This window comes from Dendrobates tinctorius, unplaced genomic scaffold (assembly GCF_039654945.1).
Source record: "Dendrobates tinctorius isolate UK_male_01 unplaced genomic scaffold, ASM3965494v1 ptg000016l, whole genome shotgun sequence".
Classification (NCBI taxonomy): Eukaryota; Metazoa; Chordata; class Amphibia; order Anura; family Dendrobatidae; genus Dendrobates; species Dendrobates tinctorius.
In genome coordinates this window covers 27,534,021-27,764,256 of record NW_027361684.1, presented here as the reverse complement: position 1 = coordinate 27,764,256, position 230,236 = coordinate 27,534,021, and the positions used below count along the sequence as shown (strand labels likewise).

The 230,236-nt window shown below is 43.7% G+C and overlaps 1 protein-coding gene across 1 annotated transcript; it reads right to left on the bottom strand.

The window, feature by feature from the left end:
- Nucleotides 1-61,998: 61,998 nt before the first annotated feature.
- Nucleotides 61,999-214,223, bottom strand: CCDC92B (coiled-coil domain containing 92B). Its single transcript, XM_073565589.1, has 4 exons — nt 213,931-214,223; nt 189,208-189,352; nt 98,975-99,022; nt 61,999-63,265 (listed from the first exon to the last, which is right to left on the bottom strand). Exons 2-4 carry the CDS (start codon nt 189,335-189,337, stop codon nt 62,523-62,525), a joined length of 921 nt encoding a protein of 306 aa, XP_073421690.1. The 5' UTR covers nt 189,338-189,352; nt 213,931-214,223; the 3' UTR covers nt 61,999-62,522.
- Between the last annotated feature and the right edge of the window lie 16,013 nt (nt 214,224-230,236).

Here is a 230,236-nt window from a genome sequence, read left to right as displayed (position 1 = left end):
GACTGTGCCGTTGCTGTGCGGGACTGCGCAGGGCTTTGCAGATACTATGCGGGACTGTGCTGGGCTGTGTGAGACTGTGATGGGCCATGCGGGGACTGTGCTGGCCTGTGCGGGGACTTGCGGGACTGTGCTGGCCTGTGCGAAGACTGTGCCGTTGCTGTGCGGGACTGTGCAGGGCTTTGCAGGTACTATGCGGGACTGTGCTGGGCTGTGTGAGACTGTGGTGGGCCGTGCGGGGACTGTGCACGGGACTGTGCGGGATGTTGCGAATATTGCGAGGCGAGTAGTGAAATACTCGCGAGGATTCGAGTACCGCGAGTACCGCATTTCTCGCCGAGTACCGAATCCTCATGAGTATGCTCGCTCATCCCTATTAGGGTACGCTGACGCTTACATATAAAATATCCGTCCCATTCTCATCCGGGGGAGGGCCACATTTTTTCCTCACTCGTCACCCATTTGCTGTCAGTGTGAGATCCGCTTTTTACTGAGCAGCTATTTATCATTTACAACTCTCTATGTTACAGAATTGTAATGTATTCTTATAAATCAGATGCCATACTGATGATCTGTATAGCATGCAATTTTTTTCTCACACTGTCCAATTTTAGCGTGAATACGGCTGAGAAAAAAAACACAGATCTGCGCTGCCTCATAGAATAAGATTGGTCCAATAGCAATCCGATTTTTTTATCAGATTGCACTCGTCTGATTTATACGCCAGTGTGAACAAGGCCTAAGGCTGAGCTGTAACATTACAGCAACTGAATCCATGCCTCTATCTGGTGCTCAAGGACCACTAGAGATGGCACTAATCGATGTGCAAGACCCCAGGTCAATGATCTATTTCTGGCGGATGATGGCAAATAGGAGGCCTGAGAACTGCCTTTACCTCTCAGAGTCTGTGGCTCTTATTTTGATTGACTGGCTTGGTTGAAGTGGAAGAGATTCTTCCTACATAATGACAGGGCCATCAATCCTCTCAAGGGTCGACCTATCGTCTTGGGGGTTGATGCCGTTTCTCAGAATTCAAGTATCTACCTGGACAGATTGTACAGATCTTTTGTGATGACCCTTCTAGCGTATTTAAGGGATACAACAGATATCTTGAATAAACTGGAGGAAATTTCTATTGACCCATCTTGGCCTCCATAGACGTTGAGGCACATTACAGTAGCATTCGGCATACTGTATGTCTTGCAGCTGTGAAGTACTTGTAAAGTAGAGGTATACATCTAGGGTCTCACAATACATTTCTTCTTGAGCTGATTGAATTTGTCTTGAAGCGCAATTTTTCCTCTTCAACGGTAAGTATTACCACCAGCCTAGGGGCACGGCAATGGGGAACCCTTGTGCTCCAACCGATGCCAATTTGCTCCTGGATTAGTGGGAAGACATTGAAATCTTCATGCATCAGGATGTTGTCTAGTGCCCCAAGATTAACTTTTGGGTTCGCTATATTGGCGACATGTTATGAATGGGTCACCGAGGAGGATGGCAGGAACAGGCTAAGCCACCAGAAAACCAGAGAGGTTGGTAACTAAGCGGATTGCAGACCCCTGATCCTATCCACACAACTAGCAGTAGCCATGGAGCATACCTACAATGCCCTAGACGCCTCGGCACAGCCGGAGAGCTAACTAAGCCTAAAGCAAGAAAGGTGAAGTGTAAATTGTCCCGAAGCAGACCCCAAAGGAATAGATAGCCCCCAAACATATATTGTCGGTGAGACAAGATGAAACACAAACGCAGGCAGAAAAATAGACTGAGCAAATGATGGGGCCCAAACTGACTAGACAGGATAGGAAAGAAAAGACACTGTCTGCAATCACGCAAAAAACCCTGAAAAATCCAACACATCTGATGTACACAAAAACACTGAAGTCACACGACTTCGCCCCCACTATATCAGCACTCCGGTATTAACAGGAAGCAAAGCAAATGAGACCAATATAACAGGGGACTGAACAAACTGACACGAGCAGTAACATATGGAGTGGTGGGCCAGCACTGCCCCCAGCAGGCGCAAGCTGAACCCATACAACAAGCAGAGAAAGACAAAACCAGATCAGATGCAAATGATTAGCAAATGAATCACTTAGCTGAACAATACAGGAACAGGGCAGGAGACATCAGACCTCTGAATGCACAGGAAAGCAATCACCAGCAGGGATTGCAGGAAGTCTGCAGACTTAAATATTCCAATCCGTAACCCCAGATCTCCAATCGTCATCATCATCATCATCAGGTGGCAAATCTCTGTCAATCAGGTCAGCTCCTCTACCTCCAGTAACCACCGGAGGGAGCAGGGGGAGCTTCGGCTCAGAAGCCAGGGAATTCACAACAGTAGACAAACTACCTGTTGTAAAAACACGGGCACCAACTCAGAAGAAGATGGCAACTTTGGGAGTGGTACAAGATGAACCATCTTAGAAAATCTATCACAGATCACCCAAATAACAGTCATTCTCTAAGAGACAGGGAGATCAGAGATAAAGTCCATTGAGATATGGGCCCACCTAGCCTGTCTAGGATTCAAGCGCTTGGCTGATTCAAGATAAATCAAATTCTTGTGCTCAGTGAGGACCACAACTTGATGTCTAGCTCCCTCCAACTAATGTCTCCACTCTTCAAATGCCCATTTCATGGTCAACAATTCCCGATTCCCCACGTCATAGTTACTTTCAGATGGGGAGAATTTTCGAGAAAAGAAGGCCCAGGGATTCATCTTAGAAGTTACCGGATCTTTCTGGAACAAAACGGCTCCTGCACCAATCTCAGAAGCATCTACCTCCACCTGAAAAGGGAGTGAGACATCAGGTTGCCGTAGAACCAGAGCAGAAGTGAAACTCCGCTTAAGCTCCTGAAATATCGAGACTGTCTCTGGAGACCAATTCACCACATCAGCACCCTTTTTGGTCAGATCAGTCAGTGGTTTGACAATACCAGAAAAATTACTTATAAATTTACGGTAGAAATTAGAAAAACCCAAAAACTTCTGGAGAGCCTTCAAAGAAGTAGGCTGAACCCAATCATAAATGGCCTGTACCTTGGCCGGGTCCATTTCAATAGCAGACGGGGACAAAATGAATCCCAAAAATGAAATCCTCTGTACACCAAAGAGGCACTTCGATCCCTTAACATACAGGGAATTTTCCCTCAAAATCCGGAACACAGTCCGGACATGTTCCACATGAGAATCCCAATCACTGGAAAAGATCAAAATATCATCCAGATAAATGATCAAAAACATATCCACAAAGTCCCGGAAAATATCGTTCATAAAAGATTGGAAGACAGAAGGGGCATTAGTGAGCCCAAAAGGCATCACCAGGTACTGAAAATGTCCCTCCAGAGTATTAAACGCCATCTTCCATTCAACCCCGTGCTTGATGCGAATAAGATTATAAGCCCCACTGAGGTCAAGTTTGGTAAACCAGCAAGCACTTTTAACTCTGGAAAATAAATCAGAAATCAGGGGTAACGGGTACTGATATTTAACAGTGATTTTGTTAAGGGAACGATAGTCAATACAAAGCCTTAATGAACCATCTTTCTTGGTCACAAAAAACCCCAGCACCTAAGACCTGTTTCACACATCAGTTTTTTTGGTCAGTCAAAATCCGCTAAAATGGCGGATAACGGATCCGTTCCTGTACTGACCACAACGTTTGGCACTGGACCGTTATTTTAACGGATCCGTCAAAGGAAGAATTTTAAAGGAACCGCTGCCTGGGGAAGGAGAGAGAGATAGAGAATTTTTCAGCCGCCAGAACAGAGTTTAGGGTTAAATTTGCGGCTGAGTGAAGTCTTTCAGGCATGCGCAGTGAGAAATGTGGATCCGGCCGCCCGAAAAAACGTTGCATGGTCCGTTCGGGCATGTCGGCAGACGTCAAAATTTTGGCGGATCCGCAAAAAAACGGATCCAACGGATGGCCATCCGTCAAGATCCCCGGTAATGCAACTCAATGGGAAAAAAACGGTTCTGCCAAGACGGCGGATTTTGACTGATGGACACAAACGGATGTGTGAAACAGGCCTAAGGGTTAAGAGGATGGTCTAATATGACCCTTCTCCAACGACTTCTTGATATAAGATCGCATAGCATCATGTTCAGGTACCGATAAGTTGAAAAGCAGAACTTTGGGAAATTTACACCCGGGCATTAACTCAATTGCACAGTCATAACTCCTATGAGGAGGCAAAGATGCAGACTTAATCTCACTAAATACATCAGAAAAATCAGCCAAATAATCAGGAATATCATGAGACTGAGGAGAGGTGGAGAAAACAGGATTGTCACTAAGAACACACTGACAACCCCAACTTATCACAGACACAGATTTCCAATCCAAAACAGGATTATGAGTTTGCAACCAGGGAAAACCCAGAACAATAGTATCATGCAAATTGTGCAACATCAAAAATTTACAATTTTCTTGGTGGTCCGGGGCGACCCGCATTATCACCTGGGTCCAAAACTGGGGTTTATTCTCCGCCAAAGGAGTAGCATCAATACCCCTCAAAGGGATAGGAGTCTGCAGGGGTATCATGGGAAAACCACAGCGTTTAGCAAAGTCTAAATCCATCAAATTCAAAGCTGCTCCTGAATCTACAAAAGCCTTAGCGGAAAATGTAGACAAGGAGCAGATCAGAGTAATTGCCAAAAGGAACTTAGGCTGTACACTGCCCATGGCAAATGTGTGAGCAAAATGTTTTTCTCGTTTAGGGCAGACAGAAATAGTATGAGAGGCATCTCCACAGAAAAAACACAGCTTATTACGCCTTCTAAACTCCTGACGTTGCGCTCTAGACAAAACCCTATCACATTGCATGGGTTCAGACGTTCGTTCAAAAGGCGGCAACGCCTCTCGTGTAGTTTTACGTTCACGTAAACACTGATCAACTTGAATGGCCAATGACATAGAATCATCAAGACCAGAGGGAACAGGAAATCCCACCATAACATCTTTTACGGTTTCTGCCAAACCCTTCCGAAAGAGAGCTGCTAGGGCATCGTCTTTCCACTTAGTAAGGACCGCCCACTTTCGGAATTTTTGACAATATAACTTTGCAGAATCCTGACCATGGTTCAATGCCAATAAGGTTTTCTCAGCTTGATCAACAGCATTAGGTTCATCAAACAACAACCCCAAGGCTTGAAAAAATGGGTCCACGTTAGTCAGAATAGGATTTCCAGGTGTCAGAGAAAAAGCCCAATCCTGGGGATCACCGCGCAGCAGGGAGATGACAATTTTAACCTGCTGCACAGAGCTCCCCAACGAGTTAGGCCTCAAGGCAAGAAATAATTTACAATTATTCTTAAAATTCAAAAATTTAGACCGATCCCCAGAAAACACATCAGGAGTAGGGATTTTTGGTTCAACAGCAGATGATTGAGTGAGATAGGCAGAAATTCCCCGCACTTCAGCAGCGAGCTGCTCAACACGATCAGACAATTGCTTAATCTCCATTAAAGAAAAAAAAAATCCAGCTACGGCCCCAGAGAAAAAGAGGAAAAAATATATAAAAAAATTCTGACACTTTTTTTTTAATTTTTTTTTTTTTTTTACAATTCTTTCCTTCTTTTGAGTACCCTAGAGTCTGCGGTTTGGATGGAGATTCTGTTATGATTGGGTCACCGAGGAGGAGAGCAAGCCCAAGCTAAGCCACAGAAAACCAGAGAGGTTGGTAACTAAGTGGATTGCAGACCCCTGATCCTATCCACACAACTAGCAGTAGCCGTGGAGCGTACCTACAATGATCCTAGACACCTCAGCACAGCCGGAGAGCTAACTAAGCCTAAAGCAAGAAAGGGGAAATCTAAACTACCCCAGAGCAGACCCCAAAGGAATAGATAGCCCCCAAACATATATTGTCGGTGAGACAAGATGAAACACAAATGTAGGAAGGAAAATAGACTGAGCAAACGATGGGGCCCACACTGACTAGACAGGACAGGAAAGGAAAGACACTGTCTGCAATCACACAAAAAACCCTGCAAAAAGGTTCAACACGTCTGATACAAAAATACTGAAGTCGCACAACTTCGCCCACTATATCAGCACTCTGGTATATTCTGAAAGCAGAGCAAAAAGAGGCCAATCTAATAAGGGACAAAAACAAACTGGCACAAGCAGTAACGTATGGATGGTTATTCAGCACAGCCCCAGCCGGAGCTGGCTGACCCACACAAAACTGAAATAGACAAAACCAGATCAAATGTGAACAGAATAGCAAAAGAACACTTAGCTGAGCATGCAGGGACTGAGCTGGAAACTAAGACCTCAAGAGGCAGGAAAAAATCACCAGCAGGGATAGAGGGAGTCGGCTGTCTTAAATCCAATCTGAAACCCCAGATCTCCAATCGTCGTCCTCATTATCAGGTGGCAAGCCTCTGTTAATCAGATCAGCTCCATTACCTCCAGTAACCACCAGAGGGAGCCCATAAAGAGAACTCGCAACCCCTCCGTCAACCTGACCAGCTCCACCACCTTCAGCAGTAACCAGAGGTAGGCCAGAAAGCGAATTCACAACAGTAAGCCCCCGAGGAAGCCAACGCAAAACGCGCATTGGGGCTGCGTATTCTGGGTTATTTTGGAGAGGCACTATGGGTAAGAGTGGCGTTTTTGTTACTTTGTAATTTCTATCATTCATGGCTGCTGTTGGTGGCTTATTTCGGCTACTAGGATTTTATGTGGTCACATTGTGTGGTCACAATTAATGTGGTGTGATAAACTTTGGCTGTATATGCACTTTATTAACCCCTTTCTGACATCAGACGTACTATCCTGTACATGGGACCCGGGCCCCTATGCCCATGGACAGGATAGTACGTCTAGCGCGATCAGCGGCGCCCACGTGGTGAGCGCCGCTGATCGCGGCCGGGTGTCAGCTGATTATCACAGCTGACACCCGGCACTATGTGTCAGGACCACCCCCGACACGTTAACCCCTTGCACACCGTGATCAAACACGATCGCGGTGTACCGGGCGGAACGGTGTAAACGCACCCCCCAAAAGAAATTCATGAAACACTGGTTTTTGTTCATTCTGCGTCCCAAAAATCGGAATAAAAAGCGATCAAAAAATGTCACGTGCCCGAACATGATACCAATAAAAACGTCAACTCATCCCGCAAAAAATAAGATCTCACATGACTCAGTGAGTCAATATACGGAGAAATTATAGCTCCCAATATGTGGTGATGCAAAAACTATTTTTACAATAAAAAGTGTCTTTTAGCGTGTGACAGCTGCCAAACATAAAAACCGCCATAAATAGTAAATCAAACCCCCCGTTATCACCCCCTTAGTTAGGGAAAAATAATAAAATTAAAAATAATGTATTTATTTCCATTTTCCCATTAGGGTTAGGGCTAGGGCTAGGGTTAGGGCTAGGGTTAGGGGTGTGTTGGGGTTAGGGTTGGAGTTAGAATTGGGGGGTTTCCACTGTTTGGGCACATCAGGTGCTCTCCAAATGCAACATGGCGTCTGACCTCAATTCCAGCCAATTCTGCGTTGAAAAAGTCAAATGGTGCTCCTTCCCTGCCAAGCTCTGTCATGCACCCAAACAGTGTTTTACCCCCACATATAGGGTATCAGCCTACTCAGGACAAATTGCAAAACAACTTTTGGGGCCCTATTTCTCCTGTTGCCCTTAGGAAAATAAGAAATTGGGGGCAAAAATATCATTTTTGTGGGAAAAAATATGATTTTTTTATTTTCACGCCCGGGCGTTATAAATTTCTGTGAAGCCCTTGGGGGTTCAAAGTGCTCACCACACATCTAGATAAGTTCCTAAGAGGGTCTAGTTTCCAAAATGGGGTCATTTGTGGGGGGTTTCCACTGTTTAGGTACATCAGGGGCTCTCCAAAGGCAACATGACACCTGCAGAGCATTCCATCAAAGTCTGCATTCCAAAATGTCACTACTTCCCTTCCAAGCCCCCACGTGGGCCCATACAGTAGTTTTCTCCCACATATGGGGTATCAGGGTACTCAGGACAAATTGGACAACAACTTTTGGGGTCCATTTTCTCCTGGTACCCTTAGGAAAATAAAAAATTTGGGGCAAAAATATCATTTTTGAGGGAAAAAAATATGATTTTTTATTTTCACGCCCGGGCGTTATAAACTTCTGTGAAGCCCTTGGGGGTTCAAAGTGCTCACCACACATCTAGATAAGTTCCTTAGGGGGTCTAGTTTCCAAAATGGTGTCATTTGTGGGGGGTTTCCACTGTTTAGGTACATCAGGGGCTCTCCAAAGGCAACATGACACCCGCAGACCATTCCATCAAAGTCTGCATTCCAAAACGTCACTACTTCCCTTCCGAGTCCCGACATGCAGCGTCGGACTGGCCCACCGGGGAACCGGTGGATTCTCCGGTGGGCCCTGGCATCTGGTGGGCCCTGGCACCTGCTGGCATACAGGGCCAGCAGTTGCCTAGGGCCCCCGCTGCTCCAGGGGCCCCCAGCCAGTGGTGTGTCGCACACCATGCAGCTGCTATGGGAGCCCCTGCCAGCGGAGTAGCAGCGGGTGTCAGGAGGCAGGAGCCCCTGTCCCCGCTGCTAAAGAGAAATGAATATTCACTGCGAAGCAGTGAATATCATTTCAGGTCTCCACCCCCCCAGAGGCCCCGCCCCCAGCCCAGTAAGCTGCTCTGCAGACTACAGCTGTAAATCAGGGCCGGCGCCGCCCTCAGTCCTCTCTGCTCCTGGCTCACAGCCAGTGGGCGATGACGTCACTACATCGCGCACCCGCTGTGTGTCTGGCAGAGGGGGCAGCCCCTGACACTGAAGCCGGCTGCCGGAATCAGCGTGGGAGCGAGGAGGAGAGGTGAGTATTGTGTTTTGTTTTGTTTTTTTTATATCTCTCGCTCTCTCTATCTGTCTCTCTCTCTCTATCTATCTATCTCTATTTCTCTATATATCTCTCTCTCTATCTCTCTTATATCTATCTTTCTATCTCTATCTATTATCTATATCTATCTATCTGTATATCTATCTCTATCTATCTATTTCTATATCTATCTCTATCTATTATCTATATCTATCTATTTCTATATCTATCTCTATCGCTCTATCTTTATATCTATCTTTCTATCTCTACATCTATCTCTATATCTATCTATCTATCTATCTCTATATCTATATATATATCTCTATATCTATCTATTATGTCTATCTATCTATCTCTATATCTATCTATCTCTATATCTATTATCTCTATATTTATTATCTATCTAGCTACCATCTATATCTATCTATCTTTATCTATATATATCTCTATCTAATATCTATATCTATCTATCTCTATACCTATCTATCTACCGTATTTATCTATCCGTTATCTATCTCTATATCTTTTCTCTGTATCTATCTATCTCTATATCTATATGTCTCGCTATCTATCGCTCTATCTCTATATCTATATCTATCTCTATATCTATATCTATATATCTATCTCTATCTATCTCTATATCTCTATTTCTCTCTATATCTATCTCTATATCTCTATAGCTATCTATCTATATATCTATATCTATCTCTCTGTATATCTATCTATCGCTCTATCTCTATATCTATCTTTCTATCTCTATATCTATCTATCTTTATCTATTTATCTCTATATCTTTTCTCTGTATCTATCTCTCTCCATATCTATATCTATCTATCTCTATATATATCTATTATCTCTATATCTATATCTATTTCTCTCTATATCTCTCTCTATATCTATCTATTTATCTCTATCTCTATATCTATCTCTCTGTATATCTATCTATCTTTCTATCTCTATATCTATCTCTATATCTATCTATCTTTCTCTATCTATCTATCTATTTATCTCTATCTATTATCTATATCTATCTCTATCTATCGCTCTATCTCTATATCTATCTTTCTATCTCTACATATATCTCTATATCTATCTTTCTATCTATATCTATCTATATCTATATCTATCTATTATTACTATCTATCTAGCTATCTCTATTATCTATATCTATCTATCTCTATATCTTTCTATCTTACTCTATCTCTATATTTATTATCTATCTTTATCTATCTCTATCTATTATCTATATCTATATCTATCTCTCTATCTATTTATCGATCTCTGTATCTATCTCTCTCTCTATCTACCGCTCTCTATCTCTATCTATCTTTATATCTATATCTATCTATCTCTATATCTATTATCTCTATATCTATCTACCTATCTATCTCTATATCTATCTCTCTATATATATCTGTTTCTCTCTATATCTATCTCTATATCTCTCTCTCTCTATAGCTATCTATATATTATCTCTATATCTATCTATCTATCTATCTATCTATATATTATCTCTATATCTATCTATCTATCTATCTATCTCTATATCTATCTATCTATCTATCTCTATATCTGTTATCTCTATATCCATATCTATCTCTATATCCATATCTATCTCTATATCCATATCTATCTCTATATCTATCTATCTCTATATAGCTATCTTTCTATCTAACACTATATCTCTATATCTATCTCTATATCTCATTATCTATCAATCTCTATCTCTCTCTCTTTATCTATCTATCTATTGATCTATCCATCTATCTCTATATCTCTATATCTATCTATTATATCTATCTATTATCTCTATTATCTATATCTATCTATCCATCTATCTATATAGCTATCTCTATCTATCTCTATATCTCTCTATATCTATCTTTCTAACTCTATATCTATCTATCTCTATACATATCTCTATATCTAGCTATTATCTCTATATCTATCTCTATATCTATCTTTCTATATCTATCTGTCTCTATATCTATCTCTATATCTATCTATCTATCTATCTATCTCTATATCTATTATCTCTATATCTATCTCTATATATCTCTATATCTATTTTTATTTATAGCCATCTATCTATATATATTTATCTCTATATCTATATATGTCTATATTATTATTATTATTATTATTATTATTATTATTATTATTATTATTATATCTGTATATCTCTATTATCTATCTCTATCTATTATCTATCTCTATCTATATATCTATCTATCTCTATATCTTTCTATCTATAGCTATCTATCTCTATATCTATCTATCTATCTATCTATCTATCTATCTATCTATCCATTATCTATTTTCTATCTATCTCTATATCTATCTACCTATCGATCTATCTATCTATCTATCTATCTTTCTTTCTATATCTATCTTTATATCTATCTCTATCTATCTCTATCTATCTCTATGAATCTTTCTATCTATATCTATCCATTATCTACTTTCTATCCATTATCTACTATCTATCTCTATATCTATCTATTTCTACATCTATCTTTCTATCTATATCTATCTAACTCTATATCTATATATCTATATAGCATTATACCCTATGAGGGGGTGCATTATTCCCTATGAGGGGGCAGCATTAGACCCTATGAGGAGGCAGCATTATACCCTATGAGGAGGGCAGCATTATTCCCTATGAGGGGGTGCATTATACCCTATGAGGGGGTGCATTATTCCCTATGAGGGGGGCAGTATTATACCCTATGAGGGGGGCAGTATTATACCCTATGAGGGGGCAGCATTATACCCTATGAGGGGGTGCATTATTCCCTATGAGGGGGGCAGTATTATACCCTATGAGGGGGTGCATTATTCCCTATGAGGGGGGCAGTGTTATACCCTATGAGGGGGGGCAGTATTATACCCTATGAGGGGGGCAGTATTATACCCTATGAGGGGGCAGCATTATACCCTATGAGGGGGTGCATTATTCCCTATGAGGGGGGCAGTATTTTACCCTATAAGGGGGGCAGTATTATACCCTATGAGGGGGTGCATTATACCCTATGAGGGGGTGCATTATACCCTATGAGGGGGGCAGTATTATATTCTATGAGATGGCTGCATTATATTCTATGAGATGGCTGCATTATACTATGTGAGGGGGCTGCTTTATATTCTATGAGGGGGCTACCCCAACTCCTGCTACATAATTAAGACATGTACAACCTTATATTATACCCGGATATTAGCGTGTTTTACCGCATAATTGGTGGTCTGGTATTTAACTCTATGCAGCTACATAGTGGGCCCCAAGAATGATTTTCTCTGGTGGGCCCAAGGTGTTCCAGTCCGACGCTGCCGACATGTGCCCATACAGTAGTTTTCGCCCACATATGGGGTATCAGTGTACTCAGGACAAATACTTTTGGGGTCCATTTTCTCCTGGTACCCTTGGGAAAATAAAGAAAAGGGGACTAAATGATCATGTCTGTGGAAAAAATAAGATTTTTTTATTTTCACGCCCGGGCGTTATAAACTTCTGTGAAGCACTGGGGGAGTTCAAAGTGCTCACCACACATCTAGATAAGTTCCTTAGGGGGTCTAGCTTCCAAAATGGGGTCACTTGTTGGGGGATTCCACTGTTTAGGTACATCAGGGGCTTTCCAAACGTGACATGGTGTCCAATCTCAATTCCAGCCAAAAAAGTCAAATGGCGCTGCTTCCCTTTCGAGCTCTGCCATGCGCCCAAATAGTGGTTTACCCCCACATATGGGGTATCAGCGTACTCAGGACAAATTGCACAATAACTTTTAGGGTCCTGTTACCCTTGGGAAAGTAAGAATTGAGGGTGAAAAGATCATTTTTGTGGAAAAAAATATGATTTTATGATTGTATGGCTGTACGTTATAAACTTCTGTGAAGCCCTTGGGGGTTCAAAGTTCTCACCAAACATCTAGATAAGTTCCTTAGGGGGTCTAGCTTCCAAAATGGTGTCATTTGTGAGGGGTTTCCACTGTTTTGGTACATCAGGGGCTTTCCAAATGCGACACGGTGTCCGATCTCAATTCCAGCCAAAAAAGTCAAATGGCGCTGCTTCCCTTCCAAGCTCTGCCATGCGCCCAAATAGTCGTTTACACCCACATATGGGGTATCAGCGTACTCAGGACAAATTGCACAATAACTTTTAGGGTCCTGTTACCCTTCGGAAAATAAAAATTGGGGGTGAAAAGATCATTTTTGTGGAAAAAATATGATTTTTTAATTGTACCGCTGTACGTTATAAACTTCTGTGAAGCCCTTGGGGGTTCAAAGTTCTCACCAAACATCTAGATAAGTTCCTTTGGGGGTCTAGTTTCCAAAATGGGGTCACTTGTGGGGGGTTTCCACTGTTTAGGCACATCAGGGGCTCTCCAAACGTGACATGGCGTCCGATCAGAATTCCAGCCAATTTTGCATTGAAAAAGTCAAACGGCGCTCCTTCCCTTCTGAGCTCTGCCATGCACCGAAACAGTGGTTCCCCCCACATATCAGGTATCAGCGTACTCAAGACAAATTGCACAATAACTTTTGCAGTCCAATTTCTCCTTTTACCCTTGGTAAAATAAAAAAATTGAACCTGAAATATTTTTTTTGTGAAAAAAAGTTAAATGTTCATTTTTTTTTAAATATTAAAAAAATTCCTGTGAAGCACCTGAAGGGTTAATAAACTTCTTGAATGTGGTTTTGAGCACGTTGAGGGGTGCAATTTTTAGAATGGTGTCACTTTTGCTTATTTTCTATTATATAGAACCCTCAAAGTGGCTTCAAATGTGATGTGGTCCGTAAAAATAAAATGGTGTTGTAAAAATGCGAAATCACTGGTCAACTTTTAACCCTTATAACTTCCTAAGAAAAAAAAATTATGGTTCCAAAATTGTGCTGATGTAAAATAAACATGTGGGAAATGTTACTTATTAAGTTTTTGTGTGCCGTATCTCTGTGATTTAAGGGCATGAAAATTCAGTTGGAAAATTGCGAAATTTTCAAAATTTTCACCAAATTTCCATTTTTTTCACAAATAAACGCAAGTTATATGAATTAAATTTTACCACTAACATGAAGTACAATATGTCACGAGAAAACAATGTCAGAATCCCCGGGATCCATGGAAGCGTTTCAGAGTTATTACCTCATAAAGGGACAGTGGTCAGAATTGTCAGAATTGGCCCGGTCATGAACATGCAAACCACCCAATAGGCAGCACAGGTCGCCAATAGGCAGCACAGGTCGCCAATAGGCAGCACAGGTCCCCAATAGGCAGGTACAGGTCCCCAATAGGCAGGTACAGGTCCCCAATAGGCAGCACAGATCCCTAATAGCCAGGAACATGTCCCCAATACGTAGCACAGGTCCCCAAAAGGTAGCACAGGTCCCCAGTAGGCAGCACAGGTCCCAAATAGGCAGGAACATGTCTCCAATACGTAGCACAGGTCCCCATTATGCAGCACAGGTCCCTATAGGACCCGGAGTTAAAAAGAAAAAAAAAACAGTGCTCACCTATGTCCCCAGCTGCTCTGAAGAGGCGCCCGCTCATCTCCATCTTCTTCCAGCACAGGCACAGGCGGTGTGACGTCATCCTCTGCGCAGGGGGCGTGATGATAATCACGTCGCCTGTGTGGTCTCTGCTGCATACTGAGGGCTGCGCAACACCTTTCCTCGGCGCCTCGTCCCGCCCGCGATTACAGGGCCCGTCGGCCCTGTAAACAGTGCAGTTTAATGTCGGCCTGGCCAGGGGCCGGATGAAAGTCCTTCGCGGGCCGCATGTGGCCCGCGGGCCGTAGTTTGAGGACCCATGCTCTAAGGCTTAGTGCCCGCAATGTTAAAGGATATGTAAGTGTCTGAGGAACATGATGTGCTACTATAGAGACACAGTCACATAGTCAGCCAATGAGTGTTTCTTAACATTTTATACATTGTCTTTTGTGTATTGCTGAAATAAAATGAACAAAGCCCTCAGAGAACCATGCATCAATGTTACCACAAGAAGTAGTATTGTCTGTCAATGCAGCCAATATGTGTCTGTCTGCTCACATGGCCTTCTGAGGCTTCATTTACTTTTTTCTGGAGATATAAGGCCCTTAAGTGTCTTTGAAATAACATATCTACTGTGACAGGGTCTCTGGCACTGTATGTGGGGGGAGATATGTGTCACGAAGATTGCTTTCTTCCGTGATCTAGAAACCTATAAGTTTCTATCCAGCATGCTATGCGCTAAAAAAGTTAATCAGCCATGATAAGGAACCAGGGTTTTTAGATGAGTAGGTCAGAGATGGGCGGGATGCCTATTCACCATATCTCCAAATCAAGGGTGTGGCTGGGAAGTAAAATATTCAGCCACTGTTTTTTTTTTCTCTGTGTTGTGGTTTGGAGAGGAAAGTCTCCAGACATGGCTCCAAGAGGAGCTGAAGACATATGTGTTAGGCGTCGGGTTCCTGCAGCTGCACAGCAGGAATCCAGAGCCATGCAGCCAGCGGTCTCTCATTCCCCTCCGACCTCTCAGGGACCGGCACAACAATCTCGGCGATCCAGACGCCCTGCTCAGACCAGTTCTCTGGGTCTGGTTGTTGCTGCTACCTGTGGACCAACAATAGTAGCGCAGCCTGTTCTGCAGCAAGCCACTCCAGAGGCTAAGTCCTCTCGCCGCGCAACTGGGCATGCTCACGAGACGATCTCCCAGTGGAGATCAGGAGTCACGTGCTCAGGTCCTTCTCCTGAACTGATTGGTCCATCTCAGAGATCTGGAAGGTCCCGGAAGCGCACGGCTATAAAAGGCCCGCATGGCTGCTCGGCCATGCGCTAGTATAGACTCTACTTGCTACCTGTGTGAATGATGACGGATGCATGTGCCTGTGAATGACTCAGGTAGCTTCCACTGAAGTACCCACGGATCTCTCTGCGCTTCCCAAACCATACCATCAGTACGCGGACGTCTTCTCTAAAAAATCTGCGGAGACGCTTCCGCCGCACCGTCCTTACGATTGTCCGATAGATCTATTGCCAGGCACGGAACCTCCTAGAGGCTAAGTGTATCCGCTATCACTCCCCGAGACGGAGGCTATGTCTCAATATATCCGGGAGAACCTGGCAAGAGGTTTTATCAGAAAGTCTGTGTCACCGGCTGGCGCAGAGTTCTTCTTTGTGCAGAAGAAGAGCGGAGAGTTACGTCCCTGCATTGATTACAGAGGTCTCAATGCCATAAAGGTTAAAAATAAGTACCCTCTTCCATTGATCTCTGAGTTATTTGACAGGTTGCGAGGGGCCCGGATCTTTACAAAATTAGATCTACGGGGGGCGTACAACCTGATCCGCATTCACGAAGGAGACGAGTGGAAGACAGCATTTAACACCAGGGATGGCCATTATGAAAATCTGGTCATGCCCTTCGGCCTCTGTACAATAATGCGCCTGCTGTCTTCCAGGATTTTGCTAACGACGTCTTCCGCGATATGCTTACTACCTCGGTGGTGGTCTATCTGGATGACATCCTCATCTTTTCGCCAGATTCGACCTCCCACCGGAGAGACGTCTGCAGGGTCTTCGACCATCTGCGGGCGAACTCTCTTTTCGCCAAGCTGGAGAAGTACCAGTTTGAGCAGGAGTCCTTGCCGTTCCTGGGCTACATCATCTCGGCCCAGGGGTTGGCTATGGATACGGCCAAACTGCAAGCGGTAATGGACTGGCAGGAACCACATTCACTCAAAGCGGTGCAGCGCTTTTTGGGATTCGTCAACTATTATCGCCAGTTCATCCCACTTCTCCACTCTGTTAGCTCCTCTGGTTGCTCTCAAAAAGAAAGGAGCTAATCCTAAGGCTTGGTCTGAACAAGTCTCCAAGGCCTTCTCGTCTCTAAAATCCCGTTTTGCTGGCGCTCCCATCTTACACCGTCCCGATGTGGATAAACCTTTTATCCTAGAGGTAGATGCTTCTTCCGTCGGAGTCCTTTTCCAGAAGGATGCTCAAGGTCGGAAGCATCCCTGCTTCTTCTTCTCTAAGACCTTCTCACCGGCGGAGAAGAACTACTCCATCGGGGACAGGGAGCTGCTGGCAATGAAGTTGGCCTTTTCCGAGTGGAGACATCTCCTGGAGGGAGCCCGGTTTCCCTTCCAGGTGTACATGGACCATAAAAATCTGGTCTATTTACAAACGGCCCAGCGCTTGAACTCTCGTCAAGCTAGGTGTTCACTCTTCTTCTCCCACTTCCGCTTCACCTTGCACTATCTCTCTGGAGAGAGGAACGTCCATGCGGATGCTCTCTCGCGCTCGGCGGAGGAAGAGGAGGCTGAGCCTCGGCTAATTCTTCCTACTGAGAGTTTTAGGACTGTGGCTCCAGTTGCTCTCGAGTCAGTGCCGCCGGCAAGAACTTTGTCCATCCTCAGCTACGGCCGGAGGCTCTCGCGTGGGCACACGCGTCCAGGGTGGGTGGTGACTTCGGCAATAAGTGGACCACAGAACTCCTGTCAAGGTCTTATTGGTGGCCGCACATGGCTCGAGACACGAAGGAATACATACAGGCATGCGTCTTGTGTGCGCGGAACAGGTCCTCTAGACAGAGGCTGGCTGGGTTATTGTATCCTCTGTCGGTGGCAGACAGACCTTGGGAGATGGTTGGCATGGATTTTGTGGTTGTCCTGCCCAAGTCTGGTGGCAGTACGGTCAACTGGGTAGTCACTGACCATTTTTCTAAAGTGGTGCATCTGGTGCCACTCGCACGGTTGCCTTCCGCTCGTGGTCTTGCCACACTGTTCATAAAACATGTATTCCGTTTGCATGGCATGCCAGACAAAATTGTCAGTGACCAAGGTCCCCAATTCACATCCCGGTTTTGGAGGGAGCTCTGCAGCCTACTCAGCATTGAGCTAAACCTGTCCTCCGCTTATCACCCCGAGACGAACGGGTTGGTTGAGAGAGCCAACCAAACCTTGGTCACGTACCTGCAGCATTTTGCCTCTGCCAGGCAGGATGACTGGGCATCCTTGCTACCATGGGCTGAATTTGCCCTGAATAATGCAGTGGCTGATTCCACTGGTCAGACACCGTTCCTTCTTAATTACGACCAGCATCCACGCATCCCTGTCCTGATGCCAGTGTCCACTGATTCCAGGGTGGCAGACTGGGCAGTGGAGGCTCGCGACATTTGGGATCGCACCCAGGATGCTATTCGAGCCTCTAAAGAAAGAATGAGGGCGTCCGCCGACACACATCGGTGTCCCTCTCCAACCTTTTCCCCCGTCGACTTGGTGTGGCTCTCTGCTCGAAATATCAAGCTGCGGGCTGAGTCTACCAAGTTCGCGCCGCGATACATCGGACCTTTTAAGGTTCTCAAGCGAATCAGCTCGGAGGTCTACCGCTTGGCTCTTCCACCACATTTGGCCATCTCGGACGTCTTCCACGTGTCCCTTCTCAAACCTGTTCACATGGCCCGGTTCTCCGAGTCATCTGCCGGCTCATCAGACTTGTCTTCGGATGAGTTTGAGGTAAATGCCATTGTGGGACGCAGGATTGTGCGTGGCAAAAATTTTTATTTGGTGGACTGGAAGGGTCATGGTCCAGAGGCCCGGACCTGGGAGTCAGTGGATAACATCCACGCTCCGCATCGCGGCCTTTGAGCGTAGCGAGGCTCAGAGGGGGGGCCCTAGGAGGGGGGGTAATGTTAGGCGCCGGATTCCTGCAGCTGCACAGCAGGAATCCAGAGCCATGCAGCCAGCGCTCTCCCATTCCCCTCCGACCTCTCAGGGACCTGCACAGCAATCTCGGCGATCCAGATGCCCTGCTCAGACAAATTCTCTGGGTCTGGTTGTTGCTGCCACCTCTGGACCAACAATAGTATCACAGCCTGCTCTGCAGCAAGCCACTCCAGAGGCTATGTCCTCTCGCCGCGCTACTGGGCATGCTCATGAGACGATCTCCCAGTGGAGATCAGGAGTCACGTGCTCAGGTCCTTCTCCTGAACTGATTGGTCCAATTCAGAGATCTGGAAGGTCCCGCAAGCGCACGGCTATAAAAGGCCCGCATGGCCTCTCGGCCATACACTAGTATAGATTCTACTTGCTACCTGTGTGAATGATGACGGATGCATGTGCCTGTGAATGACTCATTAAGACTCCCCTCCCTCTGATATTACGTGTGTGGATAGGGACTTAGTATTATAGTCAGTGCCAGTCAGTGGCATGATACAAGCCACAGTGCATATCTTCACCTAACTAGCGTCCGACAGTGCGCCTCCTCTGGGCACTGTCGTATAGCGGCTGAGTCAGTCGCCGCGCTGCAATCAGCAGCATCTGTGGGCGTCCGCGGTAGCGACGCTGCACACACGGTAGGTCTAGACGGACCCTGACCCTCTGCTTTGGGTTCAGCTCCGTGACCATATACCGTGCGTGCAGTTCTCTGAGACCTGTGAGTCCAACAGGCTCAGTACTTACATTTATGCTCCAAGCGTCTCTGTGGAGATAACAGAGTACGCTCTGTGCACACCGGGTGATGTTCAACCCGTGTGCGATATACCGTCACATTGTGCGTCTGCCATTATCTAGCAGCGGTGTAACACCTACTACACGGTGGACCCCGGGCGGCGAACGCACTTATTATTTATTTATTAGTGCGTTCCGCCGTCCCTAACAATATGCTAGTCTGAGTGGGCAAGTCCCTCAGATATAAGGAGTTTGCTGCGATTTATCTTTTGTTTTGCCGTTATGCCAGAAAGGCCACATTTACTTTACTGAGCCCTGCTATGGTTTATGCTGTTCCATAATAAACCATCAGGTGAGTTACCGAAGGCCGGGATCACACATTCGAGAAACTCGGACGAATCTTGCATCTTAAAGGGAGTCTGTCATCCCATTTTTGGCCTATAAGCTGCGGCCACAGCCACCAGGGGCTTATCTACAGCATTCTGTAATGCTGTAGATAAGCCCCCGATGTAACCTGAAAGATAAGAAAAAAGAGTTAGATTATACTCACCCGGGGATTCCGTCCGGTCCGATGGGTGTCACCGTCAGGTCCGGCGCCTCCCATCTTCTAGAGATGACGTCCTCCTTCTTACTTCTGCTGCGACTCCTGCGCAGGTGTACTTTCTCTGCCCTGTTGAGGGCAGAGTAAAGTATTGCAGTGCGCAGGCGCCGGACCTCTCTGACCTTTCCCGGTGCCTGCGCACTGCAGTACTTTACTCTGCCCTCAACAGTGCAGAGAAAGTATGCCTGCGCAGGAACCGCAGCAGAAGAAAGAAAGAGGACATCATCTCTAGAAGATTGGAGGCGCCTGATCGGACCGCAACACCCACCGCACCCGCCCCTGCCCCCCCGGTGAGTATAATATAACTCTTTTTTCTTATCTTTCAGGTTATATCGGGGGTTAGCTACAGCATTGCAGAATGCTGTAGATAAGCCCCTAATGGCTGTGGCCGCAGCTTATAGGCCGAAAATAGGGTGACAGATTCCCTTTAATACCCGACACTGCGCCAGCACTCGGAAGTGGAGTATGCGGCTGCATAGAAATACATGCAGCTGAAAGATCCGCTCCTGAGTGCCGGCGGCAGTGCCGGGTATTAAGATACAAGACTCGTGTGAGTTTCTCGCATATGTGACCCTGGCCTAAGAAGTGTTCCTGTGTCTACTACTGCAAGCAGCTGAGTGAGTCAACCACTCACACTACAGTACAACAGGTTCTTCTCACAAAATTAGAATATCATCAAAAAGTGAATTTATTTCAGTTCTTCAATATAAAAAGTGAAACTCGTACATTATATAGAGTCATTACAAACAGAGTGATCTATTTCAAGTGTTTATTTCTGTTAATGTTGATGATTATGGCTTACAGTCAATGAAAACCCAAAAGTCATTATCTCAGTAAATTAGAATAATTAACAAAAAACACCTGCAAAGGCTTCCTAAGTGTTTAAAAAGGTCCCTTAGTCTGTTTCAGTAGGCTCCACAATCATGGGGAAGACTGCTGACTTGACAGATGTCCAGAAGTCATCCATTTACACACTCCACAAGGAGGGTAAGCCACAAAAGGTCAATGCTAAAGAAGCTGGCTGTTCACAGAGTGCTGTATCCAAGCATATTAACGGAAAGTTGAGTGGAAGGAAAAAGTGTGGTATAAAAAGGTGTACAAGCAACCGGGATAGCCGCAGCCTTGAAAGGATTGTTAACCCCTTAAGGACCAAGCCACTTTGTAGGTTAACCCCTTCACCCCTAAGGGTGGTTTGCATGTTCATGACCGGGCCAATTTTTACAATTCTGACCACTGTCCCTTTATGAGGTAATAACTCTGAAACGCTTCCATGGATCCCGGTGATTCTGACATTGTTTTCTCGTGACATATTGTACTTCATGTTAGTGGTAATATTTCATTCAAATAACTTGCGTTTATATGTGAAAAAAACGGAAATTTGGCGAAAATTTAGAAAATTTCGCAATTTTCCAACTTTGAATTTTTATGCCCTTAAATCACAGAGATACGACACACAAAAAACTTAATAAGTAACATTTCCCACATGTTTACTTTACAACAGCACAATTTTGGAACCAAAATTTTTTTTTGTTAGGAAGTTATAAGGGTTTAAAATTGACCAGCGATTTCTCATTTTTGCAACACCATTTTATTTTTACGGACCACATCACATTTGAAGCCACTTTCAGGGATCTATACGATAGAAAATACCCAAAAGTGACACCATTCTAAAAACTGCACCCCTTAAGGTGGTCAAAACCACATTCAAGAAGTTTATTAACCCTTTAGGTGCGTCACAGGAATTTTTTGAATATTTAAAAAAAATGAACATCTAACTTTTTTTCACAAAAAAAATATTTCAGGTTCAATTTTTTTTATTTTACCAAGGGTAACAAGAGAAATTGGACTGCAAAAGTTATTGTGCAATTTGTCCTGAGTACGCTGATACCCGATATGTGGGGGGAAACCACTGCTTCGGCTCATGGCAGAGCTCAGAAGGGAAGGAGCGCCGTTTGATTTTTTCAATGCAAAATTGGCTGGAATTCAGATCGGACGCCATGTCACGTTTGGAGAGCCCCTGATGTACCTAAACAGTGGAAACCCCCCACAAGTGACCCCATTTTGGAAACTAGACCCCCAAAGGAACTTATCTAGATATGTGGTGAGAACTTTGAACCCACAAGGGCTTCACAGAAGTTTATAACGCACAGCGGTACAATTAAAAAATCATATTTTTTCCACAAAAATGATCTTTTCACCCTCAATTCTTATTTTTCCAAGGGTAACAAGACCCTAAAAGTTATTGTGCAATTTGTCCTGAGTACGCTGATACCCCACATGTGGGGGTAAACCACTATTTGGGCGCATGGCAGAGCTCGGAATGGAAGCAGCGCCATTTGACGTTTTGGGCTGGAATTGAGATCTGACACCATGTCGCGTTTGGAAAGCCCCTGATGTACCAAAACAGTGGAAACCCCCCACAAATGACACCATTTTGGAAACTAGACCCCCCAAGGAACTTATCTAGATGTGTGGTGAGCACTTTGACCCCTTCAGTGCTTCACAGAAGTTTATAACGCCCGGGGCGTGAAAATAAAAAATTCGTATTTTTTCCACAAACATGATCTTTTAGTCACCAATTTTTTTATTTTCCCAAGGGTAACAGAAGAAATTGGACCCCAAAAGTTGTTATCCAATTTGTTCTGAGTACGCTGATACCCTATATGTGGGAAAAAACTACTGCATGGGCACATGTCGGGGCTCGGAAGGGAAGTAGTGACGTTTTGGAATGCAGACTTTGATGGAATGGTCTGCGGGTGTCATGTTGCCTTTAGAGAGCCCCTAATGTACCTAAACAGTGGAAACCCCCACAAATGACCCCATTTTGGAAACTAGACCCCCTAAGGAACTTATCTAGATGTGTGGTGAGCACTTTGAACCCCTAAGGGCTTCACAGAAGTTTATAATGCCCGGGCATGAAAATAAAAAAATCGTATTTTTTCCACAAACATGATCGATTAGTCCCCAATTTTTTTTTTTCCCAAGGGTAACAGGAGAAATTGAACCCCAAAAGTTGTTGTCCAATTTGTCCTGAGTACTCTGACACCCCATATGTGGGAGAAAACTGCTCTATGAGCACACGTCGGGGCTCGGAAGGGAAGTAGTGACGTTTTGGAATGCAGACTTTGATGGAATGGTCTGCGAGTGTCATGTGCGTTTGGAGAGCCCCTGATGTACCTAAACTATTGAAACTCCCCACAAGTGACCCTATTTTGGACACTAGACCCCCCACGGAACTTATCTAGATGTGTGGTGAGCACTTTGAACCCCCAAGTGCTTCAGAGAAGTTTATAACGCCCGGGCGTGAAAATAAAAAAATCATTTTTTTTCCACAAAAATGATATTTTTGCCCCCAATTTTTTATTTTCCTAACAGTAACAGGAGAAATTGGACCCCAAAAGTTGTTTTGCAATTTGTCCTGAGTAGGCTGATAGCCTACATGTGGGGGTAAAACACTATTTGAGCGCATGGCAGAGCTTGGAAGGGAAGGAGCACCATTTGACTGTCACGTCGGCGGCGGTAGCCGCCGCCGCCTATACTTACCGGCGCTCGCCTCCCCGCTCTGTGCCCGCCTCCTCCTTCTCCTCTGTCCTGCGCGTGCCTGCTTCCTGCGGGTGCCTTAGGCCGCGGGCGCGCGCTCTCCAGGTCTCTTAACCCTGGAGCGCCCGCCCAGAAGCCTAGGCGCCCAATCAGCCGGCAGCACAGGGTACATCAGGCATCTCCAACATGGTGGAGATGACTGATTATCGTGTGCCTTCCTACGGTATCCTGGCCAAGTGTTTAGGGGTTTCCCCTTCACACTCTCTGTCTCAGTCCTATACTCCGTGTCTCCATCCTATACTCCGTGTCTCCGTCCTGTACTCCAGTGCCCCGTCCTGTACTCCGTGTCTCCGTCCTGTACTCTAGTGCCCAGTCCTGTACTCTGTGTCTCCGTCCTGTACTCCAGTGCCCCGTCCTGTATTCCGTATCTCCTTCCTGTACTCCAGTGCCCAGTCCTGTACTCCGTGTCTCTGTCCTGTACTCCAGTGCCCCGTCCTATAATCCGTGTCTCCGTCCTGTACTCCAGTGCCCAGTCCGGTACTCCGTGTCTCCGTCCCGTATTCCCCTCTCGGTGCCTGGTCCTATACTCCGTGTTTCCACCCTGCTCCCACTCCGTACTTCCTACTCCCTTCTGCATTCCGTGCCTCAGTCCGGCACCCCTCACTCAGTCTTGTGAGCCGCCCCTCTTGGGTCTAGCAGTCGCGGCATCTGTCTTCCGAGGGCCTGCTCCTAACGGCCCCTGTATAGGGGTCGGCACCACCTGGCACGCTCGCCCCTGGGAGCTCCAGTGCCGCGATCCAGAGGGTCCACTCTCGGACGTAATCTACCCGTGGTCAGTATACGTCACAGTATAATCAGGCCATGGACCCTGCTAGCGCCTCGGTGGCCACCCAGAAAGAATTGCTCTTCTTGCGGGAAAATCAAACTAGGATAATGTCCTTTATGAAGTCCATGGACACCCGCCTTTCCGCCTTGCAAACTACCGATCCGGGGAACGCCCCGTTACTAGCGGGACTCCAGCAGGAGCTCGTGCAGCAGCGGGACGCCCAGTCCCATATTCTGAGCTACATGGCGTCCGTGGACGACCGACTCCAATCCCTACAGTCCTCTGCGGCCGCCTCAGCCCTACCTCGGGACCACCAATCCCATCCGCCACCACCCCTAGGGAAACCTCCCAGGTTTAGTGGCGACCCCAAGTTGTGTCGGGGGTTTTTAAACCAGTGCCGCTTGCACTTTGAGCTCCTGCCGTAGCAATATCCCTCTGATCGGGCCAAGGTAGCTTTCAGTGTGTCCCATCTTGAGGGGGAGGCCTTAGCGTGGGTGAATCCCCTGTGGGAGAGAGATGACCCGGTGGTATCAAGTATCCATAACTTCTTGGATACTTTCCGCAGGGTATTTGATGAGCCTGGCCGTGTGGCCTCCACCACTGAGGCTCTTTTCAATCTTCGCCAGGGCTTCCTCACCGTGGGACAGTATGCTATCCGCTTCCTGACACTGTCCTCGGAACTGGGGTGGAATAATGAGGCTTTGGTTGGGGCGTTTTAGAGGGGCCTCTCCGGTAAAATAAAGGACGAGCTTGCCGGCCGAGACACTCCTACCACTCTGGAAGATCTCATATCTCTAGCTACCCGTATAGACTTACGGTTTCAGGAACGCACCCGGGAGTCAGTTAGGGAAAAAAGATCTTTTAGACTATACCAAGCGCCCATCCCCCGCTCCCCGGCGTCTTCTAGTAATTCCACTCCTGAGCCCATGCAAGTGGACCAAGTAAAGTTGTCTGAGCAAGAATGCAGGGAGAGAAGGACGCAGGGCCTATGCCTTTATTGTGGTGGGGCTAATCATTTTGTGCGTACTTGCCCAGTACGGCCGGGAAATGCCTCCGCCTAGGCCAGGTAAGAGAGGCCTTCCTAGGTGATACCGATTCCTCTCTGCCCCTTACTATTTCAGCTCTAATTGTTTTAGGTCGGGAGCGCCGTTCGGTGGAGGCGTATGTGGACTCGGGTGCGGCTGGTAACTTCATCCGGCTTAAAGAAGTGGACCAGTTTCGAATTCCGGTTGTTACATTAGAGAATCCACGCTCTATCGCCTCCATGGATGGCAAACCGCTACCTGAACCCATCACCATGGTCACTGTCGAGGTGGAGACACGAGTTGGAGCTCTTCACCGAGAGAAAATCGCCTTCTATGTTTTGCCCAGTTTGTCCCACGCCGTGCTCCTCGGCTTAGCCTGGCTTCGTCTACATGAGCCCGTTCTAGATTGGCGTTCCGGGGAGATCCTCCGCTGGGGACACTTTTGCCATGAACGCTGCCTGTTGCCTGTATCTCGCCCAAGTCCGCAGCAAGCTCCTATCGATCTTCCCGGGCTTCCTTTGGCTTACCACTTGTACGCCGACGTCTTCAGTAAGAAGGAGGCTGAGACTCTACCGCCGCATCGTGCCTACGACTGCCCAATTGAGCTTCTTCCAGAAGCGACTCCTCCCAGGGGAAGAATTTATCCTTTGTCTCCGGCAGAAACCGCGGCCATGTCCGAATATGTCCAGGAAAATTTGGCTCGGGGTTTTATTCGGAAGTCATCTCCTGCTGGGGCAGGATTCTTTTTTGTTCGGAAGAAAGACGGGTCCCTTCGGCCATGTATTGACTACCGAGGTCTGAAAAGCATCACGGTCAAAAATCGGTATCCCCTTCCGTTGATCCCTGAACTCTTTGACCGTTTGAGAGGGGCCCGGATCTTTACCAAATTGGATCTGCGGGGAGCCTATAATTTGATCCGGATCCGCGCCGGTGATGAGTGGAAGACGGCCTTCAATACTCGGGACGGGCATTACGAATATTTGGTTATGCCTTTTGGTCTCTGTAATGCTCCGTCTGTTTTTCAGGAGTTCGTTAACGAGATCTTTTGAGACCTACTCTACTCATGTGTCGTCGTATACCTAGATGACATTCTCATTTTTTCCCCTGACTTATCCACTCACAGAAGGAGTGTTCGGCTGGTTCTGCAACGTCTATGAGAGAACAGACTCTACGCTAAACTAGAAAAATGTCTGTTCGAGCAAACCTCACTGCCCTTCCTAGGGTATATCATCACAGACTCCGGAGTAAAGATGGATCCCGAAAAGTTATCTGCTGTGCTCAAATGGCCACGTCCGGTTGGAGTAAAAGCCATCCAACGGTTCCTGGGCTTCGCAAATTACTACCGACAGTTCGTGCCCTTCTTCTCTTCAGTGACTAAGCCCATCTCTGCGTTGACCCGGAAAGGGACCAAACCAAATGCCTGGACTCCAGAGGCTGAAGAAGCCTTCCTCACCTTAAAACAGTCCTTTGCTTCCGCCCCGATTTTACATCGGCCGCTAGTCAATAGGCCCTTCATCCTAGAGGTGGATGCCTCTTCTACTGGTGCGGGAGCGGTCCTTTCTCAGCGGACAACTTCGGGTCAAGTGGTACCTTGTGGGTACTTTTCTAAATCATTCTCTCCCGCAGAATGCAATTATGCAATTGGAGACCGGGAATTACTGGCCATTAAGATGGCTCTGGAGGAGTGGTGGTATCTTTTAGAAGGGGCAGTTCATCCCTTCGTAATCTTCACGAACCACAAGAATTTGGCGTATCTTCAGTCCGCGCAAAGGCTCAACTCCAGGCAAGCCAGGTGGTCGCTATATTTCTCCCGGTTTGACTTCAAACTTCATTTTCGGCCTGGGGACAGAAACATCAAGGCTGACGCTCTGCCCAGGTCCCTACAGTCACCTGAGGTAGAGGAGGGTTCGTATCACATCATTGAGCCTGCCAAAGTTATCACCGTGGCGCCCGTGATGCTCTCTCCCATTTCGCCAGGCAAAACCTTTGTCCCGCAGAATAAGAGGTTGGAGGTCCTGGATTGGGGGCATTCCTCCAACGTTGCGGGTCACGCTGGGGTCAAGAAAACCCTCAGCCTCCTTTCGCGCTACTACTTGTGGCCATCCCTTCGCCAAGATGTGACCGATTATATAGCCTCCTGCACGACTTGTGCTCTGAACAAGGTACCTAGAAGTCTGCCGTCTGGTCTGCTCCACCCTCTGCCTCTTCCTGAAGCCCCTTGGTGACAGATTGGTATGGATTTTATCACCGATCTACCATGCTCTTTTGGGTGCACTACCATCTTAATAGTGGTCGACCGCTTCTCCAAGATGGCCCATTTCATCCCGCTGCCCGGGTTGCCTACGGCCTCTGAGCTAGCCAAGGTCTTCATACATCAGATCTTTAGGCTTCACGGACTTCCTCAACGAATTGTCTCCGATCGAGGGGTCCAATTTACCTCCCGTTTCTGGAGGGCACTCAGCAAGCTCATGGGTATGTCTCTGGACTTCTCCGCTTATCACCCTCAGTCCAATGGGCAAGTGGAACGGATCAATCAGGTATTAACAGCCTACCTGCGTCATTTCTCTAACACCCATCAAGACAACTGGGTGTCTCTTCTGCCGTGGGCAGAGTTCGCCCACAACAATCATCCTAATGAGTCCACCACTAAAACACCGTTCTTTGTGGTTTCCGGACAGAACCCTGGTGTTCCACTACCTCTCTCTACGCCCTCTGGTGTTCCCGCAGCAGATACCCTCGCTACCGAATTTTCTCAAGTCTGGAAGGAAACCAGAGAGGCACTTGAAAGATCTAGTATCCGGATTAAGAGACATGCAGACAAGAGGCGCAGAGATCTTCCACCATACCAAGCTGGCGACAAAGTTTGGCTGTCAACTAAGTATATCCGTTTGAAGATACCTTCTTACAAACTGGGTCCTCAGTACACCGGTCTGTTCGAGGTTTTGGGACGCATTAACAACGTGGCTTATAAATTGAAGTTGCCGGCTTCGCTTCGGGTCTCTAACGCCTTCCATTTCTCGCTCCTTAAGCCTGTTGTCCTGAATCGGTATCACTCAGTTCCACCTCCTTCTCCTCAGCCAGTAGGGGCCGATGACGTCTTTGAGGTGAAAGAAATTCTTGCCTTGAAAAAAGTTCGGGGGCGTATCCTCTACCTCATTGATTGGAAGGGTTTTGGTCCCGAGGAGAGGTCCTGGGGACCCAGGGAGAATATTAATGCTCCTCTTCTATTAAGGAGATTTTTGTCTAACCTCAGGAGAGGGAGACGTAAAGGGGGGTACTGTCACGTCGGAGGTAGCCGCTGCCGCCCCAGCAGCGGTGGGGCCTGCCGCCGCCTAAACTTACCGGCGCTCGCCTCCCCGCTCTGTGCCCGCCTCCTCCTCCTCTGTCCGGCACGTGCCTGCTTCCTGCGGGCGCCTTAGGCCGCGGGCGCGCGCTCTCCAGGTCTAACCCTGGAACGCCCGCCCAGAAGCCTAGGCGCCCAATCAGCTGGCAGCACAGGGTATATCAGGCGTCTCCAACATGGTGGAGACGCCTGATTATCGTGTGCCTTCCTACGGTATCCTGGCCAAGTGTTTAGGGGTTTCCCCTTCACACTCTCTGTCTCAGTCCTATACTCCGTGTCTCCATCCTATACTCCGTGTCTCCGTCCTGTACTCCAGTGCCCCGTCCTGTACTCCGTGTCTCCGTCCTGTACTCCAGTGCCCAGTCCTGTACTCTGTGTCTCCGTCCTGTACTCCAGTGCCCCGTCCTGTATTCCGTATCTCCTTCCTGTACTCCAGTGCCCAGTCCTGTACTCCGTGTCTCTGTCCTGTACTCCAGTGCCCTGTCCTGTACTCCGTGTCTCTGTCCTGTACTCCAGTGCCCCGTCCTATAATCCGTGTCTCCGTCCTGTACTCCAGTGCCCAGTCCGGTACTCCGTGTCTCCGTCCCGTATTCCCCTCTCGGTGCCTGGTCCTATACTCCGTGTTTTCGCCCTGCTCCCACTCCGTACTTCCTACTCCCTTCTGCATTCCGTGCCTCAGTCCAGCACCCCTCACTCAGTCTTGTGAGCCGCCCCTCTTGGGTCTAGCAGTCACGGCATCTGTCTTCCGAGGGCCTGCCCCTAACGGCCCCTGTATAGGGGTCGGCACCACCTGGCACGCTCGCCCCTGGGAGCTCCAGTGCCGCGATCCAGAGGGTCCACTCTCGAACGTAACCTACCCGTGGTCAGTATACGTCACATTGACTTTTTCAACTCAGAATTGGCTGGAATTGAGATCAGACGCCATGTTGCGTTTGGAGAGCACCTGATGTGCCCAAAACAGTGGTAACCCCCCAATTCTAACTCCAACCCTAACCCCAACACACCCCTAACCCTAGCCCTAACCCTAGCCCTAACCCTAATGGGAAAATGGAAATAAATACATTTTTTTAATTTTATTATTTTTCCTTACTAAGGGGGTGATAACAGGGGGTTTGATTTACTATTTATGGCGGTTTTTTATATTTGGCAGCTGTCATACGCTAAAAGACGCTTTTTATTGTAAAAATAGTTTTTGCATCACCACATATTGAGAGCTATAATTTTTCCGTATTTTGACCCACCGAGTCATGTGAGGTCTTATTTTTTCCGGGACGAGTTGACATTTTTATTGGTACTATTTTCGGGCATGTGACATTTTTTGATCGCCTTTTATTCCGATTTTTGGGACGCAGAATGAACAAAAACCAGCATTTCATAAATTTCTTTTGGGGGGTGCGTTTACACCATTCCGTGTGCGGTAAAATTGATAAAGTGGTTTTATTCTTCGGGTCAGTACAGTTACAGCGATACCTCATTTAGGTCGTTTTTCTATGTTTTGTCGGTTTTATGCAATGAAAACTATTTTATATAAAAAATAATTATTTTTGCATCGCTTTATTCTGCGAGCTATAACTTTTTTATTTTTCGCTGATGGTGCTATGTGGTGGCTCGTTTTTTGCGGGACAAGATGATGTTTTCAGCGGTACCACGGATATTTATATGCGTCTTTTTGATCGCGTGTTATTGCACTTTTTGTTTGGCGGTATGATAAAAAATCATTATTTTTTGCATCGTTTTTTATTTTTATTTTTTAAGCGGTTCGCTAAAGGGGTTAACTAATGAGACAGTTTTATAGGGCAGGTCGTTACGGACGCGGCGATACCTAATATGTGTACTTTTATTGTTTTTTTTTTATTTCCAAAAAATGGATTTATTGGGGGATTTCTTTTTTTTTTTCTAATTTATTTGGTGATTTTTTTAAAAATTATTTTAACACTTTTTTTTTTTTTTAACTTTATTACATAGTCCCAGGTGGGACATCACTGTCCTGTGACAGATCGCTGATCTGTCACATCACAGATCACTGTGACAGATCAGCGATCTGTCACAGGCACTGCTGCAGACTTCCCCATGCCTGCGCTTTGCAGGCACTGAGGAAGCTGGCTCCCTGCAGGCCCCCGTCGCCATCTTGGATTCGGGGGCCTGCAGGGAAGGAGCCCCCCGCAGCAGCGCTGCACATTGAGCTGCCGTGGGGGGCTCAGGGAAGCACGGAGGGAGCCCCCTCCCTGCCGATGCTTCCTTTTAACCCCCGGTACACCGCGATCATGTTTGATCGCGGTGTGCAAGGGGTTAACGTGTCGAGGGCGGTCCTTGACCGCCCCTGACACATTGTTCCGGGTGTCAGCTGTGATAATTAGCTGACACCCGGCCGCGATCAGCGGCGCTCACCACGTGGGCGCTGCTTATCGCTGAGACGTACTATCCCGTCCATGGGCATAGGGGCCCAGGTCCCATGGACGGGATAGTACGTCTGATGTCAGGAAGGGGCTAATGACCCTGCCTTAATTTTGAAATCTGACCTCTGTTACTTTATGTGGTTATAACTCTGGAACGCTTCAACGGATCCCACTGATTCTGAGATTGTATATATTGTACTTTATGATAGTAGTAAAATTTCTTCAAAATTTCTTGTGTTTATTTGCGAAATTTTTTTTTAAAATTTCACAATTTTCAAACTTTTAATTTTTATGTCCCTAAATCAGAGTGCTATGTCACACAAAATACCGTATATACTCGTGCATAAGCCAACCCGAGTATTAGCTGACCCCCCTAATTTTGCCACAAAAAACTGGGAAAACTTATTGACTCGCGTATAAGCCTAGGGTGGAAAATGCAGCATCTACTGGTAAATTTAAAAAATAAAAATAGATACCAATAAAAGTAAATGTAATTGAGGCATCAGTAGGCTAAATGTTTTTGAATATCCATATTGAATCAGGAGCCCCATATAATGCTCCATACAGTTCATGATGTGCCCCATAAGATGCTCCATAAAAATACACCCCATATAATGCTGCACAAAGGTTAATAATGGCCCCATAAGATGCTCCATAGAATTATATGCCCCATATGCCACCCCCATAAGATGCTCCATAAAATGCTCCATAGATTATGCCCCATAAGATGCTCCATAGATTATGCCCCATAAAATGCTCCATAGATTATGCCCCCATAAGATGCTCCACATATTATGCCCCCATAAGATGCTCCATAGACTATGCCCCATAAGATGCTCCATAGACTATGCCCCCATAAGATGCTCCATAGACTATGCCCCCATAAGGTGCTCCATAGATTATGCCCCCATAAGATGCTCCATAGAATAGGCCCCCATAAGATGCTGCATAGATTATGCCCCCATTTGCTGCCCCATAAAATGCTCCATAGATTATGCTCCCATAAGATGCTCCATAGAGTAGGCCCCATATGCTGCTGCCGCTGCTGCAAAAAAATGACATACTCACCTCTCGTCACTGGGGGCCAGGTGCCGGGTCCTGAGCCGGCAGAGACACCGGTGCGCTATGGGGGACAGTGTTGTTGCTGCTGGCTAAGGACCCAGCTCCTGCGATATTCACCTGTCTCTGGTCCATCGCTGCTGTCTGGCGCGTCCTGTGTCAGTGACTGTTCAGGCAGCAGAGGGCACGGTGTGCACTAACCACGTTACCGCTCCCTCTGCTGCCTAAACGTCACTGGCAGAGGATGCAGAAGACAGCAGCAAGCAGCGATGGACCGGGGACAGGTGAATATTGGATATACTTACCCCCTCCTGGCACAGTCTCTGCAGCCCCACTTCTCCCACAGTCTCCCTTCAGCGGTCACATGGTACCGCTCATTAAACTCATGAATATGCACATATTCATGAGTTTAATGAGCGGTACCACGTGACCGCTGAAGGAAGGAAGGGAGACCGCGGGAGAAGCAGGGGGGCTGCAGAGACGTGCCAGGGGGATCACTATGATCTCTGACACCCCCGCTCCCCCTCCCCCGCCAACCCCCAGGTATATGACTCGTGTATAAACCGAGATGGGGACTTTCAGCCCCAAAAAATGGGCTGAAAATCTTGGCTTATACACGAGTATATACGGTAATTAATAAATAACATTTGCCACATGTCCACTTTACATCAGCACAATTTTGGAGGCATAATTTTTTTTTGTTAGGAAGTTATAAGGGTTAAACTTTGACCTGCGAATTCTCATTTTTCCAACGAAATTTACAAAATCATTTTTTTTAGGGACCACCTCACATTTCAAGTCACTTTGGGGGCCTATATGAGAGAAAATACCCAAAAGTGAAACCATTCTAAAATCTGCAGTTCAAAACTACATGCAAAAGTTTATTAATCCTTTAGGTACTTCACAAGAATTAAAGCAATGTGGAAGGAAAAAATGAACATTTAACTTTTTTTCACAAAAATTTTACTTCGGACACAATTTTTTTCGTCAAGGTTGTCAGGAAATGAACCACAATATCTGTTTCTCCTGAGTACACCGATACCCCATGTGTGGAGGAAGACCACTCTTTAGGCGCACGACAGGGCTTGGAAGGGAAGGAGAACCATTTGAGGTTTTGAATGCAAAATTGGTGGAATCAAGAGCGGATGTCATGTCGCGTTTAAAGAGCCCCTGATTACCTAAACAATGGAAATCCCCCATAAGTGACCCTATTTTGTAAACTAGACCCCCCAAGGAATTTATCTAGATGTGTGGTGAGCACTTTGAACCCCCAAGTGCTTCACAGTAGTTAATAACAATGAACCGTGAAAATAAAAAAAATCATTTTTTCCACAAAAATTATCTTTTCGTCCCCAATTTTTTATTTTCCAAAGGGTGACAGGAGAAATTGGACCCCAAAAGTTGTTGTGCAATTTGTCCTTAGTATTCTGATACTCCACATGTGGGGGTAAACCACTGTTTGGGTGCATGGCAGGGTTTGGAAGGGAAAGAGTGCCGTTTGACTTTTTCAACTCAAAATTGGCTGGAATTGAGATTGGACGCCATGTCGCATTTGGAGAGTCCCTGATGTACCTAAAAAGTGACCCCATTTTGGAAACTAGACCCCTCAAGGAATGTTTTGTGATGCATGGTAAGCACCTTGAACCCCTATGTGCTTCACAGAAGTTTATAACGTAGAGCCGTGAAAATAAAAAATCATATTTTTTCCACAAAAATGATTTTTTCGCCCCCAATTTTTTATTTTCCAAAGGGGTAAAATTGAAAAATAGGACCCCAAAAGTTGTACAATTTGTCCTGAGTATGCTGATACCCCGTATGTGGGGATAAACCACTGTTTGAGTGCAAGGCAGAGCTCTGAAGGGAAGGAGCGCCTTTTGACTTTTTCAACGCAGAGCTGAGCTGCTGCACTGACCGGTTGGGAGGAGCTATTATTTCAGCATCTCCTACGTGGTCATGCTGTGTGTGCACCTCTTCCCATGCCTCTTAGCTGTCTGTGACAACTGTCGGTACGTAACTGTCACTGCGTGTTTACACGCAGTGACAGTTTAATTGCATGACGGGCATAGGCGGTCATGGTGCGGGAACTGACATCCTGCCATGACGGACTATGCCTGTTAATAGACGTTAAGGGGTTAAGAAAAGGCCATTCAAAAATTTGATGGAGATTCACAAGGAGTGGACTGCTGCTGGCGACATTTTTTCAAGAGCCACCAGACACGACATGGACATGGGCTACAAGTGGACCTGGGCTACAAGTGTTGCATTCCTTGTGTCAAGCCACTAATGACCAATAGACAATGCCAGAAGCATCTTACCTGGGTCAAGGAGAAAAAGAGCTGGACTGTTCCTCAGTGGTCAAAGGTGCTGTTTTCAGATTAAAGTAAATTTTGCATTTCATTTGGAAATCAAGGTCCCAGAGTCTGGAGGAAGAGTGGAGAGACACACAATCCAATCTGCTTGAGATCTAGAGTGAAGTTTCCACAATCAGTGATGGTTTGGGGAGCCATGTCATCTGCTTATGTAGGTTCACTATGTTTTATCAAGACCAAAGACAGCGCAGCTGTCTACCAGGATTATTTTTATGCAATCTACATAGAGAATACACAACGTTTCAGCCACTAGTTATGATCTTCGTTAGACATCAGACTGCTTAAGGAGCAGTAGTTTATTGTTGTGTATGGTGTTTATCTGCTCTCTAGAATTGCACTGACTGGTGCGCTATACTGGGTTGCTATATATTAGCAATAATAGCACTCACTAATGGGTACTTCTGGTCCTCTGAGCACTTGGCTGCTGTTCTTTAGCCTCTCCACATGACAAGACTCCATGGTGAAGAAGGTGCACTTCTATTTCATAGAATCAACATGGTATTCTGGAGTCATTACATTTTTGCAGCAAGAAACATGGCTTCTAATTTCCAGAAAAGAGCTGTCATTCTAGAGCTGCCAGATGGGATACCTCACTATTACCATCATCTGTAGAGTTATATGCAAGAGGGCAGAGGCTGGAGATTTCTTTTTGCACTAACACTGCTCACTTGTGAAGAGGCCTTCTTACATTTCTGAGGCCAATTTCCACTGGCCCTTAATTCCTCTGGCCCATGGGGAAGATCAGGGTTGGTTGCTACCAATGGGAAAAGAGTATCTCTTCTTCAAGCAATCTGCTTAGTAAAATGTTGGAGTAGTGGGCTTTTGGCTTTCTCCAGCATCACTGTTTTCAACTGTATCTGTAGTTATAAGATACAGATGCTTGGATATAGTGCAGGGTGTTATCAGGTATCTGCTCAATATGATTCCAAACCACTGAGATCTTTTTGGTGTTCAATTTAAAATGTATTGATAGACTATGGCTAGTTATCCCATTATGAATGTTATACCTATGTTTGTTCATTGTATTGTGACAGGTGGGCCACTTCGTCTGCTACAACAGGTTCATTGACGACTTGTTTTTCATATTGAGTTTTTTGACTTGATCATCTCAAAGGGAGAACAGGGTAAGGTCACTACTAATGCACATTTTAAAAATGTGGATGTTAACAGATATTTAGGGTTTTCAAGTGGACATTATCAAAAATGAATCCTCAATGTTCCTTATGGACAGTACAGACGAATAAGAAAAAATTGCACACATGTTGTTGATTTAGAAAAAGAAGCTAAAGTTTCACAAAGAAGATTCAAATAGAAAAAATAACCTAGCAGATGTTGGAGGATGCATATAAATGCATGAAAAAGGTATCCAAACTAATTGTTTCTATGGAGTAAGTAAAAGCAATGTAAATAAAAAAAATTAAACTTAAGAATATTGAATGGAATAGCAAAATCAAATACAGTTTGATAACCACTTTTAACAAATCCCACAAAAACATCAGGGCTAGTCTAACAAAACATTGGCTGAAAAAGCTATTGGTCTTGGATTGAATACAATTTTTGATGAGTTTATTAAAATGTAAATTCTCTAAAAAGAACTTTGTTAAAATGATCCAGTCTCAGTGTGCTGAGTTTCATAATGACAGATTTTTTTTCCTTGTTACAATATAGGGGACCTGGCCTTAGAAGAGTTTTTGCATTCACTGAATAAGACCTCACTTCTTATCTTTCTGGTTAAACTGGATGAACAAGTGCCTATGTTCACCAAACTATGCTGTTCTTCATGATGTGCTAATTATTTGTTGTACAGAAGGCTGAAATCAATAGCATACTAAACTGTCTACAGTAAAGGGGGTTTTACACTAAGCGATATCGCTAGCAATATCGCTAAAACGTCACTGGTTTTGTGACGTTATAGCGATATTGCTAGCGATATCGCTATGTGTGATACTTACCTCCGACCGGCTCCCCCGCTGTCCATCACTGATCGCGCGAGAATGTCCGGCTCCATTTCTCGTCGGGCGCTTCCTGCTGAGACTTCCTGCTGTGTGAGACGAGCGACGCGTGGACGCGGGCGGGAGGACGTTAGGATCGCTGTGTGTGAAAGGTGAGTATCGTGTGCTGCGTTGCTGCTGCATCGCTGTGAGATCTTTCTGTATGAAAGCTCACTAGCGATCATTTAGCGATGCACCAGCGATCCTGGCTGGGTCGGATCGCTGGTCGGATCGCTGGTGCATCGCTAAATGTAAAAGGGCCTTAAGTAAATACAACCAATAGCTATAGGAAGAAGTCCAAGAGTTATTCAGGCACATTACCAGTCCAACACACTCAGCATCATCAAGTCCTCATTAAAATTTTGCAGCTTTTATTTATTAATACACTAGAGCAGCCATTAAGCAGGAAACATTGCCAAGATGTTCATTTACCATTGTGAGCAACTACAATATAGCATCGAGAAGAAGAGAAAATATGATGAAGTTAGATAGAGTTTTGGCAGAGAACACACATGAATTTTTCTATAAGTAAGTATGAAATTATTTCTTATGGATACATTTATACTTCACGATCTACATTGTAAGTTGTAGGTGACCATGCACTGTTTTCAATAATTAAGGCCACATACACATTAGGGTGAACCCCGTCCAAACCCCCAGATTTTAGTGGAACTGGTTGACCTTCTGATGTATCTGGGGTCCTCAGTGTTGCCGTATTGTTCTGTATTATATAAATCCCTCATAAAGGTCTACATAAAGTACTGTATATGGAAACACTGTAGATCTATAATGTAAGTGCTAATAGGAGAATGCAGTGAAATCTCCATGAGTTAACCCCTTCACCCCAGGGGCGATTTTCCATTTTTTGTCTTCATTTTTCCTCCCTTTCTTCCAAGAGCCATAACTTTTTTATTTGTCCGTCAAAATAGCCGTATGAGGGCTTATTTTTTTGCATAAAGAGTTGTACCTTTGAATGTCATCACTGATTTTACCACATAATTTACTGGAAACCAAAAAAATACTTCTAAGTGTGGTGAATTTGCAAAAAAAGTGCAATGTCACAATTGTTTTTATTTATCATGTTCACTATATGGTAAAACTGACCTGATAATATGATTCCCAGGTCAGTGCAGAAACACAGATTCCAAATATGTATAGGTTGTTTTATATTTAAGTGGCTAAAAAAAAATCCAAAATTTGTATTGCAAAAGGTTTTACATTTGTCACCTTTTTCAAAACCTGTAGCATTTTCATTTTTTGAGATCCAGGGCTCTGTGATAGCTTATGTTTTGCACCCTGAGCTGTCATGTTTATTTATACCATTTTGGAGTAGATGGCTCTTTGTTGTATTTTATTGCAATAATGTGGCAACCCAAAAATTGTAATTCTGGCATTTCAATTGTTTTCTCATTATGCAGTCTACTGATCTGATTAATTTACGCTGTACTTTGATAGACCGGACATTTCTGAATGCATCGATACCAAATATGTGTTTTTTTTATTTTTTTTTATTATTTTATTTTTAATGGGGCAAATTGGGGGTGATTTGAACTTTTGTGTTTTTTAAACTTTTTAAATATTTTTTAAAACTTTTTTTTTTAACTTATCACTTTATTTAATAGTCCCCTTAGAAGACCTGAAGCAGGGATCATCCGACTGCCTGTGCTATACAAAGCAGTGCTTCAGCACATACAGCAAAAGTCTGGATCTCCTATGAATGCCAGCCAGGAGACAGCGTTCACAGAAACATCGTGATGACAGGCACCGATTGGTGGGGTTTCTTCAGACCCATCGACCTGCCCGATCACTTGACAGGGGCACCGATTGGTGGGGTTTGGGACGCGCTTCTGGCCGGCGTGTGTCAAATACTGCTGTCAATGATTGACAGCGGAATTTAGCTGGCTAACAGCCACGGGTGGACCTTGGCTCCATCGGGGGCTGTTTGAGGCACTTGATGACTTATTAATCAGCCATCAAAGGTGGGTATAGATGTGGGCTCAGTGCCGGAGTCCGCATCAAAGGAATGAACATGGCCAATGAACTAAATATACATCAACAGTCGTGAACAGGATAACTATCCAAAATTGCTAAATCTGTCACAGAAAATTTGTTCTAATTATAGGGTTGGTTTTCACATTGTTATTTCAATAATACCTCCAGTGACATTTAATATAGCTGATAAGATTACTGAGGGGCTTTTTCATATTTACAAGCTTCTAATCTGTAAAAATAGAATTTAAGGGGAATAAATATACAATTCTTGCCTGTAAGTAACGGCTTCCTGCCCTACAATATCTTTTACATCATCATCTTTTACATCATAATTGTGCCAGATGGTGGCATTAGGCTATCCCTCTTAACCTCCCTCCAAGATCGTGTAAAGAAATCATGGGACACATTGGCTAAAGTCCTAATTGGCTCCTGCCCCTCCCCTATGGTATATGTACTGTATATATATATATATATATATATATATATATATATATAAATACAGCGGGTGAAATAAGTATTGAACATGTTACTAATTTTAGAAGTAAATACTGTACATTCATGACCCTTCAAATTGTTCCAGAAAATGAAGTATTTATTAATTACTAGCTGAAGAGCCCGGCGCTGCCCGGGCATAGTAACTAACTACGGTTAGTTATAAGAAATTATATTGATTATATCTATCTATATACTGTATATATATATAAAGCTGAGTGTAAAGCCCCGCCCACTCCGCATAGCCACATTCACTATAATATCCCACATCATCCCGTCAGCCAGAGCCACCGGACTACTACCCCTAATATCCCACTTCATCCTGTCAGTCAGAGCTTCTGGACTACTACCACTAATATCCCACATCATCCCGTCAGCCAGAGCCACCGGACTACTCCCGTCAGCCAGAGCCACCAGACTATTACCACTAATATCCCACATCATGCCGTCAGAGCCACCGGACTACTACCCCTAATATCCCACATCATCCCGTCAGCAAGAGCCACCGGACTACTACCCCTAATATCCCACACCATCACATCAGAGCCACCGGACTACTACCCCTAATATCCCACATCATCCCATCAGAGCCACCAGACTACTACCCCTAATATCCCACATCATCCCTTCACAGCCGCCGGACTACTACCCCTAATATCACACATCATCCCGTCCCAGCCACCAGACTACTAACCCTAATATCCCACATCATCCTGTCAGAGCCACCGGACTACTACCCCTAATATCCCATATCATCCTGTTACAGCCGACGGACTACTACCCCTAATATCCCACATCATCCCGTCAGCCAGAGCCACTGGACTACTACCCCTAATATCCCAAACCATTCCGTCAGAGCCACCAGACTACTACCCCTAATATCCCACATCATCCCGTCAGCCAGAGACATCGGAATACTACCCCTAATATTCCACATCATCCTGTCAGCTAGAGCCACCGGACTACTACCACTAATATCCCACATCATCCCATCAGTCAGAGCCACTGGACTACTACCCTTAATATCCCACATCCCGTCAGCCAGAGCCACCGGCCTACTACCACTAATATCCCACATCATTCCGTCAGAGCCACCGGACTATTACCCCTAATATCTCACATCATCCCGTCAGCCAGAGCCACCGGACTACTCCCGTCAGCCAGAGCCACCAGACTATTACCACTAATATCCCACATCATCCCGTCAGCCAGAGCCATCGGACTACTACCCCTAATATCCCACATCCTAACTTCCATATCGGGGATCCCTTTAAGAAAGGCCTGGGGTCAAAACCAAATCACTGGATGGATTTGCCCTGACTTCCATAGCAATGATCCCTTTAAGATGGAGGATGTGTGATGGGTATATAGGCAGGGAGGGGGGATTCATTTCTGTCATGTGCTCTGCTCCTTTCTGGGGGGCAGACAATGGCTGGGAGCTTATGTTCCCAGGGATGCTACATTTCTCCCACCATGGCAGTGTCTGCTGAGGTGTTGTCATGGAGTGAGAAAACTATTGCTCATAGCAACCAATCACAGCTCAGCTTCTTTGCTTAGTGATTGGTTGCAAGGAAAACTGTTGCTCATAGCAACCAATCACAGCTCAGCTTTTAAACAGCTCTGATGAAATGAAAGATGCTTCATGATTGGTTGGTGATACACACACACACACATACATACATTCACTTTTATATACAGTATATAGATTGCAATTGCACGTGTTTTGTTACATACATGTTTATTTCCTTCATGTGTATTGGGACAGCAAAAACAAACAAAATGAGCTGGACAAAAATGTTGACACCTTTCCAAAATTGTGGGTAAACAACTTTGTTTCAAGCAAGTGATGCTCGTTCAAACTCTCCCATGGCAAGTAGCATATGTGGGCAATATGAAAATCACAAGTTCTTGCCACACACAGGTAATAACTGGTATAACAGAGTGAATAACGTCTGTGATTCTCTGTTTACATGGTGTTACGTCATCATCTGCGAAAGCGCACATGCTGCCACATCATCCTACAGAAACTGGGAGGGTTTTCCTTTTATTTGGTGCAGATTTCGCATTTCTGTTGTATTTTGTTGCTTTCCTGTGACTGGTCAAAAGTGCACCATGACTTTACGGAGGTACAATTTAATCAGGCTGCACATTGGTAAACTGAGAAAACCAAAAACAAAACACAAAACACAAAACAAATATCCTGGAATAAAAAAGTAAAAAAATATATTGCAAAAATTGCATGAATGCACAAAGAAACAAATGAGAAACTGGGTCTGAGCAGAAAAAGTAAATTAATGTGCATGCAAAATGTAATTGCATATGAACACATGACCTCCTGTGCATATAAGGGTGTGACCGCCCTGTTTCTGAGTTGGAAAATCCATCCTGTCTGGCCTACACTATTACTGGTGGTTCAGTCCCTCTGTCCTTGTTCACATTTACGTCACTTGACAAGTGGAAAGGTTTTAAATACAAGAGTTAGGACTGTCCCACAAGGGTTGCCGTGACGTGGCGGGATGGCTTCTACATTATTTTGATCAAAATTATGTTTACTAAATACCCTTATTATTACTATTATTACTACCTTCATGCAATTTTTGCAATATATTTTTTTACTTTTTTATTCCAGGATATTTGTTTTGTGTTTTGTTTTTGGTTTTCTCGGTGTAAAGGTCATGTGTTCATATGCAATTACATTTTGCATGCACATTAATTTACTTTTTCTGCTCAGACCCAGTTTCTCATTTGTTTCATTGTGCATTCTGTGCATATAAGGGTGTGACCACCCTGTTTCTGAGTTGGAAAATCCATCCTGTCTGGCCTACACTATTACTGGTGGTTCAGTCCCTCTGTCCTTGTTCACATTTACGTCACTTGACAAGTGGAAAGGTTTTAAATACAAGAGTTAGGACTGTCCCACAAGGGTTGCCGTGACGTGGCGGGATGGCTTCTACATTATTTTGATCAAAATTATGTTTACTAAATACCCTTATTATTACTATTATTACTACCTTCATGCAATTTTTGCAATATATTTTTTTACTTTTTTATTCCAGGATATTTGTTTTGTGTTTTGTTTTTGGTTTTCTCGGTGTAAAGGTCATGTGTTCATATGCAATTACATTTTGCATGCACATTAATTTACTTTTTCTGCTCAGACCCAGTTTCTCACATTGGTAAACTGGGTGATATATTTAGCCCAGTGATCTTTTTATTGTGTAGCTACATAGAAGACATAGGGCTGTTGATTTATACGAATGGTCACATACATGACTTCCTTTTTACATAGTCTGTGATTTTCTCTGTATTCTTATCATACCCCCTTCCCCCTTTCCCATGGTGGTGAGTTTGCATGTTGTATCAGTAGAAATGCACTAAGAGCACTTTTTCTTGAAATATGAGAGGTTCAAATTACCACAAGGATCTTAATGTGAATACATGGTAAAACGAGTATCTCAAGAAGTTGTATGAAAATATGGTAGCTGACAGCACCTGATCATTTGGTTGTGAATACAATGGTACTCAAATATTAATCCTTTATTTTTTGAGTATGTCTCTTAGCATGCTGAAGACGGTAATTTTGATATTATGGGTACCTTACCCCCCACCACATTTGGTTTGGGGTACTTGTATATACATAGGGTTTGTATGATTTTTTTGACAAAATTTTAATACATTCCTATTAAAGGTTAAGCTTTATTAATCCCATTTTTATTTATATACCTCTGTGTATAATAAAAAGTCTTTTTTTTGCCTTTCAGGGCGAATTGGAGCATTATAGAATGCTGTCACATGGGGCTGAAAGGTGTAGGCCATAAGTTATATGGAAAAAACCTGGTGACAGGTTCCCTTTAATGGAGAGCATCACAGCTTCTCTTCTCTGGAGTACTGATTGGGGAGAAAAGACCCCCATTCTTTAGATATATGGGAGTCCCATAAGTGGAACCAACACTTTTAAGACATTTATGGCAACTAATTTTGATATTCCATAAGCGTCTCAAACGATAATACACTTTAAGTTTTATTATGACCCTTGGAAGTGGTTGAATATGACAATGTCGCCCTGATACCAGGAAAGGTTGTGTAATCCTGCTCATAAACCTCCGTTAAGATAAGATTCTATGTCTTTGTGATCAGTCATTATTATTTCTTGCTAGTATTGGTCAGGAGCATTTTTATATTTATATCTGTATCACTTTATTGTTAACTTGCTTGGTCTGTGTATATTTTCCTCTTTTTATAATAGTGCACATATTTTACTACATACTGTGTTCCTTCTTATTTAATTCAGTTATATTTTTTATTTTCCTCATGTAGTTGTTTCTAGAGAAGGCTGATCCATCTAATATGAACTAGCATTCATTAGTAGCAATTATTCTTCCCAGTGACGAGATCGGTCATTATTCTGTATGACATTTGTAGCGCTAACTTCACAATTCCCCAGAACTGACGTTTCACCTGGTTGAAATTGCAGATGTAATCTCACATATACAGTCGATTGTATTCAGGTTGTCACCTGTCATGTGCTGACGTTCTCAGACAGTTCTGCCTTAGAGGGTGATCTGGTGTGTTAATGGGCTGCAGACAAATGTGAAAATGTCAGCTATGCACATTCTGTAGACACATTCAATTGTTTATATAGCAGATGCGCAGAAATATGTTTTAAAGTATTAGTTTATACATGGATACAGGTATTAATGAACCTAAATATGCACCCAAAATCAGATGTAAAATCTCCCTTGTGCTTCATTGAAGAAAGTGACATACGGATATACAAAACGGTGTGATGGTCACCTCGTCATCTCTTTTTGATCCCAAAGAACATACCATACATTTTCATAATGTTACATTAAATAATGGTAAGAGGGGAAACTCAAGGTGCCATTAATAGTAAAATCCTTTTGAATTTTTTTATGTATGTATGTGTTTTTACTCCTAGGTGAAGACATCAGAAAATGATGGCTGAGCCCTCTAATCTTGTTAAAAGTGGCTGTTTATTTATTGCGTATGATACAGCTATCCTGTCCCTGATGTCTGGCCCATCATTTATTGTGTATGGGGCCAGGGCCGGGACAAGGTATTTTAGTGTCCTAGATAGATGAAGCTGACGGCGCGCCCCCACATCCCGATGAACCCTCAGCACCCAATTAAAGGAATGAGTCAGAGATTAAGGTAAAAGGACCCTTAAAGTATCCCCCCTTTTCACCAAAAAATACCAGCAAACTAAAAAAAGGTGATATACTTTTCGGGTGAGGCTCAACAGAGAGTGCGTTTTCAAAGTCAAGCTGGAGTCACACATAGCGACTTACCAGCGATCCCGACAACGATATCAACGTGTCAGGATCGCTGGTAAGTCGCTATGTGATCGCTGGTGAGCTGTCAAACAGACAGCTTCACCAGCGCGCAGCATCGCTGTGTTCGTTAGCGCTGATGCCATGGATCCATGTAAAAAGTAGAATTAAAATATAAAATATTGTTATTCTCACCTTCTGAAGTCCCGCGCAGCACTCCCGCCTCTCTCCACGCTCCGGTCCCAGTAATCCTTTGCGAGAATTACCGCGATGATGTCCGTTCTCGCGGGATCGCGAAGTCTCGCGGTCATTCTTGCAAAGGATTACTGGGACCGGGGCGTGGAGAGAGGCGGGAATGCTGCGCGGGACGTCGGAAGGTGAGAATAACAATATTTTTTATTTTTTTTATTATTTTACAGCTGATCGCTGGTCTCCCGCCTGTCACACGCAGCGAGGCGTGCTGGCCAGTGGGAGATCAGCGATGAAAAAAATGTCCAGAGGTTTCTTGCAGCGATCAGCGATACCGGCAGGGGGGCCGGTCGCTGATCGCTGTCACACACAGTGATCTCGCTGGTGAGATCGCTGTTGTGTCACAAAACTTGTGACTCAGCAGCGATCTCGCTAGCGAGATCGCTATGTGTGACTGGGCCTTTAGACATGGAATCAGTCTTTGTTTGTAGACCACTTACACAATACAAGGGATAAATAGCGATTTTCCCCCCTGACGTCCTATATTTTAAATGTCAAACCCAAGGACCGTCATGGAAACTAATATGACTTAACTATAATGAGGGCTGATTGGTTTCCAGCATTTGGCAAGTGTTCAGCATTTGGCAGACACCGTAATGGCAACTAAACAGACCCCATTATAGATAAAGGGATACAGATAATTGTTTTTAAAGAAGCACTTCCAATAAAACTTTTATCCTCTTAAGGCCATGTTCACACCTTCAGTATTTTACACCAATATTTTGGGTCGGTTTTAAGTATGGGCCAGTGTTTATCCAAGATGTTACGGACATTATCCCATTGACAGTTAAAGGTCGTGATGAAGCGAGTCTTCTCATCAGTTTTGGTGTCATTATTATTTTGGATGGATATTAGAAGTTTGTCACAAGGTGTCCTCCTTGCTTTTTGATATGTCGGCTTGATACTTCTGTGGCTACATCCTCTGGCTTCAAATCTAGTTTTCAAATCAGATGCCTGGTGTTCAAATCTACTGTACCATGGGGGAAGCAAATCCACTTCATTCTATAGAATTGACCAGTTGGAATGTCCCTTATAGTGGGTGGAGTGTGAGCAGAACTGGAATATAGCAGTGCATTGACAGACGTACCTTTTATAAAGACGTCTGTCTCAATAAGGCCATCATCAGCAATTATTATCCTGATGTCCAGAAATTCAGTTTGTTGTCTATTAAATTTATATGTTGGTTCGTTATTGGATGGATTTTTGTTCAAATTGCTTAAAATTCAATCAGATCCTTCTTGGGGCCCAGCCGAATGATAAGTAAATCGTCAATGTAACGTAGCCAGGTTTGCACATGGTCGGTACATCTACCTTTGACCTGAAAGATGGTTCTTTCCCAAAAACCTAAAAATAAATTTGCATGCATACACATTATGAATACCACTTCTCTTTAATCCTGATGTCATTTATCAGATCTCCTTGCCGCTTATTTAATCTGTTTCACCTCAGTGACCACATATTCTCCTTACCTCTTCCTGTCACCTTCTCAGGACTTCAGAAAAATGTCAGCCATTGTGTGCATGCGCACTTCTTCCCATCTCCTCACTCTCCCAATGGCCCATTCTGCATCTGTGCCTGTGACGTCACGGGAAATACCTTCCCTTGTTGCAGAGTCAGGAAAGGAGTGGCGGAGGTGATATATACACAGGGGGATGTGGAAATAAGGACTTTCTCCACATTTTTAGCACACACCCATTGTAAAAGCAGTGGCGAAACGTGCGTCGGGGCAGATGGCAGACGAGCACTTCTTTTTTATTTCTATGGGTAAGTAGTAATTATCTTCTTCCTTCATATACTGTTTACCCCAATTACATTAATTGCGTTACATCCTATTTAATTTTGTTGAACTTTGTACTGATTAACACACTATTAGCTGAAATATTATTAACTGCACTTGCACTTTATTGTTAGTAGTTATTATATATATCCCTATTGCAAAGCTGATTATTCTTTGTGTTAGATTTGCTGGTATTTTCTATCACACTCAGAGCCATACATTACAGTGTCTATTTTGACTGTTTGTTTCTTTCTATAGTAATCTGTATTGATTGCATTCATATATATAGTTAAAATTAACTGTTCTTGATTAAATACGAGCTTTTCCCAGTAGTTCTTTTTTTTGCGAGCATATAGTTTTACTTTTGCTCCTGAATTCACATGTAAGTCCATCTTATCATACATATTTATTTGGGGTTCCAAATAAAGAATAAAAGCAAAATTTTATTAAATCAATGTTAAAAACATGAAAAAATAGTAAAAAAGCAAAATGCCATCTAGGGGACACTAGAGCACACTACAACAATATCAAACTCCAAAAGGGGCCATAAGTGCAAAATAGAGACTTAAATATTCAATGCAAAATAATATGAAGCAGCTTACAGGTATTGCAATAAACAAAAGCACATCTTCATGGAACAGCTCCCATATATATGTAACAGTGACAGATATAGTGTTACAATAAACCAACATTAAATCCCATAGACCTAATCAAACTGACCCTCAAAATCGCACTGCTTATCAACGGGGAAACAAAATTTAAATAAAACTTACAGTGTTTATGTGTGTCGTGATACATAGATATTTGAGAAATGATCCCAAGGAAATAAATCCGCTCTCTCAGTGAAGCTTACAATGATATGAGGATTAATCCTAAGGAAGTAAATCTATATTCTCATAGAAGCTTACAATATCCAAGTGTATGGTGCCACTCAAATATTTTGGAATAGGGCTCAGTAAAATACATCCGTTCCCCCTCCATAGAGTATGAATAGAAATAACCCATAGCAGGCAACTAAATAACATATATTAAGATAAATAGTGAAAGGTAATAATTACCCAGTAAGTTGCAGAGGTGCTCCTGGCGTCCCCTCACCCCGACGTGCGTTTCGCTGACAGCTTCTTCCAGGGGCATGTCACGGCTGCCTTGAGATCATTAACAAGTTCCCTCCATGTAGTTTAAACTGATCTCTCACCTTCCTCATAATCAAGGATACCCCAAGAGGTGAGATTTTGCATGGTGCCCTCAGATTGATATCAGTTGACAGTCATTTTGTATTTCTTCCATTTTCTTCCTACTTCACCAACAGTTTCCTTCTCATCCAGCGTCTTACTTATGGTTTTATAGCCCATGTTGTAGAGGTTAGTGTCTGACTGATTTATTGAGTCTGTGGACAGTAGTCTTTTATAAAGGTGACTATGTTATATAGCTGTCTTTAATGCAGGTAATGAGTTGATTAGAAGCGTCTAACTGGTCTGTAGGAGCCAGAACTCTTAATGGTTGGTAAGGGATCAAATACTTATTTCTCACTGCAAAAAGCAAATAAATTTATGTAATTTATGCAAAGTGATTTTGTGGATTTTAATTTTGATATTCTATCTCTCAATGTTAAAATTAACCTACCCTTAAAATTATAGACTGCTCATGTCTTTGTCACTGGGCAATGTGAATATAGAACCCGGCACTCAACTTAGTGTTAAAGTTGTAGGTAATTTTATTCAATCCCAAACAGTAGCATATACAAAAGACCTTCGTCAGTTGTGTACTGAAGGTTGTGATACACATACAATGACCAACCACAGGATAGCAATACGGTGAATGCCAAAAGGCTATATTGTAGTCAGGTATATTAGGTAACAGGAGGGTGGATGCAGCCTTAATTGTGGCACCGACGTGACCAACGGTGACACCGTGTCAGCAGCCACAATTAAGGCTGCATCCACCCTCCTGTTGCCTAATATACCTGACTACAATATAGCCTTTTGGCATTCACCGTATTGCTATCCTGTGGTTGGTCATTGACGAAGGTCTTTTGTATGGACCGAAACATTTTGTATATGCTACTATTTGGGATTGAATAAAATCACCTACAACTTTAACACTAAGTTGAGTGCCGGGTTCTATCTTCACATTAATTACGGTTTGGGAACCTAGCTGAGCACCATTAGTCTGCTGTGCACACGTTTTCTATGTACAGTTTGTCAGTGGGCAACCCTTCAAAATCAGCAAGGCGTCAAATTATTATTTCCTTCGTTGAATATAAAAGTGGTGGAAGTCTGTTATATAGCCATACCTTCTAAATAATGTTGTATCATAAGCAATTTACCTAACACAGCAAGACACAGAAGCAAAACAATCATTTGATAATGGCAAGGCGGATGTTTATTTAGCTGAAAAATAGCAAAAGGCGCAAATCACATCTTCTAAAAAAGTCCATCTACTAACAATGTATATTTACTGAAATGTACATACCCATATACAATAATGAGTAGATCTTCTTTATAACAGTTCTGGATAGGTGAGACTGAGAATCCTCTGGATTACATATAGTGTAGGTGAGCAGCAGGTAGACATCACCGGTTGTTGGTTTCTATGCAGGTTTGCTAGCTTTGTACAGCACTGGCACTTCCAACAAGCACTAAGGCACTCAAGACATCTCCAATACATATGTAACAGTGAGAACATTCAGGGGCATATTTATCAGTTTGCTCCTTGTTATTTTAATAAGTAAAAAAAAAAAATGTAGTATTACTATGACATTAATGGCAACAGAAATCTTGGTATACCTAACTGTGCTTACATAAAAAAGTGTATTCACAGTTGTTGTCAAGGTACACTAGACCAGTTAGAAGGATATTCTCAGTAGTACTCTGACTCTGCAGTGTAATCATTTTTCTCCATCACTCCATTAGTGATACTCGCTGAAAACCTTATCCTTATTCTGCTACTGGTCCTCAGCTATTCAACAGCCCCAACACATGCAGCAGCGGGGACTCTAAGGGTACCGTTACACCTAGCGATGCACCAGCGATCCCGACTAGCGATATGATGCGGTCAGGATCGCTGGTGCATCGCTAGGTGGTCGCTAGTGAGCTGCCACACAGGCAGATCTCACCAGCGACATCGCTGGGGTCGGGGGTCGCTACTTACCTGTCAGACGCGGCGATCCTGATGTCCTCCCGCCCGGCTCCACGCGTCGCTCGTCGGCGCCACAGGAAGCCCAGCAGGAAGTGACCGACGAGGAATGGTCCAGCAGCTTATCGCGCGATCAGCGATAACCAGCGGGGGAGCCGGTCGGAGGTAAGTATCACATGCAGCGATATCACTAGCAATATCGCTGCTACATCACAAAATCGGTGACTTTACAGCGATATTGCTAGCGATATCGCAGTGTGTAACGGGGGCTTTACATATTATCCGAGCACGCCGAAGACACTCAGCACCCGAGCATGCTCTGATAACACCTTACCCGAGAACGTTCGCTCATCACTACTAATAGAGTGATTTAGGAAAATAATTTTCTTGTGAAAGTGGTGGCATGCTTTAATGACACATTTCTAGGGCACATTACAAATTAGTAGGAATTGATGACTGTGATGTCCTATGATCCCTAGAACATAGTAGTGCATTAGTACAATAAAAGTGTTACATTAATTTATCACCTTTTCCTGAAGACTAAAACTTTGGCCACCAGATCCCACTCATCGGACCTTGATGGTGTGTCCATGGTATTTGTAATTTACATTCAGTTAAAAATGGTAAAATATGTACAAAAAAAATCTCTTTTCTTGTCTTAGGATGGACTGTAGGTTTTGATTTTTTTTAACCCTGGGAGGTACGATCACTTGTGCTGTATGCCACCCCTTTTGGGTAAAGCTTTACCAGTATGCTGGGAAGTTACGCTGCTCTGAGCATTCCAAGTAGGAATGTGGAAACCCCCCAAAAACCATAGTTAACTTTCTTTTTGAACAGAGTTGCTCTTTCGTCAAAACAATTACTTAAAAAATTTAAACTTTTGACATGAACATAATAAACTCCTAAAAAACAAAATGCAACGATCGCTTTTACAACCCAAAATGTACTGATATTCGTGAGGTGGACATGAATAAGCTTTAATCACATTTATCTGCATTCTGGCGACGACTGGACTTTATGATGATGTTCAGCAAAAAAGAAATCCAACTGGTTCAAGTTATCTGTTGCATTAAACTCTTAGATACAATTTACTGATTGACATATTTCAGTTTTTGCACTAGCAGCACATTGACTCAAATAGATGTAATGGAATATGGTGACAATGTATCATAAATAAAATATAGAAGTTACAATCAGATCAATGAACAGCACATCCTTTTATTGCTATCCAACCAGGACATGGAAAACGAGTGAAGATAGCAAGGACGTTAGATATATGTCTCATGAGAAAAAGATGGAGATATGCATTCTAGCAGTGAATATAGTTAAGGTCCAGGGCCAAGTCATATGGATACAGGTGCATACATAGAAGAGGTTGGGCCATATAATGCAGCTGTGCCCTTTCTGGTGCTTTGTCGTCCAGCACATTTCCTCGTTACAGAATTTGAGTTACAAATTCCATACATGTTGTTCAACCATTATGTGTTGCTGAAAATAATGGAGGAATGGCAGATGCAAAAGTATGGAAAAAGTTGAACCCTCAGTGCTATGCTCTTGAATACTGGGCAATACCAACACAAGAGCCTGTAATAATGCACCAAAAATCAGTATATATAATATGCAGCGCTATCTGCCTAAATGAATTTGCTTTCTTTGTAAAGCAAACAAATTAGACTATTGTGCTAATTTTCTTCTAAAGGGGATTATTTTCAACTGATCTGGCAGGGAGCCCACAGACAGATTGATATGTCATTATATCAGTCTAAATGTTTAACAAGAATATGTGACAGCCAGAATGTCTTAAAAGACCTTAAAAAGAACAGATAGAATGATATTGCTTGGTATCCGATCAACTAGAATAGAGAGCCCCAATCTTTCCGACCTTGAGAACCATATTCAGCTATGAAAGAAGGTCGCGAGCCAAATCCAGCTCCTGCCCAATCCACAGTAGTGACACCCAGAGCCCCCTATTACCGGTATAATGACAGCTAAAGCTGTTCCACTGCAATCACACCAAGCAGTATGCCAAGCTCCAGGGTTTCCTATCTTACCCCCATTCAGATCTGCTCTTGTATGCAGGGCTACACAGAAAAGTCACCATCTAGAGATCTACTCTTAATAGCTGTTTGCTACACCTGGTGCTAATGCACCAAGCTGGCAGACAGCCACGAGCCGCACGTCACGGACCCTCAAACCACATGTGGCTCTTGAGCTAGAGGTTGGAGACCCCCTGAACTAGAGTGGCAATTACTGGGTTGCCACAAATTGCATAAAAATTCTTTTACCTATCACACAGAAACCCTATAATGACTATACTTCATATGGACATTGTGGAAAGTTAGCAAATTCAAGATTTATCATTATGCTTAATAAGTTTGGAAACAGATTTTGCTTTCTTGGGCAAATGTTCAAAGAAGGCTAAATAATTTCCATCATTGACTATTTCATATTCACTGGAAAGTAAGATCCACAGTATTTGCAGATCCAGCTAAATTTGGTCATTTGTGCTGAGAATCTTAAGTCTGTAGAGATCATACACATATGATTTACAGCAAATGCTGTCAAAATAGCTTGGATCGACCGATGAGCTGGACGTAAATTGTGGGTGGCTACTGACAAACTAATTTTTGTATAGTTAAATTGGTAAGATTCATTCATCTAGACCCGGTGGCCATTCTCTAAAGTCAGGTTTCCATCTAGAATCCACACTCAGCAGTACGTTTTCATGAAATAGAAAGATTACAATGAGAACAAGAAATTTCTAATGACAATATCATGAAGATACCCCTTTCCATGATTTTCCATGATTGACTGGAGTTCCCTGCTTAGACTCCTACTCCATTATCCAGTGTAGACATCTGCTATCAAAGAGGGCATCTTACCCTCCAAGATATCTGACCAGGTTTTTCATGGTCCACCATTCATCTGAAAAGTAGGCATCTAGCAATACTATAAGCTGTTCTACAATCCCTTTGCAATTAGATGATTGGTGGGCCAGCTTCAATGTAAAAAAAGGTCTTTCTTAATTAAACAAACTCTTTACGCATACATACCTCCAAGAACCTATGTAACCTGAAGCATTACTAAAATGATTTATGAAAGTAAAATAATTACTGTTATTATTATATATAAAATGTAATAATGTATATAACATGGCTTTACCCCATTTATTGCTTGTATATTTATAACAATTTTTTGCGTTTCTTTCTCTGCCCCCTAAAGTGAACATAAGAAGATCAAAATATTCTACTCCAGCCAGTAAATCTTCACCAGTCCTTGTAGAAGTCCTGAGATTCATCATTTTGTAGGAAGCAGCTATTAAGGAAAGAACTATGTGATCTTTTTGAATTCTACAATCATGAAAATGTGTACTTTTTATATTCTTTTTTATTTCATATTTGTATTGTATCAATGCATACGTATTTTACATAAAGTAGATAAAAGTGTCTCATAAAACATTTTTGCCCATTTGGGAATTTCTATTTTCTTTCTTATACCACCTATTTTTTTATTTCACCCTTCAGTTGTGCTTTTTACTTTAATGACCCCCCCTTGTTTTCCATTATCGTTAACAAAATTTGTGATATCACTTTTTTTCTCTAAACCAATCATTTTTCACCCAAAACATGATGCACACTATTAAGGCATATAAATGGATTGGTTCCCATAATACATAGCATAGGCAATTTCCACTAATGCAACACCCCTCATGGAAATATAACCTTTGTTCTGTCCTGCTAGATAGTGGACAGTTATAAGAAATTATTGCTTAAATCTTATTAGCTTCATCGCTCATTAGTGAAGTTTCTTGTGGTAGGATAATATCATACAAGGTGTTACACATTACATGGAACCACTCATAGCACCGTCTTATGGGGAACCTGTTGCAATAAAAAAAAACCTGTTAACCTGCAGATATGGGGTCAATCTGCATGTTCATACCGGTGCCTCAGGCTTTCCGTCACAAGGGTGGGTCGGCTGGGCTTTAGTCAAAGATCACACCATAGCAGCTGAAAACATGCCCTGACATTGACTGACAGCAGATTCAGCATTAGAGCCAGCTGTCAGTCAGCGTTGGGGCAAAATTACAGCTGCCACTCACTATGCACTGAGAGGCGACGGAAGCTGTACAGGCCCATCCCTATGAATGAAAACATGAGACTGCCGGGAGGTTAATTTCTTTCCGACAAGGCAGCTTTCAGTGCGGACATCGGGCAGCACAGATTGACCCCATATCTGCAGGTAAATAACGTTCTTTTACAGGACAAGTTACCTTTAATAAACCAACTATGCAGTTTTTCTGAATTCTTATTTACACAGCATACCTCAGACTACATTTGCCTCAGGTACAAAAAAAATGTATTTAAAGTTTCCATAGTATTTATGAGTATGACAGATCTAGCTCTACATGTTTTGCCTGCGTGTTAATAGCTTAATTTATTATCTATTTTCATAACCCCATAGAAATACTAAATGATTTCTTGCATTACCTTTTAAAAGTGTAGCTAAACTTTTTTTTAAATGTAATTATTGATCAGTCTTTGAAAAGTTCTGAATCTTTGTAATATACTCTATTACATTATTTTATTTTCTCCCAAATTCCATGCTGAAAATACTACCGTATATACTCGCGTATAAGCCGAGATTTTCAGCCCATTTTTTGGGGCTGAAAGTCCCCCTTTCAGCTTATACGCGAGTCATATAGCCAGAGGGTAGGTGGGGGATAGGGGGTGTCACATCATACTGACCCCCCTGGCGCGTCTCTACAGCCCCCTGCTTATCCTACAGTCTCAGGCTCCTTCCTTCAGCGGTCACGTGGTACCGCTCATTAAAGTCATGAATATGCGCATGCGTCCTTTTGACGGTGTGCCGACCTGCGCCAAACGCACTGTGTTGCATTTTTTGTGCGCTCGGCGCACTGTCAAAAAGAATAACCTCTGGAGGCAGAGTTATCTTCCAGGCAGCGTCCTCCCCAGAGACTGAAAGAGGTCATTAACATAAAGTGATAAAAGATGATTTCTCAACAACAATACATCTGATATGAGACACACAGGGAGGACTGTTTTCAGCTGCCTATGACCTGTATTCCCATATTAAGAGCTATGATAGGTCAAATGTGGTGATAGATTCCCTCTAAGTAGCACTTCTCTACAGTTATTTGGGCATAAACCAAAAAATTACTTTTTTGTTTAATTTACTAGCTAGTTGAAACATGCAATATATATATATAGTATAGCAACGTCTGGTGAGAAAAAAGAAAGTTGAAAATGTATGACTTTGTTCTACTTTTACATCACACTGGCCATGTTTAAAAAAAGTTAGAAGATCTTGGAGAAGGGGCATGGTTTATCACAGTCTGACAATTTTGCTTTCATTTATGGCCAAAATTGGTGTAAAGGTTACAAAGATTTACGACTGTTGGTAGCTGACATGTGCTCTTCTGGTGCACAGATAGACAAGAGGCAAAGATAAAACAAATATATTAAGATGCCTATGTCTCTTAACACAGGAAAGATGTATATCTTTGTACCGTGTTAGCCAGTAGATAGAAAAATATTCAGGATTGAGAATCCTCAGTAGATGATACCTTTTAATGGCTAACTGAAAAGATGGTAACACATTGCAAGCTTTCGAGACTACTCAGGTCTCTTCATCAGGCTAGCCTGATGAAGAGACCTGAGTAGTCTCGAAAGCTTGCAATGTGTTACCATCTTTTCAGTTAGCCATTAAAAGGTATCAACTACTGAGGACTCTCAATCCTGAATATTTTTTTATGTCTCTTAATACATTTTATGCATGTTATTCCAATGATTTTTAGACACTAGTCTTAATCTAATGCCCCCATTAATGTTAGCTTACTTGACTACTAAATTTATTGCAACATGTCACACATCCAAGGTTGGATAATTATTATGAAGAAATACAGGTTTTCATGCTTATAGATAATATAGATATGGTTTATAACAAAGCTCTCTGAGAATTATTTTTAATTATACATCTACTATAAGAGATAAGAATGGCTAAAATAACAGGAATGGACAAACTCGATAAGTCGGCGAGGTCCAACATTTTGTGCTACTTCATTTTTTTAATATATCTTTATGACAGTTGGCCTCAGTTTTTATGATATACGGCTCATAAGGTTAAATAACAGAGTTCAGACTACCTGCAGCGACCACTAGGGGGAGCTTGGAAGCTTTCTGCATACAGGTTATACATTCATTTGAATAGTAAAACTCTATACAGTAAGCCCTTCTGCTCCCCCATGCATAGCTTGAAGCAAACAGAAATCAAAGGGGTTGTTCATTAAAAAAATTGCTTGAAATGTGTTTAAATAGCAAAGTATCTAACTTATTATATATGTCAATGATCAAATATGTCCCAGTCTTCAAATATCACTATCAGTCCAGGTCCCAGCAACTTCACTTACAGCTTGTGCTGAATCTAGAACAGCGTTTCCCTTTGTTATCGGAGCTGCGCACAATGGGGCTGACTTACAAGATCATTTCAAAACTTAGGTTAGCCCCCTTTGTCTCGGCATCAACAGTCACAGATAATAAAGCTGACTAAGCTATTTAAATGAACCATCCCCCTTTGACAGCAACAACACAATGGTCCTTGTCATTTTAACAAACTTAGCACCCACCAATTGTACAAGCGAGTACAAAAAACTTTGTGATATATCTTATCAGAGAAATGCACTTTTTTACATATGAGCCACTTCATCCCCTCCTTGACTATTCATTCACGCTAAAAATACAGCTTAAATCTGTTTGAGTCTAATTATGATGGTCTGCCAACACAGTGAGGTGTCAGAAAATAAGCTCATATAGCAGACAAAACAGGCAGATCATGCTGCAGTTATTGAGTGATTTAGTTTATCTCAGAGCTGGATCCACAGTTACACCACTCAGTGATGTGGTATGATTTCCTCTATACAGCTGCTAATTCTCAATATGACTTAAACAGAGAAAGAAGAGCAGATATGAGATATCCCACCCACAAGCTCAGAGACAACTGAAAACAAAACATAAAGGCTGCATAGGGGAAATCTGTTACAAAATACAGCATAGAAGTCATAATGGCCAGAAATAATGTTATTTTCCATATACATTTTATACACATATGTGCTATACCTATACAGGGGATTTGGAGCTTTGTTAGAGTAATAACTGAAATACTCAAATTATAAAAAAAATGTTATAAAGTCTCTGTGACAAGGTACATAAAAATAAACATGTACAATATATATCTAAAAATTATGAAATAATATGATCAGTTAATAAGGGTGTAACTATAGTGTGTGCAGGGGTTTGCAGTTGCAACTTTGCCCTGGAGCTTATAGGGAACAAAAATATAATTTTGACATATATGCTAAGACAAATACTATTAAGGACCCATGATTGTTAGGGGCCCTGTTGGAGGTTTTGCACTGGTGTCCATGAGCTTGAAGTTAAGTCATTATGATATTAGGTACTGTACATTGTATCATCAACATACAATATAAAATATGAAAGCTCATGTGACTGTACAAAGACAAATGCATCATAGATCTCATAGAGAAGAACTATGATGTAAAATGTTAAAAGGTTTATCCAACACTTTAAAAAAAAAAAAAAAAAAATTCAGCCAGGTAGTTGCTACCTACCTGCCTGTTGTTCCCACTGCAGACCTCTGCCAGCACAGAGTAGTCAAAGGCCTTTCCTTGCGGCGATTCAGTTTTCCGCCGATGTCACGTCGACATAGCAGCAGCTTCTCTTCCGCACTGCTCTGTTGATGGGGCATGACTGTCAACATCATGCTGATTGTCAGCCGGCTCCCTATTGCCTAATTGCTGTCCTGTCGACAGAACGACCCGGAAGAGGAAGAAATGCTCTGTTGATGTTGATTGGTTGAATTGCCGGCAGGAGCTGTCAATGACCTCTCTGTGCCGATGCTTGGTGGCACTGGCAGGTAGTTAGTAACTACTTGTCTGCTAATTTTTAGACCCATGTTCTGAATAATCCCTTTAACTGTATTGTTGTTAGCGTCTACCACACAAGGTTACAGAATAATGATTAGATGGAGGAACACAATGTCTATAGTGGTTATATATGAAGGACAGGAATGTGAGCTTAGTGGCATTGGCCCCGACAGCCATATATAATGTATGACCCACCTGTAATTGTACTAAACTAATCCCTATGTGTGAATGATATCTCAAAATAAGATTATACATATCAATTCATCCAAAATAAAAAGATACCACCTTCAAATGCAATATAGTACAACCAAATCTTACACTAAAATAATGCAAGAAAAAGAAGGCATAGGCAAAAAATACATATAAAATCTCAAATTATTGTTCAAAAGTTAAAAATAATCGCAAGACAAGGAAATTTCCTAAAAACATGCCAAGGTAATTGTTCACACCAGAATAGTGAAAAAAGCGTATTATAATCTCCAAGGAACAAACATAAGCACTCAAAGGAATAAATAAATAAGGCTTAGTTCCTATTGAAGAGGCTAACTGACAGCTCATAAAAATGATATAGAAAACTCTATTGTATATTGATTACAAGAAAAATGTGCACATTGTGCATAAAACATTATATTACATATATAACATATAGCTACAAAGAGATATAAATTAATAAAATGCTCAGTGCATAATTATTGTCCCCAAATAACCTATTCGATAAACGCTGGTACTGCTGGTATGTCATTGAAGATACCAGTTGTATTTGCATAAAACAAGATAGCATAAATTATGGCTATCTGTTGTGCATTAAGAAAACGTGCATATTGTGCATAAAGTGCCACCTGACAATAGTAATATATTAGTAAGGCTAGTTTCACACTAGCGTTTATTTCCTGCAGCGCATGGCGCCGCTAAGCCCCGCCCCCTCCCGGCTCCCTGCCCGCCCCATCCGGTCATCGGCGCCTACTAGCGCACATGGACGCTTGCGATCTGCGCACCCTATCTTTAGCATAGGGTGCGCAGATCGTGCGCTGGCCGTGCGCTAGGAGGATTTTACTGTGCGCTGCGCACTTTTGAAGGTGCGCCGTGCGTGCCGAAATGCAACATGCTGCATTTGGCGCACACGGGCGCACCTTCAAAAGTGCACAGCGCACGGTAAAATCCTGCTTGCGCAGGCCAGCGCACGATCTGCGCACCCTATACTAAAGATAGGGTGCGCAGATCGCAAGCGTCCATGTGCGCTAGTAGGCGGCGATGACCGGATGGGGCGGGCAGGGAGCCGGTAGGGGCGGGGCTTAGCGGCGCCGTGCGCTGCAGGAAATAAACACTAGTGTGAAACTAGCCTAAGGGATATAAATTAATAGCCAGCTCAGTGCTCAACAAATAACCCGAAACTACACATTTAATAGACACAGATATTCATGATATGCAATTGCAGATACCGGCTAATCTGGGTTTCAGAGGAGGGGACCTTGCTAAGGTGCTTGCGCAGAGAGAAAGTAAATGGATCTATCTGCTTGGGAGTATGACTCCCCAAGGACTCAATGAAATTCTGGGTTTCAATGCGTTTCTATAATATCTTGATTTTCTAATATTTCCACCGTTAATCTTGTTTTAGGTGTGTGTTTTTTATGTTGGTTTTAATTGTTTTATTTTATTTTATTTTTTGTAGCATTGAATATCTAGGTGGAATTTTCTTGACGTGATTGATGTGGTATTTGGATACATATACGGACCATCAAGTGGATTCTTCAGTTCCCACACATTAAATTATTGAAGATATTATATATATATTTTTTATTTCTATCACTTTATATTTATTATGCACTTTTCACTTTATTTATTTATTCATGTATTTATTTCATTCATTTGTATTTTTATTGATTATCTACATTAATATTTATTATAAACTCTTTATTGATGTATTTTTATATGGATTGTCAATAAGAGATTATATTAATATGATTTATATTGATATATTGTAGTTTATACTATAAATTTATCATAAGCACTAATATTTTATACTGATTGTAATATTAATTCATATATTTATTATTCATTATGATATGTTTTGGGGATTGTTTATCCACTTATAGCGTTTAGATACGAACCAACACTACATTCCTTTTGAGCTCTACATCCTCTTAAGATATCTCGGCGTCTGGTCAGCGCATGCGGCACTCAGGACAATCCCCTGACTTCCCGTCCTGCTGAATATGGTGACGTTGTAGCGTTTCACGCTAGCGTTCCAGGAGTGGTGAACGTGAAGTCACTTTTTGTATGGGAGGAAGTTCAGAGAGCGGCGCATGCGCAATGAGTTACCGGTAACGTCGACATCACTCACAGCTGATTGCAGGGATATTTATACAGGAGTGCGCTCACTTCACACACATGTTGCCCCCTATTGAGGAAGCCATACGGCGAAACGGCGCTGTCGGGGTAGCCAGGGCACTTGCACACCAGCGATACCAGCGTTTACAAACATGTAAGTTTTCTGCCAGCCGCAATTACATTACTATGCAATCTTGTTTCATGCAATTTAGCCGGTATCTGCGACTGCATATCATGAATATCAGTGTCTATTAAATGTGTAGTTTGGAGTTATTTGTTGAGCACTGAGCTGGCTATTAATTTATATCCCTTACTAATATATTACTATTGTCAGGTGGCACTTTATGCACAATATGCACATTTTCTTAATGCACAACAGATAGCATAAATTATGGCTATCTTGTTTTATGCAAATACAACTGGTATCTTCAATGACATACCAGCAGTACCAGCGTTCATTTAATTATTTGGGGACAATAATTATGCACTGAGCGTTTTATTAGTTTATATCTCTTTGTAACTATATGTTATATATGTAATATAATGTTTTATGCATAATGTGCACATTTTTCTTGTAATCAATATACAATAGAGTTTTCTATATCATTTTTATGAGCTGTCAGTCTCTTCAATAGGAACTAAGCCTTATTTATTTATTCCTTTGAGTGCTTATGTTTGTTCCTTGGAGATTATAATACGCGTTTTTTTACTATTCTGGTGTGAACAATTACCTTGGCATGTTTTTTTGGAAATTTCCTTGTCTTGCTATTATTTTTAATTTTTGAACAATAATTTGAGATTTTATATGTATTTTTGGCCTATGCCTTCTTGCATTATTTTAGTGTAAGATTTGGTTGTACTCAAAATAAGATTGTTGGCTCAATCCTCATTGACAGTCCTTTTTTCCTGCCATTGCTTTCCTTTGTCCAATACCTGATGATGAGTTTTCAATGTTGACTTCTAAAGAGAAGGAATAAGCAATGAGGATCATGGCCATGCCTATCACAAGAGGAGGTTGCCTATTGAAATGCAAATACGTACACTGGAGACAAGAACATTTTAGTTCTCCTTAACAGGTGAAAAATGGTTTTTGCCCCTGACTATACAATTCTGAGGCTGTGTGCCCACGTAGCTTTTTTTTAAGCATTTTTTATGCGTTTTTCGGGGTCAAACCGCATCAAAAACGCTTAAAAGAAGCATCCCATTCTTTTAAATGCATTTTGGCCTTTTTGTGCCAATGGATGCATTTTTTACCGCTAAGGAAACGCTTAGGCTGGTTTAACACTTGCGTTTTTTTGCGCTGTTTTTTAGCGCAAGAAAACGCATACATTTTTTCCCTATACTTTAACATGGGTGCGCACAGGTGCGCATACACATGCGTTTGTACGCGTTTGTATGCGCATGCATTTTTTTGTAGTGTGCGCCTGGGCACACAAAATGCATCCTGTTGCATTTTTTGTGCGTTTTTTGCGCAAAAAACGCACAAAAATCGCAGAAAAAAAATGCGCGTTTTCTGGGAAGGAGAACCCGTTTCCTGAGCGTATAAAAAGCGCTACGTGGGCACATAGCCTGAGGAAAGGGACTTTCTGGCAACTCTGCTAAAAACTTGTCAAAAGGAATAAACAGAAGAAAATCCAAAGTGTCAAGTATTTCAAGTGCAAAGCCTATCTTTGATTTATATATATGCAAATTGCAGAGCTATAAAAGAAAATCACATACTCCCAAAGCAGTTCTAAATGTAATCACTTAATGCTTCCACATTGCCTGAGGATAAATCAATGAATGAGAAAATCACTTAAAAAAAAAAACTATTTAGAGAAAGGCCTTGTCTTATCATGTGCATGTTGGGCATTTCCTCTAAAATTTTCATGAGTAAGGTAAAAAAGCAAGCACTGCCCGAAAATTTTATGAAGACTGAAATGCAAGTACGGAGCCGGCAAAGTAACTAATTCATAAAGATTAGATGATGAATAATTAAAGTGTCTTCTTGTCTAACCATCAATGACATCACTACGTAATGCTAAGCCTAATAATACTGTCTACATGGCATACAGCTCTATAGGAAATACTTCTTCAGCTAGTCGTGATGTAATTATTACTTTGGTATCAACTAGAAAAATTTAATTGACGCAAATCAGATATTGAGAAACCAGCTCATTCATGTTCAGTTGTGCAAACCGGAGGGTTAATATACAGTTTCGGACTATGTAAAAATAAATAGAGCATCTTTCTCCTTGTAGAAAAATCATATTATAATCCATTCACCTGATTCCTGAATTCCTTGAGCGTGAAATATGATTTTGTATTGACATCGATTCTAATAAAAATTTGGAAATTTAAACTTCCTTAAATTGAAAAAAAAATTAAAATAACATATTTTAATTATCCTGAACCGGGGTGAATGAAACAATTGGTTCTTATGGTAGATAGAGAGGCCAAGCAGCAAAGAGACCTACTGTATGGGAGGCCTAGGAATAAGCAAATACTGTATTGGGAAAAACAAAACCATCCTCCAGGAGTAGTGCATAGTCTTTCTTTTGCTTATATGAGGTTAGGAATTTGTAGGATTGATAAATTATGGTTATTGTTGCTTAGGTTACAATTAATGAATCCCTTCACAACTGACATAAATTATATAAAAATAGAATTATAACAAAAATAAGGTCACGGGACTTGTTAAAAGAAGGGAATTGAAGAAAATGTGCTGTCCAGTCTACACGGGGAATACTCTGTCATTAGGCATTGGGAGAGGACTGCAGCCAAACACAGGAAGACAAAATGTTGGTGGACATGTATGTTACTGAAGTACCCGCTTTTTCTCTCCGTCAGCCATTTTATGGCCTATTAAGTTCCGCTACATATCCTTCAAATAAAATCAATCTACGCTTTATTCTGAATCTCGTGAGTGTTGTCGGGCCAATGCCCTCCTCTTTCCTCTCTCACTTTTTGGAAGTTTTGTTTTGACAACAGGAATAGGAGGTGGCGTATCCTCATTATCTGATGACAGTCTCTCCGACCATTGAACGCCCGCTGCCAGACCACCACCAGCAGGGCCTGAAGCATTTCTATCACAGTGGGATTTTGTGTCTGATCTCTGTCGATGAGGCGGCTGCATATACCTCTTAGGGTATAAAAATAGAGCTGGATCTGGCATGGCTTCCAAATCATCATAGTTGGTCATTTCATCTCTCTGAAAACAGTCTCTTGACTTATCTACGCCCAATGAACAGTCAGGTCTCCAGACACTGTGGTTCTTATGCACTCTCCGCCTCACTCTTCCTTCATGGTAAGGTTGTTTGACTCCTACGATGTCCAGTGGCCGTGAGGTCAACTGGCAGCTGTGTTGTGAGCTTTGCGGCTTTTGCTTAGAGGCATGCAATTGGAAGGACAAATAAGTTGCAGCTTCAGTCTGTTTATGCAGTTCTGTATTTAATATGGTCACTCTGTGACTTCTTTTCTTCAGCTCCTCCAGGAAACGTCTTTCTTTGTCCCTTAATTTAGATCTCAAGGCTGCAACTCGATTCTCCCGGAGATAGAGATCCTTTTTTAACTGGAGGTTCAGATGTTCTTTTTCTGTGTACCTGGCTTCCAGAATTCTGCATTTTTCCTCCATTTCAAACTCAAGTTGATCTGAAAAATTATAGAGATGCGTTAGCAGTGCCTAATAATGCTTTGGAGTAATTATAACATTTTCTAAAAAGATACGGCATTGTTTCCGTCTAGTACTACATGCTTACGTATGCTACAATTTTACTTGCTTTTATAGCACCATTAATTTCCACAGCACTTTATAAACATCATCATCACTGTCCTCATTGGGGCGGACTATCTAAATTTCCTATTTGTATGTTTTTGGAATGATGGTGGAAACATATACAACCATGTAGAAAAGATAAATCCTTGCACGTGTTTTCTTTGGCGCGACTTGAATCCTTGGACTCCGGTGCTGCAAAGCAAAAGTGCTAACCACTGAGCGCTGTGACTCTATTGGGTTAGACAGCATAGTTCTCTTTGGTGTTATGGGTAGTTGGTCACATTATTTTAATTCAGTCTCAAGAATGGATTGGTAATTGTGGCCAAATTGAGGTAAAAAAAACCCTTTAGCACTTTGTGTTATGTTTTTGTGTTGATGAAACATGTAAATGGGGAAATCTATCCAAAAGTGATAGGTCAGAGGAACTAGTGAAAAGATCTCAATGGTGGAGTTTGTGAACTTGAGCTTCCACCAAAAGTACAGGTCACCCAGGGGAGGACAAATCATTCGTGCAACCTGTGCAGCTTGCACAACGGCCCTCTTTCATCTGTGTCCTCCACTGAGACCACCTAAACCTTCGTCTATTTTCATATGTTTGTAAATATCAGTGAAATGAAGGGCAATTGTTGAGCATTTTGTCCGAGATTTCTAAAGGCAAAATTGTCCAAGTTGTATGTGAGAAGTTAAGCTGAACAATGAAAACTATTGGATTCCAACTTTGCTATCTTCTCACAAGTATAAAGGCATCTCTTCCTAGGATTGATTCCCCCTTAAACATAACAGAGTATCATCCAAATTAAAGCTTAAATGATAACAAAACTTTTATAGAAGTTTAGCCCTTTTTCAGTACTATTTAGGAACTGGACCCACGATAACCCAAATCACCAACAGCTTATGCTCAAGCGCAAGCAAATTAGTGTACCGGCTAATAGACTTTCTATTGAACCTGTCCACATACTTTTAGTTTGAGCCAATAATGAGGTTTTCAGGATCCAGAAACCCCACTGATTAACATCACTGAACAACATACAGTGAAGGAAATAACTATTAGATCCCTTGCTGATTTTGTAAGTTTGCCCACTGACAAAGACATGAACAGTCTATAATTTTAAGGGTAGGTTAATTTTAACATTACATTACATTTATTTGCATTTTGCAGTGAGAAATAAGTATTTGATCCCCTACCAACCAGTAAGAGTTATGGCTCCTACAGACCAGTTAGATGCTCCTAATCAACTCGTTACCTGCATTAAAGACAGCTGTCTTACATAGCCACCTTTATAAAAGACTCCTATCCACAGGCTCAATTAATCAGTCAGACTCTAACCTCTACAACATGGGCAAGACCAAAGAGCTTTATGAGGATGTCAGGGATAAGATCATAGACCTGCACAAAGCTGGAATGGGCTACAAAACCATAAGTAAGATGCTGGGTGAGAAGGAGACAACTTTTAGTGTAATACTGAGAAAATGGAAGAAATACAAAATGACTGTCAGTTGACCTCAATCTGGGGCACCTTGCAAAATCTCACCTCTTGGGGTATCCTTGATCATGAGGAAGGTGAGAGATCAGCTTAAACTACATGGGGGAACTTGTTAATGATCTCAAGGCAGCTGGGACCACAGTCACCAAGAAAATCATTGGTAACACATTATGCCGTAAAGGTTTAAAATCCTGCAGTGCCCGCAAGGTCCCCCTGCTCAAGAAGGCACATGTGCAGGCTCATCTGAAGTTTGCCAATGAACACCTGGATGATTCTGTGAGTGATTGGAAGAAGGTGCTGTGGTCAGGTGAGACAAAAATTGAGGTCTTTGGCATTAACTCAACTAGCCGTGATTGGAGGAAAAGAAATGCTGCCTATGACCCAAAGAACACCATCCCCACTGTCAAACATGGAGGTGGAAACATTATGTTTTCCGGGTGTTTCTCTGCTATGGGTACAGGAGTACTTCACCATATCAATGGGAGAATGGATTGAACCATGTACCGTAAAATCCTGAGCAACAATCTCCTTCCCTCTGCCAGGACATTAAAAATGGGTCATGGCTGGGTCTTCCAGCAAGACAATGACTCAAAACATAAAGCCAAGGCAACAAAGGAGTGACTCAAAAAGAAGCACATTAAGGTTATGGAGTAGCCTAGCCAGTCTCAAGACCTTAATTCCATAGAAAACTTATGTTGGCAGATGAAGCTCCGAGTTGCCAAGTGACAGCCTCAAAATCTTAATGGTTTAGAGATGATCTACAAAGAGGAGTGGTCCAAAATTCCTCCTGACATGTACGTGGGTCGCCCTCACACCCAGGGCTGTGGGGTACTCGGTACCGGGCCGGTGTCAGGGGAATAGTATCACGGCAGCTGTGACCCGGTCTGTGGCCCTGGGTGCCCAATATCAATGGTGGTTTGCAATATAGTTTATGGAATAGTTCGTGACGCCACCTGTGGTGTTTGGCAATCAAGATGTTAAGCCAATGCTGCGTGCAGGTCCTCTGGGGCTGATAGTGTGTTGCAGCATAGATGGTATAGCTCCCCACAGGTGAAGCTGTAACCCCAGGGCAGTGTGTAGGCGCAGGTAGTGTAAAGGATGATACCCAGATGTAGCGGTGCTGACGGTGTTGGCGCACAATGACTGGAAGACACCAGGGCTTGTAGTTCCAAAGCTTTACTCACTGTTCGTGGTACACACTGGTGCCTGCCTCCGTGCCGTGTCCTCCGGGGCAGAGACTCAATCAACCTCTCGGGCAAGTCAGGCTTCTCCTCTCCAACACTCCGCCAACATGTACCTGTCCTGAACGACTCCTCTATTGCGCCTATTAGTGTGAAGAGCTCCAGTACCGTGGTTACTCTGAAGTTCCTCCTGTCAGATGTTCCTAGAACCTTACTTGTATGACAGAAAGCTGTAGCCTGATCAGGGACCTCCTGGATCCCGGCTCTCTATCCGTGTTGCTGTTGTGTCCCAAGTCTTGGATGGGAGTAATGCATTTACAGCCAACTACTCCACCTGGTGTCTGCTGCAGAGCCATAAGTATCCATACAACCTCGGGGACCGGGCCCCGGCCTTGCGCTGAGAACCTATAGGCAGGGTTCCTCTTCCAACCCACAACTCCTCTCTGTTCTCCTACTCCTTCGTTCCGCGCTGTTCCTGCTCTTATGGAAGCTTAGGTTGCAGTTCTACGGCTTTCTCCTTCTGTTCCTTTCCCGTGTCAGCTGGCTCATATCACTGAGGCAGCTGCAGCACTCCTTCCTCTCTTTCTCCTAGGGAGCTCGCTCCACTAAGACCAGTTCTCAGCTTCTCCTGACTGACTGCATTCCTCCGCCTTGAGCTCCCCTCAGGCTGACCTCCTGTCAGCCTGCTCTCAGCCTCTCCTCCAGACTGATCTCACCTCCAATTCTAAACCTTCCCACTCTTTTATACCTAACTCCACCCACCTCCCAGCACATCTCGTGTTACGAAGCAAGGACCCACGAAAGGTGCTCTGCGATCCTCTAAGCATGGAGCCGCAATCTGGTCCATTGCTGAACTATCCTGTGTGTGGGTGCAGGTGTTGGAGTGTGGAAAGGAGTTCCCAACTTACCTAGTTGGTGGGGCACTACACCTTAGGAGAAGGTGCAGTACCTCTGTGGCGACTCAGCCTCAGGGGCGCCACATACGCAAACCTCATCATCAACTACAAAAAACGTCTGACTGGTGTGCTTGCCAACAAGGGTTTTGCCACCAAGTATTAAGTCTCGTTTGCCAGAGGGATCGAATACTTATTTCTCACTGCAAAATGCAAACAATACAATGTGATATTCTGGATTTTATTTGTGATATTCTATCTCTCAATGTTAAAATTAACCTACCCTTAAAATTATAGACTGTTTAAGTCTTTGTCAGTGGGCAAACTTACAAAATCAGCAAGGCATCAAATAATTATTTCCTTCACCTGTATGACACATGTTTACAAAAGGGTTACCATTAAATCCAGTTTTCTGTATATATCATGTAGGTAACCCACAAGGGTTGCCGTGACGTGGCGGGATGGCTTGTACATTATTTTGATCAAAATTATGTTTACTAAATACCCTTATTATTACTATCTTCATGCAATTTTTGCAATTTATTTTAAACTTTTTTTTATTTCAGGATATTTGTTTTTTGTTTTTGTTTTTCTCTGTGTAAAGGTCATGTGTTTATATGCATTTACATTTTGCATACACATTAACTTAGTTTTTCAGCTCAGACCCAGTTCCTCTTTACATTTATGTATAGTATGTAATGGTTATGAAATGATTGAAATGATTGAATGATTGAAATCAAGCCATATAACTCGTCATACATGCCCCATGATAATGTGGAGAAGCTTCGCCAGCCCATCAGATATCTCCACCCAACACATCACTCACATTAATATTCTCTTTCATTTGAGTCACAGCTGCAAAATTTACATTTTAAAAGCAGACACATTTTAGAAGCCGGCTAAAACACGTCCTGATTAGCACCGCTTCTAATAATTATATTATAGCCAAAAGTCTGGCTGTGGGTGCTGAATACAGCACTGAGCCTGTAAGAAGCTTGTGTTCTCATGCCATAAGGTGTTCCATGTCTGTGTCTGGGAGAGGAGGATGCAAAATTAGGAGGTAATGGATAAAATGTCCCAGAACCTGTAATTACAAAAGCTGTTCCCATTTATTGCATATTTCAGTAGCAGAAAGCAGGTTAATGCTGGAAAGTATACGTATAAAAGCTAACTTCTAATATGTGTAGGGCACATGACATCAACTGTGTTTTTACCCCCAAACTGCCACCAGTACCATAATGTTCTGCTATAGTAATTTCTAAAACTGTGTTTACTAGCCAAGCAGAAACCTAAATTTGATAAAAAAGGTTAAAGGGTATGTCTCCTCAGAAAACTACCTATTGTTTAAATCAAGGTTTGACCTAATAATTACTGTATTTAAAAAAAAATGCAGGCAATTTTTATTCATATCACAATTTGTATTAAAAAAAAAAAGAAAATGAGAAAGCTTGCAATTTTCATACTGATAAGTGGGGCTATTTCAGGATCATACTTCCTGTCCTTCCAGGAAGTGTTTTCATCAGGCTGATTATTAACACAGGCAGGATCACAACGTCTGGTAACACCTCTTTGCACAGCTGAAACACAGGATCCACCATTCCCAGTAGGTGATGTCACAACTCCCCCTGCTCTCCTTCCCCTAACAAGGTTCTTGGCACCGGCTTGTTAGTGGATCTTAGTCAATATAATGCTGCTTATGTGAATGTGGATTTCTTGAAACAACAGGAAATAGGAGTCTAAAATAGCCTCAATGGCCGGAGGGAACCCCCCCCAAAGCAATAGGTCATATTCTGACGACACATACTTTTTAAAGACCTTTCATGCCATAAAAAAACAACCTTTTTTGCAGTAGAAAAAAAATAATATCTCATGGGAGACAAGTCAACCTGGCTGTGCTCCAATTCTAACCAATCTGATTGATGTCCCAAAGGAAAGGTTTTAAGGCCCCGTTACACATAACGATGTCCCAGCGATCTCACCAACGATCCAACATGATGGGATCGCTGGGACATCGTTAGGCTGATTGCTGGTGAGCTGTCACATAGACAGCCCCAGCGATCAGGATTAGCGACGCTGGATACTGGTTTCTAATGTAAACATCGGGTATCCAGGAGCCGCGCGACTCCTGGATACCCACTGTTTACCTTGGAAACTGGCGTACATGCTGTTTTCCAAGGTAAACATCAGGTATCTAAAAGCTGCGTGACTCCTGGATACCCGATGTTTACCTTGGAAACCAGCGTCGCTGATCGCTGGTCTCTCACTCCCACACGCAGCGATGCGTGCTGGCCAGAGGGAGACCAGCGATCGAAAAATGGCCCAGGCCGATGCTGCACGATCAGCGATAACCGGCAGGGGGGCCGGTCGCTGATCCCCGTCACACACAGCGATCTCGCTGTGGCGTCACAAAATCAGGGGCCTTTAAGAAGTGTTACCGTGTCCTCAGGGACATCAAACAAGTCAAATTAGGTGGGATTAAAGAGCGTACATAATGATTTGTCCGCACACATCTCCAGCACCTTGACAGTCGATTCTAGGAGACATAAACTTTGCCATATACTCCAGAACATAAAGGACCACAAGAGCATGCTAGTGGTGCCTATTTAGATAGGTAGAGGGCAAAAAATCTCTGAAATGTTCCTTTAAATATTAATATTTTTAGAAAAAGAAGTACACAATTACTTTGTTTTAATAATATGAATTACTGTACCCCTGGGTACTATGACATGGAGTTCAACCACCATAGCAGTCACTACAACTCCCTATGGGCTGAAAAATGCAAACTAAGAGGGCATCACTATCAAGGATATCACGTTATCAACCTAACACATATCATTTAAGAAAAATAAAGTAAAAGTAAGCAAGTGTGAAAGGGATCTCCATAAGTACAAATAATTTGATTATACAAGTGTACAAAAAGGACAACGAAAAAAAAACTTCAAAAGCCAATAGGCAGCAATAACTACAATGAACCCTCAATAAGGTAATAACCTACCCCTTGTGCCCCCCAAAAATGTATCACTTAACAGAGTACCATTTGAAATGCAATAGAATATTGACTCAAAGGACCAGAAAGCGCCAGTTCCAAACAATGCCAAGCAATAGATAAGAATCTGGTCCTATTGAAACACCTCAAAATAGCAAATGACATACTCAGTATGATAAATAGAATATTGGAGATAACAACAAGTCGTTAAACACAATTGTAATAATAAACCCTGTAATGGGGAAATATGCACAAAAAATCTGTAGTGAAAAAACCCCAGCATCATTGACCATAGCATAATGGGTATAGGAGAGACCTGTAAGTTGAGGCAGATCAGAGAGAAATCTCCAAAAGTATCGCCACTAGAGTTATGGCTTCATCAGGGGTGTAGTGAAGGCAAGTAGGAAAGCGTCCTTTATATATGCAGCAAATGAGTGATCATCAATTAATTAGTTACCACATATAGAGTCCATCTGTCTATGAGATGCATAGAGCAGCATGGAGTCATGGTCATAGCGTTTTTGCAAACAATTTAGGCATAAAATTTGTTGAAAGCATTCACCATGCCTGCGCGAGTTGACTATAAAGTTGTAAGAAAATAGACAGACATAAAGTTTGTTGAAAATGTGCACCACATACGGTACATAGTGTGATACATTTTTGGCAGAAGGGGGTAGGTTGCTACCTTGCTGAGGGTACATTGTACTTATTGCTGCCTATTGGCTTTTTAAGTGTTTTTATTGTTTTCCTTTTTGTACATTTGTATCATAAAATTATTTGTACTTATGGAGATCCCTTTCATATTTGCATACTTCTTATTCTTTTATCTTGTGTGTGACCCTGTTGTGCCTGTGCTTTGTGCCTGTGCTGCGTTACTGTTGTCTGGTTCTGATCTTGTTCTGTCCCTGTTTAGAGTTCTGCCTGTCCCTCCTGCACTGCGCTGCTATCTCTGTGTATGACCACCTTGGCTACGTCCTGACTATTCTCTGCTTGCCCCTCCTGTACTGCGCTGCTGTCTCTGTGTTTTGAAAAATGGTTGGACGGAGGGTACAGCCAAATTGATAATAAACACCAATGAGTTCACCAAAGATATATTAAAAAACGTCATACAAAAAGCAAAAAGAAAAGCAATGTATCTAAACTGGGAAATTTTATTTATTCATAAATATCTACAAAACAGCAAAGGTTAAAAACAGTTAAAAGATGCAAAAAATGCAATCATGTCAAATTATGAGATAATGATATCATGATACTCCCACAACAGAGGATCCCCACATAACAAGAATAGCATATAATTGAGTATCAAATAGACCACCTCAATGCACTAAATATCACAAGCAATGTGTATAAGACAATATAGTCATGCATAGACCAAAGAGTCTGTATATAGCAATTGCAAAAAAAATGCTATTCACAGCACCATATGAGCCAAAAAGGGAGAGGCAAAGAAATAGGCCTGAAAAATATATATAAATCCCTAGATGGAACACACAATAGCCAAAAAAGTCAAATACCTGACCCATAATGAGAGGCAAAAAAATATTTGACCTTGTAGGTGCACAGGGACCAAAAGGTGTTCGGCATGCAGGTGTGCCGAGGAAGTGCTGGAAGTAGCTAGTGGGGAAAGGCCCCACGCGTATTGCCACACACTGTGTAGCTTCTTCAGGGGAGGATGAAGCTCTGAAAGAGTGCATGTGCCACATACCTATACAGTACAATCACATATGATGCATAATTAGTTAATTAGATAAGCCAAGAGCCGATACTGACCCACGAGGCGGAAGAACGCTGCATGGCCGTGGCCACCTTGTCGGTGTTGTTCGCGGAACAATAAAGTTATTGAAAATCAATGACATCGCCAGGCGAAATGAGCGCCTGAGCAATGGAGATAAGGGAAGCAGACGAATACAGCGCATGCGTCCAGGACCTACCGGACGTAGTATAGTAGATAACATAACCAAGCGAAGTAAGCGGCTGCGCAGTGGAAGCAAATAAACAAATGGACACAGCGCACGCGACCAGAATACACCAGACGTAATGCAATCACTGCCGGCTTAATTGCATGCTTGAAAACAAGTGTGGTACGATAGCAATATCAAATATAAGGCGCCTACTCAATGAAGGCACAAAGGATAAGCGCGTGCATTTGAACTATAGTAGAAACACAAATATATAACGGTGACCGACCTATTAGCATGGTAAAGCAGACCCATAGAGTGCCCCCAACGCCGCATGTAAAGGAAGCGCCTGTCTGAGAGAAAGCGCCTCTATGGACCTGACGCATGTATGATCACATGAAGTGTGTATGAGATCCAAAGGAAACACTGAGAGAATCATTACCAAAAAAGAAAATGTTGCAAAAAATAATATAATATAGATAAACTCAAAAATAATAATTTCATCCCCAATATTAGAAAAGGAGGAGGTAAATGAATAAGTAGTGCCTCAAAATATAATCAGGCTTTTTGACAAGCACAGTAAACACATGAAAGCAGCTGCGAATAGACAAGCTGCTAACAAAGGAGCAGTTTGTAGCCTAATTTGAAATAAAGTTGCATATGTATACACAATTTAAATAGAAAATCTAAGATGTCCTTTTTACATTTGAAACACATATTTGTGAATGACATGGTTCGACGCATACTACAAAATGAAAGTAAGTTTCCATGGACATGAAACACAGTGTCATTTTGAAATGAAGGCCCATAATATATCTAAATAATGCCATAGAAAGTAGGTGTCATGGTCATGCGTGGCTGGACACAGCGCCTCCAGCAGGGCGGATTTAGATGACACGCGTGACCCTGGATACATCGCCTCCAGTTGGGCGAATTTAAATAATAAAACGTGCAGCTGGATACGCCGCCTCCAACAGGCGAATTTTGGAAATACACGTATGTCTGGAAACCCCGCCTCCAGTAAGGCGAATTTAAACAATAAAAAGGGAAAACCTGGGTAACAATAACAATGGTGGCCCTGCGATAGGGAACGGGGACGTGGAGACCTCCTGCACTTCCCTGAGTCAGTGTCTCTGCACTCCCAACGGTCCCTAGGCTGTTCCGCACCGGGCGACGATCAGGAACCTAAGAACCCTGACTCGTCCTGCACCTAAACCCTCACTAGTGAAGTGGACGGTGCGGAAACTAATCCCACCATTGCACTAAAACACACATAAGGAAAAGAGACAAAACAGGGAAACACCACTTAGCTTTGCTCTGTTGCTTACGCTCCCAGCAACAGAGCCCACCACCTGCGTGCATCTTTTCCTCCGACCAGATCCAACACCATAGTGCAGCCTTGGAGCAAACAGAGTCCACCACCTGCGTGCAGCTTTCCAGAAACAGAGTCCAGCATATGAGTCCAGCTTTCCAGCAAAAGAGTGCAGCATCTTGAGTCCAGCTTTCCAGCAACCGAGTCCAGCATCATGAGTGCGCTCTATACCATAGCTGCCACTCCACCAAGGCATGCAAGAACTCCTTGCTGACACCATAGCTGCAACTCCACCAAGCCATGCCAGCCCTCCTCGCAGACACCATAGCTGCCACTCCAGGACTCTCACTGAGCTGCCCGGGACTCTCCTTCAGCTCCATCCTTCACCCAGGCTTGCTTGTAACTGAGGACTTATCACTAACAGTGATTACCACACCTGACACTCTTTTATAGAGCAATCACACCTGTTTTTAATTACGTGCACAAAACTAAAGTAACAGAGTGCAATGACGCTCATCACCACTGGGGGGGCAAATTTAGAACAAAAGACACAACAGTGCAATAATCCTAATGGCCACCGGGGGGAAACTAGAACTGAAACACACAGCCAAAGGACAAAAAAAGGTTACTTGTGCTTTATCTCAGTCATATCCAACCTGGATCATGACAGTAGGTTGTTGACACATGCAGAGTATGAATGAGGTCTAAGTAGGAAGTATGAGTTCTATCTTAAAAAGTAAGAACATAAATTTGTAAACGACACACATGGGTATCGTGGCCATAACAATGCATGTATTTTAGAGTGAAAACACATATCCATAGGCGATATACGAGATGAACATATCTGAAATGCTGCACTGATGTTAAAGACCAAACAAATGAAATATAGGAAAAAGTGTCTACAAAAATATGTAGAACTTTATACAGGTACAGTAAGTTCTACATATTTTAACTGTTTTTAACCTTTGCTGTTTTGTGTATGTGTCAGATATTTATGAATAAATAAAATTTATCTTTTCTTCATATAGTGTGGAGTTCCCATGTTTAGATATATTGCTTTTCTTTTTGCTTTTTGTATGCTGTCTCTGTGTTTTGACCCCTTGGCTACGTCCTGACTATTCTCTGCTTGCCCCTTTTGTACCACGCGGTCCTCTCCGTGTATGACCCCCGTTTGTCCGACCTGAGTTCCCCTCTCCTCTACTCCAGGGTCCTTGTAGCATCCTGCACTCATCTCCAGCAGCAGGACCCTAAGCCCCGCCCCCTGTGGTCACATGATCTTAGGTCCTTTTGCTTCCTGCTACCTTCAGCGTCCCCTCTCACCACGCTGCTCAGGTCCCGTCTGCCTGAGCTCTCCCTCGGCACCTGACCCCCGGGCTGCCTCGCAGTGTGGGTGAGTCACCCTGCTCAGCCGTGGCAGACTGCCGGCGCTGACAGGGCCTTGACACTTAGAAATGACTACTGCAGCTACATACTGGCCACTTATATACAAAGACCAAGTGTGCTACCGAAGCTTCTGCGCTGGATCCCTAAGGGAAAGTAGAGGTGAATATAGTATTCTATGACATCTACTGTTTTTTTCAAAGTTTCCAAAGCTGGATAACCCTTTTAAGACTTTATCACGACCATCCTAGCGTTAATCTGTTAACATGCATCTTCTTCTCATCTCTCGATCTGACCCAACACTAAATGGCAGCAATCACAATACATTAAAGGACTTCCTAGTCGTCTATAGACCTAGAAACCTGGGTCCAGGCTAAAACACAGAACATCCCAGGTAATCACAGTTCCTACACTATGCATACTGGGTATTAAAAGGTACGCCAATATTTCAAGTACATTAGATAAAATATTAGGCACTATATTATCAGGATTTCTCTTAGACATAGTGTTGATAAAGGAGTTGACTCATGAAGACAACCACAGTCCATAAATGCTCATCTACGGCATATAAAATCATGGTAGATGGCCTTCTTATCAGGAACCCCCTCCTCCCTTACCCTTTTGGCCAAAATTTCAAAAAGCTCAGTAATACACTCTTGGCAGTTCATCTAATAATATGTACTAGCTTAGCCCGTGTGAATTTTTCGCACATTGGTCGTCAGGGGCGCAGGCAATTTAAAATAAAACAAGCTGGTCAAATGTAAATATATTTTATGAGATGATGAACACAGACAGGTATTTATATATGTAGATTGGCAATACAATAAATTGGTTTGATAAGTAGAAGCCAAAATATGTCTTCCGGTTGAGGTGCCACCTGCAGGTCATTGTGTCTTTCTGCAGGTTTATGAAAATGAATGTTTAAACTGCATTTAGTGATAAAATCGGGAATGTGTGGTTTGTTTGGCTCTTTTCTTGCTGAAGGGAGCAAGTTTACCTTTCAAATGTTGTATAATTTGTGTGGTGGGGCGAAGTAATCAGCGACAAAGCAATGCATGTTTACAAATGTGTTTGCATATGTGACTCACCATTTGTGTGTGTGTGGGGCGAAGTAATCACCGAAAAAGCAGTGCATGTATACAAATGTGTTTGCATATGTGACTCGCCATTTGTGTGTGTGGGGTGAAGTAATCACCAAAAAAGCAGTGCATGTATACAAATGTGTCTGCATATGTGACTCACCTGCAGTGAAGTGTGCAATCCTCTAATGTGCCTGAAATAGGCTGGGCAAGCACGTGAGCAAGCTGGAAAGACCCCAAGGCAAATGTTTGGATTTGTTTGTGATGTCTGTAAGCAGCTTTGTGGTAGTGTGCTTTGAGGTAGTGTGCTGCCACCTGCAGGTAATTTGACCTTTGAAATGGTGTATCATTTGTTTCTGTGGGTGGAGTATGAATGGAGCATGTGTGCAATTCAATAGGCAGTGCATGTTTACGTATGTGCCTCATCTGCAGTGAAGTGTGCAATCCTCCAATTTGGCTAAAATAGGCTGGGCAAGCAGTTCGACCAGCTGGAAAGCCCCCAAGGCAAATGTTTGGATTTGTTTGTGATGTCTGTAATCAGCTTTGGGGTACTGTGGTGCCACCTGCAGGTCATTTTTTCTTAATTAATGTTTAAACTGTATTTTGTGATCGAATTGTGGATGTGTGGTTTGTTTGGCTATTTTCTTGCTGAAGGGGGCAAGTTTACCTTTCAAATGGTGTATTACTTGTGTGTGTAGGTGCAGTATGAACGGAGATACAAAGGAATCACCAAAAAACAGTGTTTAGAAATAATAGAATAGATTACATTATTTTTTCTGCAGCAAAATCAAAATATGTGGCTTCCGCGGCTTCTCGTGCAAACTGTGATGGGACAATCCACATAATGATGAGAGTTAGTAGTGGGAAAGCTCCAAGCATGAATAAAAGTACAGAAAGGGAACTTTTGGGTCAAACTTAAAGGGCAAAAATAAAAGTTCCTTACGGGCTGGATCTCTAAAACATACTTACTGGCATTCACCTGGATCAGCGTTGCTCAATCTGTGGTCTGCCTTGACACATGAAGAGGAAATTTCACTCTTCCACCAGCAGCAGGACCACTGCAGACTGTGATTGGCTGCAGCGGTAAAGTGACTTGAGCAACACATCACCATTAAACATCTAATGATGGGTTGCTTAAGTCACCTGACCTCTGCAGCCAATTATAGACCAGAGCTGTACTGCTGCTGGTTGAGCAGTGATGTCTCCTCTACCTATGTAAGCACAGATGACAGATTGTCTTGTGTTGGATCCAGGTGGGTGCCGGTAGATGAAAATCAATTAGTTTATTTTTTGGAGATCCACGCCCCTGGGAAACTTTTCATCTTGCTCAGACTACCTCTTTAAGTACTGATGTTTTTTCCTGAATGGTGGCATCCCCTTTTGTCTAGTCCCACTTTCTTACTTTCATGACATCTTCTGTTGGATGAAAACAGCTATAGCCTTAACTTCACGTGGCCTGGCACTGTTTTTAGTAGCACCCATCACATTTGCTATTGTTACCCCTGTATTGAGTTTGCAATCATGCCGGTTGCAACTTTAGAGGAAAATGCTTTACGACTTACTACACCTATCCAGCTAACAGCCTTTGCACACAAGGATCCATTTTGAAACCATTATATATTACACTACAATATCTATTGCTAGAGCGCCACCTACAGGGAAAAATGTTAGCTTTCGATTGTCTTTTTCTTACATATTTTATGGATTGTCTTGGTCATATACTTTATCAGGGAATTATTAGAGCAGAATATTTTGATCAGGATTCTTATCTATTGGCCAGAATGGAAAACAGTTACACAGAGGGTCTTTTGTAATGGCGCACTTCCCCTGATACTTATGGCGCACTTTAGGGTAATTAAACACTTAGCTCTCAATCAGATTACCATTATTCTGGCACATTTTCTATCAATGTTTTTCACTGATAAAAAGAAGATACTCATTATGATCTATCAGCATTTCCACATAATTCCACATGTTTTCAGATCAATCTCGCCTATTTAAGGGTACAGGAAAAGAATGGATAGCTGTCAGATGCCATCCGTGTGCCAAGCGAGTGCTGTCCAACAAAAATGGATCCTGGACATTGAAATAAAAGGCAAATTTTTTACATATGAGAAAAAAATGGATGACTGAAGGAGTCCTTACTGCTAAATTTCCTAACAGTTATGTGGTCTACTTATTGTCATAGGATGATATTATGGTATTTAAATTTTGTGTTTTTATTAGTAGTTTTAGATCATATTTCTGTGATAAGCCATAGTATTATGATTAATGTCAGTAGGACTTTCCTGAAGCCAACAGTTCTTGAACAATGAAAGGAACATGGCCCTTTCAGTCCTTTCAGGGGTTTATTTAGCACATGTACAGGAGCAACCACTGTGAAGACGAAATCTGTGGAGTCACTATTGCCAACTAGATTCTCCCATGGTTCTCTCAAGCACTCAATAGATCATTGAAAGAAGAACCTTGTCAAGCATGTAAGTGTAAAGGAGTTGAAAAGCTTCCCACACTTGACCTTGAAGATTTGATGGTTATATAATGCATTGTGAAGTTTTAAAAATGCTGTTTTATCTATTTTCTGCGCAGCAACAGATAATCAGCAGCCAGCAGAGGACAGGGTTAATTTTGGGGAACAGCCCAGGATGGGAGGAGTTGTGGGCACATAGCAGAGACAGTTTCCTCTTATAATTCAGATACAGTACTTGAGAAGTAACAGACCTGTGGTCTAGCTGATTCCAGACTTGTAAAGAAACTGTTGAGTGCGAAGAGGGAAAAACATGATATGTCAGATAGTATTGTCATGATCCAGTGTTGGATCTGGCGGTATTAAAAGCACAAAGTGAACTTTTTTTACTTTGGTTAAGTTCAAAGGTGTTTTGACTGTCCCCGGTGGTGGTTGTGGTATTGCACTTTGGGTTTTTGTGCACTTAATTAGGTATCAGGTGTCACACCCTATAAAGGTGTGCTAGAGGTGTGCAATCACGGCCTGTGATAATGTCTTGGTCACGTGTGTCAGGACGCAGATGATACCGCAAGGCAGACCCATAACACACGTGACCCTGGATACACCGCCTCCAGTGGGGCGTATTTAAATAATAAAAACGTGCAGGTGGATACGCCGCCTCCACCGGGCGAATTTAGGTATTACACGTTATACATACAATAATCAAATAATAAAGGGGGAACCTGGGAAACTATAACAATGGTGGGCCCTGCAATAGGGAAAAGGGAATTGGAGACCTCCTGAGCTCCCCTGAGCCAGTGTCCCTGCACTCCTAACGTTCCCTATGCCGGTTTCGCACCGGGCGCCGCACGCGTACCTCAACGCCCTTGCTCGCCCTGAACCTAAACCCTCACTAGGGAATGGGTCGGTGCGGAGACTAATCCCACCACTGCACTAATAACACACATGAGGAAAGAGACAATACAGGGGAAACACCACTTAGCTTTGCTCTGTTGCGTGCGCTCCTAGCAACAGAGCCCTCCACCTGAGTGTATCTTCTCCTCCACCTGGATCCATCACCATAACAGGACCCTTCACCTTAGTGCAGCCTTGGAGCAGAGTCCAACACCAGTTGCAGCTGCTTAGAACCAGAGTCCCAAGGATGAGTTCAGCTGCTGACACGAAGTCGAGCATGCTTGAGTCCAGCTCAGCGGCCAAGTCCCACATGGTGAGTGCCACTCTCCATAGTCGCCACTCCACCAGCCCATGCAGACACTTCCCGCTGACACCATCACTGCGACTCCACCACGCCATGCCAGCCCTTCGTCCAGACACCATAGCTGAAACACATCCCCCCTGGCTAAGCTGCGCAGGACTCCTCACCAGCTCCATCCTTCCTCCAGGCTCTCCAAACTAGAGTGAAACAAACTCACAATATCACAGGCAGTGATTGCACACCTCTAGCACACCTTTATAGGGTGTGACACCTGATACCTAATTAAGTGCACAAAAACCCAAAGTGCAATACCACAACCACCACCGGGGACAGTCAAAACACCTTTGAACTTAACCAAAGTAAAAAAAGTTCACTTTGTGCTTTTAATACCGCCAGATCCAACACTGGATCATGACAAGTATGTTCTGAATGAAATCAAGGATCTAGTGGCAGCAGTAATCTGGACCACAGGCAGGAAACCAAGTGGTGATAAAGGGGAAGACAGGTCCCTAGCCCAGGCCAGGAGGCCTATTTTAAGGGATAAAACATTGGTCAGGTTAGCAGGAGAACAAAGGTCTTAGCTAAGATCACAAGGCCCAATTTAAAGGGGATTAAGCTGAAGATAGGATTCCTTATCTCAGACAAACATGACTTAAGCAATCAATTGCCTGAATTACAGAGAAAGCTACAGTGCTGCCCTATTGGAACACAAGTTCTCCTACAAAGAGCTGAAGATGCATTGGTACAGCAAGAAGCCTGTCATCCTAATCAAATGGACTTTGAGAGTTGTAGTGAGGAGTCGTACCGATGCACCTCAGCCCGTGAGGTCCTCACAAATGAACTGGGAGCTGAGAGTAGCTGTGAGGGCCTGTAGCAACAAGTCTAGACTCAGTCAGTCCTCACAAGGGAAGAGAGAACTTCTCATTAATGGTTTGCTGTTGTGACTTGTAACAAAAGTAATGTTCTGCCACTTGTAACAGGAAAGTTCCCAACTTTGCATAATGCAGAAGAAGCATTCATGAAGTATTGTGCCTGCTAGCTGATGTATATACGTCTCATCAAGTTTTTGCTAAGTAAAGTTTATTCTTGGACTTTGGTCTCCCTCATTCATCTCTACCCCATCTGGTCCTGGCCGGTCTGCAGAGGCATATCCCATGGTAACATCAGCACACACCTAGCCACAACCCCTATTTTCCTGTAGTGTTGCGGGATGTGGAGGATGCTTTCCTTACCCACAACTGACACCCCACAACACGTTATATTAGCACAACTCTGCAAATAACATTCTTGCAGTCATGTGACTCTCTAATTGTGCTGGGAATCCAGGGAATCGTGGCAGTGCGCACATTGCTCACTGTCACAAATCGGCAATCTGCAGTTACATAGAGATGTGACCTTGCATCTAATGATTGTACATCATGCAACCATCCACAACCACTTCTATGTGACTTGCTAGCAATTTGGCTATTTTTTCTACAGCCTCCACAGCTCTGAAACACACGTTATGACATTGAAACTGCAACACCAAGAAGGAAAAGGTGGGGAATTATGAAAATCATATGATTGATAGACATGTTAATGATATGTAAATAATAAAAAAATGATAACAACATTTTTCAAAACATCTCAATGTATTTAGTATCAAGAATGAGCGCCACATCTAGAAATACAAGTGACTCGCCCCCAGAGGCCGTGGGGTACTCGGTGCCGGGCCCGTTGATTTCAATGAGAGATGTCACAGTGGCAGTGACCCGGTCCGTGGCCTCAGGCGGTCAATGTAAAAGGGGTAGAGTGAGGGGATAAAGTCATTGAGATGATTCGTGACGCCACCTGTGGTTTCTGGTCAGTTTGACCAGCGCTGCAGGGTTGCCTCTCTGGGACAGATGGTGTGGTGCAGCAATGATGTTGTAGCTCCCCACAGGTGGAGCTGTAGTCCCAGGGCAGTGTAGATGAGGTTGGTGTAGATGAGGTTGGCAAGTGGGGAGATAGTGAGGAGAAGTAGATGGTGCAGGGTTAGGCACAGAGATGTAGCAGTGCTGAGTGGGTTGGCGCAAGAAGAAGGCAATGAGACAGATGAATGCAGTTCCAGTTCTTTTACTCATGTTCTTGGCACAGACAAGTGCCCGCTTCAATGCCGTGGTCTCCAGATCAGGGGCTCAGCCAACTCCCAGGCAGACGGAATTAACCTTTCCAGCTCTCCCTTTCGTGTGCCTGTTCTGAACGTTTCCTTTCTAGCGCTTATACGGAAGTACTTGTAGTTGTGTGTTAAACCCAAGTTCCTCCTCTCAGATGTTCCTTGGAACTCTACTCACATGACAAGTGACTGTAACCTGCTTTGGGGACTCCATCCGTCATGTCCCGGCTCACACATAGGTTGCCACCGTGTCTTTGAGTCTTTTGTGGGAATAGAGTGGTTACAGCTCCTATTCCGCCGGTGTCTGCTGCAGGAACATTAGTTTCACAAACAGCCTCGGGGACCGGACCCCGGCCATGAGCTTCAAACTTCAGGAAGGGTTCTGCTCTGACCCTAATCCTTAGTTCTCTTCTCCTTACGTTCCGTACTAAACTATCTTCCTTCTGAAGAATCAGGCTTTCTATTCCCTTTTCCCATGCCAGCAGCTCCAGGTCACTGAAGTCTGCTGCAGCACCTCCTTCACTCCATCCCTCTCTGGGGATCTTCTCTCACAGACTGACCTTTTCCTAATATTCTCCCGCTCTCATGTGCAGTCTAAGCTCCACGCACCTCCCAGCAATCTTCGTGTTCCAAGCAGGGAGCCATGAAGGTTGCTCTGCTACACAACTGTTTGTGTGGGATGCAGGTATTGGAGGCTGGCAAGGTGTTACCATCTTACCTGGGGAGTGGGATACTACACCTCAGGAGGAGGTGCAGTACCTCTGTGGCAACTGAACCCTCAGGGGCGCCACACAAGTACTTACATGCCTTGGCACATGGACAACAAGTACTGGGATTATGGTTTAAGATAGCATAATGTACGGTAGCCGGACCTCTCTAGTCTTCATTTCAGTTACACTAACAGCTCGGCATTACATTGATGTGGTCATGGAACCGGTGGTACGGCTATTTCTCCAAAGTGTCCCAAGAGTCATTTGTCAACATGACAACACCAGGCCGCATATTGCTCATGCTACTGTGAGCAGCCTGTGTGGCCTAAACGTGCTATCATAACCTGAAGGATCTCCAGACTTGTCTCACACCGAGCACATCTGAGACATCATTGGTTGGTGATTGCAAAGGGAGCTGACATCAACGGATCTTGATGATTTACGTGCCCAAGTGCATCTAGCATGGCAGAACATTCCTCAGGACTAATAACCTTATTTATAACAGCCAGGGTGTGTAAATTTCGTTTCCATTTTTTCATCTTTTGCATATTACTAGCATGTCTATCCCGTGATCTATATAATACAATGACTTTTTGTTTTGAGTGTTGCAATTTCAATGTTGAGGAGTATACAACAGCAAGTCACAGACACAAGTTGTGGTCATGTAACTTATCAGAAAATTGTCTCGCAACCGAGTTTCTCCTTGTAGCCTCAATCTCAGGCTAGGGCTTCGTGGTGACCTTTGGGTGTGAAACATTTGCATCAACATCACATTTTACTGAGACTGTTTTAGGATATCGATGTTTCTTCATGGTAATATATTGACATCAATCAATGGGTGCAGCAATCCTCGAGTTTACCATTACAAAAATTTGTCATGGCTAACTAGCCCTTGTTCTGACTTCTCAGATTGCAAAGCCAAGAGAGAATGCTACTTCATAATTATTATACAACTATAGTCTGGTTCTTTATAGCAGAAGTAATAACTATGTTCAAGGCTGATTTTGTGAGCTGGCAGGGAACTGGTGAATACGTGACTGGTATACCTGAACAATGCAAAGTGCCAGGGTGCGGAGATGGGAAAGGGGGGGACTGAAAAATTCTCCTTGTTTTATTGAGGGTCTCCACGAGGAAACTGGTTGCAAATATTTCAACTGGAAGAATTCTCTTTATGATATGCTGCATCCTCAGGACTGATCTGCGCCTCTCTGTCAGCGTAACCAGCTATAATAATGAGTGGCCGGGACACTGACATCTGTATAATAACATCACAAAGATGAAAGATAGAAAACCATTATTGATCACATATTTTCCCTAAGTATTGTTTCTACATGTAGGGCACTGTTGAACATAAAAATAGGTCACAATCCCAAAGTCTAACATTAATAGTATATTTGCCTGTAAAAAGTATAGGAAGATTTAAACAGACACAAACTAAAAAAAATGGTAAAAAAATAATATAATCTGGAGAAAGAATTTTTTTCTTCCATTTTCTCATATGTGATCTACAGAATGTTTGCCATGGATAGCCCATTATAGTCTATGGGGCTGTTCACATTTTCGTGTTTTTTTTGCAAATCAAATTTGTCCCTCCCCACCCTAAAATACACAAAAAAACCCAGATCAATGGCACTTATTGATTCAAGTCTGGAAAAACGTCCTCATTTAAATCAATGGGTCGGTGGAAAAAAACAGCCCACGGATACCATCCACGCGTTCATGTGTTATAGGATGCATGCCCCTTGGTTTTTTTATGGTTACGCTTTCCCCCGTACCAGAGGTCCGCTGCCTCGGAGTAACCCTTGACTCTGCCCTGTCCTTCAAACCGCACATCCAAGCTACAGTATCTCCACCTCCTGCCGCCTCCAGCTCAAAAATATTTCCAGAATCCGTCCCTTCCTCAATCCTCATTCTACTAAAATGCTTGTGCATGCCCTCATCATCTCCCGCCTCGACTATTGCAACATTCTTTTCTGTGGCCTCCCTGCTAACACCCTCGCACCTCTCCAATCCATCCTTAACTCTGCCGCCCGACTAATTAATCTCTCTCCTCGCTACTCCTCCACTTCTCCCCTCTGCAAATCTCTTCACTGGCTCCCATTCCCTCAGCGTATCCAATTCAAATTACTAATACTGACCTACAAGGCCATCTATAACCTGTCTCCCCCATATGTCTCTGAACTGATCTCCCGATACCTTCCCTCACGTAATCTCCGGCCCTCCCAAGACCTCCTTCTTTCCTCTACACTTATTCGCTCCTCCCCCAAACGCCTCCAAGACTTCTCCCGAATAGCCCCCATCCTTTAGAATTCTTTGCCCCAACATGTCCGACTATCAACCACAATCGGATCCTTCAGACAGAACCTTAAAACTCATCTCTTCAGGAAAGCCTACAGCCTGCAATGATCCCCGCTGCCCTCTCACCACTACTGGAGCTACCGCCTCACCATCACTGGAGCTGCTGCAACCCCCCAACCTACTGTCTCCTTCCCCACCATCCTGTAGCATGTAAGCCCGAAAGGGCAGGGTCCTCTCTCCCCTCTGTATCAGTCTGTGATTGTTAGTTTGTTTACTGTAAGTGATATCTGTAATTTGTATGTAACCCCCCTTCTCATGTGCAGCACCATGGAATCAATGGTGCTACATAAATAAATAATAATAATAATGGTAAGGAGGAGGAGAAGCTTGGAAGTTGTTTTTTTTGCACATGAAAAATATTAATGTCTTACTCACTAAAAATAGACACACGGATCAAAAATGGCTCATAATTAGATCCAGCACACTGATGAAATACAGTCCTTTTATTCATGTTTGAGAGAAAAATGGAAAACTGAATGAGACATTTGTGTCCCTTTAAAGCTGTTGTCTTTCAGGTCGGGTCAATACAAGTACAGATATAAAATACATGATAGGGAAAGGATTTGCCCTCTGGAATCTGAGCATTATAAAAAAAAAGGGGCATCAGCGGTCACATGTATCTCTTCTCTAAGCTTCCTTTTACACTTGTCAGATTTACTAAAACTATCCAATTTTTAGACAGTGTAATCTTATACTAGACCGTATTAAAATCAATCAAATTTATCACAGTGATTTAGGCAGTTTGTTAAATTTGGCACATCTTTGTATTATAGTTCTAATATAATGACACCTACACAGTGGCTTGCGAAAGTATTCACACCCTTCGCTTTTTACCTTCTTTGTTACAGTATGACCTGTGTTTAAATATTTTGTAATCCGATTTGTGTGCGATGCATCAGCACTAAATAGTCTAAGTTGGTGAAGTGAGAAAAATATAGACATTCAATTAAATTAATGTATCAAATAACTAAAAATTGGCATGTGCATAGGTATTCACCTCTATGAAATTCCTAAAGATTTCTGGTTCAAGCAATTACCTTCATAAGTCACATGCTTAGTCACATGCTGCGTCAGTATATACAGTTGTGGCCAAAAGTATTGACACCCCTGCAATTCTGTCAGATAATACTCAGTTTCTTCCTGAAAATGATTGCAATCACAAGTTCTTTGGTATTATTATCTTCATTTAATCTGTCTTAAATGAAAAAACACAAAAGAGAATGAAGCAAAAAGCAAAACATTGATCATTTCACACAAAACTCCAAAAATGGGCCAGGCAAAAGTATTGGCACCCTCAGCCTAATACTTGGTTGCACAACCTTTAGCCAAAATAGCTGCGACCAACCGCTTCCGGTGACCTTCAATGAGTTTCTTACAATGCTCTGCTGGAATTTTAGACCATTCTTCTTTGGCAAACTGCTCCAGGTCCCTGATATTTGAAGGGTGCCTTCTCCAAACTGCCATTTTTAGATCTCTCCACAGGTGTTCTATGGGATTCAGGTCTGGACTCATTGCTGGCCACCTTAGAAGTCTCAAACCATTTTCTAGTGCTTTTTGAAGTGTGTTTTGGGTCATTGTCCTGCTGGAAAACCCATGACCTCTGAGGGAGACCCAGCTTTCTCACACTGGGCCCTACATTATGCTGCAAAATTTGTTGGTAGTCTTCAGACTTCATAATGCCATGCACATGGTCAAGCAGTCCAGTGCCAGAGGCAGCAAAGAAACCCCAAAACATCAGGGAACCTCCGGCATGTTTGACTGTAGGGACCGTGTTTTTTTCTTTGAATGCCTCTTTTTTTCTCCTGTAAACTCTATGTTGATGCCTTTGCCCAAAAAGCTCTACTTTTGTCTCATCTGACCAGAGAACATTCTTCCAAAACATTTTAGGCTTTTTCAGGTAAGTTTTGGCAAACTCCAGCCTGGCTATTTTATGCCTCGGGGTAAGAAGTGGGGTCTTCCAGGGCCTCCTACCATACAGTCCCTTTTCATTCAGATGCCGACTGATAGTACGGGTTGACACTTTTGTACCCTCGGACTGCAGGGCAGCTTGAACTTGTTTGGATGTTAGTCGAGGTTCTTTATCCAACAACCGCACAATCTTGCGTTGAAATCTCTTGTCAATTTTTCTTTTCCGTCCACATCTAGGGAGGTTAGCCACAGTGCCATGGGCTTTAAACTTCTTGATGATACTGCGCAGGGTAGACACAGGAACATTCAGGTCTTTGGAGATGGACTTGTAGCCTTGAGATTGCTCATGCTTCCTCACAATTTGGTTTCTCAAGTCCTCAGACAGTTCTTTGGTCTTCTTTCTTTTCTCCATGCTCAATGTGGTACACACAAGGACACAGGACAGAGGTTGAGACAACTTTAATCCATGTCAACTGGCTGCAAGTGTGATTTAGTTATTGCCAACACCTGTTAGGTGCCACAGGTAAGTTACAGGTGCTGTTAATTACACAAATTAGAGAAGCATCACATGATTTTTCGAACAGTGCCAATACTTATGTCCACCCTCGTTTTTATGTTTGGTGTGGAATTATATCCAATTTGGCTTTAGGACAATTCTTTTTGTGTATTTTCATTTAAGACAAATTAAATGAAGATAATAATACCAAAGAATTTGTGTTTGCAATCATTTTCAGGAAGAAACTGAGTATTATCTGACAGAATTGCAGGGGTGTCAATACTTTTGGCCACAACTGTACCTCACTGATGTTACCGCGAGCGTGAGAAAGTTCTCACGCTCGCGGTGCCTTTAGAAAGGTCACTGGAGTTCAGAGCCAATGAACTCCTTTCACTTCAAAGACGTCAGCGTGAGCGCCATAACTTTCCCATGGCGCTCGCACTGACATCATTGAGGTAAACTGAGTTAATTGATTATGAACTCTTCTCACCTTTTTACCATCACTGCAAGGCACTGAGCTTCACAAGCATGCACAGCTCATTGCCTTTGCTGTCTGGCATGCTGAACGCTTGCATCATGCCAGCTTTCAGCATGCCAAGTAGATGTAGTAGTGCTAGAGTCATCTATGGACAAATGGATTATTATGTTCTCATCTGAAAGGTGACGAATATGGTTGTTTATTTTTTTAACTCTTTTACAGGGGACATGGGTTTCAAAGGATTGGGCATAAAAAGTGAGTATAAGTGTTTTTTTATTTTTTTATTCAACAAAGGAGTCTGTGTCATTATTTTAAGTAAAGGACTTCATTCTGTTTTTTCTCTTAACAATTTGACTATGGACTCTTATAGACGCCATTACCAACAGTTGGGCTTGATGTCACCTGACAATACAAAGGTAACATGAACCCCAACCCTATTACCTATTACCACACTTGCCACTGCCACAGGGCAGGAAGAGCAAGGCTAAGTGCCAGATCTGGAACATGCTATGTATGTGACATTTCTGTGACAGCTGAGAGCTGATATTTTTAGCCTTGGGGGGTCAATATGCATGGCCCTTTCCTAGCCTATTAATATCAGCCCGCAGCTGTTTGTCTAGCCTTTGCCGACTATTAATTATAGGGGGGCGCCATGTCATTTTTTTGGGGTTTCCCCCATTTTAATAACCAGTAAAGGATAAGTATACAGCTGTGAGCTGATATTAATAATCTGGGAAGCTACATGGGTATTACCCACTTCCCAGACTATAAAAATTAGCCCCCAGCTGTCCACTTTCCCTCTGCTGGTTAATAAAATGTCAGGGGTTCCCACGCTATTTTTTTCTGAAAATTCTTAATTTATTAAATAAAAGTGTACAGTAAGCTGCACACACTGCAATAATTATATATGTCACTGATATCTTTATATCTATCTATTCTATGTTTACAATAGGGTTTTATCCACATAAACATTGAGGTAAATGTGTCCAATTGTGCTAACCTGATTCATATTTTTATTCGCTTGTAGGTTGTATTTATTAGCTGTTGCAGATCCGCGGGTCACACCGTAACCATCAGATATCTGTGTCAGAAGAAATTTTTGCGGAGATTCTCCGTGCTGCTGAATTGTTGAAAGACGTCAGTCCGAGATTGAGTTTAATAAATACCGTATATTGTGGTTTTATTCTACGTGTTTCGAAGTTACAAGCGCTTCTTCTTATCCGTAAGCGCCGTTCAAACCAGAACAATACACAGTGTTCTGTTTCCTGTTCTGGTATGAACGGCGCTGACATGTATTTATGAAACTCAGTCTCGGACTGACATCTTTCAACAATTCAGCAGCGCGGAGGATCTCCACTAAAATTTCTTCTGACACAGATTTTACTGTACTTGACAGATGAAAAATCGGATGACAACGCTCATGGTCCCTCTACCGTATGATTTTTTTTTTATCACATCCATTGACTTACATTGGCGAGTATCGTCCGATATACTAGGGCATGCTGCAATTTCTTTCTCAGTCCGATCTGAGCTGAGAAAAAAAATCACAGATGTGCAGGGACTCATAGATTAACATTGGTCAGAGTGCAGTCCAGTTTTTTTCGGATTGCACTTGTCCGTTTTTCTTGCAGAGTATGAGTCCTAAAGATGAGATTCAGTAAATTCAGATTCAGTAAAATCGAATCCGCTTTCATTTTAATATGCTGTGGATTTTCTCTGCTCAAATCAGGATGGAAAATCAGTACGGTCTTCGCAGCGTGTGATCATATCCTAAAGGACAGGTTCTGGACCTGAAAAGATATTAGGTGCTCAAATTCTGCACTGTGGATGACATATAAAGGAAAGAAAAGACAGGATTTTCTGTTTCTGTTTGCACTCAGATATGCTGCTGTGTTTGTCCTTACGGAGTAGTTTTCAGTGCGAACAAATATAGGACCATTAATATTTCACTGAATTTCAGCTGGTTACATAATACCATTTATAAATAGTCTCGTGAATACACTAGCAAGCATAAAAGGATGAACCATTAATCACTTTACCTTCAAGTAGCAGAAATACAGCAATCTGTGGAAATACTCATTTAAACGTTATTTCATTGATCCAAATTTCCATCCTAAAACAATGTACTCTTCAGTGTTTAATGCTGTATTACAATATTTCAGACTGCGTTGTCTTACACAGCGAAAAATAGCCATGTCGTAGTAAAATCATATATACAGTAGTTATTCTACTAAATAGCAAAATAAATGATACTAAAAAAACTTCTTGATTTATTTCCCCATACTAAATGTTTGATGCAGAATAGGAAAATATATTTCAATTTCTATCCTACCATAAAGGAAATCGGTCACCAGGTTTATGTTTCTCAATCAAATAAAATAGGTACAGAGACCTCAATTCCAGCTTTGTGTCACTTACTGGGCTTCTTGCTGTAGTTTTGATAATATGACTTTTTATATGCTGCTCTTCTCGATGATGTATAACCCTGCCTGCACCATTAATTGAAATCTTCCTGCTTTCACTGTGTATAGGAAAAAAGACATGTAATAGAAGGGCATGTTTCACCATAGAAACTGGACTCCTCGTCACTTTTCTGCAAAATACTGAATCATGGGTTTTCCTGTATGTGCCTCCTGGAAATGTTTTACCAATGTAGGGCAGCCTATCCTTGCTCTTATAGATTGCACATATTCCTTTATCCTCTTAATGTCCAAAAAGACAGAAAACTATGTAAAGAGCAAGATCCCTTTTATATGTTAGAAAGTCATGAACCCGATGACATACCAAGCCCATATCAAGTGTTTTCTGCCTTTTCATTAACGAAAAACATGAGCAACTACTGCATCTATGGTTACCTGTCAGAATAGTGTCCTCCAGCCAAGTACTTTTCACCTGAAAATCACCAAAGACTTCCTATAGCTTATGGTTCTCAATGTGCTGTATCTTCTACCGAAAGATTGAGAAACTCAATTTTCTGACCCTCTTACCCTAAATGCAGTAAACCTTATCTTGAAAGTTCTATTCTGAAATCTACTATCTACATATATACGCAGTGTGATTCACTCGCTACTTTACCCAGAAAAATTGCTATAACTTCTAAAAGAGACTGTCGAGTGTACTGAAATTTCAACAGTACATACTTTGGTTCATGAGAAGTGAGTATCATGGCTTGGTTTGGGGATTTGATCCGCTGACCTGTTGCTAAGTGGTCAGTTCCACCGTCTACTGAGCTATTTCTTCCCTTTCCAAGTGCTGATAGGTTAAATTGTCTTTTTGCTCCCTTCTTGGTTTTTATCATCTCCAGGTGTTTTCCATTTTCACATTTATGTTCACCCTTCACTGCACTTCCTTGCTGGCTATACATCTAGGTAAACTTGGGTTTAGGAGGTCCAGTCCTTCAGCTAAGGAGTTTACCTTGCAAGGTAAACACCAGTTGAATTCCTGCACTGAGTCTGCTTGTTTTCCTTCCCAGTTCCTCTTCCTTTCACCTCTTTAGGTTTCTGGGAGCTTATACTTGTCCTGTATACCTTTGGCTCTTCATAGCTTTCCCTCTCTACCCTACATGAACATGCTTTAATTTTCTAACCCTGGGATTTTTTTTATCTTCCAGCACTCTTTCCTCTCCTCTTGTTTGCAGTGTGTTGCAGCCTCCCCTCTGGTTCTTCAGGTACAAGGAACCCCGTGATAGTCTTTTAGGAGGCCAGGTCTGAGGTGTTGTTTTTGAGTTGTGTGACTAGGGTCTTTTCAGTCTGTACAGGGACTAGTTGAGAGTTTGAGAGTGGGTGCACATCTCCTTTCAGTAGGTCTTCCCTTTTTCCGTTATCTGTGAGTTTGTGTTACGGTCATAAGAGTGAGAGTGCAATGAACCTCAGCAACAGTGAGTAGTCTCGCCTACTTATCACCCCGCCGGTCATCTCCACTGCAAGATATACTTTCTGCATGCCTTTCTGCACATTGGCAGTTTGCGTGTGGTGCTTGCATTTCACACCTGCCAAATATCTTCTTTATTTATTAACAATGTACAGATACAGTTTGGAAGAGTGTGTTTTCAATGTGAAATGTAATAATGCAAATTACCATAAAATATATACTTTATTAAAGACAAATACTAAAAACAGTAATAGACAAATAATTCCAGCATTGCAGACAAGAGCTGATATTAGTGGATGAGCAGCTGTGGGGATCCCAATAGTAAATGGTATGGAGCACACAATTAAATATAACATGTAATATATATATTTAAATGATAGAGAAGAATAAATATCCAATAGTATAGAAACATGTAAATAAATATACCATAAGTATCCATAAAGATGTAATGCAAGTAAGTTACCCACAGCCAATATCAAAGATAGCAAATATAGATAATTAATATACCATAAGTTCATCCACCAAAACGCGCGTGTAACTTATTGGTATTACATTTTTATGGATAATTACATGTATTTACATGTTTATATACTATTGAATATTTATTCTTGCATACTATTTGAAGGGAACCTGTCAGGTACCTCATGCCCTTTCTATCCAGCAGCATTCACCTATTTATGAGTAAATTCCCTGCCTAAAAAGCCCTGTATAGCGTTTCTTTGTAAAAATGAGGTTTACAAAAAGAATTTATATTGTTTCCTATGCTAATTAGGACTTAGTCAATGGGGTGTTAGTTGCCCCAGACTAGTCAGCCCTCTTTCGATGCTATCATGCCCACATAATATGCAGTAGCTGTCGTCTTCGCCAACTCCTGAAAATCTCGCACAAGCACGCCGCACATTTCGGCACCGTCACTACACCTCTTCAGCCGAGTGTACGCTTCAGAGGTGCACTGCACATGACCATAAGCTATCTTCTGAACTTCCGGTCATGTGCATTGTGATTTGAAGATGGAGAAAAGTACACCCAACCAGTGTTGGACTGGGGTGCCAAGGGCCAACCAGTAACATTGACTTTTGGGGGGCCCGCTTTTCATCTGCATACAAATATTACACTACCCTCATTCACAAATTTACCTATATCGCTATATAATAATAAGCTGGGTAGTTTGGATAATGAATGATGAGATGCTTCTTTTTTTTGTACAGAATGAATCAAGGGAATTATAACAAGTATTGCCCATACGATGGGGTTGAGGCCTAGATCTGCACAAGGGTCCACCAGGGGATTCCCCTGTTACCCTATGGGCGAGTCCAAGCCTGCACCCAACTTCAAAGGCGCAGTGTGCATGACTGGAAGTTGTCCTGGCACAATTTTCTGCCTTGGTTGTACTCTTTTAGAAGTTGTAGCAATTTTTCCATGTAAAGTGAGTGAATCAGCCTGTAGTTCTATAATGGAATCATCAGTACCCCTTGCCCTTGCAAGATTGAAATGTGGAGACATTCTACAGCTATTCTGGCTAAATCATAACCTTTCTGTTATTTGAAGGACTCAATCATTTGCAAAAAATCATTAGCGCCTATAGAACACAAAGGAACACCTGCTAATTATGGCTTCAGGAACCAATCTGGGCTCCAAGACTGAATTGAACCCCAAGACAATAGGGCTCCCTGTTGATAATTCCATTGATTAATACAAAGGTAGCACTGGTTAAAAGATTCCTGGATTGAACTGATAAGGATGATCAATATAAGATTTTCTATGTGATGGCCTTAGGTTCATTCTCTCCCATAATGCGATTCAATTTAATCAACAATGATTTCAGCAGCTGTCAGGGACAGCGATGGGGACGCTGGTCACACCGATGATTTCCATCCCATTCCTGTCAGGTTTTCAGGAAGATTGTACATACTGTATATATTGTGAACAATCTTTTTTAAAAAATCCAAATTGAAACTTTACTCCAGATACATTGGTTATCTAGTGATAATCAGGAACAGTGATTCTTTCTCATTTGCAAATTTGATCAAATTCATCAATTGCAATTAATCATAAAATTGAGTTTCTCCATTTTCATAGAATCATAGAATCGTAGAGTTGGAAGGGACCTCCTGGGCCATCTGGTCCAACCCCCTGCTCAAAGCAGGATTCGCTAAATCATCCCAGTCAGATGTCTGTCCAGCCTCTGTTTGAAGACTTCCATTGAAGGAGAACTCACCACTTCTCGTGGCAGCCTGTTCCACTCATTGATCACTCTAACTGTCAAAAAGTTTTTTCTAATATCTAATCTGTGTCTCCTCCCATTCAGTTTCATCCCATTGCTTCTAGTCTTTCCTTGTGCAAATGAGAATAAAGTTGATCCTTCTACAATGTGACAGCCCTTTAGATATTTGTAGACAGCTATTAAGTCTCCTCTCAGTCTTCTCTTTTGCAAACTAAACATTCCCAAATCCTGCAACCTTTCCTCATAAGACAGGGTTTGCAGACCGGTCACCATTCTGGTCGCTCTTTTCTGAACTTGCTCCAGTTTGTTGATGTCTTTTTTAAAATGTGGTGCCCAAAACTGGACACAATATTCCAGATGAGGTCTGACCAAAGCCCTATTCCTCCCATTCTATATATGTTTTTTTCATTTTTATTGCCCAGATGTAGTACTTTGCATTTCTCCCTGTTAAAAACCATTCTGTTAGTTGCTGCCCACTTCTCCAGTTTATTTAAATCTTTTTGAATCCTCTCTCTCTCTTCTTTAGTATTAGCTTTCCCTCCTAGCTTTGTGTCATCAGCAAATTTAATCAGTTTACCCTCAATTCCTTCATCTAAATCGTTGATAAAGAAGTTGAACAATACAGGGCCCAGGACAGAGCCCTGTGGTACCCCACTTGAGACATTCTTCCAACTGGATGTGCAGCCATTTACGACCACTCTTTGGGTCCGATCACTAAGCCAGTTATGAATCCACCTAACAGTTGCCTTGTCCATTCCATACTTAGTCATTTTTTCAATAAGGATTGTATGAGAGACTTTGTCAAATGCTTTGCTGAAGTCAAGATATACTATATCTACAGCATTTCCTTGATCCACCCAATCAGTGATACCGTCATAGAAGGAAATTAAGTTAGTCTGACATGACTTATTAGTTACAAACCCATGCTGACTCTGTTTAATCACTTCATTCTTATCCAGGTATTGACATACATGTTGTTTAATAATTTGTTCAAAGATCTTTCCTGGTATAGAAGTCAGACTCACCGGCCTATAGTTGCCTGGGTCCACCTTCTTCCCCTTTTTGAAGATAGGAACAACATTTGCTCTTCTCCAGTCTTCTGGCACTTCTCCTGTTCTCCAAGAATTTTCAAAGATTATGGAGAGGGGTTCAAAAATTTCTTCTGCTATCTCCTTCAGTACTCTGGGGTGTAATTCATCTGGACCTGGAGACTTGAATTCATTTAGGTTAGCTAAGTGTTTCCTCACTATCTTTCTGTTTATAGATATCCTGGATTCTTCTATTCCCTTAATAGGACAGTGAAAAACAGTTGATGTTACATTTCCTTTCTGAGAGAAAACAGATGCAAAATAGGAATTTAAAAGTTCAGCCTTCTCAACATCCTGTCTTACCATTTCATAATTTTCATCCTGTAAAAATCCTATAGCATCTTTGACTTTTCTTTTACTTTTGACATATCCCCAAAATCCTTTATTATTGCTTTTGACATCTCTTGCAAGCCTCAATTCATTTTCAGCTTTAGCTAATCTGATTTGTGCCCTGCAGGTTCTGCAGACAGCATTATATTCTTCTTTAGATATGCCTCCCTCTTTCCATTTTATAAACTTTTTTTCTTCCTTTTTAGCATGTGCTTAAGTTCTGTGTTCATCCATCCTGGTTTCCTTAAATGCTTCCTATTCTTCCCTCTTTTCGGAATTGTTAACAACTGTGCTTTGAGAATTTCATTTTTCAAGATTTCCCATCCTTCCTGGACATTTTTGTCTTTAAGGATATCCAGCCATTGGATCCCTCCAATTCTCTTTCTGAATCCCTTAAAATCTGCCTTTCTGAAATCTAACCTTGACGTCTTAGTCTTCACAGGTCTTCCGCCTCTAGTTATCCAAAATTCTAAACTAGCATGGTCGCTACCTCCTAAGGTCCCAGCCACTTTTACCTCCTCAACCATTTCCTCCCTGTTTATAAGGATTAGATCCAAGGTAGCAGTTCCCCTTGTTTTCTCCCTTACCTTTTGGAAGATAAAGTTGTCAGCAAGAGAGGATAAGAATTTCCTTGACCTGTTAGTTTTGCCTGAGAGAGATTCCCAACAAATGTCTGGATAGTTGAAATCTCCCATGACAACTATGTCATATTTTTTGGAGAACTTGGCCATGTGATGCATAAAGAGTTCATCCATATCTTCAGCTTGCACAGGCGGCCTGTAGTAAATGCCTACAATGGTGTCCTTTCCATTGTTCTGTCCTTGTATTCTTACCCAAACAGTTTCCACAGAACTCCCAGTCTCTGAAGCTTCAATCTCTGTGCAGATATACGCGTTTCTAACATACAATTTTATGGTAGAAGAAAGAAAAAAGGATTGATAAGCAACATCTTTAGGGAGTCTATATTGGGAAATGCATTGCTTCATTATGGTAGCTACCAATACATGCATATAAAAAGAGCATCGCCCTATAGTCATTTTTGAGTCTGTACAGGATAAGTATTTCAGATAAAATATTTGAAGTCCAGGCTGCAGAAATAAAAATGGGGTATCCTGCTAAATTATTTGAGCTAATGTATTGTGCTTGGTCAAGCTAGGAAAAGAAAATAGGAAGAGAATAATGATAGGAGATGTCCTTTCAGTATAGATCTACGGAAGAAAGAAGAGGTCATAGATAAGAATTGGTGATGATTGAAGCTGATACCCTTTAAGCACAAACAGCAAGGTGAAAGCCCAATGTACCGTATATGTTTGGAGAAGCAAGAATACTAACAGCCATCTGGTGAGAAGGTATTTTGAGGCAAGAAGGTCATGGTTGGAGAACACTGTCCCAATGGCTAACCGTAGACGCTTCGTATGTCATCAGGTTCATGATTTTATAACATGTTTAAAGGATAGTGTTTATGTGGTTTTCTGCCCTTTTGGACATAAGCAAGATGATCTGTCCATTGTGTAAAAGGATAAAGAAACATGTGCGATCTTTAGGAAGAGGATGCCCTACATTGGTGAAATATTTCCAGGAAGCACATGAGAGTAATCCTATGACTCTGTCTTGTGCAAGGATTGAGGGCTCGCTCACACTGCCGTATATTCTCTAGCAAGAAGATCGGGCTGATTATGGTAATGGCACTCTGCCCAAGCTCTGTCAGCGTTGGATCTGAGTGTCAGTTTACTTTGATCCAATTCTCTTGCATGAGAGAACGCAGCACTGGTGTGGAGAAGAAGGAGAACTTAATTTTCTCCATCTTCTCCATTGTTTCTGTCCTCGGATGTCAGACTGCACTCGGATGACATCGAGTGCAGTCCGATGTGACACTTACACCCATAGACTTGTATTTGTGGACCACTCACAGCATGCTGGTGCGGTGCTGCAACTATTTTCTCGTGCTGAATCGGCGTGAGAAAAGAATCACAGATCTGCACTGCTCCATAGTATAACGTTGGGCCGAGTGTTTATCTGATAAAACATCACATAGCACTCGACCGTGTTATACCCTAGTGTGAACAAGCCCTGAAGGAGTGATGAAGAGTCCAGTCTCTATACATAAACAAAATGGATGCACAACTGTACAGGGACCATTAAGTGTCACTTCAGTGGGTACAGGCTGCAAGTGCCGAATGAAAGCAATCACTTGGGCATGAAGCCCTTACATGCATATAATACTACCTGTACCAAAGGATGCACCTAACATTTTCATGCCTGCCTCTCCCCTCCTCGGTCCACCCTTCCAACACTGATGATTTTTTTTGGGTGTGACAGTGCATTGATCCACATATGTTAGGCCCATCCTTTGGTACAGGTAGTATTATATGTATTTACAGTTGTGCGTCCATTTGGCTGGTTTGGGAGTTTTGGGCAATTAATGATTCAGATTTATATGTATCGGCATTTATTTAGCACATTGACAGGTGTACAAGTTGACATTTCAAAAGTTATATATTCAAGTTGTTAACTGCATGTTTCATCCTATTGTATGATATATACCTTTGTATGAGACAAGGAAGTGTTTCTTCTTTTTTTGGAGGGATGGCTTGTAGCCTTATTACGGGCATCTATGTCTTTTGTGCCTGTTTAGGCTTTTAATGTTTTTATCTTTGGAGTGCTTTTGTATGTCAATAAAAATTTACACATTTTATATCTACAAGTGATCCCTGGGATCAGTATGCCTCTTTTCTTTGTTTGTTCCTGATTATTTATTATGGCATACCATAGGTGATTCTTTTACTTGGAGTGGTGCCCTCCTTTTTTGCTTTATGACAATTCAACTTTTAGAATCCTAAAAAAAAATCAACAAGATTTTTTCAGTATAATTTATTTTGCTCTCTAGTAGAACAACTATTAGAAATGTTCCCATTAGCGAGCCATTTTCTCCTGTATAAGACAAGGGAGGTTGAAATATTGTAACACAGCATTATGCACTGCAGATTACATTGTTTTATGAAGGAAAATTGGTTTAATGAAAGATAATTTTGAATAGAAACTTCCCAGATTTGCACATCTCTAATAATATCTATTGCATAAAAAAGTTTAATAGTATTCCAAACATTTTTCCAGTGGACATATGGGGCGGGCAGACAGAATTTTTGCAAATTTTGGCTTTTTCCTTGTGCACCAGTTGCCTTGTAATATAAGATGTAGCTTGCATAGAGTAATCTAAATAAAGGATCATCTTTATTCTCATTTGCACAAGGAAAGATGGGAAGCAATGGGGTGACACTGAATGAGAGGAGACACAGATTAGATATTAGAAAAAACTTTTTGACAGTGAGGGTGATCAATGAGTGGAACAGGCTGCCACAAGAGGTGGTGAGTTCTCCTTCAATGGAAGTCTTCAAACAGAGGCTGGACAGACATCTGTCTAGGATGATTTAATGAATCCTGCTTTGAGCAGGGGGTTGGACCAGATGGCCCAGGAGGTCCCTTCCAACTCTAATATTCTATGATTCTATGAGTATGAAAGAAGCTGTATAAATCTGAATGCAGTGAGCACCTCCAGTCTTATGTGAAATAATAGGTACACTTTATTCTTTTGCTGCCCTACACCATCACACACAGGCCCATTAATTCTACTCCCATACCTCCATAATAAATATATTATCCAATAAATGAATCTAGAACAGTTGGGGTATTACTAATTATTGGTAATGAGCGAGCGTGCTGGGATAATGTGTTATCAGAGCACGCTCGGGTGCTAACCAGGTGACTTCCGCATGCTCGAAAAATATGTTGAGTCCCCGATGCTGCATTTCTCTTGGCTGTTAGACAACCACAACACATGCAGGGATTGCCTACAAACAGAGAATCACTGCATGTGTTGCGGCTGTTGAACAGGGGACTAGAACATGCTCAGATAACACCTTATCCAAGGCCGTTCGCTCATTGCTAATATTTATCTCAAATGCTATGATTAACCATAATGCACCTTATGTGTGTGATATCATACTTGTATGATACAGACAAATGATGATGGAGGCAGCATTTTTCATCTTTTCTTTATGATACAGCGAGAGAGGCAAGAGAGCATGAGAGACAGACTTATAGAAAGAGAGTTACAAACCTTGCTGAAAGTTTTCCACTTCTTTTGTTTCAAGGTCCTGAGTTAATCCTAAAAAAACACATAAAATAATTACCACGGTCAGCAAATCCATAAAATTAGTTTTAGTAACCCAACAATTTCTTTAGTGGGAACCTGTCATATGTTCATTTTGCCCAAACCATGCGGTAACGTGAATTAGAGACTTGCTGCATGATTGCAATTAGGTACGTTATTGTCAGAGATGCTGGAAAGTTTCAGAGGAACCTTAGTTTGATTCTCAGTCGTGTTCTAGAGCTTCGGAGAAAAACATACTTAGTTGCAGTCATGGAGCCAGGCTCTGATTCCTTATGCCCGTAGTTTGGGTAGCATGAATTGAGTGACAAGTTCCCTTTAAAAACAACATTAAATACTTAGCTCACTTTTGGCACATAACATTGTATACTCACATTTGACTCGTACACTAGGTGCTCATTTAGCCTTTTCTGATATGTATATTATGGACATCATCACTTATGTTTTTATGTGGAATCATTAGTTATGAGCAAACGTGTTACCAGGTCATGCTTGTGTGTTATCAGAGTATCTCGGGCGTGCTCGAATAATATGTGCAAGTCCCTGCGGCTGCATGATTCGCAGCTGTTATACAGCACCGACACATGCAGGGGTTGCTAAACAAACAGGAATCCCTGCATGTGTTGTGGCTGTCTAGCAGCCGATGCAGCTGCAGGGACTCAAACATGTTACTCGAGCATGCTGAAGACACTCGGATAACACCCGAGCATGGCCTGATAACACGATATCCGAGCACGCTCGCTCATCACTAGTAATTATCATATTTATTTAGACTTGTATGAAAGAGAACCTGATACATGCCCAATGTGGGCAGCACATACCAAGCAATGGCTGTATGAACTCAGCCAGGTATGTTTGACTCTCAAACGCTGCGGCATTTCAAAGAGAAACATACTTTAAATGGTGCTGAGACCACAATGTTGGCTAGTTGTACAGGCGGGTCCCTGGCAGATTCTTCCCACTGGCAAACCTTCATTGACAAGTTTCTGTCAATACGCACACATAAGCAGAGAACTGTCAATCCAGGGCAGCGGGTTGGGAGAAGCAGACAGGAACCCGCCTGTCCAACTAGTCTGCAGTGTGGTCTCGGCGGCATTTAAAGTATGTTTCTCTTTGAAACACTACAGTGTTTCAGAGTCAATCATACCTGGTTGAGTTCATACAGCCATTGCTTGGTATGTGCTGCCCACAGATTAAACAGTATGTATCAGGTGTCAGGTTCTCTTTAATAATATGGAGAAGCATAATGCTAGTATATAAGTTTTATGTCGATTTGATTAATTACTTATTGTATTAAGCAAGTATATATGGCCATGTGTATGACCAAGATGCAGCCTGTGCTGCCCCCGCCCTTTATCATGGGGGTCTGCTGCATCCTGCAGTGCATTATTTATGTGACCAGGTATTGGTAAGTATGGCCTTTCTTTCTCTGCTGTTTTTAGGATTTAGGTTCTTTTTAGCTTCTAAATTAGACAAACTTGCATATATTTGGCTAAAATAGCACCTAATATGTTTTCATCTTTCAGCCCTGTAGTGTTGATTGTAGGAAATGTCTGTCCTTTTGGGGTGCACTTATCGATTGTTGGGCAGCCCACTTGATCTAATAGAAGGGCTTTCCCAATAGGCTGAAAGCTGGAACAGTGCATTATATATATCTGTATGACTGGTACCTTATAGAAGCCTTAGCCAAGTGCATTTGTAAGGCCGGGATCACAGATGTGAGAAACTCAGACAAGTCTCACATTTTAATACCCGGCACTGCCGCCGGCACTTTCGAGCAGAGCCTGCTGCTGCATAGAAATACATGAGGCCACACGGTCCGGTCCCGAGTGCGGGCGGCAGTGCTGGGTATTAAGATGCAAGACTCGCCCGAGTTTCATGCATGTGTGATCCCGGCCTAATACAAAGAAACCCTCCTCCCAAAGCTTGGTAGAAGTGTGACTGGTTGTTCATTAGTATTTTGCATGGGTGGCTTTTATTTTTTGCTTTTTTTTTCATAGCCTTTTTTTTCATTTTATTTCCCATTAGACTTTTCCATAGGAATTAAAAAATATTGAAAAATAAAAATAAAAAATAATAATTTGTAACAATAGGCTTTAAAAAACATTTTTCAATTCATGGTGTTTTTTAAAAAGTGAAAAGGGAAACTTAGAAATTGGTGTAATGTATGCAAGATCTTAAATGCAAATGAACTGAAGATGGAAGACACTTAAAATTATGGGCAATCAATAAGAGACTGTAACAGCTATTTTCCTCCTCTATCCGGCTTCCCGCTGAGAAAAACATTTCAAGGAACACAGATTTCATCTTGACAACATTCTCCCAGTTCAGCAGAATGGTGGCAATTTAACATATTGCTCGACTATGACATTAGTCACGTCCAGCTGGAACGGAAAGAGGATTTCATTTGGGTAGTTCAGGCAAATGGTTTCATGATAAACACTTCAGCCTGAATTCCATGATGACTGAGACTGCACTGAAGGCATGGACATATCATAATGTGATTAACTCTTAATCATATGCTTTGCTTCCTAATTCCTAGTGAAAAACTGTGAAAGCTTATGACAGTTACAGTGACAGCAGGGGATCTCGTCATGTAGCGTCTGACGATAAGATCTGGTGACCTCATTCTCTGAGAACTGTAGACTATTCAAAATGGGAAATCAAAATAGAAAATTCCACTGAGTTTTAGAGCTCTCTGCTGATGTAGGAGAATTGATTGTTCTCTTCCAGTATTATGCCCAAAGCCTTTGATATCCTGAGATGCAAAATAGAATATTAAGCACAGATATAAATTACATTTATAGCTACATTGACAAAGAATGTTCAGTGGGTTAAATCAGATCTTAAAGGGGTTGTTCAAGCATGAAGCACAAGCTTGCAGTCACTCTATGTGACTGCAGACTTGTGAATCCTCACAGCGCGCATTGTGCGTGCTGTTAAGATCCTCTGATGCCAGGAGAAGTCAAGATGCATAATCGCAAATATACCTGCAGATTAACCCCATAGCTGCAGGTTAATAGTGTTTTTTCACTTGACAGGTTCCCTTTAAAACCGAGTTTAATGGATTTTTATCTGTTAACAAATTGGATGTGTGAATGGTCTCATAAAACTCTCCATCTAAATCTGTAATCCCTTTTGTCTTCTTGCAAGAATGAATGATCCTCGTGAGATGTGTTTCCTAGAAGTACTTGCTGCTGTCTGATTGTTTTCCTTCTCCCTAATGTTATTCACCTGATGTCTTCCCTTGTTTTAGCTAATGGAAAAATGGATAAAATTTATATAGTCTACTGTTTATTGATTTTCATGTGAAAGATCGAGTTTTAATATCCTTAGAAAATTAACCATTGGATGTCAAGTGTCTATGTTAATTGACTAGGTACATGCAGTTCTTGCCTATTCCCTCTTCTGCAAGTAGCCTCTTCAGAGAGGGAGAGGTCACAAACTCTAGTGCCACCTACTGGAAGTAGCAATCCTGAAAGTCAATATTGATCCTACAGTCTGGCTACCACCGCTGTGAACTGAGCAGGCCCCCTGGGCTGTCCTGTTCCCAGCCATGGGAGGAGCCAGGTGCCACCTTGTTGTTCTCTAGAGCAGTACTATTAAAGGGAACCTGTCACTAGGAATAACACTGTTACCCTGCAGATATGGAGTTAATCTGCAGATTAACAGCGTTATGATGCTGCCCGGCGCCTGAACGCAGCCGAATGTAGTGAGGACAAAATGATTTTTATTGTCCTCGCAAGCACTCGGTTTCAGTCATAGGGGTGGGGGTGAGTATACAGGGCGGCCATTGTAACCATGCCCCCAGCCCTGACTGTCAGCCAACTGCAATGTAGAGCCAGTGTCAGTCAGTGCTAGGGGTGTAGTTACAGCGGCCGATCTGTATACACAGTTTGACTGAACCGGCGCTGCCCCTATGATTTAATACCAAATGCTGCTTGGGGAATGAAGATCATTTTCTCCCCGCTACATTTGGCTGTATACAGGCAGCTGACAGCATCATAACGCTGTTAACCTGCAGATTAATCCAATATCTGCAGGTGAACAGCATTATTCCTGGTGACAGGCCACATTCACACATTCAGTATTTGGTCAGTATTTTATATCAGTATTTATAAGCCAAAACCAGAAGTGGGTGATAAGTACAGAAGTGGTTATGTTTTTCTATTATACTTTTCCTCTGATTGTTCCACTCCTGATATTGGCTTACAAATACTGATGTAAAATACTGACCAAATACTGAACTTCTGAACCTGACCTTAATGTCACGCTACTGAGCTGTTCTTACTGCTGGAAGAAGTCACAGTTACAGCGCTACTCTGTAGTGATTTCTTCTAGTGGTGGGAGCAGGTCAGTATTGGTAGTCAGGGCCGCCATCAGGGCATTACTCCACTTACTATCGGGCCCTAGAGGCAGGATTTGGCCATTCACTCAGTAACTGAACATACCCTTGTATGTAGTATTATTCAGTTACTATGTAATGGTTATATGTGATCTGGTCACGGTGTGGCGGAATTTGTTTCTTGTATGTTGTATTTATCCGGTCACTGTATGTTAGTAATATGTGATGTGGTCTTGGTGTGGCGGCATTTTTCCCTGTATGTGGTATTATTCGGTCATTATGTGGTGGTAATATGTGATCTGGTCATGGTGTGGTGGTATTTGTTCTTTGTATGTGGTATTATTTGTCATTTTAAAAAATGTATGTGACACCTTCCCTTAAATAAAGATAAAGAAAAATATACTTAAAAACAGTACAGCGTATTTTAAGACATGTTTAATAGGTTAGAGTAGGGCCTGGCCAAAAGAGTCTACCATGTCGTGGTGGTGGCTTAAAAAATCTTTTGGCCAAAACAAAAGCTGATGGCTATTTATGTGATATGATGTTAAATGGGACCTGTTAATGTGTGATTGGTAAATGAACACATTACATTTTTCAAATGTTGAAAAATATTTTTGGGGATGAAAAATTATCTTTAAAGGACTTTGACATGATAAGTTAAGAAACTTTCCCTTTTAGACCCAGTGTCAAAGTCCTCTCACTCAGCTAAACTAGTTAATCAATTATACTGGTTTACATAGCGTCATTAATTCCACAGCACTTTATAGACATCATCATCCCTGTCCCCATTAGAGCTCACAATTATAGCTGAGCAAATTTCTTCGGGTCCCTGCTTATTCGGTAAGCTATAGTGCTTACCAAATAAGCTACAGAGGGAACCTGGCTTCCTGGATCGCTCCGGGTGATTAGCTGTTTGTCTCTGCAGCTGCATGTGTCGCGGCTGTGTCACAGTCACAGCACATGCATGGAGAAACTGTTTGTTGGGCTCTCCATGCATGTGTCGTCACTGTGACAGAGCCGCGACGCCGAACAGCTGATCAGTCGGCGCAATCCAGGAAGCCGGATTGCCTCGGCAGCTTATTCGGTAAGCGTTATAGCTTACTGAATAAGCAAGGACCCGATCAAATTCGCTCATTTCTACTCACAATCTAATTTCACGATCAGTATGTTTTTGCAGTGAGGGAGGAAACCCAAGCAAGCATGAAAAAAAAATACAAACTCCTTACAGATGTTTTCCTTGGTGGGATTTGAACCCAAGACCTGAGGTTAGCAGTGCTAATCATTCAGCCACTGTGCTGCGCCATCTACTGCTTTGTACCCATGAGGGGCAAACACCCTGAAACATGTCTGGTTTCTGATCTGATTATCTTAAAAGGAACCTGTCAGCAGTTTTGGCGGATATGAGATGCAGCCACTGCCTTTCAGGGCTTATCTACAGCATTCTATAATGCTGTAGATAAACTCCGATCCCACCTGCAAGATAAGAAAATCAAGTTTTATTATACTCACCCGGGGGGCGGTTCAGCCCGATGGGTGTTGCAGGTCCGGGTCCGGCATATTCATTAATCAAAGTGATATGATGTTTAGAGTATCTTTCTTTAATAATAATCTTTTTTCTTTTATTTTTTTAAAATAGCGCCAACATATTCCGCAGCACTTTACAGTTTGTACACATTATCATCGCTGTTCCCGGTGGGGCTCACAATCTAAATTCCCTATCAGTATGTCTTTGGAGTGTGGGAGGAAACTGTAGAACATGGAGGAAACCCTTGCAAATGGGGAGAAAATACAAACTCCTTGCAGAAGATGTCCTTGGTGGAATTTGAACCCAGTACTCCAACGCTGCATTGCTAACCACTGAGCCACCATGTACGGTATATGTTTGTATATTGGCTACAAAGTAAATTTGAGCCCCTATACATTAATTCAATATTAAAGCACCACTCCAACTTTTTTTTTTTTCATTGCAGCACTGGAGTGGTGTTTTCAATGTACGACCCCTGCACCTAGTCTCTAACTTAACCTCTACTGTCTTCACCTTCTATCACCGCTCTGTTCTGTTTCTGGCAGTTTGTGACCTGCTTGATCACTCCAGTGTTTCATGAACTGGACCAGAATTCACAACTAAATACTTGTTCTGGCTTTCTTTGACTTGCATTGAGAGCTTGTGATGTAGCTCTGACTTCTAGCCAGTCAAAATTTGTGATCATGAGATGGTGTCGCAAGACCAAAGCGGCACTGAAAAAAGGTAAAGTCAGCGGCAGGTAAGTATAAGTCTGGGGCAGGGACCTTAGTTTAGTAGCACCACTCCAGCGCTGAAAAAAAGCAAATGCTGGAGTGGTGCTTTAAAGGTGTGTGGCGAGCCTTATTTTCTCTTTCCTTTTTTCTTTTTTTATATATACTATACAGCTCTGGCAAAAATTAAAAGACCACTGCACAGTTTTATAAAAATCAGCTTCTCTATATGTCTGACAGCAATTCCATTCCAGTGTCAGTTGAATTCCAACCAGAGTACACCTTATTCTACTTATTGTGCTTCTGATTAGGTGATTACCTGAACCAAATCTTATTTAACGAAGGAAAGTATAAAAAACCCTACTGTGTGTCATGTCGGACGCTGTTCACACCACAGCATCCGGCAGGCAGAGGTAGTTCCACCTCCAGCCACTATAGCCTCAGTGGCGCCGGCCTGATCTTCAGGCTCTCGGGGGTTAATCCTGCTGGAGACCAGGTTGGATGGTTAGTCACGCCCACAGTCTTTAAATAGTCATGCTGGCCTATGGGCGTCGCCGATTATAGCTTGTGTTTCATACCAAGTGGTTCCGGTCTGGAGTGGAGGTGTTCAAGAGAGAGAGATTCATATCTGGTGTCGTATGATCCGTCGTTATCCTTTCTCCTTCCCATATTTGTGTTTAGTTGTGCCCTGTTCACATTACTGTTTATTCCTGTGTGTGTGCGGCGCAGTGCAGTTTAAGTTCTCCCTGTCTGTCATTATTTGTGTGGGAGCTTTGGTGGTGACTTCTCACTGGGTGGAGGGTGGAGGGTTAAGTGCAGGGCTGAGCAGGAGATAAGGAAAGGTCGGAGGCTCAGGCATTTGCACCTTCAGCAAAAACCCTGGGTTGAGGGTCAGACAGGGTTTCCCCTAGTAAAGGGACACCACAGGGGCCCCGGGTATTTCAGCCTTAGTTGAACTAAGCCCCCGTGACATTATAATCGGCCCACATTTTTTCAGGAGTCCATGGATCCATTAGATTCCATAACCCGCCAGTTGGCGGCGCTGTCCATACAGGTCTCCGAGTTGAATGGGGCAGTTCAGCAGCAGGGCCTGGTAGTAGCAAAGGTGCAAACGGCATCTGCAGGTATCGGTGCAGAGCCGAAGTTTCCGCTGCCAGAACGATTTTCAGGCGATCGCAGCAAATTTGTCGTATTTCGGGAGGCCTGCAAATTATACTTCCGCATGCGGCCAATATCCTCAGGTAATGAGGCCCAGCGAGTAGGGCTGGTGTTGTCATTACTGAGTGGTGACCCCCAAGCATGGGCATTTTCCCTACCACCTGACTCTGCTACATTTCATTCGGTCGATAATGTTTTTTCTGCCCTCGGGCTCATTTACGATGACCCTGACCGACTGGCTCTAGCGGAATCTAAAATCCGCGCCCTCCGCCAGGGGGAGCGCTTGGCAGAAGACTATTGTTCGGAATTTCGCCGCTGGGCTGTAGACACACAGTGGAATGACCCAGCACTGCGGAGCCAGTTTATTCATGGGGTATCAGGGAGGGTGAAACAAGCCCTCCTGATGTATGAGACTCCGGCATCATTGGAGTCTGCCATGAGTTTGGTGATACGTATTGATCGCCGTTTTCGTCAGGGGGCACAGGAGACGCTACCTCTGGGGGAAAACAGAGGTGCAGGTGTGGTTGAAGTAGATGAGTCCCCTGAACCTATGCAGATTGCTGGCGTGGCACAGGTTCAGCCTCGCGCTCCGGGAGTCCGGAAGTCCGGAGCATGTTTCTACTGTGGTAAAGGTGGTCATTATGTTAACGTTTGCCCGGTACTACCTAAGAGGGTCACACCGGCGGAAAACTGTTAAGCTCAGAGGGTAAGGAGGATACCCAACTGAGCGTATGCATATCCTCCATGATGGTATCTCAATGTATGCTCCCTGCCAAGGTTATTGTCGCCGGCAGAGAGCTACCTATATCAGTGTTTGTGGATAGCGGTTCCGCCACCAATCTCATAGATGAGGAGTTTGCACACACCGCCGGGTTTAAGATTGAAAAACTTCCTCACCCCATACAGGTGGTGACCATTAATGCTGTTCCCCTCCCTCAAGGGGAGATTACTGAGTTTGTGGCAGAGGTGAAACTCCACATTGGGGTCCTACATTCTGAGTCGGTTACATGTAGGGTCCTCCGTAATCTCCCAGCTCAAATGGTCCTGGGTTTTCCATGGCTGTCCAGGCACAACCCGGTAATTGATTGGAAAACTCAGGACATAGTACAATGGAGTGGTTTCTGCCAAGACAATTGCTTGGCCACATGTGTGTCCGCCGTGACGCCCAGCCTGCCGGAGGCTTTGCAGGATTTCGCGGATGTTTTCTCTGAGAAGGGTTGCTCAGAACTGCCTCCACATAGAGCCTATGACTGTGCTATTAGGTTAAAACCCGGGGCCAAATTACCTAAGGCCAGGATGTTTAATATTTCTGGTCCTGAGAGACAAGCTCTGAAAGACTACATCGCGGAGAGTCTGAGCAAAGGTCACATCCGGCCTTCGTCCTCGCCTGTAGCCGCGGGGTTTTTCTTCATTAAGAAGAAAGATGGGGGGTTACGCCTGTGTCTGGATTTCCGAGAGTTAAACCAGATTACTATCCGTGATCCCTACCCAATGCCGTTGATCCCGGATTTGTTCAACCAGGTAGCGGGGGCGAAATGGTTTTCCAAGCTGGACCTCAGGGGGGCGTATAACCTCATAAGGGTCCGTCAGGGGGATGAGTGGAAGACGGCGTTTAACACTCCTGAGGGTCATTTTGAGAGTCTGGTTATGCCGTTTGGGTTGACCACCGCGCCTGCCGTTTTCCAACATTTTATTAATGATGTCTTTGCTCATGTCCTGGGGAGATTTGTGATTGTATACCTGGATGATATCCTCATTTATTCTAGCGATCGGGACACTCATTTGCAGCATGTTAGGCAGGTGTTACAGTTGCTCCGGGAGAACCAGCTCTATGCTAAGCTGGAAAAATGTTTATTTTTTGTCCAGGAGTTGCCCTTTTTGGGATATATTGTGTCCGCAGCTGGTTTTAAAATGGACACCGCTAAGGTGCAAGCGGTGTTGCAATGGGAGAGGCCGGAGAGTCTGAAAGCACTCCAGCGGTTCCTTGGGTTTGCGAATTATTATAGGAAATTTATAAAACACTTTTCGACTGTCGCCAAACCGCTCACGGACATGACAAAAAAGGGTGCCGATCTGGCGAACTGGCCTGAGGTGGCTATACGTGCATTTGAGCGTCTGAAGAATAGTTTTGCTTCAGCCCCCATTCTGGTGCAACCAGACGTGTCTAAACCTTTTGTGGTAGAGGTTGATGCGTCGGAGGTGGGAGTGGGGGCAGTACTGTCTCAAGGCTCGTCCTTGAGCGAGATGCATCCATGCGCCTACTTCTCCAAGAAGTTGTCGCCGGCCGAACGGAATTATGATATCGGCAACAGGGAGTTGTTGGCCATCAAACTGGCTTTTGAGGAATGGCGACACTTCTTGGAGGGGGCGGCTCACCAGGTCACAGTTATCACCGACCATAAGAATCTGCTCTACCTGGAGTCGGCCAAGCGTCTGTCTCCTAGGCAGGCTCGCTGGGCATTGTTTTTTACTCGTTTCAATTTTCTTGTGACGTACCGTCCCGGGGCTAAAAACACCAAGGCGGATGCTTTGTCTAGGTGTTTTCCGGGGGGAGAACCTCGGGAAGAGCCGGTACCCATCCTCCAGAAAGGGGTAGTGGTCTCGGCTCTCACGACTGAGGTAGAGGCGGAGATTGCCGAGGCCCAAGAGGAGGTACCACCAGGACTTCCCGCCAACAAATCATTTGTACCCCTGCATCTTCGGCCTAAGGTGTTGAAGGAACACCACGATTCGGTACTGGCTGGTCACCCAGGGGTGAAGGGCACCTTAGAGCTGGTATCGCGTCGTTTCTGGTGGCCCAAAATCCGGCAGGACGTGGTCTCGTACGTGGCAGCTTGCATCACGTGCGCTAGGGCTAAGTCACCCCGAACCCGTCCTGCTGGCACGCTATAGCCTCTGGGGGTACCCAATAGGCCATGGACAGAAATCTCCATGGATTTTATCACTGACTTGCCAGCCTCGGCAGGGAACACGGTCATCCTGGTGGTGGTTGACCGTTTTTCAAAGATGGCGCATTTTGTGGCGTTGTCCTCTTTGCCCAATGCTAAGACGTTGGCTCAGGTATTTGTGAAGGAGGTGGTCAGACTCCACGGAGTACCGTCTGACATAGTATCTGATAGGGGTACGCAATTTGTGGCGAGGTTTTGGAAAGCTTTTTGCTCAAGGTTGGGGATCAAGTTGTCACATTCATCGGCGTTTCATCCACAGTCTAATGGACAAACTGAGCGCATGAACCAAAATCTAGAACAGTATTTACGATGCTTTGTGTCCGACAACCAGGAGGAGTGGTCTACTTTCCTTCCTCTGGCCGAATTCGCATTAAATAATCACCGCCAAGAGTCATCAGGAGAGTCTCCATTCTTTTGTGTGTACGGTCAACATCCTCAGTTTTGTACCTTACGTCAGGGTGACTCCGGGGGTGTCCCGGAGGAGGATCAGCTAGGAGCCCAATTGTCATCAGTCTGGAGGCGGGTGAAACAGCGTTTGTTGAGCATGAGTGCCAGGTACAAACGGGTGGCTGACAGTAGACGCGTGCCAGGTCCGGACCTGTGTGTGGGTGAATGGGTGTGGTTAGCTACGAAGAACATAAAACTCAAAATCCCTTCTTTAAAACTGGGTCCAAGGTTTATTGGGCCTTTTAGGATTTCTGCCATCATTAACCCAGTGGCTTATCGGTTGGAACTTCCCGCAGTGTACAAGATACACAACGTGTTTCACAGGGCTTTATTGAAAAAGGTGGTAGGCTCTGTGGACACAACGCCGATGCCACCTCCAGTCATGGTGGATGGCGAGTTAGAGTTCGAGGTCGCCAAGGTAGTGGACTCTCGAGTAGTACGCCGTACTCTTCAGTATTTGGTGCGCTGGCGGGGGTATGGTCCAGAGGAGAGGTCTTGGGTTCCAGCCTCAGACATACATGCGGATCGGCTGGTCAGTTCTTTTCACCGTCGTCATCCGGACAAGCCGGGTCCTATGAGTCTTGAGGGCCCTGGGGTCCCTCGTAGAAGACGGGGTACTGTCATGTCGGACGCTGTTCACACCACAGCATCCGGCAGGCAGAGGTAGTTCCACCTCCAGCCACTATAGCCTCAGTGGCGCCGGCCTGATCTTCAGGCTCTCGGGGGTTAATCCTGCTGGAGACCAGGTTGGATGGTTAGTCACGCCCACGGTCTTTAAATAGTCATGCTGGCCTATGGGCGTCGCCGATTATAGCTTGTGTTTCATACCAAGTGGTTCCGGTCTGGAGTGGAGGTGTTCAAGAGAGAGAGATTCATATCTGGTGTCGTATGATCCGTCGTTATCCTTTCTCCTTCCCATATTTGTGTTTAGTTGTGCCCTGTTCACATTACTGTTTATTCCTGTGTGTGTGCGGCGCAGTGCAGTTTAAGTTCTCCCTGTCTGTCATTATTTGTGTGGGAGCTTTGGTGGTGACTTCTCACTGGGTGGAGAGTGGAGGGTTAAGTGCAGGGCTGAGCAGGAGATAAGGAAAGGTCGGAGGCTCAGGCATTTGCACCTTCAGCAAAAACCCTGGGTTGAGGGTCAGACAGGGTTTCCCCTAGTAAAGGGACACCACAGGGGCCCCGGGTATTTCAGCCTTAGTTGAACTAAGCCCCCGTGACACTGTGGTGTTCACAATCCTTTTGCAATAGGACAAGCTAGATGGCAAAACAAGTGCTAGTAATATCCCAAGAGTAATAGGAATGAAAACTTAACTTTTTACCATGCCAAAGGAGTTGAAAAGAAAAGTCTTGAGTGAGGAAAAGAAGGGCTCAACTCTGGCTTTACTAGCAGAGGGATACAGTGAGCATCATGTTGCCTCCATCCTTAAAATTTCTAAGATGGCAGTCCATTACAACAAGGACAAGCAGCAGATATTAGAGACAACAAAGCTACAGATTGGCAGAAGGTGAAAACGACTCTCCACTGACCATCATCTTATACAAATGTCACTCAGCAACCGAAGGATGACATCAAGTGACCTACAAAAGGAATGGCAAATGACAGCTGGGGTGAAGTGCACGGCAAGAACAGTTTGTAACAGGCTCCTAGAGGCAGGGCTTAAGTCATGTAAAGGTAGAAGAAAGCCTTTCATCAATGAGAAGCAAAGGAGAGCCAGGCTGAAGTTTGCCAAAGACCATAAAGATTGGACCATAGATGACTGGAGTAATGTAATCTTCTCTGATTTGTCTAATTTTCAGCTTTGCCCAACACCTGGTCGCCTAATGGTTAGAAGGAGACCTGGAGAGGCATATACGCCACAGTTTCTTGCACCCACTGTGAAATTTGGTGGAGGACCGGTGATGATCTGGGGATGCTTCAGCAAGGCTGTAATTGGGCAGGTTAATCTTTGCGAAGGATGTATGAATCAAGCCGCATACAAGGTTATCCTGGAAAAGCAGTTGATTCTTTCTGCTCTAGCAATGTTCCCCAACTCTGAGGTCTGTTTTTTTCCAGCAGGACAATGCGCCAAGCCACACAGCTAGGTCAATCAATGTGTGGATGAAGGACCACCACATCAAATCCCTGTCATGGCCAGCCCAATCTCAAGACCTGAACCAAATTGAAAACTTCTAGAATGTAATCAAGAGGAAGATGGATAGTCACAAGCCATCAAACAAAGAAGAACTGCTTAAATTTTTGGACCAGTAGTGGCATAAGGTCACCGAAAAGCAGTGTGAAAGACAGGTGGAAAGCATGCCAAGACGCATGAAAGCTGTGATTAAAAATCATGGTTATTCCACAAAATATTGATATCTGAACTCTTCCTGAGTTAAAACGTTAGTATTGTTGGTTCTAAATGATTATGAACTTGTTTTCTTAGCGTTATTTGAGGTCTGCAAGCACTGCATTTTTTTGTTATTTTGACCATTTCTCATTTTCTGAAAATAAACACAAAATTTAATGTTTGGAAATTCGAAGACATGTTGTCAGTAGTTTATAGAATAAAAGATCAATTTACATTTTACACAAAAATATACCTATAAAGAGAAAAATCAGACAAACTGAAAATTTTGCAGTGGTCTCTTAATTTTTGCCAAGGACACAGTCTGTCATTGGACATCTCCCCTGCTTTGATGAGGGCTCCGGCACTATGAACAGCTGACATGTGCCCGCAATAGGCGCGAGTGGAATCGCCATCCGCCCATGCCTATTAACTAGTTAAATCCCGCTGTCAAAGCTGACAGCGGGCATTTAGCATTTCCGGCCGCCGGGCCGGAAATGACGTCATCGCCAACCCCCGTCACGTGATCGGGGGTCGGCGTCATGTTGCCTGGACAACCAGAGGTCTCTATGAGACCTCTATGGTTGTTCCAGGCATATGGCTTTCAGCGCCACCTGGTGGTCGGCGCTGAAAGCACAGCAGTAAATCTGCTACATATGGGCGATCTGCTCATCGCCCATATGTAGCAGAGCCGATCTGGTTGTGCATGCTTCTAGCCTCCTATGGAGGCTATTGAAGCATGCCAAAAGTAAAAAAAAAAAAAATGTTTAAAAATAAAAAAAATTAAAAAAACCTAAAAGTTCAAATCACCCACCTTTCGCCCCAATCAAAATAAAACAGTAAAAAAAAATTCCACATACACATATTAGGTGTTGCCACGGATCAGAATCGCCCGATCTATCAATAAAAAAAAGCATTAACCCTATTGCTAAACGGCGTAGCGAGAAAAAAATTCAAAACTCCAGAATTACGTTTTTTTGGTCGCCAAGACATTGCATTAAAATGCAATAATGGGTGATCAAAAGAACGTATGTGCACAAAAGTGGTATCATTAAAAACGTCAGCCCGGCACAGAAAAATAAGCCCTCACCCAACCCCAGATCATGAAAAATGGAGACGCTACGGGTCTCGGAATATTGCACAATTTTTTTAGCAAACTTATAATTTTTTTCACCACTTAGATAAAAGAGGACATAGACGTGTTTGGTGTCTATGATCTCGTAATGACCTGGAGAATCATAATGGCAGGTCAGATTTAGCATCTAGTGAACCTAGCAAAAAAGCCAAGCAAAAAACAAGTGTGGGATTGCACTTTTTTGGCAATTTCACCGCACTTGGAATTTTTTCCCGTTTTCGAGTACATGACATGGTAAAACCAATGGTGTCATTTAAAAGTACAACTCGTCCCGCAAAAAATAAGCCCTCACATGGCCATATAGACAGAAAAATAAAAAAGTTATGGCTCTGGAAAGAAGGGGAGAGATAAATGAAAATGCAAAACCAAAAATACAAAAAAACCTCCAAAAAATATTTTGGGATCAAAGACAAGAAAAGAAACCAAGGTAGCAACAGAAAAATGATCCCTAAAACTTCACTTTTAATCAATGTTTAAAATCTGGACAATCCCAGTGCATAAGGACTAGAGTAATATTTAAACAGACACCAGACAAAAAATAATAATAGATACTCCAGGTCACTAAACTCGCCCTGGTGGGCCCTGGCAATCCCTGCCTAGCCGCGGAGGTTGGCACCCTAGTTGTAGACGATAGTGGCGCCCCCGCTCAACGTCGGTGACCCTAATACACCCTACAAGACCCTAGTCCACGACGAGGATACACAAAAAAGCACAAACACACAATAACCACCCGAAAAACCCTGGTGGAAAGACTGTATAACGTCTCAGAAGATGTTTAACTTATCTCGTACTGAAATCATGGGTAAATAGACCCATCCCAGATATTATCTCGTAGTAAAAAATACTGATATATAGCAGCTTATATTGGCTTAGCTCGTAATAAAAAGGCTTATGCTGCAAAATAACAGACCTAATATAGCCCCCCCAAAAAAAGGGAAAAAGAAAAAACGTATACAGTAAGAGGTGCAGCCACAGGGATGCACAATCCAAGCACCTCAGGTTACATAACAGCCAAAATTATCCACCAGATAAAAATTAGTGGCATAAAAATAATATACACAATGCTTAAATAATGGACATAATAGTCCTACATATAAACAGTGGTGGCAGCAAAAAACAATCCCTGATTGCCAGGTTGCCCTAATACAGAAACATTTTGCCAACCATCAAACAATAGGTCTGTCAGCGTTATGAAAATACTTATCAGCCATCAGAAGATATGAGGCCCAGCCCGACGCGTTTCCCCCTCCTAGATATTGAGGGTTCATCAGGGGCAGAGAAGGAAAGGTGATTCCATCCCCTCTGGCCGAAAGATCAGTGCAGTGTGCGGCGTCTTTTCCGTGTCTCTGAGGCTCATATTTACCGCGTTCTAGTTGTGACGTCACTTCCGGTGACGCGCCGCAATCACGTGTGGTGTAAACAATACTCTCATTGGAGGGATTCAGAAGCATGAGACACCGGCAACGTCACTTCCGCAGTGCGCACACATAGTGGGGAAGAATTATGATGGACACCATCCTGCTTCCCATCTAAACATGCGGCGTCACCTCCAAACCCACACCCCGGAACTTGCGTTTCCTATACATTGCGTCCTGCATCACCCAAATTATATCACAACATAAGATAAATCCATGTAGCAGCTCATAATAGTAGATAATCGCTGCAGGATGTAATGTTGTAATCATACGTAATTATGAACAATAATAACTCAATAAGGAAATTCCAAGACATCTCCAATAACATGGAAAGATATATAAAGATATTCCTTATAGGTAGAGCATTAGTCATCATAACAGAGCACTCAAAAGACCTCTATGTATCCAAAAAAAAGATAAATGAAAAAATAAAGTAACACAATAAGCACACAAGAAAAATAGCATGCTGGATTCATCAAGTACCATCTTATAGAAAGCTAGTAAAATTCAACTGCTCATTTAAACCATTAGGGCTTTGTGATTCAAGCCAGAAAATCCAACGTGTCTCACGTTGTAGGATTTTCTTGTCCCAATCCCCCTGTCTTGCCAGAATCTGAACTCTCTCAATAACACAGAAACCAATCTGCTTCTCGTCCCCACCATGAACCAAGTTGACATGGCGTGCTAATGGTGTATCTCTCTTATGTCTGATATCACCCAAATGTTCACCAATACGTATGCGGAGCTCACGTTTGGTTTTGCCCACATAGTCTCGGGGACAGGAACATTTGCATAAGTAAACAACCCCTGCAGTTTTGCAGTTCGCAAATGAATTCATCTTGTATGTCCTTTTCGTGTAAGCACTGGTAAAGGTTTTCGAAGGTATAACAAACTTGCAAAAACTACAGTGTCCGCATCTGAACGTTCCAACCTGCCTGTTTGTTAACCATGTTCCCTCCTTCTTCTGAGGTTCAAGATGACTCTTTACCACCATGTCTCTAATAGATTTGCCCCTCCTATAGGTCACTGAGGGTCTAGAAGGAATTATCTCTCTAATATCCCGATCGGTCCTGAGAATAGCCCAGTGTTTCTTCAAAATCTCCATTACTCTCCCTGACTGATCATCAAACGTACCTATCAACCTAACAAGGCTGTCAGAATTTTTCTTCTCTCTCGGGACCAATAAAGATGATCTCCTTGTCCGTCTTGCCAGATTGTAAGCTGGCTGAATAGTATTGATGGGGTAACCCCTGTCCCTAAACCTACCCCATAAATCACCTGATTGTTCCTCAAAATCATTCCAGTCGGAGCAGTTCCTCCTGAGTCTGAGAAACTGCCCCCTTCTGGAGTTTGTACTCTGCCATAATTATTTTTTGTTTAATGGCAGATACTTCCACCAGCTCAGGGGCACTGCGATGGGGAGCCCTTGTGCCCCCACGTATGCTAATTTGCTCCTGGGCTGGTGGGAGGACACTGTGGTGTTCAGGGACGAGGATGTCGTCTGGTCCCCTAACATTGTGTTTTGGGGACGCTACTGTAGGGAAGGTGACCTGACGGACGGACGGACTAGTCAGAGTGAAGAAAGATAGGTTTGCACAGTGTAGGTAGGAGTCAGTGATTACAGTGGGGAAACAACTAGGAAAGTGTAGTGGACGTGCAGTACCTTGGGATGACCATTAGATGGCAGGGTGGAGTGTGAGCAAAGGACTTTACAGCAGCTTAGGGCTTTAGAAACCGTTGGTCATGGGGGGCGTGGTGACAGTTAGAGTGACAGTTTCAAGGAACCGGGAGAGTTATAAATACTGAGGGAGGGTTCCAGAAGGTTCCAGTCCCCAGGGGGAGCTCAGGTGACAGGAGGACTACGCCAGTCTGTGTGCCCTGAGGAGAATCCGACCAAGGGGACTGAGGAGAGGAAACGTCAGGGGGGTGGTCCTGACAGGAAAGGACCGCAGCAGAGACAAGGCTCTGGGTGGAAGACACCGTATGTGTAACGACGAAACTGGCCAGTAAAGTGCTGATGGTGTACGGGCCTAAGGCGGCCACAGTAACTGAGCTGTCAGGATTGTCACAGTGTGAGACGGGACGGTACGTATAAATACGTCCCTAGCGTAACGTACGGTGTTGAAGCGGCCCTGGACACGGAGGGCAGAGAGAGAGATATCGCGGTGTACCGCGAGGACCGTCAGTCGGACGGTGAACAATAAACTTGGACCTGTTGCACCCAGAATCTGCCTCATCGTGTCTCTGTTATCATCTCTGCGCGGTAAGAGGTGGGACCACCCCCTATCACCCCCCCAGCTTGGCACCCCACCACCGACACTACATTTGGCGTAGTCGGCAGGATCGCCGCCGCTAATACCTCATCTTCTGCGGCAGACCTGCCTCAAAGAATGGAAAAGGACTCGGACAACTCAGTTTGGATTACAATTACCGGTGGATTACGATTGGCTTACCAGTGGATTACAAATGAGGAGCGCAGTGATGAATCTGTGTGGCCAGTAGAGGATCCGGGGCGGTACCAGAGACAGTGCAGTATGGCGGCGCTCCTTCAATGCAGAGGCGAGGTCCGGGTGTTCGCAGTAGTTCAGAATGGACTGGGACCCCCTCCAACGTACCCCCGTGGACAGCAGTATGTGCCCGGAGGCCGACGTTTCCATACATTGGACCCTGACAGGTGGGTGGAGAGGCCTGCCAACGCCCCACCCCACAGAGGGAGTGACACCGAAGAAAAGCCTGGGAGCGACTGTTTGGCGCCATTCGATTGCTGCCCACCGGACGGTATGAGACGCTGCGGATGTCGGGGTATTGGCCGCCTAGAATGGCAGTGGCAGCAGGAGAACGAGCTGAGACAGAAGACGTCATCTTCGGGTCCATGGGCAAGAAGAGGAATCTGTGCGGAGCCCGTGCGGAACCAGAAGGAGCGGCCGCCATTGATACCGGCGGAGAGTCTCCCCGCGGAGTCCCTGAGTCTGGAAGCTAGGCCCGCCGAGCAGCGAGTTGGAGAGCGGAGGCTGCGGGATGAGCCGTGCGGTAGTGTGACGGAGGCCGTGGCGCCGGGGAAGGTGAGAGTTCCCCTGGCCCTGCCGGCGGCTTCACAAGCGGCCCCTATCATTTTGCCACAACACGCAGCCTCCAGTGTACCGGAAGACCCGGCTGCGGAGGGCCCTATGCTATACGTAGAATTGAGCAAGGCCCTAGCTCCCGTTCCCGAATCTTCCCGCCCAGAGTCACCAGGGCGGAGCTTATTTACAGAAGGCGCGGTTGCACTCCCTCGGCCGGTGTCAGCCTCATCACCCGAACCGGCCGTTACTCTGGCTTTGCTGGGAGTTGTGGATGCGGCCTACCCTGTGGCCGTGGTGAAGCCAGTATTGGAACCGGCTGGGGTCTGTTTATCGGGCCCTGTGGACCAGCCCTCCGGAGTCACGGCTGCTCCCATCCGCTACCCGGCCCCAGCGGCTGCTGGGCCACAGATATCATCGGCCGCCTCTACCCCACGCCCTTTCTCGGCAAGGTCCCGCCCACCGGACTTTGGGACTGGCGCGGTACCCTCCGTTTGGGTTGCGGAGGTGGTAAAACAAAAGAAGGTTCGAGAGCAGGAGGTATGGAGCCTGCTTCATTCAAAAGGGGAGGCTGGCATGGCGGTGGAAAGATCCCGGGTGCGGCTGGTGTACACCAATGTGGACCGGGGGTATGGTTTCATACGTGATCAGACTGGCCAGAAGGTATACGTGAACGTAGCCTCCATACGCCACGGCCGTGCCCTGGAAATAGGGGACTTTGTCTCTTATTATAAAGAATACTGCCCCCGCGGGTATTATGCGGTGGCGGTACTGGCGGTACCTGAGGAACGCGAACCCCCGTAAAGAGGACTGTATTGGACACTCCCTTCACCCCAGGAGTTCCACGGCTGTGGGCCCCTTGCTACCGGCCATCAGGAGATGGCCTGGACTGTCAGAGTCTGAAAGAACAGTTCTAGTTTTAAAAAAAAAAAAATGTTTTATGTGATTAAGCTGTTTTTTTTAGAATGTTCCTCTTACAGGATGTTATTTTACTGATTTGGAAACTTGACAGAACGGGGATACGAAGACAAGAGGGAGTGTTCATGTCCAAGGAAGGGGGAGGGAAAAGGAGTACTGGCGATGTTTATTGTTGAACGTTGAGTTTTAAAGCAAAAGAAAATGAAAAAAAAAAATAATATAAAAATGGGTACTTGTGCTATTATAAAGTTGTTTATTGTATGATATGCCAAAGTAAAATGCAACAGGTCCCCAACACCACGGACACCCCTGAAGAAGGAAAGGGGGGCGCCGGCAATGATCTGGTAGGTGAGTGGCCTCGATCATGGCGTACCGGATAGTGAAAGGTAACAGTAGGGGAGAGTAGGGGAAAGATACACGCCGTAGAGAGAATACGGGTGTACCTTGCCCAATTTGAAAGACGTTGTCATGTGGCGTGCGCGCTGGTGAGTAGCAGTAGGCTGCTCAGAGCATAGTGCTCCCAGTATGGTTCGGCCCCCGCAGATAGTGGGTTTGGCTCAACTTCTGGTCCGACAACAGAATGTAGGTGTAGATTCAGAACGACGAAGGCAGGGATGACGATTGTCGAGGACGACAATGGACAAAGGAAGGGGGAGTGTAGGGAAGGTGACCGGACGGACGGACTAGTCAGAGTGAAGAAAGATAGGTTTGCACAGTGTAGGTAGGAGTCAGTGATTACAGTGGGGAAACAACTAGGAAAGTGTAGTGGACGTGCAGTACCTTGGGATGACCATTAGATGGCAGGGTGGAGTGTGAGCAAAGGACTTTACAGCAGCTTAGGGCTTTAGAAACCGTTGGTCATGGGGGGCGTGGTGACAGTTAGAGTGACAGTTTCAAGGAACCGGGAGAGTTATAAATACTGAGGGAGGGTTCCAGAAGGTTCCAGTCCCCAGGGGGAGCTCAGGTGACAGGAGGACTACGCCAGTCTGTGTGCCCTGAGGAGAATCCGACCAAGGGGACTGAGGAGAGGAAACGTCAGGGGGGTGGTCCTGACAGGAAAGGACCGCAGCAGAGACAAGGCTCTGGGTGGAAGACACCGTATGTGTAACGACGAAACTGGCCAGTAAAGTGCTGATGGTGTACGGGCCTAAGGCGGCCACAGTAACTGAGCTGTCAGGATTGTCACAGTGTGAGACGGGACGGTACGTATAAATACGTCCCTAGCGCAACGTACGGTGTTGAAGCGGCCCTGGACACGGAGGGCAGAGAGAGAGATATCGCGGTGTACCGCGAGGACCGTCAGTCGGACGGTGAACAATAAACTTGGACCTGTTGCACCCAGAATCTGCCTCATCGTGTCTCTGTTATCATCTCTGCGCGGTAAGAGGTGGGACCACCCCCTATCACCCCCCCAGCTCGGCACCCCACCACCGACACTACACTACCTTGACGACATTCTCGTCCTATGGACAGGAGACCGGGAGTCCTTCAAGTCCTTCGTGGACTATTTGAATAAGAATGAGATGGGTCTGTTCTTTACACATGAGATTGGGGGGGATAGCATCACTTTCTTGGATACTACAATATCCATTGGAAGGGATGGATCCCTAAAAACATCTTTGTATCGTAAACCCACATCAACGAACAGTCTTTTAAGATGGGAGAGTCATCACCCCCCCCCCCCCTGAAACGTGGTATTCCCAGGGGGCAGTTTCTCAGACTCAGGAGGAACTGCTCCGACTGGAGTGATTTTGAGGAACAATCAGGTGATTTATGGGGTAGGTTTAGGGACAGGGGTTACCCCATCAATACTATTCAGCCAGCTTACAATCTGGCAAGACGGACAAGGAGATCATCTTTATTGGTCCCGAGAGAGAAGAAAAATTCTGACAGCCTTGTTAGGTTGATAGGTACGTTTGATGATCAGTCAGGGAGAGTAATGGAGATTTTGAAGAAACACTGGGCTATTCTCAGGACCGATCGGGATATTAGAGAGATAATTCCTTCTAGACCCTCAGTGACCTATAGGAGGGGCAAATCTATTAGAGACATGGTGGTAAAGAGTCATCTTGAACCTCAGAAGAAGGAGGGAACATGGTTAACAAACAGGCAGGTTGGAACGTTCAGATGCGGACACTGTAGTTTTTGCAAGTTTGTTATACCTTCGAAAACCTTTACCAGTGCTTACACGAAAAGGACATACAAGATGAATTCATTTGCGAACTGCAAAACTGCAGGGGTTGTTTACTTATGCAAATGTTCCTGTCCCCGAGACTATGTGGGCAAAACCAAACGTGAGCTCCGCATACGTATTGGTGAACATTTGGGTGATATCAGACATAAGAGAGATACACCATTAGCACGCCATGTCAACTTGGTTCATGGTGGGGACGAGAAGCAGATTGGTTTCTGTGTTATTGAGAGAGTTCAGATTCTGGCAAGACAGGGGGATTGGGACAAGAAAATCCTACAACGTGAGACACGTTGGATTTTCTGGCTTGAATCACAAAGCCCTAATGGTTTAAATGAGCAGTTGAATTTTACTAGCTTTCTATAAGATGGTACTTGATGAATCCAGCATGCTATTTTTCTTGTGTGCTTATTGTGTTACTTTATTTTTTCATTTATCTTTTTTTTGGATTCATAGAGGTCTTTTGAGTGCTCTGTTATGATGACTAATGCTCTACCTATAAGGAATATCTTTATATATCTTTCCATGTTATTGGAGATGTCTTGGAATTTCCTTATTGAGTTATTATTGTTCATAATTACGTATGATTACAACATTACATCCTGCAGCGATTATCTACTATTATGAGCTGCTACATGGATTTATCTTATGTTGTGATATAATTTGGGTGATGCAGGACGCGATGTATAGGAAACGCAAGTTCCGGGGTGTGGGTTTGGAGGTGACGCCGCATGTTTAGATGGGAAGCAGGATGGTGTCCATCATAATTCTTCCCCACTATGTGTGCGCACTGTGGAAGTGACGTTGCCGGTGTCTCATGCTTCTGAATCCCTCCAATGAGAGTATTGTTTACACCACACGTGATTGCGGCGCGTCACCGGAAGTGACGTCACAACTAGAACGCGGTAAATATGAGCCTCAGAGACACGGAAAAGACGCCGCACACTGCACTGATCTTTCGGCCAGAGGGGATGGAATCACCTTTCCTTCTCTGCCCCTGATGAACCCTCAATATCTAGGAGGGGGAAACGCGTCGGGCTGGGCCTCATATCTTCTGATGGCTGATAAGTATTTTCATAACGCTGACAGACCTATTGTTTGATGGTTGGCAAAATGTTTCTGTATTAGGGCAACCTGGCAATCAGGGATTGTTTTTTGCTGCCACCACTGTTTATATGTAGGACTATTATGTCCATTATTTAAGCGTTGTGTATATTATTTTTATGCCACTAATTTTTATCTGGTGGATAATTTTGGCTGTTATGTAACCTGAGGTGCTTGGATTGTGCATCCCTGTGGCTGCACCTCTTACTGTATACGTTTTTTCTTTTTCCCTTTTTTGGGGGGGCTATATTAGGTCTGTTATTTTGCAGCATAAGCCTTTTTATTACGAGATAAGCCAATATAAGCTGCTATATATCAGTATTTTTTACTACGAGATAATATCTGGGATGGGTCTATTTACCCATGATTTCAGTACGAGATAAGTTAAACATCTTCTGAGACGTTATACAGTCTCTCCACCAGGGTTTTTCAGGTGGTTATTGTGTGTTTGTGTTTTTTTGTGTATCCTCGTCGTGGACTAGGGTCTTGTAGGGTGTATTAGGGTCACCGACGTTGAGCGGGGGCGCCACTATCGTCTACAACTAGGGTGCCAACCTCCGCGGCTAGGCAGGGATTGCCAGCGCCCACCAGGGCGAGTTTAGTGACCTGGAGTATCTATTATTATTTTTTGTCTGGTGTCTGTTTAAATATTACTCTAGTCCTTATGCACTGGGATTGTCCAGATTTTAAACATTGATTAAAAGTGAAGTTTTAGGGATCATTTTTCTTTTCTTGTCTTTGATCCCAAAATATTTTTTGGAGGTTTTTTTGCTTGACTAGCATGGCTGGTTTTTTGTCGGGTCCTATTGATACTAAAAGATGGCTAGATGATGCTAAAGAGGTATTTTCAGAATTAGAAACTGATTCCTTGTCTGCTACGGGTCCCTCTCTCAGGACACTGTTTTCCGATCTGCTTGAGGCATTTAAAGATAATATTAAATCCTGGTGGGAAGTACAATCATTAGAAAACTATATTAAACAAAAAATTGTTCCACGTGGGCTGAGGATTCATTTGACACCTGCCCCTAGATGTAGAACCCCAATATTATTAAACAGGTGGGAGGAGGAACTAACTGCCTCATCCCTACGTTTAATGCAGGTGTTGCTTGATGAAGAGAAAGTCACTCTTGAAAAAACCTCCCTGAAGGTGAAGGAATTGACAGAGAATGTGTTGAAATTTAAAACTACGACTGATTTTGCAATAAAGGAGGAGAATCTTAAAACTGCGGTTGAGAAGTACCAACTGTATATTAAAGAGAGGAAACATAGGAGGTTTATAAGGGATACTACAGAATTTAAGGAAAAGAGGGCATATCCTGCTCTCTCGGATAAGAAAAATTGTCCGACAGATATATCATCCTCAGAGGTTGAGTCATCAGACGCTGAGGGAAATCTGGGCTATCACGGTAGAAAAAATAACTACAGAAGTAGGGGACGCAGTCGTAGAGGTAGTGGTAGAAGATGGCAGGAAACAGACAGGTTCTATGGGAGAGCACAAATGAACACTACTTCGGGGCATATAAATCAGCCCTCCTCTACGGCTGGTGGTTCATCATCCCCCTCCTCCTCTTTTTTAGAAACGAAGGGTTTGGCTCCCTACAAACTAAGGGAACGTACCAAGTAGGGATGAAGAGGGGGTTTGATAACCAGATCATTAATCTGTCCTCCTATGCTCCTACTAAGATGGAGATTGATGTCCTGAGTAGAGGACTCTCCTTTGTACCAACTACTAAATTCGATCCTTTTGAATGGATAAAAGACATTAATTTGTTTATACGGAAATTGAAATGGAAAAAATTTTTTTCTATGGGTGACAAGGTTAAGTGTCAGCAATTAGGTATAACATTGGAGGAATTTCCTGATGTTCTTCTTCTAACCAGTTTGGCAGAGGAAGGACAACGGGAAATTGGGGCTGGACCGTTCTCTGATTTGAAATTAAAGAGTAAAAAGACACCCCCGATGGGGGAGACTGGGTGTATTGACATCTTTCTGCAACTAGTTTCTGATGAGATTCGTAGTATCAATCCTAGGACTGAACAGACTCAACCCAATCTCTCTTATTGTGAAAGAAAGGCCCTGGAAGGGTTGATGAACAATAAGCAGATTATATGGAAGCCGTCAGACAAGGGAGGCAATACAGTTATCCTGGAAAGGGATAAATATATTGAGATGTGTCTCTCTATTTTGTCTGATCAATCGACTTATGAGACTCTGAAAGTAGATCCCACGAGGGACTTTAGTTTTGGACTGTCTAAGATCTTGATGCAAGCCCTTGAAACAAAGTTAGTTTCAAAAAATGAATTTGACTTTTTGTTGCCAAAATGGCCAGTCATTGCAACATTTTATGCGTTGCCAAAAATTCACAAGGGTATTGACCCACTAAAAGGGAGACCAATTGTCTCTGGGATTGACGCCCTGTGTCAAAACTCCAGTGTCTATCTGGATAAATTGTTGAGACCATTTGTATTGGCCCTTCCCTCCTACCTTAGATACTATGGATCTCCTAAACAAATTAGAGGGGATCATAGTTGACCCAGGCACTATCCTAGCATCTATTGATGTAGAAGCTCTGTACAGTAGTATTGGACATACTGAAGGCCTGAAGGCAGTCGACTATTTCCTTAAAGGTAGGGGGGTCCATCTGGGGGCGCATAATAAATTTTTGTTACAGCTTCTGGAGTTTGTACTCTGCCATAATTATTTTTTGTTTAATGGCAGATACTTCCACCAGCTCAGGGGCACTGCGATGGGGAGCCCTTGTGCCCCCACGTATGCTAATTTGCTCCTGGGCTGGTGGGAGGACACTGTGGTGTTCAGGGACGAGGATGTCGTCTGGTCCCCTAACATTGTGTTTTGGGGACGCTACATTGACGACATTCTCGTCCTATGGACAGGAGACCGGGAGTCCTTCAAGTCCTTCGTGGACTATTTGAATAAGAATGAGATGGGTCTGTTCTTTACACATGAGATTGGGGGGGATAGCATCACTTTCTTGGATACTACAATATCCATTGGAAGGGATGGATCCCTAAAAACATCTTTGTATCGTAAACCCACATCAACGAACAGTCTTTTAAGATGGGAGAGTCATCACCCCCCCCCTGAAACGTGGTATTCCCAGGGGGCAGTTTCTCAGACGCAGGAGGAACTGCTCCGACTGGAATGATTTTGAGGAACAATCAGGTGATTTATGGGGTAGGTTTAGGGACAGGGGTTACCCCATCAATACTATTCAGCCAGCTTACAATCTGGCAAGACGGACAAGGAGATCATCTTTATTGGTCCCGAGAGAGAAGAAAAATTCTGACAGCCTTGTTAGGTTGATAGGTACGTTTGATGATCAGTCAGGGAGAGTAATGGAGATTTTGAAGAAACACTGGGCTATTCTCAGGACCGATCGGGATATTAGAGAGATAATTCCTTCTAGACCCTCAGTGACCTATAGGAGGGGCAAATCTATTAGAGACATGGTGGTAAAGAGTCATCTTGAACCTCAGAAGAAGGAGGGAACATGGTTAACAAACAGGCAGGTTGGAACGTTCAGATGCGGACACTGTAGTTTTTGCAAGTTTGTTATACCTTCGAAAACCTTTACCAGTGCTTACACGAAAAGGACATACAAGATGAATTCATTTGCGAACTGCAAAACTGCAGGGGTTGTTTACTTATGCAAATGTTCCTGTCCCCGAGACTATGTGGGCAAAACCAAACGTGAGCTCCGCATACGTATTGGTGAACATTTGGGTGATATCAGACATAAGAGAGATACACCATTAGCACGCCATGTCAACTTGGTTCATGGTGGGGACGAGAAGCAGATTGGTTTCTGTGTTATTGAGAGAGTTCAGATTCTGGCAAGACAGGGGGATTGGGACAAGAAAATCCTACAACGTGAGACACGTTGGATTTTCTGGCTTGAATCACAAAGCCCTAATGGTTTAAATGAGCAGTTGAATTTTACTAGCTTTCTATAAGATGGTACTTGATGAATCCAGCATGCTATTTTTCTTGTGTGCTTATTGTGTTACTTTATTTTTTCATTTATCTTTTTTTTGGATACATAGAGGTCTTTTGAGTGCTCTGTTATGATGACTAATGCTCTACCTATAAGGAATATCTTTATATATCTTTCCATGTTATTGGAGATGTCTTGGAATTTCCTTATTGAGTTATTATTGTTCATAATTACGTATGATTACAACATTACATCCTGCAGCGATTATCTACTATTATGAGCTGCTACATGGATTTATCTTATGTTGTGATATAATTTGGGTGATGCAGGACGCGATGTATAGGAAACGCAAGTTCCGGGGTGTGGGTTTGGAGGTGACGCCGCATGTTTAGATGGGAAGCAGGATGGTGTCCATCATAATTCTTCCCCACTATGTGTGCGCACTGCAGAAGTGACGTTGCCGGTGTCTCATGCTTCTGAATCCCTCCAATGAGAGTATTGTTTACACCACACGTGATTGCGGCGCGTCACCGGAAGTGACGTCACAACTAGAACGCGGTAAATATGAGCCTTAGAGACACGGAAAAGACACCGCACACTGCACTGATCTTTCGGCCAGAGGGGATGGAATCCCCTTTCCTTCTCTTCCCCTGATGAACCCTCAATATCTAGGAGGGGGAAACGCGTTGGGCTGGGCCTCATATCTTCTGATGGCTGATAAGTATTTTCATAACGCTGACAGACCTATTGTTTGATGGTTGGCAAAATGTTTCTGTATTAGGGCAACCTGGCAATCAGGGATTGTTTTTTGCTGCCACCACTGTTTATATGTAGGACTATTATGTCCATTATTTAAGCTTTGTGTATATTATTTTTATGGCACTAATTTTTATCTGGTGGATAATTTTGGCTGTTATGTAACCTGAGGTGCTTGGATTGTGCATCCCTGTGGCTGCACCTCTTACTGTATACGTTTTTTCTTTTTCCCTTTTTTTGGGGGGGGGCTATATTAGGTCTGTTATTTTGCAGCATAAGCCTTTTTATTACGAGCTAAGCCAATATAAGCTGCTATATATCAGTATTTTTTACTACGAGATAATATCTGGGATGGGTCTATTTACCCATGATTTCAGTACGAGATAAGTTAAACATCTTCTGAGACATTATACAGTCTCTCCACCAGGGTTTTTCGGGTGGTTATTGTGTGTTTGTGTTTTTTTGTGTATCCTCGTCGTGGACTAGGGTCTTGTAGGGTGTATTAGGGTCACCGACGTTGAGCGGGGGCGCCACTATCGTCTACAACTAGGGTGCCAACCTCCGCGGCTAGGCAGGGATTGCCAGGGCCCACCAGGGCGAGTTTAGTGACCTGGAGTATCTATTATTATTTTTTGTCTGGTGTCTGTTTAAATATTACTCTAGTCCTTATGCACTGGGATTGTCCAGATTTTAAACATTGATTAAAAGTGAAGTTTTAGGGATCATTTTTCTGTTAAAACCAAAAATACCCCTGGTCGTTAAGGGGTTAACATGCAAATGTACATATGCACTGTGGCCAATGAATAGTCATTTATACACACTGTGAATCCTCATTAGGGGGGTGCACCCATACACACCCAAAGCTAAGCTTGATCCTCTCTATTTCAAAGTATATTTGAGGCCAGATTGGCACATGGAGAGTTAAAACCCCTTAAGGACCGGGAGTATTTCTGTTTTTGCGTTTTCGCTTTTTGCTCCCCTTCTTTACAGAACCATAACTTTGTTATTTTTTCATCAATATGGCCGTGAGGGGTCTTGTTTTTTGCAGGATGAGTTGTACTTTTGAATGACATTATTGATTTTCTCATATCAAGAAACGGGAAAGTGGAAAATGGGAAAAAATTAGAAGTGTGGTGAAATTGCAAAACAAGTGCAATTCCATAATTGCTTTTTGGATTTTTTTCCCATGTTCGCTAAATGCTAAAACTGACCTGCTATTATGGTTCTTTTATTGATACCATTTTGATGTAAATACTATCTTTTGATCACCTGATATTGCATTTTATTGCAATGTTGCCTCGACAAATAAACGGAATTCTGCCATTTCGATTTTTTTTCTTGCTACGCCGTTTGCCGATCAGATTAATTATTTTTATATATTGATAGATCAGGCGATTTTGACCTCAGAGATACCAAATATGTGTATTTTTTATTTTTTTTAAACTATTTTATTTTGAATGATGCGAATGGGGGCAAGTTGAACTCATATTTTTTTATTGTTTTAATATTTTTAAAAACATTTTTTTTCCTTTCACATGCTTCAATAGTCTCCATCTGAACGCTTGTGCTACATAGAGGAGGGCTGCAATAAAAAACATTTTTGTGGGAAAAATTAGATTTTTTAATTTACATTCCTTGAGGGGTTTAGTTTCCAAAATGGCGTCACTTATGGGGGTGTCCACTGTTTAGGCGCATCAGTAGCTCTCCAAACGCGACATGACACCTGCAGACCATTCCATTAAAGTCTGCATTCCAAAACATCACTCCATCCTTTCTGAGGCCTGTGGTATGTTTTCCCACATATATGTGGTATCTGCGTACTCAGAAATTGCACAACAAATTGTATGATGCAATTTTTCCTGTTACCCTTGTGAAAATGCAAAATTTGTGGCTAAAAGAACATTTTTATGTGACATGGCGTTCGATAATTACTCCACCAAATTTTGCATTCAAAAAGTCAAATAGCGCTCCTTTCCTTCTAAGCCCTGCACCAAAACAGTAGGTTTCCCCCACATATGGGGTATCGTCATACTCAGTAGAACTTGCACAACATATTTTGGGGTCCATTTTTTCCCTTTACCCTTGTGAAAATGAAAAAAAAAATTGGATCTGTAGTAACATTTTTGTGAAAAAAGTTAAATATTCGTTTTTTCCTTCCACATTCCATTAATTCATGTGAAACACCTGAAGGGTTAATAAACTTTTTTAATATGGTTTTGTTCACCTTGAGGTTCACCTTGAGGGTTGCAGTTTTTATACCAGAGTAACATTTGGGTATTTTCTGTCATATAGGCCTCTCGAAGTCACTTTAAATGTGATGTGGTGCCTAAAAAAATGGTTTTGTAAATTTTGTTTGAAAAATGAGAAATCGATGGTCAACTTTTAACTAGAGTTGAGCGAAACAGGTTGAAAAATTTCAAAAGTCGCCGACTTTTGTCAAAGTCGGGTTTCATGAAACGAAACCCGACCCTAGGATGAGGTCGGCCACGAGGTCGGCGACTTACGCGCCAAAATCGCGTTTCAAAAGTTTGTTTTGCGCTCTTTTACAGCCAATCAGGATCCACGGACACTGTGGGCAACGTGATGACATAGGCACGGGTCACCACCATCTTTCAGAAGGGCATGCAAGTGATTGGCTTGCTTTGGTGGGCGTCACAGGGGGTATAAAAGGGCGTGCACGCCGACCGCCATCTTACTTCTGCCGATCTCAGTATAGGGAGAGGTTGCTGCTGATTCTGTAGGGAGAGCGTTAGGCAGGGAAGAAGACCAAAAAACTGCTTCTGCTGCTAGCGATTGTGCCTGTACAACACACCAGTCACTGTGTGTGCGGTGCAAGGGGAGGCTATATTGTGGTGTATCAGTGGTGTTGGTTGTTGGGCTGCCTTTTAAGGCTTCCTGACAGGCTGGCATTGCTGTTTACCCACTGCTCCGCAAACTGCTTTTTTAAAAGCAATCCCAATTTTTTTTTTTTGTCCTGCTGAGAAGAAAAAAAAACTGCTTCTGCTGCTAGCAATTTGGCCTGCACAACACACCAGTCACTTTGTGTGCAGTGCAAGGGGAGGCTATATAGTGGTGTATCAGTGGTGTTGGTTGTTGGGCTGCCTTTTAAGGCTTCCTGACAGGCTGGCATTGCTGTTTACCCACTGCTCCGCAAACTGCTTTTTTAAAAGCAATCCAATCTCCCTTATCCTGTAGTCACTTTGGTCACAGCTGTACCATCGAGCCTGTCACATAGCGCTCAGATATTCATTGGGCCTCACACAATCCACAAGTGTCCAGTGTCCAAAAGTGTGTGCAGAGATTCAAAATCTCCCTTATCCTCTCGTCACTTTGGTCACAGCTGTGCCATCGAGCCTGTCACATAGCGCTCATATATTCATTGGGCCTCACACAATCCATAAGTGTCCAGTGTCCAAAAGTGTGCGCAGAGATTCAAAATCTCCCTTATCCTCTCGTCACTTTGGTCACAGCTGTGCCATCGAGCCTGTCACATAGCGCTCAGATATTCATTGGGCCTCACACAATCCACAAGTGTCAATTGTCCAAAAGTGTGTGCAGAGATTCAAAATCTACCTTATCCTCTCGTCACTTTGGTCACAGCTGTGCCATCGAGCCTGTCACATAGCGCTCAGATATTCATTGGGCCTCACACAATCCACAAGTGTCCAGTGTCCAAAAGTGTGTGCAGAGATTCAAAATCTCCCTTATCCTCTCGTCACTTTGGTCACTGCTGTGCCATCGAGCCTGTCACATAGCGCTCAGATATTCATTGGGCCTCACACAATCCACAAGTGTCCAGTGTCCAAAAGTGTGTGCAGAGATTCAAAATCTCCCTTATCCTCTCGTCACTTTGGTCACAGCTGTGCCATCGAGCCTGTCACATAGCGCTCAGATATTCATTGGGCCTCACACAATCCACAAGTGTCCAGTGTCCAAAAGTGTGTGCAGAGATTCAAAATCTCCCTTATCCTCTCGTCACTTTGGTCACAGCTGTGCCATCGAGCCTGTCACATAGCGCTCAGATATTCATTGGGCCTCACACAATCCACAAGTGTCCAGTGTCCAAAAGTGTGTGCAGAGATTCAAAATCTCCCTTATCCTCTCGTCACTTTGGTCACAGCTGTGCCATCGAGCCTGTCACATAGTGCTCAGATATTCATTGGGCCTCACACAATCCACAAGTGTCCAGTGTCCAAAAGTGTGTGCAGAGATTCAAAATCTCCCTTATCCTCTCGTCACTTTGGTCACAGCTGTGCCATCGAGCCTGTCACATAGCGCTCAGATATTCATTGGGCCTCACACAATCCACAAGTGTCCAGTGTCCAAAAGTGTGTGCAGAGATTCAAAATCTCCCTTATCCTCTCGTCACTTTGGTCACAGCTGTGCCATCGAGCCTGTCACATAGCGCTCAGATATTCATTGGGCCTCACACAATCCACAAGTGTCCAGTGTCCAAAAGTGTGTGCAGAGATTCAAAATCTCCCTTATTCTCTCGTCACTTTGGTCACAGCTGTGCCATCGAGCCTGTCACATAGCGCTCAGATATTCATTGGGCCTCACACAATCCACAAGTGTCCAGTGTCCAAAAGTGTGTGCAGAGATTCAAAATCTCCCTTATCCTCTCGTCACTTTGGTCACAGCTGTGCCATCGAGCCTGTCACATAGCGCTCAGATATTCATTGGGCCTCACACAATCCACAAGTGTCCAGTGTCCAAAAGTGTGCGTAGAGATTCAAAATCTCCCTTATCCTCTCGTCACTTTGGTCACAGCTGTGCCATCGAGCCTGTCACATAGCGCTCAGATATTCATTGGGCCTCACACAATCCTCAAGTGTCCAGTGTCCAAAAGTGTGTGCAGAGATTCAAAATCTCCCTTATCCTCTTGTCACTTTGGTCACAGCTGTGCCATCGAGCCTGTCACATAGCGCTCAGATATTCATTGGGCCTCACACAATCCACAAGTGTCCAGTGTCCAAAAGTGTGTGCAGAGATTCAAAATCTCCCTTATCCTCTCGTCACTTTGGTCACAGCTGTGCCATCGAGCCTGTCACATAGCGCTCAGATATTCATTGGGCCTCACACAATCCAAAAGTGTCCAGTGTCCACAAGTGTCTGCAGAAATTCAAAATCTCCCCTGTCCTATAGACACCTTGTACCTTGTTTTACATTACTATATAGTTTGTTGGATTTTGTCTACATTTCTACCAAAAATGAGGAAGGCTGGTGGAAGAGGCCGTGGAATTGGGCGGGGGTTGGCAGCTGGTAATGATGGTGTTGGTGGTGGATCTGATGGTAGTGGCAAGAGCAAAATAGGACCGAATGCAGGAGGTGTTGAGCCTGCGTCATCGTCTGGCTACATAAGGCCTCGAACGCTTAGTTTTCTAGGAGTTGGCAAACCGCTTTTAAAGCCAGAGCATCAGGAAAAAGTTTTGTCTTACATTGCTGACTCAGCCTCCAGCTCTATCGCCTCCTCTTCTTCAGTTGTAAAAAGTAAAAGCACTGAGTCGTCATTGGAGGCTCATGTTCATGAACCACACCTTTCCTTGTGTCCTTCACCCCAACCAAGATTGAAGGATGACGCAGGCCATACTACTGATTACTCCATGGAGCTGTTTTCACATACCATGCCTGGATTATCAAGTCAAATGGTGAATTACCCAGGCCAAGATGAATCTGACATGGAGTGCACTGATGCACAGCCGCTGATGGATGATTCTGCTGGTACATTCACTCAGAGCACTACATTGTCCTCGCAGTGTACAGAGCCAGATTCTGACCCTGATGAGACTCAGGTGCCCCTTCCCGCACACTATACCACCATACACGGTGACACAGAGGAAGGTGCACATGACATAGAAGAGGAGGTGATGGATGACCCAGTTGTTGACCCAGATTGGCATCCATTGGGGGAAGAGGGTGCTGCTTCCAATAGCTCAGATGAGGAGCATCCACAGCAGACATCGACATCACAACAGCTGTTATCTGGCAGGCCCGTAGCACTCCAAAGACAGGTTCCAAACATCAAAAGAGTTGCTGGACAGCTTGTCCAGAGGGTCAAAAGATCACAGCGTGCTAGGCCGCAAAATGTCTGCCAAAGTAGGAAGAGTGCAGTGTGGCACTTTTTTGAACAAAATCCTCATGATCAGGCCAAGGTTATCTGTAAGAAGTGCGCAAAGACCTTTAGCCGAGGGAAAAATCTGAAAAATTTGAATACCAGTTGCATGCTTAGACATTTAACCAGTATGCACTTGCAAGCGTGGACACAACACCAAACCTCAAGTGCCACATGTGCAACTGATCACAATGAAGGTAGTCAGCAACGCTACATTGTTTCCCCCACTGTAAGCCCACCGGTTAGCACAGCAGCAAATGTTGAGGTGTCGTTGCAAGGCCACAGCAGTCAGGGAATCCCACTGTTATATCAACGAAAGACTGATTCTAGGCCATCAGAAAGAACACCAACTCCATCACCATCATCAACCCTCTCTCAGTCCGCCCTGTCCACCGCTACTTCCACCATATGCAGCTCTCAAGTCCAGCTCACCCTCCCAGACACTATGAGTAGGTCAAGAAAGTACTCAGTCTCTCATCCGCGTACACTGGGTTTGAACTCCCACATTGCCAAACTAATCTCGTTTGAGATGATGCCCTTTTGGTTGGTGGAAAGCGCAGCTTTCCGCGAACTCATGGCCTATGCAGTACCACGCTATGACCTACCCAGTCGCCACTTCTTCTCTCGCAAAGCCATCCCAGCCCTCCACCATCATGTGAAAGACCGCATTGTCCATGCACTCAAGCAGTCAGTGAGCGGAAAGGTGCACCTCACAACTGATGCATGGTCCAGTCGGCATGGCCAGGGCCGTTACGTGTCCATCACTGCGCACTGGGTTAATGTGGTGGATGCAGGGTCCACAGGGGACAGCGGTGGTGGGACAGTGCTGCCTAGCCCACGGTATAGGAAACAGTTGGCTGTAGGCGTTCGACCCTCCTCCTCCTCCTCCAGAAGTGAAAGCTCGTCCACAGAGCGCAGTCGTACGAGCACTCCATCTGCAGCTGCCACTGTTGCACACGATGTGTCCCCCTATCGAGCAGCTAGTGGAAAGCGTCAGCAGGCTGTGTTGCAGATGATGTGTTTGGGCGACAGACACACCGCCGAGGTGCTGGCCGAGTACTTGAAGCGACAAACTGAGTCATGGCTGGGCAGTGTACATCTTGAGGCAGGCAAGGTAGTTAGTGATAACGGCCGTAATTTTGTGGCAGCCATAGCCCTTTCTAAACTCAGCCACATACCTTGCTTGGCTCACACCTTGAACCTGGTGGTGCAGTGCTTCCTCAAAAATTATCCGGAGTTAACAGCCCTGCTCCAGAAGGTGCGAAGACTGTGCGCGCACATCCGCCGGTCGCCTGTACACTCCGTTCGTATGCAGCGATTGCTCCACCTTCCCAACCACCGCCTCATTATCGACATTGCAACAAGGTGGAACTCCACCCTGCACATGGTGGAGCGGCTGTGCGAGCAGAGGCAGGCCATAATGCATTTGTGGGAGGATACACGGCCAGGCACTTTGAGAGCAGACATGGAGTTGACAGGTGTGCAGTGGTCGAAGCTGAAAGACCTCTGTAAAGTCCTTCAGTGTTTTGAGGAATGCACACGGCTGGTAAGCGTAGACGACGCCATCCTAAGCATGAGCATCCCACTTATGCGTCTGCTCATGCAAACTTTGACGCACCTTAAGGAGCAGGCGTCTGCAGCCAATGTTGATGAGGAGGAAGAGGAGGAGGGAATCCTTGATGACATTCAGCCATTGTCTGCTCAGGGACCTCTCCTGGACGAGGTGGAGGAAGAAGAGGAGGAGGAGGATGATGATGGGGATGATTACTTAGGGGAGGAGGATGCATCTCGTGGGGCAAGTGAAAATGTTGGCGTGGCAAGGTCTGGTACAGGGTTTGTGCGTGACTGGAGGGATGTGGATTTGCCAGAAAGTGCTCCTCCACCCAGCACTCGCAGTGCATCATTGACACCGGGAACATTGGCCCACATGTCAGATTATGCCTTGCAGATCCTAAAAAGGGACCCCCGCATTGCCAAAATGATGAACGATGACGACTACTGGTTGGCCAGCATCCTGGATCCACGCTATAAAGGCAAATTACAAAACATAATGCCACAGGAGAACCTTGACCTAATATTGGCTAATAAACAAGCAACTCTGGTAAATCGGTTGCTTGAGGCATTCCCAGCACACAGCAGCGGTGATGGTTCTCACACGAGCCGTACGGGCCGGGGGCAGCTTGGCAGAGGTGTTCGTGGTGCACACAGCAGAAGTGGCGTTGGAGACAGGGGTTTCATGACAATGTTGTGGACTGATTTTTCAAATACCGCTCACACAACTGGTAATACTGCATCGATGGAAAGTGACAGGTGACAGCAGTTGTCAACTATGGTAACAAACTACTTTTCCTCCCATATCGATGTTCTCCCACACAGGTCATTCCCCTTTGACTATTGGGCCGCTAAACTGGACACCTGGCCTGAATTGGCCCAATATGCCTTACAGGAGCTCGCTTGCCCAGCTGCAAGTGTGCTATCGGAAAGAGTCTTCAGTGCAGCTGGATCAATCCTGACAGAAAAAAGGACCCGTCTGTCAACCCAAAATGTGGATGATCTAACCTTCATTAAAATGAACCATGCATGGGTTTCCAAGGATTTTGTCCCACCTTCCCCTGATGACACATAGGGTGACAGAAAAATGGCTTGCTTTGGTCCACCTCTTCCTGGGACTTCACCTATTTCGCCTTTTGCATCAGCTGAATGTCCAACATCAACATATGCCACTTTCTAAAACTCCCTAACTGTGCTGCCTCCCCCCCCATGGCCGGGGTCACCACCTAGCGCACGACACCGTGCGAGTGCCGTTGCCCTGGACAGGTGGGTAGGCCGACTCTTGGGCGCGGGCACTGGCACAGGGTCCCTCATAGTGCAATCAAGTGTCTCTGACGGTGGTGGTGCACACCCGCCGTCAGACACACCGCTGTACTATGAGGGGCCCAGTGCCAGTACCGACGCCCACGAGTGGGCCCCCCTTGCTTGGGCAGGGCCCCAGCATTTGCAATCTTTACCTCTCCCTGCTCCTCCGCTGTGTAATCTGGGCCGTCAAATCCATACTGTGCCTGACACCGTCTGAGCCTGCCTCCTGAGACATATATTTTGAATGTGTACGCTATCCATACATGTTATCCGGGGAAACGGTACCCTTTCAAACCTTTGTGCAATCACGTGCTATCCATACTGGGCCTGACACCGTCTGAGCCTGCCTCCTGAGACATATATTTTGAATGTGTACGCTATCCATACATGTTATCTGGGGATACGGTACCCTTTCTAACCTTTGTGCAATCACGTGCAATCCATACTGGGCCTAACACCGTCTGAGCCTGCCTCCTGATGTATAGACATAGATTTTGAATGTGTACGCTATCCATACATGTTATCCGGGGATACGGTACCCTTTCTAACCTTTGTGCAATCACGTGCAATCCATACTGGGCCTAACACCGTCTGAGCCTGCCTCCTGATGTATAGACATAGATTTTGAATGTGTACGCTATCCATACATGTTATCCGGGGATACGGTACCCTTTCTAACCTTTGTGCAATCACGTGCAATCCATACTGGGCCTAACACCGTCTGAGCCTGCCTCCTGAGACATATATTTTGAATGTGTACGCTATCCATACATGTTATCTGGGGATACGGTACCCTTTCTAACCTTTGTGCAATCACGTGCAATCCATACTGGGCCTAACACCGTCTGAGCCTGCCTCCTGATGTATAGACATAGATTTTGAATGTGTACGCTATCCATACATGTTATCCGGGGATACGGTACCCTTTCTAACCTTTGTGCAATCACGTGCAATCCATACTGGGCCTAACACCGTCTGAGCCTGCCTCCTGAGACATATATTTTTAATGTGTACGCTATCCATACATGTTATCTGGGGATACGGTACCCTTTCTAACCTTTGTGCAATCACGTGCAATCCATACTGGGCCTAACACCGTCTGAGCCTGCCTCCTGATGTATAGACATATATTTTGAATGTGTTCGCTATCCATACATGTTATCTGGGGATACGGTACCCTTTCTCACCTTTGTGCAATCACGTGTAATCCATACTGGGCGTGAGAACGGCTGGCGAGCTGTTAAGCAAGCTACAGCACCTGTGGTTTGCACACGTAAGTTTTTAATTTTTTCAGGAATGACGGTTAGGCCTAATTCCGGAACTGCGGTTGACCTGCACTTACTGGGAAATCATCATTCGCGGGTAATAATTGTAATCAGTGATCCCCATCACTAACGTTGTTCAGCGGGTTATCTGCACCCGTAAGCGACAAACGCTGGCCTTTTCAGTGTAGCGCACATGCAGCCACGGACATGTAAGGGCATGACACACCAGTTATTGGCCAATCTCATGTGCCAGAGCCTCACGTGTCCCTCTAGTAAGCCGGACTCGGACCGCGGGGCATGACGGAGTCTCGTTCGTTAACGGAATTAAGCTTGCAATGTGTGCATCTGTTCTGTAGCTGGCATGGTTGAGGTTTCCCAGGTGGAGTCGAATTTAACCGTAGGCTCCACTCCTGGTGGTGCCCTTCTGGACATTCCTTTAAGGTTCAGCTTTGCAACCATACTGCCCACGTAAAACAAACACTTTGCCTTCATGAACGCTGTTTGGAGGGTCATGACTCGTGGGAATAACGCCGCCCAATCAGTTAACCTGCTAGAGAGATCCTTCGTTGCTCCCAAGCATGACATCACACTCCCTAGGAAGAAGGTAATGCCACTGTGGCGACCGTACTCCTGGGGGCGACACAAGTGCACTGATGCCCAGCCACTGCTCGATGAATCTGCTGGTACATTGACCCAGACCACTACATTCCCCTCGCACGCTACATGACCTGAATCTGACCCTGATGAAACCCAGGTTACCCTTCCCATATACAGTTCCATCTTACACGGTGACAAAGAGGAAGCTGCAGATGAAAGTGCAGGTTCGGCCCACCCGCCATCAGACACACCACCGTACTATCATGGACCCTGTGCCAGTGCCGTCGCCAACGAGTGGGCCCCCCCTGCTTGCCCAGGATCACAGCACTTGCAAAGTTGAAATACTGTGCAGTGAGATGGAAGATGGGGACGACGAGGAATCCAGAGAAGTACAGGGATTCCCTAGCGAGGAGACTTATTTGATTGTTTTCAATGTTGGGACAGCAATTTTTGGGGATCACTATACTCTGGAGAATGATAGATGGGGCCCACCATACACTGGAACATTCCAAACGTGGACATCAGACACTGGTGCAGCATTTACAGGGCCCATTATACACTAGAGCATTAGAAATGGGGCCCATTATGTTTGGAGCATTATTTGGGCCCATAAGACAGTGGAGCTTCATCCATGGGGACCAACATATACTGTAGCATTATGTGGAGCTCATCATATACTGTTTCAAACATTATATGGGACCAATGATTCTGTATGGAGAAATAGATGGGCCTCGTCATGAGATGTAAAAAGTGAGGTATTTTTCATTGTACTATACCGCTATTTCTCTGCCGTATCGGAGCATGATGAGTTGTGGTATGTGTTAAAGGGGCGCTCTTTCGCCCAGGGCACATGAAAACCTGCAGCCAGCCCTCCCCCCCCACAACTTTAGCCAAATAACCCCCATTTTTCAGTGCGTAACTTGTATTATGAAGTTAATTAAGGTTGACAAGCTTAAGTAAGAAGAATTGATGCTTTTGGCATTCAAATGGGCACTGTAGGTGTGTTTCCTGTCCTCCTCTCACTGCCGACTTTTATTCCCCATTGACTTACATTGGGTTTCGTGTTTCGGGACGACCCCGACTTTTCCCTGTAATCGGACGATCTTGCTCGACCCGACTTTTAGAAAAGTCGGGTTTCACGAAACGAAACGCGACCCTAAAAAACCAAAAGTCGCTCAACTCTACTTTTAACCCTTATGACTTCCTAAGAAAAAAATTTAGGCAATGTAAAGTAGACATGAGCAAAATGCTTTTTTTGTTAAGTATGTTGCTTGACATAACTCTGATTTAAAAATTAAGTTTGTAAGTTGTAAAATTTTCACCAAATTTCCATTTTTTTTCACAAATAGACTTCTATCACAAAGTACATTATGCATTGCAATGCATAGAGCGGGTTCAGTTCCCGAGCCTGCTTCATACCTCATACCCAATGTGCATCACACATCATGAAGAGGTTAAAAAGGTCTAATTTCAGAAACCTTTAGTGAATCCACACATATAGTATCTACTATACTGTAATTATTTTACAGCACCAGATTAATAACAGTCTATCTCCTGTCTAGCACAAAATATTGTCTTTCTGTTATGTTCCCACTAAAAAGAAATTGCAAGTACAGAACAATAATGTCTCTTTTTGCTGCTGTTTATTCTTTTTTATAAAGCAAGTAATTCATAAGGGCTACTTAATGGGAAAATCAATGGTCTACAGGAAGTGTACAGTACAGGGAAACATGACCTTCATTACTGTGATTTAATTGTTTGATTTAGTTCCAGCAGTAGTCAGTGAAAAATAAATGAATATACAGCAATATTTACAGCATCGCATAGCAGATATTGTACAAAACTTTACAGATTATGCTGATATATAGTAGGGAATTTTAAGGTTTTAAAGGTAAACTAAGGCTTTTGTCCAATGCAAACCAATGTGGCTCATTGGTTACAGACTGCTAACAAGCTTGGGGTAGTCAGATCCTTCTGTAGGTTTCTTATGTCCCCTATTTGCCAACCTGCTAAATATGTAGGAAGGGAGTATACAGTGGCATGAAGAGTAAACATGAGACACCATAAATAGAGATGGGTGGACCCCTGGATGTTCGGGTTCCGGCAGGTGTGGCAAAAACAGTTAAAAAAAAGTTTGGGTTCGAGTACCAGAACCTGGACTCTATTCACTTGAATGTGGGCTTGAATATCCAGTGTTTGTCACGCCGTCATGTGCATGCCAGTGCGGCAAACACTGATTCTGATCAGCGGTAAAATCATTATCACCGGCTAGACAGACGCGGTTCCCACACTGTCAAATGACAGCTTAGCTGTGATTGAAGGTAAAAAGTTTACCTCCAGTCACTGGTGTTGACTGATGGGACTACTGCTCCCACCAGCCTACACCTGCTTCCACTAATAACAGTGAGTGCAGGTGGCAGCTGATGGCAGTATTCATCAGCCGACGCCTGCTTTCTTAATAAATTATTTTTTTAAAAAACGGCGTGGGTTCCCCTGTATTTTTGATGACCAGCAATTCAAAATTCCGAATAAGTGAACTGAGCTTGAATGAGATGGAAATGTTGTGACCGCTGTTTGACAAATTTAAGGCAAGTGGCGACATTTGCTACAATATAAATCGTACGCCAGCAGGGCTGGACTAAGCTTTGGGGTGAGGTGCACAGCTGTCAGGCGCTCCTGTCAGGAGTATCTAACTCCAGCACGCCCCCCCATCATGGCTGACGTGAATAATGTCTTGATGCCTTGTTTATATAAGTCTCCGGTCTTTGCCTTGTGTCTTTCCCTAAGGGAAGGTTCACACGAGTGTATAAGACACCATTCAGAGTTTCATCCAGAAAAGTTGAACAATTTTTTTCCTCAATTGTTGTTTGTTTGCAATCTGGTTTTTTTTGCAGCAGCTATTAATATTGCTGTAGTAGTAGCATAATAATAGTGTAGTATAGTATTTTTTTTCGAAAATACAGGCACAAAGTAATGTCATAGCATAAAAGATAAGGATCTTTGTGGTTATATCTGGCCTTAGGGAGCAGTCAGACGGCCATCTAAAATTGGAGCAAGATCGAAATGCAGTGCACGAAATGGCACTGCTATTTCTATGCAGCTGTCACGCTCAGGTCGGTAGAGCCGCCGGCCAGTTCATGCAGTGAATTCCGATTTCGCTCCAATTTTATATGGCCATCTGACTGCACCCTAACATTGTATTTTCTATCTGGTGTTTCTCTATAATGCTGGATGGAAGCTGATGATGGGACTGACCATAAAGGTTTTAACGCTGCCCTAAGTAAAGAAATGATAGTATACCCTACATCAAGTCCAAATGTATGAAGTGGGCTTGGGGGATGCTTGTAACGGCAGTGGCCTGCGTGCGCTCTGATAGCTGCTGTTTAACCTTTTAAATGCCGCTGTCAATCACTGATAGCAGTATTTAAGTAGAGTGACTGCTAATTATTCTTGCATTGGCTCCCACTCCTACCATCTCCCACCAGCTCTCATATTTGGCATCACTGCATCCATAAAAGGCAGATCTCTCAAAATAAAATATGAATGAACATGTACAACAATTGCTGAAAAGAACAAAATGACAGAATTGTTGTTTCTTGGTCAATACACAACTTTTAAAAATGCAATTAAAAGCTATCAAAATGTTGCAGGTACCCCCCAAGCCCTCACATAACTATTGATGGAAAAATAAAAAAACACAGGTCTCATAAAAAAATATCCGAATTTGAAGTGTGTGGCCATTTTATTACCCAAAGATAAACTATACAAGTTTGATATCACTGTAACCATACTGATCTGAAAATCATGTTGTCAGGTTATTTTTCCCGTGCAATGAATGCTGTAAAAACAAAAAACAATGTTGGAATTGCACTTTTTCATCATTTAACTGCATTTAGATTTTTTTCTGTTTTCCAGTATATTTTATGGTAAAATAAATGGCGTCATTCAAAGTTATAACTCTTAGCCATATGAAAGCTTCATTTAAGTTTATGTAAATGAATATCGGGTCTATGGTTTCTTTTGCAGTGATCAATTGTGACATGCCTAATTTACAAATTCACAATGGAAGCTCTCACTAACGCTATACAAATTCTATCTGTATTTTTCCTGTATCTCCATTATTTTTCCTGTATGCATTGAATGTTTTCATCGCTGATGCAGATGAGGACAAGGCCAGAGAAGTGGGTAAATCGTGTGATCACCATCATCACCATCTTGAGTGCTATCAATGTGGAAGAATAGAATCCTGGACCTGCACTAATAAATGTTTATGTGCATGCGTGTGTGGGGAATGGTTTTCTATACTGGTACATACCAGTTTCTGATGTTTTAGAAATTTTAGCAGAAAGTAGAAAATTCCCAAGACGTTATAAAACTAATGCACTGTCTTTAGTTGGGAGATTTATTTAATCGACAACACAAAAAAGAAAAATTTAAATCTAATTGGTTTCTATGGGTACAATCAAATGTGCCAAATCCTTTTCTATTAGTCTGATCTATCATACAGTAATTCAAACTTTTCAGCAGCAAAATCAACTGGTAATATGACCGTCTCTCAAGAGAGAGCTGTCCAGATATAGAGACATCATGCTGTATCTATTAAACCACTTCCTGGTTTCTGGGAAGGTGGGCTCTCCTCCTTGAGTGACAGTTCTGATGGGTAGCAGAACTGTAGAATTAGTAGAACTACAAAGCTCAGCACAAGTTCTGCTGTAAAGGTACTGTCATACTTAGCGATGCACCAGCGATCTCGACCAGCCATATGACGCTGTCAGGATCGCTGGTGCATCGCTAAGTGGTTGCTAGTGAGCTGCCACACAGGCAGATCTCACCAGTGACATCGCTGGGGACTGGGGTTGCTACTTACCTGTCACACTAGGCAATCCTGCGTCCTCCCGCCCAGCTCCACGCTCGTCGCTCGTCTCTCCACAGGAAGCGCCGCAGGAAGCTGACGACGAGAAATGGTCCAGCCTGTTCTCGGGCGATCAGCAATAAGCAGCGGGGGAGAGGTCGTAGGTAAGTATCAGACATAGCGATATCGCTAGCAATATCGCTATAACGTCACAAGTTATAGCGATATTGCTAGAGATATCACTTAGTGTGACAGGCCCTTAACACATTCAGCTATCAGTGGTTTGTCCTAAACTGTTAACCCTGTATTTACCTACAGAGATAACAGTGCATTTGAACAAGCACAGGGCTCCTGACAGTGAGAGCCATGAGGCTGGGTTCTGTTGATTTTGATTCTACAGGATTGATAAGAACAGCTTGTCAGCTGAGTAGGATGGGGAGGTGAGCATTTAAAGGGAACCTGACAGCTGATACATGCTGCCTGATCCACAGGCAGCATGTATCAAATACTGGCTGTATGATGTCAGTCATATATGTTAAACTCTGAAATGCTTTAGCAAAGCATAATTTAAAAACTGGGGACCAAGCCACACAGGAAGCTAGTTGGACAGGCGTGTTCCCTGTGGATTCTTTCTGCTGGCTGCCCTGGAGTTACAGATCTCTCTCTACACTGAGAGGGCTGTCTGGTATGTTAAGAGTTACAGTGCTGTGCAAATTAATTGGGACAAAGCATTTTTTTAAGTAAAATTGTAAGCTGGTTACCAGTCAGTGATTCAAACCAGTTTTTACTGGTTTGAACAGGTGTGAGTGCCTGTTCCAAGCAGTTAAAACTGGTTTGAATCACTGACTGGTAGCCAACTTACGATTTTACTTAAAAAAATGCTTTGCCCCAATTAATTTGCACAGCACTGTAACTCCTCTCCTGGAATGTTACTACTGCGCACACTCGGCCAGATACTAGTGGCCAAGCTCCATTGAAACCAGCTCTACACTGTGTACTATATAAGATAAAAGCTCTCATTGCCGGAGAATGAATACATAGAAAAAGCAAGTCAATACAAAACATGTTTATTTTCATACTAACTAAAGCAATTTTCTATCTTGAGAATATTACTAAAAGTACATCCTGTTCTTAGTGAAGCATGCTTAAACAAGAAGAGCTCATCATATAGCAAAACTATTAAGCCATACACATTGAAGCAGGGAAGCTGTAAATATATTTGGCATTCGCGGTCCATGAAGCCATTGAACGTTCAACTTCAACTTTCAACATTCACCAGTTCTATTTTTTTTTTTGCAAATAATAATGGTAACTAGTGATGATCATTAACGATAATGGTTTTTAGACAGCATCGAGCTTCAATACCATGTGGATGCATGAATGCCAAATGTGGGATGATTCTGTGGTGTCCCCAGGAGTATGGTCGCCACAGTGGCACTACCTTCCTCCTAGGAAGTGTGATGTCATGCTTGGAAGCAATAAAGGATCTCTCTGGCAGTTAACCACAACATACAACACAGCTCCCACTCCAGGCCAGCAGAGGGAGCTCTGAACCCAAAACTGGGGAAAGAGCTGCTCTCTGAGGGCCAGTCAGGGGAAATTAGGAGTTTGTGTGAGGAGGGCAATGTGTGTGGACGTGAGGAGAAAAGCTGGGGGATTGAGCAGAGGGTTCAGGCTCATTTCCAGCTATAGCGCATGATCTGGAGCCCGGTATCCAAGGCTGTAAGGACACTGATGGTCCTGCAACAGAAACCGGAGGAATAGGAAGCTGTAAATGCTCTGTTCCAACATAAGACTCAGAGGCACAACAGCGACGTGTGAGCCAGAAGAGAAAGGCTACAGCTGTCTGCCATACAAGGGAGTTCTAAAGAGAATAAGCAAGTGGAACTTCAGTGTAACACAGTACTGCAAGTACCTAAAACTAAGCGCTAGGAAGGAGACTACACAACCCATCGGCCTAGAGAGATTCCTGAGTTGCTTCCAGGCTAGCCAGCTCCTGTGCCATCCTTCATCTGGACCCTGGAGTGCATTTGCCAAGCAAAGTAAAGGTAAACAAACTGCACCCTGTTGTGTCCTTGCCTTCTTCCTATAAACTCTCCAGCACTGCTACATCTCTGTGCCAAACACTACACCCTCTTCCTCAACACCTACCCTCTTCATCTACACTGCCCTGGGACTACAGCCCTGCCTGTGGAGAGCTACACCATCTGTTGTGAGTTCATTTTCTGGTCTACCAGTTGTGAGTTCTCCTTCTAGGCTCCCTCTGGTGGTAACAGGAGGTAGTGAGGCTGATTTAATCAGTAGAGGTCTGCCACCTGATAATGAGGATGACGATTGGACCTCAGGAATCTCAGATTGGATTTAAGACAGCCGACGCCCTACTCTGGTGCTGGTGATTCCTTCTGCTTGTCAGGTCTTGGTTTTCAGCTCTGTTCCAGTCAGCTCAAGCTAAGTTTTTCTGCTAATGTTCACACTTGATTTTGTTGTTCTATTCAGTTTTTTGTGTGGTCAGCCAGCCCCGGCTGGGCCTGTGCTGAATTTCCACTCTTATTTATCTGTATTTGCAAATTTGCTTTTTGTCCCTTATTAGATTGGCCTCTTTTTGCTCTGTCTCAGAATATTTCAGAGTGCTGATATAGTGGGAGAAGTCTAGTGACTTCAGGGTTAATTTTGTTATCAGAAGTGTTGGACATTATTTTGTAGGGTTTTGGGCAGATTGCAGACAGTGTCTTTCATTTCCTTTCCTTTCTAGTTAGTTTGGGCCCCATTGTTTGCTCAACCTATTTTCCTGCCTGTGTTTGTGTTTTCATCTTGTTTCACCGTCAATACATGTGTGGGGGCTGTCTATTCCTTTGGGGGTCTGCTCTGGGGCAGTTAGTTTTCCCCTTTTCTTGCTTTAGGCTTATTTAGTCCTCTGGCCATAACGAGGCGTTTAGGTTCATCGTATGTACACGCCACGGCTGCTGCTAGTTGTGTGGTTAGGATCAGGGATCTGCAATCTGCATAGTTACCAGCCTCTCTGGTTTTTCTGGGGCTTAGCTTGTTTAGGTTTTTTCCTCCTCGGTGACCCATTCATAACAGAATCACCAGCCATACCGCAGATTCTAGGGTACTCAAAAGCAGGAAAAAGTTGTTAAAAAAAAAAAGAGAAAAAAGTGTCAGAATTTTTTTTTTATATGTATTTTTTCCTCTTTTTCTCTGGGGCCGTAGGAGGATTTTTTTTCCCTAATGGAGATCAAGCAATTGTCTGATCGTGTGGAGCAACTTGCTGCTGATGTGCAGGGAATTTCCACCTACCTCATTCAGTCACATGCTGCTGAACCTAAGATCCCTACTCCTGATGTGTTTTCTGGGGATCGGTCTAAATTTCTGAATTTTAAGAATAATTGTAAATTATTTCTTGCCTTGAAGCCTAACTCATCGGAGAGCTCTGCGCAGCAGGTTAAAATTGTCATCTCCTTGCTGCACAGCGATCCCCAGGATTGGGTTTTTTCTCTGACACCTGAAAAATCCTATTCTGACTAATGTGGATGCAATTTTTCAAGCCTTGGGGTTGTTGTATGATGAACCTAATGCTGTTGATCAAGCTGAGAGAACCCTGTTGGCATTAAACCAGGGTCAGGATTCTGCAGAGTTATACTGTCAAAAATTCCAAAAGTGGGCGGTCCTTACTACATGGAATGATAGTGCATTGGCAGCTCTCTTTTGGAAGGGTTTATCAGAGACCGTAAAAGATGTTATGGTGGGATTTCCTGTTCCCTCTGGTCTGGATAATTCTATGTCATTAGCCATTCAAGTTGATCGGCGTTTACGTGAACGCAAAACTACATGGGAGGCGCTGCCACCTTTTGAACAAACGTCTGAACCTATGCAATGTGATGGGGTTTTGTCTAGGGCGCAACGTCAGGAGTTTAGAAGGCGTAATAAGCTGTGTTTTTTCCGTGGAGATGCCTCTCATACTATCTCTGTCTTCCCTAAATGAGAGAAACGTTTTGCACACACATTTGCTGTGGGCAGTGTACAACCTAAGTTCCTTTTGGCAATTACTCTGATCTGCTCCTTATCCACGTTTTCCACTAAGGCTTTTGTGGATTCAGGAGCAGTGTTGAATCTGATGGATTTGGACTTTGCTAAACGTTGTGGTTTTTCCATGGCGCCTCTGCGGACGCCTATTCCTTTGAAGGGTATTGATGCTACTCCTTTGGCAGAGAATAAACCTCAGTTTTGGACCCGGGTGATAATGCGAGTTACCCCAGACCACCAAGAAAATTGTAAATTTTTGGTGCTGCATAATTTGCATGATACTATTGTTCTGGGTTTTCTCTGGTTGCAAACTCATAATCCAGTTTTGGATTGGAAATCTGGGTCTGTGGTGAGTTGGGGTTGTCAGTGTGTTCTTAGGGACGCTTCTGTTTTCTCCACCTCTCCTCAGTCTCATGATATTCCTGATTATCTGGCCGATTTTTCTGATGTATTTAGTGAGAGTAAGTCTGCATCTTTGCCTCCTCATAGGAGTTATGACTGTGCAATTGAGTAGATGCCTGGGTGTAAATTTCCCAAGGGTCGGCTTTTCAACTTATCAGTACCCGAACATGATGCTATGCGATCCTATATTAAGGAGTCGTTGGTGAAGGGTCATCTTAGACCATCCTCGTCACCTTTAGGTGCTGGTTTCTTTTTTGTGGCCAAGAAAGATGGTTCATTAAGACCGTGTATTGATTATCGTTCCCTTAACAAGATGACGGTTAAATATCAGTACCCGTTACCTCTGATGTCTGATTTATTCTCCAGAGTTAAGAGTGCCTGCTGGTTTACTAAGCTTGACCTCAGGGGGGTGTATAATCTTATTCACATCAAGCACGGGGATGAATGGAAGACGGCGTTTAATACTCCGGAGGGACATTTTGAGTACCTGGTGATGCCTTTTGTGCTCACTAATGCCCCTTCTGTCTTCCAGTCCTTTATGAATGATATTTTCCGTGACTTTGTGGTTAAGCTTTTGATCATCTATCTGGATGATATTTTGATCTTTTCTAGTGATTGGGATTCTCATGTGGAACACGTCCGGACTGTGTTCTGGATTTTGAGGGAGAATTCCCTGTTTGTTAAGGGATCGAAATGCCTCTTTGGTGTACAGAGGATTTCAGTTTTGGGATTTATCTTGTCCCCATCGACTATTGAAATAGACCCGGCCAAGGTACAGGCCATTTATGATTGGGTTCAGCCTACTTATTTGAAGGCCCTCCAGAAGTTTTTGGGTTTTGCTAATTTCTATCGTAAATTTATAGGTAATTTTTCTGGTATTGCCAAACCACTGACTGATCTGACCAAGAAGGGCGCTGATGTGCTGAATTGGTCTCCTGAGGCCGTCTCATCATTTCAGGAGCTTAAGCGGAGATTTACTTCAGCTCTGGTTTTACGGCAACCTGATGTCTCACTTCCATTTCAGGTGGATGTAGATGCTTCAGAGATTGGTGCAGGAGCTGTTTTGTCCCAAAAGACCCTGTGACTTCTAAGATAAATCCCTGTGCTTTCTTTTCTCGAAAGTTTTCCCCATCTGAACGCAACTATGATGTGGGGAATCGGGAATTGTTGGCCATGAAATGGGCATTTGAGGAGTGGAGACATTGGATGGAGGGAGCCAGACATCAAGTTGTGGTCCTCACCGATCACAAGAATTTGATTTATCTGGAGTCGGCCAAACGCTTAAATCCTAGACAGGCTAGATGGGCCTTGTTTTTCACGCGTTTTAATTTTGCGGTCTCTTTTCTTCCGGGCAATAAGAATGTTAAGGCAGACGCCCTTTCTAGGAGTTTCTTTGCCGATTCTCTTAATGTGACTGAGCCTACTACCATCCTAGGTGAGGGGGTAGTTCTTTCTGCCATTTTGCCCGATTTGAGACGCGCCCTGGAGGAATTTCAGGAGGATAAACCTGAGCGTTGCCCTATGGGAAAATTGTATGTTCCTGACCAGTGGAGAAAGAGAGTGATGCCTGAAATTCATTGCTCCGCATTGGCTGGTCATTCAGGTATTTTTGGTAACAGAGATTTGGTGAGTCGGTCTTTTTGGTGGCCTGCTTATCTCGTGACGTCAGGAATTTTGCACAGTCCTGTGGTACTTGTTCTCGGTCTAAACCCTGTTCTCATTCTAGTGGGTTGCTGATGCCCCTGCCGGTGCCCAAGAGGCCATGGACCCATATCTCAATGGATTTTATTTCTGATCTTCCTGTCTCTCAGAGAATGACTGTTATCTGGGTGATTTGTGATAGATTTTCGAAGATGGTCCATCTTGTACCAGTCCCAAAGTTGCCATCTTCCTCTGAGTTGGTGCCCTTGCTTTTACAACAGGTGGTTCGGTAACATGGGATTCCTGAGAACATTGTGTCCGACAGAGGAGTTCAGTTTGTTTCCAGATTCTGGAAAGCCTTTTGTTCCAATCTGGGAATTCAGTTATCCTTCTCCTTCACGTTTCATCCCCAGACCAATGAACAGACTGAGAGAACAAACCAGACCTTGGAGTCTTATTTAAGATGTTTTATATCTGCTGATCAGGATGATTGGGTCTCATTTTTGCCCTTGGCCGAATTCGCGCTGAACAATAGAGCTAGTTCTACCACTTTGATGTCACCCTTTTTCTGTAATTTTGGGTTTCATCCTCGATTCTCTTCAGGGCAAGTGGAATCTTCGTCCTGCCCAGGTGTGGACACTGTGGTTGAGAGAATGCAGCAGATATGGGACCAAGTGGTGGATAAGTTGTCACTCTCTCAGGAAAAGGCCCAGCGATTTTCCAACTGGCATAGGACCATTGGTCCCCGGTTTAAAGTGGGTGATATGGTTTGGTTGTCGTCTAAGAATATTCCTATGAAGGTTGCATCTCCAAAGTTTAAGCCAAGATTTATTGGACCTTATAAGATTTTGGAGATTCTTAATCCTGTTTCTTTTTGATTGGCTCTTCCAGTTACGTTCAAGATCCATAACGTATTTCACAAATCTCTGTTGAAGAGGTTTGTTGAGCCAATGGTTCCTATGGCAGCACCTCCTGCCCCTGTGTTGGTTGAAGGCAATGTGGAATATGAGGTAGAGAAAATATTAGATTCTAGTTTGGTTAGACGGAGACTCCAGTATTTGGTCAAATGGAAGGGTTATGGCCAGGAGGATAATTCTTGGGTCTCTGCCTCTGATATTCATGCCATTAGATTGGTTCGTGCTTTTCACCGGGCCCATTCTGATCGGCCTGGTGACGTGGATGAGGGTTCGGTGACCCCTCCTCAAGGGGGGGTACTGTTGTGAGTTCATTTTCTGATCTACCAGTTGTGAGTTCTCCTTCCAGGCTCCCTCTGGTGGTAACAGGAGGTACTGTGGCTGATTTAATCAGTAGAGATCTGCCACCTGATAATGAGGATGACGATTGGACCTCTGGAATCTCAGATTGGATTTAAGACAGCCGACGCCCTACTCTGGTGCTGGTGATTCCTTCTGCTTGTCAGGTCTTGGTTCTCAGCTCTGTTCCAGTCAGCTCAAGCTAAGTTTTTCTGCTAATGTTCACACTTGATTTTGTTGGTGTATTCAGTTTTTTTGCGTGGTCAGCGAGCCCCGGCTGGGGTTGTGCTGAATTTCCACTCTTATTTATCTGTATTTGCCAATTTGCTTTTTGTCCCTTATTAGATTGGCCTCTTTTTGCTCTGTCTCAGAATATTTCAGAGTGCTGATATAGTGGGAGAAGTCTAGTGACTTCAGGGTTAATTTTGTTATCAGAAGTGTTGGACATTATTTTGCAGGGTTTTGGGCAGATTGCAGACAGTGTCTTTCATTTCCTTTCCTTTCTAGTTAGTTTGGGCCCCATCGTTTGCTCAACCTATTTTCCTGACTGTGTTTGTGTTTTCATCTTGTTTCACCGTCAATACATGTGTGGGGGCTGTCTATTCCTTTGGGGGTCTGCTCTGGGGCAGTTAGTTTTCCCCTTTTCTTGCTTTAGGCTTATTTAGTCCTCCGGCCATGACGAGGCGTCTAGGTTCATCGTAGGTACGCTCGACGGCTGCTGCTAATTGTGTGGTTAGGATCAGGGATCTGCAATCTGCATAGTTACCAACCTCTCTAGTTTTTCTGGGGCTTAGCTTGTTTAGGTTTTTTCCTCCTCGGTGACCCATTCATAACAACCATCATTGCTGCACCCCACCATCTGTCCCAGAGGATCTGTCTGCAGCGTCGGCTTAACACCTTCATTGCCGAACACCACAGGTGGCATCACGAATCATTCACTCATAAACTTTATTCCATCACTTCATCCCTTTTACATGGTCGCCCAGGGCCACGGACCAGGTCACCGCTGCTGTGACATTCCCCTTTGAGGGACCGGCCCGGTACCGAGTACCCCACAGCCCTGGGAGGGCGACCCATTTTGGCGTCACAAACAGGATTAACGGAGCCCGGTGTCCCTGTGTGCCAGAGACTGTGTTGTGTACCATAGACTATTTGTGCAATTGCCGCCATTACACCGCTGCTTGGTGCACGTGGGAAGCCAAAGGGGTGGGCCATCATGGGCGGAGCCAGCCGAAAAGAGTGGAAAAAGTGAAGTGCTGCGCGGGAAGTGGCCAGCGCGCGAGAAATGAGAAGCCGAGGTCATCCCGATCCCGATCATTCAGCCGGTAAGCCAGCGCAACCCATGGCCTGGCCAAACGTTAACTAGGGGGGGAAGAGAATGTCTGAAGCAAGAGCCGACGCAGCAGCGGACGCCACCGCAAACCCCACAGTGCCACAAGCTGCAGGGCCCAGCGCAGCTGCGGCTTCCATAGTGCCGCTGCCTCCAGCAGCCAGCGCTGCCTCCACAGCGCCGCAAGAATCAGCACCCACCGCAGCGGTCCCCATAATGCCACTGTTCATGCCCTATATCCCGGGAGCGGCCTGGTTACCGCAGTACTCAGGTGAGTCACATACCCTGAGTGAATTCAAAGAGAGACTGTGCAGTTTGTTTGAGGTGTATCCTCTGTCTGAAAACCAAAAAGTGAACATCCTTATTGGGCAGCTAACCGGTGCAGCACAAAGAGAAGTAAAAGCCTGGCAGGACACTGATAAAAAGACTGTTAAAAAGATTCTGGCTAAGCTAAGAAGCACCTTTGACACACGCTCTGCAGCTGAAATAAAAATGAGATTCTTTGGGTGTAAGCAGAGAGCGCAGGACAGTATACGGGACTATGCTCTTAACCTGCAGGAGGCGCTGTGAGCCATAAAGCAGATTGACCCAGACAGTGTGAAAGATGGAGACAGACTGTTAAAGGAGCAATTTATTGAGGGACTCCTATCCAGTACCCACAGAGCACAGCTGCGCATCATAGCCCTACAAAACCCTGACCTAGACTTTGCAGACTTCAAAGACAGGGCTGTTCGGGTGCTGCATGAACCAAATGTCAGCTGTCCAGCTCCCCCTAGGCGCCCAGCGATCACATACCACCAAGAAGCAGCATCTTTCCCTCCCAGCCCTGTGGGGGCTGACGCACAGACTCTGGATAATGATCCATCTACAGAACTGCACCTTCAGGTCCAAGAGCTGGCCAAAAGTATGGCTGCACTTGCCAAAACTGTGCAGTCCATGCAGGTGTCCTCAAAGGAGAAGATCCAGCTGGCCTCCAGTCCAGAGGATGTCCCATGGCTACGGAAGAAGAGGATCCCGCCACGCCGAGGGAGAGACAACGGTCGCTATGACCAGGACGGACGTCCCATCTGTCGTCACTGCCACAAGGCAGGCCACATTGCAAGGTTCTGTTATTTAAATGAGCAACCCCTGGGGCAGAGGGCCAACGCCCAGGAGTAGGACCACAAGGCCCAAGGAACTGGCGAACCAAGTATGTTGGAGGGCGACGGGTCTTCCCAGTGGTGATTGACGGCATCCCCATGAACGCTTTGCTGGACACTGGCTCTCAGGTGACAACTATGCCATATATCCTTTATAAGTGGTATTGGGCTGACTTTGAACTTACGTGGCCCAAGTGATGAACTCACAGTAGTTGCCAGCAATGGTCAGTCTTTGCCGCAAGTAGGATGTAAAGAGATTACTATTAAAGTGGGGCGAGTAGAGTTGAAATCTCAAGGTCTGATAGTTGTAGACATTGATCGACGAGAATGTAACCCAATGATGACCCTTGGTACTAATGTGATTGAAAATTGTCTTGCCGAGGTTATTGTTTTGTTGCAACAGGTAGCCGAGACTGCTGGTTCCAGTGAACAACGAGTCCTGCAGAAGGAGATCAAGGCCCTGATGCAAAGACAGCAGGTAGAACTGTCTCGCGGAGAAATTGGCAGTGTGAGAGTGAGTGATACTTTCCCCATTGCGATACCCCCCAGATGTGAAATGTTAATTTGGTGTCGGGCAGCCATAGGCCTCAGAGGAAAAGATTACCAAGCATTGGTAGAGCCAGTGTACTCTGATAGCCGGCCCACTGTCCTGACAGCCAGAGGGGTAGTTGATGTCCGCAAAGGGAGAGTACCTGTACGCCTCTTGAATTGTGGGGAAGAGGAGGCCACAATACCTCGGTATGCCACAGTTGTTACTGACAGTAAGCAGCTTAGCAACACAATACTGGCAGCAGAGCCCTTGGTCTCATCCGACCAGGTGGAGGACAATGGCTCTGTAAAGCAGCTGGAGGAGTGGTGTCAGCAGCTGCATGTGGGGACTGACTCCACCCCTTCATACCAAAAGAGTGGGGTTTACGGAGTGACTCAGGAGTATGAGCGGGTATTCAGTAAACACCCCCTAGACTTTGGGAAGGCAAAAGGTGTTCAACACCATATCCCCACTGGAGATCATCCACCCATTAAAGAAAGGTACCGGCCTATACCCCGAACACAATATCAATGTGCCAAAAGTAGGTTGCGGGAAATGAAGGAGGCTGGGGTGATCAGAGACAGTTGTAGCCCCTGGGCAGCCCCAATAGTTTTTGTGAAAAAGAAAGATGGTACCATGAGAATGTGTGTTGATTACCGAAAAATTAACAGCATTACACATAAGGATGCCTACCCATTCCCCAGAATTGAGGAGTCATTAGCTGCACTTAAAGCTGCTAACTATTTTTCCACCTTAGATCTCACTAGTTGGTATTGGCAGGTTCCCATGGCCGAGGCAGACAAGGAGAAAACAGCGTTTACTACACCAATGGGTTTCTGTGAGTTCAACTACATGCCATTTGGGCTCTGCATCACCCCAGGGACATTTCAACGGCTAATGGAATGCTGTCTTGGACACAAGAACTTCGAGACAGTCCTGTTATACCTTGATGATGTCATTGTTTTCTCCAAGACTTATGAAGACCATCTGAAACACCTGGCTGAGGTGTTTGAGTCCTTGTCCAACTTTGGCCTGAAAGTGAAGCCATCCAAATGCCACCTCCTGAAGCCGAAGGTACAGTACCTCGGTCATGTAGTGAGTGCAGAAGGTGTGGCACCGGATCCAGACAAAGTCACTGTCATCCGAGACTGGCAGAAGCCCAACAACCACCAAGAAGTACATCAATTCCTCGGGTTGGTAGGCTACTACCGAAGGTTCATCAAAGGCTTCACTGAAATAGCCACGCCTATGCAAAATCTTCTGGTGGGCCAGCCCAAGAAAGCCATGAAGAAGAGTCCTACATTTGAATGGAATGAGGAACTGGAGAGGTCTTTCACTCGACTGAAGATGGCTCTCACAGGAGATGATGTTCTGGCCTACCCAGATTATGACCAACCATTTGTGCTGTATACTGATGCCAGCAACGTGGGACTGGGAGCAGTACTGTCACAGGTACAGAATGGCAAAGAAAGAGTGATTTCCTACGCCAGCAAGAAGCTTCGTCCCACTGAAAGGAACCCTGACAACTACAGTTCCTTCAAACTGGAGTTCCTCGCCATAGTCTGGGCTGTGACTGAACGATTCAAGCATTACCTAGCTTCAGCCAAGTTTACCATCTTCACGGACAACAACCCGTTGACTCACTTGGAAACTGCAAAACTAGGTGCACTGGAGCAGTGATGGATGGCCCGGCTGTCTAACTATGAATTTACCATCAAGTACTGAGCGGGGCACAAGAATGCCAATGTTGATGCGCTGTCCAGAATGCCCAATCTGCCAGATGCAGTAGAAGACCCTGAGGCACTAGAAGAAATAGAGTTACCTGCCTTCCACCGGCCAATTGCGGCCCAACGTGCCCAAGGAGTGAGAAATCGATGGTCTGTCGTGAAAGAGGCCACCCTAAATCCATTGCCTCATCATGACTGGGCAGAAACCCAGGATAGCGACCCTGCAGTCCGCCTGGTAAAAGAGCTACTGTCACAAGCTGACACACGCCCAGGTCCAGATGCTCCTGAAGAAACCCAGCAGTTGTGGAAGGAAAGAGGCAGGCTGTTCCTCTATGAGGGAGAGCTGTGCCGGAGGAGTATCAACGCCCGCACTCATGAGTTGGTCTGGCAAGTGGTAGTCCCAAAGAGAGAGGCATCAATGGTCTTGGAGGCATACCACAATGGAGCTGGACACTTCGGATGGAAGAAGTTGGAGGCCTTGCTCCGGGAGAGATTCTACTGGGCTGGTATGAGGAAGGCCATTGAAAATTGGTGCCGGGAGTGTGTACAATGCAACCTGCGCAGAAAGGACCGTAACAGCCAGCAAGCTCCTTTGCAGCCAATAATGACCAAACAACCGCTCGAGTTGGTCGCCCTGGACCATGTGAAGCTGGTTCCAAGCTGTTCAGGCTACATTTATGCTCTTACCATCGTTGACCACTACTCGAGATTCCTGGTAGTCGTGCCTGTCAAGGATCAAACAGCCAGGACAGCAGCCAGAGTATTCCAACAGCACTTTTGTCGACCACACAGATATCCCGAGCGAGTGCTTACAGATCAAGGTCCAGCTTTTGAGGCAGAATTGTTCCAGGAATTCTGTAATTTGTATGGTTGCAAGAAGATCAGGACAACACTGTACCATCCACAGACCAATGGCATGTGTGAAAAGATGAATCAGGTGGTGATCGATCTACTGAAGACCTTGCCTTTGGAAGAGAGGAATCTGTGGCCAGAGAAGCTGCCAGATCAGGTAGACCTCTACAATCACATTCCTGTGAATTCCACCAACTGCACTCCAGCCTACCTAATGAGAGCGAGGCCTGGCAAGTTGCTTATTGATTTGGATATGGGAGTCCTAACACCTGAGGTGACATCACCAGATGCTGACTGGGATACAGAGCGGCAACAGCAGTACGGTAGAGTACAAGAGTGCGTAGAAAAGAGTCTAGCGCAGGCAAGACAAAAACAAGAGAAGAACTACAATCAACATGCACCTGCAGTTCCCTTGTCACCAGGAGAACAAGTCCTAAAGAGGAAAAGAAGGATGCATAAATTGGATGACCAATGGGAAGCTGAACCCTACACCGTCTTACCATCAAACTTCGACAACACCAAAGGTGTGCCTTATCAGTAAGGATGGAGGAGAAACCTCATCAGCAGTGTCGAGGGATCATCTGAAACTGTGCCCTTACCAGCTAAAGGAAAAGATGGAAGAACAAAAACAACCTTCAACCCATAGAGGAAGAAGAAGAAGAAAAGGTCAGCACTGTGCTCGGAGAATTTCCTGCAAACTGGACAAGAGTGGATCAAGCCATCGTAGTTCCTGTCCTAATCTTTCCCCAGCCTACTGCAACTGAAGTAGCAGAGACTCAAGAAAACTCTGAAAATCAGGACGTTCAGTCAGCAGATGCTACACCAGCAGTGGAACAAGAGAATTCATGCCCTGCCAGTGGTGAATCTGTCATGCCCATGGTGAGTCTACGAGTTCACAGACGGTTACTACCTAGTTTACCCACACCAGTGCTACGTAGGTCTGTCTGTAGTACCCAAGGTATTCCACCCCTAAGGTTCTGCATATAGATAAGTTTAGTAAATGTTATTCTGTAAATATGCAACGTTTCAAGTTTTGTGCCTACAGAGACTCTGTAAGAACTTTTGAACAATCTCAGTTTGTTTTGATGGACAATTGGACCACAGGACTATGTGTGGTCAAAACTACACTTGTACATAGTTTACCAACTTGCTCAGGAATTGGACCATGGACATTGAAGCATGGACTGATCATCATCAATACTATTTTTGAGCTTTGGTTTTTGTATTTTTCATTTTTTTAAAAATCTTGTTACAGTTATAATTGTTCATTTGTTTATATGTTTACATGTTTTCTTCAGTCCAGGAGTACTGAATTGCACTAGGGGGGAATGTGGCGCCCCCAGGAGTATGGTCGCCACAGTGGCATTACCTTCCTCCTAGGGAGTGTGATGTCATGCTTGGAAGCAATAAAGGATCTCTCTGGCAGTTAACCACAACATACAACACAGCTCCCATTCCAGGCCAGCAGAGGGAGCTCTGAACCCAAAATTGGGGGAAGAGCTGCTCTCTGAGGGCCAGGCAGGGGAAATTAGGAGTTTGTGTGAGGAGGGCAACGTGTGTGGAAGTGAGGCGAAGAGCTGGGGGATTGAGCAGAGAGTTCAGGCTCATTCCCAGCTATAGCGCATGATCTGGAGCCCGGTATCCAAGGCTGTAAGGACACTGATGGTCCTGCAACAGAAACCGGAGGAATAGGAAGCTGTAAATGCTCTATTCCTACATAAGACTCAGAGGCACAACATCGACGTGTGAGCCAGAAGAGAAAGGCTACAGCTGTCTGCCATACGAGGGAGTTCTAAAGAGAATAAGCAAGTGGAACTTCAGTGTAACACAATACTGCAAGTACCTAAAACTAAGCACTAGGAAGGAGACTACACAACCCATCGGCCTAGAGAGATTCCTGAGTTGCTTCCAGGCTAGCCAGCTCCTGTGCCATCCTTCATCTGGACCCTGGACTGCATTTGCCAAGCAAAGTAAAGGTAAAGAAACTGCACCCTGTTGTGTCCTTGCCTTCTTACTACAAACTCTCCAGCACTGCTACATATCTGTTCCAAACACTACACCCTCTTCCTCAACACCTACCCTCTTCATCTACTCTGTCCTGGGACTACAGTCCTGCCTGTGGAGGGCTACACCATCATTGCTGCACCCCACCATCTGTCCCAGAGGATCTGTCTGCAGCGTCGGCTTAACACCTTCATTGCCGAACACCACAGGTGGCATCACGAATCATTCACCCATAAACTTTATTGCATCACTTCATCCCTTTTACATGGTCGCCCAGGGCCATGGACCGGGTAACCGCTGCTGTGACATTCCCCTCTGAGGGACCGGCCCGGTACCGAGTACCCCACAGCCCTAGGAGGGCGACCCAATTCCTTTTCCCAAGCAAAATCCAAGTTAAAGAAGGCAGCTTCAGCTTCTAATGATGATCAGTGTGCTTTATTGTGGCCTCAGAAATACATAAACAGCAGCAACATTTCAACTCCTAATATAGTTCTGGATCATTGTTTGTTTGCTGCTGTTTTTGTATTTGTGATGCCATAATAAAGTAAATTTATCATTACTGGATGGTCAAACCACCTTCTTTTACTTGGTCACTAGAGTTGAATACATCTTCATGACTCCCTGAAGGCTAATTCTGTCTGTTTAAAAAGGACTTGTCACTCCTACTACCATAAATATCTGAATATTTTACCTGTTGTGAATACCACTGTTCTGAATCTGGTATTGTAATTTTTTTTTTGTTATTCCTGTACTTCTCCTTTCCTGAGATGTAGCCTCCTGTTCCTTGTATGTCAATTGAGTCTTTTAGCCATGAGGTTGTGGTCTTGAAAAGACAGAATAGTTGTAGATCATGCTCACTTGGTCAAAAAGACTAAATTTGCATACAAGGAAGAGGGGTCTGTATCTCAGGAATGGAAAGGTGCGGGAACAAAATAAAAACAGTAGAAAAGTTACATATTTACGGCAAGTGACAAATGCTCTTTAAAACACCCTAACGCTTTCATTATTATATGTCTTTTAAAAGAGTTTTATGGGACAATTATAGTGTTAACATTTGATTTAAGCTATAAAATCATACTGTGGATGATCCAATACTTGTTAGCGGCTGTGTCTGGTACTAGATTTCATTGCATACCAATGAAGGTAACGGAACTGCATCACCACCTACAGGAACTACCAAACATACACATGTGAAAGAATGCAAAATCAGTGCCGTGAGAATCAGTTTAAAAAAAGTCATCTAGGTACACAACCGATAAAAAAATGCATTTTTTGGAAAACTTTTCACATGTCATAGTTTTGTCAGAAGTTTTGATTCGTAGATATCTGGATGCTAAGGTTATGACTGCTCACAACAATGAAGGAGCGGAAACAATCAGCCACACACTACTCTACTATGAGACTAAGCAAGGGATCAAAAGATGATTTATGGAGACTGTCTTCAGTCTCGGAGGAAGACTTGACTGATCACTTCTGCTCCTTCATTTCAGCAACCAGTGGGGTTTCAGCACCCAGACTTCCACTGTTCAAAACTTTCCACATATCTCAATGACAAACATCTATGTCAATCCTTGTGTGAAAGTGCAGTCATGTTTAGGTCTATGTTTAGTAGTCAGTTATAGTGGTCAATGGAGCCATCAGGAAGCATCTCATTGGCTTCTTATCAACATTAGCCTTCAAACACAGATTGGCAAAAAAAAACCTGTCAAACATAAACCAGAACTTTTTTCTATTTCTATGTTGTATTAAAGGGGTTGTTTAGAATTAGAGAACATAGCTGCTTTCTTTGAGATATGGTCAATGGTAATGTCTGGTATGCCAGTTAATTTCACTTTATGTGAACAGGGCTAGTTTTCAACGCCACACTGTGGCACTGTGAACAGGTTTGGGTTTTTTCTTTAATTGAGCCATTTTTATTTCCAGTTCTGCCAGGAATTTATAATTTATAAATATAACATACAGTTAGATGGAAACTAAAATATAAAACTGATATTCCTTATAAAAGGCTAACACTAAATTCTTATGGTACTACAGTATTTTTATTCCCGTCTCCATTAACATATAAGTCCTATTCTTTCTATTCTTCTTTTACAGTATATCTCAAGAAAATGAATTATTTATGGCTTGGCCTTGTAGGTAGAATTGTTACATTAGCCAAGTGGAATCTTTCCCTATCTGCAGTGAACCTGAAACCCTGCAGAAAGTGTATTTCTAACAGAAGTATGCACTGCACTATTTGTAGAGTGAACCTACAACCTCTATAAAGTAAGCGGCAAAGATACTTTGTAATTGGAATGAGGAAAATTGAGATATTATAGGGAATAAGCCAGTTGTGGAGATTATAATACTTATGGATGAATATATGAAATGGAGGTGAAAGTAGAATTTCTCATAACTACTGTACACATATCATACCAAGAATGACTGAACTGCTACAAAAGTTCTGATTCTGGTTGGTGATTTGCCTACATGCTCCGACATCTAATGGGTTAATACAATGAATGATATCTCCAAACTTTAATTATTTTGCAATTTTGTTCATTGTAATTCTTATCACAGAGATCCTCTTCTTCAAGGAACCATAAAAGTATAAAATTCTGGTAACTTGAAGTCAACATTAGGAGGAGGTAGTGAAGATGCACTTAGAGCCCTTTTCACATCGTGTTTCATCCGTCATTCCACATGCCTTACACACTAACCTCAACCACACTGAAATGCTGTGGTGGGACCTCGAGCACTGTGTATAATGCTAACAAACCTCAATGAACTTAAGCAAATTATTTTAAAAATTCCTTGTTAAAGTTAAGAGAGAACATATAGAGGAAAGAAAGATAAATCATCATCACAGAAGGATATTCTTTGCTGTAAGAACAATGAAATTCTGCCACATGATGTTGTAGTGGAGTTGGGAAGGAATTTTTCCCCTAATATTGGAAAATTAGCATCTGCCCCATGGGGTATTTGCCTTCCATTGGATCAACATGTTAGTTTTTGGGTTAAACACTATGGACTTATGTCTACCTTCAACTTTAAAAAGTATGAAGTTGTGAAATTATGAAATATGAAGTGTTACCAACTTACCATACACACAACTCCAGGCATCATTGTTGCATTTTATTAGAAGACCACTTAAATCAGCCGTGTATGAGCAGCCAGGTTCTGTTTAGTTAGCGCATGGACAAGGCTAAGGATTTATGTTTATGAGTTTGTTTTTGTGCTGTGCAACCTGTGGAAATCAATAAAAACCGCATGTATTTGGACTAAAACTGCATTGACTGTGTGAACGCTACCTTAGGCCGAATGCCTAATGTCTTCTAGAGAGTGAATCCGCTACAATATATAATTACAGTATGTTGCTGATAATAAGATGCACCCCAAAATTTGGAATGAAATTTTTTTTCTTTTAATAAAAGGGTGGTAGTAAGTTACCTGGGGAGCGGCGGTGATGGAGTGGGGTCCCAGGTGGCAGGGTCGCTGCTGCAGGATGCTGGCAGCAGCGGCAGGAGATGCTGTTGACCCCAGGCTGGTGGGAGGTGGTGTTCTCCGGAGGTAGAAATGGAGTGATTCTGCAGGCCCCAGGCTGGTGGGAGGTGGTGTTCGGCGCTGCAGGGGCTTCGCCGACACTTTGTGAATGCCCGGAGCCTCCCTAATTTCCATGCTTTTCAATGCAGTGAACTTTTAGAAAATGGCCACGTACGGCGGTGCATGCGCAATTGAGATCTCAGGAGCAGAGATCTCGGTGCCGAGATATCAATCTGCACATGGCATTTTCCTGGAGTCCACCACATAGAAAAGCATGGAAAGAGCTGGGGCTCCAGGTATTCACAGAATGTCGGCAGAGCTCCTGCACTGTCAAACTTCCCCTCCTACCAGCCTTGCACCCACAGCATCACTCCACTCCTGCTGCCGCCGCCAGAGGCTTCCTGCAGCAGCGACCCTAGGATCAACCACAGCCGGCAAGCTACATTTGGATTATAAAACACACTACCATTTTCCCAAAAAATGTTGGGAAAAAAGTGCGCATTATAATCTGAAAAATATGGTACTTCTTTTGTTAAATAAAACTAGATTTTTTGTGGTAGGTGCTCTTTAAGCAATTTTGTAAATTGGGCAAAATTCCACCATAACAATGTGAGAGACTAATAAAGTCTTACAGAAAATGATTGCTTTAAGTTATTGCTACCAATTTTTTGTTAACCCCTTCCCAATCGGGTGATTACCGTACGTGGAAAGGGCAAAAGTAAATAGTGACACGTTGTAATGTGTCATATGTTATTGTTCATCTGAGGTTGTATCTACGAGGTTGTATCCTGTTAAGCATCTGCGAAAGACATGAGAATTGTGTGTAGGTTCATCTTCTAGCAGTCCAACGACCCTAAGCATACTGCCAATGACATGGTTTAGATCAAAGCATATTTGTGTGTGAATGGCCGAGCCACAGTCAAGACCTAATACTCATTGAGAATCTGTGGTAAGACTTGAAAGTTTCTGTTCACAAACGCCTCCACCTCCATCCAATCTCACTGAGCTGGAGCTTGTTTGTGAAGAATAATGGGCAAATATTTCGTCCTCTAGATCTGCAAAGCTCATAGAGACATACCTCAAATGCAATTTAAACCAGAAGTTTACATACACTATGTATAAAGACATATGCATGTTTTTCCCAATATCTGACATGAAATCAGAATAAACGTTTCCCGTTTTAGGTCAATTAGGGAGGAATTTTTAAGGCATTTTTATAACTTACTAAAAAAGTGAAAAGTTTACATACATTTCATTAGTATTTGGCACCATTGCCCTTAAACTGAATGACTTGGGTCACACGTTTGGGATATCCTTCCACCAGCTTCTCACAAAAGTTGGTCAGAATTTGAGCCAATTCCGCCTGACAAAACTGGTGTAACTGATCCAGGTTTGTAAGTCGCCTTGCTTGCACCTGCCTTTTAGGCTTTGCCCATAAATTTTCAGTAGGATTGAGATCAAGGCTTTGTGATGGCCACTCCAAAACATTGACTTTGTTATTCTTAAGACAATTTGTTATCATTTTGGCAGTATGCTTCTGGTCATTGTCAAATTGGGAGACCAATTTCCACCCAAGCTTTAACTTCCTGGCTGATGTCTTGAGATGTTGTTTCAGTATTGCCACATAATATTTTTTTCTCATGATGACATCTATTTTGTGAAGTGCACCAGTCCCTCCTGCAACAAAACAACCCCACAACATGATTCTTCCACCACTGTGTTTCACAGTTGAGATGGTGTTCAGCATCAAGCTTTTCCCTTTTCCCCCCAAACGTAACCATGGTCATTATGCCCAAAAAGTTAAATTTTAGTTTCATCAGACCACAGGACATGTCTCCAAAAATTAAGTTCTTTGTTCCTGTGTGCACTTGCAAACATTAATCTGGCTTTTTATGTTTCTTTTGGAGTAATGGCTTCTTCCTGGCAGAGTGGCCTTTCAGCCCATTTTGATACAGTACTTGTTTCACTGTGGAAATTGACACAGTCATACCAGCTTCCGCCATCATTTTCACAAGGTCTTTTGCTTTTGTCCCTGGGTTGATATGCACATGTCATACCAAAGCACGTTCATCTCTGGGACACAGAACCCGTCTCCTTCCTGAATGGTATGATGGCTGGACATTCCCATCTTGAATGTACTTACGTAAAATTGTTTGTACAGATGAAAGAGGAACCTTCAGGTATCTTGAAATTTCACCCAAGAATGAGCCAGACTTGAGCAAGTCCACAATTCTCTTCCTGACATCTTGGCTGACTTATTTAGACTTTCCCATGATGCTACACAAAGAAGCAGTGTGTTTCAGGTGTGCATTAAAATACATCCACATGTGTATCTCTAATTGGCTCAGATGTTGCCAACAAACCTATCAGAAGCTTCCAAACACATTTGGAAGTGCATTGAGCAGCAGGGAGGTGTGCTGGTAAAAGGGGAAAAAAAATCTCTTTTAAATCTTCTGCCAGAGCGAATGTGAATGAGCTGAGTGTGACCTGAGCGTAAGTGCGAACTGTGGTACAGTAAGTGTGTGACTTGTGATTCAGTGACTTTGGATTCAGGGAGTTTCCAAGGGAGATATTACTGAATTACTGTTATATTTTATTAATACTTTTTATTTATTTTTGCTTATCTTTCTGTCTGGTGCAATCCCCATTAGGATGTGCTCCACTATTGCCAATGCCATCCAGTGAACGTCTTGCTGAATGTATGAAATCCTTGAACAGCCGGTCGAGGGTGCATACTGCTGTGCGAGATGTGAGCACGTTGTGCATTTGGAAGCCCAGATACTGGATCTAAATGTGCAACTGGCAATACTGAGATCCAAAGACAATATGGAAAGGAGTCTTCTGCTCACTGAGCAAATGTTCAATGGGATAGATGAGGGGGGGATGCTAGGATGGAGCAGCAGGACAATGAAGCAGCTAGCTGGGTGACAGTTAGAAGGCGGAGTAGAGGGAAGAGTACCAGGGAGGCTAGTCCTGATCTGGTACACCCCAATAAGTTTGCCAAGTTGGCAGATGAGGGGAGTGTCAGTGCAGAAGTAGCACAGCTGCAGTAAGGCATGTCCTCTGAAAGCCAGAGGAGTGCCTGCTCTAGTAAGGGGGGAATAGGAGAGTAGGGCAGGCCAGACAGGTGCTGGTAGTGGGACTCAATTATTAGGGGAACAGATAGGGCAATCTGTCTCAAAGACAGGGATCGTCGAACGGTGTGCTGCCTACCTGGCGCTCGAGTCCGACACAACGCTGATCGGGTTGACAGATTACTGGGAGGGGCTGGTGAGGATCCAGCGGTCATGGTGCACATTGGCACAAATGACAAAGTTAGAGGTAGGTGGAAAGCTTAAAGCAAGGACCTCCAAGGTGGTATTCTCGGAAATAATTCCTGTACCACGTGCCACGCCAGAGAGGCAACGGGAGATTAGGGAGGTTAATAAGTGGCTCAGGAATTGGTGTAGGAAGGAGGGGTTTGGGTTCCTGCATAACTGGGCTGACTACTCAGTTGGCTACAGGTTCTACGCTAGGGACGGGCTGCACCTCAATGGGGAGGGTGCAGCTGTGCTGGGGGAGAAAATGGCTAGAAGGTTGGAAGAGTGTTTAAACTAAGGATGGGGGGGTGGGTATTCCTTTTATAGGAGGGGAAGACAGTGCAGATAGAGACCTGGGCACAAATAATGAAATTGGGGGTGGAGGTGGGGTTAGAACAGTTAATAATTTAAGAAAGAATAGAGGTACAGAGAGATACATAAAGTGCATATATACTAATGCCAGAAGCCTCGCCAACAAAATGGAGGAATTGGAGTTTTTGTTGTTGTAACATAATTATGACATGGTGGGGATATCTGAGACATGGCTGGATGAGAGCCATGACTGGGTGGTTAATTTACAGGGCTATAGTCTGTTCAGAAATGGCCATACAAATAAGCGAGGGGGAGGCGTGTGTTTATATGTAAAATCATCCTTAAAACCCATCCTGCGTGATAATATATATGATTCTAATGAAAATGTAGAGTCCCTGTGGGTGGAGATAAGGGGAGGGGGAAAAAGTAATAAATTACTGATAGGGGTTTGTTATAAGTCTCCAAAAATAATGGAAGCAACAGAGAATATCCTCATAAAGCAAACAGATGAAGCGGCGACTCAAGGAGAAGTCATTATTATGGGGGACTTCAACTACTCTGAAATACACTGGGGAACCAAAACCTGCAGTTCCAGCAAAGGTAATAGGTTTTTGACAACTCTGAGAGACAATTACCTTTCACAACTGGTTCAGGACCCAACAAGAGGGGGGCACTTCTAGACCTAATATTAACCAACAGGCCTGACCGCGTATCAAATATAAGGGTTGAGGGTCAATTGGGTAATAGTGATCACAAAATAATAAGCTTTCAGGTGTCCTTTAATAAGATGTGTAGTAGAGGGGTTACAAGGACACTAAACTTCAGGAAAGCAAATTTCCAACGGATGAGAGATGATCTTGGTTCAATTAACTGGGACAATATCCTGAGAGATAAAAATGCACAAAGAAAATGGGAGATGTTTATTAGCATCCTGAATAGGCCTGTGCACAATATATACCATATGGGAATAAACATGTTAGAAATAGGAGGAAACCACAATAAGGGACAAAAATAAATCATTTAGAGAATTAAAGCAAGTAGGTAGTGATGAGGCATTAAATAAATACAGAAGATTAAATAAATTCTGTAAAAAGCAAATCAAGACAGCAAAGATTGAGACAGAGAGACTCATTGCCAGAGAAAGTAAAAATAATCCCAAAATATTCTTTAACTACATAAATAGTAAAAAGCTAAAAAATTATATTGTTGGCCCCCTGAAATGGTGGATGAGGATGAGGAAAAAGCCAATATGCTAAATGACTGTTTTTCAACAGTATTTCGGCTGGTTTCACACTTGCGTTTTTTTTCGCGGTATTTTAGCGCTAAATAGCGCATGCGTTTTTTTCCTATACTTTGCATGGGATGCGCTTATGTGCGCATACACATGCGTTTGTACGCGTTTTTCCGCGCATGCGTTTTTTTGCGGTATGCGCTCGGGCGCACAAAATGCATCCTGTTGCATTTTTTGGGCGTCCGACTTGCCTCAAAAAAACGCATGCGCGCGCAATGCGTTTTTTTACAGCAAGACACCCATTATAAGTCTATGGTGAGCATATGTGCGCATTGGCATGCTTATGTATGCGTTTTTTTGCACATGCGTTTTTTTTTTACCATTAGTTTAGACAATGTAATTTAGGGGTTTGGGTTAGAGTTAGGGTTAGTTAAGGGGGGTTAGGGTTAGGGTCAGGGTCAGGGTTAGGGTTAGGATCAGGGTATGGTTTGGTTAAGGGTTAGGGTTAGGGTCAGGGTCAGGGTTAGGGTTAGGATCAGGGTATGGTTTGGTTAAGGATTAGGGTTAGGGTCAGGGTCAGGGTTAGGGTTAGGGTCAGGGTTAGGGTCAGGGTTAGGGTCAGGGTTGGGGTCAGGGTTAGGGTTAGGGTCAGGGTCAGGGTTAGGGTTAGGATCAGGGTATGGTTTGGTTAAGGGTTAGGGTTAGGGTCAGGGTTAGGGTTAGGGTCAGGGTCAGGGTTAGGGTTAGGGTCAGGGTTAGGGTTAGGGTTAGGGTCAGGGTTAGGGTTAGGGTTAGGGTTAGGGTTAGGGTCAGGGTTAGGGTCAGGGTTAGGGTTAGGGTTAGGGTTAGTAAAGTCATGGTTTGGGTTAGTGTGAGGGGCCACCTAATGTTGGAAAAAAATGCAAACGCGGTAAAAACGCACTAAAAACGCATACAAACGCATAAAAACGCTGCGTTTTTTTCATGCATGCTCATAAAAATGTTTGAAAAAAACGCAGCATCTGTATGCGTTTGTATGCGTTTTTTCAATGCGTTTTTTTGCGGGAAAAACGCGCTGCAAAAAAAAGCAAGTGTGAAACTAGCCTTACACAAGAAAATCCCATGACGGATAATATGATCAGGGTTAAAAATTCTCCATTAAATGTCACCTGCTTAACCCAGCAGGAAGTACGGCGGCATCTAAAAATCACTAAAATTGACAAATCCCCAGGCCCGGATGGGATACACCCCCGAGTACTGCAGGAATTAAGCACAGTCATAGATAGACCATTATTTTTAATCTTTAAAGATTCCATAATAACAGGGTCTGTACCACAGGACTGGCGTATAGCAAATGTGGTGCCAATATTCAAAAAGGGGACAAAAACTGAACTTGGAAATTATAGGCCAGTAAGTTTAACCTCAACTGTGGGTAAAATCCTGGAGGGATTTCTAAGATACTAAACTGGAGTATCTGAAGAAGAATAACCTCATGACCCAATATCAACATGGGTTCACAAGGGACCGTTCCTGTCAAACTAATCTGATAAGCTTTTATGAAGAGGTAAGTTCTGGACTGGCCCAAGGGAATGCAGTGGACATGGTGTACATGGACTTTTCAAAAGCTTTTGATACGGTGCCACACAAAAGGTTGATAAATAAAATGAGAACAATGAGGATAGGGGAAAATATGTGTAAGTGGGTTAAGAGCTGGCTCAGGGACAAGAAACAAAGGGTGGTTATTAATGGAGCACACTCGGACTGGGTTCACGGTTAGCAGTGGGGTACCACAGGGGTCAGTATTGGGCCCTCTTCTTTTTAACATATTTATTAATGACCTTGTAGGGGGCATAAAGAGTAGAATTTCAAGATTTGCAGATGACACTAAACTCTGCAGGGTAATCAATACAGAGGAGGACAATTTTATATTACAGGAGGATTTATGTAAACTAGAAGCTTGGGCTGATAAATGGCAAATGAGCTTTTATGGGGATAAATGTAAGGTCATGTACTTGGGTAGAACAAATAAGATGTATAATTATGTGCTTAATTGTAAAACACTGGGCAAAACTGTCACTGAAAAAGACCTGGGTGTATGGGAGGACGACAAACTCACATGTAGTGGCGAGTGTCAGGTAGCTGCTGCACAGGCAAATAAAATAATGGGATGCATTAAAAGAGGCATAAATGCTCATGAGGAGAACATAATTTTACCTCTATATAAGTCACTAGTGCGACCACACTTAGAATACTGTGTACAGTTCTGGTCTCCGGTGTATAAGAAAGACATAGCTGAACTGGAGCGGGTGCAGAGAAGAGCGACCAAGGTTATTAGGGAACTAGGGGGTCTGCAATACCAAGATAGGTTATTTCACTTGTGGTTATTTAGTTTGGAAAATCGAAGGCTTAGGGGTGATCTTATTACAATGTATAAATATATGCGGGGACAGTACAAAGACCTTTCTAACGATCTTTTTACTCTTAGACCTGTTATGGGGACAAGGGGGCATCCTCTACGTCTGGAGGAAAGAAGGTTTAAGCATACTCACAGACGCAGATTCTTTACTGTAAGAACAGTGAGACTATGGAACTCTCTGCCATATGATGTTGTAATGAGTGATTCCCTACTAAAATTTTAGAAGGGACTGGATGCCTTTCTTGAAAAGTATAATATTACAGGGTATATACACTAGTTTCCTTAACATTGCGTTGATCCAGGGAGCTAGTCTGATTGTCGTATGTGGAGTCAGGAAGGAATTTTTTTCCCCAATGTGAATCTTACTGTTTGCCACATGGGTTTTTTTTGCCTTCCTCTGGATCAACATGTTAGGGCAAGTTAGGATATGGGTTGAACTAGATGGAGTTAAAGTCTTCCTTCAACCTTAATTACTAAGTACTAATTACTTAATTACTAAGTTACATGATATCATCATATGGGCATTCCAGAATTGTTTAATGGCACAGTAATCTTAATGTATGTAAACTTTTGACTTTGCAGTAAGTAATAAAAATGCCTTAAATTATCTTACATTACCTTACATTATCTCTCGCATTATTCTGGCATTTGGCAAATATTAATAATTATGATAATCCTAATTGACCTAAAATCGGAAAGGTTTATTCTGATTTCATGTCAGATATTGAGGAAAACATGCATATATGTCTTTTTATATAGCGTATGGAAACTTCTGGTTACAACTGTACTAGCAGCAGTAATTGCAGTGAATGGTGGTCCTGCAAAGTATTGACTCAGGGGGCGGGGGGCTGAATACAAACGCACATCACAATTTTCAGATTTTTATTTTTAAAATAGTTAGAAACCCTGTATCATTTCCCTAACACTTTAATGAATGCTGCTTATTGTAGGTATATAACATAAACTCCAAATGAAATACATTTACATTTGTGGTATTAAGTGTTATGACTGGGTCACCAAGGAGGAAAGCAAAACAAAGCTAAGCCACAGAAAACCAGAGAGGTTGGTAACTAAGCGGATTGCAGACCCCTGAGCCTATCCACACAACTAGCAGTAGCTGTGGAGCGTACCTACGATGATTCTAGATGCCTCGATACAGCCGGAGAACTAAATAAGCCTAAAGCAAGAAAGGGGAAATCTAAACTGCCCCAGAGCAGACCCCAAAGGAATAGATAGCTGTTGTGAGTTCATTTTCCCCTTCACTACTGAGGCCCGAGGAACTCCCTCTTCTGGTGAAGAAAGGTAGTGAGCCTGATTGTCAAACACCTGGGGCTGATGATGATGACTGGCTGAGTGGAGTTAATGACTGGATATAACTCTGCCGACGTCCTTCTGGCCTGCGGGTGATTTCTCTGTGGACTTCTAGGAAACCAGTCTGATTCCTGCTCATCTAAAGCTAAGATTTCTGCTTTGCCTTTTTGCATTAGTGTTTTGTTTTCCTTGCTTTTCTGGATTCTGCCATTCCCTGCTGGGGTGAGCTGAATCTCCTTTTGCCTGTTGCTCTGTCTTCAGAATATTCCTGAGTACTGACATAGCCTTTTTTGAAGCCAAGCGTCTTCAGGGCCTTTTTTACTGTCAGTTGTTGGCTCTTATTTTCATAGGGTTTTTCACGGATTGCAGATAGCAGACTTCCTGTCCTTTCCTATCTAAGCTAGCTGGGGCCCCATCTTTGCTCAGTCTATCTTTCTGTCTGTGTTTTGTTCTTTCTTCTTGCTTCACCGTCATTATATGTGGGGGGCTGCCTTTTGCTTTGGGGTCTGCTGTGGGGCAGTTTAGATTTCCCTTTCTGTCTTTAGGCTATGTAGTCCTCCGGCTGTGATCGAGGGGCCTAGGGCATCGTAGGAGCTCCCCACGGCTACTGCTAGTTGTGTTGATAGGTTCAGGGGTCTGCAATCTGATAGCTGCCAACTTCTCTGGTTTTCTGGACTTAGCTAGCATTTCTATTTTTGCCTCCTACGGTGACTCAATCATAACAGAATGACCCACCATACCGCAGATCCTAGGGTACTCAATAGCAGGAAAGAATTGAAAAAAAAAAAAAAAGTGTGTATATTTTTTCCTCTATATCTCTGAGGCCATAGGGGGAATTTTTTTTCTCTCAATGGAGATAAAGCAATTGTCTGATCGTGTGGAGCAGCTCGCTGCGGAAGTGCGGGGAATTTCCGCCTACCTTGCTCATTCACATGCTGCTGAACCAAAGATTCCTACACCTGATGTATTTTTTGGGGATCGGTCTAAATTTTTGAATTTCAAAAATAATTGTAAATTATTTTTTGCCTTGAAGCCTAACTCGTCAGGGAGCTCCGCGCAGCAGGTTAAAATTTTCATCTCTTTGCTGCATGGCGATCCCCAGGATTGGGCGTTTTCTTTGAAACCAGATGATCCTATTCTGACTAATGTGAATGCATTTTTTCAAGCCTTGGGGTTGTTGTATGACGAACCTAATGCCATTGATCAGGCTGAAAAGACCCTGCTGGCATTGAACCAGGGTCATGATTCTGCAGAATTGTACTGTCAAAAATTCCGAAAGTGGGCAGTACTTACTACCTGGAATGATAATGCCTTGGCTGCTCTCTTTCGGAAGGGGTTGTCAGAAGCCGTAAAAGATACTATGGTGGGATTTCCTGTTCCCTCTGGTCTTGACGATTCTATGTCTTTAGCCATTCAAGTTGATCGGCGTTTGCGCGAACGCAGAGCTGCACGAGAGGTGTTGCCACCTGTTGAACAGATGTCTGAACCTATGCAATGTGATAGAGTTTTTTCCAGAGAGCAGCGTCAGGAGTTCAGAAGGCGTAATAAGTTGTGTTTTTTCTGTGGAGATGCCTCGCATATTATTTCTGTCTGTCCTAAACGCGAGAAACGCCTTGCACACACGTTTTCTGTTGGTGGTGTTCAACCTAAGTTTCTTCTGGCTATTACTCTGATCTGCTCCCTGTCCACATTTTCCGCCAAGGCTTTTGTGGATTCGGGAGCAGCTCTAAACCTAATGGACTTGGATTTTGCTAAACGTTGTGGATTTCCGATGACACCTCTGCAGACGCCTATCCCTTTGAGGGGGATTGATGCTACTTCTTTGGCTAAAAATAAACCTCAGTTTTGGACCCAGGTGGTAATGCGGGTCGCCCCAGACCATCAAGAAAATTGCATGTTTTTGGTGTTACATAATCTGCATGATACTATTGTTCTGGGGTTTCCCTGGTTACAAATTCATAATCCAGTTTTGGATTGGAAATCTGTGTCTGTGGTGAGTTGGGGTTGTCGGTGTGCCTTTAGTGAGGCTCCGGTGTTTTCCACCTCTCCTCAGTCGCATGATGTTCCTGATTATTTGGCGGACTTTTATGATGTATTTAGAGAGAATGAGTCTGCGTCTCTGCCTCCTCATAGGAGTTATGACTGTGCAATTGAACTGAGCCCGGGGTGTAAATTTCCCAAGGGTCGGCTCTTCAATTTATCTGTACCCGAGCACGAGGCTATGCGGTCCTATATTAAGGAGGCATTGGAGAAGGGTCATATTAGACCATCCTCGTCACCCTTAGGTGCCGGTTTTGGATCATTAAGACCTTGTATTGATTATCGCGCCCTCAACAAAATTACTGTTAAATATCAGTATCCGTTACCCCTGATTTCTGATCTATTCTCCAGAGTTAAAGGTGCTTGCTGGTTTACCAAGCTTGACCTCAGGGGGCGTATAATCTTATTCGCATTAAGCATGGGGATGAATGGAAGACGGCGTTTAATACTCCGGAGGGACATTTTGAGTACCTGGTGATGCCTTTTGGGCTCACTAATGCCCCTTCTGTCTTCCAGTGCTTCATGAACGATATTTTCCGAGATTTTGTCGATAAATTTTTGATTATCTATCTGGATGATATTTTGATCTTCTCCAAGGATTGGGATTCTCATGTGGAACATATTCGGACTGTGTTCCGGATCTTGAGGGAGAATTCCCTGCATGTCAAAGGATCTAAATGCCTTTTTGGAGTACAGAGGATTTCTTTTTTGGGATTTATTTTGTCCCCGTCAACTATTGAAATGGACCCGGCCAAGGTACAGGTCATTTACGATTGGGTTCAGCCCACTTCTTTGAAGGCCCTCCAGAAGTTTTTGGGTTTTGCTAATTTTTATCGGAAATTTATTGGTGCAGGAGCTGTTTTGTCCCAAAAGGATCCTGTAACATCTAAAATGAATCCCTGTGCTTTCTTTTCCCGAAAGTTCTCTCCATCTGAACGTAACTATGATGTGGGGAATCGGGAACTGTTAGTCATGAAATGGGCATTTGAGGAGTGGAGACATTGGTTGGAGGGAGCTAAGCATCAAGTCGTGGTCCTCACTGACCACAAGAATTTGATTTACCTAGAGTCGGCTAAGCGCTTGAACCCTAGACAGGCTAGGTGGGCCTTGTTTTTTACACTTTTTTATTTTTGTGGTTTCTTTTCTTCCTGGAACTAAGAATGTCAAGGCTGACGCCCTCTCTAGGAGCTTCTTTGCTGATTCTCCTGTGGTGACCAAGCCTGCTACCATCTTAGGCGAAGGGGTAATTCTTTCTGCCATCTCGCCCGATTTGAGACGTGCTCTGGAAGAGTTCCAGGAGGACAAACCTGAGCATTGTCCAAGTGGAAAGTTGTATGTTCCTGACCAGTGGAAGAAGAGAGTGATGTCTGAAGTTCATTGCTCTGCTTTGGCTGGTCATCCAGGTATTTTTGGTACTAGAGATCTGGTGAGTCGGTCTTTTTGGTGGCCCTCCTTGTCTCGTGATGTCAGGAATTTTGTGCAGTCCTGTGGGACGTGCTCCCGGTCTAAATCGTGTTCTCACTCTAGTGGGTTGTTGATGCCTTTGCCTGTCCCCAAGAGGCCATGGACCCATATTTCAATGGATTTCATCTCTGATATGCCTGTCTCTCAAAGGATGACTGTTATTTGGGTGATTTGTGATAGGTTCTCTAAGATGGTTCATCTTGTACCACTCCCTAAGTTGCCGTCTTCCTCTGAATTGGTGCCCCTGTTTTTACAACAGGTGGTTCGCTTGCACGGTATTCCTGAGAACATTGTATCTGACAGAGGAGTCCAGTTTGTGTCTAGATTTTGGAGAACTTTCTGTTCCAAGCTGGGAATTCAGTTGTCCTTCTCCTCTGCTTTTCACCCTCAGACCAATGGGCAGACAGAGAGAACAAACCAGACCTTGGAGTCATATTTGAGATGTTTTATTTCTGCTGACCAGGATGATTGGGTTTCATTTTTGCCCTTGGCCGAATTTGCTTTAAATAATAGAGCTAGTTCTGCCACCTTGATGTCACCTTTTTTTTTGTAACTTTGGGTTTCATCCTCGATTTTCTTCATGGCAGGTGGAGCCCTCTGCCTGCCCAGGTGTTGACACTGTGGTGGAGAGAATGCACCAGATCTGGGACCAAGTGGTGGATAAGTTATCTCTCTCCCAGGAAAAGGCCCAGCGGTTTTCCAACCGACATAGGACCATTGGTCCCCAGTTTAAGGTTGGTGATATGGTGTGGTTATCATCAAAAAATATTGCTATGAAGGTGGCTTCTCCTAAGTTTAAGCCTAGATTTATTGGACCTTACAAGATTTTGGAGATTATTAATCCGGTCTCTTTTCGTTTGGCTCTTCCTGTCACATTTAAAATCCATAATGTGTTCCATAAATCTTTGTTGAAGAGGTTTGTTGAACCTGTTGTTCCGGGGGTTGCACCTCCAGACCCTGTATTGGTTGAAGGTAACATGGAATATGAGGTAGAGAAAGTACTGGATTCCCGTCTGGCTAGACGGAGACTCCAGTATTTGGTTAAGTGGAAGGGTTATGGTCAGGAGGATAATTCCTGGGTCTCTGCCTCTGATATTCATGCCAAAAGATTGGTGCGTGCCTTTCATCGGGCTCACCCTGATCGCCCTGGTGGCGTGGTTGAGGGTTCGGTGACCCCTCCTCAAGGGGGAGGTACTGTTGTGAGTTCATTTTCCCCTTCACTACTGAGGCCCGAGGAACTCCCTCTTCTGGTGAAGAAAGGTAGTGAGCCTGATTGTCAAACACCTGGGGCTGATGATGATGACTGGCTGAGTGGAGTTAATGACTGGATATAAGGCTGCCGACGCCCTTGTGGCCTGCGGGTGATTTCTCTGTGGACTTCTAGGAAACCAGTCTGATTCCTGCTCATCTAAAGCTAAGATTTCTGCTTTGCCTTTTTGCATTAGTGTTTTGTTTTCCTTGCTTTTCTGGATTCTGCCATTCCCTGCTGGGGTGAGCTGAATCTCCTTTTGCCTGTTGCTCTGTCTTCAGAATATTCCTGAGTACTGACATAGCCTTTTTTGAAGCCTAGCGTCTTCAGGGCCTTTTTTACTGTCAGTTGTTGGCTCTTATTTTCATAGGGTTTTTCACGGATTGCAGACAGCAGCCTTCTTGTCCTTTCCTATCTAAGCTAGCTGGGGCCCCATCTTTGCTCAGTCTATCTTTCTGTCTGTGTTTTGTTTTTTCTTCTTGCTTCACCGTCATTATATGTGGGGGGCTGCCTTTTGCTTTGGGGTCTGCTCTGGGGCAGTTTAGATTTCCCTTTCTGTCTTTAGGCTATGTAGTCCTCCGGCTGTGATCGAGGGGCCTAGGGCATTGTAGGAGCCCCCCACGGCTACTGCTAGTTGTGTTGATAGGTTCAGGGGTCTGCAATCCGATAGCTGCCAACTTCTCTGGTTTTCTGGACTTAGCTAGCATTTCTATTTTTGCCTCCTACGGTGACTCAATCATAACAGATAGCCCCCAAACATATATTGTCGGTGAGACAAGATGAAAACACAAACGCAGGTATGAAAATAGGCTGAGCAAACGATGGGGCCCACACTAACTAGCCAGGACAGGAAAGGAAAGACACTGCCTGCAATCACGCAAAAAAACCTGCAAAAAATGTCCAACACATCTGATAGAAAAATACTGAAGTCACTATATCAGCACTCTGGCATATTCTGAAAGTAGAGCAAAAAGAGGCCAATCTAATAAGGGACAAAAACAAACTGGCACAAGCAGTAACATAAGGATGGAAATTCAGCACAGCCCCAGCCGGGGCTGGCTGACCACACAAAACTGAATAGACAAAGCCAAATCAAATGTGAACAATAGCAAAGAACACTTAGCTTGAGCATGCAGGGACTGAACTGGAAACTAAGACCTCAGGAGGCAGGAAAAAATCACCAGCAGGGATAGAGGGAGTCGGCTGTCTTAAATCCAATCAGAAACTCCAGATGTCCAATCATCCCCCTCATTATCAGGTGGCAGGCCTCTGTTAATTAGATCAGCTCCATTACCTCCTGTAACCACCAGAGGGAGCCCGGAAAGAGAACTCGCGACCCCTCTGTCAATAAAACCAGCTCCACTACCTTCACTAATATCCAGAGGTAGGCCAGAAAGTGAATTCACAACAGTACCCCCCTTGAGGAGGGGTCACCGAACCCTCATCCACACCACCAGGCCAATCAGGATGGGCCCGGTGAAAAGTAGAACCAATCTATCGGCATGAATGTCAGAAGCAGAATTATTCTCCTGGCCATAACCCTTCCATTTGACCAAGTACTAGAGTCTCCGTCTAGCCAAACGAGAATCCAATATTTTCTCTACCTCATATCCCACATTGCCTTTAACCAATACAGGGTAAGGAGGTGCCGCCATAGGAACTACTGGCTCCACAAACCTCTTCAACAGAGATTTATGAAACACGTTATGGATCTTAAATGTAACTGGAAGAGCCAATCGAAAAGAAACAGGATTAAGAATCTCCAAAATCTTATACGGTCCAATGAATCTTGGATTGAACTTTGGAGATGCAACCTTCATAGGAATATTCTTTGACGACAACCAAATTATATCACCCACTTTTAACCGGGAACCAATGGTCCTATGCTGGTTGGAAAACCGTTGGGCTTTTTCCTGAGAGAGGGACAACTTATCCACCACTTGGTCCCAAATCTGCTGCATTCTCTCTATCACAGTGTAAACACTTGGGCAGGTCGAAGATTCCACTTGCCCTGAAGAAAATCGAGGATGAAACCCAAAGTTACAGAAAAAGGGCGACATCAAAGTGGCCGAACTAGCTCTATTGTTTAGTGTGAATTCGGCCAAGGGCAAAAATGAGACCCAGTCATCCTGATCAGCAAATATAAAACATCTCAAATAGGACTCCAAGGTCTGGTTTGTTCTCTCAGTCTGCCCATTGGTCTGAGGATGAAACGCAGAGGAGAAAGATAGTTGAATTCCCAGATTGGAACAAAAGGTTATCCAAAATCTGGAAACAAACTGGACTTCTCTGTCTGACACAATGTTCTCAGGAATCCCATGCAACCGAACCACCTGTTGTAGAAACAAGGGCACCAACTCTGAAGGAGATGGCAACTTTGGAAGTGGTACAAGATGGATCATCTTAGAAAATCTATCACAAATCACCCAGATAGCAGTCATTCTCTGAGAGACAGGAAGATCAGAAATAAAATCCATTGAGATATGGGTCCATGGCCTCTTGGGCACCGGCAGGGGCATCAACAACCCACTAGAACGAGAACAGGGTTTAGACCGAGAACAAGTCCCACAGGACTGCACAAAATTCCTGACATCACAAGATAAGGCAGGCCACCAAAAAGACCGACTCACCAAATCTCTGGTACCAAAAATACCTGGATAACCAGCCAACGCAGAGCAATGAATTTCAGCCATTACTCTCTTCCTCCACTGGTCAGGAACATACAATTTTCCCATATGGCAACGCTCAGGTTTGTCCTCCTGAAATTCCTCCAGGGCACGTCTCAAATCGGGCGAGATGGCGGAAAGAACTATCCCCTCACCTAGAATGGCAGTAGGCTCGGTCACAATAAGAGAATACGCAAAGAAACTCATAGAAAGGGCGTCTGCCTTAACATTCTTAGTGCCCGGAAGAAAAGAGACCACAAAATTAAAACGCATGAAAAGCAAGGCCCACCTAGCCTGTCTAGGATTCAAGCGTTTGGATGATTTAAGATAAATCAAATTCTTGTGGTCGGTGAGGACCACAACTTGATGTTTAGCTCCCTCCAAGCAATGTCTCCACTCTTCAAATGCCCATTTCATGGCCAACAATTCCCGATTCCCCACATCATAGTTACGTTCAGATGGGGAGAATTATCGAGAAAAGAAGGCACAGGGATTCATTTCACCAGATCTTTTTGGGACAAAAAAGCTCCTGCACCAATCTCAGAAGCATCTACCTCCACCACCTGAAATGGAAGTGAGACATCAGGTTGCCGTAGAATCGGAGCAGAAGTGAATCTCCGCTTAAGCTCCTGAAATGCCAAAACTGCCTCTGGAGACCAATTCACCACATCAGCGCCCTTTTTGGTCAGATCAGTCAGTGGTTTGACAATACCAGAAAAATTACCTATAAATTTACGATAGAAATTAGCAAAACCCAAAAACTTCTGGGGAGCCTTCAAAGAAGTGGGCTGAACCCAATCATAACTGGCCTGTACCTTGGCCGGGTCCATTTCAATAGCCGACGGAGACAAAATAAATCCCAAAAATGAAATCCTCTGTACACCAAAGAAGTTTCAATATAGTACACTATAGGAACAAAAAAGCGCAAATAGGGTCTTATCCGGGTTGATATTAAAAATATAAAAGAACTTCACTCACCTATTGCAGGAGAGATCAGGCATGTACAATTAGTAGTCAGCTGCTGCACGTCCAAAGGTCAAACAAGTGACCGCTGATATGACAATTCTTATGGAACTAATTTATGGACTTCCATGCGCTGCTTGACAAAATACAGGATTCCAATTATGGTGGAAAATTAATCATTTATTTCCAACGCGTTTCGAAGTAAGAATTACTTCTTCCTCAGGGGATGACAAAAACATGTCATCCCCTGAGGAAGAAGTAGTTCTTGCTTCGAAATGCGTTGGGAATAAATGATTAATCTTCCACCATAATTGGAATCCTGTATTTTGTCAAGCAGCGCATGGAAGTCCATAAATTAGTTCCACAAGAACTGTACACCAAAGAGGCATTTCGATCCCTTAACATACAGGGAATTTTTCCCTCAAAATCCGGAACACAGTCCAGACATATTCCACATGAGAATCCCAATCACTGGAAAAGATCAAAATATCATCCAAATAAATGATCAAAAACTTATCCACAAAGTCCTGGAAAATATCGTTCATAAAAGATTGGAAGACAGAAGGGGCATTAGTGAGCCCAAAAGGCATCACCAGGTACTCAAAATGTCCCTCCGGAGTATTAAACGCCGTCTTCCATTCATCCCTGTGCTTGATGCGAATAAGATTATACGCCCCCCTGAGGTCAAGCTTGGTAAACCAGCAGGCACTTTTAACTCTGGAAAATAAATCAGGAGTAACGGGTACTGATATTTAACAGTGATTTTGTTAAGGGAACAATAGTCAATACAAGGCCTTAATGAACCATCTTTCTTGGTCACAACAAAAAAAAACAGCACCTAAGGGTGAAGAGGATGGTCTAATATGACCCTTCTCCAACGACTCCTTGATATAAGATCGCATAGCATCATGTTCGGGTACCGATAAATTGAAAAGCCGACCCTTGGGAAATTTACACCCGGGCATTAACTCAATTGCACAGTCATAACTCCTATGACACAGACACAGATTTCCAATCCAAAACAGGATTATGAGTTTGCAACCAGGGAAAACCCAGAACAATAGTATCATGCAAATTGTGCAGCACCAAAAATTTACAATTTTCTTGGTGGTCTGGGGTGACCCGCATTGTCACCTGGGTCCAAAACTGGGGTTTATTCTCCACCAAAGGAGTTGCATCAATACCCCTCAAAGGGATAGGTGTCCGCAGGGGTATCTGTTATGAATGGGTCACCGAGGAGAAAGAAACAAAACGAGCTAAGTCACAGAAAACCAGAGAGGTTGGTAACTATGCAGATTGCAGATCCCTGATCCTAACCACACAACTAGCAGCAGCCGTGGAGAGTACCTACGATGGTCCTAGACGCTTCGTCACAGCCAGACAGAGGACTAAATAAGCCTGAAGCAAGAAAAGGGGAAAACTAACTGCCCCAGAGCAGACCCCAATGGAAAGACAGCCCCCACACATGTATTTATGGTGAAACAAGATGAAAGCACAAACACAGGCAGGAAAATAGGCTGAGCAAACGATGGGGCCCAAACTAACTAGAAAGGATAGGAAAGGAAAGATACTGTCTGCAATCTGCAAAAAACCCTACAAAAATAAAGTCCAACACTTCTGATAGCAAAATTAACCCTGAAGCCACTAGACTTCTCCCACTATATCAGCACTCTGAAACAGAGCAAAAAGAGGCAAATCTAATAAGGGACAAAAAGCATATTGGCAAATACAGATAAATAAGAGTGGAAATTTAGCGCAGCCCCAGCCGGGGCTGGCTGACCACACAAAAAACTGAATTGACCAACAAAATCAAGTGTGAACATTAGCAGAAAAAACTTAGCTTTAGATGACTGGAACAGAGCTGAAAACAAAGACCTGACAAGCCAGAAGGAGTCACCAGCACCAGACTAGGGCGTCGGCTGTCTTAAATCCAGTCTGAGATTCCTGAGGCCCAATCGTCATCCTCATTAACATGTGGCAGATTTCTACTGATTAAATCAGCCTCACTACCTCCAGTTACCACCAGAGGGAGCCTGGAAGGAGAACTCACAACTGGTGGACCGGAAAATGAACTCACAACAGTACCCCCCCTTGAGGAGGGGTCACCGAACCCTCATCCACGCCACCAGGCTGATCAGGATGGGCCAGGGGAAAAGCACGAACCAATCTATTGGCATGAATATCAGAGGCAGAGACCCAAGAATTATCCACCTGGCCATAACCCTTCCATTTGACCAAATACTGGAGTCTCCGTCTAACCAAACAAGAATCCAAAATTCTCTCTACCTCATATTCCATATTGCCTTCAACCAACACAGGGTCAGGAGGTGCTGCCATAGGAACAACTGGCTCAACAAACCTCTTCAACAGAGACTTGTGAAATACGTTATGGATCTTGAACGTAACTGGAAGATCCAATCGAAAAGAAACAGGATTAAGAATCTCAAAAATCTTATAAGGTCCAATAAATCTTGGCTTAATTTTTGGAGATGCAACCTTCATAGGAATATTCTTAGATGACAACCAAACCATATCACCCCTTTAAACCGGGGATCAATGGTCCTATGCCGGTTAGAAAATCGCTGGGCCTTTTCCTGAGAGAGTGACAACTTATCCACCACTTGGTCCCATATCTGCTGCATTCTCTCAACCACAGTGTCCACACCTGGGCAAGACGAAGATTCCACTTGCCCTGAAGAGAATCGAGGATGAAACCCAAAATTACAGAAAAAGGGTGACAAAGAGGCAGAACTAGCTCTATTGTTCAGTGCGAATTCGGCCAAGGGCAAAAATGAGACCCAATCATCCTGATCAGCAGATATAAAACATCTTAAATAAGACTCCAAGGTCTGGTTTGTTCTCTCAGACTGTCCATTGGTCTGGGGATGAAACGTGGAGGAGAAGGATAACTGAATTCCCAGATTGGAACAAAAGGCTTTCCAGAATCTGGAAACAAACTGGACTCCTCTGTCGGACACAATGTTCTCAGGAATCCCATGTTACCGAACCACCTGTTGTAAAAACAAGGGCACCAACTCAGCGGAAGATGGCAATTTTGGGAGTGGTACAAGATGGACCATCTTCGAAAATCTATCACAAATCACCCAGATAACAGTCATTCTCTGAGAGACAGGAAGATCAGAAATAAAATCCATTGAGATATGGGTCCATGGCCTTTTGGGCACTGGCAGGGGCATCAGCAACCCACTAGAGCGAGAACAGGGTTTAGACTAAGAACAAGTCCCACAGGACTGTACAAAATTCCTAACGCCACGAGATAAGGCAGGTCACCAAAAAGACCGACTCACCAAATCTCTGGTAACAAAAATACGTGGATGACCAGCCAATGTGGAGCAATGAATTTCAGACATCACTCTCTTTCTCCACTGGTCAGGAACATACAATTTTTCCATAGGGCAACGCTCAGGTTTATCCTCATGAAATTTCTCCAGGGCGCGTCTCAAATCGGGCGAAATGGCAGAAAGAACTACCCCCTCACCTAGGATGGTAGTAGGCTCGGTCACATTAAGAGAATCGGCAAAGAAACTCATAGAAAGGGCGTCTGTCTTAACATTCTTAGTGCCCGGAAGAAAAGAGACCACAAAATTAAAACACGTGAAAAACAAGGCCCATCTAGCCTGCCTAGGATTCAAGCGTTTGGCCGACTCCAGATAAATCAAATTTTTGTGATCGGTGAGGACCACAACTTGATGTCTAGCTCCCTGCAACCAATGTCTCCACTCCTCAAATGAATAGGCGTCTGCAGAGGCGTCATGGAAAAACCACAGCGTTTAGCAAAGTCCAAATCCATCAGATTCAACGCTGCTCCTGAATCCACGAAAGCCTCAGTAGAAGACGGGGATAAGGAGCAGATCAGAGTAATTGCCAAAAGGAACTTAGGTTGTACACTGCCCACAGCAAATATGTGTGCAAAACGTTTCTCTCGTTTAGGGCAGACAGAAATAGTATGAGAGGCGTCTCCACAGAAAAAAACACAGCTTATTACGCCTTCTAAACTCCTGACGTTGCGCCCTAGACAAAACCCCATCACATTGCAAAGGTTCAGACGTTTGTTCAAAAGGTGGCAGTGCCTCCCGTGTAGTCTTACGTTCACGTAAACGCCGATCAACTTGAATGGCTAATGACATAGAATCATCCAGACCAGAGGGAACAGGAAATCCCAACATAACATCTTTTACGGTCTCTGATAAACCCTTCCGAAAGAGAGCTGTCAATGCAATATCCTTCCATGTAGTAAGGACCGCCCACTTTTGGAATTTTTGACAGTATAACTCTGCAGAATCCTGACCCTGGTTTAATGCCAACAGGGTTCTCTCAGCTTGATCAACAGCATTAGGTTCATCATACAACAACCCCAAGGCTTGAAAAAATGCATCCACATTAGTCAGAATAGGACTTCCAGGTGTCAGAGAAAAAGCCCAATCCTGGGGATCGCCGTGCAGCAAGGAGATGACAATTTTAACCTGCGGCACAGAGCTCCCCGATGAGTTAGGCTTCAAGGCAAGAAATAGTTTACAATTATTCTTAAAATTCAAAAATTTAGACCGATCCCCAGAAAACACATCAGGAGTAGGGATTTTTGGTTCAACAGCAGGTGAATGAGCGAGATAGGCGGAAATTCCCCGCACTTCAGCAGCGAGCTGCTCAACATGGTCAGACAATTGCTTAATCTCTATTAAAAAATCCTCTTACGGCCCCAGAGAAAAAGAGGAAAAAATATACATAAGAAAATTCTGACACTTTTTTTTTTTGCAATTCTTTCCTGCTTTTGAGTACCCTAGAATCTGCGGTTTAGGCTGGTGATTCTGTTATGATTGGGTCACCGAGGAGGAAAGCAAAACAAAGCCAAGCCACAGAAAACCAGAGAAGTTGGTAACTAAGCGGATTGCAGACCCCTGATCCTATCCACAAAACTAGCAGTAGCCGTGGAGCGTACCTACGATGACTCTACACAGCTGGAGAACTAAATAAGCCTAAAGCAAGAAAGGGGAAATCTAAACTGCCCCAGAGCAGACCCCAAAGGAATAGATAGCCCCCAAACATATATTGTCGGTGAGACAAGATGAAAACACAAACGCAGGTAGGAAAATAGGCTGAGCAAATGATGGGGCCCACACTAACTAGACAGGACAGGAAAGGAAAGACACTGTCTGCAATCACGCAAAAAAAACAGCAAAAAATGTCCAACACGTCTGATAGAAAAGTACTGAAGTCACTAGACTTCGCCCACTATCTCAGCATTCTGGTATATTCTGAAAGCAGGGCAAAAAGAGGCCAATCTAATAAGGGACAAAAACAAACTGGCTCAAGCAGTAACATAAGGATGGAAATTCAGCACAGCCCCAGTCGGGGCTGGCTGACCACACAAAACTGAATAGACAAAACCAAATCAAATGTGAACAATAGCAAAGAACACTTAGCTTGAGCATGCAGGGACTGAACTGGAAACTAAGACCTCAGGAAGCAGGAAAAAATCACCAGCAGGGATAGAGGGAGTCGGCTGTCTTAAATCCAATCAGAAACTCCAAATGTCCAATCATCCTCCTCATTATCAGGTGGCAGGCCTCTGTTAGTAGATCAGCTCCATTACCTCCTGTAACCACCAGAGGGAGCCCGGAAAGAGAACTCTCGACCCCTCTGTCAATATAACCTGCTCCACTACCTTCACTAGTAACCAGAGGTAGGCCAGAAAGTGAATTCACAACAGTAAGGTGAATAATTGTGGTAAATTACATGGGGTATGAATATTTTTTTTCAAGGCACAGTATGCATGTATGTAATATATATATATATATATATATATATATATATATATATATATATAAATAAATAAAAAAAGATAAAGACGGGTCATCGTTGAAACGTTGCCACCTGAGGATCAGTAAAGTATCCACTTTTTTCACATTTAATTTGGAGTGCTGCCTATTTTTCTTGATTTATATATATATATATACACTCACTGGCCACTTTATTAGGTACACCTGTCCAACTGTGTGTTAAGACTTAATTTCTAATCAGCCAATCACATGGCGGCAACTCAGTGCATTTAGGCATGTAGACATGGTCAAGACAATCTCCTGCAGTTCAAACCGAGCATCAGTATGGGGAAGAAAGGTGATTTGAGTGCCTTTGAACGTGGCATGATTGTTGGTGCCAGAAGGGCTGGTCTGAGAATTTCAGAAACTGCTGATCTACTGGGATTTTCACGCACAACCATCTCTAGGGTTTACAGAGAATGGTCCGAAAAAGAAAAAAAATCCAGGGAGCGGCAGTTCTGTGGCCGGAAATGCCATGTTGATGCCAGAGGTCAGAGGAGAATGGGCAGACTGGTTCGAGCTGATAGAAAGGCAACAGTGACTCAAATTGCCACCCGTTACAACCAAGGTGGCCAGAAGAGCATCTCTGAACGCACAGTGCGTCGAACTTTGAGGCAGATGGGCTACAGCAGCAGAAGACCACACTGGGTACCACTCCTCTCAGCTAAGAACAGGAAACTGAGGCTACAATTTGCACAAGCTCATCGAAATTGGACAGTAGAAGATTGGAAAAACGTTGCCTGGTCTGATGAGTCTCGATTTCTGCTGCGACATTCGGATGGTAGGGTCAGAATTTGGCGTAAACAACATGAAAGCATGGATCCATCCTGCCTTGTATCAACGGTTCAGGCTGGTGGTGGTGGTGTCATGGTGTGGGGAATTTTTTCTGGGCACTCTTTGGGCCCCTTGGTACCAATTGAGCATCGTTGCAACGCCACAGCCTACCTGAGTATTGTTGCTGACCATGTCCATCCCTTTATGACCACAATGTACCCAACATCTGATGGCTACTTTCAGCAGGATAATGCGCCATGTCCTAAAGCTCGAATCATCTCAGATTGGTTTCTTGAACATGACAATGAGTTTACTGTACTCAAATGGCCTCCTCAGTCACCAGATCTCAATCCAATAGAGCATCTTTGGGATGTGGTGGAACGGGAGATTCGCATCAGGGATGTGCAGCCGACAAATCTGCGCCAACTGTGTGATGCCATCATGTCAATATGGTCCAAAATCTCTGAGGAATGCTTCCAGCACCTTGTTGAATCTCTGCCATGAAGAATTGAGGCAGTTCTGAAGGCAAAAGGGGGTCCAATCCGTTACTAGCATGGTGTACCTAATAAAGTGGCCAGTGAGTGTATATATATATATATATATATATATATATATATATATATATATATATATATATATATATATATATATTCCAGGGGTTGGACAAAATAATGGAAACAACAAGCGTTTTGGCATCATAATCTTCGAACATGTTATAAACATGCAAACCGTGACATATGGTAATGTTTTGTAGTTGATTATTTGTGTTATGTGATATGTGTATGTAAATTAACTGTTTGTTTTGCAGAACTGTAAGAACATTGATGAGAACCTGATACCAATGGCAGACCTCTCGGATTTTCAAAGAGGCTAAATTGTTGGTGCTCGTATGGCAGGCACTAGTGTAACAGAAAGTGCCCGAAAGCTTGGCGTGTCAAGAGGTACTGTCTCCAAAGTAATGACTGCGTTTGAAAGAGAAGGAAAAACGTCCGCAGCAAAGCACAGGTCCGGACGAAAGTCGAAGTTGACTGAGAGAGCCCGTCGGACTCTAAACCGAATTGGGAGAGAGGATCGCAAGACCACGGCTCCGAAAATCATTGCTGAGCTCAATGAACACCTACAGAACCCAGTTTCCACAAAAACTGTTCGTTGGGAGCTGCACAAATCTTGATTCCATGGAGGAGCTGCAATTAGAAAACCGCTGATCTCAATGACAAATGTTTCCAAGCGTGTAGAGTGGTGTAGAAACCTCCAGAATAGATCCCTCGAGCAGTGGAAACATGTGAGATTCTCAGACGAATCATGGTTTACCCTATTTCTGACCTCCAGCCAAGTGTACGTGTGGAGACAGCCGAAAGAAGCATTCCATCCAGACTGCCTTCTCCCAACCGTAAAACATGGCGGATGGTCTGTGATGATCTGGGGTGCTGTTTCGTGGAGATCCGCCGGGACAATGATATCCCTTCATGGAAGAATTAACAGCCACGATTATTTAGGCATTTTGGGAGACCAAGTGCATCCTATGGATCATGCACTGTTCCCAGAGGGGAACGCCATCTTTCAGGATGATAATGCACCAATTCATACAGCTGGAATCGTTAAGCATGTGGAAAAATAAAAGTTATATTTTACCCTACCATTGGACTGATCGCTGGAGAAACAATACTATTTCCTTTATATATATATATATGTATATAATTAATGATGTACATGCAACTACTTAGTCTAAAAGGCTACCTGATCCAAGGGGTTCTTCTTAGGACTGATATATTAATTAAGAGGGCACCAATCCAGTATAAAGTTGTGGAGCTCCAGATATCTCCACCCTCCAGCACCCTGCAACTACCCCCCCACTGTAACTACTGTACAATGAGAGACGTCATTATTAGGCTGAGTGCAGACGGACTTTTTTTCCCTGCTGATTTTTTAGCGCAGAATTGAAGAAATCCGCAGGTCAAATGACCTGCATTTTTCCTGCGGATTTCTTCCATTTTTCCTGCGGTTTTCTTGCGGTTTTTGTGCGGTTTTCCATCGCGGTTTTCTCCCTGCAGATTTGGTGACAGGGGAGGTGGAAAACCGCACAAAAGAAGTAACATGCTGCGGATTTTCTACCGCAGGAAAACTGCGCGGAAAAATCCACAGCGCTTGCACAGCGTTTTTTTTTTCATTGATTTCTATGCTACTGTACATCACAATGCGGATATGCAGCATTTCTGTGCGGAAAATCCACTGCGGATCCACTGGATATCCGCATCGTGTGCACACAGCCTTACTGGAGACATTTTCCTTACGAGCTCTTCAAGGTCAGGTCTCACATACTAATACTGTACACAGGGGCAAGATCAGACTTTAGCTTACGTAGCTTACCATTTGAACAGCTTGCAATTAACTACGAGAGTGTGACAATGGGAGCAGTCGGGGAGAGTATTGCATTGCTTTCTCTCAGTGACATTGTATATGAAATAACAGCTTTCCTCCATGTTCTTCACCAGAACTTATGTTTATGTTTCACCAGAACTTATGTTTATTCATTAAACAATACGGTACATAAAATAAGTGAAGATGTGCAAGTAAATAAATAATACCAATCATAATATTTCTGTCTTTGAGAATAATTGGCTGAAATAGAGTCCTGTATTTTACCATGTCATTGCTGTCTGCATACTTAATGTTGGGTACTAGCTCCTGTCACAAAGATCCCCCATTGTGCCAGAAGAATGATTTACAGTAGGTAGGAATCTATGGTAGGAGCTCTTGGGGATTCACACATGGCAGCTGTTCCTTGGCTGAACAGCAGTGTGCTCAGGTGGTAAATGGGAGTAAAATACATCTTGTGCGATTTCTTATTTACAGAACATGAATCTCATTGATCTTTTATTACACTGTCTGACAGCTAAGCTATCAATCCAGTATATAAAGCTGTTCTTTTGTCTTTGATGAACTCTATGAATGGGTAGTACTGCAACAGAGATAATAGAACCTGACTGCAGCAATGTAGTGGATTAGCAATATAGGGGTCATTTATCGTCCAGTGGTCCTCACTTTATGGCTTGTAGCTCCTCTCTGCTATACACGTACTGTACTCATGTGTTGGTGTCATCAATATTATTAAAGGTGTTTTCCCACTATTATGGTGTATTCAAAAATTCACAGAAATTCCATCTCATAACATCATTTATTAAACATGCCTTAAAAGTGACCACTTAAAGCGAACCTGGCTGTTACACCCGGTCCCCGTCCTGGCGCTGCGTCCAGGCCTGCCGCTGCTCTCCGTTCTGGGCACTCACCTCGAGCCTCTCATGCTGCTGCTCATTGTTCTGTCCTCCCTACTGCCTCCTCCTCCTGGCGTCCTGTGAGGAGATCTGTAGCTAAGGCTATTAGGGCACGCCCGCCCGCTCTCTTGCCTTCTTAAAGGGGTGGCGTGCATTTTTCAAAAAATGCAATCAACCAATAGCAGCACACTGGCTGCTATTTCTGGCCTCTCCTCCATAGGGAGAGCGCCGGAGCAACGAGTATCTATCATTGCTACATCCGGTTCTCATGCTCACCTGTCTGCGCTGCATCTGCAGTCTCTGTGCATTGTCTAATGCTCTCTGTTTCCACAGCATATCAGTATCCTGTGTTACCTGGTTATATCAGCAACCAACTGGGCCTAAGCCATCCAATTCCGCCTACAGCCATCCGAGTACAAGGACTGTGTGAAGGTCACTGGAACCGACTCCTTACCAACTACCCAGATCCAGGACCCAGCGCATTACGGACTCTGCTGTAACTTTTGTTGTCCCTTTTGGTCCCGCTGTGACAGCTGCCACGTGTTCGGGGTCTAACTGGAGGTAGCACCTGTGTCCTCCGGGTATTCCATTCTGGCCCTGCCTGAGGGGCTTTACTATGGGTGCCCGGGGCTCACTAGTCGCGCCCCCTTCGGAGCCCCCCGGACTGTGGTCCCGAGGTTCCACTTAGAAAATAAAAACGAATGTGAACTTCACCATCTCTGCCTCCGCTTCCATTCGTTACACTGACACTATGATTTTGCTAAGTAACCTACAGACACTGTCAGGTTGGCAGTGTTAAATTGATTAAAATGATGATGGTGAAAAAATCCGTCTTATGGTTCTTGTGTAATCAGTGTTGGAAGTTTTCAGTTAATTTGCAATGCTATTAATATTTTAATATTTTCACATATACTTACAGCAAATAGCGTTTTTTGCTTAAAAAAAATAAAGCATAAAAAAGTTTAAATAAAATCTAGACGGAAAAAGCCGATAAAGATCTCTGTGTTATCCGATTTTTTATGGACCCTTTGATTTGGTGAGTTTGATCTTCAACAGTAACCAAAAACGGACAACTCTTGCTTTTTTTGTGTGCAGATAATCCGAAATTTAATGGGTATCTGCCCTATTCGTGGAATTCATGAATAGGACATGTGCATGAAATACACATGTTCCAATGAGGCCTTATTGTTTTATATGAACTGAAGAACCTGATGTTGGTGACAATTGATGGAAGGAATGAGTAAAAACTGGTGTACAAAAAAAAAAACAGCTCACCTGTACAACGTTTCTGAAGGCGCAGAATTTCCAGTTGAAGATCATGCAACATTTCTATTTGTTCCTTTTTTAGGAAAGTAATGTTGCGCTCCACACTTTGAATTTGCTGCTCCAAAGACTGAGTCTCCATTACGAGAGTCAACTCCTGGGAGGGAATATAACACAGAGGATGATACATGCATTAGTTAGGCAAATAATCAATACAGAAACAAGAAGATTACAGAAGATTAGAACTACTTCTCATCTCAACAACCCCTCCCCTGCAAAGGAAGCAGTGGAAACCTGGCATCTAGAACAAAGTGTTACATATCTGAAATCTATTGAACTCTATGAATGAATTTCTAAATTGTGTTATCGGTCATATACTGAGCACCTAATGGGTAAAGTATGGATTTCTTTTCATTGAGGTGCTTTAATATATTCTTGTACATTTATAGTTTCCAAAGAGAATGCCGTTATACCAGACCCCACTCACAATGTCAAACCAATTCAACTTAATTTGAAGTCCAGGTAACCAGTTTTAGGAATGAGAAATGTTCTTTTGATTTTGTATGTCTGGAATATTCACTTGGAAAATTTTCTAATGTAAACTAAATGGATAAAAGTATTAGGACACCTACATATTTTATGACCTCCCATTCTAAATCCTTACACATTATAGCTGCAAAGCCATGCAACTCTGTTATAAATAGCTGCCAACCTTCTAGAAAGATTTTCTACAAGATTTTGGGGTGTGTCAGTGGGAATATTTGCCCATTCATCCACAAGAACACTTGTAAGGTCGGATACTGATGTTAGACAAAGAGGTCCGACTCGCAATCTCCATTCTAATTAATCCCAAAATTGCCCAATGTGTTGTGAGTTCATTTTTCCCTTCACCAGTGAGGTCTGATGAACTCCCTCTTCTGGCGAAGGAAGGTAGTGAGGCTGATTACCAAACAGCTGAGCAGGTAGATCATGACTGGGTCACAGGAACTGATGACTGGATATAAGGCAGCCGACGCCCTGCTGCCTTGCTGGTGATCTTCCTGCTGGATTCTTGGAGACCAGTCTGATTTCTGCTACTCAAAGCTAAGTTTTGCTCTGCCTTTTGTACACTATAGTTCTATTTTGTTTGCCTTGTTTTTTGGAGTTCAGCCATCCCCGGCCTGGGGTGAGCTGAATTCCATTTTTGTCTCTGATCTGTTGATCTCTGGCTCTGTCTTCAGAATATACCTGAGTGCTGATATAGTCTTTTTGAAGCCTAGCGACTTCAGGGCCTGTTTTTCCTATCAGTCTGTTGGTTCATTTTTGGATAGGGTTTTGCGGATTGCAGACAGCAGCTTTTCTATCCTGTCCTATTTAGTTAGCTTGGGCCCCATCATTTGCTCAACCTATCTTTCTATCTGTGTTAGTGTTTTTCATCTTGCTTCACAGTCATTATATGATGGGGGCTGCCTATTGCTTTGGGGTCTGCTCTGGGGCAGTTTAGATTTCCCCTGTCTTTAGGCTAATTTAGTTCTCCGGCTGTGATCGAGGGGTCTAGGGCACCGTAGGTACCCCCCACGGCTACTGCTAGTTGTTGTGGATAGGTTCAGGGGTCTGCAGTCCGATAGCTTCCAACTTCTCTGGTTTTCTGGACTTAGCTATTATTTTTGTTTTTTCCTCCTTCGGTGACTCATCCATAACTCCGATGGATTTGAGGTCAGGGCTCTGTGTCAAGTACTTCCAAACTCACTCAATCATGCCTTTATGAAATTTGCTTTGTGCACTGGGCCACAGTCAGGCTGGAACAGAAAAGGGCGTTCCCCCAAACTGTTCCCACAAGCTGTAAGCTACAATTGTCCAAAATGCCTTGTTATGCTGACGCATTAAGATTTTCCTTCACTGGAACTAAGGGGCCTAGGCCTACCCATGAAAAACAACACCATAGCATTATCCAAACTTTACTGTTAGCATAATTCAGTCTGGCAGATAACATTTGTCTGACAGTCACCAATTCATCCATCAGACTACCAGATAGAGAAGCGTTATCTGTCAACAGCAAACATTTCCCCTGCTCCCAAGTCCAGTGACAACTTTACACCACTCCATCTAATGTTTGGCATTGTGAAGCTCTTGACTCAGTTTTTTTTAAATAATTTTAATGTCAGAGAAAATTTGCACTCTGTAGTTACTGAGTCAGCAGAGCGTTGGTGACTTTTATGTATTATGCACTTGTAAGGAAATGAACAAAGGGAAGATTTCCACAGTTAATTTATAATAGAATGTCCACAAGTGACCACCGCCATCTACTGGCCAAAGATTGTAGGACAAGAAAAAGTGGAAAGCATTGCATCAGCAGGAACTGCATAATGAAACACCTGATTCCTGAGGGGAAGAGATTTGAGGAGACACCAGGTCAAGTGACAACTATAGCGCAGTTAATTATAAAAGGCCCCAGAGGGCAGTGAATTGGAGGTGCCTGAATTATGAAGAATTAAGTGGCCAGACCCGAGTAAAGAGTGCAGTAATTAGAATCGGGAGTGAGCGACCAGAGCTGGGTAGCCGGAACCAGAGAAAAGAGACCAGAGCTAAGAGTTCAAGCAGAGGGAGCAGAGCCAGAGCCAAAAAAGATGACCAAGCCGTTGTAGAGGGACATTCGTCTTAGCTGCAGCGATCCCCAATAGTGACAGTAATGCACCGTAGGTTAAGGTATTAGGACCAAGACATCACTAACTATAATATTTTGTTTATTTGTAATCATAGAACAATAGTGTGAGCTTAGAATTACGTTGATATTCTGTATAGCCAAACTGCTGTATTCTAGTGATGAGTGAGTATACTCGTTACTCGAGATTTCCTAACAAACAGGCAATCCCCACATGTATTCAGGCTGTCTAGCAGCCGCAAATCATGCAGCTATGGCAACAGAAACTAAATCTCCAAGCACATCCAAATACTCAGAGATCACCCGGGCATGCTCGGGAAATCTCAAGTAACGAGTATACTCGCTCATCGCTACTGTATTCTAATGTACAATAATTTACGGTCCTTACACTGTTCGTTTTACTCTTTATCTTGTGCCGTAGGTGTAAGCAGGTCACTGCATGCAATACAGAGACAAGGACAAGGCGGAAGTAACCAACTTATCTATTTATTTTCTGAACACAAGTATAAGAATGGGGTGATTTGGAACAGAAAGTAAATCGTGTGAGAACACGGTATTCACAGCGTATAATGTTAAATATACAATAATAGCAAAGCGGTTATCAATGCAGGAATTCTCTATGTTATATAACTAGCTTCAAATGAGAACAATGTTCACAGTAAGAAAGGTGTCAATACAACGATCCCTTTTATGTTCCAGGCCCTGGCGGGAGTCTCTGTTTTTTCCCGCTAGTCCTTCTGACAAAGTCAATCAATGCTCTCTGGGCCTCCTACACACTGGACTCCATCTGCTGCAACACCCCAGACTGACCCCTGTACCCGTATGTCAATGTTGTAAGTAATGGCCCAGTTCACTCGTGCCTCATGGTCACTGTCATAGATGTTCACTTCTGGATTGGGGTCCTCAACGTATCTTTGATGCTTGACCTGTGATGGTCATCTGTCAGGTCCAGACGGACGAGGATTGGGCCTTGGGTCTTGCCCAGCATGATCTCGTCCATAGATCTTCACTGATGCAGTCTGGATCTCACTTTTGGGTGTACAGTAGCCCACTGGTTTGGACCCCTGTGGCATCCCAGTGTCTCTGCTGCAGCGTCCCTCCAAGCATACATCCTGATATTCTCTCTTATTGGTGCCAAATCTCTACCTGTGTAGTCACTCCAGCCTTTTATATCAGGGAACTGTGTCACGAATGCCACCTGACCTGGAGCTCCATCTAGACTCGCCCTACTTGAAACACTCACCCCTCTTATTGGTTCCGCAGGCTTCCATTTGGGCAGTAGGTGACAGTCCCTGGTCACAAATGATGCTCAGCTCTGGGGAATCTCATCTTCCACAGCACACCCTCTTACATAGGAATCACTTAGGCCTGTTTCACACTTCCGTTTTGTGGCGTCTAAATCTGCCAAAGTGTTGAAAAACGGATCCGTTACATACTTGGAAAAAACTCATGCACCGGATCCGCTTTTTTTAAGGATCCATCACAGCAGTTAGTGTAGGAAATTTAAAGCTACAGAATTCTGGAGAGAGAGAGAGAGAGAGAGAGATTGATTTGTGCCAAAACGGGTTTTGGAGTTAAATTTCATGAAAGGAAATTCTTCTGGGCATGCTCACTTTAAAGAAATGGAATCCATCAACTGATTCGGTCATGTGACGGACGGGTACGGATCCGTCGCCCATAGGCGTCCATTCTACCAGACGACGGACAGCAACGGATCCGTCACTGTCCGTCTTTTCGACGCAGACAAAAAACGTTCCTATGGACATTTTTTCTGCCAGACGTACCCCAATTTTATGATGGATCCGCCACAAGACGGGCGCAACGGAAGGCCATACGTCACAATCCACTGCCAATACAAGTCTATGGGGAAACAAACGGATCCACTAGGCAAATCCGTCAGATCTATTTTTTTCCCCAAATGGCGGATTGTGACTGACGCCTGAAAACTGAAGTGTGAAACAGGCCTTAAGGCCCCGTTGCACATAGCGACGCACCAGCGATCAAGACAACGATACAACCTGGCAAGGATCGTTGGTGCGTCGCTACATGGTTGCTAGTTAGCTGCCAAACAGGCAGATCTCCTCAATGACGCAGCAACGATCAGCGATCTGTATAACGACCTCGGCGGTCGTTGGGACCTTATACTTGTGTTATTCAAATAAATATTTGTTGGTTAAGTTAACACTGTGTTATCATCCTGTACATTGTTGCATCTGCATACTTGTTTACACACTTCAGCACTTTGTGTTCCTTATCTGTAACTATGTAATCTCCTCTTTGTGGCTGAGTTACTATGGATCCTAAACACTTCCACTTTACAATAATACCACTCACAGGTGAATATTTAGGAAAGACGACATTTCATGAACTTACTTGCTGGAATGGTGGTATCCAATTACAGTAGCGTGCTCAAATTCAGTAAACTATTTAAAACAAGCGATTCTTGCACAAAAGTTTGTAAAGGCAGGAACATTGCGAGGGGGCCAGATATTTTACAGTAGTAACAATGAGACTGAATGGTAATCCTGAATTCAAAATTATTGTGTCCACATTTTTTTGTATGAATAGACTTATGTGAGCCTTCTGGCCCATACACATCAGGAATTAATGCCTTTATTCAAATGTACTGGAACACATAGTTGGCTTTTCTTGATATAACCTATAGGTATTTCTTTAGTGTCGTGGATTTGATCAGTAAAGTTGGACAAAACCGCTCAGCATGCTGTACTATTCTGTATGGTAAAATCGCAGACACACGGTGATAACCCACACAGAGCATATTATAGCCAATGGGGTCTGTTGGGTGCCAGTAGTGACCGCCATGTCACATATCTGGCACTGCTATTCATTTTGTTGTTCAAATAACCTAGAGGAAGAAAAATAAGTAGATGACTGTACCGACGTTGCCCAAATTAATTGTAGGTCTGCAGAGCTAATCACTCAGCTACACATACATGACATAGTGAAAAGTATCACCATTAGGCTTTAAACCTGCTGTTTGGACAACAATAGGCAGTCATTTTCTGCTCTCCGGCTGCAAAACGATGATGACCTCTGTGTTAATAGCTATAGTCAGAGCTGCTATTCCACCATTCATACGTAGTTAAGCTTCATAAGTAATTATTTATAAAGTCATACTGTACTTCCACATAAAAGCTCACGGCAGGCTGCAGTTTAATGAGCAGTGACATTTAGAGTACAATTTAATACCATGCATGCATTTTTAGACCTTTAGCCAGCATCAGATGAAGGCTTTTCGAAGCAGACAAAAAATGTTCCTATGGATGTTTTTTATGCCAGACCTACCCCAATTTTCCGCTACAAGACGGGCACAATGGAAGGCCATACGTCACAATGCATTTTTAGCCTTTAGCCAGCATCAGATGAAGGCTTTTACTGAAAACTGTCTACAGCACAAATATAACAGATCTAAGGTCCAAAACCAACACAATCCGACATTAATCAGAACCTTCAGATTCTAGGAGCAACCGCTATCTTTAAAGAACATGCTATGATCTGCCTTATTCTGCACACTGTGTTTGTGTCCTCATCATTATAGATTAAATCCATTTCCATATATTAAGGCACCGCTCCAGCATTTCTTTATTTTTCCACTGCAGTGGTGTCAGTAATGTGAGGTCCCTGCCCGTAGTATTATACTTAACAACCAGTTGGTCTTCTGCAGATTCTGACCTGCTGGATGCTCCGGTGTTTGCTGGGGGGAGCCAGAGGTCACTTTTCAATGTAAGTCTATGAAACCAAGAATTAGGCTCTCATAGGGTTAGAGCTTTGGACCATTACCTCTGATTTCCATTCAGTCAGAAGTTGTTGCCACAAAATGGCGGATTGGGACCAGAACAGCACTGGAAACAGCTGAATACAGCGAGTCGGTGAGAATAAGACTAGGGGCAGGGAACTTACATTAGTGACAGCACTCCAGCAGTGAGATTAAAAAATACTGAAATGGTGTTTTATCCCCTTAGTGACAGAGCCAGTTTACAGCTTAATGACCAGGCCAATTTTTACAATTCTGACCACTGTCACTTTATGAGGTTATAACTTTGGAACGCTTTAATGGATCCCTCTGATTCTGAGATTGTTTTTTTGCAACATATTTTACTTCATGATAGTGGTAAAATTTCTTTGATAAGTCTTGTGTTTATTTATGAAAAAACAGAAATATGGCGAAAATTTTGAAAATTTTGCAATTTTAAAACTTTAAATTGTTATGCCCTTAAATCAGAGAGATGTGTCACACAAAATGTCTTTATAAATAACATTCCCCACATGTCTACTTTACATCAGCACAATTTTGGATGCAAAATTTTATTTGTTAGGAAGTTATAAGGGTTAAAAGTTGACCAGCCATTTCTCATTTTTACAACAAAATTTTCAAAACCATTTTTTTAGGGACCACATCATATTTAATGTCATTTTGAGGGGTGTACATGACAGAAAATACCCAAAAGTGACACCGTTCTAAAAACTAGACCCCTCAAGGTGCTCAAAACCACAATCAAGAAGTTTACGTGCTTCACAGGAACTAAAGCAATGTGGAAGGAAAAAATTAACATTTAACCTTTTTTTGGAAAAAATTTACTTCAGAACCAAGGGAAGGAGCCCGTTTGACTTTTTCAACGCAGAATTGGCTGGAATTGAGATCGGATGCCATGTTGCGTTTGGAGAGCCCCTGATGTTCCTAAACAGTGGAAACCCCCAACAAGTGACCCCATTTTGGAAACTAGACCGCTTAAAGAACTCATCTAGATGTGTGGTGAGCATTTTGAACCTTCAAGTGCTTCACAGAAGTTTATAACGTAGAGCCATGAAAATTAAAAATAATTTTTTTTGTACTCAAAAATGATTTTTTAGCCCGCTATTTTTTATTTTCACAAGGCTAACAGGAGAAATTGGACGACAAAAGTTTTTGTGCAATTTGTCCTGAGTACGCTGATACCTCATATGTGGGGGGAACCACTGTTTGGGCGCATGGGAGAGCTCGGAAGGGAAGGAGTGCCATTTTGGAATGCAGACTGGAATGGTCTGCGGGCGTCATGTTGCGTTTGCAGAGCCCTTGATGCATCTAAACAGTGAAAACCCCCTACAATTGACCCCATTTTGGAAACTAGACCCCCCAAGGAGCTTATCTAGATGTGTGGTGAGCATTTTGAATCCCCAAGTGCTTCACAGAAGTTTATAACCCAGAGCCGTGAAAATAAAAAGTCTTTTTTATTTCCACAAAAGTGATTTTTGAGCCCCCAATTTTTAGACCCCCAAAGTTGGTAAATAGAGGAAACCCCTCAATTATTGCTCCAACCCTAACCCCAACACACCCCTAACCCTAATCCCAACCTTAACCCTAAACCCATCCCTAATCCTAATTCTAACAATAATTCGCCCTAACCCTAATTCTAACCCTAGCCCTAACCCTAGCCCTAACCCTAAGTCTAACCCTAGCCCTAATGGAAAAATGAAAAAAAAAATATTTTCTTTATTTCATTATGTTTGCCTAACTAAGGGGGTGATAAACGGGGGGGGTTATTCACTATTTTTTTTTATTTTGATCACTATGATAGATTATCATATTGATCAAAATGAATGAATGGAATCTGCCAGCCGGAGCCGGCAGATTCCCGGCGGGCGCATTGCGCATGCGCCCGCCATTTTCCCCGGATCCAAGATGGCGGCGCCCACTGGAGGACGTCGGCAGGACGCAGGACCACCAGGAGGGGATCGGGGACCCTCTTTCTCTCTCCTCTGATGTGTGATCACAACAGAGGAAAGAGAAATTAAATGCAATATCGCGGCTTTTTTTTTTGCGATCGCCATTATAGGGTTAATAACGGCGATCGCAAAAGCGGGGTCGGTAAAAACCGACCCATGTTCTCAGGGGTCTCGGCTATCCCCTGCAGCTGAGACCCCGGAGAAAATCCAACACTGGGGGGCGCTATTTACTTACTCCACAGCACCGTGAATTCACAGCGCTGTGGTTTAAGTACCCTTAATTACCACCGATAAAAGGCGTATTGGCGGTCGGTAAAGGGTTAATAACACTGTGCAACAAATTTCAGAGAAGTTCTTGTCCCCTGAGAAAATATTATTGTATCTTATAGATTTTGATATACTGAACACGAATATTTGTTCCAAAAGTCTGTATCAAGTAAGGTTTTTAAGAAACAACAGCTTATACATTATGACGTCCGAGACACTACATACATGTGCATCGATGTCAGTAGCAAAAGCAATTGTTCAAAAGTGTTTTGCAGATAACTTTCATTTATAATCCGTGTCAGATGTGTCAGGAACACCGCACTGCACTTGCTCACTGAGCCAGTGCGGGTGTCCTGAGTACAAAGACAGTACTCAAAGATACCTGTGGAGCAGGGCAGCAGCGGTGACGATGCGTGCTTCAGAGTATCAGGACCTGAAGCACATGACTGCTGGGGGAGTGGCCTAAGCTCCACAGATCTAGGAGCTGCAGGGAAACTCCTAGAAAGGTAACTACGGGACAATGTTACCAAGGGGAATAGACAGAGACAGAAACCAGACGAAGCCAGGGTCAAATCACCAGATAGCAATACAGTACCACGGGGTTTAGACAGAAAGGATAGTCAGGACGTAGCAATAGGTCAGAAAACCAGAACGGGCAATACACGGTACAATAGAGACAAACTGTAACGGAGTAACGATAGCCAAGCAAGGAGGTGAGAACCGGAGAAGACAATAGTACCAAAGCGAGAGACAGAGTACAGAGTGAAGGAACAGGCCGGGTCATACACGGGAAGCAAACAAGCAATGCAGAATATACGCACACCAGGGGTCAGACACACCAGAACAACAGTATAGCTGACAGAGAACCCTGGTAAAGAGTGAGTATAAATACCCCTCCCAGATAGAGAAAGAGGCCACGAACACTTAACCCTGTGAGTGCAGGGCAAGAACCCTGTTCAAACCATGACAGTACCCCCCTCTTAATGGGGGGGCCACTGGACCCCCAGGCTTGTCTGGGTATCTGGCGTGGAAAGCCCGCACCAGACGATCGGCATGCACCGAACTGGCCGGAACCCATGACCGATCCTCCAGAGAGTACCCCTTCCAGTGTATCAGATACTGGAGTCTCCGGCGCACCCACCAGGAGTCAACAATGCGCCCTACTTCATACTCCAGCTGCCCCTCTACCAGCACTGGTGGAGCATTTGATGAGGGATCCTCTCTCACCGTCCCCACAGGCTTTAACACGGACCTGTGGAAGACATTAGAAATTTTAAAGGAGGTGGGCAGCTGCAGTCGGTAGGCTACTGGGTTAACAACCTCCACAACTTTGTATGGGCCAATAAACTTGGGGCCCAGCTTTTTAGAAGGTATCTTAAGCTTGATATTGCGGGTGGATAGCCACACTTTCTCCCCTACTGCAAATGCTGGACCTGGCCCCCTCTTCCTATCAGCAAACCGCTTATAGTTTTCCTGGGCATTGGAAATATTCCTCTGAACCTCCCTCCAAAGAATTCTAAGACGTTGTGTCACATCCTCAGCACCAGGACAACCTGAATCCATACGGGAAAACTCTCCAAAATGTGGGTTAAAGCCATAGTTGACCTGAAAAGGAGACTTCCCAGTAGACTGACTCACACGACCGTTGAATGCAAACTCTGCCATGGGCAATACCTCACACCAGTCCTCCTGCCTGGAAGAGGCCAAGCATCTCAGAATCTGCTCCATCGATTGGTTCGTGCGCTCCGTCTGTCCATTAGACTCTGGGTGGTAGGCAGAGGAGAAGGACAGCGAAATCCCCAGCTTTTTGCAAAAAGCCCTCCAAAACCTGGCTACAAACTGTACCCCTCTGTCTGACACCACATTCATAGGCACTCCATGTAGCCTAATTATATGCTGCATAAATAAGCGGGCCAGGGTTTCAGCAGATGGTAACGCGGGGAGAGGTACAAAGTGAGCTTGTTTTGAAAACCTATCCACCACCACCCATATCACCGAGTTGCCCCTGGAAGGAGGAAGATTTGTGATAAAATCCATGGACAAATATGTCCATGGTCTATCCGGAATTGGCAAAGGCACCAAATCCCCGGCCGGACCTGAGAACTTTTAGAACGAGCGCACACCCCACATGCAGTCACAAACTTTTTAATATCTGTTACCATAGAGGGCCACCAGAAATCCCTCGCAATTGCCCCCCGGGTAGCTGCAATCCCAGGATGAGCACTCAACACAGAATCGTGAAATTCCTGCATAAGTCCGAGACGGAAACGTTCCGGTACAAACAATTTACCCGGGGGTTTACCACCAGGAGCCCGAGCCTGGGCCTCCAAAATCCCTCTCTGTAACTCAGATGAGATTTCGGCCACCACTACTCCTGGCTGAAGAATGGAGGAGGGAGGTTCTGGAGGGGACACCGAATCAAAGCTTTGGGATAAGGCATCAGCCTTGATGTTTTTAGATCCCGGGCGGAATGTGATGGTAAACTGAAAACGAGAAAAAAAAAGCGCCCACCGAGCCTGTCTGGGGGTCAATCTCTTGGCAGACTCGATATAGGCCAAATTTTTGTGATCAGTGATGACTGTAATGGGATGAACAGACCCCTCCAGGAAATGCCTCCATTCTTCAAAAGCCAACTTTACCGCCAACAACTCTCTGTTGCTGACATCGTAATTTCTCTCGGCAGAGGAAAATTTTTTAGAGAAGAAGGCGCAAGGCCTCAGGTTAGTAAGGGTAAGAGGGCCCTGAGACAAAACTGCCCCCACCCCCACTTCCGAGGCGTCAACCTCCACGACAAAAGGTCTTGACGGGTCGGGTTGTACCAATACAGGGGCTGAAGAAAAGCACTTTTTTAATGTCATGAAAGAGTTTTTTGCAGCTACAGACCAATTTTTTACATCAGCTCCCTTGAGAGTGAGGTCCGTTAGAGGCTTTACCACCTGCGAAAAGCCCTTAATATATTTCCTATAAAAGTTGGCAAAGCCCAAAAATCGTTGCAACCCTTTCAAGTCATGAGGTTGCACCCACTCCGTAACAGCCTGGACTTTCTTAGGATCCATGCGGAACCCCTCCCCTGACACAATCAACCCCAGAAAGGATACTTCTTGCATGAAAAATGAGCATTTGTCCAGCTTGGCATACAAATGATTCTCCCTCAGTCTCATGAGAACCATCCACAAATGGTGCAAGTGAGATTGACTGTCCACCGAGTACACCAGAATGTCATCCAAATAGATAACCACAAAACGACAGATTAAATCAGAGAAAATTACATTAATAAAATTCTGAAAAACAGCAGGAGCGTTGGTGAGACCAAAGGGCATAACCAAGTTTTCGAACAGCCCTTCAGTCGTCAGGAATGCTGTTTTCCATTCGTCCCCTTCACGGACTCTTATAAGGTTATATGCCCCACGTAAATCCAGTTTAGAGAACCACTTGGCCCCGGTGAGTTGGTTACATAGATCAGGAATTAGGGGGAGAGGGTATGTATTTTTCACAGTAATTTTGTTTAATTCCCGAAAGTCGAGGCACGGCCGCAAACCACCATCTTTTTTCTTAACAAAAAAGAAGCCCGCTGCCACAGGTGAAACAGAAGGCCTAATATGCCCTTTGCGGAGACTCTCAGTAATGTACTCCTTCATGGCTAGACGTTCGGGCCTGGACAAATTGAACAGGCGAGCCTTGGGTAACTTGGCTCCAGGGACTAGATTAATGGCACAATCAAAAGGTCTATGTGGTGGTAGTGCCTCAGCCTCACTTTCAGAAAATACGTCTTCAAAATCTTTCAGGCACTCCGGAATACCTTCCAGATTGACAGACGACACTGACACAGATTTTACTGGGGTGACAAGGGTTGTCAAGTTACAACATAGACCGTTAGCCATACAACCCCACTGAATGATCTCCCCTGTGTCCCAGTCAATAGTAGGATTGTGACGTTGAAGCCAAGGCATACCCAGTATCAGTCCAGCCTGCAGATTATTTATGACAAAACATCTTAATTTTTCTACGTGAGTGAAACCCACTTTCAGAGAAAAGGTATCAGTCATGAAACAAATTCCCTCCTGGGTGATAGGAGAAGAATCAATTGCCACGATTTTAGCAGGATCTTTTAACCTGACTGTCCCTATCTTATGAAAAGTCACAACTTTGGCATCGATCAGATTAATAGAAGAACCACAGTCAACAAAGGCGGTAGTCCCAACCGGACCGCCTGTAAGTTCCAGTTCCACCGGAAGCAGAATTTTAGTAAGCGAGTAAAAGGGTACCTGGGAGTCTGGGCAGCCTCCTCGATTGTTACCCAGACTCAGTCGTTTTCCTGACGGCTTCACTGAAGAAGGGCAAGAAGGACAGTTCCTTCTCCAATGTCCAGCGGATCCACAGTAAAAGCACAATTGGTTGTTTCTTCGGGGTCTCCTCTCTTTTTCCTCCAATGACGTGGCACCAATCTCCATGGGCTCAGGACTAGATGCAGAGTCTCTCAGATTGGAGAATAAAGGGGTCTCCTGCAGCATGACCCCTCTTGCCCGCAGCCTACGGTCCATGCGGACAGCCTGGATCATAGCGTCCTCCAAAGAATCCGGTGGAGGATGAAGGGCTAGGGCATCTTTCAAACGTTCGGACAGGTCTCTACAGAACAAACCCCGGAGGGCAGCGTCATCCCAGGAGACCTCCGCTGCCCAGCGTCTGAACTCAGAGCAGAACCATTCAGCAGAGTTCCTTCCCTATGTCACACTCATCACCATATCCTCTGCCAGACGCACTCTATCAGGCTCATCATAAATGTGCCCCAGAGCCTCAAAGAACAAATTCACAGACATGCGTTCAGGAGCAGAGGAAGAGAGAGAGAAAGCCCATGCCTGTGGAGCCCCCCGAAGTAGGGATATGACGACCCCCACCCTCTGGAACTCATCCCCGGAAGAGTGGGGCCTCAGAGAAAAAAAAAGCTTGCATCCTTCTCTGAAAGACCTGAACTCCTTTTTATCCCCTGAGAAAAGGTCTGGCAATTTGACTGGAGATTCTGGGAATGCCAATGACACATCTCTATCCCCAGCACAAGAATCCCCTGTAGCGGCATCCCCCTGTACCGTATCCACCAACTGTTGCTGGGTCTGGGCCATCATGCGCTGTTCCACATTAAGTTTGTGGAACATTTGGGTCAGGTGCTTGACCTGACCAGCCAAAGCTTGTATGGGATCCATGAGGATAACACACTTTTTTTTTTTTTTTTTTTCCTCAGAGGGGGAAAAAAAAACTGAAATGGTCAGCTATAATGTCAGGAACACCGCACTGCACTTGCTCACTGAGCCAGTGCGGGTGTCCTGAGTACAAAGACAGTACTCAAAGATACCTGTGGAGCAGGGCAGCAGCGGTGACGATGCGTGCTTCAGAGTATCAGGACCTGAAGCACATGACTGCTGGGGGCGTGGCCTAAGCTCCACAGATCTAAGAGCTGCAGGGAAACTCCTAGAAAGGTAACTATGGGACAATGTTACCAAAGGGCATAGACAGAGACAGAAACCAGACGAAGCCAGGGTCAAATCACCAGATAGCAATACAGTACCACAGGGTTTAGACAGAAAGGATAGTCAGGACGTAGCAATAGGTCAGAAAACCAGAACGGGCAATAGACGGTACAATAGGGACAAACTGTAACGGAGTAACGATAGCCAAGCCAGGAGGTCAGAACCGGAGAAGACAATAGTACCAAAGCGAGAGACAGAGTACAGAGTGAGGGAACAGGCCGGGTCATACACGGGAAGCAAACAAGCAACGCAGAATATACGCACACCAGGGGTCAGACACACCAGAACAACAGTATAGCTGACAGAGAACCCTGGTAAAGAGTGAGTATAAATACCCCTCCCAGATCCAGAAAGAGGCCACGAACACTTAACCCTGTGAGTGCAGGGCAAGAACCCTGTTCAAACCATGACAAGGTGCTTCTCGAATAAGATTCCAGCAATAGTCAGCCAGCATTGACGCACTCCACTTTCCCTGGTACCTTTTCTCCATCAGCGCAATGTCTTGGTGAAATTTTTCCGCTGTGTTCATCGCTAACGGCACCAAGATTGGCTGGAAAAAAGTCCAAGTGAGAATGTAGAAAATGCATTTTTAGTGACATATTGCATTTCATGAAATGATATGGTGTGAGCATGTTGTCCACGAGTTGTTCAAAGTTCGGTGCCCTGCTGTTGCCAAGGAAGCTGAAGGTCACATCTTTAAAGGTTCTCCATGCCACTTGTTCAGCACCTTGCAAAAGACCATCAAAGCTACGGTCATTCATGATATCTCTGATCTGTTGGCCAATAGACATACCTTCTTTAACCCCTTAGTGACAGAGCCAAATTTTAAAAATCTGACCAGTGTCACTTTATGTGATAATAACTCTGGAACGCTTTGACAAAATCCAGTAGTTTTGAGATTGTTTTTCGTGACACATTATACTTTATAATCATGGTAAATTTACAAATATGACAAATGACAAATTTGTACAAAATTAGCAATTTTCAAACTTTGAATGATTATCCCTTTAATTCAGATAGTCATACCATAGCAAAACTTTAATAAATAATTTTTCCCACATGTCTGCTCTACATCAGCACCATTTGAAACATTTTATTTTATTTTGTTAGCATTTTAGGAGGTTGAAACATGTAGCAGTAATTTTTCATTTTTTCATGGAAATTTACAAAATAATTTTTTTTAGGGACCTCTCCAGGTTTGAAGTGACTTTTGGGGTCGTATATATTGGAAAAATCCCAAAAGTGATAGCATTTTAAAAACAGCACCCCTTGTCTTATTGAAAACTGCTGTCAGGTAGTTTATTAACCCTTCAGGTGCTTTTCAGGAATTAATACAAAATGGCATGATAGGAATGAAAAAGTTGATTTTTACCACCTAAATGTTGCTGACTTTTGAACAGGTCAGTGTAGCCGGCAGACTCTAAGGACGCTATTTACTCATGAATTGCCATGGCAAACATCAGGACCACACAATCATGATCTCAGAGTGCCAAATGGGATAAAGAGGGAGAAGCCACACTCTTTAAAACATTTATATGATATAGTCACTATTGACAGCAGCATTTAAGGGGTTAAACAGATATGGACGATGATAACACTGATCGTGGTTGATGCAGCAAGTTTTCAGCTATAGTGCACAGCTGACAGATGCTAGATGATCACCTGTAGGAGGATGATATTCTGTTATATCTCAGGTCAGTTAAAAGACGTATTGACGGTCATTAAGGGGTTAATCTTTGCATCACTTATTTTTGGAAATTTCTGTCACAAGTAAGAAAAGGCTTCCGATTTTTTGTTCATTGCTTTGACAAAATTCTTCATAAGCCCAAGTTTAATATGGAAAGGAGTCTGAAATATCTTTGCTGGATCAACGAGAGGATTATGTTTAATATTCTTCTGTCCAGCAACCAGGTTTTCGCGGTGTGGCCAGTCCTTTCTGAAATAGTGCATTTCTCATGCATGACTGTCCCACTCACAAATTAAACAACAAAACTTGGTATATCCAAGCTGCAGTCCAAGAAGAAGTGCAACAACTTTTAGATCATCATGTATGTTCCAGTTATAGTTTCTATAATTAATGTGGGCCAACAGTAACTCCGTATTCTCATACGTTTCTTTCATGTCCAATAGGTATAGAAGGATAGATATTTAAACTGTCGACATGGTTGAAAAATTGATTAAGGTCTTCTTGACGACTGCAAAAAACAAAAACTCTTGTTCCTGGTAATAAGAGATTCTGTTCTTGTAGCCTTGATCCCAATAATTCTGCCTGCCTCTTTGACAATTTCAAATCTCTCACCAAGTCACTCAGATCAGCTTGACTGAACAGATGTGGATTAGATATTGAAGGCTCAAAGTCAGGGTCTGCAGCAGTTTCATTTTCCACTGACATTGTTAGTTTATCTTCGTCGTCCTCCATTGTCCATATTTTGGGCAGCTTTGGAACACAAAGACTTTCATTGTGTAGCACTGGTCTTATGGCTGGAGGAAGATTAGGATATTCTATTGATTTCTTGCTCTTTGCTGAATATCTTGTTACATTTGTAAGGCAGAAGTAGCATTCTGTTACATGATCTCTCTGCTCTCTCCATATCATTGGGACAGCGAACAACATTGAAGGTCGTGATCCATTCAGCCATGCTCTAAGTATGTCAGTATTGTCTTTTGATTTCTCCCCTGCCCAGGAGATGTGGTATGCTGCGTACACGGTCAGCCGATGATTCACTGCGGAATTCGCATATTAAGTGCTTGCATACTGTATGTGTAGATCAGCGATTTATGTTATTTTAGTGGAAAATTCAGAATATACTGTTTCAGAAAAAATTCATATATGAATTATAGCAGAATATTATAATGTTACGTATCATTTCTCAAAAACCTTGCTTGATAGGAAAAATCTGAAGTCATTTCTGAAATCAGCATGAAAAAAAAATCTATCAGGAACACTCAAAATTGTCTGAGGGACAAAACCTTGGTAACACAGTGTAATTTGTTTAATGGGAATCTCTCAAAGCAGTTTTTTTTTCTGATGTGCAAATGAGGATATTCGGTGCACCCTTGGTGAGGCCACAAGCGCTCAGGCAATGTCTTGCCTCTTAATAATCATGCCTGGCCACCTGCCCATATGTAGATTGTCAGAGTTCTCTTGTATATTTTTAAACCCCAAATAAGTTCATCAGGTATTCATGTTCTATTACAACCCCATTTTTTTTAAAGTTGGGACATGTAAAATGTAAAGAAAGCAAGAATTTATGAATATGAAAATCTCTTACAGCCGTATTTTATTCACAGCAGAACATAGGACACAGACCAGAAGCTGAGCATTAGACATTTTTACAAAAGTAGCTCATTTAGAAATTGATGACAGCAATACATCTCAAAAACTTGGAAACAGGGTTAACAAGGCTGGAAAAGCAAGTGACACTAATGAAAAACAGCAGGAGACCTGACCCCTGACAAAGCCACATCAAATTATTTTGGTCCAGTTGTAAAGTTGCCTGAAACTATTTAAAATCTAAAATACTCTTATACTTTCATCTCCTCATTGACATTGAAAAACATTATTCCCTTATGACCTTGTGGGGCCTAGCCAGTGGTGGCAACTACTGTAAGAACTTAAGGGTGGAGCACACAAAAGGGAAGCCATCTGTGGACTAGGCAGGTAGCGGTATCAGCGAAAAAGGTTTGGAGAGGTCTAAGAAAAATGGAGTACAGTATATATTTTTAACCTCTTGTCAGCTTTTAGAATTCAGCAACATTATGGCCAAATGGCCACCATTTTCTTGCTTTTGAGCAAATTGATTAGAATACCAATTTTTTAGAAATTTACAGTGAAATCAATTTGTTTAGAAATAATTCGCTCATTGGGATTGGGAGAATAAAGACAAAAGGTTGTGACGATGGAAATAGATTTTTAACCATGAGAATTTCTGCGCTCATGTATGTAGTTTACCGGCTCACATACACAGTAGATAAAAGTAGTACGAACCTGCCCGAGGCTCCCAACTCTCAGGGAATATATCAATTGGGTGGTTTGAATTTTTTTTCCAATCTTTTTTGTTCTGTAGATAGATAAGTCGGCGCCAAATCACCCAAGCTGTGCAATAATTTGTATGGATGAATAGCTGTCGACTAAACGATCATTTGGCAGAGGGTTATCTTAGGTCTATAGACACATTTTAGAACTCAAGTTCTTAATAGATAGTATTAGCAGTGATCCTTGAAAAGTTGGAAGAGAAAAATCAGTGTATAACTTCTTACGATGTGATATTATCCTAATATATTAGAATTACTGGTAATGTGGAAGCTAGATGAGATCTGATAAAGCAATCCATGCTCAGATCCAATATATCCTCTTATCTATATTTTCTGCGTCACTGAAAACTGTTTCTTAACCTATTCTCATAAAAAGCTCTAGCTACTTCATATTTTGTGTAGGAAAATGTTTTAAAATCTTTTTTTCAAATAGACCCCTAGGGTGGCTAAATAAAATGCACAAAAACAAAACTGACTCCTCAAAATCTGATCTTTTTATATCCATTGTTGTATTAGCAAGATCAGTAGGGAAACCATTAATTGCCACAAAATGGCGCCCACATTGGTGGACTCACACTGAAATTAAGAATTTCATAAAAGGTGGAAATTCATTACAAGACACATCTCTGATCCTCACATGAGTGGGACAGATTTTCACACTATAGAAGTAAACAATGACGTTACTTAAGAAATGACAGCAGGCCGAGATCTTAACAACCATGAGAAATCAATAGAGAAACTGAACTACAAAACCTTGCTTGTAAATTGGATACAAAATTGTACTACTTAGATTTTTTTTCTAATCAGGAGCCACTAAAATTGGCTAAATAGTTTGGCCACATATTATGTGACATCAATATTTGATCGGTGGGGGTGCAGCACTCTACACCCTGCCAATTAGTTACTGTGGGTGGTGGCTGAACTTCTCGGATGCTGCTCAAAAACAACAGCGCCGTCAAAACTATAGTAAATTTGTAGTTCCCAGATGTACCCGGGCCTTAGCCAGTATAGAAATGATGTAGCTGCAGTGTTCCGGCAGCATCTGAGAACTTCCGGCCAGCATCGGCAACAGCTGATCAGCTGAGGTGCTGAGTGTCGTACCCCACCAATCATATATTGATGGCCTATCCTGTGGATAGGCAGTTGATAGAAAAAGTAGTGGCCAAACCCTATAATCAATTATAGTTTATCCAAAGCCTACTATTCATACAACCTTCTTTACCAAGAGTGTACAGTGAGACCTCTCTAAAAGACCAACACTTTGAGGAGATCACGCTATATAGACCAGTATATTATGTTTTCCTGTCTTCGGTCTATATTAGTGTCCTAATATGAGAAGACCACTTTCCTAGAAGACCATTTTTAACCACATTTATAAGTAGCTGACTCAGAGAGATTCCAAAGTATGAGTTTCTCATGCCTTTTCCTACAGATATTGTAAAAGTAAAAATAAAGAATGTGGTATGGTACACTGATATAATCGTGCGGCTTTGCTGGTTGTGTGGGTGGCTGCTTATGTAGCCTCCATGATGAACGGCTTCGCAATACAATTATCAAAGCTGCTATAGCACGACTCCAACATGTGGATGAGATATGCGTATATATATATATACAGTATATATATATACTAGCTGAAGAGCCCGGCGCTGCTGGCATAGTAACTAACTGTGGTTAGTTATAACAAATTATAATTATCCTCCATCCCATAGTCCCGCGCCCATATACCCATCATACATATCCACCATCCCATAGGCCCGTGCCCATATACCCATCATACATATCCACCATTCCATAGGCCCGTAGTCCCGTGCCCATATACCCATCACACATATCCTCCATCCCATAGGCCCGTGCCCATATACCCATAACACATCCTCCATCCCATAGTCCCATGCCCATATACCCATCACACATCCTCCATCCCACAGTCCCATGCCTATATACCCATCATACATATTCGCCATCCCATAGTCGAGTGCCCATATATCCATCACACATCCTTCATCTCATAGTCCCATGCCCATATATCCATCATACATATCCTCCATCTCATAGTCCCGTGCCCATATACCCATCATACATATCCGCCATTCCATAGTCCCGTGCCCATATACCCATCAAACATCCTCCATCCCATAGTCCCATGCCCATATACCCATCACACATCCTCCATCCCATAGTCCCATGCCCATATATCCATCATACATATTCGCCATCCCATAGTCGAGTGCCCATATACCCATCCTCCATCCCATAGTCCCGTGCCCATATACTGATCATACATATTCTCCATCCCATAGTCCCATGCCCATATACCCATCATACATATCCTCCATCCCATAGTCCAGTGCCCATATACCCATCACACATCCTCCATCCCATAGTCCCGTGCCCATATACATATCCGCCATCCCATAGTCCCATGCCCATATACCCGTCAAACATATCCTCCATCCCACAGTCCAGTGCCCATATACCCATGACTCATCCTCCATCCCATAGTCCTGTGCCCATATACATATCCACCATCCCATAGTCCCGTGCCCATATACTCATCATACATATCCTCCATCCCACAGTCCAGTGCCCATATACCCATCACACATCCTCCATCCCATAGTCAACCATTATGACATCATAATGAGCGGCGGCAGGGCTTGCAACCTATGATGACATCAGCGTCGCCATGGCAACCATTGTGACATCATAATGAGGGGCGGGGCTTGATATGTACACACTGTTTCCCCAGTATGCAAATAGGGGCATTGTGACATCATAATGAGGGGCGGGGCTTGACACTCACACACTTTTTCCCCAGTATGTAGATGGGGGCAAATTTGTTTGGTGAATTGGAACGCGCGGGGTTAAAATTTCGCCTCACAACATAGCTTAGGATGCTCTCGGGGTTCAGACGTGCGACTGTGCCAAATTTTGTGGCTGTAGCTGCGACGGTGCGGATGCCAATCCCGGACATACATACATACACACACACACACACACACACACACATACATACACACTTTGAGCTTTATATATTAGATATATATATATATATATATATATATATATATATGTGAAGTTAAAGTTAATGATGACAAACGCGAAGCCAATTATGGACTTTTAAGGAAATACAAGTCCTATTTTGTATCACACGATATGTCTCTGTATTGTTATTCTCCCTTATTTTTGGTTACAGTGTCGGGATGTGTAGAGTAACTTAGTACCATCTGAATCCACCATAAATGACTCCCAAAAGGAAGGAAGCAGTTATTTTTAGAATCTTCTGGTATTCGGCCATATATAGACTACTCTGATTGAAGTACCTGAATTCTCTAGCATGTGTTGTAGCTGCTGTGATGCCACAAAGTGAAGCCACTGCAGTATTAGGCAGATCACAGTGGTTTTCAGACGCTCATGTAAGCACGCCGATTTATTCCTGTGCATTATTCTGTTTCAACAATATGGAACAAAGATCTATTTCTGGAAATGCAGCAGACATGGCTTCTTTCAGGAAGTAATTTAATGTGATACTACTCTAGCTCACATTCAATTTTGTTCCAGCTCAAGAGAAAAATCAATGCAAAGCTGTCCATTCAAGCAGAAAAAAGGGCCATGTTGACTGCTTTCTGATTGTGTCACGTATATACAGCATCATCTACAATTAACACCAGAAAAAGTGAGAACCTTAAATTATAAAGCATTTTGGAATATTCTATGTATTTACTTTATTCATGACAATAATCCCACTAGTCATCTTTCCTTACATAATATGTGGCCATCATTGTGTCTTGATCATATAACCTCTATGTTTGGACTCACCATGAAAATAACTCCATGAAAATGATTTCTCAGATAGATGTCCAGTCCAGATGTTACATCCTTTATAAGGATGATATCAAAAGACTGACTATCACTTCCAAACAGAATTCAGGTGTGAATAGGTGCTTACCAAGAGTAGCCATCTCTATATGTAACTATCAAATAATGTAGCATTCCTCTGTAGCGCTATAGCATGAAAACATGAAATATGTGAAATCTGAATTGGATTATAGAACTACAAAATATGAAAAATTGAGAATACTTAGCGCATAAATTGGCAAAATTCATGTGTACCCAGCAGCCGCGATAAGGCGATTCTCGTAGATGGGAACCTGTCTGTCTGAATATGATCTTAGGCTAAAGCCTACATTTATATGGGAAGATACAATAGGATCCTGCTGTAATTAAAAACATATGAGGTTGAGGGGTGGAGTGCTCAGAGAGCCTATGTATACAAGTATCAAAAGACTGACTGTCACTTCCAAATAGAAATAAGGTGTGAACAGGCGCTTACTAAGAGTAGCTATCTCCATAAATAACTAACAACTAAAGTAGCACTCTGTAGTGCTATAGCATGCAAACATAAAATGCATATACAGAGTGCTACTTTATTTGTTGGTTATACAATATATGGAGATGGTTACTGTTAGTAAGCACCTGTTCACACCTGATTTCGGTTTGGAAGTGAATGTCAGTCTTTTGATATTTGTATACATAGGCTTTCTGACTGAGCACTCTACCTATCAGCCTCAGGCATTTTTAATTACAGCATATCCTATCTTCCCATATAAATGTAGGCTTTAGCCAAAGAGCGGATTCAGACAGGCAGGTTCCCAGCTACGAGAATCGCCTTTTTACGGCTGCTGGGTATACATGAATTGGCCAATTTTGTGCTAAGTATTCTCAATTTTTTATATTTTCTATACCAGTAATGCAATTCAAATTTAGAATATTTCATGTTTTCATGTTATAGTGCTAGAGAGCAGTGATACTTTGTTTGTTGCTTAATAAGGATGATGACTTTTTACTTTAGGTGAAAAATAAGGTATCATAGGGCAGTCCCCATTGACATACGAGAAAACTAGTGTGAAACCAACTTTTTTGGCAGCCTAATATGTTTTAGGTTAGGGTTACCATTTTCACCTAGTTACAGGTAATTTCGAGGAAAGAAGGATTGGGCATGCTGAATTTATTCTTGGCTATAAGTGGAAGAAATGTCTGGCAGTAATGCAAATCATTACCCTCTCCACATTGAAAACACATGCATATTTGGTCCAATTTAGTGGGCATGTGTATAAAGGGGATTGTGAGAGATAGCTGTTAGCTGAGTGAGCGATCAAGTGTATAAGTACCTTAATGGTGTTATCTGACAGTAAAAATGCCCAAACTATAGCCATGGATTGAAAATAATTATCAGTGAACTACTCACCCCAGTCTGTGCATGATCTTTGGGTTGGGAAAGCTAGAAGGTGAGTTTGCCACCATTTATTATTCTCAATTACGTAATTTTTTTTTTTTTTTTTTACAGTCGTACAGTCCACTTAAGACTTCCTGTGAGTAAGCGTGCTGCCAATGATAACACAGAGGGTATACCAAAATCAACCATTGACAATAGTTTATATATGTTGGCTTATTGACCCAAACCATAGCTGATATTATCAAAAACAGTCGACCCCTAACTTGTTCCAATCTATAACTGAATGGGAAAGGATGGGTTATTATGGGACATATGTAATAGTTCGTAATGGAGGAGACTCCATTCTAAGTTGCTTTCTTCACCAAGAAAATATGAATGTACTAAGTATTAACCAATTAGCTACCAGAGAGAGGTGAATATAGAACGTGCCAAGATTTTAGTAGGTGGTTTCCACTGCATGCTGTTCCTGTTTTTTTGGCTTCTTTACAATTTTACGCAGAGCTTGATTACAAAGTGCGTCACAGAACTGACAACCCTGAAAATATGTGCCGAGATTGCAGGATCTGGTGAGGAAATGGACTCTTAGCTAAAGCAATGTAAGAAAGGGATCAGTTTCTTCTTATATTTAAAGGATGCATCATTCTCATGAGACAGACCAGAGACAAATTCAGTTAGAACCTTTAAAGAATTCAAGTTTCACATTTTATGATATTCAGTCAGTAATCAGAAATCTTTATAAAACATGCAACTATGTGTGACTGATAACATAAAAAATAAGAATTATTGTTCCATTTTTCATTACAGTCATAGATTAGGAAATTCAACTTTAAGACATTCAGAAAGTCTCCTAAAAATGTGTTTTTAGGTTCTGGCTGCGAAAACCTTGTTGCAACTAATGACCTCAACGTGAAGGTTATCATAATCATCATTTTAGGAAATAAAGGAAAAGAATGCCAATGCTAATGTACTAATTACTAAATATGGAAGGAGAGAGATGAGAGTGGACATGACACAACATGGTATGCTCAATAACCGATGGGATATGTTGCTGTATGCTTGGCTTCAGCACCATGGACACATCACATGAGCTATAACTGGGAACTTTAAAAAGTTATTCTACTGTGAAAATTAATTCAACAGATTCTCTCAACCCAACCGATGTTGTCCGAATCAGAGAGGATGCGATGCCCACCCCACTAATTATCTAGATAAACTGTGGGATCATGCCAAGCACGTTTCCTCCTCACTTTCCCTATGAGTCAGGCAGCTTGGAATGAATTGTTTACATGCAGAGAGCACAGCCATCTTACCTGCAGAGAAGGAGGATGTTAGGAGGGGTTTGCTGCAGATTCACCTCATTAGGGCTACATAAGGGCTGAAAATGGTCTATAGGCAAGGACAAGGATGATGCACTGGAAGCTCACTGCAGAGGGGAGTAAGGGTAAATCCAATGTAAACATTCCATGGCAGAACATTTGCCGCCCATTCTCAGTCCTTGGTGTCTGTGCTATGGGACTGGGTATCCTCCTTTGCGATATGCTGCAGGCCTCCTTCTATGTAACAAGGCATCAGGCCAGGAGGCTGGGCACAGGATAAGGCGTAAACAGAACAACGTGACAGGAGCTGGTGAGCTCAGCCTGGGTCTCTCATCTCAGAAACTGGAGGGGGAGGGAGGCTCAGCCTCATCAGGATGATGAAATCATCACCGCCACCTCCCAAAGGATTTGCTCTTAGTGTACAGGATGCTTCGAATCATGTCCTTACCCTGCAGAAAAATTGCAAGGCTGTCCCCCCCTTAAATATACCTCTCTCCTATCAATGGGTGCATGCTTGATGGTTACTCATGCCTCACGGGATTGGTATGATAAGGTATGACCTCCATAGTTTTTTATTAAGCCCAACGGTATAAGCTCACGTGAAATCAAAGCAATTGGTGGTGTTTACTGGTGCATGTATAAAGTATATTGAGAAACCTTGAATATCCCTTTACTCTAAGGATTGATGGGGGTCCCAAAGGTCAGGTAGAGATTTGCCATCACTTGCTAACCATTTGAATTGTTGCATACAACGTTTTAATAAAGCAGTGTGTCTACTTACAATATGATCGGCTTTTAGAATACCAAGTTGAAAATATTGTGACTTTTGATGATAACTTTATGAAAAACTAGTAATTGGTTCCAAAATGTAAACCCAAAATGAAATAAAGTAAGGATTGAAGAAAAATAAGTACAAAACTAATTATTAAATCAAGTCTTAGAGAACTACTGAAAGCTGTACATCATGTTCTATGTTTAGGGAATGAGCTCCTGTAGGATCTTCTATAAAAGACCTAGTGTTCCTGAAAGATAAAGGTGCTGTCCCCACCTTGCATAGGTAAAGAATAGTACAGGACAGGTAGTACCACACTGTACTCTAAATAGGCGCCAATAGATAACCAGTGCCTGCACCTCAGTAATACAGGGGGTTATCGGTAAAATGTCCATGCTGATCGAGATCTTCAGCAACTCACAGGAGACCCAGGAGCAAATGATCAGGACTCAGGCATGTTGAAGTCCAACAACTGTTTTTTCCACTCCATGTCGGCAGAGCTGCCCTCATTGGGTTGTTGGTTAATACTAAAAAATTGGCTATCTGCTCTGATATTTATGTAAGGTACATTGTCAGCTTAATATCTTAAGGTTCCCATACACATTACCCAAACTACCAATTTTGATTGTAAGGGTGCCACACTATTCCTAGATATGGGAGATATTTGGGTAAAGAGAGGTTGAGCATGTTGAATTTCAAAATGCCTCATTCTTGGTTTGCACTGGAGGTGAATATGAAACAAGTATGTGTATGGGGAAGACGCAAACAGCTATTGAAAGTGTATTGGCACCTTTTGGGGAGAGTCACACGGCTGAATAACTTGGACGAGGATTGCAAAGCAATGGATGGACTGGCCGTTGGCTATCTCTACTCAAGTGTGACAGCTACATAGAAACACATGCTGCCACACTCCTGACAGGAGAGCCGACGGCCAGTCAGAGCATTGCGTTGTGATCCTCAGCTGAGTTATACGGCCATGTGATTCTCCCAAAGTGTGACCATACACTTTCAATAAGTGTTTGCATCTTCCCCATACACATACTTGGCCCCTTTCTGTGAGGACAGTTTTTTGTTCCCTGTTATCAGCCATGAGATTACTGCCTAGAAGGTCACTTCTTTCATGATCACTGCTTGTCCAGTTCCTGGAATCTCCAATAATATTTACCTTCTAATTGATTTGAGCAGCTCCTTATATATTGATCCTTTAATAAAAGGCTTTTTACAATGACCGGTACAGCAGCGAGCAATGCAACAGTTTCCTTCATGTTTTAATCAGTAGTCTGGACCAGAGAGCAGATCATGGGCAGCTGCAGCCTGCCTCTGCATTGGCCTATGTATAATGCATGAGTATTGTGGATACTTGTGTTTACAGCTGTGGAAACTCCATCTACCCCAGTAGCAAATACACAATATATTGCATAGTTTGCTGTAGTGATATTATGTGTCTATATCAAAGTTCTAAATATATTTCTATCATGACCATTGAGTGTACTGGAAATATGCAGAATCCTTCTCTTTTGTCTTCCTCCTTTTCTCCGGTGAGACACTCTCCTGATTGTAAGTACCTGCAGTATGAGCCGTGTACCTGGCGCTGTCCCAGCTGCTCACTTGCCTGGTGATGTTTTATATATATAGTCAAAAGCTTTTCTAAAAATTGCTTCAGCAAACCAAAATGACTTTCAATTCATGCGCAGCCATGTGACAATGCGAAAATGTTCCTCCAGGTACTGACGGGAATCAAAGGAAATCCCTTTCTGGCTACTGCATGCTGTTCAGATGTTATATTATTATTCTATATTATTTGGTATAAATATTCCTTATAAAGGCCACCATGCAATCTATATATACAGTGTGTCCATAAAGTCATGGTGCACTTTTGACCAGTCACAGGAAAGTATACCACGATCCCCGGATCTGACGCCCTTAGACTTTTACTTTTGGGGTTATGCTAAGCAGCATGTGTACATTGAATGTATCAACGACATTAATAACTTAAAACAGAAAATCACAGACGTTATTCACTCAGTTACACCAGACGTCCTTACCCGTGTGTGGCAAGAACATCACTATCGTTTGGATGTGTGTAGGGCAACAAATGGAGCCCACATCGAACTTCACTGAATACGTATGAAACTGGGAGAGTTTTTCTTTTATTTGGAGCAGATTTCACATTTCAATCGATTTTTGTTGCTTTCCAGTGACTGGTCAAAAATGCACCATGACTTTACGGACACACTGTATAAAGCTGAGTGTATGTATGTGCATATGTATCAAGCCATGCCCACTCCACATAGCCCTGCCCACTGGGTTGCAGAGGGAAAGTGCAGGACGTGGATGGAGAGCAGAGCTGCGAGGGAGAGAGAGGAGCATGGAAGAAGAGCGGGGCTGCGGAGGTATAGAGTGGGACGGTGCGTGGAGAGCTGTGGCTGTGGCGGGAGAGCGCGGAGCTGTGAAGGGAGAGAGCGAGGCTGTGAAGGGACAACAGGACACGTATGGAGAGTGGGGCTATGGAGGGAGAGAGCATGATGGCGGCTGGAGAGCGGGGCTGTTAAAAGAGAGAGTGGAACACGGGTGGAGAGGAGAGAACAGGACGATGAGTGGAAAGTGGTGCTGCGGAGGGAGAGAGCGGGATGGCCAGTGGAGACAGGGGCTGCTGAGGGAGAGAGCGGGATGGTGGATGGAGAGCAGGGCTTTGGAGGGAGAGAGCGGGACAGCAGTTAGTTACTATGCCTGGGCAACGCTGGGCTCTTCAGCTAGTACTATATATTGCTATATCTAGGTCCTTTAAAAAGCATTTATAAATGCATCACTAATTCATTAGTTCAGAAGTACATTATCCACAACAGCAGTTTTAGGAGTTGTTATCTGGCTATCCCAGAATAGCAATAATGCACAATTGAAGGGGTTGTTTCATTTTATTAAATTGGTAAAATTGCAAAGTCTTTGTAAAAACAATCAACTTTACAAATAATTTCTAATTAAAAATACTCTCCATTCTCAAAAACAGAAGGATTTTTCATTATATAGTTTACAATTAGTTGCCGTAGTTATATAGACGAGGAGCACCTGCTTTTAAGCTGTTTGTTAGGACCCTTTCACACTTCAGTGTCTCCTGTACGTGCGGTGACAGTTTTCTCACATACCGGAGACACTGACACCCGTAGACCCATTCAAATGAATGGGTCTATGTACATGTGCGTGTTTTTTCGCAGCAAAACATGCAGACATGTCAGTTTTCTAACAGACACACGGACCGCAACACGTGTCGCACACGGAGGACAGTGCACACTGTCCTCCATGTGCACTGATGGCCGCCGGGGAACAGTGCTTACTGTAGTGCTCTTCCCTGGCAGCCGTCCGTGTCGTCCTGAAGCGGCACACGAGTGGCATCCTATACATATGGACACTGATATCTCCCGTACCATTTTTTTCAGTAGTGGAAAAATCAGGACGTGTGAAACCACCCTTAGGGCAGTCTCACACGTCCAGATAATCCCGGTACCGGAAAAACCGGTATCGGAGCTATCCGTGAGCCCGTGTGGATACGTGTGGCCACCGTGTGCTGCACATGTGCCGCATCAGGACCACACGGATGGCCGCCGGGAAGAAGCGCTACAGTAAGAGCTGTTCCCCGGCAGCTGGTGCTGAATGCGGCTGTCATTCTTCTCTCCTGCTCTGCCAGCAACAGCGACCAGGAGAGAATGAATGAATGGAAATCCGACGTGGGGTCCCCCTCTGTTTGTGAACCAACCTGGCAAAACTCACAGCTGGGGGCTGCTATTCTCAGGCTGGTAAGGGGCCATTGATCTTGGCCCCCCAGCCTAAAAACAGCAGCCCGTAGCTGCCCAGAAAAGGTGCTTCTATTAGATGCGCCTATTCTGGAGCTTTATCGGGTTATTCCCACTTGAAGTGTAGTGGTGGCAAGTGGGGTTAATAAGGGATTAATGTCACCTTGCTATTGTAAGGTGAAATTAAGCCCGGATCACTAATGGAGAGGTGTCAATAAGACATCTATCCATTACTAATCCTAGAGTTATTCAAGGGTTAAATAAACACACACAATAAGAACAAAGTATTTTAATGAAAGAATACACTACACACAGTGTTTAAAGCTTTATTATACTCCTAATTCCATATCAATGCCATCATTCTCTGTAAAAAATGATAAAATAAACCAACAATATCCATACCTGTCCGGCAATCAGTCAAGTCCCATGGCGTAAATCCATCTGGGGGGGTTAATCAGTTTACAGCTGGAGCACTGCTAATGCGAACGCTCCGACTGTAAACTACTGGGAAATGAATGGAAGCAGCCGGCACATGCTCAGAAACTAGCGGTGATGTCACAGAGCCTGTGCGTGCTGCTTCCATTCATTCCCCAGTAGTTTACAGTTGAAGTGGTCACATTAGCAAAAGATTCTGCCCCCTTAGTTTTTTAGCTAGTTTGTTAAATAACAAGCTGTTTTAAGTATTTTTGTAATCCGATTGGTGTGTGATGCATCAGCACTACAGTAAATAGTCTAAGCTGGTGAAAAGAAAAAATATAGGCATAAATTAAATTTATGGGATCAAGTAACTAAAAATTTTCACTGATGATGGATTGCCATCAAATTTATTATCATCAAATGGAAAGAACATGGTACCACAACAAACCTGCCAAGAGAGGGCCACCCACCAAAACTCTCAGCTCGGGCAAGGAGGGCATTAATCAGAGAGTCAGCACAGAGACCAAAGGTAACCCTGAAGGAGCTACAGAGTTCCCAAGCAGAAACTGGAGTATCTGTCCATATGACCACAAAAAGTCCTATGCTCCATAGAAGTGGCCTTTGTGTAAGAGTAGACAGAAAAAAAGAATTTACTTACACACAAAAATTATAAGGCTCGCTTTAAGTTTGCAAAAAGATGTGGGACACTCCCCAGATGTATGAAGGTAGGTGCTGTGGTCAGTTGAGACCAAAATTGAACTCATTGGCCACCAAAGTAAACCCGATATTTTGCGCTAAACACAGCTCATCACCCCAAGACCATCATCCCCACTGTGAAACATGGTGGTGGCTGCATCATGCTGTGGGGATATTTTTTGGTACCAGGGACAAGGAAAATGGTCCAAGTCGAGAGGAAGATGGATGGTGCGAAATACAGGGATTTTTTTTTTATCAAAACCTGTTTCAATCTGTCAGTGATTTGAGACTGGGACGAAGGTTGACTTTCCAACCAGACAATGACCCAAAGCATAGGGCTAAAGCAACACTTGAGTGGTTTAAGGGGAGAATTGTAAATGTTTTGGAGTGGCCTAGTCAAAGTCCAGACCAAAGTGAGTCTGTAGTCAGATTTGAAGATTGCTGTTCACCAGAGGAAACCATCTAACTTAAAGGAGCTGGAGAAATTTTTTCATTGAGGAATGGGCAAAAATCCCAATGGCAAGATGTGGAAAGATAGTAGAGACTTGCTGCTGTAATTGCTACAAAAGGAGGCTACACAAAGAACTGACTTTTGGAGGGGGGAAGAATAATTATGCACACTGAAGTTTTCAGATATTTTGTTCTATTTCTTGTTTGCATCACAATAAAAAGAAAAACAAATATTCACATTTATAGGCATTTTCTTTGCATGAACTGATGTAAACCCTGAAAAATATAGTGAAATTCCAGATTGTGAATAGGGAGTGGTGAATACCTTTGGAAGCCACTGTATGTATGTCGAGTACATCACATATAAAATACTGGTAGTGCAGGTGAACCATTTGTAGGTGTAAATATATCGGCAATAACTCCACTAAAGAGCAAGTCAGTTATTCATTGGGTGATTGGATCATTTATGCAGAAACAAAAATGGTAATGCTAAGGTGCACAATTCCTGATGTAAACAACCTGCACATATTAATATACAGATATCTTAGACCTAATGAGGCTGGTGTATCCATTTCAAGATTCCATATCAGAATAAGGCTGTGTTCACACGTAGCGTTTTTTTGGCGTTTTCGCGGCAATTTTAAATGCCTGATTTTGCCGCGATAACGCAAAAAAAAAAAAAAAAAAAGAAAAAGCATCCCATGCAGTCCTATTTGATTCCGCAGATGCTGTGCTAATGCTGCGGATTTTTCTGAGGCGGAATTGCATTGCGGAAAAATATGCAGCATGTTCAATCTTTGTGCGGAATCACGGGAAAATCCGCACACGTAGGAATGCATTGTTCTGCTTACTTTCCACATGTGGCTATGCCCACCACGCGAAAAGTAAGCAGAACATTTGCGGATGGTACCCATGGTCTGGAGGAGATTCTCCTCCAGGCTCTGGGTAACATATCCCTGTAAAAAATAGAATTAAAATAAAAAAAATCGTCATATTCTCACCTTCCGACGGTCCACGCAGCGCCAGCAGGCCTCAGTGATGCTCCCGGCAACTCCCGTTCCCAGGGATGTCTTGCGACAATGACCTTTGATGACATTGCAGTCTCGCAAGACCGTGACGTAATCAAAGGTCAATGTCGCAAGGCATCGCTGGGAACGGGACCTGCCGGCAGCATCGCAAGGATCAGGAACGTTATGCGGGACGTCAGAAGGTGAGAAAAACACAATTTTTTAAATTATTTTAAACTTTATACAGTTGTGGCCAAAAGTATTGACACCCCTACAATTTTGTCAGATAATACTCAGTTTCTTCCTGAAAATGATTGCAAACACAAATTCTTTGGTATTATCTTCATTTAATTTGTCTTAAATGAAAAAACACAAAAAGAATTGTCCTAAAGCAAAATTGGATATAATTCCACACCAAACATAAAAAAGAGGGTGGACAAAAGTATTGACACTGTTCGAAAAATCATGTGATGCTTCTCTAATTTGTGTGATTAACAGCACCTGTAACTTACCTGTGGCACCTAACAGGTGTTGGCAATAACTAAATCACACTTGCAGCCAGTTGACTCAACCTCTGTCCTGTGTCCTTGTGTGTACCACATTGAGCATGGAGAAAAGAAAGAAGACCAAAGAACTGTCTGAGGACTTGAGAAACCAAATTGTGAGGAAGCATGAGCAATCTCAATGCTACAAGTCCATCTCCAAAGACCTGAATGTTCCTGTGTCTACCGTGCGCAGTGTCATCAAGAAGTTTAAAGCCCATGGCACTGTGGCTAACCTCCCTAGATGTGGACGGAAAAGAAAAATTGACAAGAGATTTCAACGCAAGATTGTGCGGATGTTGGATAAAGAACCTCGACTAACATCCAAACAAGTTCAAGCTGCCCTGCAGTCCGAGGGTACAACAGTGTCAACCCGTACTATCCATCGGCGTCTGAATGAAAAGGGACTGTATGGTAGGAGACCCAGGAAGACCCCACTTCTTTCCCCAAGACATTAAAAAGCCAGGCTGGAGTTTGCCAAAACGTACCTGAAAAAGCCTAAAACGTTTTGGAAGAATGTTCTCTGGTCAGATGAGACAAAAGTAGAGCTTTTTGGGCAAAGGCATCAACATAGAGTTTACAGGAGAAAAAAAGGCATTCAAAGAAAAAAAACACGGTCCCTACAGTCAAACATGGTGGCGGTTCCCTGATGTTTTGGGGTTGCTTGAAAACACACTTCAAAAAGTACTAGAAAATGGTTTGAGAGAAAGCACTGGAGACTTCTAAGGTGGCCAGCAATGAGTCCAAACCTGAATCCAATAGAACACCTGTGGAGAGAGCTAAAAATGGCAGTTTGGAGAAGGCACCCTTCTAATATCAGGGACCTGGAGCAGTTTGCCAAAGAAGAATGGTCTAAAATTCCAGCAGAGCATTGTAAGAAACTCATTGATGGTTACCGGAAGCGGTTGGTCGCAGTTATTTTGGCTAAAGGCTGTGCAACCAAGTATTAGGCTGAGGGTGCCAATACTTTTGTCTGGCCCATTTTTGGAGTTGTGTGAAATGATCAATGTTTTGCTTTTTGCTTCATTCTCTTTTGTGTTTTTTCATTTAACACCTTCATGACCCAGCCTATTTTGACTTTAATGACCTGGCCATTTTTTTCAATTCTGACCAGTGTCCCTTTATGAGGTAATAACTCAGGAACGCTTCAACGGATCCTAGCGATTCTGAGATTTTTTTTGTGACATATTGGGCTTCATGTTAGTGGTAAATTTAGGTCGATAATTTTTGCGTTTATCTGTGAAAAAAATGGAAATTTAGTGAAAATTTTGAAAATTTCACAATTTTCAAAATTTGAATTTTTATTCTGTTAAACCAGAGAGTTATTTGACACAAAATAGTTAATAAATAACATTTCCCACATGTCTACTTTACATCAGCACAATTTTGGAATCAAATTTTTTTTTCGTTAGGACGTTATAAGGGTTAAAATTTGACCAGTGATTTCTCACTTTCACAACAAAATTTACAAAACCATTTTTTTTTTAGGGACCACCTCACATTTGAAGTCATTTTGAGGGGTCTATATGGCAGAAAATACCCAAAACAGACACCATTCCAAAAACTGCACCCCTCAAGCTACTCATAACCACATTCAAGAAGTTTATTAACCCTTCAGGTGCTTCACAGGAACTAAAGCAACATGGAAGAAAAAAATGGATATTTTAATTTTTCCAACAAAAATTTTGTTTTATCATCAATATTTTCATTTTCACATGGGTAACAGGATAAAATGGATCCTAAAATTTGTTGGGGAATTTCTCCGGAGTACAGCGATACCTCATATGTGGTCATAAACCACTGTTTGGGTGCACAGCAGGGCTCAGAAGGGAAGGAGCGCCATTTGACTTTTTGAATGGAAAATATGCTGGAATATTTAGTGGGTGCCAAGTTGCGTTTGGAGAGTCCCTGTGTGCCGAAACATTGGAGCATCCCCACAAGTGACCCCATTTTGGAAACTAGACCACCCAAGGAACCTATCTACATGCATAGTGAGCACTCCGAACCCCCAGGTGCTTCACAAATTGAGCCGTAAATATGAAAAAGTCCTTTTTTTTTCACAAAAATGTTCTTTTAGCCTCAATTCTTTCATTTTCAAATGGGCAACAGGATAAAATGGATCCTAAAATTTGTTGGGAAATTTCTCCTGAGTACACTGATACCTCATATATGGGGGGAACCACTGTTTGGGCACACGGCAGGGCTCAGAAGGGAAGGAGCGCCATTTGACTTTTTGAATGGAAAATTAGCTCCAATCGTCAGCGGACACCATGTCGCTTATGGAAAGTATGTAGTGTATGTCAGGTTGGTGTGTGGTGTAATATACAGCACCCACACACACACGACAACAACATGATGTACACTATATTGCACCACACACCAACCTGACGTACACTACACCACACACACCAACCTGACGTAGTGTTTCAGGTTGGTGTGTATGGTGTAGTGTACGTCAGGTTGGTGTGTGGTGTAGTGTACATCAGGTTGGTGTGTGTGGTGTAGTGTACAGCACACATACTCACCAACCTGACGTACACTAGGCCACAAACACCAACCTGATGTACACTACACCACACACACCAACCTGACGTAGTGTTTCAGGTTGGTGTGTATGGTGTAGTGTACGTCAGGTTGGTGTGTGGTGTAGTGTACGTCAGGTTGGTGTGTGTGGTGTAGTGTACAGCACACATACTCACCAACCTGACGTACACTAGACCACAAACACCAACCTGATGTACACTACACCACACACACTAACCTGACACACTATGTCAGGTTGGTGTGTGTGGTGTAGTGTACGTCAGGTTGGTGTGTGGTGTAGTGTACGTCAGGTTGGTTTGTGTGGTGTAGTGTACAGCACACATACTCACCAACCTGACGTACACTAGGCCACACACACCAACCTGATGTACACTACACCACACACACCAACCTGACACACTGTCAGGTTGGTGTGTGTGGTGTAGTGTACGTCAGGTTGGTGTGTGTGGTGTAGTGTACAGCACACATACTCACCAACCTGACATACACTAGGCCACACACACACCAACCTGATGTACACTACACCACACACACCAACCTGATGTACACTACACCACACACACCAACCTGACACTATGTCAGGTTGGTGTGTGTGGTGTAGTGTACGTCAGGTTGGTGTGTGGTGTAGTGTATGTCAGGTTGGTGTGTGTGGTGTAGTGTACAGCACACATACTCACCAACCTGACGTACACTAGGCCACACACCAACCTGATGTACACTACACCACACACACCAACCTGACACACTACGTCAGGTTGGTGTGTGTGGTGTAGTGTATGTCAGGTTGGCGTGTGTGGTTTAGTGTACGTCAGGTTGGTGTGTGTGGTGTTGTGTATGTCAGCCTAGTGTGGGCGAGTTCTATCGTGGAATGTCTGGATGTGTTTAGTCCATGGACGTGTGATGAATTCTGAAGCATTCATTCAAACACAGTCCAGGTTTGTCAGGACACGTTTTACATTGGAAACGAGTCGTTCTTCTTGTCCCCCTTTTATAGCACACCCGGCACCTTTTTCTTGTTATCCCCTCACTGGGAAAATGTTGCCCTGGTACCATACGGGAAACTTGAGTTCCAGGGGTGCTGGGGCGCGCTCCGTCCTCCTCTCCAAAAATCATGGCCTTTATCACCGCCTCCTGGAACGGAAGGAAGGTGTGGGTCTGGCCTGCACGTCGTGATAGCACGCATGCATTATACAGTGCCATTTGTACGATGTGCACAGCCAGTTTTTTGTACCACACCTTCACCTTCCGCATGGCACTATAGGACTGGAGGATTTGATCAGAAAGATCGACTCCCCCCATGTGATGGTTGTACGCCAGGACACAATCCGGTTTGTGGACCTGTGCTGGGGTACCTCGAACGGTGGTGGCCATGGTGCCGGGACCATGGATTGTGGTCAAGACAAAGACATCTCTTTTGTCTTTGAACTTGACCACAAGCATGTTGCCGCTACATTGGGCTCGGCTCTCACCCTTTCGGAGAGGCTGTTCAATTAGCGGCAAAGGGAGACCCCTCTGGTTTCTGTGCACGGTACCGCAAGTGACGGTAGCTCTGGCAGAGAGGGATTGAAATAGTGTGATGCTTGTATAATAGTTATCAACGTACAGATGGTAACCTTTATCAAGCATTGGATGGACCAAATCCCACACTATTTTCCCACTCACCCCCAAAGCAAGTGGACATTCTGGGGGCTGGATCTTGGTGTCCTTTCCTTGGTAAACTCTAAAGCTGAGCGTGTACCCTGAGGTACTCTCACACAGCTTGTAGAGTTTTATCCCGTACCTCGCCCTTTTGCTGGGCAGGTACTGACGGAACTGAAGCCTCCCTTTGTAGTGGATGAGGGATTCATCCACACAAATTTCCCTTTCGGGAATGTACACTTCAGCAAACTTGTTGCTGAAGTGTTCGATGAGCGGCCAAATTTTGAACAGTCTATCAAAATTCGGGTCATCACGGGGAAGGCTTTCAGTGTTGTCCCTGAAATGGAGAAATTTATGAATCGCCTCAAAAAGTTTGTGAAACATAACCATGCCAAATGCTGGAGTTTGATATAAAATATCAGTACTTCAGTATTGGCGAATTTCTGGTTTCTTCACAATCCCCATGTGAAGAACCAGTCCCCAATATTTAATCATTTCTACAGAGTCCACAGGACTCCAAGTAGAGAATGAAGAAATTGGGTGTTCGGCCAAAAATTGCTGGGCATACAAGTTTGCTTGCTCCACCATGAGACTGACGATTGACTCAGAGAAAAAGACTTTGAAAAAGTCTATTTCCCTGAAGTTGGCAGTCTCAAACTGGATTCCTGATTGGGGAATGAAATCTGGAATCCGTGGAGCAAAATTTTCAGGGACGGGGTCCAGGAGGGAGCACTAGTGCTAGGTTGGGCGTGACTAGCACTAGGTTGGGGGAAACTCACACTTGACTGTGGGACTTCCTCCAAGGTACCCGACTCTTCCTCTAAGGCCTCCGACTCTTCCTCCCTTGGCTCTGGACGATTTCTCATCCTGCAACATCTTGGTGGTGGCAAGTCTATGTCGCTGGAAGAGGAAGAGTGGGAGGTATAGAGAAAGGTGGGGTCCTCCTCACTATCAATTTCGGAGGCAATAATTTCATATGCCTCCTCAACTGAGTAGACCCTTTGTGACTGGGATGACTGGGATGAGCGGGACATTGTGTGTGTGGTGTGTGCGTGTGTAAAAAAGCTTTATTATAGTGTGCGTGTGTATGTGCAAGTGTTTGGTGAAAAACTTTCTACTACAGGACGTGGCTGTCAGGTGCGGGTTGTCAGGCGGGGGCTGTCAGGCGCGGGCGAGGGCAGTCAAGCACGGGCGAGGGCAGTCAGGCGCGGGCGGGGGCAGTCAGGCGCGGGCGGGGGCTGTCAGGCGCGGGCGGGGGCTGTCAGGCACGGGCGGGGCAGAAGGGGAGTAAAGAACCAGCTACAGATGGAGCCGGCAGCAGCAGGTGATCAGGGGGTGATCAGGGGGTGATCAGGGGGGCATGGGGTGATCAGGGGGGCACGGGGTGATCAGGGGGGCACGGGGTGATCAGGGGGGCACGGGGTGATTGGGGTGATCACTGGGGGGGGTGATCACCAGGGGAGGATGGGGCTATCAGTTGCGGGGGGGGCAGAAGGGGAGCCTAGGACCAGCTACAGATGGAGCGGGCAGCAGCAGGTGATCTGGGGGTGATCAGGGGGGCACAGGGTAATCAGGGGGGAACGGGGTGATTGGGGTGATCACCAGGGGAGGATGGAGCTGTCAGGCACTGGGGGGGCAGGAGGGGAGCAGAGGACGAGCTGTTTTTATGGAGCCGGCAGCAACAGTAGGTGATCAGGGGGTGATCAGGGAGTGATCAGGGGGGCACGGGGTGATCACTGGGGGGGGTGATCACCAGAGGAGGATGGGGCTGTCAGGTGCAGGGGGGGCACGAGGGTAGCAGAGGACCAGCTGTAGATGAAGCCGGCAGCGGGTGATCAGGGGGGCAGGGGGTGATTGGAGTGATCACCAGGGGGAGGATGGGGCTGTCAGGTGTGTTTGGGGGCAGGAGGGGAGCAGAGGATCAGCAGAAAATGTAGATGGCAGCAGGTGATTGGGGGCAGGGGGTGATTAGGGGGTGATCACAAGGGGAGGAGGCCAGAAAATGGAGCTGTCAGGCACAGGGGGGCAGGAGGGAGGAGGGGAGTAAATGGAGCCTGCAGGAGGAGGTGAGCAAATGCAGCAGGTGATTAGGGGGGGCAGGGGGTGATCACCCGTTCAGGTGGTGATCGGGGAGCAGGGGGGAGGGAGCGGAGGTCAGGTGGAGTGGAGGACAGGAGGGGGGAGTACCTGTCTCAGCACACAGCAGCGGTGCTAGCAGCGGCGGTGGGCGGCGGCAGTGGTAGCAGCAGCAGCGGCGATCGCGGGCTCTGTCGGGCAGGTCAGCGGTCAGGCACCTCGCTCCTCGGCTTCCACAGATGGGATGAAGCTGAGGAGTGAGGCAGACATTGTTTTTCTCCACCCCTCCACATCTGATTGGAGGGCTAGCGTCACATGGACGCTAGCTCCAATCAGATCAGAGGGGGGTGACAAAAAGGTCACCAGGAGTGATCGTAGACCCGGGCGGTCTAAGCCACGCCCCCTGGGGTCAAGTATAGGTCCCCCTGTACCTGCGTGCCGGGTGACCTTTCATTCACCCAGGTCACCCGGCCCGCAGGAGGGCGATCATTCTGTGACACAGGGTATGCGTCACAGGTCGAATTGGCACCGACTTTCATGACGCATACGCTGTGTCACAGGTCGGGAAGGGGTTAAGACAAATTAAATGAAGATAATAATACCAAAGAATTTGTGTTTGCAATCATTTTCAGGAAGAAACTGAAAATTATCTGACAAAATTGCAGGGGTGTCAATACTTTTGGCCACAACTGTATCTTTTTACTACTGATGCTGCATAGGCAGCCTAAATAGTAAAAAGTTGGTCACACTCGTCAAACACTATGTTTGACGAGTTTTACCAACCTGTCAATCAGTTTTCCAAGCGATGCTACAGATCACTTGGAAAACGCTAGCATTCTGCAAACTAACTACGCTTGCAAATCGCTAGTTTTTCCACGGGAAATAGGCGGGAATTTAAAATGTGGTTTTCTTGCATATTTCCCGCGTAATGTAATTCCAGAATTCCCGCGGAAATTTCCGTGGGAATTCCACACGTGTGCACATAGCCTAAATGAACAATCCTCTTTAAAAGGTCTTAGAGAGAACCTGTCATCAGAAGGTATTAAATTGAATCTGCCACCAAGTTTTTGCTATGCAATCTGCAAGCACCATAATGTAGTAGCGAGACCTTGTTTACATTGTTGCACCACTTACTAGGCTGTAATTTGCTGTTTCAGTACCAACATTGTTTTATCAGCAGGAGATTATTATCACAACATTACAACTGTCCTAGTGCATCTTAGCCTCCAACAGCACTCTGACACTATACATTGTATACAGAGATCAGCTAATCAGTGGTGTGGACAGAGTTACAACATTCTGAGCTCTGTTAACTCTTCAACAAAGAAAACTGTAATTGTATCATAACTACTACACCCAGTAAACTAAGTTATACATTTCTGGACTCAGGGTCTCTGTCCATATCTCATGCTGCTGTCAGATTACATTGCAAAAACCTGCTGACAAATTCCATGTAGATTGCTTTTTTAACCTCCTGATACTCATCTTTATTGGTGCCTGTGCTAGCCTTTAAAGCAAAATCGAAGTGTTTAAAACTAAGTTTAATTGTTCATGTTTTCACTGCCTGCTGTCACTGTGCTAGTCTAGGATTACTGTCAATTAATACCGCTGTGCAGTGGAAGCATGTCAGTAACGGACATCCTGTTGTGTGCAGTAAGAGCAGGGAGAAAAAGAAGAGGGACAGCTTCTTCCCTGCCTCTACATAGCAGAAGTTATTAGATTATTATGAGGCTCAAAAGAGCAAAAAGGTCACGATTTCTTGATTCTATGTTCATATTCTTAATCTGGATTTGAGTTTTCATCCCACTTCTTTGTAAATGTGCATCGTGGGATTAGTGCTCCTGCAATATAATAGGAGCAGATCTTGTGCTCATATGTCAGAGACAGCTGGTGGCCATGAACTGAAGACAGACACATTTTTCAACACTTCTCAATGAGCCAAGACTGATCTCATTTTAGAGACAAAAAAGGAGGTGTGTCAGGGTCTGTCTGGGACCATCAGATACAAAAGGCTGCCTTGACATGGGCTTACATTTTTTGGCCACATTTTGTGCTAAGCATTTCATGTGTTTTTCCTAAATTTCAAAAGCCATTAACCCCTTCACTACCAAGGGTGGTTTGCACGTTAACTACCGGGCCAATTTTTACAATTCTGACCACTGTACCTTTATGAGGTCATAACTCTGGAACGCTTCTATGGATCCCGGTTATTCTGACAATGTTTTCTCGTGACATATTGTACTTCATGTTAGTGGTAAAATTGCATTCAAATAACTTGCGGTTATTTGTGAAAAAAACGGAAATTTGGCGAAAATTTTGAAAATTTCGCAATTTTCCAAATTTGAATTTTTATGCCCTTAAATCACAGCG

Bases quoted from the DNA above. Each gene is read 5' to 3' on its own strand.
- CCDC92B (XM_073565589.1), bottom strand. From the start codon at position 189,337: ATGGAGACTCAGTCTTTGGAGCAGCAAATTCAAAGTGTGGAGCGCAAC. The intron at 99,023-189,207 runs GTGAGCTGTTTT...GTGTTTTTTTAG, and splicing joins CCTTCAGAAACGTTGTACAG to GATTAACTCAGGACCTTGAA. The intron at 63,266-98,974 runs GTTTGTAACTCT...ATAATTTTTCAG, and splicing joins AGTGGAAAACTTTCAGCAAG to ATCAACTTGAGTTTGAAATG.